This window comes from Loxodonta africana, chromosome Y (assembly GCF_030014295.1).
Source record: "Loxodonta africana isolate mLoxAfr1 chromosome Y, mLoxAfr1.hap2, whole genome shotgun sequence".
In the NCBI taxonomy this organism is placed as follows: domain Eukaryota; kingdom Metazoa; phylum Chordata; class Mammalia; order Proboscidea; family Elephantidae; genus Loxodonta; species Loxodonta africana.
Window position 1 is genome coordinate 13,819,954 of NC_087370.1, and position 288,358 is coordinate 14,108,311.

A 288,358-nucleotide genomic window follows, 5' to 3' on the forward strand; every position below is an offset into this window, starting at 1 on the left:
TTACCAAAGTCCATGTCTGTATGGCTTTTGTTGTGCTTTCTGATATTTGATCTTTCTTGTCACTGAAAGTAGATGGAAGTCTCAGTGAAAGTAGGTGAAAGTAGATGGAACATCTCCTACCGGATGTATATTTTTCATTTCCAGCATTTATCAAACCTTCAGTTTTTTTGTGTGTGTATTTGTTTAGACTGTTCTTGACTTTGAAGTTCACTCCATTCAGATTTTACAGATTTTTACTTATTTATTTATTTTTAATTTTTATTGTGCTTTAGGTGAAAGATTACAAATCAAATCAGTCTCTCACACAAAAATTTATATACTCTTTGCTGTATACTCCCACTTGCTCTCCCCCTAATGAGACAGCACACTCCTCTTCACCCTGTATTTCCATGTCCATTCAGTCCACTGAGGAGCTGACCACATAGTCTCATGTGTCTGCTTGATCCAAGAAGCTCACTCCTCGGCAGTATCATTTTCTACCTTATAGCCCAGTCCGATCCTTGTCTGAAAAGTTGCCTTTGGGAATGGTTCCTTTCTTGGGCTAACAGAAGGTCTGGAACTATCACCTATGGGGTTATTCTAGTTTCAGTCAGACCATTAAGTCTGGTCTTTTCACAAGAATTTGAGGTCTGCATCCCACTGCTATTCTGCTCCTTCAGGGATTCTCTGTTGTGTTCCCTGTCAGGGCAGTCATTGGTTGTAGCCGGACACCATCTAGTTCTTCTGGTCTAAGGCTGATGTAGTCTCTGGTTTGTGTGGCCCTTTCTGTCTCTTGGGCTTACAGTGACCTTGTGTCTTTGGAGTTTTTCATTCTCCTTTGTTCCAGGTGGGTTGAGACCAATTGATGCATCTTAGATGGCCACTTGCTAGTGTTTAAGACCCCAGATGCCACTCTCCAGAGTGGGATGCAGAATGTTTTCTTAAAAGATTTTATTATGCCAATTGACCTAGATGTTTCCTCTTACAGATGTCTCATGTTCACTTGCTAATACAAAATATGCAGGAGTTTTTCCAGATAAGGGAAGAAGCAAATCTTCTGTTAAATCTATATCATTTTTAGCACCTGAATATATCATTCCTGCTATATTATGTCTTGCTACGGACATTGGCAGTAGTAGAAATGCTTTCAGTGCCAGTGGCAGAAGAAACTGAGGCACTTGCTGTGGAAGTGTTAGTTTTGTTCTTGGTCACAGCACCGTCAGAATTCCTTTCACCCGAGTCTGAGTCATCAAAGTGAATAGGATCAGTAAAACTGAGGGGTGCTCTGAATAGAGGTGACCTGTAATGATGATCCACAAGATTATGGGTTTCAACTTGTGTTATATGGCTTGGTGTTAAACTCACAGTTTTAATAGTTTGACAGTGGATATTGGAATAGTTGACTTCAGAGGAACCAGGCATGGATAGGGTGTTTTCAGGTCCATGGAATGATCTTATTGCATATCCTTCTTCATCAAGAGGCAAGCAGTCTAGCCTTGCAGGTGTGTTTAAATGCTTTTGTTTTTCTCCTAGTGGAATAGCTGAGGCTTTATTTCTTTGTTAAATTGCAGTCCACACAAGAATTCTGAGAAATATCAACTTTTAAATCCCTGACCTCAGCTCTGTGCCTTAGAGATCTTGTCAATTATATGAGGTGAAGCAGATTTAATTTTAATTGCATGTCTTCGATTCAAGAATATGTTCCTATTAAAACTTTTTGGTCCATCTTGGGGAGGGATCTTTTTAATTTGAAAACTTAAATTTCACTCCAGTTTTTTTTCTCTGTTCAATAGTTGACTTCAAAGCTTGTTTATTATAGTTTCTTTTCAGGTCTGATGAATGTTGTTTTGATGGAGACATGGACAACAATGGCTTTGGATGGTATCTGTCATTGTCTTTCCACACTGTAATGACTGTCAGAAAAGCTGAAAGGGGAGAAGGTGTCAAGATGGGTGGCACTGAGGTTCTGGTGGCTGCAGTATTTCTTCCTTTGCATTCCTTTCAACAAGACAACTAAGGGTCATTGGTGGTTGTGGAGCAGAAGAATCCAAGATCTATAGAGCTGACCATATTTTCGGTGTTAATTTTATTCCTTTCATCAGCAATTTTCTGGGCTCCATGAATTTCGTATAGTTGTAACTGTTTTTCTAACAGTCTATAGCTCTGTGAACGAGCTCATATTGTTCCATCTCTTACATTGCAGAATGCCTTTGTGTTCTCATTTCTTCTATTAAAAATGTTAAATTCCTTTGATTTTTTTCCCAGCTTTTGATAAATTGTCTGTATAACCTAGAGCCCTAGTGGCAGAGTGTTTAAACATTGGGCTGCTAAACAAAATTTACCAATTCAAATCTACCAGCCATTTTTTGGAAACACTTTGGGGGAGTTCTACTCTGTCCTGTAGAGTTGCTATGAGTTGGAATCAGCTTGACAGCAACGGGTTTGGTTTTGTTTATGGTTATATGAAATCAATGGCACAAATGGCTCCTGTTCTTCCACAACCTGCACTGTAGTGCGTACAAATAGGAACACCTTCATGTTCTTGGTATTTCGTCATTAAACTTATTATATCTAGAATAGAAGCAACTGATGAAAGAACATCATGGTCAGGCCAGTTCACATAATGAGATTGAAATAGCCTATGAGATTCATTTCAAAATTCAAGCAGCAGGGTCCTAATGAATAGTCTGTTCTTGCTTGTCCACCTTCACAAGAAATTTAAGTGGTGCAAATAGGGTTATAGGCATTCTTTATACAAATGCCAATAACACTCACATTTTTTACTTCCCATGTCAAATTCTCGACAGGCCATAACAACAATTGCAACATTGTATACCTGTGTCATCGTCCAAAAATCTATTAACTGTATTTGTTAAAGATCCTTTGGTTGCCACATAAAGTTTTGGCCCATACACACCCTTAATACAGTTTGCGTTCATATAGCCAAATTCTTGAGAAAGGAGTCTTTAATGTCTTTTTAACTCGATTGTGATCAAATGGCAATATGTCCTTATATATGTTCTTTTAAACATTTTCTTCTTGTTCTTCAGTGGCTGTGCAATAAATCTACTCTATATTTAGTAGACAATCTTCTTAATTGCATGATGTCCAGGTAACATCGTCCTTCCTATTGTAGTCCATACTCTTCAGGGCCTGGACCCTCTGGATGAATTTCCGCAGGATCTCCATTTGCTTCATCCTCTCGCATCCCCCCAACTGTGGTTGCTGCCCCTCCCACTGTGCACCTAGTCACTGCCCCCCGACCACCCACCCAGCTGCTGCCTCTCACTGTCCACCCGGTGCAGAGCCCACTCAGTCTTCTCCAGCTCATTCCCCCTTGCCCATTTTGTATCTCCTGATCCCCACCAACTCTCTGACCCCTTTTTTAAAATGCAAAACTGACTTTATATAGTTCATAATTTCATTTTTGCATAGATCTCAAAGTACTGTTATAAGGAAATAATGTTACTGGGGAAAGAATTAACTAAGGAGTATTGACACACTGAACACTAATGACCAAAGCTGGAAGAGTTGTGGAAAGACATCAAGGATATCATACATGAAATAAATCAAAGGTCATTAAAAAGACAGGAGAAAAAGAAATGACCTTTTGACAGAAAAAACACTGAAAATTGTTCTTTAGAACAGAGAAAAGTGAATGAAGGAAATGATGAAATGAAAAGAGGTGAACAGAAGATTTTAAAGGGTGACTCGAGAAGATAAGATTAAGTTAGTATAATGACATGTGCAAAGACCTAAAGTAAGAAAAATAAAAGAGATGAACATGATCATCATTTCTCAAGCTGTAATAACTAAAGAGAAAATTCAGGCCTTGAGTAGCATTACTGAAGGATTCTACAGGCAAAAGTTTAGTGGCGCAGGGAGCATCAAAAGAAGATGAAAATACACAGAACTACAGAGTGCCAAACAGAGCTGAACAGAGGATTTCAAAGGGTAGCTCGCGAAGACAGAGTAAAGTATTATAATGATATGTGCAAAGACCTGAAATTAGAAAACCAAAGGAAAGAACATGCTCAGCATTACTTGAGTTCAAAGAACTGAAGAAAAAACTCAAGCCTCAGGTTGCAATATTGAAGGATTCTATGGGGAAAATATTAAACGACACAAGAAGCATCAAAAGAAGATGGAAGGAATACACAGAGTCACTATAGCAAAAAGAATTGATATTCAGCTATTTCAATAGGTAGCATATGGTCACGAATTGATGGTATTGAAGGAAGAGGTCCAAACTGCACTGAAAGCATTGGCGAAAAACAAGGCTCCAGGACTTGATGGAATACCAGCTGAGATGTTTCAACAAACGGATGTAGTCCTGGAGGTGCTCACTTGTCAATGGCAAGAACTTTGGAAAATACCTACCTGGCCAACTGAATGGAAGAGATTCATATGTATGCCTACTCCAAAGAAAGCAATCAACCGAATGTGGAAATTGTGGAGCATTATCATTAATATCATACGCAAGTAAAATTTTGCTGAACATCATTCAAAAGCAGTACATTGACAGAATTGCCAGAAATTCAGGCTGGATTCAAAAGGGGATATGGAACCATGGCTATACCATTGCCGATGTCAGATGGATCTTGGCTGAAGGCAGAGGGTACCAGTATGATGTTTACCTGTGTTTTACTGCCTGTGCAAAGATATTTGACTGTGTGGATCATAACAAATTAAGGATAATATTGCAAAAAATGACAATTTCAGAATGCTTAATTGTGCTCATGAGGAACCTGTACTTAGACCAGAGGCATTTTTTCAAACAAAACAAGCCAATACTATGTGGTCTAAAACTGGAGAAGATATGTGGCATTTACTTACTTCATATGCTGAACAAATAATCCAAGAAGCTGGACTATATGAAGAAGAGAGTTGCATCGTGATTACAAAAAAGGGAACTTACAAATTGGTGGAATGCAGCACTACTATAGATTATTACATGAGTACAACCTGCAATTTTTAGTCCGTAAAAGTTTTTGCTTCTTATTTGGATTCAGTCTTAATCCCCTGAGTACCTCAGTGGAAAGCATCAGAAAATGGAAGACTTATGAACAACTTGCAATATGCATATGACACCATCTTGATTACTAAAAGCAAAGATTACTTGAAGCACTTACTGATGAAGGCCAAATATTACAGCCTTCAGCATTGGTTGTAAATAAAATGAAAATCCTCACATCTGGACCAATAATCAGCATAATGATAAATAGAAAATTGAAGTTTTCAAGTATTTCATTCTAATTGGATAAACAATCACTGTCCATGGAAGCAAATGTTATGAAATCAGAGGATGTGTTGCATTGGGCAAATCTGCTGCAAAAGATCTCCTTAAAGTTTTAAAAGCAAAAATATCACTTTGATTACTAAGGTATACCTGACCCAAGCTATGGTCTTTTCAGTCTCTTCATATGCATGTGAATGCTGGACAATGAAAAAAGACAGAAGAATTGATGCATTTAAATTGTGCTGTTGGTGAAGATATAGAATATCCTTTGGTAAGAATGTTGACTGCCAGAAGAATGAACAAACAAATCAATCTTAGATGAAATACAACTGGGGTGCTCCTTAGAAGATGGGGAGGCTTTGGCTACTTGGGATTCCTTATTAGCAAAGATTAATTGCTAGAAAAAGACATCATGTTTGGTAAAATAGAGGATCAGGAAATAAGAGGAAACCCTTCAGTGTGATGATTTGATACAATAGCCTCAACAATGGGCTCAAACATATCAAAGATCATAAAGATGGTACAGGAATGGCCAGTGTGTACTTCGATTGTACATGAGGTCAGTATGAGTTGGGGTTGACTTGACAGCAATTAACAATAACAACAAAATTCCAGTAATAATATCCAAGGATTTTGAACACCAAGATAATTATGGTGATTGAGAAGCATTTCTACTGAGAAATTACAATTTCTTGGAACTTATGGATTGGTGGAGAGAATGCAGTACCACTGTAGCTTATTACGTGAGTCCAGCCTAAAATTTTTAGTGTTTGTTTTTGTTTCCTTTTGGATTCAGCCTTAATTCCCAGAGTACTACCCTTGGAAAACAGAAGGTGTCATTAGGATTTAGTTAAGTGCAGACCTTCTTTATCTCTTTTTTAAAAAAAGACAACTTTATTAGATTCTGGTGCAGTTCAGATAGTGAGCATTTATATTTTATCTCTAATTTTTAATTTCTTGATTACATGTGATATTTAATTTGGTTCGAATTAATTATTCTTTTACGAAACTGTCACATATTTCTATTTTATATGCAGGAAGCTTAAATTTAACTATATTTTGTTTACTGAGTTAAAGTTAACAAACAGTAATTTCTTCCATAGAAATGTGTAGCCTTGACACTGATTAGTTTTGTTCCATTGTAATGGTTGTAGCGAGTACTAGAACGCTGTCACCTGGGGCTAATATTGAATTTTGAGACCTCTCTGTCCTGTCCTGACCATTAATCCAAACCCCCCGTGATGTGTGCAGGGCACTGGGCTTGTACTGGAATGTTCCTGCCCCAATGGGACTCCCTGCTTAGTAGGATAAATAGACAGGAAACAGTGATACACAGATGGGTCCTGTGAATGGAGATGGGATTGAGGATGCTTTATTTGGTGGCAAGGGTCAGGCTCTCTGAGGACAATCCTAGAAGACAGAGGAGACAGATGTATATGAACAAGAAGGGTAGGAGGGTATAAGGGGTGGGAAGAAGGAGTGTGGCTCATCTGAGAAATAGAATGTCCAGTGAGGCTGAAGGACAGACAACTGGGGAAAAGGGACACAGGATGAGATCAAGAACTTGTGCAAGGGCAGATATGTAGGGCCTTTTGTTGGCTGTGGTAGTAAGTTTAGATTTTATTTTGAGCGAATCAATAAGCCACCCAGGGATATAAGCACAGGCGAGACGTATTGTGAGCTTTTAAAAGATCACTTTGATGGTGTATGACAAGTGGTTTGATTGTGCAAATGGAGAGAGCAGAAGCTGGGAGACCGTTTAGACCAGGTGTTTGGCAAACTTTTTCTGCAGAGGTCCACGTAGTAAATATTTTCAGCTTTGCAGGGCAGAGACTGTCTCTTACAACTGCTCCATTTTGCTGTTGTAGCATGTGTGCAGCCATGGACAGTATGTAGGCAAATGGATGTAGATGTGTGCCAATAAAACTTTATTACAAAATCATGCCATAATTTGCTGGCCCTGGTTTAGATTTTTGCAATAATCCTGGAAAAATATGTTGTTGTGTTCAGTGTGCAGGGTAATAACAAGGGAGGTAAATAACATTAAACACACTTGGAAGAAGTTTTGGAGGTATAATACACTGGACTGGGTTGAGTGAGGAAGAGGGATGGATAAGGGTGATTTTCAGACTTCTTTCCATGATGAAGAATTGGGTATACTAAGTTTGAGTAACTGTTAAGCCATAAAAGATGTCAAAGATATCAGCTCAGGAGAGCTGAGGAGAGAGATCAGAACATTTCAGACCTGTCAGGTAGCTGAAGATGATAAGTTCTGTGAAAGGACCTTCTGTAAGCTCTTCCTTCTCAACATCCAGATCACTCCATTTAGGGCTTAGGTTTTCCTTTTTTTTTTTTTTTTTTTTAAACTTTGTATTAGATGGGGATGCATTTTTTAAAAATTGTGGTAAAACATATATAACAGAACATTTGACATTTTAACCATTTTTAAGTGTACAGTTCAGTGATATCACGTTTACCATCCTATCAGTGGCTTATTTGGAGTATTGCACTGGCCCTGGGAAAGCGGCACCACTGAGCAGTTTCTACTAACCCAGTACTGCTCAATAGCCTTCCTCAAGCAAGGTAATGTATGAATTAGATTACTCAGCTTGACTTGTATTTTTAAGCTGATATTGTGGTAAAGTTATCTAAAAGGGGTGTCAGATGTTTGGACAGGTGTGCAATTTTAATGCTTACCATAGGTACCATTTTCTCTAGACATGGCTCTGGCCATACCAGGTTAATAGAAACTGCTCAGTGGCACCATGCGCCCAAGGCCAGTGCCATGCGTGCCATAACCGCCATACCCTAGTTACGCCTTTGTATACTGTGCACCCATCACCACTACCCGTTTCCAAATGTTGTTCATCTTCTTAAAGTTTCCTAAACAGAAACTCCGTACCCATTAGCTAATAACTTCCTATTTCTCCCTTTCCCCCGCCCTCTTGTCCCTGGTCACCACTAATAAACTTTTGCCTATGTGCATTTGTCTATTCTCAGAATTTCGTTACAACTCGTTGCAGCTAAGTTGATAGTGTGGTTAAATTTTATTGATCTTCAGCTCTGTCTTATTTTCCCCATTAAATCCTGAGCTCCTTAGAGCACAGTGTCTTAAATTCTTCCCAAAACATATTTTCAGTTGAGTCAAGTTCCACTCGTAGTTACCCTGTAGGACAGAGTAGAACCTCCCCATAGTGATATACAAGGCTGTAGTCTCTGCGGAAGCAGAGTGCTACGCCTTTCTCTTGTGGAGTGGCTGGTCGGTTCAGACCACTGATCTTTTGGTTAGGAGCTGAGTGCTTAACTCCTGAGCTACCATGGCTCCAGAGAAATTCTTCTAAGCACCTCACTTATAGTGTTGAACGTGTGGTAGGTGTTTAAATGCTAGAAAATTATTTTAAAAATCCATGTACTAGCCTGTAAGGGCAGATATGTAGGGCCTTTGGCAAGACTAAGTGGGCAAAGGAGCCCTGATGGTGCAATAGTTAAGAGCTTGGGTGCTAACCAAAAGATTGGCAGTTTGAATCCACCACCCTATGCCGCAGTTCTGCTGTGTTCTGTAAGGCTGTTGTGTGTTGGAATCAATTTGATGACAATGGGTTTGGTTTTGGTGGAGTTGGTAAAGGTGAATGTTAACCTAGTCTAAATAAAATGCTTAAATAACTTTAGTGGAAACATATTGTAAATTAATAGTTATCAAAGGAATACTCTGTTAGGAGTAATCATGAGGCTTTTTATATTACACCCACTCCTAACTTATTGACATGGTTCTGTTCCAAAGACCAGATCATTATGTGAAAATCAGTGTTATGTGAAATTGGAGGATGGTCACATTAGATCACAAAATGAAAGATGACTACATTATTACATAATTTCCAGATTTCATCATTATATAACTGCCAAAGCACTGAGAATCATGGCACAGCCAGGTTGATACATAATCTTAATTATCACAGCCAGCATTACTCTTGTCTAACACACTGGTATTCATTATTGCCAGACGTATGTTGTTAATGCAGAAGATAGTTGGATGGTGGATTTTTTTACTACTGTTACAAATACAGACATCAGATCGTGAGACAGTTGATAAATAAGGAGTAGGTGTATTTGTTTCTAAAAGCAAACATGTTTTAATAATAGTGATTTGATTCAAGTAGTGCTGACATTGCCAGGAGGCATAACATGCGCATGCGTGTTTGGGTGGACATAGAATGTTCACTGGTCCATACCAAGGAGGGCCAGGTGATTCTCACCTTTTTAATGTTGCTACTGGATTTGGGTTCCATCTTCTTTGTGGCTCATATTCTGGACCTTTCTGTATGCTTATGAATTCTCTTCTGTTTTTTAAAAACCCTTGTTGACCTCACTTCATTCCTCCTTTTTGATGCTTTACTTTAATCTCTTAACCTGTTATATTCTACGTTTTTCTTCGTATTTGACTTTCTAGACTTTATTTTCTCTTAACTTTTTATCTCTCTCTTAAATATATAGTACTTTTATTTTTAACAGCCTTATTGATGTGTAATTCATAAAAGTTTTACTCACTTTAAAGAGTACAATTCAATGATTTAGTATATACTAAATGATTTTTAGTATATTTAGTAATAATAAAATGTTTAGTATTTTTAAGGGTCCCTGGTGGCACAGGAGTTGAAGTGCTTGGCTATTAACCAAAAGGTTGGCAGTTCAAACCTGCCAGCCACTCTGCAGGAGAGAGATGTGTTGGTCTGCTTTTGTAAAGATTTATAGCCTTGGAAATTCTATGGGGCAGCTCTGTTCTACCCTGTTGGGCCACTAGGATCAACTCACGGGCAGTGGGTTTAGTATAAAATTAAGCATATACATTTAGTGTATGTTTTTAGTACATTCCTTTAACATCAAACTTCAGCCTTCTGGGACTATGAAAATTTAGTTGTTACGTTCAATTTCCTAAGAATTTCTCTGTTGTCTCTTTGTACTATGGCAGATGTTCCAGTTATTTATTCTTTTTTTTCCATTTCTAGCTGGGTGAAACCATTGGAGACATCGAAGGAATACCATATGTGGAAGCATTCAGACAATTCCAGTTTAAGGCCAAAAGGAAGAATTTCTGTAATACCCATGTTAGCTTTGTCTCACAGGTACATTTTTAGATAAGTATATGGATGGCAATTTTATAAGCTTTCCTGGGATATTTAATTCACATTTTAAAGTAAGAAAGGAAGCCATTAATTATCCAGAAGTGCTAAATGCCTAATACCCTGATAGTGACCAAACTGCATATCTCTTCAGCCCAGTGCTGCTGGAGAACAAAAACGCAAACCCACACAAAACAGTGTCCGTGTGCTGAGAGGCCTAGGGCTCTCTCCAGATCTGGTAGGTCCTATGACATTGAGCTTTTTTTTTTTTTCTTTTAATCTGGGAGCTAGGGAAGGCTTATTTCCTTTCCTCAAGTATCAATTCACACATTTCTATACTTCCCATTTGTTCTTCTCCAGGCCTTCATTTGTTTGGCCACATTAATGCTGGGCAAGTGCAATGTCCTTTAGAGTAAGAGTGGGACCTCAGAGATTTTCCTGTAAACTGCTAGGATGGTATATTGCTGTTCTTATTTTCAGTCTAAACAATGATATGTCCTTATAGTAAGTAATCCATTTATCTCCAGTAGTCTAGATTAGGAGTCAGTAAACTAGGGCCCACAGGCCCGCTGCCTGTTTTTGTATATAAAATTTTATTGGAACACAGTGACATATATTGTTTACATATAACCCATAGCTGCATTTATACTGCAACAGTACAGTTCAAGTAGTCAGGACAGATACTACATAACCCACAAAGCCTAAAATATTTACTCTCTAGCATAACTGCCTGAGTTAGAAATATGACGTTTGCCAACCCCTAGTCTAGCTCTCTTGTGTTTAAAGAAGTAATATTTGTGAACTTTGATTCTTGAGCACTAGAGATGTCTTGACATTTCAGGTTCTTACCAACAGATTTGTGTTGAATTTGGTATTGCTTATATAGTGCCAAGATCAATTTCTCAAAGTTTAGAGGAGTGCCCAAGAGCATACTTGGTCAAGTCTCTTACAGTAAAAAGAATTTAGCATCCTCCTGCAAATGAATGGCAAGTGAATGAACAGCCTGATTCCTGCTTACTTGCCTGTGCATATCTAATTTTGACAGATTGTCTGCAGAAGTTCAGTGCCCATAGAAATGGCTGTGAAGGAAAAGATTTCTATGTTTTGTCATGTGAGCCCTAAACAGGTTAGTGTTATTCCTTAGATTCTATTGTCTTGAAGGCTTTTGCTTACCTCTTAAAATATGGTGTTACTTTCTTATACCATTTATGAAAGGTGTGAGAGAGTCATATCCAACCATGGCTGTCTTTACCCTGAGGCCCCTGATTCCTTAGAATGCATGACCCTTTGCATAATGACTCTTTATAGGTGCAAAACCAGGGTAGGCTGTGTGACTCACAGTCAAATATCCAGAGAGAAAAAACTTTTTTTATCACCTTTTTAACCTGTTTTAACAAAATACTTAATGCTTTTACTGTGATTTCTCCCTTGTACCGGTTACAGCAGGAGTCACTACAAACAACACTTGTACCCTGACATTCGCAGTGTCATTTCTGATGATATCAGTGGCTTCTGTTCAGTTCATTGCAGCAGAAGCTGTAAAATGATGTGGGCTCAAGTCATTTGTTCTGCAGGACTTTTCACCTGGGTATTTTGATAGTCATCTCTTTTTCTGTCATTCTCTTCATCTCTTGTTTGCAATAGGCCTTGGGTGCAAGGAATTGGAGTTGGCTATCATTTAAAAAAGAGTGATATATCACCATAAATGTTGAAATAGGGAACTCCAGGAGTCTCTGTATTGCCACAAAAGCAACTAAGAAGTTGGAAGAAACTGTCAAAATCAACTTTTGCAGAATTTTGGAATCTAGTCAAAAACTTACAGTCAGGCTTAGATAAAGAAATAGAATCTATTAAATGGCCTAGCTTCTATCCCGAACTCCTGTATTGGTGGTACTCATGAGGATAGCAGCGTGCCCAGTTGCTTGTGTCAGAGGGAGAATAAAGATTTTATTCCTGAAAAATTATGGTTCTGCATTTTAGGGTGTCTGACAGTTCTTTGAGGGAAGGGTGCAAAACTTGCATTTGTTTTGTATTAGAGTGTTGTCTGGGCTGGGGTGGCTTCCTGAGCAGGGTTTGCTGAAATAACTTAAATGTACATATATTGGCAGCAGCAGCCTGGGGCAAGAGATAATAGGTGTGTCATGGGTTGAATTTTGTTCCCCCAAAATAAGTGTATCAGTTTGACTGGGCCCATGATTCCCAGTATTGTGGGAATGTCCACCATTTTGTCATTTGATGTGGTTTTCCTATATGTTGTAAGTCCTATCACTATGATGTTAATGAGATGGATTAGTAGCAGTTACATAGATGGGAACTATAAAATTAGATTGTGTCTTAAGCCAGTCTTTTTTGATATGTGAAAAAGAGAAGTGAGCAGAGAGACATGAAGAACCTCATACCTCTAAGAAAGCAGACTGGGTGCAGAGCCCATCCTTTGGACCTAGGGTCCCTGTGCCTGAGAAGCTCCTAGTCCAGTGGAAGACTGATGACGAGGACCTTCCTCCAGAGCTGACAGAGAGAAAAAGCCTTCCCCTGGAACTGATACCCTGAATTCAGACTCCTAGCCCACTAGACTGTGATAAAATAAATTTCTTTTTATTAAAGCCATCCACCTGTGGTATTTCTGTTATAGCAGCATTCAATAACTGGGATAAGGGGGACATGCAATAGACAGAGAAGCTTGGGAAGGAAGAGTTTGAGAATGGACATGCATAAAGGAATAAGAGGTTTTTAAAGCCCACACATGTACTAGAGATTTGGGACATCCTCATACATACCCAGGGCTGTACACATGCCCAGAAGAGGCCTAAGAAGATCATAAGCTTTCACTCCTAGGTGACCTTCTGGCAGAAGAAAACTAAAGCAGAGTTGTAAATGGCCTGACCAAGTGTGGAAGGGGTGCTGTAATGCAGAGCTAGTATACAAAGACTGGAAATATTAAAAAAAAAAATTTTTTTTTTGACTCCAGACATTTAAGGTAACATTGTCAAAGTATTAGCTGACTGTTAAGCTAACAGAACACAGACTTCACTAGCCATACATAACAAGAATAGAGACATTACAAAGGTAATTTAGAAAACTAAACAAAAAAGCAATAGCTGTTCACAGTAAGCAGCAACAACAAATCCCAGAGAAGGGATAAATCTGATTTCCAGAGTTGTCTCATTATAATTAAAAAAAAAATTACCATGCATGCCAGGAAACCCAAAAAGTATGACCCATGCATAAGAAAAATATTAATGGAAACTGTCCCTGTAGAAGTCCAGACATAGGACTTACTACACAAAAGCTTTAAATCTACTGTCTTAAGTATGGTAAAAAATCTAAATGAAACCATCGTCAGTGTACCAACATATATATAACGAGAATCCAAGAGGAAGAGGAGAGAGAAAGGGGCAAAAAGAGTATTTAAAGCTATAATGTCTAGAAATTTCCTGAATTTAATAAACATGCTACCACAAATCGCAGATTCGAGCCACCTGCTGCAAAGCCAATACTGAGACAGGAGGATGTAAGCAGCAAGAGGGCTTTATTGAATACCAGTGTCCAAGAGACAGAGGGATTAAATTCTTTTCAAATTCTATCTAACTCTAAAGGGCTAACTGGAGGGTTTTATAGGGAGAAGGTCAGAGTTTAGAGGTTTCCAGGAATGTTGATTTTTCTTTGAGGTGGACATAATGATAAAGTGTTCTATTATTGAAGTCTTGCGAATCTCTTCATGCCATCCTGGAGTCTTGCAAGCCTCTTCATGCCATCCTGGTTTCTGTCACAAGATGGATCTGAGTTTTGTTCAGCTACCTTGGTCCTGTGTATTTTGCCCCCTGGGAGAAGAACATAATTTAATCAACAACAAAAAACTTGATTACATTATTTTTCTTTAAAGGAACAATCATGAGACAGATTTCAGAGCAAGTAATTACATTTCAAAGACTAGAGATTAATCACAGCTTATACAGCTATACTAAAACACTGGAAAATATATTTTCTCTACTTCAATGCTAAAACAGTAAAGAAAATATGTTTTTTCCACTTCAAACACATGCATCTTCATATCCAAGAGACTGAAGACACTCTAGCTGGATAAATGCAAAGAGATCACATTGAGACACATTACAGTCAAATTCTTGGAAGTGAAACAGAGATTCTTGAAAGCAGCAAGAGAAGTGTTTTGTTATGTAGAAGAGGGCCTCAAAGTGATTAATGCCATTTTCTCTTCAGAATCTGTGGAGGCCAGAAGATAGTGAAATACTTGAAGTATTGAGAGAGAAGTAAAACTGTCACCCAAGGATTGTTGGTTGGGCCATGATTCTCAGTTGTTTGGCAGTTATATGATGACGTGATCACTTCCATGATGAGATTTGATATAATGAGATAACTTCCCTGATGGCATCTGCTGTAAGTAGCCAGTCAGTTGAAAGGGAGTTTCCTTGAGGGTGAGATCTGCATCCAGTATAGGTGGACTTCCTCTCAAGGCTCAGGGGCTTTTGCTTGCTCTGGATTCTGCAGCTGGCTCCTTCTTGGCTGACCTCTGGCTCTTGGGACTTGAGCTAGCAGCTTACCTGCTGTCTTGCCTGCTGATCTTAGGATTTGTTGGTCTACACAGCTTGTGAGTAAGACCCCTGCTGACTGAACTGACAGTCTTGGGTTCACCAGCCCCTGTGGCAGTGTGAATCAAGAGAAGCCTCCAGTCTGACCCATGGACTTGGGGTGTTCCAGCTTCTATAACCATGTGAGCCATTGCCTTGATATAAATCTCTTTATATAGATATTGATACACTTCACTGGTTTTGCTTCTGTAGAGAACCCAGCCTAAGACATACATCAAAGTCACATTCTTGAAAGCGAAACAGAAAATCCTGAAAGCAGCAAGAGAAGTGTCTTGCTATGTGGAAGAGGTCCACAAAGTGATTAATAGCCATTTTCTCTTCAGAAACCATGGAAGCCAGAAGGTAGTGGGATAACATATTTGAAGTGCTAAAAGAGGACTAAAACTGTCAACCAAGGATTCAATATCTAGAAAAACTATTCTTCAAAAATGAAGCCGAAATGAAGACATTCCCAGATAAACAAAGACTGAGGGCATTTGTTGCTAATATACCTGCTCTGAAAAAAAGTGCTAAACTTGGCTCTTTCTGGATGAAATGAAAAGACACCCAGGTAGTAACTTGACGCTCTCCAAAGAAATAAAGAATAACTGTAAAAGTAGCTACATAGGTAAATATAAAAGTCAGCATTACTGTTTTTTTGGGTAACTTTAATACAATTTAAAAGACAAGTGCTTAAGATATTAATGATTAACCTGTGTTAATAAGTATGCAGTTGTAATTCTAAGAACATAAATTTGGAGGGAGAAATGGAATTGTAAAGGAGCTGAGTTTCTGTACACTGTTGAACATGAGTTGGTGTCAAACTTAATTGTCATAGTGTTAAGAAGTTAATTGTAAAATACTACAATTAGGGAAAATTCTAAGAAACAAACTAATAGAATACAGAAAATGAACCACAAAGGGAATGAGAATGGTACGTTACAAACCAGCTAAACCCAAGGAAGCTATAATGATGGAAAAAAGGGGAAACAAGGTATAAGACATAAGAAAACAAATAGCAAGGTGGTGTAAGTCAACCCTTCCTAACTGGTAATTCCTTTAAATGCAAATTATTAAGCTCTTCAATTCAAAAGCAGACATTGACAGTATGGATTCAAAAGTCATGCTTCAACCATATACCGTCTATAAGACACGTTAGATCTAAGACACAAATAGGTTAAAAATGGAAGACTAGAAAAAAGCTATTCTATGACTTTAGTAATCAAAAGAGAACTGCGATGGTTATAATAGTATCAGACAAAAATTGTTATAAGAGAAAAAGGGATATTATGTATACATCAAGAAGATATAATTTCAAACATACATACACCTAAAGGCAGAACCCCCAAAATACTTGAAGCATGAACTGACAAAAGTGAAGGGAGAAATAGCTGTGCCATAATTGGTGACTTAGTACTCTGCTTACAAGAATGTGTGGAATAGCTAGACATACTGTTTCTTTACACAAATAATGCATGCTTTCTGTGTTTGTTTGCCAACTGTGCCCTCCTCATAATGAGATATTTTTGTAAGCAACAAGCAAAAAAAAAAAAAAAAAATTGGCATAGCTGGGCCTATGAAAATACTTCACAGGGGTAGAGCATGAGTTGGCAAACAAACGTAGAAGATGTACATTATTTGCAAAAAAAAATGCAGAATGTTATCAAGAAAATAGAAGACTTCAGCACTTTAAACCAACCAAAAAACCCAAACCAAACCCGTTGCCATTGAGTCAATTCTGACTCAGCAACCCGATAGCTAACATAGTACATAGAGCTGGAGTGGATATACTAATACCAGAAAAAATTGTTACAAGAGACAAAGAAGGAAATCATATATTGGTAAAAAGGTCAATCCATCAATAAGATACAATAAAACTTGAGAAGCTGTAACTTGTATACCTGTCAGAGAAGGAAAAGTATGTTCCACAAAACAAGAGATAGAAAAGTGGTAAGATTGCACCCTGTCAAAGGCAGAAAACTTGCAAGAGTTGGAAAACAAGGCAGTATCACTTACTTACATAGTGTCTTTTTTTTGTCTCGTAACAGTTTTGACTTAAAGCCTGTTATTAAAATTTGTATGCCCCCATTTTTTCGTTATTGTTTGCACAGAATTCTTCCACTTTCATCCTGTTTATATTCTTGTGTCTAAGATGTGTCTTTTTTAGGCAGCACATAGTTGGGTTTTTTTTTTTTTTTTTTAATTTATTTTGGCACTCTTGTCCTTTTGATTGCAGTATTTAGTTTATTTCCGTTCATGGTAATTACCAAGAAGGAGTTTGGAAACAAAGAGCTGCAAAGCATGATGAATATAATGTCACGGAATTATACATGTAAAAATGTTGAAATGGTAGATGCTTTGTTTTACAGATTCTTATAACAATAAAAAGATTATAGCAAATATAAACATATATACACCTAACAACAGAATCCCCAAAATAAATGCATCATAAACTGACAAAATTGAAGGAGGAAACAGTTTTGCAATAGTAGTTTGAGACTTAATATCTATTTTGTTGTTCAGGGTAGAGTTCCCTCTTGTGATTCAAGGGTGGTAGAAGGCAAGAAGACTGCCCATGTGAGTAAATGATGCACAGCACTTCCTTAGCACTTATGCAGCAAGCCAGCCAAGGAGTCTGACCACACAGGACCAGGGCACCAGACACTGGCCAGTGTTCTGATCATCTGGGTGGCTCCCCTGGGGGGAGTGCTCACGGGTAGTTTGAAGCTCATCACATTTTATACCAGAATTCATTTACCACGTGCATCCTTCATGTCCTCAGTGAAGCAGTGTTCTTGAAGGTGCTCACGTCTTGGTGTAGGGCCTGTGTTTGATCGGGAACTTATGTGTTTTTTAACCACAGCACCTGCCAAGCTAAATTGGGCTTGTGACACATATGATTCTTCTGGCCTTGTCAAGACACATCCTAGGAAATAGGGTCATGTCATCTCAACTAAGGACCATTTTAATCTAATTTGATATCACACCCCACTTAAAATAACAGATGGAAAAGCTAGACATACAGCAACAAGGAAATTGAAGATTTGAACAACACAATATTCCAATATACCTAGCCAACATATATAGAACATTTCACCCAACAATAGCAGGATATACATTCTTCTGAAGTATATATAAATTATACTGTAGTGTAGACATGTTGGCTACAAATTAAGTGTTAGTGAATTTAAAGATTGAAAGTGCACAAAGTATTCTGTCTAGTCACAATGTTATGAAATAAGAAATAAGAGAAGGAAAACTAGAAAATTGACAAATATGTGTAAATTGAACAACAGAATCTTAAACAACCAGTGGGTAAAAGAATAAATCACAAAGGAAATTAGACAACACTTTGGGACAAATGTGTACAAAGACACCACACATCAAACGTATGAGATGCAATGAAAACAATGTTTACAGATGTAATTGCTTACATTGAAAGAAAGACCCCAAATCAGTAACCTAACTGTACACTTAAGGAAACAGAAAATGAAGAACAAGTTAAACCCAAAGCAGGCCGAAGGAAGGAAATAAATATTAGAGATAAATGAAATATAGACTAGAAAAACGGAATCAGTGAAACCAAGAGTTGGTTTTTAAAAAAGGTCAACAAAATTTATGTATCTTTAGCTACAGTAAGAGAAAAAGAAGACTCAAATTACTGTAAATAAAGAAATTGGGACATTAATACTGGCTTGATAGAAATAACAAGGACTATAATAGTATGAATATTTATACACCAACAAATTAGATCATCTAGATGAACGAATTCCTAAACACAGAAATTTCCAAATCTGACTCAAGAAAAATAGAAAATCTAAGAAGATCTATAACAGTGGGTTGATTGAATCAGTAATCAGATCTCCCAAGAGAGAAAATCTCAACATCATACAACTTCCCCAGTAAATTCTAAACATGTCAAGAAGAATTAGCATCAAACTCTTTCAACTCTTCCAAAAATTAGAAAAGGCAGGAACACTTGAACTTGTTCTGTCAGGCTAGATTTACCTTGATATCAAAGCCAGGTAAAAACATAACAAAAAAGTAACTATAGACCAATATCTTTTATGTATAGATCAGAGTCCTTAATGAAGTACTAACAATGCAGATCCAGCAATGTGTTAAATGATTATGCACCATGACCAAGTGAAATTTATTCCAGGAGTACAATGTGGTTTAAGAAGTGAAAATCAGCCAATGTACCATATATTGATGCACATAATGCCCACCTTCCAACCCCGCAAGGTATTTACATAGGTGCCACTGTGCCAGTTTTTCTTCACAGGTTGCTATGAAGAAAATTAGCATAGTGTATTTGAGGTCTGGGGAGGTTTGGGCATGGCCAGCAAACAAATATGGAAGGCATGTATTATTTGCATAACAACACAGTAATGCACATGATAGCATGGTCATCTTGATTGATGAAGAAAATGCATTTGACAAATTTCAGCAACATTTCGTGATAAAAATGGTCAGCAGCCTAGAAGAGAAATTCCTCCAGACGATAAAAGTGCATTAAAAAAAAACCTGCAGCTAACATCATACTCAGTGGTGAAGATCAAAAGATTACCCCAAGATCAAGTACAAGACAAACACTTCGTTTAACACTTCTGTTTATCATTCTACTGAACATTTTGGACTGAGCAATTAGGCAATAAAAACAAATAAAGGATATCCAAATCTGAGAGGAAAAAGTAAAATGCTGCCTTTTGGAGAAAAAAGGAATTGTTAATATTTCAAAGAGAGATTGGACTTGGCTGCTAATGATTCTGCAAGCAATTTGCTTTTCAAGTGGAGAAATATGGCTGACACATACATGTTACTAATGAAATCTTTAATAATTCTTGGGTTTGGGAGGGGTAGGGAATAGGACTAAGACCTACCTTAAAGTAGAACTATGTTATATTCGTCCTACTATATGTTTATGTTTTCATCTGGATATATGTGAAGTTTTAATGCATTACTGTGCTGTTTTGCTGGCCTTGACAGTTTCTGGGGCCTTTGACTTTGTTCTATTTAAGCCAAAGTAAATGGAAGGAATTTGAATTCTAGGAGGATTTTGAGACACTGCTTTATTTTCCACTTTTTGAATATTTTCAAAACCTCTGAATGTCACTTGTTTTCATCCAGTTTCTTTTTAAGATGGTGAATGTATTAGTTTCTAAGGGGTGCTTAACAACAACAAAACACACACATATACAAACTCAGTTGCTCATAAGGTCATAAATTTATCTTTCACTCTTCTAGAGTTTGGGAGTCCAAATCAATGTTTATGCTGACCCATGCTCTTGTAACGGAAAGATCTTTTCTTATCTCTTCCAGCTTGTGGTAGCCCTAGGTGATTCCTGATTTGCAGATGCTGCACAACTCCATTTTTGCTTTTGTTGTCTTCCTTCTGTGTCTCTTTCCCTCTTTTATAAGGACACGAGTCAGATTGCATTAAGGCTCACCCTCCTCCAGACTACAAAGACTTTAACGTTAATTTCAAAGACTCTGTTTCTAAACAGGATCACATTCACAAGCATCAGAGTTTAGGACTTCAACATAAAACTTTAGGGAACACGATGCAATTCATAACAGTTAATTTAACATTTACTTAAGAAAACACTTTTAAATGGGAAATATTGCCTACTCCATCACTGTTTCAGTCCTTCTTATTAAGTACTCAGTGTCATTATTAAAACCCTCTATGGGTTTTGGCTTTAAGAGAGCCATATTAATGTAAACAAGATTTATCTTATTTCGAAGTTATTTGGAAATCAAATCCCACTTGCCTATTTTGTTTTACTCAATGTACATGAGGCATGATGCCATAAAGTCACAGGCTACCTGTGCAGCTTGGATCAGAGGCAGATGGTGCAGCAGTTCAAAATGTAGATTCTGACAGTAGGTACCATGTACCCAGATCCCCCTCTTACTAGCTGCCTGGGTTTGGTCAGATTATTTAACCTCTCTGGGCTTGTTCTCCTGTCCATATTTAACAGGGAGATAATAGTATCCACCTTATGGCAATTATGAGAGAAACATGAAAGGCACTTAACATCATGTCTGAAACTAAGTGTTGGTTACTGATGTTGGTAATAATAGCTAAAAATGATTCAGTGGTGATAAAATCACTGCCAATAGTAGATGATGAACTAGTCAAATTAAAAGCTTCTTACCCTTTCACTTACTTTTTTTTATTTAAAAAAATTGTTATAAATTTCTATATTATATGTGATGTTATTAGTTTTTTTATCATTGTGTAAAATTTCTACAAACTGTGGCCTTAAACAGTGTATGTTTATTATCTCATCGTTTCTGTAGATAAGGAACCTGGGCATAGCTTAGCAGGGTCTTCTGCTGAAGTCCTCACCAGGCTGCAGTCAAGGGGTCATTCAGGGCTGTAGTGTTATAAAACACTCAGTCTTTTTCTAAACTTACATGGTTATGCACCACATTCATTACCTTGCTTGTTATGGAATTCATGGCAGTTTACTTCTTCAAGGCCAGCAGGAGAACATTTCTGTGGTCTTAGGGAAGCCCTAGGCCTAATTAGGTAGAGCCCATCTGTGATAATTTACATGTGACAAATAAGATTTCATTAGAGAATTCATGATTAGCAAGATAATACAGGATGACCCTCTCCTGTTGGAGGGCTTCAGTTATTTGTTTAAAAACATGCTAGGCATTCCTCCCCAGGGCAAGCTGCCTCTCTTTAGTTTACCTGTTAACAGTCATGGATCACTGTCTCAGAAGACAAAATGGAGTCATGAACCACGAGTTCAGTCTCTTCTGAGAACCTGGTTTCTTTAAGATACATAAATTTCTGCAGAGTAAGAGAATGAGAGTTTGATTACAAACATTAGATGGGTATTTCATAAGACACTGTGTTGAAGACTAATTAAACTTATTACTGCTTTACTATAAACATAACTCTCAGTCTGATCCCTGGAGTCAGTTTCCCAAAACAGACTCAATTCTTCAGAAAAAGCACAATGCCTAGAGTCAAATGGTCTTACTAGTTTATCTGGACCACTATTTGACTCAGAAGTGGCTTTAAGAACCAGTTGTGTTTTTTTTCTTCAAAGTTTGAGATTAGGAAGGACACATAAAAGCGTTGACCTTTGAGGGTTACTCTAACCTTCATGAAAGTTGGAAATCTGGGTTCCAGGAGAATTACAACTGTTTTGTCATTCCCTCTGTTGGATCATAATCCTTCTATAAATCTTTTATCACAAACATTCAATAAATGGTCCAAAGACCTTAGGGTCATGGTTTCATTGGTTATTCTATACAGTTGGTCTAATATTATTGTTAGTGTTTCTATTCTACCTTGTAGTTTGCTGTACGGTGCCTGGGACATTAAAAATATGATAAATGTGAAAGCACAACACAGTCTTTCCAGTTTTCACTTAATCATAACTGTCCTTGGCCTGAGGGCCTGTATTTTCACCTTTTTCTGGCTCATTATCAGTCTTTATGATTTTCTTTTCTCTAAATGAAGTCAATTATAGGTATTTTCATTAAAAGAAGATTCCAAGTGTTGCCACTAACTGAAACAGTGAATTTGGGAAACTGTTTTTGTAATGAATGTCTCTTTTGGCCTTCTTTTTCACACTTGCATAATTTTCATCACAGTTTGTATGTTCAGTAATGGATACTTTTTGATATTCTAAATTCAAATCTGGATCCTTTTCTTCAATTTTTTTTTTTTTTGTTTCATACTATAAACCTGATAAGTTTACAACTCTACTGGAGAATGAAATTGATATCAAATACTTTCCACATCACGGTTGTGATAAATACCAGTGGAGGGATCATATATATAGTTGATTTTCAGAATCATAGTAGAAACCAGTGCTGTGGTCAAAATATAAGCCACGACTTTTGTCATAAGTAAATCCAGTCTGTGATACAGCAGCTTCTGCTGCTGCTCTCAAACTTTCAGCTCATGATGAACCTTCTAAAGAATTATCTTCTGTTGTTAATACAGATACTGTCTCCTGTGAGTTGGAGGAAAACAGGTCTTGTCTACACTTAACGTTTTTTGTTATGTCAGTGCCGATGTAAGTGTCTTAGGCTGAGTTTTCTCGAGAAGTAAAACCAGTAATGCGTATAAATATATAGAGAGAGAGGTTGTGACAGTCACGAAATCCCCAAGGTCAGCAGGCAAGACTGCAAGGTATCTTCTGAGCCACTTAGCTGCAGGAGCTGGTGAACCCAAGATAGGCAGACCTGGGAGCAGGACTCTTGCTTGCAGGCTGTAAAGATCAGTGAATCCCGAGATGGACCGGTAAGCTGCTAGCTCAAGTCCCAAGTACCAGACATCAGACAAGAGACAGCTGCTGGATCCAGAACAAGTCAACAACCTTTGCAAGGCAAGCAGGAAGGAAGTAGGTGGCAGAAGGTGGAGAGATGAAGGCCACAGGCACCATGCCACTGGTAGCACTCAGCAGATTCCATCATGGGGGTGATCCCATATCAAATTTCAACAGGAAAGTGATCACAACATTGTACAACTGCTAAAACACTGAGACTCATGGCCCAGCCAAGTTGACACACAGTCTCAACCATCACAGTGTCATTTTCTATTTGTGATGGGTCTTTAGAATTAAAAGTAGAAGCTTCAGTATCCTGGCCGTACTGAACTGAGAGTTCAGTTGCTTTATTTGGAAGACTAACATCCTTATAGATTATCTGATGTTAATGATCTGAGATTGACCAGGGAGTGTGGTTCTCTGTACTTCTACATCAGACTATTTTATTATCTTCTTTTCTCTCACGATGGAGTCTTTTACTGAGCTCTTCTGCCTGAGTGCAGAGCTTCTGGTTGTTGCTCTTGTTGCTCTGGTGCAGCCCCTCTGTGATGCAGCAGCCTCTCCATGACTTTCATGTGGCATTTTCAGCTTTGCAGGTGGCATTCCAACTTCACCTTCCCCCCAGCTGGGCCTGTTCTGGACCAAAGAGGTGGGTGGTAACAGTGAAGCTGACAGCTGCTGGGACCGCACCTTGGTGGCCATGTGGCCCCACGCAAGGGCGCCCACGGACGCGGAGAGGCTACCTCAGTCCAAGGCAGGGGCTAGCAAGCCCAAAGCTCACGGGGATGGGTGGGCAGTGAAAGATTGCCTCATACCAGCCTGATCACAACAGAGTGGCTGCAGGCAAGCGGGTGCCCACTAAAGTGCATCCATACAACCCTGAAACCAGAAAACTTTATTCCCCACTTTCATTTTGATTTTAAATACTTCTTTGATCTCTGTCACTTTTGACTACAGGTTTGTCAGTTATGCTGATATTGTTCAAAAAACAACTTCTGAATTCTCTATACCGTTTTTCTAGTGTCTATTTTATTTATATATGCCTTGATCTTTTTTTTATGGTTGCTTTAGTTGTTTGCTTTTTGCTTTCTAGTTCCTCAAGGTTATTGATTTTGGATTACCTTTTTTTTTTGAGGTATTTACCTCTATGAATTTTCCTCTGAACACTGCTTTCGCTGCATCCTGTAAACATTGGTATGCTGTGCTTTTGTAGCTGATTGAGGGTTCTTGTCCTGTCTTATTATCAAATTTATATAAGATGGACGCAACACACCAGTTGCAAGGGAAGGAGAAAATGAAAATTTATTGTTTGTGCAAACAAGGAGTAACGTGGAGTCTAGCAGCCAAAAAACCATGCGCTGTCAGCCCCAGAGGAGCTTGGAGCTTTTATGACCTCCAGTCCCCAGGGGGTAGGATTGGAGCCCCGAAATCCAACACCCCAGCACCTCCCATGTCCATATTTGGAGACTGAGGTGCTGAGTCATTTGCACAAGAAGGGAACTTGTGCTTTGCAAACTGGCTCTTGTGCAGCTGTGTGCCAAAGAACATCTTCCCCTCTAGCGAAATTCAGGCTCAGGGTCGAGTTTGGGGCCATGGCATCTCAGGTCCTGTATGAGTGCCAAGATCCCAGTTTTTGCTCCAAATTCAAACAGCGGTTAGTGCCTGCATGATGCAGTCAGGACAAGCTGCAGTTAGAAACCGTGGCTTGGTGGCCTGTGAGGAGGGGAAAAACTGCAGCAGAGTCGGGGGAAGCCTGGGCAGTGGCTTCAATCCCAACTCTAACAGGTACCTTTTAATCTTAGAAGGGTTTTAGGGCCTAAGGTCTCATCTTCTGTAGCTTCTTTCTGCTAGCTAGGGGCGCTGGCATAGAACTGGACTCTAGCTAGAAACTGTTTGGGAGAGAAGAGGTGATGTTACCATTGCAGCGTCTTCTGCAGGTGGAATTTCTCAAGACTGGAAGACACTAACTTTACTAAAAGATTAAACATTCAAGGTCCAAATACAGATAGCAGAATGACCATGACCAAGTGTCCCCTAGAAGGGAACGAAACCATGTTAGGCTTGGGATTGCTGCATTAATTATCCCAGACAGCCTGTGAAGATGGGCCTTGGTTGAACTTGTGTAGCCACTTACATTTCTTGTAAATTTTTGCAAGATACAGTTGTCTTCTCAGACTCATCTTGTGGTTTCTTTAAAAGCTCCATACTTCTGGACTTTCTGCCCTCCTTAAGGGTGAGCTATATAGAATTCACCTTCCTCTGTTATCCTGTAAGTACATTGCTGTGTGTGGGTTCCTTTCTTAGCCCTCTTACTATACTTCCCCTGAATAAACTCTCCTACATTACTGTAATTACCAATTTTGTTTGTTATTCACAAATCCATGTTTGTAGAACATATCTCTTTCCTGAGTTTCAGATGTAAAAATTCTACTGTCTCTGTTTACCTCTTCTTACATATTCTAAAGGCTACTCAATATTAAAATGTTTAATCCTGAGCTGTTCATATTCTTACCCTCTAGCCACATAACCCTTTTTGCTTCTTCTTCTAGTGCCCTATCTCAGTGACAAAAATCCAAGTTTCACTTTTTCTGCTTCTCTTTCATCTTTTAGTCCCATCAGCCACCAAAGCCTGACGGTTCTGTCTCCAGTATCTTATCTATGTTTTTCAAAATCCAGTGTCACTGTTTAGCACAGTAGCTAAAGGCACCAGTTCAGAAGCTAGGCATAGCTGGGTTTAAACCCTTCTTCTACTACACATTAGCCAGTTGTGTGATTTAGGACAAGTAACAGTCTCTCCAGTACCTCAGTTCTCATCACACAAAATAAGTCACTGGGACTGCTTCTACATGGTTGGGAGTGTGAAGCAGATGCAGTGATCTTTTAAGTGGAGAGCATTTGAAGTGCTCATGAGATAATTATTCTCCTATCCTGGGGGCCCTGCCTCTCCCCCAGAGAGACAAAAGAAATGTGAACAGAGCCAGGAATAGACTTAGTCAATGGTTAGTCATTAAGCTCCATGGGAAACAAGGATCAGGTCTTACAGAACCAGGAGACAACTATCCATAAGATTAAATCAACCTGCACAATGACTTTCAATCCTCTGAAGCCTGAGTTTCTCAATTATTACTGTCTTGCCAATTCTTACTGTTCTGCAGGGCTTGTTGGTCGGTATGGTGAGTAGTAGCTGGCTCAGCGAGAGTGGTGGATCCATGCTCTGTTTTTGACGATCTTGATTGCAGTGCCGGGAGGTTGACACAGACAGAAATCTAAGGTTGTAGAAGAATCGCTCACGTTGTGTACCTGTAAAAAGAGTCAAGCACCTCTTCAGTTTTGTTTGAGGTGGAAACCTAGTCCTGAAAAGAGCCAAGGGAAGGATCTTAACCTATGTTAATTAGGTCTTCTTGCAAAGTTTGGCCCAGTGGGCTTCAACAGTCCAGTTTACCTTTTCCCTGCAATCTTCTTCCGAAACATATTTCAGGTGCTTCGTCCACTCTTAGACTGCCAAGAAGATCTTGTTTGCCTTTTTTTTTTTCTTTTTCCAAATAGTTATCTTTAATATTGAGAGCAACCATACAGAGTGACAGGTGGTGCAGAGCCAGCTGCTCGCAAGACTCTAAAATCTGATCCAGTAGCAGAATAAATCAGTGTATTTACATTTAGGTTTTTCCTGGAAATCCAGGACTGTCCAATCTGGAGCCATCCTTCCCTTTCTTCTAACCTTCTTACTTCCTTCTCACCTTTCTTTCACTTCCTTATTCTTTCTTCCTTTCTCTCACTATTCTACTTTTTTTCTTTTTCTCCCTTCCTGTTTTCTCTTCATTCTTCTTACTTTCTACTCTTTTACTCTTCTAAGCTTCATCAGTTGTTTCTTCCCTGCCTAGCCCCTATTTTGCAACTGTAATGAATGAGCCATACAAAGGTCTTCTGTAGCTTGTGGCAAGCTGGAATCTGTCACTACTACAGAGGTTGCAGTTCTTGCTGCCCACCTGGCCTCTAAGTTGGCCACTTGGTGACCTTGGGCCACCACTGTGTCCTCCTCTCGATGTCATTTGCAATGTACCACAGCCAGAGCTGTAGGGAGTGATACTGCCTCAAGGAGTTGTAAAATCTGTTGGCCATGTTGGATTTCTTTACTGCCCAATTTAAAAGTTCCCTTTGCTTCCACAAAGTCCTGTATATATGTAAAACTGACAACATGGACTCTGAACCTATATAAATGGTCACTCTCTTTGACTTGGCCAACCACAAGGTCTGGGTCATTGCAACCAGCTTGGCTTTTTGGCCTGAGGTCTGTTTGTGAGAGTGTTTGCCTCAAGAACCTTGGCGTGGCTGGCAACTGTGTAGCCTGTTCTCTGCTGGCCACCCTCAGTGAAGCTACTCCCACCTATGAAGATCTTTAAGCCGGCATCTGCTAGAGGTTGATATTGTGAGTCTGGACAGCTGGCATGGACCAGGCCCCCCATCCGAATATGGTCATGGTGAATGGAATCTCCCAGGGATGGAGTGGGGAAAAGGGTGGTTGGATCTGAAGTGGCAACAGATTGCACCGGTGCACTGGGATTATCAACCAGAGACATCTGCTGTTGAGCTACTTGGTACTTGCTCTCTCTGAGGATACTGTCTGTGTCGGTGGCCCTCCTGCTCACAAAATGCACACTGGTTCTCTCTCAGTGGGTTTGGGGCTGGACCTTGCGAGAGTCTGAAGGTCTTCTCCTCCGAGGGGGCCTATATCATTTCTGTAGTCTTATTCCTGTTGTCAGTAAGCCAACCCAGCACTTCCTGCCATTATCTTCCCTGTTGTTATAGATCTTGAATGCCAACTTAACTAGGTGTCAGACACTTGTAGTTCCGCCCCCCTCTATTGTGCAAAGTTTGTTCCCAATCTCTGGTGCATACTGTCTTGTAAAAATACTATTGACCATGCAAGCATTTGGTGAGGTCTCTGGATCCCGATCAGTATATTGTCTAAAGGCTCTATAAACTCTTTTGAGGAAGGCTGCAAGATCCTTATCTTTACACTGGTTAATTTCATATACATTGTTGCAGTCTAAAAGCTTAGGCGCTCCACATCTAAGGCCTACTAAAAGACATTCCCGATATCAGATAAGCTTACCGTACTCCACTGTGAGATTGTGGTCCCAGCAGGGTTCTTGAGGGGGAAGGTGTCATCGACTGCATCTCTGGTCGGTTGTGCATCATGTCACCTCTGGGCTTCCTCTCGGGCCTTGCCTAGGACCATCCTTTTCTCTTCTGGGGAAGAAAGATGCTTAAGAGAGATTGACAGTCTGCCTAGGTGGGGTCAAAAGAGTTAAAGATGGCAGTAAATCGTTCATACAGTTGCCTTGGTTTCTCTTGGTATCCTGAGGTATTATTCTTCCAGTTAATCAGGTCTGCTGTGCTAAAGGGAACCTGGCCCCTATCTGCTGCTGGAGTTGGCTAGTGGAGGGGATACTCACCAGGGACTAGCCTGACCAGTTGGCTCTGTTCTGGCTTTTCAGCACCCAGGGCCACATTTATTCCTCAATAGGGATAAATCTATGGAGCCATGGCAAGAGAAAATTTCCAGAACATTTGAACTGCCCTTTATGGTTAATTCTCCACCCCTCCCCATCCCCAGCACTGGTTTGAGAGGCAAGCCACACATGCTGCTGTTCATCACTAACCCTGTGGCAGCACCATGAACTTTCTTTTGCTTCCATGATCACAACCAAATTTATCCCAGTTCTCTGAAGTACACCTTAAGGGCGAATGCTTTGGAATGCTTTTAGGATTATCCCTGTTCTTCTACCTATGCACGCATATTAAGACACGTAGACGGTCAAAGAAAGAACACTGGTTCTAAACGTATTCAGACAGAAGGATGCCACCCAACCTAGGGGAACACCCACCAGACAGACAAAGAATACCAATGCAAAAAGGACGTCACCTGCACCAAAACCAGGACCCTGAGCAATACCAAAATCACGACTTAACTAAAAGTCAATGACCATAAACTAAATTACTTGCTTTTTGCTGTTGGAGATCAGGGATAGAAAAAAAGGGAAAGAGAGCGAAGAGCATTCCTAAAGAAAGATTGTCCAGATGGCAGGGTGACCTCTGAGGGACTCAAATACCCTCAATACACTAATAGGTTGACCACAGATGGACAAAGATCATCGCAGATGGTGGGGCAACCTCTGGAATTAGTAGGACATTCTTAGCAGGGCTTCAATCCCTCTGTATGGCTCGGGCCTGGAGATGTCTTTGCCCTGCTTCAACCTCCCTGACCATCACTGATGGCAGGGCAACCTTGGTCACGAATGGGGTGAGCAACCCCGAACTAGGCAGAGGATGGGTCCCAGGGGCCGCGACCCACTTCCCTCATTTTGTAATGGGATCCCTACTTGTGGGGTCTGGTCTTAGGATTGTGCTGTTGCCACCCTCTACTTTGCCTAGCTCCCCAGGGAGACTGTAACTGCCCTTGACCAGCAGAACACCCTGGTCCTGCATGCTTACCTCAGTTCAGAGGCTCTTCCCATCCAGTTTCCAGTTTCTGTTTTGGAGCTGAGGTGGGGACCCAGCAGACCTTGTCCAGGGGTGGAGATCATGGTGGCCACCCAAAACTCCTTACTGGCCAAACAGAGTTGGTGCACACCTTAAGGGGTTGTGGGGGTCCGGATATTCCCGCCCAGGTTTTGGAGTCCGCAGTTTCCAGCAGAGTCGCCAAAACCTGTAACTGAACAAGGGTTCTTGCCCTGTCCTGTTACCCAATTCAAATAAGATGGATGCCACACCACCAGTTGCAAGGGAAACAGAAAGTGGAAATTTGTTGTTTGCACAAAGAGCGACATGGTGCCTAGCAGCCGAAAGACTAAGGGCTCCCAGCCCCAGGGGAGCTGGGAGCTTAGAGTTTTTATGCCCTCCAGTCCCCAAGGGATGGGATTAGCACCCCAAATCCAACACCCTGGTCTGTCCCATTTCCATATTTGGAGATCCAGGTGCTGAGTTATTTGCAAACTGGCTCATACACAGCAGTGTGCTGGAGTACATCTTCCTCTCCAGCAAAGTTCAGGTCTGGTGTCAAGTTTGGGATCAGAGCTCCTCAGAATCCTGGACATGCACCAAGATCCCAGGTTGTGCATGCTTAGAATTTTGGCGCCAAATTCAAACAGTGGGTAGGACCTGTGTGGAACAGTTGGGCCAAGGCCCGGTTAGAAACTGCGGCAGAGTGTGGGAAGCCTGGACTGTGGCTTCACTTTCAATCTTATTTGACTCTAAGTACTTATCAATTTCCCTCTCAATTTCTTCTTTGACTCATTAGCTGTTTAATAGTATAATATTTATGTTAATATGTTTGTGTATTTTTCAGCTTTCCTTTTGTAATATACTTCTAATTTACTTCATGTTGTTCAGGCATATGCTTTGTATGATTTTAGTCTTTTTAAGTTTATTAAAATTTGCTTTGTGATCTAATGTAATTCATGTGCAGTGCAGAAGAATGTATGTTGTACTGTTATATCTGTTAGGTCTAGCTTGTTTACAGCGTTGTTCAGGTCCTCTCTTACTGATTTTTTTTTTTTTTTTAGATATTCTGTTCATTATTGAAAGTGGTGTGGTGAAGTCTCAAGCTTTCACTTTGGAGTTTTCTCTTCTGCCCTCAATTCTGTTGGTGTTTGCTTGATATGGTTTGGTACTCTGATGTTGTTGTAGTTATTGTTAGTTGCCATAGATGGCTCTAACTCATGGTAACCTAATGTGTAACATAATGAAATCTTACCTGGTGCTGCACCATCTGCATGATTTTTTATATGCTTGAGCTCATTGAAAAGGCTATTTTGTGAATCATCAATGACTTTTCTCATTTTTGCTTACCCTCTGCTTTGTCAAACATGATCTTTTCTAGTGATTGGCCTTTCCTGATATGTGTCCAAAATGAGCAAGAGGTTTTGCCATTTTCATTTCTGAGGAGTATTCTGGTTGTATTTCTTCTAAGTTTTATTTGTTCCTCTGGCAGCCCATGGTATATTCAGTATTCTTCACCAACACTACATTCTCATGCAATTTTTCTTTCTGCTTTTTTCACTGGTCAGCTTTTGTATGCATATAAGGCAATTGAAAAGACAATGGCTTTGAGTGAGGTGTGCCTTAATCCTCAAAGTGACATTGATTTTGAAGTTTAAAGAGGTCTTTTCCATTATATTTGCCCAATGCAATACATCAGTTGACTTCTTCCTTTTTTTTTTTTAATTGTATTCTAAGTTTACAGCTCAAGTTAGTTTCTCACACAAAAATTTATGCACACATTGTTATGTGATCCTAGGTGCTATCCCTGTAATATATCAGCACACTCCTCCTATCTACCCTGGATTTCCTGTGTCCATTCAGTAAGCTCCTGTCTGTTTCTGCCTTCTCATCTTGTGTCTGGACAGGAGCTGCCCATTTAGTCTCACGTATCTATTTGAACTATGTGTTCCATCCAGCAAGGTCCATGTGTGTAGTCGCTGTTTATGTTGGTGAAAGAAAGTATTTGCAATGAAGAAGTTGTTGGTCTTGCAAAATTCTATCATTCGATCTCCAGCATTCTTTCTATCACCAAGGCCATATTTTCCAATGACTAGTCCTTCTTCTTTGTTTCCAACTTTCACATTAAAATCACCAGTAATTATCAATGCATCTTGATTGCATGTTCAATCAATTTCAGGCTACAGTAGCTGATAAAAATCTTCTGTTTCTTCATCTTTGGCCCTAGTGGTTGGTGCATATATTTGAATAACAGTCGTATTAGCTGGTCTTCCTCGTAGGCATATTCATATTTTCCTATCACTGACAGCATTGTACTTCAGGATAGATCTTGAAACATTCTTTTTTACAATGAATGCAACACCATTCCTCTTCAAAATGTCACTCCCAGCATAGTAGACTACATGATTGTCCAATTAAAAATGGCCAATACCAGTCCATTTCAGCTCACTAATGCCTAGGATATAGATGTTTATGCATTTGATTTCATTTGTGATGATTTCTAATTTTCCTAGATTGATACATGATACATTCCAGGTTCTGATAATTAATGGATGTTTGCAGTTGTTTCTTCTCATTTTGAGTCATGCCACATCAGCAAATAAAGGTCCCAAAAGCTTCACTCCATCCACGTCATTAAGGTCAACTCAACTTTCAGGAGGCAGCTCTTCCCCAGTCGTCTTAAGTGCCTTCCAACCTGGGGGGCTCATCTTCCAGCACTATATCAGACAGTGTTCCGCTCCTATTCATAAGGTTTTCACTGGCTAATACTTTTCAGAAGTAGACTGCTCGGTCCTTCTTCCTAGTCTGTCTTAGCCTGGAAGCTCAGATGAAACCTGTCCTCCATGGCTGACCCAGCTGGTATCGGAATACTGGTGGCATAGCTTCCAGCATCACAGCAATATGCTAGCCCCCACAGTACGGCAAACTAACAGGCACATGGACCTCACCAGGTGGAACACACAGAAATCAAATTGACTACGTCTGTGGAAAGAGACGGTGGAAAGCTCATTATCATCAGTCAGGATGAGGCCGGGGCTGACTGTGGAACAGACCATCAATTGCTCATATGCAAGTTCAAGATGAAATTCAAGAAAATTGGAGCAAGTCCACAAGAGCCAAAATATGACCTTGATTATATCCCACCTAAATGTAGAGGCCATCTGAAGAATAGATTTGATGCATTGAACACTGGTGACTGAAGACCGGAAGAGTTGTGGAATGACATCAAGGACATCATCCATGAAGAGAGCAAAAGGTCATTGAAAAGACAGGAAAGAAGGCAAAGATGAAGAATGATATCAGAAGAGACTCTGAAACTTGCTCTTGAGTGTCGAGCAGCTAAACAAAAGGAAGAATTGATGAAGTAAAAGAACTGAACAGAAGATTTCAAAGGGCGTCTTGAGGAGACAAAGTAAAGTATTATAATGACATGTGGAAAGAGCTGGAGATGGAAAACCAAAAGGGAATAACACACTTGGTGTTTCTCAAGCTGAAAGAACTGAAGAAAAAATTCAAGCCTCGAGTTGCAAAAGTGAAGGATTCTATGGGGAAAGTATTAAATGACGCAGGAAGCATCAAAAGAAGATGGAAGGAATGCATCCAGTCATTATCTAAAAAGAATTAGTTGATGTTCAACCATTTCAAGAGGTAGCATATGAGCAGGAAACGATGATACTGAAGGAAGAAGTCTAAACTGCTCTGAAGGCATTGGCGAAAAACAAGACTTCAGGAATTGACGCAATGTGAATTGAGATGTTTCAACAAACGGGTGCAGTGCTGGAGGTGCTCACTTGTCTGTGCCAAGAAATATGGAAGACAGCTTCCTGGCCAACTGACTGGAAGAGATCCATATTTATGTCTATTCCCGAGAAAGGTGATTAACTGAATGTGAAAATTATAGAACAATATCATTAATATCAGACACAAGCAAAATTTTGCTGAGGATCATTCAAAAATGGCTGAAGCAGTATATCGACAGAAAAATCCCAGAAATTCAGGCTGGTTTCAGAAGAGGACATGGAACCAGGGACATCATTGCTGATGTCAGATGGATCCTGGCTGAAAGCAGAGAATACCAGAAGGATGTTTACCTGTGTTTTATTGACTATGCAAAGGCATTCGACTGTGCGTATCGTAAAAAATTATGGATAACATAACAAAGAATGGGAATTCCAGAACACTGAATTGTGCTCTTGAGTACCTTTACATAAATCAAGAGGCAGTTTTTCGGACAGAACAAGGGGATGCTGATTGCTTTAAAGTCAGGAAATGTGTGTGCCAGGGTTGTATTCTTTCACCATACCTATTCAATCTGTATGCTGAGCAAATAATCAAAGAAGCTGGACTATATGAAGAAGAACAGGGCATCAGGATTGGAGGAAGACTCATTAACAATGTGGGTTATGCAGATGACACAACCTTGCTTGCTGAAAACGAAGAGGACTTGAAGCACTTACTAATGAGGATCAAAGATCACAGCCCTCAGTATGGATTGGACATCAATATAAAGAAAAAAAATTTTAACAACTGGACCAATGAGCAACATCATGATAAACAGAGAACAGATTGAAGTTGTCAAGGATTTCATTTTACTTGTATCCACAATTTACAGCCATGGAAGCAGCAGTCAAGAAATCAAAAGACGCATTACATTGGGTAAATCTGCAAAGGACCACTTTAAAGTGTTGAAGAGCAAAGATGTCACCTTGAAAACTAAGGTGCGCCTGACTCAAGTCATGGTATTTTCAATCGCATCCTATGCATGTGAAAGCTGGACAACGAATAAGAAAGGCTGAAGAAGAACTGATGCCTTTGAACTGTGGTGTTGACGAAGAATATTGAATATACTATGGACTGCTAGAGGAATGAATAAATCTGTCTTGGAAGAAGTACAACCAGAATGCTCCTTAAAAGCAAGGATGGCGAGACTGCATCTTACATACTTTGGACATATTGTCAGGAGGGATCAGTCTCTGGAGAAGGACATCATGCTTGGCAGAGTACAGGGTCAGCAGAAAAGAGGAAGACCCTCAACGAGGTGGATTGACACAGTGGCTGCAACAATGGGCTCAAGCAGAACAAGGATTTTAAGGATGGTGCAGGACCAGGCAGTGTTTCGTTCTGTTGTGGATAGGGTCACTATGAGCCGGAATGGACTCGACGGCACCTAACAAGAACAACAACATCTATTTGAACTAAGAAGCACACTTTTTACTAGCGTTACTTAATGTCTTATAGTCCAGTCTAATCTTTGTCTGAAGAGTTGGCTTCAGGAATGGCTTTAGGTCTGGGTTAACAGAGAGTGAGGGGGCAATGTCTTCTGGGGTTTATCCAGTCTCAGCCAGACCATTAAGCTTGGTTTTCTTACTAGAATTTGAGTTCTGCATCCCACTTTTTTCCTGCTCTTCGTGGGCTGTCTGCTGTGTTCCTTGTCAGGGCAGTCATTGGTGATAGCCAAGCACCACCTAGTTCTTCTGGTCTCAGAGTGATACAGTACCTGGTTTATGTGGCCCTTTTTGTTTCTTGGGCTAATATTTTCCTTGGGTCTTTGTGTTCTTCATTCTTCTTTGTACCAGGTGGGTTGAGACCAGTTGATGTATCTTAAATGGCCACTTACTAGTGTTTAAGACCCCAGATGCCACTCACCAAAGTGGGATGCAGAACACTTTCTTAACAAAATTTGTTGTATCAATTGACCTAGGTGTTGCCTGAAATGATGGTCCCCAGACCTCTGCCCCTGCTACTCTGTCCCTTATAGCGTTTGGTTGTATTCAGGAAACCTCTTAGCTTTTGGTTTAGTTCAGTTATGCTGACCTCCCCTGTATTGTGTGTTGTTCTTTCTGTCACTGAAGATGATCCTTGTTCTTCTTTTTCAGTAATGCTATACTTATCCAGGGCCCATTTCCTTTCCATATGAAGTTGGTGGTTTGTTTCTCCATCTCATTAAAAAATGCCATTGGAATTTGGATTGGGATAGCGTTGTATCGGTAGATTGTTTTGGGTAGAATAGACATTTTCACAATGTTGAGTCTTCCTGTACATGAGTAAGGTATATTTTCCACTTATGTACGTCTCTTTTGGTTTCTTGCAGTAGTGTCTTCTAGTTTTCTTTAGGTCTTTTATGTCTCTGGTTAGATATATTCCTAAGTATGTTATCTTCTTGGGGGCTCCTGTAAACAGTATTGATTTGATGATTTCCTCTTCAACATTCTCTTTGTTCTTATAGAGGACTCCAGCTGATTTTTGTATGTTTATCTTGTATCCTGATACTCGGCTCAACTATTAGTTCAGGTAGTTTTTTTGTGGATTCTTTAGGGCTTTCTGTGTATAAGATAGTGTCACTTACAAAAAGAGATAATTTTACTTCTTCCATAATCTGTAGGCCCTTTATTTCTTTATCTAGCCTAATTCCTCTGGCTAGGACACCTGGCACAATGTTGAGTAAGAGTGGTGATAAAGGGCATTCTTGTCTGGTTTCCTCTAGGTTTTCAAATTTGTTGGAGTATAATTTTTCATAGTATTTTGTTAGGATTCTATTAATTTCAGTTAGGTCTGTTGTGATATTGCCCCCCTCATTTCTTATTCAGGTTATTTGCTTCCTCTCCTGCTTTTCTTTTGTCAGTTGACCAGTGATTTATTGATTTTGTTGATCTTTCCAAAAGAATCAGCTTTTGGTCTTGTTAACTCTTTCAGTTGTTTTTCTATTTGCTATGTCATTTCCTTCTGTTCTTACTTTTATTATTTGCTTTTTTCTGGTGCCCGAGGGCTTCTTTTGCTGCTCTCTTTCTTTTTGTTTGAATTATAGGGTCAGTGTTTTGATTTTGGCCTTTTCTTTTTGTATGTGTGCATTTAGTGGTATAAACTGACCTCTGAGCACTGCCTTTGCTGTGTCCCAAAGATTCTGGTAGGACGTGTTTTCATTCTCATTTGGTTCTGCGAATTTTTTTATTCCATCCTTAATTTCTTCTATAACCCGTAGTTTTTGAGCAAGTTTTTGTTAAGTTTTCTTGTATTTCGTGTTTTTTTACATGCTGTTTCTATTATTTTCAACTTTTATGGCTTTAGGTGCAGAAAGGATGTTTAAGAATATCTCATTGCTTTCAATTATGTTAAGGCTTGCTTTGTGGTCTAAGATGTGGTCTATTCTAGAGAATGATCCATGTGTGTTGGAAAAGAAAGTATTCTTGGCTGCTGTTGGGTGGTGTTTTCTGTATATGTCTATGAGGTCAAGTTGGTTCATTGTGACATTGAGATCTTCTGTGTCTTTGTTGAGCTTCTTTCTGGGTGTTCTGTCCTTCATCAAAAGTGGTGTGTTGAAGTCTCCAACGATTATTGTGGAGCTATCTCTTTTCAGTGCTGTTAGAATTTGCTGTATGTATTTTGAAGCCCTGTTGTTGGGCGCATAAATATTTATTATGGTTATGTCCTCCTGGTGTATTTACCCTTTAGTCATTATATCGTGTCCTTCCTTATCCTTTGTGGTAGATTTTACTTAAAAGCCTGTTTTGTCAAATTAGTATTGCCACTCCTCCTCCTTTTTGATTGTTGTTTGCTTGATATATTTTTTCTATCCTTTGAGTTTGAGTTTGTGTCTTTAAGTCTAAGATGTGTCTCTTGTAGGCAGCATGTAGATGGACCTTTTTTTTTTCTTTTTTATTCATTGTGCCACTGTCTGTCTCTTTATTGGTGCCTTTAGTCAATTTACACTTGGTGTAATTATTGATAGATCTGAGTTTAATGCTGTCATTTTGATGGCTTTTTTTTTCTGTTGACAGTTTCTTTGTCCCGCTTAATTTTATGTGCTGAGTAGTTTTTCTGTATATATTTTTCTCTTTTTCATTGATGTTGCTTGTGTATTTGCTGAGCCTTTATGTTTTTCTTGTTTTCTGATGTGTAGGATTTTTAGTTTCCTTTGTAGTTATCTTAATATTTACCCTATTTTTCTAAATTAAAACCAAACTTCTATTTCTTTGTGTCTCCTTGACTTCTTCTCCATATGAAAGATCTGTGACTACATTTTTTAGTCCCTCTGTTTTTGTTTTAATGTTGTCATCTTTTACATATTGACTTCCCTGTTTCCCTATTTTCCATGTTTTAGCTTCAATTTATTTTTGTGACTTCCCTCTCTGGGTTGCTGTCTGGTTGTCCTGTCCTGTGTTCTAGTCTTGGGTTGTTATTGATTTTATAATCAGAGAACTCCATTTAGTATTTCTTGTAATTTTGGTTTGGTTTTTGCAAATTCCCTAAACTTCTGTTTGTATGGAAATGCCCTAATTTTGTCATTGTATTTGAGAGACAGTTTTGCTGACTATGTAGTTCTTTGCTGCATTTTTTTTTTTTCCTTTAGCTATTTGTATATGTCATCTCACTGTCTTCTTGCCTGCATGGTTTTTGCTAAGTAGTCAGAGCTTAGTCTTATTGACTCATCTTTGTATATGATTTTGTTTATCCCTAGCCACTCTTAAAATTCTCTCCTTATGTTTGGTTTTTGGCAAATTTGATTATAATATATCTTGGTGACTTTCGTTTGTGTTCTACTTTGTGTAGTGTTCAATAAGCTTCTTGGATGGATATCTTCTCATCTTTCACGATGTCAGGTAAGTTTTATGCCAACCTGTCTTCAACAATTCTCTCTGTATTTCTGTTATCTCCCCCTGTTCTGGTACTGCAGTCACTCTTAGGTTATTCTTTTTGGTAGAATCCAACAGAATTCTTAGAGTTTCTTCATTTTTTGTTAAATCTTTTATCTGATTTTGTCTCAAATAAGTTAGTGTCCATTGCTTTATCTTCAGTCTCACTTATTCTGACTTCCTTTGCCTCAGTTCTGCTCCTATGACTTTCTATTGAGTTGTTTAACTTGGAAATTTTATTATTAATCTTTTGGGTTTCTGTTTTCTGTCTGTTGATTTTTGCCGTCAGTTAAATTTGTTGTTATGGTCTTGTATAAGCTTATTAGGTTCCTCTATTGCTTAATCTGTGTGTTCCTTGGCTTGTTCTGTGTTTTGCCTGATCTCTTCGAGAGCTCTGTATATTAATCTTTTGAATTCTACCTCCAGTATTTCCAAAAAATTATCTTCCTTTGGCAGGTTTCTTTATTCTTTGTTTTGGACACTTCCTGAAGCCATCATGGCCTACCTCTTCATGTGATTTGATACTGACTTTTGCCTCTGAGCCATCAATAAGTTATTACATTTATTTATTTTATGTTTGTTTACTTTGTCCTAGCTTCTTGTTTTGTTTTGTTTTCATCTGCCTAAATAAGTTGGTCATGTCAGCTGGTTTGATTATTGGTGCCTTTGAAGCTCTCATGTCCTGTCACCAGGTGGTTAGAACTGGTACTAAGTATGTGAGCCCAGGAGCCTGTTTACTTTTCTTGTATTGACTCAGCTCCGGTGTGCAGGTATTCAGTCACTGAGTGTCTGGTGAAGGCTCTCACCTACAGTCCTAGACAGGCAAGAGTGATTGGAACAGACATAGGTATCTAGCTGCAGTAGGGGATCATGCTCTGAGCAATGCAGGGAATGGCTGCCCCTGAGTATCTGGGACGAAAGGGCATCCTTGTTCCCTAGAGCTTGTCAGTGGGTGCATTTTGCAACCCAAGTATGGGCATCCAGTGCTGTTCACTATAAGTGTTGGGAGGCACAACTTATTCTTAGACCCTGTCTTGGGTGGCTAGGTGGCATGGGTAGAGCCACCAGTCCTCCAGTGCTGATGTGGGTAGGTGAGGAGCCTGCTTAACGAGAGGGCAGTGTCAAATGTCACGAATCTGCCACTCCCTTTTATAGCAGATATAGTCAAAAATAGGTTTCAGGTATGTACCCTGTTGTGTGTTCATGAGGGCCTATGCTGTTGAAATGGGCTCACGCAGGTCTATGCAAGGGTGAAAGGCGTTCAAAATCTGTGGACCACACTTATGCCTGTTCTTAGGCAAAGGGGCTGTGCCTTTTCTGAGTCTCTGGCTTTGGAGAGCTGACAAATAATTTTTTCTGTTTTTTAATTTGTTCCCTCTCCAAAGCCAGGAGAATGGCTTGGAATGTGCGATGGTTCCTACTTATGGCCCAGGGGACATGGCAATTGCTGAAGCCAGTCTGGACCCAGTGCAGTGCAGGGAGGGGGCAGGTAAACGGGAAAAGGTTTTTCCCAGTGGGGTTTTTTTTCACACTGTGCAATAGGTTAGACACATGTAGTTATCTTTTGCCAGCTGAGCGCCATCCTTGCTGTTTCTGGAGTGTTGAGCAGACTCTCAGCTGCTCAGTCTTTCCCAGTGTGGAAAATGTGTCCTAAGTTCCACTGCTCGCTTCACCATGTATGCAGCATACATGGTGCTGGTTCTGTATGCAGCACCAACCCAACCTGCATGGCGCTGGGTCTCACCAGGTCAGTCTGGCAACTCCTTGCTGTGTCTGAATTGTCTCTTCTTCCCCTGCTGTGCAGTCCCATTCCTGAACTTTGCCTTTCATATTCAGGACTCCTAGATTGTCACATATAATTGATTCCCTTTTTTGTTTGTTTTTGTTGTAGGAGGGACCACGTGAAGCGTCTGATTACTCTATCATCTTGGCCCCACCTCCTCACTTGATTTCTTGACTGTCAGTTCCATGGGCATTAATTGTTGGTCTTGTTGTTGTTGTTGTCAGGTGCCATCGAGTCGGTTCCGGCTCATAGCGACTCTATGCACAACAGAACGAAACACTGCCCTGTCCTGAGCCATCCTTACAATCATTGTTCTGCTTGAGCCCATTATTGCAGCCACTGTGTCAATCCACCTTGTCGAGGGTCTTCCTCTTTTCCTCTGACCCTGTACTCTGCCAAGCATGATGTCCTTCTCCAGGAACTGATCCCTCCTGACAACATGTCCAAAGTATGTAAGACGCGGTCTCGCCATCCTTGCCTCTAAGGAGCGTTCTGCCCGCACTTCTTCCAAGACAGATTTGTTCGTTCTTTCAGCAGTCCGTGGTATATTCAATATTCTTTGCCAACACCACAATTCAAAGGTGTCAGCTCTTCTTCGGTCTTCCTTATTCATTCTCCAGGCTTCACATGCATATGATTGTGATTGAAAATACCATGGCTTCGGTCAGGTGCACCTTAGTCTTCAGGGTGACATCTTTGCTCTTCAACACTTTAAAGAGGTCCTTTGCAGCAGATTTACCCAATGCAATGGGTCTTTTTATTTCTTGACTACTGCTTCCATGGGTGTTGATTGTGGATCCAAGTAAAATGAAGTCCTTGACAACTTCAATCTTTTCTCTGTTTATCACGATGCTGCTCATTGGTCCAGTTGCAAGGATTTTTGTTTTCTTTATGTTGAGGTGTAATCCATAATGAAGGCTGTGATCTTTGGTCTTCGTTAGTAAATGCTTCAAGTCCTCTTCATTTTCAGCAAGCAAGGGTGCGTCATCTGCATAATGCAGGTTGTTAATGAGTCTTCCTCCAATCCTGATGCACCATTCTTCTTCATATAGTCCAGCTTCTTGTTTTATTTGTTCAGCATACAGATTAAATTGGTATGGTGATAGAATACAACCCTGATGCAAAACTTTCCTGACTTTAAACCAATCAGTATCCCTTTGTTCTGTACGAACAACTGCCTCTTGATCCATGTAAAGGTTCCTCAGGAGCTCAGTTAAGTGTTCTGGAATTCCCATTCATCACAGTGTTATCCATAGTTTGTTATGATCCACACAGTGGAATGCCTTTGCATAGTCAATAAAACACAGGTAAACATCCTTCTGGTATTCTCTGCATTCAGCCAGTATCCATCTGACATCAGCAATGATATCCCTGGTTCCACGTCCTCTTCTGAAACCAGCCTGAATTTCTGGTGGTTCCCTGTCAATATACTGCTGCAGCCATTTTTGAATGATCTTCAGCAAAATTTTGCTTGCGTGTGATATTAGCGATATTTTTCTATAATTTCCACATTCGGTTGGATCACCTTTCTTGGAATAGGCATAAATATGGATCAGTCGGCCAGGAAGCTGTCTTCCATATTTCTTGGCATAGATGAGTGAGCACTTCCAGCGCAGCTTTTGTTTGTTGAAACATCTCAACTGATATTCCATCAATTCCTGGAGCCTTGTTTTTCGCCAATGCCTTCAGAGCAGCTTGGAATTCTTCCTTGAATACCATCAGTTCCTGATCATGTGTCACCTCTTGAAATGGTTAAATATCGACTAATTCTTTTTAGTATAATGACTCTGTGTATTCCTTCCATCTTTTTTTGAAGTTTCCTGCGTCATTTAATATTTTCCCCGTGGAATCCTTCACTATTGCAACTTGAGGCTTGAATTTTTTTCTTCAGTTCTTTCAGCTTGAGAAATGCCGAGAGTGTTCTTCCCTTTTGGTTTTCCTTCTCCAGCTCTTTGCAGATATCATTATAATACTTTACTTTGTCTTCTCGAGACACCCTTTGAAATCTTCTGTTCAGTTCTTTTACTTCATCAATTCTTCCTTTTGCTTTAGCTGCTCAACGCTCAAGAGCAAGTTTCAGAGTCTCCTCTGACATCCATCTTGGTCTTTTCTTTCTTTTCTGTCTTTTCAATGACCTCTTGCTTTCTTCGTGGATGATGTTCTTGATGTCATTCCATGACTCGTCTGGTCTGTGGTCACTGGTGTTCAATGCATCAAATCTATTCTTCAGGTGGTCTTTCAATTCAGGTGGGATATACTCAAGGTCATATTTTGGCTCTCATGGACTTGCTCTGATTTTCTTCAATTTCAGCTTGAACTTGCATATGAGCAGTTGATGGTCTGTTCCACAGTCGGTCCCTGGCCTTGTTCTGACTGATGATATTGAGCTTTTCCATTGCCTCTTTCCACAGATATAGTCACTTTGATTTCTGTGTGTTCTATCTGGTGAGTTCCACGTGTATAGTCGCCGTTTATGTTGGTGAAAGAAGGTATTTGCAATGAAGAAGTTGTTGGACTTGCAAAACTCTATTATTTGATCTCAGGCATTGTTTTTATCCCCAAGGCCATATTTTCCAACTACTGATCCTTTTTCTTGATTTCCAACTTTCACGTTCCAATTGCCAGTAATTATCAATGCATCTTGATTGCATGTTCGATCAATTTCAGACTGTAGCAGCTGATAAAAATCTTCTATTTCTTCATTTTTGGCCCTAGTGGTTGGTGCATAAATTTGAGTAATAGTTGTATTAACTGGTCTTCCTCGTAGGCGTATGGATATTATCCTATCACTGACAGCATTGTACTTCAGGATAGATTTTGAAACGTTCTTTTTGACGATGAATGCAACACCATTCCTCTTCAAGTTGTTATTCCCAGAATAGAAAACATTAGGATTGTCTGATTCAAAATGCCCAATACCGGTCCTTTTCAGCTCACTAATGCCTAGGATATCGGTGTTTATGGGTTCCATTTCATTTTTGATGATTTCCAATTTTCCTAGATTTATACTTTGTGCATTCCAGGTTCTGATTATTAATGGATGTTTGCCCCTGTTTCTTCTCATTTTGAGTTGTGCCACTTCAGCAAATGAAGGTCCCAGAAGCTTTACTCCGTCTGTGTCATTAAGGTCAACTCTACTTTGAGGAGGCAGCTCTTTCCCAGTCATCTTTTGAGTGCCTTCCAACGTGGGGGGCTCACCTTCCAGCATGATATCAGACAATTTTCTGCTGCTATTCATAAGGTTTTCACTGGCTAATTCTTTTCTTACATAGAATGCCAGGTTCTTCTTCCTACTCTGTCTTAGTCTGGAAGCTCAGCTGAAACCTGTCCTCCATGGGTGACCCTGCTGGTATCTGAATACCGGTGGCATAGGTGAATTCTGGTGGCATAGCTTCCAGCATCACAACAACACACGAGCCCCCACAGTACGACAAACTGACAGACACGTGGGGGATTGTTGGTCTAAGTAGAATGAAATGCTTGACAACTTCAGTTTTTTCTCAATTTATTGATACTATTGATAATTGTTCCGGTTGTGAAGGTTTTTGTTTTCTTCCCGTTCGGGAGTAATCCAGACTCAAGTCATCTTCAGTTTCATAAAACAATGTGTGTTGTCTGCATATTGCAGGTTATTCATGAGCCTTCCTCCAACCCTGATGCCACATTCTTTTTCATATAGTCCAACTTCTCAGATTATTTGTTCTGCATAACAATTAAGTAAAGTGAAAGGATACAATCCTACCAAACATCTTTTCCAATTTTGAACCATGTGTTATCTCCTTACTCTGTACAACTGCCTTTTGTTCCATGTACAGTTCTTCATGAGCACAATTAAGTGTTCTGGAATTCCCATTCTTTGGAGTGAGACCCATAATTTAGTGTGGTCTATGCAGTTGAATACCTTCATATAGTTGATAAAACACAGGTGAACTTTTTTCTGGTATCTTCTGCTTTTGGCAAAGTTCCATCGAAATCAGTAATGATGTCACTCTTTCACTGTCCTCTTCTGATTCAGTCTTGTCTTCTAGGGGTTCCTTGTTTACGTATGGCTACAGTAGTTTTTCAATCAGCTTCAGCAAAATCTTGATATTGTTTGAAAATTTCTTCATTCCACTTGATCACCTTTCTTTGGAACAGGTACAAATGTACAGCTCTTCCATTTGGTTGACCAAGTAGCTGTCTTTGCATTTCTTGACATAGACGAGTAAGGGCTTTCAGCGTTGTCATTATCTGTCGAAGTATCTCAATTGTATCCTGTCAATCCTGGAGCTTTTTTTTCATCAGTGTTTTTAGTGCTTCTTGAACTTCTTTCTTTAGTACAAGCAACTCTTGATCATGTCCTGTCAACCTGAAATGGTTGAACATCAACCAGCTTTTCTTTTTTGTGCAGTAACTCTGTGTATTCCTTTGATTTTATTTTGATATTTTCTGCTTCATTCAATTTTTTATACATGGAATTCCTCAGCAATGCAAATTGAGGCTTGAATTTTTCTCTAGTTCTTCTAGCTTAAAAAATGCTAATCAAGTTCTTTTTTGTTTTCTAACTTCAAGCCTTTGCACATTTTGTTGTAATATTTACTTCGTTTTCTTGAGCCATCCTTTGAAATCATCTGATCAGGTCTTATTTCATCATTTCCTCATTCACTTTATCTACTCTGTGCTTACTAGCAATTTTCATTGTCTCTCCTGACATCCATTCTGGTATTTTTCTTCTTTCTTGTCTTTTCAATTATTTTTCACTTTATGCATGATATTCTTGATAACATCGTACAGCTCCTCTGGTCTTAGTGTTGTGGAATGTCATCAAATCCGTTATTGAGATTGTCTCTAAATTCTGATGGGATGTATTCAAGTTCATATTTTGGCTCCTGTGGTCTTGCTTTAATTTCTTCACCTTTAGTCTAAACTTTCACACAAACAGTTGATGATCTCTTCTGCAGTTTTCTCATGGTTTTGTCTTGATTAATGATATTGAGATTCTCCATCACTTTTTCCCACAGATGTCAGTTTAATTCCTACATAATCCATCTTGCAAGGTCCACATGTATAATGTTCAATTGTGTTGTTGAAAACAAATACTTCCAGTGAGTAATTTGTTCTAGCAAAATTGTATCATTCAATCTCCATGGTCATTTTTATCATTAACACTACTTTTCTACTATTGGTACTTTTTTTTGGTTTCCAATTTTTACATTCCAGTAATTATCAGTGCATATTTGAGCAATTTCAGACTGCAGAAGTTGGTAAAAAAATTCAGTTTCTTTTATTTTTGGTATTTGTGGTTGGTGCATAAATTTAAATAATGGTCATATTGACTGATGTTTCTTGTAGGTATATGGACAATAGCTTATCACTGTAGCCTTGTATTTCAGGATAGATCTCGAAACATTCTTTTTCATGGTGAATAAAATGCCAGTTCCTCTTCAGTTTGTCACATTGTTAACCGTATAACTGTTTAATTATATCTTTTTGATGAATTGACTCTTATCATTATATAATGTCTGTCTTTGTCTCCTAACAGATTTTGACTTAAAGTCTGTTTTGTCTAATGTTAAAATTACCATACCAGCTCTCTTTTGGTTGCTATTTGCCTGGAAAATTTTTTCCATTATTTCAATTTTAACTCTTTTTGTTTGGGTCTAAGATGAGTCTAGACAGTTATAGTTGTAACCTATTTTTAAAATCCATTCTGTCATTCTCTGCCTATTAATGGCAACATCTAATTCATTTACATTCATAGTTTTAAAAAAAGTGATTGGATTTAGAACCCATGCTACAATGGTGTGACTTCACATAACAGGAGAAACTCCTGCTTCCAAACTATGAAGTTACAGGTACAGGGGTTAGAACTTTTTTTTTTTTAAATAATATTTTGTTTAAGGTGAACATTTACATGGCATATGGGTCCCTATTTTACAGTTTCTACACAAATTATTCAATGATATTAGTTATGTTTTTCATAATTTGTCATCATTCTCATTCATTCCATTCTAGTTGTACCATCTCCAGTGCTCCAATTTCCCTGTTCCATTACATTATCATCTTTGCTTTAGAGCACTTTTTTTTTTTAATTGTGCACTAGGTGAAAGTTTATAGAAAAAATTAGATTCCCACTTAATAGTTTGTACCTAAAGTATTCATGGCCTTGGCTTCATTTTCTACAAGGTGTCAGGACTATCCCTATTTCTACCTTGGTTTCCCCATTTCCATTAGGCCTGATTTTCTATACTTTATTGACTTCTCATCTTTGATCTCTTATAATTGATTGTTCTAAGGAGCAAGTTCCTCTTGGGTGTCATTGTTTATTTTATGGAATTGTTATTGTTTGGCTTAAGGTGGACTCTGGGAATGACTACAGTTCCAGTTCAAAGAGTGTCTTAGGCCCATAGTCTCTAGGGTTCCTCCAGTCTCTGTCAGACAAGTAAGCCTTGACTTTTTTGTGAATTTGATTTTTTTTTTTCCCTACCACTCTGTCTGGGATTCTCTGTTGTGATCCCAGCCAGAACGATCTGGCAGTGGTACCTGGGCACAACCTAATTCTGGTCTCAGAGTCATATAGAATGTGGTTCATGTAGTCCATTAATTCTTTGGACTAATTCCTCCCTTGAGTCCTTTTTTTTCCCCACTCCTTTGCTCCAGATGGGAAGAAACCTATAGTTGTATGTTAGATAGCCTCTTGCAAGCTTTTAAGACCCCAGATGCTACACACTGAAGTAGGATATAGAACACTGTGTTTATGAAATATGTTGTGCCAATTGATGTAGATGTCCTCCAGGTCTACGATCCTTCCCCTTTGAGCCTAGGAACTTCATCCCACAAGGTGTTTGGTTATGTCTAAGAGATTTCCCTGACAGTGCCACTGTGTATACTTCCATAGAAGAGAAAACAAATGGTATTTTTTTTTTTTTTTTTTTTTGGTCATTGGCTTTATTTTGCTTACTATAATGTTCTCCAGATTTATCCATGTTCCATGGTGTTTCCAGAACTTACTTTCCTTTAATGCTGAGTGGTATTGCATTGAATTGGCACGCTTGTCAAAAATCAGTAGACCATAGATGTTTGGATTTATTTCTGGGTTTTAAATTCTACTCTTTTATTCTCTGTGTCTATTGTTAAACCATTACCAGACAGTTTTGATTACTATAGCTGTGCAATATGTTTTGATGTCAGGAAGTATGAGGCCTCCTACTTTGGTCTTCTTCAGAATTGCTTTTGCTATACAAATCTCTTGTCTTTCTGTATAAAATTGAGAATTAGTTTTTAGTATTCATATCTTGACTACATTAAGTCTTGTAGTTCATCAGCATGAAACACCTTTCCATGTAATTAGGTCTTTTTAAATCTCTTTCAGCAGTGTTTTGTATTTTTCATTTTGTAAGTCTTTCATATCTCTGGGTAAATTCATTCCTAGATGTTTTATTCTCTTAGATGCTGTTGGAGATGGAGTTGTTTTCTTAATCTCATTTTTAGATTATTCATTGCTAGTGGATAGAATCCAATGATTTTTGTGTGTTTACTTTGTACCCTGCATCTTTGGTAAATTCCTCTATTAGTTCTTCAATCTTTTTAGTAGATTCTTTGGGATTTACTATATATAGGATCATGTCATCTGCAAATAGAGATAGCTTTACCTCATTTTTCCAATTTGGATGCCTTTTATTGCTTTTTCTTTTCTTACTGCTCTGGCTAGGACTTTCAATTCAGTGTTGAATAGGAATGATGAGAGTGGGGATCCTTATTCTGTTCCCATTTTCAGGGAGAAGTTTCTCAATCTTTTCTGTTGAGTATAATGTTGGTTGTTAGTTTTTCGTGAATACCCTTAATCATGATGAACTTTCCCTTCACCCTCTCTCGTTAAGAGCTTTTATCTAGAAAGTTTGTTGGATTTTATTAAATGCCTTTTCTGCATCGATTGAGAGGATCGTACGGTTCTTTTCCTTTGTTCTATTAATGTGGTGTATTACAGTTGGCTGATTTTCTAATGTTTTACCCACCTTGCATTCCTGGAGTAAACCCTACTTGATCATGATTTATAATTAATTCATTTAATATGCTGTTGGTTTCTGTTTGCTAACATTTTGTTGAAAAAATTCGGCATGGGTTTTCATAAGGGATATTAGTGTATAATTTTCTTGTAGTATCTTTGTCTAGTTTGATACCAGGGTAGCGTTGCCTTCATAGAAAGACATATGTAGTATTCCATCCTCTATTTTTTGGAAGACTTTGAACACGATTGGTTTCAACGTTCTGTAAATATTCAATAGAATTCCCAAGTGAAGCCTTCCGGCTCTAGACTTTTCTTTGTTGGGAGGCTTTTTATCACTAATTCAGTTTCTTCACTTATTCTCCTGTTGAGGCTTTCTATTTCCTTTCAGGTTGGTTTATGTAGATTACGTGTCTGTAGGAATTTGGTCATCGAAGTTATTAATTTTGTTTGAGTAGGTATTCATAGTATTCTTTTATTATCCATTTTACTTGGGTCAGTTGTAATGTCTCTGCTTTCATTTATTATTTTGGTTATTTACCTCTTCACTCTTTTCTTTCCAGCATAGCAACTGGTTTTTCAATTTTATTGATCTTTTCAAAGAATCAGCTTCTGGATTTGTTGATTCTTGCTAAGTCTTTCTGTTTTCTTTTTCTTTTATTTCTGCTTTGATCATTATTATTAATATCATTTTTTTCTAGAAACTTTAGGTTTAGTTTGCTCCTCTTCTTCTAGTTCCTCAGGTTGTAGAGTTGGACTATTTATTTGATATCTTCTTTTTTTATGTAGGTATTTATTGCTATAATTCGTTTTCCCCCTCTGAGGACTGCCTTTGCTGCATCTCGTAAGTTTTGGTGTGATGGGTTTTCAGCTTCATTTATCTGCCATTAACCTGGTCTCTATTTGTCTTAGTTATCTAGTGCTGCTATAACAAATACGTCCCAAGTGCATGGCTTTAACAAGTCTATTCTCTCAGAGTCTAGGAGGCTAGAAGTCTCAATTCAGGGTGCCAGCTCTAGGGGAAGACTTTCTCTCTCTTTGGCTCTGAGAAAGGTTCTTGCCATCAATCTTCCTCTGGGTCTAGGAGTTTTTTCAGCTCAGGAACCCCATGTCCAAAAGATGCACTGCACTAGCAGTTCTTCTTTCTTGGTGGTAGGGGATCTCACGCCTCTCTGGTCACTTCTTTCTTTAATATCTCAATAATGTTTGACTCAAGACAGAGGTTGGACTGGACCAAGGATAGAAAATGATACGGTGGAAGAATGAGCTTCTTGAATCAAGTAGACACATGAGACTATGTTGGCATCTCCTGCCTGAAGGGGAGATGTTGGGGGGGGGGGCTGGGATCAGAAGCTGGCTGAATGGACACAAAAAGAGAGAGTGGAGGGAAGGAGTGTGCTGTCTCATTAGGGGTAGAGCAATCAGGTGTTCATAAATTTTTGAATGAGAGTCTGACTCAATTTGTAAACTTTCACTTAAAGCACAATAAAAATAAAAAAAGAAGTTTGACTCAAGATGCAGTTTGATTCTGTAGATTGTGTCCTGCTTCATTAACATAACTGCCTGTAATCCTGCCTCATTAACATCATAGTGGTTAGGATTTGCAGCACATAGGATAACCACATCAGATCACAAAATGGAAGATAACCATATAATATTGAAAATCATGGCCTAGCCAGGTTGGCACATATTTTGGGGGGACAAAATTCAATTCACGATATCATTGGAGAAATTTCTGCTTCTTCATGATTTTCTTTTGATTGGGCCACCTTCTCCTGTTGTATACAATTTTTTTGTGGAATGTGGAGCATTTAATGGAGCTGTGGTAGCGTAGGGATTAAAAGCTTTGCTGTTAATGAAAAGGCTGGCAGTTTGAATCCACCAGCTGCTCCGTGGAAACCCTGTGGCACAGTTCTACTCTGTCCTATAGGGCTGCATTGAGTCAGAATAGACTAGATGGCAATGAGTTTTCTTTCTTTGGTTTGATGATAACCTGGAATTTAAGATTTTTTGTGTTTCTAGGAATTATTAGTTTTTATACCTTGGTTCTACCTTCTTCCCCAGAGTCCCACGAGGGGCACTCTGGCTTTTTTGTTTGTCCAGTGCTGACTCAGTGTGAGGTTTTTTCTTGTTGTTAGTATACAACTTGCTATGCATTGAATTATGTCCCCTTAAAATGTGTGTCAGCTTGGCTAGTCCATGATTCCCAGTATTATGTGATTGTCCACTGTTTTGTCATCTGATATCATTTTCTTATTTGTTGTAAATCCTACTTTTATGATGTTAATAAGGTAAGATTTGAAGCAGTTGTGTTAATGAAGCAGGAGTCAATCTACAAGACTTATGTCAGTTTCTTTTGAGCTTTAAAAGAGAGAAAAAGACGAGAGACTGGGAGGCCTCATAGCACAAAGAAAGTAGTGCCAGGAGCAGAGTGTGTCTTTTGGACCTGGGATTCCTGTGCTGAGAAGCTCCTGGAGCAGGGGAAGATTGATGACAAGGACCTTCCCCTAGAACCAACAGAGACAGAAACTTCTCATAGAGCTGGCACCCCGAATTCAGACTGCTAGCCTCCTAAACTGTGAGAGAATAAATTTCTCTTTGTCAAAGCCATCCATTTCAGATATTTCTGCTGTAGCAGCACTAGATAACTAAGATAAAATTCTACTCTGGCTCCAAAGGTTTTAGGCATTTTGTAAAATTTGAAGTGTCTGAGTGCTGACTCTGAGTGGTTTTACTGAAAGTGGCTGACTTTCCTGGGGTATGAAGTTCTTTCTGAGATCTGTTAGTGGGTATGTCTTTTCCTAGATGACTGCAACACTGTGGCAAGCTTCCCTCTTATTTGTTGGCATGGGGCATGGCTTTCCCTCTGTAACTGATTTGTGCAGGCTGCTGCTTTACCACTGGCCACGGGTGGAAGGGATAGGGCATAGTTTTCTGGAGTCATGGTGGCGGCAGCACTTTGTGTTCTTACATCACAGGCAATCCTGAGCATGCTCTACCGTGCTTGTTAGGTAGGGAGCCAGATGATTCTCACTAGGTTGCCTATTTGATGTACTTTTCTCTTTCTGATCAATGGATTGGTCCCAAGGCTCTTCACTGTGCTGTGTCCTAGTTCCCACCTTTCTTTTGTCAGTGAGACTCAGTAGCACTCACTCCAGCATTTCAGCCTCCCTGTGGCCTTTCTTAAGTGTACTCTCAGGCTTCCCTGCTCACTACTGGCAAATTCTCACAACCAGCTGCACCACTTTAATCAGACAGTACTTTATTTTCTTTTGTAGATTTCAAATCTATGTTGTGGTGATACCCTGGTATCTCTCAGTTCCACCTTGACCAAGGAAGCACCTCACCTCTTTTGTCAGACCTTCCCAAAACTATTTACCTAACATCTATCACTGAGCTAGTATGTGTCCTCAGTGTAGTTGCCTTCCTGGGTTCTTTGTTCAAGGGTGTTTTCTGTCCATATCACAAAAAGGCCTCAGTGAGCTGAGTTGGCAGGCAGGTAGGGTGCTGGCTGTGAATAAACCTCAGCCTTTCCGCCATCTCCACTCTATCTCTCTCCAGATGCAGGACTCCCCTTAGTTCTCCAACACTTCAGCTGCTTTCCAGAATTCTGAAATCTCTGACTATTAATTTTTATTTGTGTGAGGATGAAGGGGAGGCTACCCTCATTCTTAGGATGTTTTTCCAGAGATAGTATTATTAGCTGACAGTTCTTTTCTGTCAGTCCTTTAAATAAATGTCATTCCATTGTTTTCTGGACTCCAGTGGTTTTCTGCAAGGAGCCGAGTGGCAGAGTGGTAACGACAGATGACTGAGAGGAACCTGTCCTGAGGGGGCCAATAGGCGCTTGTTCTGAGGGGACGAAGAGAATCCTGCCTGGGGTGGACCAAGAGAAACCTGTCCTAGAGGAGGTCTGCTTGGGCTGAGACAGTACATGTACGGCCAAGAGAAGGGCCTGTTTTCTTACATGGCCAAGTGTAGCTGAGAAAGGAGGGATGAAGGAGGGAGGGATGTGCTGTCTTCTTTAGGGGAGCCTTCTAGACTTTGCCTGGATGCTTCCTGCTCCTGATCCTGAGTTGCAACTTGTTGATTCTGATCCGAAGTTGTACCCTTTTACTTCTTTAATAAACCATTTAACTGTAAGTATGATCCGTGAGTTCTGTGTAGTCACTGCAACAGATTATCAAACCCAGCAGAAAAGTAAAAAGTGCCATAGGAAGGATGGTTGGTTTCAGAACTGGTAAAGAGATTGGAGAGTAGAGCTATGTTTGATCTCCTCTACCTCACAGGAATCAGCCTTAGGCTGATCTTGATTCTCAATAGCGCACTCTGAAGTGAGTCGATGTCTGATGCTGCTATTACTACTATCATACAGCGAAACCTGTGAGAGCCAGAATTTGACAGGCGCGCTTTGTTTTTCTAGGCCTGACAAGGTTTCTGCCTTTGACAGGGTGTAGTCTTAGCAGCTTCCTGTCATTCATTTTAGTAGAAAACATTTGAGTTTTTCTTCTGTGACAGGTTTCCACCTTACAGAAGCTTTTGCTTGTGTTTGATAGTGCACATACCTGCCAAGATCTTCAGCCTTTCTTATAGTTCCTGACTCCTTTCTGTGGTATCTCCAACTCAAGCCAAGTTTCAGTTTTTCAGAACTTCAAGATTGATCTGAAAATACACATTAATGAATCTGCCCTCAGGTAGGTGGAGTCTTCCTCACTCCTTTGTAACTCCCAGACTGATAAGAAATTGCACACTGAGTAAACGGTCTTCAGGCAGGTATAGACCTTGCTCCCTGGATGCCACTCCCTTCCCTGTTGGATGAGGACTCCAAGGCCTCTGAGTCTGGCTAGGTCATAACTTCAGTCTTTCAGACCTTCCCCAGACTGGTCAGAGTATACACCCTGAACAGTTCACCAGCAAGATATGTCCAGTTTATTTCAGAGCACGTCCCCATGCACAGGAGAGTCGCTCTGCTGCCTTTTGTCTGCTGTGCCAGCAGTGGTGGGAGTTGCAGAGGTACCCTAAACAGTCCACCAGGGAATGTGTGGTATTAGTATCAGATCCTGAGATCAAGAAGCTTCTTCCAACGCACAGCATTTCACTGTGGTGCAGGCAGCTTCCAGAGGACTGGATCCATCCCTCTGCCTTGTCAGGAGCACCCTGAGCTTTCCACCAGGAGATCTGTACTATTAGTTTCAGATCCGGAGATTAGGAAGACCTTCCAGTGGACAGGAGAGCAGTGGGCCAGCTGGTGGTGCAGGGCAGCTTCCAGGGTGCTAGGTCTGTCCTTCTATATCTGGGAACAGTGTACCCCCGAGATCTGTGTTATTAGTTGCAGAGCCAGATATCAGGGGTACTGGCTGGTGATGCAGAGCCACTTTCGGAGGGCTGCATCATTACCCCTGCCAAGTGGATAGTCTGCCCAACAGATCTGTTTTAAACCCTGTAATCAGGGACCATTCTGCTGGCAAGGAAAGCAGTGTTTGCTGCTATTGCATGTTGAGGGGTGGGGGTTGCAGTTTCTCATAGCAGGAGCCACTCCAAAGACAAGGGGTATGTGTGTGGGAGGGCTGGGGAAGTCTGAGCAGTTATCAGAAGAGGAAGAGTGAGGGAAGTCCTGGCAGAGAGGAAGGTGGTGGAGGTAAGGCTTATATGTCTAGGTAATGCTCCTCAGGAGCAGGAAGATGGCAAGTCTTTGGGTTACAGTGTTCCAAAATACAGCAGCACCTTGGGATCCTTATAACTACATGGTTTATGCTATGAATAGCAGATATTAGGTACAGTTTGGTAGGGTTTGTAAAGCAGGTAGGCTATAAATGACTAAGAACCTGGCATAGTTGGGCTATTTTAAAACAATTGGTTGTGTATAAATATTAATTTGGCTCCAGCAGGCATTTTAGGCTAATGAATCTTAGCCTGTTATGGAGAAACAAAGAAGCTGGAGCTAATACACAGTGACCATATTTGCCTCATCTAGGTGATGTTCAGAATGATTAAGGGATCAGTTGTTTTGTAAAAATTTATGTGTAGCTTTCAGAAGACCCTTTTTAAGCACTACATATTTTAATACTTTAACTTTTTTATTGGAAATAGACCTAACTTACACTCTACTTTCTGTGCTTTTTAAAGCCAAATACATGTTTGACCTCCAAGCAAAGTTCCTGTTGAGCACCAATCTCTCTCTGCATCTGTTGGCACTGTGGAGTGTGCATCTTTAGCCCCTGTCCCCTCAGTACAGCTTGGAGGGAGATCTAAGGAGGCAAATAGAGATCAGAGGCACAGCCTGGACAGTGGAGGTCCAGTACTACCCAGAGGCCAGGGGTCCCTGGCTAAACTGGATCGGAGGACTTGATAAGCCCCAAGAACAGTGAGAGTGGGAACAACTCTCCGTGAGCAGATGGAGGTGCTTGGCTGGCCTGGAAATGTTCCGGGAGCATAGCCTGTAGGTCTGAGAGGGAAAGAGAGGCAGAGTGTGTGGGCCTAGGATGCCTTCCTGGGCAGCGGTGACCCAGTGGACTCACCTGTTCTGCTCGCTGCTGGGTGACTCCTCCTCCGCTGGGGAAGTCCAGACAGTGAGGAAGGAGAATGAGGACCAGATGGTGCTGACTCCAGCCCTGCTTCCTTCTGGAAGCAGAGCTGACTCCCCCCTGCGATGGAGATGAGGATGCGTGTGAGTGCTCACCCCGCCTGCCATGCTAAACTGTGGTGTGAATGCCACCTCCGAGGTAGCGCTATGGTACAGGAAGCATCTTCCCCTGATGATGTTGTGTCAGATACTTGGCTCTTAAAGATCCCTGATATCACCTTCCTTTCTGTTAATTGCATCCTGTATGTAGAAGTAGGTTGAAGCAAGGGCAGCTTGGAAATCTCTAGAGCAACATGAAATTCAGTAGTAAATTACGCTACTTCAATCACCTTTCTAGAAAGTCACATCTACTGTCAGTTTTAATTCTTAGCTTGGTGTGCATTTTCTCCACCCAGCCTGTGTGCAAGCACCTTTCTCTTGTGCTCTTTGTAGTTGTGGATGACCAAGGGATATGAAAGTCGTGTATTCCTCTTCACAGTAACATTTTTGTTCTAAGAGGCTTTGGGAAAGGTTGGCTTCAAAGCCCTAAAACTCCTTTATCGCCAGGATGACATTTGTACATACTTCATACCAGGCTAGATTTTTTTTTTTTTATGTTCTTTGAACAAATTTCCTGCCAAAAGCAAAACAAAAGACTGTGTCTCTAGTGGTAACTTGTGATTGAGAGTCATATGGAGAATGGAGCTTTCTCATAAAAATGACGTAAATGGCTTGAAATGTTTTAAATCATTCTCTTAGTATCATTCTTTAGGCGTATCATGAATATGCAGGCTTTTGTGGACTAGATGGGAATGTAACAATTTTAATGTAGTCATTTTGAATGCATTTGTAATGTACTGCCACCTTAAAAACTAACTTAAAAATAACTCAGCGTTATGCTTTTAGCTTTTCAGTTTTTAAAATGTGTTTTAAACTTTTCCTCTTGTATACTTTTGTAATTAATTAATTAATTTTTTACTGTACTTTAGATGAAGGCTTACAGAACAAACTAGTTGCCCATCAAACAGTACATACATTGTTCTGTGACAATGGTTAACAACCCCACGATGTGTCAACAGCCTCCCTTCCTAACCCTCGGTTCCCTATTACCAGCTTTCGTGTTCCCCCCTGCTTTCCAGTCCCTGCGCCAGGCTGGTGTGCTTCTTAATTCTTGTTTTGTTCCATGGGACTGTTCAATTTTTGGTTAAATGGTAAACCTCAGGAGTGACAACATTACTGAGCTGAAAGGGTGGTTGGGGCCATACCCTTAGGGTTTCTCCAGTTTCTGTCAGGCCAGCAAGTCTGGTCTTTCTTTTCAAGTTAGAATTTTGTTGTACATTTTTCTCCAGCTCTGTCAGGGACCCTCTGTTGTGATCCGTGTCAGAACAGTCAGTGGTGGTAACTGGGCACCATCTAGTTTTACTGGACTCAGTCTGGGGGAGGCAGTGGTAGATGTGGTCCACAAGTCCTTTGGACTAATCTTTCCCTTGTATCTTTAGTTACCTTCAGTCTTCCTTGGTCCCTAAGGGGTGAGATCAGTGGAGTATCCTAGATGGCTGCTAACAGGCTTTTATGACCCCAGAATGTAGAACATATTCTTTATCAATTATGCTATGCCAGTTGAGCTAGATGTTCTGCAATACCGTGGTCCCCACAGCCCTCAGCCTAGCAATTCAGTCTCTCAGGGAGTTTTGATATGTCTATGGAGGTACCATGACCTTGTCTTGTGCAGGTTGCACTGGCTTCCCCAGTACTGTGTATTGTTTTACCCCTCACCAAAATTTGTTTCTGTCTATTTTTCTACCTCCTCCTCCCCTCCCTCGTGCCATCAAAGATTGTTTCTTTTTGTATGTAAACCTTTTGATGAGTTTTTACAGTGGTGGTCTCATACAACATTTGTCCTTTTGTGATTGACTTATTTCAGTCAGCATAATGCACTCTAGATTCATCCATGTTATGAGGTGGTTCACAGATTCATCATTCTTTATTGTTGTGTAACACTCCACCGTGTGTATGTACCACAGTTTGTTTATCCATTCATCTGTTCATGGGCATCTAGGTTGTTTCCATCTTTTTGGTATTGTGAACAGTGCTGCAATGAACATGGGTGTGCATATGGCTATTCGTGTGATGACTCTTATTTCTCTAGGATATATTCCTAGGAGTGGGATTGCTGGACCATGTGGTATTTTTATTTCCAACTTTCTAAGGAAGCACCATATCGTTTTCTAAAATGGTTGTATTGTTTTACATTCCTACCAGCATTGCATAAGGGATCTGATCTCCCTGCAGCCTAACATTTGTTATTTCCTGTTTTATTGATTCATGCCAGTAGAGTCAGGTGAGATGGTATCTCATTGTGGTTTTGATTTGCATTTCTCTAATGACTAGAGATTGTGAGCACTTCCTCATGTATCTATTGGCCATTTGAATGTCCTCTTTGGTGAAGTGTCTGTTCATTTCCTTTGCCCATTTTTTAGATTGGGTTGTCCTTTTGTTGTAGAGGTGTTGGATTTTCGTGTGGATTTTAGAGATTAGACCTCTATCTGATTTGTAATTGTCAGTTTTTTTCACCCGGTCTGTAGGTTCTCTTTTTACTCTTTTGGTGAAATCTTTTGATGAGCATAAGTGTTTGATTTTAGAAGATCCCAGTTATCTAGCTTATCCTCTGGAGCTTGTTTGTTGTTGATTGTGGTTTGTATCCTGTTAATGCCATGTATTAGGGCCTCTAGCATTGATCCAGTTTTTTCTTTTATGAACTTCATGGTTTTTGGCTTTTTATTTAGGGCTTTGATCCATTTTGAGTTAGTTTTTGTATATGGTGTGAGGTATGGGCCCCGTTTCATTTTTTGCAGATGGACATCCAGTTTTGCTGGCACCATTTGTTAAAAAGGCTGTCTTTTCCCCATTTAATGGACTTGGAGCCCATGTTGAAGATCAGGTGACCATAGCTGGATGGGTTTACATCTGGGTCTTCAATTCTGTTCCATTGGCTAATGTATCTGTTGTGGTACCAGTACCACACAGTTTTGACTACTGCAGCTGTATAGTAGGCTCTGAGGTCAGCTAGTGCAAGTCCTCCTACTTTATTCTTCTTCTTCAATAGTGCTTTACTTATCTGGGCTTCTTCCCCTTCCATATAAAGTTAATGATAAGTTTTTCCATCTCTTTAAAGAACGTTGTTGGTATTTGGATCAGGATTGCATTGTATTTGTAAATCGCTTTGGGTAGAATTGTCATTTTCACAATGTTGAGCCTACGTATCCATGAACATGATATGTTTTTCCATTTATGAGATCTCTTTTGGTTTCTTGCAGTAGTGTTCTGTAGTTTTCTTTGTATAGGTCTTTTACATCCCTGGTTAGGTTTATTCCCAACTTTTTTTTTTTATTTTTAGGGGCTATTATAAGTGGTATTCTTTTCCAGGTTTCCTCTTCAATGCTCCCTTTATTGGTCTATAGGAATCCAACTGATTTTTGTATGTTTATCTTATATTCTGCTATTGTGCTGAATTTTTGTATTAGTTCTGCTAGTTTTCTTGTGGAGTCTTTTGGGTTTTCTATGTATAGTATCATATCATCTGCAAATAGGGAGACTTTAACTTCTTCATTACCCTTTTGGATGCCCTTTATTTCTCTTTCTTGCCTTATTGATCTAGCTAGGATTTTCGACACAATGTTAAATAGGAATGGTGATAAAGAGAATCCTTATCTTGTTCCCATTCTCAAGGGGAATGTTTTCAGGCTCTCTCCATTAAGAATGGTGTTGTAATAATAAATGTTGGAGAGATTGTGGAGAGACTGGAACACTTATACACAGCTGGTGGGAATGTAAAATGGCACAGCCGCTTTGGAAATCAATTTGGCGCTCCCTTAAAAGAAAGAAATAGAACTACGTATGATCCAGCAATTTCACTCCTTGGAATATATCCTAGAGAAATAGCCTTTACAAGAACAGATATATTCACATCCATGTTCATTGCTGCACTGTTTACAATAACAAAAAGTTAGAAGCAACCAAGGTGCCTATTAACTGATTAAAGGATAAATAAATTATGGTATATTCACACAATGGAATACTACTCATCGATAAAGAACAACGATGAAACCATGGAGAAATCTGGAAGACATTATGCTGAGTGAAATTACTCAGTTGCAAAAGGACAAATATTGTTTGAGACCACTATTATAAGAACTAGAGAAACAGATTAAACAGAGAAGGAAATATTCTTTGATGGTTACGAGACGGGGGAGGGAGGGGAGGAGGGTGATGGGTTTTCACTAATTAGCTAGTAGATAAGTTTTATTTTAGGTGAAGGGAAAGACAACACACAATACAGGAGAGGTCAACACAACCGGACTAAACCAAAAGCAAAGAAGTTTCCTGAATAAACTGAACTCTTCGAAGACCAGTGTAGCAGGGGCAGGGGTTTAGGGACCATGGTTTTAGGGGACATGTAAGTGAATTGGCATAATAAAACCTATTAAGAAAACATTCTGCATCCCACTTTGGATAGTGGTGTCTGGGGTCTGAAACGCTAGCAAGTGGCCATCTAAGATGCATCAATTGGTCTCAGTCCACCTGGAGGAAGGAAGGATGAAGAACACCAAAGAAACAAGGTAGTTATTTTGCCTAAGAGACAGAAAGGACCACACAAACCAGAGACTACAGCAGCGTGAGACCAGAAGAACTAGTTGGTGCCTGTCCACAACCGATGACTGCTCTGACAATGAACACAACAGAGAACCCCTGACAGAGCAGGAGAGCAGTGGGATGCAGACCCCAAATTCTCATAAAAACACCAGAGTTAATGGTCAGACTGGGACTAGAAGGACTCCAGAAGCCATTGGCCCCCAGTTCTTCTGTTAGCCTAAGACAGGAATCATTCCAAAGCTAACTCTTCAGACAGGGTTTGGACTGGAATATGGGATGGAAAATGATACTGATGAAGATCGAGTTCTTGGATCAAGTAGACACATGAGACTATGTTGGCATCTCCTGTCTGGAGGAGGGATGAGGTGGCAGAGGGGACCAGAAGCTGCCCTAATGGACAGGAAGAGAGAGAGTGGAGGGAAGGACTGTGCCATTTCATTAGGGGGAGAGCAATTAGGCATGTATAGCAAGGTGTATGTAAATTTTTGTATGAGAGACTGACCTGATTTGTAAACTTTCACTTAAAGCACAGTAAAAATTAATTAAAAAAAAAAGAATGATGTTAGGTGTTGGTTTTGCATATACGCTCTTTATTTCCCTTCTATACCTATATTATTGAGAGTTTTTATGAGGAAAGGTTGTTGGACTTTGTAAAATGTCTTTTCTATGTCAGTTGAGATGATCCTGTGATTCTTTTTTTCCTTTTATTTATGAGATGGATTACATTGGTCGATTTTCTAATGTCAAGCCATTCTTGAATACCTGGTATGAATCCTACTTAGTCATATTGTATTTTTTGTTTTTATATGAAGCTGAATTCTATTGTTGAGACTTTTTGCCTCTATATTTATGAGAGATATTGGTCTGTAGTTTTCTTGTTTGTGATGTCTTTGCCTGGTTTTAGTATAAAGGTTATGCTGGCTTCATAGAAGAAATTTGGAAATATTACTCCCTTGTCTGTGTTCTGAAATAGTTTGAGAAATACTGGCATAAGCTCTTCTCTGAATGGTAGAATTCTCCAGTAAATCCATTTGGCCAGGGCTTTTTTTTGTTGTTGGGAGTTTTTAAAATTACCTTCTAAATTTCTTCTCATTTTGTGTCTGTTCAGATTTTCAACATCATTTTGTGTTAGTTTGGGTACGTAGTGTGTTTCTAGAAATTTGTCCATTTTCTAGGTTTTCAAATTTGTTGGAGTATGGTTTTTCATAATACTGTTATGATCCTTTTTACGTCAGTTGGGTCTGTTGTAATGTCCCCCATTTCATTTCTTATTTGGGTTATTCGTATCCTGTCCTATTTTTCTTGTCAGTTTACCCAGTGGTTTGTTGATTTTGTAGATCCTTTCTAAGAACCAACTTTTGCTTTTGTTGATGCTTTCTTTTGTTTTTCTATTCTCTACTTCACTTATTTCTGCTGTTTTCTTTATTATTTCCTTCCTCCCGGTGGCTGTGGGCTTCTTTTGCTGTTCTCTTTCTATTTGTCCAAGTTGTGTAACTAATGTTTTGGTTTTGTCCCTTTCTTCTTTTTTGATGTGTGCATCTATTGCTATAAATCAACCTTGGAGGACTGCTTTTGCTGTGTCCCGAAGGTTTTTGTATGGTGTGTTCTCATTCTTGTTGATTCTAGAATTTTTTGATTCCATCTCTGATTTCGTCTATTACCGTGTGGTTTTTAATCAGGGTGTTATTCGGTTTCCATGTAATTGATTTTATTTTCCTTACTCTTCCCTACTTTGATGGCATTGTGGTCAGTGAAGATAATTTGTTTTGTTGATGGTTGCTCTGTGGCCAAGGATGTGCTCTATTCTGGAGAATGTTCCATGTGTGTTGGAAAAGAATGTGTATATCACAGCTGTTGGGTGGAGTGTTCTACCTTTGTCTATGAGGCCAAGTTGGCTGATGGTGGTCTTTAGCTCTTCTGTGTTTTTGCTGAGTTTTTTTCTAGATATTCTGTCCTTTATGAGAGTGGTGTGTTGATGTCTTACACTATTGTGGAACTGTCAGTTTCTCTTTTCAGTGCTGTTAGAGTTTGTTTTATGTATTTTGAAGCTCTGTTATTGGGTGGGTAGATGTTTATTATCGTTAAGTCTTCATGATGGGTCATCCCTTTAATCATTATATGGTGCTCTTCTTTGTCTTTTATGGTGGATTTTGTTTTAAAGTTTTTGCCTGAGAATAGTATTGCCACTTCTGCTATTTTTTGGTGGTTATGTGCTTGACATATTTTTTGCCATCCTTTGATTTTTAATAAATTTACATCTTTGTTTCTGTGGTGTGTCTCTTGGAGAGAGCATATTGATGGATTCTGATTTTTTATTCATCCGTCACTCTGTTTCTCTTTATGACTGCATTTATGCCATATACACTCTGTAATTATTGATAGGTGTGAACTTATTGCTATTTTGTAGTGCTTTTTTTTTTTTTTTTTTTTGGTGCTACCATTTTATTTGTTCCTGTTACTCTCCTCTGCTGAGTTCCTTTTGTTTGTGGGTATATCTTGTTTTTGGAGATTTTGTTTTTATTGAGACCTTACGTTTTGCTTCTTTATTTTGATAAGGAGGTTTGTTGACTTTCTTAATAGGTACTTTGAAGTGTACCTTTATCTTCTTAGGTTTGAACCAGTCTATTATCTGTTATTGCCTTGCCTTACTCTCCATTAGAAAGTTCCATACCTACACAGTTTATTCCCTCTTTTATTGTTCTGGTGTTGATGTCATTTATAGTTTAACCTCTGGTTCCTTGTTACAATTCTTTTGGTTTTGGATAGTCCTTGCGAGTTCATTTCCTACCTTCATATCTGCCTAATACAATCTTGTGTTCTAGATTCAGGCTGTGGCCTGATGTTGTTTGTTCTCAGACCAAAGGATTCCCTTTAATAATTATTGTAGGTTTGTTTTTGTTTTTACATATTCCTTTAATTTCTGTTTATTTGGAAATGTCCTAATTTCACCACCATATTTGAACGAATGTTTTGGAGTGTATATTATTCACTCCAAAACATTTTTTTTTTCTTTGAAGGCTTTATGTATGTCATCCCATTGCCTTTTTGCCTCCATGATTTTTGCTGAATAATCAGAGTTTAGGTCCTATTGTTTATCCTCTGTATGTGAAGTTTTGTTTTTCCCGAGCTGCTTGCATTTCTTTGTCTTTGGTCTTAGCGAGTGTTACTATGATATGCCCTGGTGTTTTCCTTTTGGGGTGTATGTTATATGGGTTTCATCGAGCTTCTTGGATGGTCAGCTTTTCATCATTCATGATATTAGGGAAGTTTTCTGTCAGCAGTTCTTCAATGATCCTCTCTGTGTTTTCTGTTTTCTTTCCCTGTTCTGGAACTCTGATCACTGGAAAATTTTAGCTTTTGATTGTACTCAACTTGTTTCTCAGGGTTTCCTCATTTTTGTTCATTCTTTTTTCCGACTTTTCCTCATACAGGGTTGTATCCAAGTATTTGTCTTCAATTTCACTGATCATATCATCTATCATTTCAGACCTGCTCCTCAGCCCTTCTATGACACTGTCCATTTCCGAAATCTTGGTTATTTGTATTTTGGATTCCTAATTATTGTTTTTAATGGTTTCTAGTTGAGAATTTATTTGGAATTTTGTGCCTGTATTTTCCTGGCTTCTTCCATTCTTTTGTCTATATTTTCCATAAATCTGCCTTTTCCATAAATTTGTCTATTTTTTCCTCATTTTTGTCTGCTTTTTGCTTCAACTCTTGGATTGCTCTGAATATTAGAGATTTGAATTCCCTGTCAGGAAGTTCTAGTGCCTTTTTATTTCTCTGGAAAGTCATCTGGTGTTCTATTTTGGATGCCTACTGGAACCATCCTGTCCTTTTTTTTTTTAAATATGTTTTGATATTGTCTGATTTCTTTGGGATATTCAGTAGTTATTTTCTTCATTTCTTGATTGTAGATTTGTTTGTTCTGTTCTGGTTTTAGTTTTATTTGGTTATGTTTGAGCAGGCCGAATGTGCATTCTTTGTCATTTGCTTGTCTGTAGCAGTGTTACTTTTCACCTCCTTGTCCAGTGGATGGGGCCAGTCACTCAGCTATGGTGCAGGAGGGCAGGTCTGCCTGAAGTGGAGGGGTTGGAGTGGGTTGTTTGTGGCAGGGAGGGCCACAAAGGAAGGCCAGGAATCAGTGCCTGGCAGATTATAGTAAGCCATGCCCGAGCTGCTTGGAGGCATGATGTTCAACACACAGTGCAGATAGGCAGGAAAGAGGGGCAAAGTTGTGATGTATGGAGCTAATATGGGTATGGGAAAGAAGAGAACTAGGAGCCAAAAACACACAAGCAAAGAAAGGAAAAAAAGTGCAAAAGGAGCTGTCCATTGGAGTGGAGAGATGAGAAACTGAGAAATGGAGAAAAGCAAAGAGGAAAAAATAATAAAAAGGGAAAAAGAAAAAATAACTAGGTAAAAATCTGGAAAAGAAGAAAAGCCCCCAGGGGTCCCACAGGTGTGGCTACAAAGACTGGGGAAGATTCCCAGGCTGCACGGTATAGCCTGGGTAGAGGAGTTATAGATGTCACACAGCACTAGGTATTTAGGAGAAAGGAAAAGAAGGCAAATATAGAGAGATGAGATCTGAGAAATGAAGAAAGAAAGAGGAAAAGAGAGAAGAAAAAAAGGAAAGAAAGAAAAAAAAGAAATGCCCCCACAGTTCCTGCCTACACTGCACAGATCCAGCGATTGCTTCCTAAGCCATGCAGTGCAGTCTGGCTACAAGGGGTTCCCAAGTGAAAAAAAAGAGAAAGAAAAAGAAGAAACAAGGAAAAAAAAAAAAGCCCCAGGAATCCCACCAGCATGGTGTCCCGGGCCAGTGGAGTAGTTTCCCAGTTAAGCCGGGCTTCACAGCATTTCAAGAAGAAGCAAAGATGGCACACAGAGCCAGGTGTTTGAGAGAAAGTAGGGGAGGTGGTGGGAGGCACAGAAGGAACTGAAAGAGAGGAAAAAAAGCAACACCAGCTCAGGGACTCGGCCAGTGTGGGTGGGGTGAATCCAAGTGGCCTGGGGCAGAAGCAGTTGCCTCCTTGCCAAGAGATGTCAGCTGGCAGGAAGCAGAGGAGGCCCAAAGGGGAGGAAGCTGAAGGGGGAGAGGAAAGTGTATACTGCTCCTTATGGGGTGCTCTGTCTCCTGCTGGGAACTTCTTGAAGCTGCTTTCCCATACTCCCTGTCTACCAGTCTGTGACGTGGGTGGGACAAAGCCAAGCAGCATGGATGCTGCATTTCCTGGCCGGCTGAGCTACCACAGCCAGCCAGGAAGCTCAGAGTAGCACAGTGGAGAGAGCTTTGGGAGTGGGAAACCATGCATCGCTGCTGGGAGCTCTGTGAAGCTGCTTTCCTGTGTTCCCTTTTAGCCATTCTCTGACAGGAGTCCAAGATGGTGGATCTGTGTTGTATTAGCTGATAAGGAATATCTGCACGTGTCTCTCCTCGCTGTCTGTCCTCTGTCAGTTTCTTATGCCAGTGTTTGACTGAGTTCTTTATCTCTTCATTTTACACTTTGGGTTCCAGGAATGATGTTTGTCTCTGTTTTACTTAGTTTTTTTGGTTTTTGCTGTGAAGAGACGGCATGGTGCTTCTGTCTATGGTGCCATGTTGGCCAGAAGTCTCTGGTATACTTTCCTTAGATTTACGTTGTGCCTGCTTATATAAGCCACTCAGCTTTGGAATTTCTTAAAGTTTTGAAATCTATTGGCTTACATTTTAGTTATTGGGGGAAATTTTGAGTAAGCGTATCAAGGTAAAGGCTTGACTACTACTAACATTTTAAAAAGTATCTTGGAATAAGAATGGTGGTATCCTTATTACATTTGTGATGTTACATTATGTGCATATAACCTTTAAGCATGTCTTCGTCCTCAGATATGAAAGATTACAGAAAACGTGCTCCATAGCTCTGGTTGGCATATATACCAAGCTCAGGGACAGTTATGCCTCTGGATTCAAGGCCCTGGAACACTCGGCCTTGGCCATCAATCACAAGTTGAATCTCATGGTGAGTCCCAGCCTGGCCTTCCAGATAGCTCAGTCATTTACCCTAATATCTCATTTGTCAAAGTGGCAGGTTTAAGGCACAATTTTTGAAATTAGATTCTGCATATCCAGGTAAATGTATATTTCATGTTCATTTAAGCACTTCGATTCGAGTAAGAAGAAAATAATAGAACTATTTTTTACTTTCACATTTGGAATTGGATCCAGATTATTAAAATGCTATATTCCGCTTTCCGACCTGGGGAAGTGATATCTGAAACACTGATTGTTAGTTTTAAAAAAATTGTTATTTAAAAATCAAAGAAGATAGCAGAGGTGTAGTTATCATACACAACATGAGTGTATTTGGGTCTCTACAAGCTCCTTTAGATTTAGAAATGGTATATGGTTAGTGTAAAAAAATTAGATCAGGCATAGATGTATTTTTCAGAAAATGGAAAATTTCTCCTCCTTGAAATCCCACTTCTCTGTTTTACCTTTCTATAAAAGTTTGGTATATAATCTTCTGGACTTTTTTCTAAATATGCTCACGTAAGTGTGTGTGTGTGTGTGTGTGCCTGCGTGTTGTTGTTAGGTGCCAACTCATGGCAACCTTGTATGCACCAGAACAAAACACTGCCCAGTCCTACACCATCCTCACAATCATTACTATGTTCGATCCCAGAGTTGTAATCACTGGGTCAAACCACCTTATTGAAGGTGTTCCTTTTTTTTCTGACCCTCTGCTTTACACATATGTAAGTATATAAACCTGAAAACCAAAGCCATTAAGTTGATTCCGACTCATAGCAACCCTATAGGACAAAGTAGAACTGCTCCATAGGGTTTCCAAGGAGTAGCTGGTGGATTTGAACTGAATTTTTGGTTCGCCCCTGAGCTCTTAACCACTGCGCTACCAGGGCTTAGCATATATGTGTGTGTGTGCATATATGTATATATATGTGTGTGTGAGTATATATATGCATAATGCTATAGATTGAATTAGCTAATAAGAGCATTATGTATATGTGTATAATATTACATGTGTGTATGTGCATCTGTTTAGAAATAAATCCAGAAGAGTATGTATCAAACTGCATGTGCATATTATGTATGTAGGAACTGTACCACTGCCGACGAGTTGATTCTGACTCATAGCAACCCTATAGGACAGAGTAGAACTGCCCCATAGAGTTTCCAAGGAGCACCTGGCAGATTTGAACTGCTGACCTTTTGGTTGGCAGCCGTAGCACTTAACCACTATGCCACCAGGGTTTCCGGAACTGTACACAATCTTTCATTTATTAGAATTTGTTGATATTTGCTTCTATTAATTATTATTTCAGTCATTGTCTAGTCACATCTTTCAGCTAGTTTGTTTCTGTGTGTATTTAGCTTACCTTTTGCAGCTGCCTCCCCACTGATTTCCAACCACCAGTCTTCCCTCGATTTTCTGCATTGTACCCAGAGTGATCTTTGTAAAGTACCCAGCTCACTGTTCCAGTCACTCCCTTACTCAAGATGTTTCAGTGACTTCAAATGCAAACTCTGTACCATGGCTTATCCTTCATGCTCCTCCCCCACCCCCCCAGCCAATCAGGTCTCTCCTCTGAGAGGAGGGTCCCAGAGCGGCCTCCAGTTTCTTTGCTCTGGGGTTTCATACCAACTGCACTTTTGCCTGAGGTTTCATTTGCAGTTTGCTTCCTCCTTTGTCCCCTGTACGCCTTTGTCACTCTTCTCCCAGTGTAAGTGCATGCGTCCTCATATGCTTCTACTCATCCTCCAGGTTGAGCTTCTTGGCTGTCATGTCCCCCAGAGAATCTTCTCTGATGTTGCTCCTCCTCTTCTTTTCTCCGGTGCCCAAGCCTAGATGAGGTGTGGCTTCTAGATACTTCTGCAGCATTCTCTACTTTGTACTTCATGTCATTGTCACACGGTAGGTACTATGGAGACCTGAAAGATTTTAAGAGCCACGAGAAAGAGACTGTGTTTTTCTATCCCTAGTGCCTAGGACAGTGTTTGACTTAGTAGGCAGTTATTGAATGATGTGTCATAGTGTTAGATGGTGCCAGTATTTTCAAGAATTTTTAAAATGTTCTTTTTATCTGATGGATGTTTTTTAGTACATAGACTCTGTTGACCTGGAGCAGACCACCGAAAGCGAAGGCCCTGTGAAATTCCATGAAGCATGGCAGAAGCTGTGCAAAGCCGAGTGAGTACCCAGAGACTTCCCAGCCAGAAAGCTGGGGAATGCGAGTGTGTTTTTCCCATATGATTAGATTTAACCCCAGTGACTGATTTTTGTGCATTCTAGAGGAAGCTTGGGATACTGTGGCCATTGCATGTTACTGTGCTGCCTTCACATGGTATTCACTTTGAAACGTGCCACATTAATGTCAGTAGCATGTGCACTGGGCTTGGGCATATTTGAAGAGGAGGAGGGTACAGAATGAGAGGGAATGTGTGTTGAACTTTGACCCTTAGCATAGATGTTTGGATTCTACTGAAAGGTGCAAAGAGATGGATTTTACATATGCAAAAATAACATACAAGATTGAGAACCCTTCACTCATGATTATATTTCTTTGCCAAATCCTTTGCTGCTGGATTTTATTTTGTCAGTAACCGGCAGAACTCTTGGGGGCAGCACTGTATCATGATCATCCTTGGTTCTTCTCTTGAATTCTTCAGTCAGCCAAATGAGTGTTTGTCTAAAAGGTATTTAAGGCTTCTTCTAGTCAGGAAAATTTCACTCTCCACTGCTTGATTGGCAAGTGAAATCTTAGGCTGATTGTAACAGTTTAACTGTGATTATATAATACAGTGATATACATATATATACATGTGTTAATATTTTATAATAGTACTTTGAAATGAATCTTAACCTATATTTATTCAAATTCTTCTCCCAGTGATGTTTTAAATTGAATTGGGTTTCCAGCTAATCCCATTGGAAAACATACATTGAAGTCAGTTGTAAGAAAATGTTACAACTTCTCATTAATATGGGCCGGTTTTCAGTGAAGTGCATGATGTAAAATCATATAATCAATTCTGAAAACAGCTCTTATGCACTTTCAATAGTGATTGAGCTAAGCATTGAATATGGAATAGTAAGCATTAGCTGCTGATAAGAGAACTTAGGGAACAAAATAAAAACAATGAATGGTCAAATTTACTCTCAGTTTTTGATTGCAGTGGTATTCTTATGCCAGGAGACTTTGGAGTCAGAGGAACGTTGGGAAAACTCCAGGTGATTTCTTGGGCAAGGGCAAAGAAGATTCCTTTTTTGGGTAAAACTTATATTTATTGATGCTAACTGTGAGTTTTTTAGATTTTTAATATCTACTTAAAATATGGCAGTGGGGTTTTGGGTACTCAAGAATACCATTTAACACTGTTTATTAGACTGAAAGATTTGAACTCAGGTTTGAAAGTTCAGGCACCAAAAAGTCAGCTATAGGCTTTGGTAAAATACCTAGAAACCAAATCTGGCCCACAGCCTATTTTTAATTACATACTGTGTATAACTACTTTTGGTTTAAAGCTGGCTTTCCTTCTTTCTCAACCCCAAAAAGGACATGGGGGTTGCTCCTTGGTAGTCTAACCCTTTTTCGTACTGTCTGCCTGGGACTACTCTGAGTGTGAAGGATGAGGTGGTGAATAAGAGACAGAATCTTGCTTTTCTAGGAGCTTGCATTCCAGATGGAGGAGACAGAAAGTAAACAAATGAAAATACAAATAAAATATGAGCATTCACTTTTTTATCTGAAACCTTATGGTTTTTTTTTTTTTGGCAATAATATTGTGTTTTCAGGGAAGGTTTAGAAAACAGTTCAGGTTTCCATTAAACAATTTCTACACAGGTTGTACAATGCCATCGGTTACATTCTTCACGATCTCATTTTTCATTCTGCTTGTTCCATTTCTATTAACCTAATATTCTTGACACCTTACATTCTTATCTTTGTCTTAAAGAAATTGTTGACCATGTGGTCTCATATAGGTGAGGCATAGTACTTATAGGTGATACTCATTATTTTGTGAGCCAATCTGTTATTTAGCTATGAGATGACATCAGATGTTTCATTTCAAGGTTTGAGGAGCATCTCAGGATAGTAGTCTTGGGGAGTTCACCAATCTCAACTAGTCGAGTAAGTCTGATTTTTTGTTTTGTTTTGTTTTTAGGAATTTGAGGTTCTCGTCCATATTTTTCTGCCATTCTATCAAGGTGCATCTCTGTGGCCTTGCTTAGAGCAATAAGTAGTGGTAGCCAGGCACTATCTCGTTCTTCTGATAAGGCCATGGGTCAGGTAGACTATTTTTTAGTAGACTAGTTTCCTCAGCTCTTTGGTTTTCTTCTTTCTCTTTTGCTCCAGATGAGTAAAGACCAGTAGTTGTATCTTAGAAAACCACTGACAAGCTTTTAAGACCCCGACGCTACTCCCCACATTAGGATATAAAACATAACTTTATGAACTATATTATGGCAGTTGACAAAGTTGTCCCATGAGACTATGATTGTAACCTTTCAAACCCAGAATTCCAGTCCTTCAAGGTTTTTGGTTATGTCTAAGAAGTAGCCATAACTGTGTTCCCTATGTGCTTTATTTTATGTATATATGAATACTTTGCATATAGTCACATAGATGAATATACCTACACCTGTATGTAGATACGTATATACTCACATATACTTTTATGCTTACATACATACATATAAAAATATACACCCACACATATATTTTTTGGTTGTTTTTGCTGTTGTTTCAAAATTATATATGCCACAGCAATTACAATAGATTCTTTTTTCTTGTGTACTTTTTAGTGACATCCTATACCTTCTTTAAGCTGTGGACAGGTCACCATCTTTTGGTATTACCTTCTGCATGAACAAAAATAAAAAGTGTCTATTATGTAGAGAGTGAATCCCTATGTAATTCTAGTGGGAGTAGTAGCTTTATCAGACCCTGTCTGACTTCATGGAGGATAATGATCCAGATCAAGATCAACCCAAGGCTGATCCTTGAGGGCAGAAGTCAGACACACTTCTACTCTCCAACCTTTTACTAGTTCTTATACCAGCCATCCCTCCCACACAGCACTTTCTACTTCTCTTCGGAAAATCAGTTGTAGTTCCTACAGAAAATTCACAGACCATACTTACAGTTGAGTAGCTTATTAAGGAAGTAGGGTACAACTCAGAATTAAGATCAACAGGCTGCAACAGGATGAGGATCGAGAAACATGTAGGCAGAGTCTCTTCTTCAGTGCAGCACAGCTCTTTTTGCCCTTCTCAGCTCCTTGAGGACAGGCTCTTCTTGTCCCCTCAGGATAGGCTCCTGTTGGTCCTGCCATTTGTCACCTCTGGCTCTGCCACTGGCCTCCTTCTGGGCTTTGGCCACCTCCTCAGCCTCTGGACCCCTTCCAGGCCTGTTGCAGATGGCTGTGTCACTGGGCCTCTTGTGGGCTTCTCACTAGCTTCAGTGTTACAGCCTTTGATCGGTGTTACAGCTGTCTTAGGAAGCTCCTTGCTTTCTTTCTTTCTCTGGTTCTTTCTGCTTCTTCCTGCAAAAAACTCTATGGTGCTGCATGCATGTATATAAAAAGCTTATTGTCAGTTTCAAGGCATGGCACTCCCACAGGGCCATGAACTGACCAATCCCCTTTAGGTAGGCCACAAACACTTCATTTGCATAACAGGCATGACTGGGCCACAAGTCACCTCATTTACATAATCTTTTGACCAATCCTTGCAAAGTGCATACTAATCACAGGGCAGGCTGCAGCCCAGAGCCAGGCAAAAAGTATCAAACCACAAGTTGTTTACAGCTCACTCAGGAAAGGTTAATCAACCTGGCAAAATTAACAAACTCTCTGGGCTAGAAAACTAGGGCAAAGGAAACACCTCAGGATTTAAGGGGAAAGTCTGTCAAACTGTTTTTCCAAAGGACCAAGGCAAAAGGCTACATAAAGGGACTCATTTTACCATGATCCCCATCTCCAACTCCCCATGCTTAATCTCTGGTAACCACTAATGGGCGTTCGTTTCTGTGTATTTATTTGTTTATGTGTTTAAGAATGTGCAATATTTGTTTTTTAGATTTTTTTGTATGCCTGTTTTTTTGTGATTGATATGTTTCACTCAACATGATGTCCTTCAGATTCATCCATGTTCCAAGATGTTTTGGGAACTTATTTTTTTTCTATTGCTTAGTAGTATTCTAATGTATGTACCTGCCACATTTTACTTATCCATTCATCCATTATGGGCACTTAGGTCATTTCCATCTTTTTGGTATTTGCAAACCAAATACAATGAGCATAGGCATGCATATGTCTGTTCATGTCAATTCTATTAGATCCCTAGGGTATACACTAGGAGTGGAATTACTGGGTCATATGAGAGCTCTACCTCTAGTTTTTTGGAGTATTGCTGGATTTTATCAAATGCCTTTTCCTTATTGACTGAGATAATAATGAGTTTCTTTTTCTTTGTTCTGTTAATGTGGTGTATGTATCACATTTACTGATTTTCTGATGTTGAATTCACCTTACATTCCTGGAATAAAATCCCACTTGATCATGATGTGTAATTCTTTTAATATGCTGTTGGATTTTGTTTGCTAGCATTTTGTCAAAAAAATTGGCATATACATTCATAAGGGATATTTGTCTATAATTTTCTCGTGGTTTCTTTGGTTTTGGCACCATGGTAACATGGACTTCATTGATAAAGTTAGTAGTCCTTCTTTATTTTTGGGAAGAGTTTGAATATGATTGCTTTGCACATTGTGTAAATATTTGATAGAATTCCTCAGTGAAGCTGTTTGATCCTGGAATTTCCTCTGTTGGAAAGTTTTTTTTTTTGACTGATTTAATCTGTTTACCTGTTAGAGTTCTGTTGAAGTTTTCTACTTCATTTTGAGTCAGTTTAGGCAGGTTATGTGTCTGTTGGAATTCTTCTATTTCATCAAAGTTATCAATTTTTTTGAAGAAAGTATATTCATAGTATTTTGTTATGATCCTTTTTACTTCAGTGGGGTCAGTTGTAATGTGTCTGCTCTGCTTTCATTGCTTATTTGCATCTTCTTTCTTGTTTCCTTGTCATTCTAGGAAGTGGTTTGTCGGAGAACAAACTCCAGATTTGTTGATTATAGTTTTCATCTTCTCTATTTCGTTTGTTTGCTTTCATCTGTGTTTTTTTCTTTTTTCTAGTAGCTTTAAGTTTAGTTTGTTCTTCTTTTTCTAGTTCCTCACGCTGTAGCGTTGGGATCTTCATTTGAGGTCTTTTTGATGTAGATATTTATTGCTCTAAATTTGCCTCTGAGGACTGCCTTTGCTGCATCCCATAAGTTTTGGTATGATGTGTTTTAATTTTCAATTATCTCAAGTTATTTTTTAATTTTCCCTTAATTCTTCCTTGACCCAATAGTTATTTAACAGTATACTGTTTAGTTTCCATGAATTACTGTTTTTTCTAGTTTTGCTTTTTGATGTTAGCTTCTAAAATTATTCCTTTGTGGTCAGAGAAGATACTTTGTTTTGTAGCCTAGCATATGGTCTTTTTTTCAAGATTATCCATGTTCACAGGAGAAAAATGTGTATTCTCATCATAGGTGGAGTGTTCTATATATATCCATTGTCTAGTTGGCTTATGGTATAATTTAAGTCCTCTGTGTTTTTAATGATTTTTTTAGGTGGTTTTCCAGAATTGAAAGTTATATATCAAAGTCTCAGACTATAACTTTGAATTGTCTATTACTCTTTTCATAGCAGCTGGTATTTGTTTTATATATTTTGGAGCACTGATGTTAGGCACATATATATTTATAACTGTTATGGCTTCTTAATGATCTTTTTATTTTTATATGACATCCTTTGTATTCTTTATAATAGGTTCTGATTTAACGTCTATTTTACCTGATATCAGTATGGCCACCCCTACTCTTTTTTGCTTACCAATTGCATGGAGTATTTTTTTTTTCCATCTTTTTACTTTCAGCCTGTTTGTATCCTTGTGCCTAAAGTGTTTCTTCTGTAGGCAGCATAAGGATGAACTATGTTTTTTATTCATTCTGCCACTTTCTGACTTTTGAATTGATCATTTAAATTTAAGGCAATTGCTGAAAATGATGTACTTACTTCATTCATTTCCCTGATTGTTTTTGTGTGTCTTTTATCTTCTTTTCCCATTATTTCCATGTTTCTGTTATTTTTGTGGTTATCTGCTTTTTTGTGTTGAGCTTTTTGATTTCTTACTTCTTCCCTGCTTTGTATTTTCTCTGTGGTTATCACAAATATTACCTTAAATAGTTTATAATTGTAGCAATTTAGTTGAGCTTGATGCCAAAATTTAACATCTGAAAAGCAAATAACTTACAACATTCACATGCTAAAACTCTGTTCTGTTTTGTTTCTCCCGCCTCCCTTTCTGTTGCTGAATTCCCAGTCACCATATTTGTACACAAATAATGCGTTCTTTCTACATTTGTTTGCCAACTGCACACTTCCCCCTTGAGGTATTGTCAAAAGTGCATTATGCTAATATTTTTTCTTATAGCAACACATTAAAAAAAATTGGCATATCCTCAGTTAACGTAATTAGCCTGCAGGGAGGATGGCATATTGGCAAACAAATGTAGAAGGTGCATGTTATTTGTGAAAAATATGGTGTGTCATTGTAGATCCTATGTCCAATAGGCTTGATTTGTATTTATTCCTTACTCACTTAATGTTGCATTGCTTATGGAACTAAACTCTTGAGTTTACTCCATGAAAATATAATTGGTCGTTTTATTTACGCATATTATTACCTTTATTGGAGATTTCTCTCTCTCACTCTGTTCTTTTTCAGTGCAAATTTCAGCATTTGTTTAGTGTTCTTTCCATCCAAAGGATTGTCTTTACTACTTACAGAGCAGATCTGTTAGTAACAAACTCCCAGAGTTTCTGTTTCTTTGGGAATGTCTTGAATGCCACCTCATTTTTGAATGATAGCTTTACCGGGTAAAGAATTCTTGTTTGACGATTGTTTTCCTGCAGTACTTATATATGTCTTTCCATCGTTTTCTGGCCTCCAGGGCTCCTGAGGAGAAATCAGCACTAATTCTTGTAAAGGACCCTTGAAATGTTATATTTTGCTCTTCTCTCACTGTTCATTCACTTGTTATATGTGCTTTTTGAAACAGGAATTTGCCTTGGGATGCAACTAGCAGTGATCAAATTTGCAAGAAAGTACCTTAAATGGAAAGGTAAGCTAGAGGTTTGCTAATAGTCTTTTATTTAAAAAAGCAAAATAATAATAATAAAACTCTTACTGCTTAGAGTATTTTCCAGGAACATTGGTGAATTGTCAAACTCTTTTCTTAATCGTTAGTTGCTGATTCCACAGAATTTGAGCCAAATGCCCCAGTTCCTGGGCCATTACTAGCCATGTTGGATTGGGTTGCTGTAGTTTTCCATTTACTTTAATCACAGTGGATAGTAGTACTAAGAGACATCTTAAGGGATCTCTAGTATTCCAGACATATTCTTCTTTATCTCCAGTATGAAATACCAATCTAATTTCCTCTTGGTAGTTGGGATCAGTCACACCAGCCAGTAAAGTAACTCCTTTCTTTGGTTGTTGATCCAGAGGCATTATGAACTGAAAGTGGTGGGGTGGCATGCTTAATATCCAGTTCAGTGGAATCAGTGGTGTGTTTCCCGGTTGGAGCATTCCTCTCTTTGGAACTAAGGCCTCTAGACTAGTAAAGCATAGGGTCATGGGGTAAGGAAGCAAAAATTTTGCAAGTGGGCCACTAGGGGTAATTGTGAGTGGTGCCACTCCCCCTTCTACCACCTGATTCCTAGGCTAGTGAGTTCTGGCTATAGGAGAAACAGCACCACATATCAGAATATGGTTTAGAACATATATGGCCTCTTGGAGAACACTGCCCCAGTATTGTCAACCAGTTGCCCCTTCAGAAGGCCATTCCATTGTTCTTTCAAGTCAGCTGCTTCAGAATGATAAGGAGTGTGGTAACACTAGTGTATTCCATGAGCATGGGTCTACCACCTTACTTCATTTACTGTGAAGTGAGTCCCTTGATCTGAGGCAACCTTGTGTGAGAAACCATGATGGTGAATAATGCACTCTGTGAGTCTGTGGATTGTAGTTTTGGCAGAAGCGTTGGCTTCAGAGAAGGTAAATCCATATTCAGAGTAAGTACCTGTCCCAGTAAGAACAAAACACTGCCCTTTCCATGATCAGAGGAAGTGCAATGTGATAAACCTGTCACCAGGTTACTGGCTGATCACCTCAAGGAATAGTGCCATATCAAGGAACGCAGCACTGGTTTCTGCTGCTGGCAGATTGGGCACTCAGTAGTGACTGTAGTGAAGTCAGCCATGATGAGTAGAAGTTCATATTGCTGAGCCATTGCATAACCTCTATCCCTGCCACTGTGGCCACTCAGTTCATGAATACACTGGTCTGTGATGGAGTGGCTGAGGAAAAAGAATGACTGGTTTCCACAGAGTACTTCATCCTATCCACCTGTTAAAATCCTCCTCTGCTGAGGTCACCGTTTGGTGAGCATTCACATGAGACACAAATATCTTCACTTCTTTGGCACATTGAGAGAGGTCTATCCATATATCTCTTGCCCATACCCCTTTGTCACCAATTTCCAATCATATTCTTCCTAGTCCCTGACCATCCATCCAAACCATTGGCCACAGCCCATGAATTAGTATACCGTTGCATATCTGGCCATGTCTCCTTCCAAGCAAAGTGAATAAACAGGTGAGCTGCTCAAAGTTCTGTCCATTGAGGGGATTTCGCTCAACTTCTGTCCTTTATGGAGGTCCCAGATAAGGATTGTAGTGCTGTCCATGCTCAAGTAATGCTTACGTATTGCACAGAACCATCTGTAAACCAAGTACGAATTTTGTCTTCCTCATTTTATTTATTGTTGCTGTAACCAAAGTACCACAAATGGATGAATTTTAGCAGTGAGAAATCTATTCTGTCACAGTCTAGGAGGCTACAAGTCTAAATTCAGGGTTCCAGCTCCAGGGCAAAGCTTTCTATGTCTGTCATCTCTGGAGGAAGGTCCATGTTATCAGTAATCTCCTGGGTCTAGGAGATTCTCAGTTCAGGGACCCTGATCCAAAAGATGTGTTATGCTCCCAGCTCTTTCTTGGTGGTAGGAGATCGCTCTCCTCTCTGCTTGCTTCTTTTACATCTATTTCAAAGGAGATTGAAGATACAACATATCTTTAGATTTTGTTCTGCCTTGTTAACATAAGTGCCTTTAATTCTGCCTCATTAATATCACAGATGTTGGGATTTACCACACCATACCATAGGGTAATTAGATTACAAAGTGGAGGATAATCACACAATACTGGTAATCATGGCCTAATCAAGTTGACAGTGGGGGACAAAATTTAATCCATAATACTGCACACTTCAGCCCCCTCAAATTCATATCCTTGCCACATGTAAGACACATTTGCCCATCATATCATCCCAAAAGTCTTAAATTAATTCCAAGTGCACATTCCATCCTGAGGCAAAATCCCTCTTGATCTGTGAAATCTAGAATATGAGTTATCTGCATCCAAAGTGCAATGGTGAAACAGGTACAAGGCAGACATTTCTGTTAGAAATGGGAGAAATCAGAAGAAAAGAAGGGATTACAGGACCATGCAAGTCCAAAGTCAGCAGATCCTGTTACATTAGCTCTCAAGGCTTGAAAATAATCCTCTGTTCTCTGAGGCCATTTAGGCAATGGCCTTGCCCTCCAGACTCTGGGTGTTGGCCACACTCTTCAATTTTGGTTGGAGGCCCCTAGGCCCAGAATTTCAACTCCTCTTTCCAGATCCACTAGGAGTACAGCTTTAGTTCCTCAGCTTTGGGTAGCCCCATTCTCCTAGTCCATTTGAGTGGCTACTCCTCCCCCTCAGCCTCAGCAGACCCTGTTCTTCTGCGCTGTCCAGCTTCGGGGAGCAGATCCAGCCCCGTCCCACTAGCACTGGTGAACAGCAGCCCCACATTCCAGAGCCAAGTTGGTGAAGATATGACTCTTTGAAATCTGGGAGGTTGTGGCCCCACCCTTTGAGATCCTTAGGTTGTGGACCTGCTGTTTGTAACTGAGGCAGCTTTGCTTCCTGGCTGTTCTGCCTTTCATCCTCTCCCCTCCCCCCGCCACCCCATTGCCTTCTTATCATTGCTTTAGGGTAAATGCCGACTTTTTGGTCTTGTATAGGTGATTTTTTAAAGAAGCATAGTACTCACAGGAGGTACTGTTTATTTTATGAGCCAATCTGTTATTTAGCAGAAGGGTGGCTAGGAGTAGTATCAGTACAAAGTTTAAAGGATATCTCAGGGTGATAGTTTCAGGGGTTCCTCTAGTCCAGTAAGTCTGGCTTTTTTTTTTTTTAAGGATTTGACTTTTGTTCCACAGTTTTCTCCCATTCTGGCTGGGACCGTCCTCCTGTGTGCCTGGTTAGAACGATCAGTAGTGGTAGCTGGGCACCATATAGATTTCCTGGTCTCAGGATAGATGATGCCATGGTTCGTGTAGTCTATTTGTCCTTAGACTAATTTTTTCTTTGATTTCCTCCTTTCTCTTTTGCTCTGGATGAGTAGAGACAAATAGTTATATCTTAGATGGCCACTAGCAAGTTTTTAAGACCCCAGATGCTACTGACTAAGCTGAGAAGTAGAACATAAACTTTATGAACTATATTATTCCAGTTGACTGAGTTGTCCCATGAGACTATGGTCCTAAGCCTTCAAACCCAGTAAGCCAATCCACCAACATGTTTGGTTATATCTAGGAAGTATCCGTTAACTGTGCCCCTTATATACTTTATTGTATATATGAATTTGTGTGCAGCACATGCTTACATGTAGATACAGGTGCCTACAGACACACATATACATGCACCTGTATATACACACATATACTTTCCCTTCCTATGGAAACCCTTGTGGCATAGTGGTAAGTGCTACGGCTGCTAACCAAAGGATTGGAAGTTTGAATCCACCAGGCGCTCCTTGGAAACTCTATGGGGCAGTTCTACTCTGTCCTGTGGGGTCACTATGAATCAGAATCAACTCGACGACACTGGGTTTGATTTTCGTTTTTATACTTTCCTATACAAATTTATGAAACATCTCAGATTGTGTTCTGTCAATTCCTGGAGCCTTGCTTTTTGCCAATGCCTTCGGTATACCTTGGATGCCTTCCTTCAGTACCATCAGCTCTTGATCATCTGCTACTTTCTGAAATAGTTGAATGTCAGCCAATTCTTTTTGGTGCAGTGACTATATGTATTCCTTCCAACTTCTTAGATGCTTCCTGCATCATTTAATATTTTTCCTGTTGCAACTGGAGGCTTGAGTTTTCTCTTCAGTTCTTTGAGCTTGAGGAATGCCTAGTGTGTTCCTCCCTTTTCATTTTCTAACTCTAGTTCTTGGCACATTTCATTTTAATACTTTACCTTGTCTTCTCAAGCTGCCCTTTGAAATCTTCTGTTCATGTCTTTTACTTCAACAATTCTTCCACTTGCTTTAGCCACTTGATGTTCAAGAGCAAGTTTCAGAGTCTTTTCTGACATCCATTTTGGTCTCTTCTTTTTCTGTCTTTTTAACTTTTGAAATTATCTCATAAAAATATCTTAAAGCTTTTTTTGTCTGAGGAATTTCCTTTTTTGTAAATATTTCTATAGGAACTTCAGTTGTTTTTTAATGTCCTTTCCTGTCTGCAGGACACCTTTTAGTATTTCTTGTAGGAGTGGTCTAGTGGACATGTATTCTGGTAGTTTCTGTTTGTGCATGACTTAATCTCACCATTCTTGAAGACTACTAAAATTACTGGAATTAGTGTTCTTGGTTGACAGTTCCTTTGTTTCATCACTTTAAAAATATCATTCTGTTGCCTTCTGGCCTCCCAAGTTTCTTAGGAGAATTTGGTGCTTAACCGTGTTGGGGCCCTTTTGTATGTCACATTTTCTTGTCTCTTGCTGCTTTCAGAATCTTTTCCTTGTCTTTATCTTTGAGAGCTTGATTATCATGTGCCTCAAAGTGTGTTTCTTTCAATTCTTTGTGCTTCTTGGATATTTATCTTTATGTCTTTTAACAGACTGAGGATGTTTTCTGCCCCCATTTCTTCTAAATCTTTCTAATCCTTCCTCTCTATCCTCTTTTTCTGGGACTCCAATTATTTGGATGTTAGTCCATTTGATGGTGTTTCATATTTCCCTTATACTGTGGTTGGTATTGTTAATTTTTTGTTCTGTGGCCTCTGATATTCCAGTTACCTTATCTTCCAGATCATTTATTCTATCTTAAGCTTGTTCAATGCTATAATTCATACCTTCCACTGAGCTTTTCATTTCAGCTGTTGTTTCTTTCAGCTACAGTGTTTCTGTTTTTATAGTTTCTCCTTTTTTATTCTTATTTTGTTCTTTCATTGTTTTCCTGATTTCCTTTAGTTTTTTGTCTGTTTTCTTTTAGTGCTGTAGGGTCACTATGAGTCAGAAGAGCTAAATGGCATGCAACAAAAACAGAGCATTGTCCTCACCAAATTCCTTACTTATTGATCCTTTCTTATTTTTCTTATTACCCAAGAAAGTGTGTGTCTGTTACTGGGGCTCAGACAGCAAACAGTGTTTAGGGAAAATTAGGGAGGCCAAGGAAAACTGAGTATGTGTGGAAGCCCATGAGGCTTCCTCAGCCAAGACCAGAGAGTGCCTCTTCCTCCTAGCATGGTGGCCTTCTCTCAGTGCTGTCTCTTCCAGGCATCACTTGGACATGGGAGCCTATTTCCACCTCCTCCCTTGCCTTTTCTCTAGAATTTTCTCTGCCTTCTCCAATGCTGTCTATGCTAACAAGTCTTCGTTACTGGATCACAGAGGCTGTTACACCATGGTGTGTCTTTCTGTGTTGTCAGTTTAGCCCAAGGTTGTGTTGTTCCCAAAAACAGCAGGGATAATTTGAACTTGTATAATACACTTTAATATTTAAGCCTTAAATTTTTATTAAAATAATACTATTTACAAGTTTTAAAAACCAGCAGTCCCAAAATGCCTATAATGAAAAATTCAGTAATCTTCCTACCCTCTCTCTTATCCTCTCACAAGTTTTCTTGCTGTTCTTTTGGTATTTACCTCTGTGCTTCTAAAAAACATTTTGTATTGCTCTCTGAGGAACTTCCAGACTTGTCCTTTGTTGGAGAAGTACTTAATGCTCTTAGGGAGCCCCCAAAGCACCTGCATTTTTCTTCTCCCCTTCCACAACCTGACTTTAATTTTGGTAGTATTTTCAGGTCTTGAGCTGTTTGTGAAGTTCATCCAATACTCAGTAAGACATGTTCCTGTTTTTAGCTGGATAGTTTTATTCCATTCTAAATGATTTATATCAGATCATTTCTTGAATAAGAAACTTACATATAACTGAACTTCAAATTACATCAAAAGGATCTTCCTGGTGAACTAACTGGGTGAATGGACCCAGCACAGTCAAGAAGCATGGGGCAAAAATGGCAGTAAATTTTAACAAAGAAATTGTGGTCTTCATACCACTTCAAAGCTGTAGTCTTCCTAGACAGCTCAGACTGTCTTAATCTTAAATGAAAATTGAGGCTGTGAGTAAACTTTGGACTAAATTTTATGAGTCTGTAACAAGCAGTGCAATTGTATCTGTCCTTCCTTAGAAAATATATGGAGGGGCTGGGCATTTATAAATAGCTAAGATTTATATAAACTGGAAGTAAATGCCCTCTCTTAACCTCACCAGTAATACTCCAGTAATCTAGCTGTGACCAAGCAACCAAGAATAACAGAAAAAGAGATATCAAGGCAGAGGTCACTTCAAGATTCAGTACTCCAGTACAAGGGATGTATTCAAGTTTTCTTGCCATTCCTCTCCTCTCGTGATTCTTGGATTATACTTGGGAACAGAGTTCAGATTGCTCCAGAATTTCTTCTATGGTACTGATTTTCTTGGAAGATTTTTACCTCAGGAAATTCAAGTCGTCAAGGGTTCCTATAGAATAGTACCTAGATGGATAGGGAAAGAGGGGTGGGGTATGATGTGGGAAGGGTGGGAGGGAAAAGAAAAACTATGAGATTGCAGGCCAAACAGTTCCATTAGAATGCAATTCAGATATAGCCTTCTTTAACAATTTAATTAAAACCGTGAGATTTTAGCAAACAAACAGAAAATAGACCAATGACTAATAAGAATGGGCATTTCATTAAAAATTACATGTTCCTGGATTTCTGTGGAGTAATTATAAAGATATATTTGAAATTAATTCCTCAGATTTCACTTGCTCATTCAAATATTCATACATTCATTCATTCAGTACTTGCCATGTGCCAGTTCCATAAATGATAGAGGTTAGGGATGCAATGGAGAGGAAATATAACCTTCTCCAGCTCTCAGACATTTACTGTCTACCACACAAAGACTGTACAGACACAAACTGAGAAGGGTGGGGATGGAAATAACCTGTTTCTGTGAAGGCAGAGATAGACACCCTGAACAGGCTCCAGAATTTTAAGAAAAATTTCTTCAGAAATTTCTGTACTACCTGGGGTCTAACAGCTTGCAGTGGCCATCCAAGATACAACAATTGGTCTTTATGCACCTGGAGAAATAGAGGAAAAGGAGATTTGGGAATAGATGGATATGGAATGTGTGCTAACTGCCTCCAGGAACAGTTGCCTTATTTGCCGTGAGAACAGATGAAGAAATGCAAAGGGCAAAGCATGGAGACTCAGAAAGAGCATGGATGAGATATGTTTTCAAAGAGGACTTGTGTATCCTTCCCCAAAACTAGTATTTATTCTCACCCATCAAGAAACTTTTCAATCAGGGAGTGCTCTCGATAGGACTTGAACAGCACTCTACGAGCTGAGTTGTCAGTCATTTCTGCATCTGGTTCTGGCCACTCACACCTGCTTTCCCTGGGCCATATGCCCCATGACCACTGTTCCTACCTGTGACTGTTTTCTCTGGAGGCTGTTAGGTGGTACTCCATGGCACTCCTATAGTACTGTCAGACAAAACTGTGGCTGCTTCATGGGCCTTGCACTCCAGGCAGGCTACTGAGTACCTCCTCTCTGCTAGCCAGTTCAGCCTGAACCACTGCCACTGCCACTGCCACTGCGAGCTGCTCAAGCCCTGTGCTACTCCAACTGCTGCTCTGCAGCCCCATGCTTTTGCCTCTGGTTCCAGAAGGTGTCCTGTGGCACTCCTGTGGCTGTTCCCATGGTGTTGTCAGGCAGCACCTTGCTGTACACCTACCTCCATTGTGCGACGGGTTCTTCATATGCCTGCCTCTAGTGTCAGGTCCTGCACATGTTTCTCTGGGCCAGCTCCTGTTGGCTCCTCTTCCTGCTTGCTGCTGCTTCTGAGCTGGGCCAGCTTTTATGGCTCTTAATGCAGCAGCTCCGCTTCTTTGACCACTCTACTGCTGCTTGCCTGCCCGGTGAATACTGCTTCTACTTCTCTACCACCACCATCATGCAGCCATTGGCCTGCTTCTTGACTTTGTGTGTTACAGTTCTTTAGTAGTGTTACCACTGTTTGTCAGTGTATGTATCTCTTTTGCTGAGTCTGAGAGGGTCCTGAGTACATGGCCTCTGTGTTTGTAAGGATGTAACTTTCCTTCCAGCTCTTGAGATCCAGGATGCCTCAAAAGTTCTGCTGTTTCAGCCATTTCTTGTCAATTTCAAGGCATAGCCTCCCGAGCAGGATCAAAGCTCAACCAATCCTAGCAGGATCAAGCCTAGCCAGTCCTCTTAAATGAGGTGCAGCTCAACCAATCCTTGATTACACAGGAAATGTCGGTCAGCTCAGTCCTTGTTTATTTTTGGGCCAGGCCAGTAAAAGTAACAAATTATCAGGTTGTATACAGCTTACTCAGAAAATGTCAATCAACTTAGGAAATGACCTCCAAAGTTGTCTTTTTTTTTTCACCCTAATCGGGGCCAAAAGGCCACACAAGGTAACCTGTTTCATCAGAGGGATAGTTGAGCTGGGATCTCAATGCCAAGTGTTGAGGAGTGGGAGAAGATGTTCCAGGCAGAGGAGAGAGAGGGGGAAAAATCGCAGAAGCAGGAGTAAAGATCACCTAAGGAACTAAAGGAAGCCCATGGTGACCAGCTGAGTGTGTGAGGGGAGCAATGGGAGATAAGATTGGAAGGTTAGGCTGGGCTGACCTCATGCAGGGCCTTTTTGAGACCAATGTACAGGGTGGGCTAGGGTCTTGTGAACAGTGGGAGGCCTCTTGGTAAGCTACTGCCAGTCTCTAGGTGACAGGCTGTGGTTTACGTGGCGGTCAGGGCTGGGAAGAAGGTTGCAGAAGGTATAGAGAGGTAAACTGGAGAGGTAAACTGGTAAAACTGGATTGGTTGGTTGTGAGGAGTGAAAGACATGCAATTCAAGTATGGCGCTTAGATGTCTGGCCTGGAGGACAAACTAGAATGTATCATATTACCTTTAAAAACTGTAAAATGTAGAATTGGCAAGTGTACAATGTATATTCTTAACACAACAACCAAAAACAAGGAAGAAGAAGAAGACTAGCTGCTAAGTCTGCTTACATACAGTGAAACACTTCATGGGATTTTGTTCTTTGGTGTGAAGTTTAAGGCCATGATTTTATGGCACATCCCAGTTAACTGATGTAATATTTTGTTTAGTGCTTCTGATCTACCTTGTAGTTCATTGTGTACTACTTGGGGTTGCAGTGGCCATCCAAGGTACAACTGGTCTTTATGTACCTGGAGCAACAGAGGAAAAAGGAGAGTGAGGAATAGATGGATATGGAATGTGTACTAATTGCCTCCATGAACTGTTGCATTATTTGCCATGAGGACAGAACTGGGTGGTGCCAGGCTACCATTACTTAACATTTTAATCAAAGATGCTGTAGCTGAATCCTGATTAAAATGGGGAAAATGTAAAACAGAATTTCAAATTCTCATGGATTTCAGACTTTTTGGAGCCCACAAAGGCTGGATGAACTGCCAAAAATATTGCCCTGAGATAATATTTAAACCTTAAAACAAAACTGTCTCCTTAAGTGTCCTTTAAACTAAACCGTAGATCAACTGGTAAAGAATGTCTGCCTTGGGCATTGTGCTCTTTTAAAGAACTGTCTATATGGGATCAAACTGACAACACCACCTGGAAAGGTTAAATAGGGCGCTTAGGAGCAGTGAGTTTATGTTAATAGGGGAAGAACAAATCGGAAAAGGAAGGTGAGAGTGGTTGCACAACTTAAAGGATGTAATTAACATCACAAATTTTACATGTAGAAAAATTGAATTGATGTATGTTTTGCTGTGTATATTTTCAGCAACAATTATAAATGAGGAAAATAACTGAATCCTTCTGATGGTTTTCCACAAATGAGTGCTTCTGGTATACTTTTCCACAAGTACTGATAGATTGGCTTGTGGAACACTCTAGGGACTGCTGTGGGCAGTGGGAAGAGGGTTTTTTCACGGAAGAAACATGAATATGAAAGTACAAGTCCTCACGAGTTCAAAATTTGATGTGTGAATGTTGCCTGGACCTGACAAGTTAAGTACTATCAGGAGGAAACTCATAAAGATGCTGTCGATGAATTTTTTAGCAATTTTTAGTGATTTGAGAGAAAGACAAGAGGCAGAGATGGAAAGGGAGCATGATGTGTGAAGTATATGAAGTATGGGCATATTTGAACAGGAAAATTGGAAGGATAGATCAGATTTTATTATTTAGGGCATATCCTTACCCATGGTCATTCCTATAAAAACAGAGATTGAGATTTAGGAAATTAAATTTTTAATGTTGGCAAAACCAGATTTGTTTTCTAAGGTAATTGATATGTCTGAACACAGCCCTGGCAGCCTGGAAGGACCAGTGAGGCTGGGATTAAGAAGAAGTGTTTTCAGAACGGAAAGTTCAATATTAAGTAAGTTTCTCAGATCATTTGTAGTAGATAAAATTTAAAAAATTTGATTTTCTTGATAACCATTACTTTATTACATATGCAATTATTTGAATGAGATTTGAAAACATCTGAAAGGCAAAGAATTGCTCATAGTCATGAAGAGAAAAATTCTTACATTCTAAAAAAAGAATAGTAATTGCCTAGAGAATAATACTTCTTATCCAGAAAAATTAACCTATTAATTTTTAGCACAGAAAAATACTTAAAAATATTTAGGAATAAGTATATAAGGTTTATTTTTTTAAAGATCAGTATGTCCAATATATACTAAAAACTTGATTTGTCTTGATGGAAATAAGACTGACAAAAGATTTTTTTTAAGTAGAAATAAAAATAATATTGATGTTTTTTGTTCATCTTAAGCATTTGATAGTTTACCAAAAAAGCATGTGGATATGTGAAACTCTATCCTTTAACAGATAAAAGGTTCTGCTCTCATGCCTGTGAGATGTTTGTTGTAGATCTCCAAAAATGACATGTCAAAGATAAGAGTATGACCCTCTGTGCATTGCTTTATTGAGTATCATAAAAACGTATTTAAAAAAAAATTTTTTTTTTATAGCATATTTCTTTCAGTAGCTTTTTTCTCCCCTATTTGGTTTATGTCTCTTGTAAGGTGGTCTTCCTATTTGGTACGTTTATTTTGTAGGATTTTTTTCCCTAGTTGTTTTTCCTAACCATTTCTGCAACAATGTTATGAGCAAAACTCATTTGGCTACATTGCCTATGAATATGATAGAAGCCATTTTAATGGTTTTTATTCTTTTTTAAAACTTGATTTATAGACCAGAGTTGACAATGTTCTCAACTAAATGAAAAAAAGGTAAGGATTTTTCATCAAAAAAGTTTGACATAGGATCAAAGAATTGATAGATAACAGTGGCCAGATTATTAGAGTGAATAATTTTAAGTTTTTTTATTCATCAAGAAACCACCGCCCCCCCCCCCCCCTTTTTTTTAACACTATTTTGCTTGTGAGTCACTTAAGGGTTATGTAAATTACATATGGGTTTTTCTGAAGCAGAGATTACAGGTATGTATTGATTTGGATAAGAATTTTGGTAATCATCATTGCTGTTTATAAGAAATGTGTCTCTACAGACTCACTCTCAGCCCCATGTTCTTATGTGTGTGTGTGTTGTCTTTGTCTAGGCATAAATAAAAAATTAATATAAATTCAATCCCCCAAATTGAAGAATCAATCAAATCTCCACTTTCCCACTTCTTTGACATCAGCTGCCCAATGCAGTACTTTTCTCTGTCTAACCCTAATCACTCAGAGTTGTGTCAGATCTCACAAGTTAAAAAGACACTGTTTCAGCCAAGGCCTTAGATGCTGGCTACTTATGCAGCACTTTATCCTCTGTCCTAGCTACCTGGAGCTAGATCAGATTTTCCAAATTAAAAGGGCGTGGCCTTTCAGAAGACCAAATAGGCAGACTCCAGACACAAACTCAGAAATCCACACAACACTTGTGCTTCTGACCAGCTGGCTGCAAATTTAGGGCTTTGCCAAAATCCTTTTAGAAAGCCAGCTTCAAACATGAGGCCTCCCCTGGGTTCCCTCACTTATACCTGCTGGCTCCTACTACTCCTTTGGGTTTGATAATTTGCTGGAATGACTCACAAGCTCACAAGAAATACTGTACTTATGATTATAGATTTATTGTAGCAAAAGGATACAAATCAAGATCAGCATAAAAAAGAAACTTACAGGGTGAGACACATGATTGTTCCCAATGTGGAGCTTCCATGAGCCAAAATGAACAAGCTATCCTTCCATATGTATCGATGTCTTTCACCAACCAGGAAGGTCTTGGAGCTTCCATGTCCGGAGCCTTTATTTGCTTCATTAAATTCTCATGATTGGGACCTCATTGAATATGCATTTAGGAGCTTCATTGCATATGTGTGATTGAATCACACTCCCCTTCCTTCCTGAGATGAGTTGGTATCAGGTTATAAGGTGGTTGTCCTGGCTTGGTCAGCCCTGTTCTCATTAGCACACATCCTTCCATACACTCTTTAGGCCTAGATAAAAAAAGGCACCTGTTGCTCAGGAATTTCCAAAGGTTGTCTCTCAGGAAGCAAAGGCAAAGGCCACATTATTTTAGGTTAAGTTAAATTCTTCACCCCATAGTCTACAAAGGCTTTTTCTTACAAATTGGCTAATGACAGTGCGTGTGGAATTGTCTAAGCTGCTTCAAACATCTTTAGCAGTAAGGTATTTTTCTGAACTGTCTATCTGTAACCCTTCAGCTAATATTAACTGTATGTCCATAGCCTTTCCCAGACTTTATCATGCTCAGTTTTTCAATAATCTTTTATTTACTTCTTTATCATACGTTAGGTAAAAGTGTACAGAGCAAATTAATTTCTCATTAAACAATTAATACCCAAAATGTTTTGTGACATTGATTGCCAGCCCTGCAATGTGTCTACACTTTCCCCTTCTCCACCTCAGGTTCCCTGTTCCCATTCTATTTTTCTGTCCCTTCCTGCCTTCTCATCTTTGCTTTTGGGCTAGTGTGCCCACTAGTCTCCTATAAATAATTGAACTATGAAGCACATTTCTCTTGTGTTATTGTTGGCTGTATAGACCTGCTTAATATTTGTCTGCAGGCTAAAACTCAGAAGTGACTTCAATACTGAGCCAAAAGGGTGTCTGGGGGCCATGCTGTCAGATTTTTCAAGTGTCTGTGAGACCAGCAAGCTTGATTTTTTTTATTTGTGAATTTGAACTTTGTTCTATATTTTTCTCCCTTTCTGTCTGAACCCTCTGTTGTGACCCTGCCAGAACAGTTGTTGGTGGTAATGGGCACCATATAGTTGTTTTGGGCTCAGTCTGATGGAAGTTTTGGTAGCTGTGGTCCACTAGTCCTCTGGACTAATCTTTCCCTTTTATCTTTGGTTTTCTTCATTTTCCTTTGTTTCAGCTGGTATGTGACCTGTAGATGTATCGTTCATGGCCACCCTCAAGCATTTATGACCCCAGACTCTACTCCACAGTTAGATGTAGAACATTTTCTTTATAATCTATATTACGTCCATTGAGTTAGATGTTCCCCAACACCACGGTCCCCAGCCCTCAGCCCAGTAGCTCGGTCCCTCTGGACATTTGAATATGTTTATGAAATTTCTATGACTTTGCCCTGTTCAGGTCATCCTGACTTCCACAGTACTGTCTAATGTCTTACCCTTCACCAAAGTTAACACTTATCTACTATCTAATTAGTGTCTTATCTCCCCCATCCTCCCGTCATTCATAACCATCAAAGATCTTTTCTCTCTGCTTGGAAACGTTTTCATGTGTTTTTATAATAGTAGTCTCATACAGTATTTGTCCTTTTGTGATTGACTTATTTTACCCAGCATCATGCCCTCCAGATTCATCCATGTTGTGAGATGTTTTGCAGATTCATAATGGTTCTTTATTGTTGCATGTATTCCATTGTGTGTATGTACCATAGACTGTTGACCTTTTCATCTGTTGATGAACGGATGGTTGTTTCCATCTTTTTGCTATTGTGAATTGAATAATGGTGCAGTGAACATGGGTGTGCATATGTTTATTCATGTGACAGCTCTTATTTCTCTAGGATATATAGCTAAGAGTGGGATTGCTGGATCATATGGTATTTCTATTTCTAGCTTTTTAAGAAAGCGCTGTATTGTTTTCCAAAGGCTCATACCATTTTGCATTCCCACCAACAGTGCATAAGTATGCCAGTCTTCCCACAGCCTCTTCGACATTTTTTATTTTTATTTTATTTTTTTGATTTGGGCCTGCAATGTCAGGGCAAGATGGTATCTCATTGTAGTTTTGATTTACAGTTCTCTAATGGCATTTGCTTGTGTGTCTGTTAGCCACCTTAATGTCTTCTTTGGTGAAGGGTCTGTTAATATCCTTCGTCCATTTTTTAAATAGATTATTTCTCTTTTTGTTGTAGAAGTGTTGGATTTTCCTATAAACTTAAGGATTAGATCTTTGTTGGATATGTCATAGCCAGAAGTTTTTCCCAGCCTATAGGTTCTCGTTTATCCTTTTGATGAAGTTTTTTGGTAAGCGTAAGTGTTTAATTTTTAGAAGATTTCATTTGCCTAGCTTATCTTCTGGAAACCCTGGTGGCATAGTGGTTAAGAGTTCAGCTGCAATCCAAAAGGATGGCAGTTTGGATACACCAGGCATTCTTTGGAAACCCTATGGGGCAATTCTGCTCTGTCCTATACAGCCACTATCAGTCAGAATCAACTACATGGCAATGAGTTTGATATATTTTTTTTGAGCTTATCTTCTTGTGTTTGTGTATTGTTAATTAATAATTGTTAATGGTTTTTATGCTGTTTATGCCAGGTATCAGGACACCTAGTGTTGACACTATTTTTTCTTCCATGATCTTTATAGTTTTTGTTTTTGTATTTAGGTTGCATTTGGTCCATTTTGAATTAGTTTTTGTGTACAGTGTAAGGTATGGGTCTTGTTACATGCAGATGGACATGCAGTTTCACCATCATCATTTGTAAAAAGACCTCTTTTCTTCATTTAAAGGACTTCAGCTCTTTCTTTTCAAAGATCACGTGACCGTACATAGTACATCTAGGTTCTTGATTCTGTTCATTGGTCAATATGCTTGTTGTTGTGCCAGTACCAGGCTGTTTTTGCTATCATAGCTGATTAGTAGTTTCTGAAATAAGAGAGTGCAAAGCCTGCTACCTTTTTCTTCTTCTCCAGCAATCCCACTCCTTGGAATATATCCTAGAGAAATAACAGCCCCACACAAATGGATATGTGCACACCCATGTTCATTGCAGCACTGTTCACAATAGCAAAAAGGTGGAAACAACCTAGGTCCCAATCAACAGAAGAATGGATAAACAAATTATGGTACAGTCACACAGTGTGATATGGTGCAACGGTAAAGAGCAGTGATGAATCCACAAAACATCTCATAACATGGATGAAACTGGAAAGCATTACGCTGAGTGAAATTAGACAATTGTAAATATTGTATGATACCACTATTATAAGAACTCAAGAAAAAGTTTAAATACAGAAGAAAACATTCTTTGATGGTTATGATGTGGGGAGGGAGGGAGGGGGAATTCACTAACTAGATGGTAGATACAAATTATCTTAGGTGAAGGGAAGGACAATACACAATACAGGGGAAATCAGCAATACTGGACTAAACCAAAAACTAAGAAGTTTCCTGAACACAACCGAATGCTTCAAGAGACAGAGTAGCCAGGGCTGGAGTCTGGGGACCATGTTTTGGGGGGACTTCTAGGTCAGTTGGCATAGGAAAAGTTTATTAAGAAAATGTTCTGCATCCCACCTTCCTGAGTGGCATCTGGGGTCTTAAAAGCTGGCAAGCGGCTATCAGTTGGTACCTACCCACCTGAAGCAAAGGATAATGAAGAACACCAAAGACACAAGGAAAATGTTAACCCAACAGATAAAAATGGCCAGATAAACCAGAGATTCTATCAGCCTGAGACCAGAAGAACTAGACTGTGCTCAGCTACCAGCAATGACCTCCCCAACAGGGAACACAACAGAAAGTCCCTGACGGAGCATGAGAAAAATGGGGTACAGAACTAAAATTCTAGTAAAAAGACTAGGCTTAATGGTCTGATTGAAACTGGAGGAACCCCAGAAGACATGGCCCCTGGACTCTCTGTTAGCCCAGAACTAAAACGATTCTTGAAGCCAACTCTTCAGACAGAACAGTAGACTGGACTGTAAGACATAAAATGATACTCGTGAAGAGTGTCCTTCTTAGTTCAAGTAGATACAGGAAACTAAATGGGTAGCTTCTGTCCAGAGGCAAGATAAGAGGCAGAAAGGGATAGGAGCTGGTTAAATGGACATGGGAAATCTGGGGTAGAAAGGAAGAATGTGCTGTCACATTATAGGGATAGCAACTAGGGTCACGTAACAATGTGTTCATAAATTTTTGTATGAGTAACTAATTTGAGCTGTAAACTTTCACCTAAAGTGGAATAAAATAATAATAATAGTAATGCTTTGCTTATCCTGTCCATAAAAAATTCATGTTTAGTTTTTCTGTTTCCTTAAAGAGTGCTGCTGGTATTTGGATCAGAATTACATTGTATCTGTAGATCGCTTTGGGTAGAATTGACGTTTTCACCCTGTCAAGTCTACCTGTCTGTGAACAGGGTATGTTTTTCCGTTTCTGTAGATCTCTTTTGGTTTCTTGGAGTTTTTTTGTATAGATAGTTAATGCCCCTCATTGGATTTATTCCCAGGTAGTTTTTGGAGGGGGTGGCTATGACAAGTGGTATTGCTTTCCTGATTTCCTTTTTTGTAATTATCTTTATTGACGTGTAGGAATCCAACTGATTTTTGTATGCTGATCTTGTATCCTGCTTCTCTGCTGAATCTTTCCATTAGTTTAACAGTTTTCTTGAGGAATCTTTAGAGTTTTTTATGTGTAGGATCATGTCATCCATGAACAGGCGTAGTTTTACTTCTTCCATACTAATTTGGATGCTTTTTATTTCTTTTTCTTGCCTTATTGTTGGAAACCCTCGTGGCATAGTGGTTAAGTGCTATGGCTGCTAACCAAAGGGTTGGCAGTTCAAATCCGCCAGGCATTTCTTGGAAACTCTGTGGGGTAGTTCTACTCTGTCCTATAGGGTCACCAGGAGTTGGAATTGACTCGATGGCACTGGGTTTGGCTTGGTTTTGGTTTCATTGCTTTACCTATGATTTCCAGCATCAAGTTAAACAGGGGTGGTGACAAAGGGCATCATTATCTTGTTCCCATTTTAGGGGGAATGTTTTCAGTTTCTCTCCACTGAGAATGATGTTGGCTGTTGATGCTCTATACATGCTGTTTATTATGTTGGGGAATTTCCCTTCTATCCCTACATTATTGAAAGTTTTTATCTGGAATGGATGTTGGACTTTATTGAATGTCTTTTTTTTTTTTGCATCGATTGAGTGATCATGCGATACTTTTATTTATGTGGTAGATTACATTGATTGATTTTCTATTGTTGAATCATCCTTGCACACCTGGTATGAATTCCACTTGGTTGTGGTGTTTTTTGTTTTTTTTTTTTTAATATGATGCTGAATTCTATTGGCTAGAATTTTGTTGAGAATTTTTGCATCTGTCAGAATCGACTTGATGGAAATGGATCTTTTTGGGTTTTATACGCATTAGAGACATCAGACTGTAATTTTCTTTTTTGCCTGTTATCTTTTCCTGGTTTTGGTATTGGGGTTATGTTGGCTTCATAGAATGAATTTGGAAGTATCTCTTCCTTTTCAGTCTTCTGAAATAGGTTGAGTAGTACTGGTGCAAGCTCTTCTCTGATTGTTTGTTAGAATTCTCAGTGAAGCCAACTTTCGTTTTTGTTGGGAGCTTTTTTAAAATTACCTTTTGAATCTCTTCTTTTGTTAGGGATTAGTTTGACTTTCGACCTTAGTTTGTGCTAGTTCAGGTAGGTAGTGTGTTTCTAGAAATTTGTCTGTTTCCTCTAGGTTTTCAAATGTGTTGGAGTACAATTTTTCATAGTACTGTGTTACGGTCCTTTTTATTTCAGTTGGGTCTGTTGTAATGTCCCACATTTTTTCATATTTGGGTTGTTTACATTCTCTTCTGCTTTTATTTTGGCCAATGGTTTGTTGATATCGTTGGTCCTTTCAAATAACCAGCTTTTGGTTTTGTTGATTCTTTCTATTGTTTGTCTATTCTTTGTTTTATTTATTTCTGCCCTGATCTTTATTATTTCCTTTCTTTTGGTGGCTGTGGGCTTCTTTTGCTTTTCTGTTCCTATTTCTTTGAGCTGTAGGGCTAATGTTTTGATTTTCACCCTTTTTTTGATGTGTGTACCTTTCACTATAAATTGACCTCTGTGCACTGCCTCTGTTGTGTTTCAAAGGTTTTAGTATGACATGTTTTTATTGTCATTTGATTTGAGAATAATTTTTATCCCATCTTTGGTTTGTTCTCTTACCTGGTTGTTCATAAGCAAGGTGTTGTTCACTGTCCATGTACTTAATTCTTTTTCTTGCTCTTCTGTTATTAATTTCTACTTTTATAGTGTTGTGCTCAGAGAAGATGCTTTGTATTATCTCAGTATTTTGGATTTTATTGAGGTTTTCTTTTGTGGCCTAAGGTGAGGTCTATTCTGGAGAATGTTCCAAGTGCATTGGAAAAAAAAATGTATACGTTTCTGCTGTTGAATGGAGTGTTCTATATATGTCTTTGAGTTCAGGATGGTTGATTGTGGCCTTTAGATCTTATGTATCTTTGTTGATCTCTTTCTAGATGTTTTCTTCTTTGCCAAGAGTGGCGTATTGAAGTCTACTACTATTATTGTGGAACTCTCGATTTCTTTTTTCATTGCTGTTAGTATTTGTTTTGTGTATTTTACAGACCTGTTATTGGGTGCATAGGTATGTATTATTGCCATGTCTTCATGATGAATTGTCCCTTTAATCATTATGTAATGTCCTTCCTTGTTCATTATGGTAGACTTCCCTTAATGTCTATTTAATGAGATTAATATTGCCACTTGTCTTGGTCATCTAGTGCTGCTATAACAGAAATACCGCAAGTGGATGGCTTTAACAAAGACAAATTTATTTCTTCACAGTAAAGTAGGCTGAAAGTCCAATTCAGGGCATCAGCTCCAGGAGAAGGCTTTCTCTCTCTGTTGGCCTTCTCATCTATCTATCCCCAGAGTAGGAGCTTCTCCATGCAAGGATCCTGGGTCCAAATTATGCACTCTGCTCCTGGCACTGCTTTCTTGGTGGTATGAAGTCCCCTGTCTCTCTGCTCTCCTCTCTCTTTTATATCTCAAGAGATTGCTTCAAGACACAATCCAATGTTGTAGACTGAGTCCTACCTCACTAACACAACTGCCACCCACCCTCCCTCATTAACATCACAGAGGCAGGATTTACAACATGTAGGATAATCATGCAATATCGAGAATCATGACCCAACCAAATGGATGAACATATTTTTGGGGGGCCATATTTCAACCCATGACACCACTCCTGCTCTTTTTTGCTTGATATATTTTTTTCTGTGCTTTGATTTCTAATATATTTATGTATTTGTGTGTAAGATATATCTCTTATAGGCAGCATATTGATGGATCATATTTTTTTTATCCATTTTGAGACTCTGGTGCATTTAAACCATTTATATTCAGTAAGATTATCTATAGGTATGAGTTTATTGTTGAGCTTTTTTTTGTGGTGCTGATGTTTTCTTTGTTCCTCTTACTCTCCTGTGATGAGTTCCTTTTGTTTGTGAAATTTCTCTTTGTTTCTTTTGTTATTATAGATTTTGTGTTTACTAAGACTTTTTTTTTTTAATTTGATGGGTGGGTTTGTCAACTTTCTTTATGGTTACTTTGAAATTTATCCTTACTTTCCTAAGTTTGAGCTAGTCTTTTATTATTTGAAGTCACCTTGACTTCTTCCCCATTTGAAAGTTCTATACCTATACCATGTATTCCCTTTTTATTCTGATGTCGTTTTCATATACAGATTGACATCTTAAGTTCCCTGTTTTCAATCTTTTAGTTTTGTTTTATACTTGAGAGTTTATTACTTAGGTTGGTATTTAGCTGATACCTCTGTCCTGAATTCAGGTTGTTGTCTGATGTTATTGGTTCTCTAACCGAAGAACTCCCCTTAATTCTTGTAAGTTTTATTTGAATTTTATAAATTCCCATAATTTCTAATGCTGTAATTTTGCCATCATACTTGAGTGACAGTTTTGCAGGATGTATTATTCCTGGTTGGCACTTTTTTATTTCAGGGTTTTATATATATCATCCAGCTGCCTTCTAGCCTGTATGGTTTCTAGCGAGTAATCAGAGCTTAATCTTATTGTTTCACCTTTGTGTGCAACTTTTCACGAGCTGCCATCAAGATTCTTTCTTTGTCTTTGGTTTTGGCAAGTGTGATTATACTGTCCTAGGGTTTTTTCTTTTGGGGTTTATCCTGTATTGGTTTTGCTGAGCTTCTTGTCTGGTCATCTTTTCATCTATCATGATAGTAGAAAAGTTTTCTGACAGCAAATCTTTGATGATCCTCTCTGTGTTTTCCATTCCTTCCCCTACACCCCCAACCCCTGTTCTGGAACTCTGATCATGTGCAAATTTGTACTCTTGATTGTTTCCCGCATAGATCTTAGGTTTTCTTCATTCTTTTCTGTAAGTTTCCTCAGACAAAGTGGCATTCATGGATTTGTCTTCAGTTTTCATTGATTCTGTGTTCCATTGTTTGAAATTTGCTTCTAAAACCTTCTATTGCATTGTTCGTTTCTGAAATGGTATTGTTTACCTTTTGGATTTCTAATAGCTGTTTTATATTAATGGATTTTTGCAGCTGTTTCTTCTCGTTTTGAATTATGGCACATCAGCAAATGAAGGTCCTGAAAGCTTTACTACATCCACATCATTACGGCCGACTCTACTTTGAGGAGGCAGGTTTTTTCAGTTGTCTTTTGAGTGCCTTCCAACTTGGGGACTCATCTTCTGGCACTATAAGAGACAATGTTCTATTCTTAAGGTTTTCACTGGCTAATTCTTTTCAGAAGTAGACTACCAGGCCTTCCTTCCTAGTCTGTCTTAGTCTGGAAGCTCAGCTGAAACCTGTCCTCCATGAGTGACCCTACTGGTATCTGAATACAGTGGTATAGCTTCCAGCATCACAGCAGCACAGAAACCTCCACAGCATGACAAACTGACAGATACGTGGGGGTACCTGGAATGTATGAAGTGTGAATCTAGGAAAATTGGAAATCATTAAAAATGAAACAGAATGCACAAACATTAATATCCTAGGTGTTAGTGAGATGAAATGGACTGGCATTGGCCATTTTTAATAAGACAATCACATAGTCTACTATGCTGGGTAGATCAGAAAGAACATTTCAAGATCTACCCTGAACTGCAGTGCTGCCAGTGACAGGATAATATTCATACGCCTACAAGGAAGACCAGTTAATCTATTATTCAAATCTACACAGCAACCACTCCGGCCAAAGGTGAAGAAACTGAAGATTTTTATCAGCTTCTGCAGTCTGAAATTGATTGAACATGCAGTCAGGATAATTACTGGTGATTGCAATGCAAAAGTTGGAAACAAGGAAGAAGGATCAGTAGTTGGAAAATATGGCCTTGGTGATAGAAACAATGCCGGAAATTGAATGATAGACTTGTGCAAGACCAACGACTTCTTCATTGCAAATACTTTTTTTCATTAACATAAATGGCGACTGCACACATGGACCTTGCCAGATGGAACACACAGAATCAAATTTACTACATCTGTGGAAAGAAACAATGGAAAAGCTCAATACCATCAGTCAGAACAAGGCCAGGGCCAACTGTGGAACAGAACTTCAATTGCTCATATGCAAGTTCAAGCTGAAAATGAAGAAAATCAGAGCAAGTTCACAAGAGCCAAAATTAGACCTTGAGCATATCCTACCTGAATTGAGAGACCATCTCAAGAATAGATTTGATGCGTTGAACACTAATGACCAAAGACCAGACAAGTTGTGGAATGGCATCAAGGGTATCATACATAAAGAAAGCAAGAGGTCATTGAAAAGACAGGAAAGAAATAAAAGACCACGATAGATGTCAAAGGAGACTCTGAAACTACTCTTGAAAGTCAAGCAACTAAAGCAAAAGGAAGAATTGATGAAAAGAACTGAACAGAAGATTTCAAAGGGCAGCTCAAGAAGACAAAGTAAAGTATTATAATGACCTGTGCAAAGACCTGGACATAGAAAACCAAACGGGAAGAACATGCTTTGGCATTTCTCAAGCTGAAAGAACGGAAGAAAAAATTCAAGACTTGAGTTGCAATAGAGAAGGATTCCATGGGGAAAATATTAAATGACGCAGGAAGCAATAAAAGAATACAGAAGAAATACACAGAGTCATTAGGTTAAAAAGAATTAGTCGATACTCAGCCATTTCAAGAGGTAGCATATGATCAGGAACTGATGGTACTGAAAAAAGAAGTCCAAGCTGCACTGAAGAGCTTGGCGAAAAACAAGGCTCCAAATATCAATTGAGATATTTCAAGAAATGGATGCAGCACTGGAGGTACCTGTTCATCTATGCCAAGAAATATGGAAGGCAGCTACCTGGCCAACTGACTGGAAGAAATCCATATTTATGCCTATTCCCAAGAATGGTGATCCAACTGAATACAGAAATTATCGAACAATATCATTAATATCACATGCAAGCAAAATTTTGTTGAAGATCATTCAAAAGCAGCTGCAGCACTGTATTGACAGGGAACTGCCAGAAGTTCAGGCCAGATTCAGGCCAGGGATACCATTTGCTGATGTCAGGGGATGTAATTTGCTGATCAGATGGATCCTGGCTGAAAGCAGAGAATACCAGAAGGATTTTCACTTGTGTTTTATTGACTATGCAAAGGCATTCGACTGTGTGAATCACAGCAAATTATGGATAGCTTTGCAAAGAATAGGAATTCCGGAACATTTAATTACGTTCATGAGGAACGTGTATGTAGATCAAGAGGCAGTTGTTCAGGCAGAACAAGGGGATACTGACTGGTTTAAAGTCAAGAAAGGTGTCTGTCAGGGCTCTATCCTTTCACCATACCTATTCAATCTGTATGCTGAGCAAATAATCTGAGAAGCTGGACTATATGAAGAACGGGGCATTAGAATTAGAGGAAGACTCATTAACAACCTATAAATGACACAACTTTGCTTGCTAAAAGTCAAGAGGATTTGACATATTTATTAATCAAGATCAAAGACCACAGCCTTCCGTATGGATTACATCTCAACATAAAGAAATAAAAAATCGTTACAACTGTACCTATAAGCAACATCATGATAAATGGAGAAAAGATTGAAGTTGTCAAGGATTTCATTTAACTCGGACCTGCAATCAAAACCGATGGAAGCAGCAGTCAGGAAATCAAAAGACACATTGTATTGGGCAAATCTGCTGCAAAGGACAAAGCAAAGATATCACCTTGAAGACTAAGGTGTGCAGCTGTATTTTCAGTTGCACCATATGCATGTGAAAGCTGGACAATGAATAAGGAAGACCAAAGAAGAATTGATGCCTTTGAATTGTGGTGTTGGTGAAGTATATTGAATATACCATGGACTGCCAGAAGAACGAATAAATCTGTCTTGGAAGAAGTACAACCAGAATGCTTCTTAGAAGCAATAATGGCAAGACCGTGTCTTACATACTTTGGACATGTTGTCAGGAGGGATCAGTTCCTGAGAAGGACATAATGCTGGTAAAGTACAGGGTCAGTGGAAAAGAGAAAGACCTTCAGTGAGGTGGATTGACACAGTGACTGCAACAGTGGGGTCAAGCATAACAAGGATTGTCAGGATGGCACAGGACCAGGCAGTGTTTTGTTCTATTGTGCATAGGATTGCTATGAGTTGGAACCGACTCGACGGCACCTAAAATCAACAACAATAGCTGTTTTGTGTGACTTCTAATTATTTATTTTGACATTTTGTTCTTTTGTTGTTTTCCTGGGTTATTCTATTGCTTAGTGTGTGTTTTCCTTGATTTTGGCTAGTTTTTTGGTTGGTTTTGTCTGTTTTTTCCATGATTTTGTCTGCATTTTCCTTGATCTTTTTCCCTATTTCTTGCAGAGCCCTGAATATTAGACTTTTGAATTCCCTATGCTGTATTTCCAGTGCTTTTTCTTTTGCTGGAAGGTCAGCTGCTGCTTTATTCTGGTTCCTCTCTAGAGCCATCTTTTTGTATTTTTTATTTGTTTTAGTGTCTGCTCTCTCTGAGACATTCAGGTATTATTTATTGATTGATTGTACATTTGTTTGTTTCATCCTGCTTATTTGTCTTGTTTGGTTATGTCTTGGAAGATGGCCTGGGGATGCTTTGTTGCTTGCTCATCTGTGGGCATGAGAGTTCTCACCACCTTGTCCAGGTGTACAGGGCCCATCGCTAAGCTATAGTGTTTAAGTGCTGATCCAGCCAAAGTGGAAGGGGAAGAGATGGATCATTTGTCTTCAACACGAACTGAACCAGTGGCTGGAGTGGGGCCATGGCTGTCGGCAGGGAGACCCAGAGCTGGTAGGGAAGAGTCTGGGGTCCAGTCCAGGTCTCCTCTGGGGCCTCAGTGGGCAGCGGGAGGGGTCTGGAGCCAGCTGGAAGGGGCCCAGGGTCCAGGCCAATGCCCTTGGCAGCTGCAGCAGGTGGCAGGGCAGGTCTGGAGCCAGCAGGGAGGTGCTTGGGATGTAGGCTGAGTCTCCTTGGGGCTGCAGTGGGTGGCAGGAGGGGTCCAGAGTCAGTAGGTAGAGGTCTGAGTGTTAGGCAGTGTCCATTCATGGCCACAGCAGTTGTTGAGTGGTATCCTGGGGTCTTGGCCGGCAAGGTGGAGGAAAGAGGTACAAGAAAGGGCAAAGGGAGCGGCAGAAGGGGATAGATGGAGGAGGTCAGTAGGGTGGGCTTGTACTGTGGTTCCCGGCAGTCAGGGTTGCTGGGATGGGGCAGTTATAGCTGCTGTTTACAAATGGGGTAGGGGTAGTAGTAGTGTGCACCTATGGTTACTGGTTGAGAGAGACTGGGGCTCCTTGAGTTGCAGCCAGTAAATGTGGTTTTACTTAGTGCTTGGTGTTTCTGCACCATATGTCTGCCTCCTATTGGGAATTCCTTGGAGGTGGCTTTTGGTATGCAGAGTTGTTGGTATCTGAGTCATGCCGTTTGGCCTGGAACCTGTACTCCGTATGTCTACTACTTCACTGTTTTCTATCACTTTATTCTTCTCCTCAGTGGCTTCATATCTAATACCTTATCCCTTCATTTAAGGTTCAGGGTTCCAGGACTGACGTCCGTATCTGCTTATCTTCATTTTTTTGGGTCTTTTTTGCAGTGATATGGCTTAGTGTGTCTGACTAGACTACCATCTAGGCTCTACCTCCTCAGTAGTCTTTTGTTGTAGCAATAACTTTTTCAGGTACCTTGTCTTCCTGTCTGTTATTAAGAAATATAACATTTAATGTAAGAAACTGTAATCCACTTGCTTATTTACTTTTATTAAATATTGGAGGTTGTTTCTGCTACTTTATTACAAAAGTGGTGATGCAAACATTTTTAAAGCTTTGAAGATCTTTATTGCTCTGATATAATCATGTTATTTATTAATAATTTTAATATCATTTATATATTGCAATATTGATTATTGAGCTCACTGGTTGACCAATGAAAAAAGTGAACAAAAATGAGCTTTTACATGAGGTATGAAATATTACCTCCTCCTGGCACAGGCACTCTCCATATTTCTTTCTCTTTTTTTTTTTCACTTGTGCTTTAGTTGAAGGTTTACAGAAGAAATTAGTTTCTCATTAAACAATCAATATGTATGTTGTTTTGTGACACCATTTTTTGTTCTTTAGCTTGTTACTGTAGGGTGATTACCAGGAGTTGGATAGGAAGGTCAAAATGTTTGATCGCTTTTATGACTGTCCTGCAGTGTTCTCGCTTTCTTCAGTCTTTTGGCTACTAGCTAGTAGCCAAAGTCTTAATATGTCTGTGAGTTTGTTGTAGTGTGGTGGCTTGCATGTTGCTGTGATGCTAGAAACTATGCCACTGGTATACAAGTACCAGCAGGGTCAATCATGGTGGACAGTTTTCAGCTGAGCTTTCAGACTCAGACAAACTAGGAAGAAGGACTTGATGGTCTACTTCTGAAAAATTTAGTCAGTGAAAACTTATGAATAGCAGCAGAACATTGTCTGATATTATAGTGCTGGAAGATGAGAGGTCATTAAACATACTGGAAAGAAAGAAAAGACCAAAAGAGATGTCAGGAAAGACTCTGAAACTTTCTCTTGAACATCAAGTAGCTAAAGGGAACCTAAGAAATTATGATGTAAAAGAGCTTAACAGAAGCTTTGAAAGGGCCACTCCAGAAAACATAGTTAAGTATCATAAGTCATGTGCAAAGACCTGTAGTTATAAAACCAAAAGGGAAGAACATGTTGAGCATTTTTCAAGCTGAAAGAACTGAAGAAAAAATTCAAGCCTCGAGTTGCAATAGTGAGGGATTCTATAGGAAAAATACTGAATGGGGCAGTAAGCATTTAAAGAACATGGAAGGAATACACAGTCACTGTACCAAAAGAAATTAATGTTTAACCATTTCAGGAGGTCACATATGATCAAGAACCGATGCTACTGAAGGAAGAAGTCCAAGCTGCAGTGAGGACACTGGCAAAAAAACAAGGCTCCAAGAATTGACGGAATACAAATTGAAATGTTTCAAGAAATGGATACAGCACTGCATGTGCTCACTCATGTATGCCAAGAAATTTGGAAGACAGCTACCTGCCAACCAAGGAAAGAGATCCATATTTATGCCTATTTCAAAGAAGGATGACCCAACTGAAAGAGGAAATTATCGAACAATATCATTCATACCACATACAAGTAAAATTTTGCTGACGAATTTTCAAAAGCACTTGCAGCAGTAGGACAGTAGGGAACTGTTAGAAATTCTAGCTAAATTCAGAACAGGACTTGGAACAAAGGATCACTGCTGATGTCAGGTGGAACCTGGCTGAAAGCAGAGAATACCAGAAAGATGTTTACCTGTTTATTAACTATGTGAAGGCGTTCAACTGTGTGAATCATAACAAATTATGGATAACTTTAGGAAGAATATGAATTATAGAAAACTTAATTGTGCTCATGAGGAACCTGTACATAAACCAAGAGGAAGTTGTTTAAACAGAACATGGAGATAACTCCTTGGTTTAAAGCCAGGAAAGATGTGTGTCAAGGTGGTATCCTTTCACTATACTTATTCAATCTGTATACTTAGCAAATAACTCGAGAAGCTGGAGTATATGAAGGAGAACACGGCATCAGGATTGGAGGAAGACGCGTTAACAACCTTTGTTACGCAGATGGCACAACCTTGCTTGCTGAAAGTGAAGATGACCTGAAGCACTTACTGATGAAGATAAAAGACCACAGCCTTTAGTGTGAATTACACCTCAACGTAAGAAAACAAAAATCCTCACAACTGGACCAGTGAGCAACGTCATGATAAAAAAATATTGAAATTGTCAAGGATTTCATTTTTCTTGGTTGCACAAGCGTTGTCCATGGAAGCAACAGTGAAGAAATCAAATGATGCATTACATTGGGCAAAAGACCTCTGTAAAGTTTTATTTTTTTTAGCCAACTATGTTCACCATTTGTACCACCCAAAGACTCCTATACTTACCAGCAACTGTTGTTGTTATTAGGTACCATTGAATTGATGCCAACTCTGTCTCTCGTATTGCTTGGTTGTGTTGAGAACCTTCTTAGCTTTTGGTTTAGTGCAGTATTGCTGAGTTCCCCTGTATTGTGTGTTGTCCTTCCTGTCACCTAAAATAATTTTTGTGTACTGTGTAGTGAATATCCCTCTCCCTCCCTCCCCACCCTTGTGACCATCAAAGAATGATTTCTTCTGTGCTTAAACCTTTTCTTGAGTTATTATAATAGTGGTCTCATCCAATACTTGTCCTTTTACAACTGACCAATTTCAATCAACATAATGCCTTCCAAATTCTTCCATGTTATGAGATGTTTCTTCAATTCACTGTTTTCTTTTACGTTGTGTAGTATTCCATTGTGTGAATATACCATGATTTGTTTATCCATTTGCTTATTGATGGGCACTTGGGTTGTTTCCAGCATTTTGCTATTATAAATAGTGCTGTAGTGTACAGGTGTGCATTTATCTGTTCATGTGAAGGCTCTTACTTCTTTAGGGTATATTCCAAGGAGTGGGATTGCTGAATTATATAGTAGTTGTATTTTTAGCTTTGTAAGGAAGCACCAAATTGATTTCCAAAGTGTTTGTACCATTTACGTCCCCACCAGCAGTGTATGTGTTCCAGTCTGTCTACAACCTCTCCAACAATTATTATTTTATGTTTTTTTGTTAATGCTAGCCTTGTTGGGGTGAAATGGAATCTCCTTGTAGTTTTGATTTGCATTTCTCTAATGGCAAATGATCGTGAGCGTTTCTTCATATATCTGTAAGCCGCCTGAGTGTCTTCTTTGGTGAAGTGCCTGTTCATATGTATAGCTCATTTTTATATTGGGTTATTTGTCTTTTTGTTGTTGAAGTTTTGCAGTACCTTGTAGATTTTAGATGCTGATCAGATTTTTCATTGCTAATTTTTTTTTTTTCCCCCGGTCTGTAGATTGTCTTTTTACTTTTTTGGTGAAGTCTTTGGAAGAATATAAGTGTTTGATTTTTAGGAGCCCTCAGATATCTAGTTTCCCTTCTGGTGCTTGTACATTGTTAGTAATGTTTTGTATATTGTTTATGCCATAGCATTGCCCCTATTTTTTCTTCCACGATCTTTATTATTTTAGATTTTATATTTAGGTCTTAGATCCATTTTGAGTTGGTTTTGGTGCATGGTATGAGTTATGGGTCTTGTTTCATTTTTTTGCAGATGAATATCTGATTATGACAGCACCATTTGCTAAAGAGACGGTCTTTTCCCCAATTAATGGACTTTGGGCCTTTGTCTAATATCAGCTACTCATAGGTAGATTAATTTGCATCTGGACTCTCAATTCCATTCCACTGGTCTCTGTCTCTGTTGTTGTACCAGTGCCAGGCTGTTTTGACTGCTGTGGTTGTATAATATGTTCTAAAATCAGGTCGTATGAATCCTCCCACTTTGTTCTTCTTCAGTAATGCTTTACTTATCCCAGTCCTCTTCCCTTTCCCTATGAAGTTGGTGATTTGTTTCTCCGTCTCATTAAAAAATGTCATTGGAATTTGGATTGGGATTGCATTGTATCTATAGATGGCTTTGGGTAGAATAGACATTTTTACAACATTGAGTCTTCCTGTCCATGAGCAAGGTATATTTTCCACTTATGTAGGTCTCTTTTGGTTTCTTGCAGTGACATTTTGTAGTCTTCTTTGTATATGTCTTTTACTTTTCCAGTTAGATTTATTCCTAAGTGTTTTATCTTTTGGGGGGCTATTTTAAATGGTATTGATTTGATGATTTCCTCTATGGCGCCATCTTCGTTGGTGTAGAGGACTCCAACTGATTTTTGTGTTTTTATCCTGTATCTTGATACTTTGCTGAACTCTTCTATTAGTCCTAGTAGTTTTCTTGTGGATTCTTTAGGGTTTTCTGTGTTTAAGATCATATCATCTGCAAAAAGAGATACTTGTACTTCTTCCTTACCAATTTGGATGCCCCTTATTTCTTTATCTAGTCTAATTGCTCTGGCTAGGACCTCCAACACAATGTTGAGTAAGAGCAGTGATAAAGGGCATCCTCGTCTGGTTTCCGTTCTCAAGGGAAATGCTTTCAGAGTCTCTCCATTTAGGATGATGCTGGCCGTTGGCTTTGTATAAATACCCTTTATTATGTTGAGGGGTTTCCCATCTATTCCTATTTTGCTGAGAGTTTTTATCATGAATGGATATTTGACTTTGTCAAATGCCTTTTCTGCATGAATTGATAAGATCATGTGTTTTTTTTTTGTATTGTTTATGTGGTGGATTACATTGATTGTTTTTCTAATGTTAAACCAACCATCCCTGAATACGTGGTATGATCCCACTTAGTCACGGTGAATTATTTTTTGATATATTGTCAAATTCTCTTGGCTAGAATTTTGTTGAGAATTTTTGTATCTAAATTCTTGAGGGATATTGGTCCAGAATTTTCTTACAGTGTCTTTACCTGCTTTTTGGTATCAGGGTTACGTCGGCTTCATAGAGTGAATATGGGAATATTCCATCTTTTTCTATGCTCTGAAATACCTTTAGTAGTAGTGGTGTTAACTCTTCTCTGAAACCTTGGCAGAATTCTCCAGTGAGGCTGTCAGGGCCAGAGCTTTTGTTGTTGTTGTTGTTGGGAGTTTTTAAATTGCGTTTTCAATCTCTTCTTTGTTATGGGTTTATTTAGTTGCTCTAGGTATGTTTGTGTTAGTTTATGTAGGTAGTGTATTTCTAGAAAATTGTCCGTGTCCTCTAGGTTTTCAAATTTGTTAGATGACAGTTTTTCAAAGTATTCTGTTACAATTCTTTTAGTTTCAGTTGGATCCCTTGTGACATTGCCCATCTCATTTCCCATTCGGATAATTTCCTTCCTCTCCTGTTTTTCTTTTGTCAGTTTGACCAGTGGTATATCAGTTTTGCAGATATTTTAAAGAACCAACTCTTTGTCTTGTTAACTCTTTCAATTGTTGTCTTGTTCTCTATTTGATTTAATTCTGCTCTAGTTTCTATGATTTGCTTTCTTCTGGTGCCCAAGGGCTTCTTTTGTTGCTCTCTTTGTATTTGTTCGAGTTTTAGGGTTAATGCATTGATTTTAACCGTTTCTTTTTGGATGTGTGCTTTTGTTGCTATAAATTGACCTCTGAGCACGGCTTTTGGTTTGTGCCAAAGGTTCTGGTAGGATGTGTTTTCATCTTCATTTGATTCTGTGAATTTTTTTATTCAGTACTTATTTTCTTCTATAATCCATTAGTTTTTGAGCAAGGTATTGTTCGGTTTCCATTTGTTTGATTTTTTTCCCTTGCTTTCTCTGTTACTGATTTCTACTTTTATGGCTTCATGGTTAGAAAAGATGCTTTGTAATATTTTGACGCTTTCGATTCTATTAAGGCTTGCTTTATGGCCCAATATGTGGTCTATTATGGACAAAGTCCATGTGTGTTGGAAAAGAAAGTGTATTTGGCTGCCGTTGGGTGGAATGTTCTGTATATGTCTATGAGGTCAAGTTGGTTGATGGTGGCATTTAGATCTTCCCTGTCTTTACTGAGCTTCTTTCTGGATGTTCAGACCTTCACTGAAAGTGTTGTGTTGAATTCTCCGTCTATTATTGCGAAGCTGTCTATTTCACTTTTCAGTGTTGTTAGAGTTTGTTTATGTACGTTGGAACCCTATCATTGGGTGTGTAAATATTTATTGTGATTATGTCCTCCTGGTGTATTGACTCTGTAGTAATTATGTAGTGTCCTTCCTTATCCTTTGTGGTGGATTTTACTTTAATGTCTGTTTTGTCAGAAATTAATATTGCCATTCCTGCTCTTCATTGGGTGTTGTTTGCTTGATATATATTTTTTCCATCCGTTAAGTTTTGGTTTCTTTGTGCCTTTAAGTCTAAGGTGTGTCTCTTGTAGGCAGCATATAGACAGATCATGTTTTTTATCCATTCTGCCACTCTGTCTTTATTGGTGTATTTAGTCAATTTACATTCAGTGTAATTACTGATAGGCATATATTTAGTGCTGTCTTTTTGATTTTTTTTTTTTTATGTGTGTTGTTGACAGTTTCTTTGTTCCACTTAATTTTTGGTGCTGAGTCATTTTTCTTTATGTATTTCCTTTTCACCTTTTCCTTGCTGTTGATTTTGCATTAGATGGGTCTTTATGTTTTTCTTGTTTTTTGTTTTGATGTGTAGGATTGTTAGTTTGCTTTGTGGTTACCTTAATAATTACCCCTATTTTTCTGTTTAAACCAAGCTTTTACTTCTTTATATGGCTTTGAATTCACCCCATATGAAAGAACTATAACTGCATTTTTTAGTCCCTCTAGTTTTAATATTATCTTTTACATAATGACATTTGCTTCCCTATTTTGAGTGTTTTAGCTTTTATTTACTTTTGTGATTTTCCTATATGGGTTGATATCTGGTTGCTCTGTCCTATGTTCTAGTCTTGGGGTGTTATCTGATGTTATTGATTTTCTAACTGGAGAACTCCCTTTAGTATTTCTTGAAATTTTGGTTTGGGTTTGCAAATTTCCTAAACATCTGTTTGTCTGGAAAGGCCCTAATTTCATCATCATATTTGACAGTTTTGTTGGATGTGTAATTCTTGGTTGGCAACTTTTTTCTCTAAGGCTTTGTATAAATGATCCCATTTCCTTCTTGCCTGAATGGTTTTTGCTGAGTAGTCTGAGCTTAGTCTTATTAACTGTCTTTTGTAGGTGACTTTTCATTTATTCCTAGCCACTATTACAATTCTATCTTTGGTTTTAGCAAGTTTGATTATAATATCTCTTGGTGACTTTATTTTGGGATCTACCTTGTGTGGGGTTCAATGAGCATCTTGGATAGATATCTTCTTATCTTTCACCATATCAGGAAAGTTTTCTGCCAACAGACCTTCAATAATTCTCTCTGTATTATCTGTTGTCCTTCCCTGTTCTGGTACCCCAGTCACTCATAGGTTATTCCTCTTGAAAGAGTCCCATAGAGTTCTTAGTTTTTCTTCCTTAAAAAAAATTCTTTTATCTGACTTTTCCTCAAATATGTTGGTTTCAAGGGCTTTATCTTCAGTCTAATTCTGACTTCCATTTCCTCAATTCTGCTCCTTTGACTTTCCAGTGCATCGAATTCTGACATTTTATAGTTAATCTTTGGGATTTTATGTTCTTATTCTGTGGATTCTTGCAGCCTGTTAAATTTGTCATTATGCTCTTCTCTAATCGTAATTTACTCTTTTGCTTTGTCTGTGTGCTCCTTGGCTTATTCTGCGTTTTTGCCTAATCTCTTTCCTTATCTAATTAAATGTTCTGTATATTAATCTTTTGTACTCTACCTCTGGTAGTTCCAGGATATTATCTTCATCTGGAAGGCTTCTTGATTGTTTTTTGTGGGGGAGCTTGCTGGAGCCATTATGGTCTGCCCCTTAATGGGGCTTAATATTCCATGTTTTTTTTCTGAGCCATCAATAAGTTATTGTGTTTATTTATTGTATGTGTCCTTACTGTGTCCTAGCTTCTTGTTTCGTTTTGTTTTGATATGCCCAAATAGGCTGCTCATGCAAGCTAGTTAGATTATTGGTGTCTTTGAATATCTAATGTCCTGTTACTAGAAGGTTAGAGCTGTTACTATGTATCTGAGCACAGGAGTTTGTTTAATTTTCTTGTATGGATCAGGTGTCCAGGTAGTCCATCACCAAGTGAGTGGTGCAGTTTCTCATGTACAGCCTTAGACAGGCAGGGGTGATTTGTTACAATAGGGAGTCACGCATTGAGGAAGGCAGGGGACTAACAACTGCTGCTGGGTGTACGTGAGGAAAATGTGTCTCTGTTCCTTAAAGCACATAAGTGGGTGGATTTTGCAGTCAGACTATGTTTACCCAATACTGTTGGCTGTAAGAACTGAGTAGCACCACTTATTCGTGGACCCCTGTTGCAGTGGTTAGGTGGCATGGATGGAGCCACTCGTCTTCAGGTCCCAGGTATGAGTAGATAAGAACCCTGCTTAACAGGCAGAGTAGTGTCAAATGTGGTGAAACTGGCTGTCCATCATATAGCTGATACAGTTGAGATCAGACTTCAGCTATATACTCTGTTCTATGTTAATGAGGCCCTATGCTTTTGTAATGGGCCTGCACAAGTCTATACAGGGGTGAAAGGCATTCAAAGTTCGTGAACACCTTATGTGTGTGCCTTTTCAAAGGAGCTGTTTCTGCTCTGCATTCCTGGCTTGGGGGAGCCTGCGGATTTTTTTTTTTTTCCTGTTTGTTAATTTGTTTCTTGCTAAGGATGGGAGAATGGCTCAGAGCACTTGACAGGTCCTTCTTCTGGCTCAGGGGATGCGGCAGTCTCTGAGGCTGTCTCAGACCTGGTGCACAGCGAGAAAGGGGCAGATAAATGGGAAAGAGGTTTTTCCCAAAGAGGTGTTTTTTGATCCGCATTGTAGGTTAGATGCATGTACTTATCTCTTGCCAATTAGGTGCCAGGTTTTCACTGACTCTGGAGACATGAGTGGACTCTCCACCTCTCTGTCTCTCCTGATGTGGAAAACATGTCCTGAAGGCGACTGGCTGTGTCTCTGTGCTCTCGTCAGTGGATATGGTCTGTGGGGTACTTGTTCCAGCCATGGCAGGTCTGTAAACTTCTTGCTGGTTCTGAACCATCTCTCTCTCCCCTTGCTGCTCAGTTCAATCCCTCAACTTTGCCTTTTGATGTTCAGGGCCCCTAGATTGTCATATATAATTGATTCAGTTGGTGTCTTGGGTCTTTGTCATAAGTGGGACCAAAGGAAGCATCTGACTACTCCACCGTCTTGGCCCTGCCTCACAAGTGGATGGATTTAACAAAGACAAGTTAAGTTCCTCACAGTAGAGTAGGCTAAAAATCCAAATTTAGAGTATCATACCCAGGGGGAGTCTTTCTCTCTCTGTTGGCCTTTCATCAATCTTCCCCTAGACTAGGAGCTTCTCTGCACAGGAACCCTGGGTCCAAAGGATATGCTTTGCTCCCGGCACTTTTTCTTTGTGTTTTGAGGTCCTCTTGTCTCTATGTGACTTCTCTATTTTATATATCAAAAGAGATTGCCTGAGGACACAAACCAATCTTGTAGATTGATTCCCAGTTCATGAACACAACTGCCACCCATCTCCCCTCAATAACATCATAAAGGCAGGATTTACAACATATAGGAAAATCACACAAAATAAGTGATTCCATTTCCTTCTTGCCTGCATTGTTTTTGCTGAGTGGTCCGAGCTTAGTCTTATTGACTGTCCTTTGTAGGTGACTTTTCAGCCAAATTGAGGTACACATTTTTGGGGGACATAATTCAGTCCATGACATTCCCTCCCTTAGCCCCCAAAACATCACATCCTTGCTACGTGCAAAACATATTCACCCCATCATATCATAGCTAAAGTTTTAATTCAAAGTCCACAATCCAAAAATTCCTCTTCATCTGTGGAATCTAGACTACAAGTTATCTGCTTCCAAAGGTATAACAGCAGAACAGGCACAAGGTAGACATTTGCAGTCCAAATGGGAGAAACAGGAAGAAAAGAAGAAATAACAGACACCAAACAAGACAACAGAACACTTTACATTAGCCCTCTAGGCTTTGAAAGTACATCCCTGTTCTCTGAGACAATTTATATGATGGCAGTGCCATTCAGACTCTAGGTATTGGCAGCACTGTCTGGATTCTGAGCGAAGGTTCCTCAGCCCTGGCCTTCAGCTGTGCCTTCCAGGCCCACTGGGACAGCAGCTCTGCTTCCTTGGCTTTAAGTGCACCATTCTCCTAGTGCATCTGACTGGCAACACCACCGTTAGAAACACCAGAGACCATGGCTCCACCCTTTGGATCTCCAGAGGTCCTGGCTATACCTTTTGAGACTGAGGCAGCTTGGCTTCCTGTGTTCCTTGTCTCTTCAGCGTCTTCTTCCTGGTTTCTTGGCCCTTTGACTTCTTGGGCCTCACGGCCTCTGTGCCCCTGGGGCAAGTGTTCCAAAGCTCTATAGCTCCACTAATAAGTGCCTGAAGGTGCTTCACTCTACAAGAAAGCCTTCTGTGCACAGGCATTCAGCTCTCTTGCTCTGTGTGTCAGCTATAGTGATGTATTGTGCTGGTGTTCTGGTTCTGCTTCTGCCAGTTCTCTGCTATTGCAGCTTTTCTGCCACTGCCACTTCTCTGATGCAGGAGGTTCTCTACAGCTGCTGGTCCTATGCCACTCCCCTATCCGTTCACAGTTTCAAAACTGCCTCCACATTTTAGGTAGCTGTTAGAGCAGCATCCCACTCTTTTTTATTATTATTAACTTTTATTGAGCTTCAAGTGAACATTTACAAATCAAGTCAAACTGTCACATATAAGTTTATATACACCTTACTCCGTACTCCCACTTGCTCTCCCCCAATGAGTCAGCCCTTCCAGTCTCTCCTTTCCTGACAATTTTTCCAGCTTCCAACTCTCCCTATCCTCCCATACCCCCTCCAGACAGGAGATGCCAACACAGTCTCAAGTGTCCACCTGATACAAATAGCTCACTCTTCATCAGCATCTCTCTCCTACCCACTGTCCAGTCCGTTTCATGTCTGATGAGTTGTCTTCGGGAATGGTTCCTGTCCTGTGCCAACAGAAGGTTTGGGGACCATGACCACCGGAATTCCTCTAGTCTCAGTCAGACCATTAAGTATGGTCTTTTTGTGAGAATTTGGGGTCTGCATCCCACTGATCTCCTGCTCCCTCAGGGGTTCTCTGTGGTGCTCCCTGTCAGGGCAGTCATCGGTTGTGGCCGGGCACCAACTAGTTCTTCTGGTCTCAGGATGATGTAAGTCTCTGGTTCATGTGGCCCTTTCTGTCTCTTGGGCTCTTAGTTATCGTGTGACCTTGGTGTTCTTCATTCTCCTTTGATCCAGGTGGGTTGAGACTAATTGATGCATCTCAGATGGCCACTTGTTAGCATTTAAGACCCCAGACGCCACATTTCAAAGTGGGATGCAGGATGTTTTCATAATAGAATTATTTTGCCAATTGACTTAGAAGTCCCTTTAAACCATGGTCCCCAAACCCCCGCCCTTGCTCTGCTGACCTTTGAAGCACTCAGTTTATCCCAGAAACTGCTTTTGGTCCAGTCCAGTTGAGCTGACCTTCCATGTATTGAGTATTGTCCTTCCCTTCACCGAAAGCAGTTCTTATCTACTAACTAATCAGTAAAAAACCCTCTCCGACCCACCCTCCCTCCCCTCCTCGTAACCATAAAAGTATGTGTTCTTCTCAGTTTATACTATTTCTCAAAATCTTATAATACTGGTCTTATACAATATTTGTCCTTTTGCCTCTGACTAATTTCGCTCAGCATAGTGCCTTCCAGGTTCCTCCATGTTATGAAATGTTTCAGATTCGTCACTGTTCTTTATCGATGCGTAGTATTCCATTGTGTGAATATACCACAATTTATTTATCCATTCATCCATTGATGGACACCTTGGTTGCTTCCAGTTTTTTGCTGTTGTAAACAGAGCTGCAGTAAACATGGGTGTGCATATACCTGTTTGTGTGAAGGCTCTTATTTCTCTAGGGTATATTCAGAGGAGTGGGATTTCTGGGTTGTATGGTAGTTCTATTTCTAACTGTTTAAGATAACGCTGGATAGATTTCCAAAGTGGTTGTACCATTTTACATTCCCACCAGCAGTGTATAAGAGTTCCAATGTCTCCGCAGCCTCTCCAACATTTATTATTTTGTGTTTTTTGGATTAATGCCAGCCTTGTTGGAGTGAGATGGAATCTCATCGTAGTTTTAATTTGCATTTCTCTAATGGCTAATGATCGAGAGCATTTTCTCATGTATCTGTTGGCTGCCTGAATATCATCTTTAGTGAAGTGTGTGTTCATATCCTTTGCCCACTTCTTGACTGGGTTGTTTGTCTTTTTCTGGTTGAGTTTTGACAGAATCATATAGATTTTAGAGATCAGGTGCTGGTCGGAGATGTCATAGCTGAAAATTCTTTCCCAGTCTGTAGGTGGTCTTTTTACTCTTTTGGTGAAGTCTTTAGATGAGCATAGGTGTTTGATTTTTAGGATCTCCCAGTTATCTGGTTTCTCTTTGTCATTTTTGGTAATGTTTTGTATTCTGTTTATGCCTTGTATTAGGGCTCCTAAGGTTGTCCCTATTTTTTCTTCCACGATCTTTGTCGTTTTAGTCTTTATGTTTAGGTCTTTGATCCACTTGGAGTTAGTTTTTGTGCATGGTGTGAGGTATGGGTCCTGTTTCAATTTTTTGCAAATGGATATCAAGTTATGCGAGCACCATTTGTTAAAAAGACTATCTTTTCCCCAATTAACTGACACTGGGCCTTTGTCAAATATCAGCTGCTCATACGTGGATGGATTAATATCTGGGCTCTCAATTCTGTTCCATAGGCCTATGTGTCTGTTGTACCAATACCAGGCTGTTTTGACTACTGTGGCTGTATAATAGGTTCTAAAATCAGGTAGAGTGAGGCCTCCCACTTTCTTCTTCTTTTTCAGTAATGCTTTGCTTATCCGAGGCTTCTTTCCCTTCCATATGAAGTTGGTGATTTGTTTCTCCATCACCTTAAAAAATGACATTGGAATTTGGATCGGAGGTGCATTGTATGTATACATGGCTTTTGGTAGAATAGACATTTTTACTATGTTAAGTCTTCCTATCCATGAGCAAGGTATGTTTTTCCACTTATGTAGGTCCTTTTTAATTTCTTGTAGTAGTACTTTGTAGTTTTCTTTGTATAGGTCTTTTACATCTTTGGTAAGATTTATTCCTAAGTATTTTATCTTCTTGGGGGCTACTGTGAATGGTATTGATTTGGTGATTTCCTCTTCGATGTTCTTTTTGTTGATGTAGAGGAATCCAAGTGATTTTTGTATGTTTATCTTATAACCTGAGACCCTGCCAAACTCTTCTATTAGTTTCAGTAGTTTTCTGGAGGATTCCTTAGGGTTTTCTGTGTATAAGCTCATGTCATCTGCAAATAGAGATAATTTTACTTCCTCCTTGCCAATCCAGATGCCCTTTATTTCTTTGTCTAGCCTAATTGCTCTGGCTAGGACCTCTAGCACAATGTTGAATAAGAGCGGTGATAAAGGGCATCCTTGTCTGGTTCCCGTTCTCAAGGGAAATGCTTTCAGGCTCTCTCCATTTAGAGTGATGTTGGCTGTTGGCTTTGTATAGATGCCCTTTATTATGTTGAGGAATTTTCCTTCAATTCCTATTTTGGTGAGAGTTTTTATCATAAATGGGTGTTGGACTTTGTCAAATGCCTTTTCTGCATCTATTGGTAAGATCATGTGGTTCTTGTCATTTGTTTTATTTATATGGTGGATTACATTAATGGTTTTTCTAATATTAAACCAGCCTTGCATACCTGGTATAAATCCCACTTGGTCATGGTGGATTAATTTTTTGATATGTTGTTGAATTCTGTTGGCTAGAATTTTGTTGATTTTTGCATCTATGTTCATGAGGGATATAGGTCTGTAATTTTCTTTTTTTGTGATGTCTTTACCTGGTTTTGGTATCAGGGAGATGGTGGCTTCATAGAATGAGTTAGGTAGTATTCCGTCATTTTCTATGCTTTGAAATACCTTTAGTAGTAGTGGTGTTAACTCTTCTCTGAAAGTTTGGTAGAACTCTGCAGTAAAGCCATCCGGGCCAGGGCTTTTTTTATTGGGAGTTTTTTGATTACTGTTTCAATCTCTTTTTTTGTTATGGATCTATTTAGTTGTTCTACTTCTGATTGTGTTAGTTCAGGTAGGTAGTGTTTTTCCAGTAATTCATTCATTTCTTGTAGGTTTGCAAATTTGTTAGAGTACAATTTTTCGTAATAATCTGATATGATTCTGTTAATTTCAGTTGGGTCTGTTGTGATGTGGCCCATCTTGTTTCTTATTCGGGTTATTTGTTTCCTTTCCTGTATTTCTTTAGTCAGTCTGGCCAATGTTTTATCGATTTTGTTAATTTTTTCAAAGAACCAGCTTTTGGCATTGTTAATTCTTTCAATTGTTTTTCTGTTCTCTAATTCATTTAGCTCAGCTCTTATTTTTATTATTTGTTTTCATCTGGTGTCTGATGGATTCTTTTGTTGCTCACTTTCTATTCGTTCAAATCGTAGGGACAGTTCTCTGATTTTGGCTCTTTCTTCTTTTTGTATGTGTGCATTTATCGATATAAATTGACCTCTGATCACTGCTCTTGCTGTGTCCCAGAGGTTTTGATAGAAAGTATTTTCATTCTCGTTGCATTCTATGAATTTCTTTATTCCCTCCTTAATGTCTTCTATAACCCACTCTTTTTTCAGGAGGGTATTGTTCAGTTTCCAAGTATTTGATTTCTTTTCCCTAGTTTTTCTGTTATTGATTTCCACTTCTATGGCCTTATGGTCTGAGAAGATGCTTTGTAATATTTCGATGTTTTGGATTCTGCAAAGGTTTGTTTTGTGACCTAATATGTGTTCTATTCTAGAGAATGTTCCATGTGCGCTAAAAAAAAAAAGTATACTTTGCAGAAGTTGGGTGGAGAGTTCTGTATAAGTCAATGAGGTCAAGTTGGTTGATTGTTGCAATTAGGTCTTCCGTGTCTCTATTGAGCTTCTTACTGGATGTCCTGTCCTTCTCCGAAGGTGTGTTGAAGCCTCCTACTATAATTGTGAAGGTGTCTATCTCACTTTTTAGTTCTGTTAAAATTTGTTTTATTTATCTTGCAGCCCTGTCATTGGGTGCATAAATATTTAATATGGTTATATCTTCTTGGTCAATTGTCCCTTTTATCATTATGTAGTGTCCTTCTTTATCCTTTGTGGTGGATTTAACTTTAAAGTCTATTTTGTCAGAAATTAATATTTGTACTCCTGATCTTTTTTGCTTGTTGTTTGCCTGATGTATTTTTTCCATCCTTTGAGTTTTAGTTTGTTTGTGTCTCTAAGTCTAAGGTGTGTCTCTTGTAGGCAGCATGTAAACGGATCATGGTTCTTTATCCAATCTGAGACTCTCGGTCTCTTTATTGGTGCGTTTAGTCCATTTACATTCAGCATAATTATACATAAGTATGTGTTTAGTGTTGTCGTTTTGATGCCTTTTTATGTGTGTTATTGACAATTTCATTTTTCCACTTACTTTTTTGTACTGAGACGTTTTTCTTTGTAAATTGTGTGATCCTCATTTTCATAGTATTTGACTTTATGTTTGTTGAGTCGTTACATTTTTCTTGGTTTTTATTTTGAGTTATGGAGTTGTTATACGTCTTTGTGGTTACCTTAATATTTACCCCTACTTTTCTAAGTAAAAACCTAACTTGTACTGTCCTACATCGCCTTGTATCCCTCTCCATATGGCAGTTCTATGCCACCTGTATTTAGTCCCTCTTTTTGATTATTGTGATCTTTTACATATTGACTTCAATGATTCCCTGTTTTGAGCTTTTTTTTTTTAAATTAATGTTAATTTGTTTTTGTGATTTCCCTGTTTGAGTTGGTATCAGGATATTCTGTTCTGTGACCTTGTGTTGTGCTGATATCTGATATTATTGGTTTTCTGACCAATTTCCTTTAGTATTTCTCGTAGCTTTGGTTTGGTTTTTGCAAATTCTCTAAGCTTGTGTTTATCTGTAAATATCTTCATTTCGCCTTCATATTTCAGAGAGAATTTTGCTGGATATATGATCCTTGACTGGCGGTTTTTCTCCTTCAGTGCCCTGTATATGTCATCCCATTGCCTTCTTGCCTGCATGGTTTCTGCTGAGTAGTGTGAACTTATTCTTATTGAGTCTCCCTTGTAAGAGACCTTTCTTTTATCCCTGGCTGCTTTTGAAATTTTCTCTTTATCTTTGGTTTTGGCAAGTTTGATGATAATATGTCTTGGTTTTTTTCTTTTTGGATCAATCTTAAATGGGGTTCAATGAGCATCTTGGATAGATATCCTTTTGTCTTTCATGATGTCAGGGAAGTTTTCTGTCAGCAGATCTTCAACTATTTTCTCTGTGTTTTCTGTCCTCCCGCCCTGTTCTGGGACTCCAATCACACGCAAGTTATCCTTCTTGATAGAGTCCCACATGATTCATAGGGTTTCTTCATTTTTTTTTAATTCTTTTATCTGATTTTTTCCCCAGCTATGTTGGTTTTAATTCCCTGATCGTCCAGATTTCCCACTCTGCATTCTAATTGCTCGAGTCTGCTCCTCTGACTTCCTATTGAGTTGTCTAATTCTCTAATTTTATTGTTAATGTTTTGGATTTCTGAATGCTGTCTCTCTATGGATTCTTGCAACTTATTAATTTTTCCACTATGTTCTTGAATAATCTTTTTGAGTTCTTCAACTGTTTTATCAGTGTGTTCCTCGGCTTTTTCTGCAGTTTGCCTTATTTCATTTCTGAGGTCATCCCTGATGTCTTGAAGCATTCTGTAAATTAGTTTTTTATATTCTGTATCTGATAATTCCAGGATTGTATCTTCATTTGGGAAAGATTTTCGTTCTTTAATTTGGGGAGTTGTAGAAGCAATCATGGTCTGCTTCGTTATGTGGTTTGATATTGACTGCTGTCTCTGAGCCATCACTAAGATATTGCAGTGATTTATTCTATATTTGCTCACTGAGTCTTGTTTTCTTTCAATGTACGTGGATGGGTTACTAGATTGTGCTGTCTTGATTGTTGTAGCCCTTGACTTACTTATGACCTGTTACCAGCTGGTTTGGGCTGTTCCCAGATATATATGCCTGAGTCCATTCACTACTCTTGAGTAGAATCTGATTTTGGGTCATCAAGTGTGTGCTGCACCCTAACACCTATCCACCTTGAGAAGTAGTGGTGATAGTTGTGTGCACCAGATTCTAGTAGCAGCTGGGGTTCACACTCCAGGGTGGGCAGGATGCTGACAGGCTTCCCCCAAGTGTCAGTGAGGTAGATGTGTCTCTATTTCTAAAGCACCTTGGTGGGAGGGCTCTGCAGCTGTACCTTAGGCCCCCAGTGCAAGTACCTCTACTGATTGGTAGGTGTCACCCTCCTTAGACCCCTAAGGCAGGAGGCTAGGTGGTCTGGGGGGAGCTTCAGCCCTCAGTTCCCTGTTGTGGGTCAGTGAGGGCTCTGTTGAATACGCAGAGATATCAGACCTGGGAAACTTGTTTTTCCAGTACATCCGCTAAAAAAAAAAATGCAGTCAGATCCTTATCAGAAATGCCTTTGCAGTATAATAGCCACCTTGTTCCCTGTAGGGATGAAAGCCCTAGATTTGGATCACATATGCTTGGCTGGAGCTGGTTCTGTGTTTTTAGTCCAATTAGGGAAGGATTTTTTGTCCCTGGGTTTTTTTGTGGTTGCTTCTCTCAGACCAGAAGAATGGGTTAGGAAAAGAGCAAAAAAAAAAAAAAGGGAAAGGAAAAGCCACGGAGCAGTTCTCCCTCTGGCTCAGGAAATTCCAATGTTAATGAAGCCGCCTGAGAAGGGGAGGGGAGGGTTCAGAAAAACAGGAGAAAGTAGCACCCCGGAATATAGACAAAGTTACTTATCTTGCTTGGAATGACTATTTTATCTGAGATTCCTGAGGGGCGTGTCGCCTATGTGTGCTGGCTGGCTAGAGATTGCCCCCAAGAGTCAGGCCCGTAGAAGCCACAGTCAGTTCCTCCGCTTCCAGTCCAAAGCCCAGAGTCAAGGTTTCCCAGCTGGGACGCTGCACTCCTGGCTCCGAAACCAGTCGCTGCCTCCTGTGGACTTCTCCTCCCACAAGCTACGTCGCCGTGCTGCCCGCGCGGACTGACTGGGCCCCTCCTGAGGTCAGTTCAGGGGGGTAGGGCCGCGCCCCGTGTTTGTGCCGTGACAGGATGCTGTGCTTAGCTGCCCCGTGCCCAGTCCAAAGCCCGGTGCCAAGGTTCACCGCGCATCCCACTCTTGGTGCCAAATTCTGTCTTAGTCAGAAATACCACAAGCAGATGGCTATACCAAAGACAAATTTATTTCCTTATAGTAAAGTAGGCTAGAAGTACAAATTCAAACATCGGCTCCAGGGGACAGATTTCTATCTCTGTTGACCCTCTCATCAGTAGCATCTCTTACAGAGCCCACAGGTCCAAAGGACACATTCTGCTCCAGGCACTGCTTTCTTGGTGGTATGAGGTCCCCCTAACTCCCTGCTTACTTTTATATTTCCAGAGACTGCCTCATGACACAATCCAATCTTATGGATTGAGTCCTGTCTCACTAACACAACTGCAGCTTGTTCCCCCTCATTAACATAGCAGCAGTACTTACAACATGTAGGAAAATCACACAATACTGGGAATCATGCCCCAGCCAAATTGGTACACACTTTTTTGGGGGGAACATAAATCAATCCATAGGAAGGAGAGACCATTCCCTGAGAAAGACATCATGCTTGGTTGAGAGTCAGTATAAAATAGGAAGACCCTCAAAGAAATGGATGGACACATTGGCTGCAGCAATGGACTTAAGCATAACAACGATTGTGAGAATGCCACAGGACAAAGCAGTGGTTCATTCTTTGCACATAGGGTTGCTATGAGTTGGAGCCATCTGTATGGCAGCTAATAACAACCATAGCTAGAACTAGTAGCTACATCACTATTTTTTGTTGTTGTTGCTCTATTAGTAAGAAGAAAAAGCCTTTTATTATTGTAACTTGAGGTAGGCTTTCTTTTCATTGCTATAAATTTGAAACCTTTTGATCCAAAATGGTATATTACTTGTGTGTATACTGCCCATGTTTCCAGTCTCCATTAGCCTTTAAACAGGGGAAGGAAGAGATTTACCTGCCTGAAGTCCATTGTAATGTGAAAGTAATTTAGCAGTTGTACACAATACATAAACGAAAGAATGAGGCTGTGGCCCCGTAAAACTTTGTTTATGAACAATGAAATTTGAGTTTCATGTAATTTCCATGTATCACAAGATAATTTATTTATTCATTAAAAAATGTAAAAGCCATTTGTAGCTCAAGGGCCAAACAAAAACAGCAGATAGGATTTGGCTTGACGGATAGGTCATAGTTTGCTGATCCTTGATCTGAAGGAAAGAACCACATACTGAATGGAACATGTGGCTGAGACACTGAGGCTTGTATTACCTGTGGACAGATAAGATGTCTGTCCTGGGAGAGTTGAAAGATACTTCCCCCTTCCACTTGTCTGCCTCCGTAGCCTATTAAGGATAGAGAATAAGACCTACAAAGGCTTTCAGAAATCATTTTGACCCAAACTGTTTATTTCTTAGCAGAGGAAACAGGGCTTGGAGGTGAAGGGACCTGCCCAGAAACACACAGTTAGTAGAGTCAGAATAAGGACTGAACACCATTCTAGAAGCTTCTACCATTCTAAGGAAACACAATGCCCTGGCTCCAAAACCCTATCACTAGAATCACCCTCCAGAATGTAACTGTTAAAAAACACATTACATAATTGTTAAAATTCATTCAACATTCTGCCCTCAGAACTGTGCATTTTGTTGCATGTAAACTATACCTTACCTGAAGAGAAAACACATGCTATTTAGATGGTAGGACTTGTCTGCTTTTAGTGACAGTGTTAGTTGACTGATAAATGATTAGATGCCTTTAAAGGCTGAGAGAAATGGCACAGAGCAGTTAAGTATTAAATGGGGTGCTTTGAAGAGTGAGAAATCTAGAATGAGGTGTGGCTAGAAATGGAAGGGCCAGATTCAGGTGAGAGGAGAGCTGGAGGAATACCAAGGAACTTTGCTATTAGAGGACATTAAGTCTCCAAAAATAAACTTTACTGATTTGTTAGTGACTCTCAGCTGAGCATGAGAGATGGGAACATAATAAAGCACAATGCAATTCATACAAGGTTCAGAATTCATTCAGGCATCTTGTCAGGTGCCAGTTGATTTGATTCCGACTTACAGTGACCCCCATAGGACAGAGTAGAAGTACCCCATAGGGTTTCCAAGAAGTGGCTAGTGGATTTGAACTGCTGACTTCTTGGTTAGCAGGCAAGCTCTTAAAACTACTATCCCACGAGGGCTAGTGCAGCCAAAATATTACAGACCCCAGGCCAAGCCCCAGATGTGTTGCCAAGACAACCAGAAAAGGAAGCAAATCTTTGTCCGTGCTGAATGTGAAGTGTCCAAATCATCTGTTACCTATGAGAAAGAACATATTTTTCTGACCCATTCAATTAGCATGTTTAAATACTGCATACTCTGGCATAAGGGCACTAGCAGAAATGTTAACCTAAATGTAATTTAAACCGGTCCTGCATTTGGCATACAATTGGCGAAGTTCATCTGCCCTCCGAATTCATACCCAAATGGTTAGAAAAATAAGGTACTGCAGAGCCAACTTCAATTCATGGTGACCACACATAGCTCAGAGTAGAACTGTGCTCCATAGGGTTTTCAGTGGCTGATTTTTCAGAAGTAGATAGACAGACCCTTCTTCTAAGGTGCTTCAGTGTGGACTTGAACTTCCATCCTTTCAGTTAATAGTCGAGTGCTTGCTTAACCTTTTGTACCACCCAAGGACACTCCTCAGTGGTTAAGAAGCTTTTATTTTAACAACACGAGGAATGCCACAGAGTTCAGACTGTGCAGAGGAAACTTCAGGAGGTGTAGGAGGGAAACAGCGACCCTGTGATTGTGGTTAAAAGTGAATAGTTACCATTTGCCCTCTGTGGATATCCAGTCCAGGTGAGAATCCAACACATTGTACTTGAAGGAGTTAGAAAGTCCAGGTAGTACAGCTTAGAGCTGGTGACCAAGACTTGATGGTTTCTTATCCTAGTTTTCAGATGGCTTTTATCCTCTGGGAAGACAACACTAGACAGTAAAGCCATGAAACGTGACTCGGGTGTAGGCTCGAAGTGGGGTGTGATCCTGTGTACAGCCAAAAACCAAACAAAACCGTCAAGTTGATTCTGACTCACAGCTACCCTATAGGACAGAGTAGAACTGCCCCATAGGTTTTCCAAGGAGCAGCTGGGGGGTTCATGCTGCCCACCTTTTTTCAGCAGCTGAGCTCTTAACTGCTATGCTACCAGGACTCCCTGAATGTGGCAGAACTATAAAAAGTTTTAGTTTCTAATGTTTTTTCAACAGCATTCAGTGTGGGAAAACAGCTTATAGCTCTGGATGTTATAGATTGTTAAGAGGTTAAAAAAAAAAGAGTGAAAATCTAAAAAGATAATTTACCAAACATTTTAAAAGAGGCCTGCATAGAGTTAGGGACCTTAAAGATCATGACATGGTAATTTGTCATTTTGCTGAGACACAAATTCAAACAGAGGATGGTCAGACTGTGGTAAAGCAAAGTATCACCTTGTGAGTCGGCGAGCCTCCCCACAAACTTGTGCATTTTTCAGTGTTGCTCTCTTTCTGCTCCTTCTTCCTTTTATTAGGGGAAAACATTTACTAAAGTGGAGGCTTATATTCTGGGGCATACTCTTTCAATAATAATAACAGCTAGCATGTATAGCCTGCTTCCTATTCTAACAGTGTTTTAAGCATTCCACAAATAACTAACTAGTGGGATATTTAAGACTCAAACACTCACTATGTTAATTTGCTGGCACTGAATAAAAAAGAGGGTATGGAAAGACCCAAACAATTCTGAGCGCTGAAAGCAGCCTCATGCTGAGAGGCCTAGACAATGTTTCCCAGGTCTCAGAAGTTCCTCGTGGGAGGACAGCATTTGAGGGCAGAAAGTGAAGCTCCCACCAGTGGGCTTGTTAACTTCTGAAAGCTCAATTTGAAACCTGGTACTTGCCTGTCAGTTTGTCATACTGTGGGGGCTTGTGTGTTGCTGTGATGCTGGAAGCTATGCCACCAGTATTCAGATACCAGTAGGATCACCCGTGGAAGATAGGTTTCACCTGAGCTTCCAGACTAAGACAGACTAGGAAGAAGGACCCAGCAGTCTACTTCTGAAAAGCATTAGCCAGTGAAAACCTTATGAATAGCAGTGGAACATTGTCTGATGTAGTGGTGGAAGATGAGGCCCTAGGTTGGAAGACACTCAAAAGATGACTAGGGAAGAGCTGCCTCCTCAAAGTGGAGTCGACCTTAATACTGTGGGTGGGGTAAAGCTTTCAGAACCTTCATTTGCTGATGTAGCATGACTCAAAATGAGAAGAAGCAGCTGTAAACATCCGTTAATAATCGGAACCTGGAATGTATGAAGTGTGAATCTAGGAAAATTAGAAATCGTCAAAAATGAAATGGAACATATAAACATTGATATCCTAGGTATTAGTGAACTGATATGGACTGGTATTAGCCATTTTGAATCAGACAATCATATAGCCTACTATGGTGAAAATGACAGCTTGCAGAGGAATGGTGTTGCATTCATTGTCAAAAAGAACATTTCAAGATCTCTCCTGAAGTACAATGCTGTCAGTGATAGGATAATATCCATACGGCTACAAGGGAGACCCATTAATATGACTATTATTCAAACATACACACCAACTACTAGGGCCAAAGATGAAGAAATAGAAGCTTTTTATCAGCTACTGTGGTCTGAAATTGAATGAACATGCAATCAAGATGCATTGATAATTACTGGTGATTTTAACGCGAAAGTTGGAAACTAAGAAAAAGGATTGTTAGCTGGAAAATATGGCGTTGGTGAGAGGAACAATGCTGGAAATCGAATGATAGAATTTTGCAAGACCAGCGACTTCTTCATTACAAATACCTTCTTTCACTAACGTAAATGGTGGCTATACACATGGACCTCACCAGGTAGAACACACACAAATCAGATTGATTACATCTGTGGAAAGAGACGATGGCAAAGCTCAATATCATCAGTCAGAACAAGGCCAGGGGCTGACTGTGGAACAGACCATCAATTGGTCATATGCAAGTTCAAGCTGAAACTGAAGAAAGTCAGAGCAAATCCACGAGAGCCAAAATATGACCTCAAGTGTATCCCACCTGAATTTAGAGACCACCTCAAGAATAGATTTGATGCATTGAACACTGGTGACCAAAGACTGGACAAGTTGTGGAATGACATAAAGGACATCAACATGAAGAAAGCAAGAGGTCATTGAAAAGACAGAAAAGAAAGAAAAGACCAAGATGGATGTTGGAGGAGACTCTAAAACTTGCTCTCAAACGATGAGCAGCTAAAGCAAAGGAAGAATTGATGAAGTAAAAGAACTGAACAGAAGATTTCAAAGGGTGACTCGAGAAGACAAAGTAAACTGTTATAACGACATGTGCAAAGAGCCGGAAATGGAAAACCAAAAGGGAAGAACATGCTCAATGTTTCTCAAGCTAAAGGAACTGAAGAAAAAATTCAAGACTTGAGTTGCAATAGTGAAGGATTCCATGGGGAAAATATTAAATGACGCAGGAAGCAGCAAAAGAAGATGGAAGGAATACACATTATACCAAAAGAATTAGTTGCTGTTCAACCATTTCAAGAGGTGGCATATGATCAAGAATTGATGGTACTGAAGGAAGATGTCCAAGCTGCTCTGAAGGCATTGGTGAAAAACAAGGCTCCAGTGATTGATGGAATATCAATTGAGGTGTTTCAACAAATGGATGCTGTGCTGGAGGTGCTCACTCGTCTATGCCAAGAGATATGGAAGACAGCTTCCTGGCCAACTGACTGGAACAGATCCATATTTATGCCTATTCCCAAGAAAGGTGATCCAACAGAATGTGGAAATTATAGAACAATATCATTAATATCACACGCAAGCAAAAATTTGCTGAAGATCATTCACAAATGGCTGCAGCAGTGTACTGACAGGGAACTGCCAGAAATTCAGGCTGGTTTCAGAAGAGGGCATGGAACCAGGGGTATCATTGCTGATGTGAGATGCATCCTGGCTAAAAGCAGAGAATACCAGAAGGCTGTTTACCTGTGTTTTATTGACTATGCAAAGGCATTCAACCTCGTGAATCATAACAAATTATGGATAACTTTGCAAAGAATGGGAATTCCAGAACACTGAATTGTGCTCATGAGGAACCTTTACATAGCTCAAGAGGCAGTTGTTCAGACAGAACAAGGGGATACTGATTGGTTTAAAGTCAGGAAAGGTGTGTGTCAGGGTTGTATTCTTTCACCATACCTATTCAATCTGTATGCTGAGCAAATAATCCGAGAAGCTGGACAATATGAAGAAGAATGGGGCATCAGGATGGGAGGAAGACTCATTAACAACCTGGGTTATGCAGATGACACAACCTTGCTTGGTGAAAGTGAAGAGTACTTGAAGTACTTACTAATGAAGATCAAAGACCACAGCCTTGAGTATGGATTGCACCTCAACATAAAGAAAACAAAAATCCTCACAACTGGACCAACGAGTAACATCGTGATAAACAGAGAAAAGATTGAAGTTGTCAAGGATTTCATTTTACTTAGATCCACAATGAACAGCCATGGAAGCAACAGTCAAGAAATCAAAAGACGCATTGCACTGGGTAAATCTGCCACAAAGGACCTCTTTAAAGTGTTGAAGAACAACGATGTCACCTTGAAGACTAAGGTGCACCTGACCCAAGCCATGGTATTTTCAATTGCATCATATGCATGTGAAAGCTGGACAACGAATAAGGAAGGCCGAAGAAGAATTGATGCCTTTAAATTGTGGTATTGGCAAAGAATGTTGAATATACCATGGACTGCCAGAAGAACGAATAAATCTGTCTTGGAAGAAGTACAACCAGAATGCCCCTTAGAAGCAAGGATGGCGAGACTGTGTCTTACATACTTTGGACATGTTGTCAGGAGGGACCAGTCTCTGGAGAATGACATCATGCTTGGCAAAGTACAGGGTCAGCAGAAAAGAGGAAGACTGTGGACGAGGTGGATTGACACAGTCACTGCAACAATGGGCTGAAGCATAGCAATGATTGTGAGGATGGCGGAGGACTGGGCAGTGTTTTGTTCTGTTGTGCATAGGGTTGTTATGAGTCAGAACCAACTCCACGGCACCTAAGAATAACAACAACTTCGCTTAAGGAAGGACCAAGCTCTGAATCAGCATAACACTGAGCAATTAGCCTGGGGCTTGCAAACTTGTATGCCATTAGGGCCAGCTACCAAAAAAAAAAAAAAAAAAACCCAGTGGTGTTGAGTGGATTCTGACTCATAGCGACCCTACAGGACAGAGTAATACTGCCCCGTAGAGTTTCCAGAGAGCACCTGGTATATTCAAACAGCCGATCCTTTGGTTAGCAGCTGTAACACCTAACCACTATGCTGCCAGGGTTTCCTTAAGACTAGCTAGGGAATGTACATAAGTCAAATTCCTGTTAAGAGGAAAGCCACAGCTTAAACTCAACAATCAGTGACAACCACACTGGACATAAAGATTAGAGATACAAAGGAGGTGGTGGAGACTGGGGGGAATTGAATAGTGCTTTTCACCACATGCATTCTAAATCCACACTCAACAAGAGCGGTTGTTAATGGCTGATAAATGAATGAATGATTATGGGGCCACTTCTATGTTTTTTTCTTTGTTGAATATTTGTATGTGTGTGATTAAAAAATATATAACAAAATGTTTGCCATTTTTAAGTGTGCAATTCAGTGACATTAATTATATTGACCTTATTGTGACCATCATTAGGATACATTTGCAAATATTTTCATTAACTGAAATAGAAATTCAATGTACTTTAAATAACTCCTCATTTTTCTCTCCCCAAGCCTGTGATGACCACTAATAAACTTGGGCCTCTATGCTTTGCCTGTTCTAAATATTTCATACACTATTTGTCATTTTGTGTCTGACTTATTTCACTCAGCATGTTTTCTAGGTTCTCCCATGTCATAGCATGTATCAGAACTTCAGTTCTCTTTATGTGTAATATTCCATTGTATGGATACACCACAGTTGCATATTCATTTATTTGGTTGATGGGCGCGTATGTTGTTTCACTTTTTGTCTATTATGAATATATGGTAAATATACTGCAGTGAACGTTGGTGTACAAGCATCTGTTTGAGTCCATGCTTTCAGTTTTTTTGATTTCTTTCTTATACTTTATTTTGTTTTGTTTTTGAGAATGCATACAACACAACATATACTAATAGATGTACAGTTGTTTGACAGTGATTAAATTCTTTGAGTTATGCAACCATTTTCACTTTCCTTTTTCTGCATGTTCTACCTCCATAAACATAGCCTCACTACCACCACCTAAGTTTCCTATCTAATATTTTCAGTTTTTGTTGTCAGTTTAATCTCACACAGAGAGCATAATCCTCAAAGCAGACATTCTTTACTAGTTAAGCTAAACTATTGCTTGGTTTTAAGGAGGCTTCAGTGTGTATTTTTGATTTAAAGTTTAAAGATTATCTCAGGGCAGTAGTTTCAGGGGTTCATCCAGCTGTCATGGCTCCAGAAAATCTGGAGTCCTTGAGAATTTGAAATTCTGTTCTGCATTTCTACCCCTCTCATCCGGATTCTTCTACAGAATATTTGATCAAAATGCTGAGTAATGGTAGCTGGGCATCATTCAGTTCTTCTGATCTCATGACAAAAAGGGCAGCTGTTCATGGAGGCAATTAGCCACACATTGCATACCCTCCTCCTGTTCTTGCCTTTCCGTCTTCTGTTCCACAGGCAAATAGAGACCAGTTGTTGTTCTTTGGATGGCTGCTGTAAACTACGAAACAAACTAGGAGGTAGAGTAGAAGCACTAAACAGTACTGGGTCAGTTAAGTGGGATGTCTCATGAAAACATATCCCTAAACCCCAAACCAAGAAACCAAAGCCCAAAGGTTTTAGGTTGTACATAAGCAGCCTCAGCAGCTACTGTTCATTTATTTTTGTCATTAGCTGTTAATGTATCTATCACACAACTTTTGTCAATTCAACTTTTTACATGTGTACAGCTGATTGCCATTAATTACATTACTTGGCTCTGTAAATCTACCCATAATCATATGTTTTTTCCATCACTGTAAACTGAAACTCAGCACTCCTTAAACAATAAATCCCACTTTTCTTCTCCCTTCCACCTCTGGTAACAAAAAACATTGGTGTCTATACATTTGCTTATTTTTGCCTTTTTTATACAAGTTAAGTTATGCAATATTTGTCCTTTTGTGGCAGACTTATTTCATTTGGCGTAATGTCTTCATGCTTGATCCACATTGTAGCATTATCAAAATTGCATTTGTCTTATTGGCTAAGTAGTATTCAATTTTATATAACACAGTTTGTTTATCCATTCCTTCCTTGATGGGCGTTTAGGCTGTTTCCACATTTTGGCTAATGTGAATAGTGCTGCAGTGAACATTGGTGTACAAGTATCTTTTTGAGTTTCTGCTTTCAATTCTTTTATGCACACATCCAGAAGCTGAATTGCTGCGTCAGGTTGTTATTCAGTGTTTAATTTTTTGGGGAACTGCGAAACTGTTCTCATAGCAGCTACACCATTCTATATTCCCACCATCCATGAATGAAGGTTCAGATTTCTCCATCTACTCACCAACATTTGTTATTTTCCATTTCTCTGATAATAGCCATCCTTGTTGGTATGAGGTGGTATCTAATTGTGGTTTTGCTTTGTATTCTCTGATGGCTACTGATGTTGAGCATCTTTTCCTGTGATTTCTTGCCATTTGTATATCTTTTTTGGAGAAATGTCTATTTAAGCCCTTCCGCCATTTTTTGGTTAGGTTGTCTGTCTTTTTATTGTTGAGTTGTAGGAGTTATTTCTACATTCTGGATATTAACGCTTATCAGATATCTGGTTCCAAAATTTTTTCTCCCAATCTGTACTTTGTCTCATTACTTTTTGGTACAGTCCTTTGATGCACAAAGGTTTTTAGTTATTATGAGCTACAATTTGTCATCTTTTGCTGCTTGTACTGTTGTCATATCTAAGAATCAATTGTCAAAACATAGGCCCTGAAAACTTATCGCTATATTTTCCTCTAAAAGTTTTATGGTTTCAGTTTTTACATTTAGGTCACTGATCCATCTTAAGTTAACTTTAGTATATGGTATTAGGTATGGGTTCAACGCAGTTGTTCTGCATGTGGAGATCCAATTGTCCCAGCACAATTTGTTCAAGAGACTGTTTTTCCCCATTGAATGGATTGGCACCCTGCTAAAAATCAGTAGGCCATAGATATATTCATTTATTTGTGGATTCTCAATTCTGTTCTACTGATCTCTGTGTCTGTCATTATGCAAGTGCCAGACTGTTTTAATTACTATAGCTTTATAATAAGTTTTGAAGCCAAACTACTATAGTGTGTGAGTCCTCCAACTTTTATTATTTTCAAGGTTGTTTTGGCCTTTAGGAGCTCATTCTATATGAATTTGAGGATTTCCATCAACTCAGAAAAAGGTGTTGTAATTTTGGTAGGAATAGGGTGGAATCCATAAATTGCTTTGGATAGTACTGACAACATACTAAGCATTCCAATCCATGAACACAGGATGTCTTTCTTTTTCTTAAGGTCGTCTTTAATTTCTTTCATCAACATTTTCTAGTTTTCAGTCTTTCACCTCCCTAGTTGTATTCATTCCTAGGTATTTTATTCTTTTAATGCTATTATAAATGGAATTGCTTCCTTAGTCTTCTTTTCAGATTGTCATCACTGGTGTATAGCAACACAGCTGACTTTTTGCATTAATCTTGTACCATACAGTGTCTCTGAATTAGCTCCAGTAACTTTCTTGTGAATTCATTGAGAATTTCTAAATATAGGCTTAAGCCATCTGTGAATAGAGCCATTTTTGCTTCTTCCTTTCTTATTTGGAAGGCTTTTATTTCTTTTTCTTGCCTAATTGTTTTGCTAGGACTTCCAGTAAAATGTTGATAAGCAGGCATCCTAGCCTTGTTCCTGATACTACAGGGAAAACTCCAAGCCTTGCTCCACTGAATATGATGTTAGCTTTGAGCTCTTCACAAATACCCTTTGTTGTTGTTGTTGAAGAATTTTCCTCTATTCTAGTTTGCTGAGTGTTTTTATTTTGAAAGGGTATTGGATTTTTCCAAGTGCCATTTCTGCATCAATTGAGATGATTGTGTGGTTATTTTTCTTTGTTCTGTTAAATGTTCTGTTACATTGATTTTCTAATGCTGAACAACCCTTACAATGCTGAAATAAATCTACTTGGTTGTGGTGTATAATACTTTTAACATGCTGTTGGATTTGTTTTGCTAGTATTTTGATGAGAATTTTTTGCATCTGTATATTTTTTGAGACAGTTTAAGTTTTCTATGTGTTTTTTGGAATTTGGCCATTTCATCTAATTTGTTGGTGCACAATTTTCATAGTGTTCTCTTATCTTTTTTTATTTTGTATACAGTTGGTTGTAATGTCTCCATTTTAATTTGTTATTTTAGTTGTTTGCAACTTTTCCCTCTTTCACTCTGTTGTTTTCATTGATCTTTTCCAAAATTAACCTCTGGTTTTGAAAGAGAGAAAATACATTTTCTGCAGTGTTTTAGTATTAAAATAAGAGAGAATATATTTTCTAGTTTAGCTGTATAAGCAGTGATTAAAACCTTTAGTTGTTGAAAATGTCAATTATTTGCTCTGGAATCTGGCTCTATTCCTTTGTAGAAAACAAATTCCATTGTAGAAAAACAAGGTACTCAAGATTTTCTGTTGTTGATTAAACCATGTTTCTCTCTGAGGTGACAAAACAATGAGCGATACCATCAGGACCCAAGATCATTGACCAAAACCCAGACCCATCTTGTGACTGAAACCAAGATGGTCTAACGAGGCCTGCAAGACATCAACAGTAGGTCACTTCGTCATTATTTCCCCCTTAAAGAAGAATCAACATTCGTGGAAATCTCTAAACCCTGAAACTTTCCCTATAAAACTCTCCTGTAGCCCTTTCGGGGCAGACAGAATCTGGGGGAAATTTAGCCCCCTCTGTCTCTTGAACATGGTGTTCAATAAAGCCATCTTGCTGCTTACCTCCTCCTGTCTCAGTATTGGCTTTGCAGTAGGTGGGTTAAATCTATGATTTGCGGTAACAGTTTGGTTGATTCTCTCTGTTGTACTCCTTTTAACCATTTTATTTATTTCTGCTTTGATCTTTGTTACTTCCTTCCCTTTTGTAGTTTGGGCTTAGTTTTACCTCTTGTCTAGATCCTGAAGTTGTAAGTTATATCACTGATATGAGATCTATCTTCTTTTTTAATGTTGGCATTTATCACTGCCTTCATTGCACCACATAAGCTTTGATATGTTGTGCATTCATCTCTAAGTATTTACTGATTTTTTCTTTTATTTGTCCCTGGCCCATGGTTGTTTAAATGTTTATTTATATTTTTCAGTTTTCCTTCTGTTATTAATTTCTAGTTTCATTATATTGTGGTTAGTGAAGATACTTTGATGGCAGCCTTTCTAAACTTATTGAGACATGTTTTTGATCTAACTTATAGTCTGTCTTGGAGAACAATCCATATGCACTGGATGAAAATGTTTATTCTGATGATATTTAGTTCTATGTATGTTTGTTAGCTCTAGAAAGTATATAAACAAAAAAAAACCTATTGCCATTGAGTTTATACCAACTTGTAGTGACCTTATAGGACAGAGTAGAGCTGCCCCCTAGGGTTTCCAGGGAGCAACTGGTGGATTCAAACTGCTCACCATTGTTAGTAGCCAATCCCTTAACCACTGCACCACCAGGGCTCCAGTTAGCTTAGTGTTGTTCAGTTCCTATATTTCCATATGGATCTTATTAGATGTTCTACTCATTATTGAAAATGGTATAATGAAGTCTCTAACTATTATGGTAGAACTGTTTATTTCATCCTTCATTTTTATCACTGCTGCATGTGTTTTAGGGCTCTAATATTTGGTGCATATATATTTACTATTGTTTTATTTTCTTAATGAATGGACCCTTTTATTATTATATGATATCTTTCTTTGACTTTTTTAGCAGATTTTAACTTAAAGCCTTTTTTTTCTCTCATACTGGTCTAGCCACCCCAGCTCTCTTGGTTTGTAAATGCACAGAATATTTTTCTATCCTTTCAGCTTCATCCTATTTGTGTCTAAGGGTCTAATGTTGGTCTCTTGTAGATATCTTAATGTTGGATCATGTTTTTCCATGTATTTTGCTAATTCCAACATTTTGATTGGAGAATTTAATCCATTTGTGTTTAAAGTCATTATCAACAAGGAGAGGCTTATTTCTGCAGTTTTGGTGTCTGCTTTCTGTGTGTCTTCTATCTTTTTTTGTTCCTCATTTCCTCCAATACTGGCTTCTTTTGAATTTTATATTTTGAAACACTTGTTTCCCTTGTCATATCCTTTTGTATGTTTTTTAGGTATTTTCTTTTTTGTTGACATGGAGATTACTTTTAACATCCTAAATTTGTAAGAACCTAGCTTAACTTATTACCAACCTGAGTAGCTTAAACTGTTTCTCAATTTCACCTTCCCCATTATTTTGTTGTTTCCCACAATTATATCTTTATACATTTTGTCCCCAATAACATAAATTTGTAATAATTTAATGAATTGTGTAATCATATAGGATGTAAGAAGTAGTTATAAGCCAAAAGTGAAATAAAACTGGCCTATGTATGTTCCCATGAAATTACCTTTACTGGAGAACATTTTCTGCTTAGGTCTTTCAGTTATCTTTTTTTTTTATTTGAACCTGAAAAACTCACATTAGCATTTTTACAGGGCAGGTCTAGTTGTAAAGAAGTCCCTCAATTTTTGTTTATCTGGGAATATTTTAGTTTCATCCTCAGCTTTGAATGATAGCCTAGACATAAAATTCTTGGTTGAAAGTTCTTTTCTTTCAGCATTTTAGATATGTTGTTCCACTGTCTTTTGGGTTCTGTGGTTTCTGAGGAGAAGTTGGTGCTTTATTTATCAAGGATTATTTTTATGTGATTACGGTTGGCCACCATCTGTAGGTTCCTCAACCATAGATTCAGCCTACTGAAGATCAGAAATATTCCAGAAAAAATAAGAGAAACTTCCAAAAAGAAAACCTTGAATTTGCCATGCACCAAGGACTATAGTGAATCAACAGTAATGAAATGATGTGTAGGCATTTCCTGCTGTATGTAGCCTCTCGCTGTCTCTCAGATCCTCAGTCATCTCTCCAGCACTTGCTGTTTGAGCATTGTTTGCCCCACATCTCATTTGTTCACCACTTGTATTGTGTGCACCATTTGTTTCTGTGAAAAAGTGGCTCCTAAGAAGCAATTAAGAGATCAAAGCAATCCCTCAAAGGCTAACAGGGAGTGTCTCTCTCAATGGGAAAATAGAAATCTTAAATCTTTTGAAAAGTGGCATGTTGTTTACTGAAGTGGGCTGTAAAGTAGGTAAGAATGAATTAAGCATTTGCATGACAAAGCAGAAAGAAGCTGAAATTTGTGGAGTGTCCTCCTGCAATAGCAAAAATGATCTCTCTGGTTCATGATGAAGTGCTTCCAAAGACTGAGAAAGCAGTAAATGTTAAATGTAAGCATTAACAACTACTTACATAGCATTTATGCTATATTAGGTATTATAAGTAATCTAGAGATGATTTAAAGTATATGGGAGGATGTGTGTAGGCTATATGCAAATATGTGTGGCCAGGTCTTTTCTCTTGTGGAGTGGCTGTTGGGTTCAAACCACCAACCTTTCAGTTAGCAGCCAAACACTTAACTGTTGCACAATGAATGCGTTTTATGTGATATCCACTGGGGGTTATGAAACCAATCTACTGCAGATACCAAGGGACGACTGTATTCTCTACTCTCATTGCTCTCAAAATTCTTTTTCTTTGGTTCTCAAGAATTTAATGATTTGTATTGATGTGAGTCTATTTAGGCTCATACTACTTAGAGCTTGTTAAGCTTCTTGGGTTTTTAGATTCATGTCTTTCATCAGATTTGAGGGTTTTTGCTAAAGTACTCTTTCCAGTTCTTTCTCTCTCTCTCTCCCTTTTCTGGAATTCCTGTAATGCATTATTTTTGTTCAGTTGATGGTGGCCCACAAACCCCTTAGACATTCTTTTGTTTTCCTCATCTGTTTTTTTCTGTTTTGTTTTGCTTTTACTCCTTTCATTTTATAATTTCAGTTGTTCTATTTTCAAATTTACTGATTCTTTCTCATGCCTAATGTACTGTTGAACGCCTCCAATGAATCTTTTATTTCAGTGCACTAAGCTTTCAGCTTTGGTAATTATTTTGTTCCTTTTAATAATTTCTATATATTTTTTTATTTATAGTCTTTGTTTCATTCATGTTTAGTTACTCTGATTTCCTTTAATTTTTTTTTTTTATATTTTCCTTCAGCCCTTGGAGTACATTTAATACCATGCTGGTTTAAAGTCTTTTGTTTAGTAAGTGCCTCATCTAGGCTTCCACAAGGACTGTTTCTCTCACTTAATTTGTTCTTTGTATGCCTTGTAAATTTTTGTTGCTGGAAGTGAGACATTTGAATATTATAATGTGACCCTAGAAATCAGATTCTTCCCTTACTCCAAAGGTTTGTGGTTTTTGTTTTTTAATTGTTTTTCATTGTTGAAAGCTGTAGTAGTCCATTTGTTTAGTCGTTGTGGTGTACAATAAAGCTGATTCCAACTTATAGCAACCCAGTAGAACAGACTAGAACTTTCCTATAGGGTTTCCTAGAGTGTTAATCTCTATGGGAGCAGATTGCCATGTCTTTTCTCCATGGAGCTGCTGGTGGGTTCGAACCACTGACTATTTGGTTGGCAACTGACTACTTAACCATTGTGCCATCAGCATTTCCCATTTGTTTAGTAAGCTCCCCTAATTGTTTTTGCAAAGACCAGCTTCATGGTCATGAGTGGACACTAAAGTCTTTCTTAGTTTGTGTTCATCTAGTGTGATGACAGAAATTCCCTTGAACTCCAAGGAAAACAAAACAAAAAAAACATCATTTGAGAATTGCTTCAGGATTTCAAAGATGCTATCACCATCCTTTACTAGAAGAAAATCTAGATTATTACCTGAGTTTAGATCCCTGATGGAAGGATAAATATTAAAGAGGCTTTCCCCACAGATATACCATGGATGTGGTTCTCAGTTGGTTACTCCTATATTAATTTCACTGTGTTTCTCTACAGGGTAACTTTTTGGTGATGTTTCTCTTATAGAAAAAGGATACAGACATCGGTATGTGGTAATACTTTCATGTTGAATTTCCATGGAGTTTGGATGCTGCAAGGCACCCCCATGATTACCCTGGCCCCTCTGGAAAAGGTGTCCATCACTGGAGGCATTCATAGCACTTGGGGTGGTGGGCCGCATCTTCCAGCCTCTGCTTCCATAGGAGACAGGTGGGATTGGGAAGACTCTGCTCTTCTTGGCTTTACAAAGATTCTGAACCCAAGGCTTATTGGGACTCTGTGTTACCCTAACAGCTGTTTCTTAGATCAAGATAAGGTCATAATTTCTTATGCTTAAACACATGCCCTCTACTTTGCCAGGTTTGGGAAAAGGGGACTTACATGTTCTGAAAAAGAGCCAAATGTCTCTTGGGACAGGGATAATTTCCTAGGTATTACATGGTGGATCCTAGGTTTGGAAACCTCTTTGGAAATTTACATTGAGCGTGAGGCTTAGTGTAACATGACTAAGCTGTTATTTGTAGAGGTTTCCATGTGAGAAGCATAGGTTCTAAGAAGGTTGTTCTTTGTATGAGACATTAGTCTTACAGACAGTGGTAATAAAGAAATTTGTTATCTAGGTAACAGGTAGCCCAGAGGCTTGACTGGCAGTCTGTCTGCTTTGCGTGCAGGCAGGTCTCCTTATGGCTGCAAGATGACTGCCACAGAAATTGAGGCAACATACTTTTCTCCCTGACATGGAGTTTTATCCTCAGTTTGATTAACTCAGAACCTGCTCACCTGTGAACTAATAAAATTGCTAGATAATGCTAAACATTGGTGGACATAAACCTGGATTATTGTATCATTCATCTAACAAAAGGGATGACATTATTATCTTCTTTGGCTTAGACCAGTTATGACCAATTTCTGGAATGGAGTACATGGAGTCCCACAGATCATGTAGGGAGGGGGTAGAAAACTGAATAAGTTCAGGATAGATACTTCTTTTGAAGCAGGACTCATGGGAAAGGATGCTGTGTAGACTAGCAACAGTGTCACTACAATTAGGAAACATAGTTTGTTGAGTGTAGGTCATTTTTGGTCTTAATTCCCTGGGAACTGGCCCAGCTAGTAGGACAGAAACTAAAACTGCTTTAGCTAAGTAGAGATGAGAAGATGCAAGAACTGATGTGCACATTATAGTGTGATCCTTCATTCATCAATGTTTATTTTGCATCCACTAGCACTGGAGATGGAAGGTGGAAATATAAGTATAGTCTACTTCTTCAAGAAGTTTACATGCTAATTGTTGCTGTTGAGTTGATTTTAAATTATGGTGACCCCATGTGATCTGGATATCTCAGTTGGTAGAGCATTAGACATAGTAATTAAAAGAGGAAAAAAAACTACAAAATAAATTAATATTGTCATATATCTACTAAGGGATTTGTAACTGGAATATATAAAGAACACCTACAATTCAATAATAAAAAAGACAAATAGCCCAAATAATAGATGAACAAAGTATTTGAATAGATATTTTTCAAAAAAACAAAACATGGCCAATAAGCACATGAAAAGATGCTCAACATCATTTGCCATCTGAGAAATGCAGATCAAAACAACTTCATACCCACTAGGATGGCTATTATCAGAAAATGACAATTATTGGTGAGGACATGGAATAATTTGAACTCTTATGCACTACTGGTGGGAATGTAAAATGATGAAGCTGTGTTAAAAATTTTCTGGCAGATCCTTAAAAGTTTAAACATAGCTTTACCATATGATTCAGCAATCTTCCTCTAAATATGTACTCAAAACGACTGATAACAGCTATCCAAAAAAAAGGTGTAAATGTATGTTTAAAAGTAGCACTATCAGCACTGCCAAATGCAGAAACAATCCAAGTGTCTATCAGTGGCTGAAAGGATAAATAAAATATAGTATAGTTATACAATGGAATATTGTTAGGTTATAAAGAAGAACAAAGTTACTGATACATGCTACAACATGGATGAACACTAAAAACAATATGCTAATAGAAAGAAGCCAGACAGAAAGAAGTCACGTAATAATGATTTAGTTTATATGAAAAGTCCAGAACAGGAAACACCATAAAGGCAGTAGATTAGTTGTTGCCTATGTCTAGGGACATGGGGAGGGGCAGGAGGTGATGAACATCTTTTTTTTTTTTTTAATTTTTTAATTTGTGCTTTAGATGAAGGTTTGCAGAGCAAATTACTTTCTCATTAAACAGTTAATACATATATTGTTTTCTGACATTGGTAACCAAATTCACGGCTTATTGACATTCTCCCCTTCTTGTCCTTTGGCTACCCATTATCAGCTTTCCTATCCCCTCCTGCCTTCTCAACCTTGCCCCTGAATTTATTTGCCCCTTTAGCCTTGTTTTGTTTTATGTGCCTGTATAATCTTCGGCTGAAGGGTGAACTTCAGGAGTGACTTCAGGACTGAGTTAAAAGGGTGTCTAGGGGTCATAATCTCAGGGTTTTTTAGGTCTCTGTGAGACCAGTAAGTCTGGTCTATTTTTGTGAGTTGGAGTTTTATTCTACATTTTTCTGAATGGAAGCTTTCACATGGCAGCTGGAGAAGACAAAGTAAAGTATAATGGCATATACGAAGACCTGAAGTTGGAAAACCAAAGGAAAGAACGTGCTCAGCATTTAAGCTGAAAGAACCTTAAGTTGCAATATTGAAGAATTCTATAGGAAAAATATTAGACGACACAGGTGCACCAAAAGAAGGTAGAAGGAATACACAAAGTCAGTATACTGAAAAGAATTGGTTTATGTTCAGCTATTTCAGGAGTGCCATGCAATCAAGAACTGCTGGTACTGGAGGAAAAAGTCCAAGCTGCACTGAAGGGATTGGAAAAAACAAGGCCCCAGGAATTGAGGGATTATCATTTGAGATGTTTCAACAAATGGATGCAGCACTGGAAGTATGTCAAGAAAATTGGAAGACAGCTACCTGGTCAACCAGCTGGAAGAGATCCATATTTACGCCTGTTCAAAACAAAGGTGATCCAACCAAATGTGGAAATTATCAAACAACATCACTGATATCAAGTGCAAGTAAAATTAAAAAAAAATTTTATTGTGCTTTAAGTGAAAGTTTACAAATCAAGTTAGTCTCTCATACAAAAATTTGTATACACCCGCTATATAGTCCTAATTTCTCTCCCCCCTAATAAGACAGCCTATTCCTTCCCTCCACTCTAGCTCTTAATGTCCATTCTTCCAGCTTCTGACCCCCTCTGCCCTTTCGTCTCCCCTCCAGATAGGAGATGCCAGCATAGTCTCAAGTGTCTACTGATCCAAGAAGCTCATTCTTCACTGGCATAGTTTTCTATCCCATTGTGTCCAATCCCTGTCCGAAGAGCTGGCTTTGGGAATGGTTCAAGTCTTGGGCTAACAGAAGGTCTGGGGGCCATGACCGCCAAGGTCCTTTTAGTCTCAGCCAGACCATTAAGTCTGGTCTTTTTACAAGAATTTGAGGTCTGCATCTCACTGCTCTCCTGCCCTCTCATGGGTTCTCTGTTGTGTTCCCTGTTAGGGCAGTCATTGGTTGTAGCCAGGTACCATGTAGTCCTTCTCGTCTCAGCCTGATGGACTCTCTCTCTGGTTTATGTGACCATTTCTGTCTCTTGGGCTCATAATTACCTTGTGTCCTTGGTGTTCTTCATTTTCCTTATGATGCAGGTGGGTTGAGACCAATGGATGCATCTAAGATGGCTGCTTGCTAGCATTTAAGACCCCCAACGCCACATTTCAAAGTGGGATGCAGAATGTTTTCTTAATAGATATTATTATGCCAGTTGACTAAGATGTCCCCTGAAACTATGGTCCCCAAAATCCTGCCTCTGCTACGCTGGCCTTCGAAGCATTCAGTTTATTTAGGAAACTTCTTTGCTTTTAGTCCAGTTGTGCTGACCTCTCCTGTACTGTGTGTTGCCTTTCCCTTCACCTAAAGTAGTTCTTATCTACTATCTAATGAGATACTATCTAATGGTCTGGCTGAGACTAGAAGGACCCTGGAGGTCATGGCCCCCAGACCTTCTGTTAGCCCAAGACAAGAACCATTCCCAAAGCCAACTCTTCAGACAGGGATTGGACACAACAATGGGATAGAAAAATATGCCAGTGAAGAATGAGCTTCTTCTCTCTCCCTTCCTCCCTCCTCCTCACTGTCATAACCATCAAAGAATATTTTCTTCTCTGTTTAAACTGTTTCTTTAGTTCTCATGATAGTGTTCTTATACAATATTTGGCTTTTTGCAACTGACTAATTTCACTCAGCATAATGCCTTCCAGATTCCTCCATGTTATGAAATGTTTCACAGATTCCTCACTGTTCTTTATCGAAGCATAGTATTCCATTGTGTGAATATACCACAATTTATTTAACCATTCATCCGTTGATGGACACCTTGGTTATTTCCATCTTTTTTGCTATTGTAAGCAGTGCTGCGGTGAATGTGGGTGTGCATATATCTGTTCGTGTAAAGGCTCTTATTTCCCTAGGATATATTCGAAGGACTGGGATTGCTGGATTGTGTGGTATTCTATTTCTAGCTTTTTAAGGGAGCACCAAATCAATTTCCAAAGTGGTTGTACCAATTTACATTCCCACCAGCACTGTTCCAGTCTCTCCACAACCTCTTCAACTCCTATTATTTTGTGTTTTTTGGATTAATGCCAACCTTGTTGGAGTGAGGTGGAACCTCATTGTATTTTTTCTTTTTTATTATTTTTATTGTGCTTTAAGTTAAAGCTTACAAATCAAGTCACTCTCTCACACAAAAACCCATATACACCTTGCTACACACTCCGAATTACCCTCCCGCTAATGAGACAGCCCGCTCTCTCCCTCGACTCTCTCTTTTTGTGCCCATTTCATCAGCTTCTAACCACCTCCACCCTCTCATCTCCCCTCCAGGCAGGAGATGCCAACATAGTCTCAAGTGTCCACCTGATCCAAGAAGCTCACTCCTCACCAGCATCCCTCTCCAACCCATTGTCCAGTCCAATCCATGTCTGAAGAGTTGGCTTCGGGAATGGTTCCTGTCCTGGGCCAACAGAAGGTCTGGGGGCCATGACCACTGGGGTCCTTCCAGTCTCAGTCAGACCATTAAGTCTGGTCTTATGACAATATGGGGCCTGCCTTCCACTGCTCTTCTGCTTTCTCAGGGCTTCTCTGTTGTGTTTCCTGTCAGGACAGTCATCGTTGTAGCCGGGCACTATCAGGTTCCTCTGGTCTCAGGATGATGTAGCCTCTGGTTCACATGGCCCTTTCTGTCTCTTGGGCTGTAATCGCCTTGTGTCCTTGGTGTTCTTCATTCTCCTTTGACCCAGGTAGGTTGAGACAAATTGATGCATCATAGATGGCTGCTTGCTAGTGTTTAAGACCCCAGACGCCACTCTTCCAAGTGGGATGCAGAATGTTTTCTTAATAGGTTTTATTATGCCAATTGACTTAGATGTCCCCTTGAACCATGGTGCCCAGACCCCTACCCCTGCTATGCTGGCCTTCAGAGCATTCAGTTTATTCAGGAAACTGCTTTGCTTTTGGTTTAGTCCAACTGTGCTGACCTCCCCTGTATGGTATGCTGTCTTTCCCTTCACCTAAAGAAGTTCTTATCTACTATCTAATTAGTGAATGCCCCTCTCCCACCCTCCCTCCTTCCCCCCTCATAACCATCAAAGAATATTTTCTTCTCAGTTTAAACTATTTTTCACATTCTTATAATAGTGTTCTTATACAATATTTGTCCTTTTGCAACTTACTAATTTCACTCAGCATAATGCCTTCCAGGTTCCTCCATGTTATGAAATGTTTCACAGATTCCTCACTATTCTTTATCGATGCATGGTTTTCGATTGTATGAATATGTAATAATTTATCCATTCATCCATTGATGGGCACCTTGGTTGCTATTGTAAACAGTGCTGCAATAAACATGAATGTGCATATATCTGTTTGTGTGAAGGCTCTTATTTTTCTAGGATATATTCCAAGGAGCAGGATTGCCAGATCGTATGGTAGTTCTATTTCTAGCTTTTTAAGGAAGTGCCAAATCGATTTCCAAAGTGGTTGTACCATTTGACATTCCCACCAGCAGTGTATAAGCATTCCAATCTCTCTACAGCCTCTCCAACATTTATTATTTTGTGTTTTTTGGATTAATGCCAGGCTTGTTGGAGTGAGATGAAATCTCATTGTAGTTTTGATCTGCATTTCTCTAATGGCTAATGATTGTGAACATTCCCTCGTATATCTGTTAGCTACCTGAATGTCTTCTTTAGTGAAGGGTGTGTTCATATCTTTTGCCCATTTTTTAATTGGGTTATTTGTCTTTTTGTAGTTGAGTTTTTGCAGTATTGTGTAGATTTTAGAGATCAGGCAATGATCGGAAATGTCAGACCTTTTTACCAGTAAAAATGTCAGGTGACCTTTTTACTCTTTTGGTTAAGTCTTTGGATGAGCATAGGTGTTTGATTTTTAGGAGCTCCCAGTTATCCAGTTTCTCTTTTGCATAGTTAGTAATGTTTTGTATACTGTTTATGCCATGTATTGGGGTTCTTAACATTGTCCCTATTTTTTCTTCCATGATCTTTATCATTTTAGATTTTATAATTAGGTCTTTGGTCCATTTTGAGTTCATTTTTGTGTGTGGTGTGAGGTATGGGTCTTGTTTCATTTTTTTGTAGATGGATATCTAGTTATGCCAGCACCATTTGTTAAAAAGACTGTCTTTTCCCAATTTAACTGCTTTGGGGCCTTTGTCAAATATCAACTGCTCATATGTGGATCGATTTATGTCTGGATTCTCAATTCTGTTCCGTTGGTCTATGTATCTGTTGTTGTACCGGTACCAGGCTGTTTTGACTACTGTAACGGTATAATAGGTTCTAAAATCAGGTAAAGTAAGGCCTCCCAGTTTGTTCTTCATTTTCAATAATGCCTTCTTTATCCGGGCCCTCTTCGCATTCCATATGAAGTTGGTGATTTGTTTCTGCATCTCATTAAAGAATGTCATTAGGATTTGAATCGGAATTGCATTAAATGTATAGATCACTTTTGGTAGAATAGACATTTTTATAATGTTAAGTCTTCCTATCCGTGAGCAAGGTATGTTCTTCCACTTATGTAAGTCTCTTCGTTTCTTGCAGAAGTGTACTGTAGTTTTCTTTGTATATGTCTTTTACATCTCTGGTAAGATTTATTCCTAAGTATTTTATCTTCTTGGGGGCTGCTGTAAATGGCATTGATTTGGTGATTCCCTCTTTGATGTTCTTTTTCTTGGTGTCAAGGAATCCAACTGATTTTTGTATGTTTATCTTGTACCTGGTTGCTCTGCTGAACTCTTCTATTTCATTAGTTTTCTTGAGGATTCCTTTGGGTTTTCTGTGTATGAGATCATGTCATCTGCAAATAGAGATAGTTTTACTTCTTCCTTACCAATCCAAATGGCCTTTATTTCTTTATCTAGCCTAATTGCTCTGGCTAGGACCTGCAGCACAATGTTGAAAAGGAGAGGTGATAAATGGCATCTTTGTCTGGTTCCCGATCTCAAGGGGAATGCTTTCAGACTCTCTCCGTTTAGGATTATGTTCGCTTTTGGCTTTGTATAAATGCCTTTTATTATGTTGAGGGATTTTCCTTCTACTCCTATTTTGCTGAGTTTTTATCATGAATGGGTGTTGAACTTTGTCAAATGTCTTTTCTGCTACACTTGATAAAGTTTTGTGATTCTTAACTTTTGTTTTATTTACATGAATGGAGCCACCAGTCCTTAGGCCCCTCTTGTGGGTAGGTGAGGACCCTGTTCAATAGGCAATGTGGTGTCAAACATCAAACACCCACATCTCCACCGCACAGCTGAAACAGTTGTAGTCTGTGAACAAGGGCCTATTCTCCTGAAATAGGCCCACACAGACCCATGCAGAAGGCAAAGGTATTCAAAGTCCATATACCATTTATGCTTGGATAGGAGCTGCTTCTCTCCTGAACTCGCCTGGTTAGTGGACCTGGCAAATCATCTTTTTGCCTAATTGCAAATTTATTCCTTCTCCAAAGCTTGGAGGATGGCTCTAGGCTCTCAGCGAGGCCTATCTCAGGCTCAGGGAAATGAATAGCCACTGAAGCTGACTTGGGGGCCGGGGGCACAGAAAAATACATACAAGTACTTAGCTTTTGCCGAGATTGCCATTATCTCTGGATCTGGAGGTGTGAGTAGACTGTGTGGCTGGCTGCTTCTCCCAGAGGAAACTGAGGCCAAACGCTAGTATCAGCCTTCCGCAGCCACTCCCAGGAATGGTGCATGAGGGTTCCCGGTGATTCATGTCCGGTAACTGTTCTCTGGTTCTGAACCCTCTCTTCCACCCCCTGCCACTCAGTTCATTTTCTAACTTTGCCTTTGATGTTCAGGGCTCCTTGCCTGTCATAAATTTACTAGTTTCACTTGTTTTGGGGGGTCCTTGTTGAATGAGGGCTCACCGGAAGAGTCTGCCTATTCCTCCATCTTGGCACTGCCTCCGCAAGTAAAATTTTGCTGAAGCTCCTTCAAAAGTAGCTATAGCAGTATATACACAGGGAACTGCCAGAAATTCAGACCAGATTCAGAAGAGGACTTGGAATGAGGAATATCATTGCTGATGTCAGATGGATCCTGGCTGACAGCAGAGAATACCAAAAAGATGTTTACCTGTGTTATTATTGACTATGCAAAAGCATTCAACTGTGTGGATCCTAGCAAATTATGAAGAATGGGAATTCCGGAACTCTTAATTGTGCTCCTGTGAAACCTGAACATAGATTAAGAGGGAGTCATTTGAACAAAACAAGGGGATATTGTGTGGTTTAAAGTCAGGAATAGTGTACATCATGCTTCTTCAGTCAGTATGCTGAACAAATAATCGAAGAAGCTGGACTATATATAAAGAATAAAAGGGCATCAGGATTGAAGGAAGATTCGTTAGCAATCAGCATCACACAGATGATTTAATCTTGCTTGCTGAAAGTGAAGAGGACTTAAAGCACTTATTGATAAAGATCAAAGAGCACAGTCTTCAGAATGGATTACACTTCAATGTAAAGAAAACAAAAAACCTCACCACTGAAACAAAATGCAACATAATGATAAACAGAGGAAAGGTTAAAGTCACGAATTTCATTTTACTTGGATCAATAATGAATACCCATGGAAGCTGCAGTGAAGAAATCAAAGCACAGAGTGTATTGGGCAGGTCTGTTGCAAAAGCTCTCTTAAAAATGTTTGAAAGCAAAGATGTCACTTTGAAGACTGAGCTGTGCTGGACCTAAGCTGTGGTGTGTTAAATTACCTTATATGCATGTGCAAGCTGGACAATGAATAAAGAATACAGAAGAGTTGATGCCTTTGAACTGTGGTCTTGATGAAAAATATTGAATATACTGTGGACTACTAAAAGAACGAACAACTATGCCTTGGAAGAAGTATAACCAGAATGCTCCTTAGAAGCAAGGATGGCGAGACTATGTCTCACATTCTTCAAGCATTTTACCAGGAGACATCAGTCTCTGGAGAAAGACCTCATTGTTGGTAAAGTAGAGGGTCAGTGAAAAAGAGGAAGACCCTCATTGAGATTGATTGACCAGTGACTGGCAACAGTGGGGCTCAAACATAACAGTAATTGTGAGGGTGGTATATGACCAGGCAGTGTCTACTTCTGTTGTAAATGGGGTCACTATGAGTTGGAACCTACTGTACGGTGCCTAAAAACAATAACATCAACATTAGGGCCTCTACCGTGGATCTTATTTTTTCTTCTATGATCTTCATGGTTTTGGGTTTTATATTTAGGTCTTTGATCTATGTTGAATTAGTTTTTATATATGGTGTGAGATAGGGGTTCCGTTTCATCTTTTTTGCAGATGGACATTGAGTTTTGCTATCACCGTTTGTTAAAAAGACTGTCTTTTCCCCATTTAATGTATGTTGGGTCTTTCTTGAAGATCAGGTGACCATAGGTGGATGGATTTGCATCTGGGTTCTCAATTCTGTTCCACTGGTCCATGTTTCTGTCATACCAGTACCAGGCTGTTTTGGCTACCCTAGCTGTATAGTAGGTTCTGAAGTCAGGTAGTGCGAGTCCACCTACTTTATTCTTCTTCTTTAATAGTGCTTTAATTGTCTGGAAACCCTGGTAGCATAGTGGTTAAGTGCTATGGCTGCTAACCAAAAGGTCAACAGTTCGAAACCACCAGGTGCTCCTTGGAAACTCTGTGGGGCAGCTCTACTCTGTCTTATAGGATCGTTATGAGTCAGAATTGACTCGACGGCAGTGGGTTTTAATTGTCTAGGGCCTCTTCCCTTTTCATATAAAGTTACCTTTTTTTTTTTCTTCAAGGAATGTTGTTGGTATTTGGATTGGGTTTGAATTGTTATTCGTAAATTGCTTTAGGTAAAATTGATACTTTCATAATGTTATGTCTGCCTATCCATGAGTATGGTTTTTCTCTTTGTATAGGCCCTATGATTTCTTGCAGTAGTTGATTTCTTCTTCTACGTCCCTGGTTAGATTTATTCCCAAGTATTTTATTTTTTTAGTGTTTATTACACAATATTATTGCTTTCTTGATTTCCATTTCATATTTCTCTTTATTGGTGTATAGGAGTCCAACTGATTGCTGTGTGTTAATCTTGTAATCTACTACTCTGCTGAACCTTTCTATGAGTTTCAGTAGTCTTCTCATGGAGTCTTGGGTTCTGTATGTAGAGTATCATATCATCCACCAAAAAGGACAGTTTAACTCCTTCATTACCAATTTGGATGCCATTTATTTCTTTCTCTTTCCTTATTGATCTAAGAGCACATGTTAAATAGGAGTGGTGATAAATGTCATCCTTGTCTTGTTCCCATTCTCAAGGGGAATGTTTTTACCCTCTTTCCATTAAGAATGATGTTGGCTGTTGGTTTTGAATATATGCTCTTTATTATGTTGAGGAATTTCCCTTCTATGCCTATTTTATTGAGAGGTTTTTTTTTTTTTTTAAATCAGGAATGGGTACTGGACTTTGTCAAATACCTTTTCTGCATCTGTTGAGTGATCCTGTGATTATGTTGTTTTATTTATGTGGTGGATTCTGTTGATTAATTTTCTGATTTTGAACCATCCTTGCATACCTGATAGATTCCCACTTGTTCTTGTATGATGCTGAATTCTATTGGCTAGAGTTTTGTTTAGAATTTAATATCTATATTCATGAGAAATATTGGTGTGTAATTTTCTTTTTTTGTGATGTCTTTGCCTGGTTTTGGTATCAGGATTACACTGGCTGCATAGCCTGAATTCAAAAGCATCCCTTCCTTTTCTGTACTCTGACATAGTTTGAGTAGTACTGGTACAAGCTCTTCTCCAAATGTGTGGTAGAATCCTCCTGTGAAGCCATCTGGGCTAGGGAATATTTTTGTTAGGAATTTCATTTTATTTTATTTATTTATCACCTTCTCAATCTCTTCTCTTGTTAAGGTTCTGGTCATATGTTCAACTTCAGTTTGTGTTACTTTAGGACGTAGTGTGTTTCTGGAAATTTGTCCATTTCCTCTAGGTTTTGAAATTTGTTGGAGTATAGTTTTTCATAGTACCCTGTTATCCTTTTTATTTCAGTTGAGTGTGTTGTAATACCACCATTTTATTTCTTAATTGGGTTATTTTGCATCTTCCCCAGTTTTTGTTTAGTCATTTTGGCCAGTGGTTTTTCAACCTCATTGATCCTTTCAAACAACCAACTTCTGATTTTGTTGATTCTTTCTATTGGTTTTTTTTTTTTTTTTTTAGTGTCTATTTCATTTATTTCTGCTTTGATCTGTATTGTTTTCTTTCTTCAGGTGACAGTGGGCTTCTTTTATTGTTTTCTTTCTTTATGTTCAAGTTGTCTAGCTAATGTTTTCATTTTGTTTCTTCTTTTTTTAAGTGGGCATCTATTGCTAGAAATTGATCTCTAAGCACTGCCTTTGCTGTGCCATAGAGGTTTTGGTATGACGTGCTCTCATTCAGCTCTAGGAATTTTTTGATGCCATTTTTAATTTCTTTTGTTACCCAGTGGGTTTTAATCAGGGCATTATTTGGTTTCCGTGTACTTGATTTTTTGGTCCTTATTCTTCCTGTTATTAATTTCTACTTTGATGGTGTTGTGATCAGAGCAGATTCTTTGTATTATTTCAGTATTTTGGGTTTTGTTGACGGTTGTTTTGTGGCCTGTGATGTGCTCTGTTTTGGAAAATGTTGCATGTGTATTGGAAAAAGGATGTGAACTTTCCTACTGTTGGGTAGCATGTTCCGTATATGTCTCCGAGGTCAAGTTGGTTGATTGTGGCCTTTAGATCTTCTGTATCTTTGTTGAGATTCTTTCTAGATGTTCTGTCCTTTACTGAGAGCGGTGTGTTGAAATCTCCTGTTAGAGTTTGTTTTATGTGTTTTGGAGCCCTGTCATTTTGTGCATAGGTATTTATTATGGATATGTCCTCATGGTAGATATCCTTACTTGTCTTTTATGGTGAATTTTCTTTTAAAGTCTATTTTATCTGAGGTTACTATTACCACTTGTGCTCTTTTTTGGTTGTTGTTCACTTCATATTTTTTCCCATTCTTTAGTGTTTAATGTATTTATGCCTTTATTTCTAAGATGTATATCTCATAGACAGCATATTGAAGTGTTGTTTTTTAAATCTATTGTGATACATTCTGTCTCTTTATGGGTGCATTTAAGTCATTACATGTAGGTGTGATTATTGCTGTCATTTTGTGGTGCTGTTTTTTGTGGTAGGATGTTTTCTGTGCTGAATTCCTTTTGTTTGTGGGATTTTTTTTTTTCATTTCTTTGGTTTTCTTATAGTTTATGTTACTGAGACTTTGTATTTTTCTTGTTTATTTTGATGAGTAGCTTTGTTAACTTTCTTTGTGTCATCTTGACATTTACCCTCCCCATCTTCCTCAGTCTCAACCAGTCTTTTATTACTTGGTATCGCCTTGTCTTCTGCTCCATTAGAAAGCTCTCTACCTACATTGTTTATTCCCTCATTTATTGTTCTGATGTTTTTGTCATTTACAGATTGACCTCTTTGGTTTCCTGTTTAAAATATTTTAGTTTTATTTTACCATTAAGAATTCATACCTAGCATCTGGCTGATGCTGTCTTGAGTCCTAGACTCAGGTTGTTGTCTAATTTGGTTCTGTAACCAAAGAACTGTTTAATAATTCTTGAAAGTTTGTTTTGGTTTTTATATATTTCCTTTATTTCTTTTTATCTGAATATGTCCTAATTTTGCCATTATATTTGAGCAAGAAATTTGCAGGATATATTATTCTTGGTTGGAATTTTTTTCTTTCAAGGATTATATATGTCCACCTATTGCCTTCTTTCTTGCATGGTTTCTGCCAAGTAATCAGAGCTTAGTCTTATTGTTTTCCCTTTGTATGTGACCTTTTGTTTTTCTTGAGGTGCTGTAATGATTCTTTCTTTGCCTTTGATTTTAGAGTGTGTGATTATGATATGTCTTGGTTATTTTTAGGGGGAGGTCTTTCCTATTTCAGGTTCGTTGAGCTTCTTGGATGGTCAGGTTTTCATCTTTCATAATGTTAGAGAAGTTTCCTGTCAGCAAATCTTCAGTGATCATCTGTGCTTTCCTTTTTCTCCCCCTGTTCTGGAACTCTGATCACATGCAAATTTTTGCTTTTGATTTTATCCCACATTATTTTCAGGGTTTCTTCGTTTTCTTCATTATTTTCTCTGAGTTTTTCTCAAAGTGGTATCCAAGGTTTTGTCTTCAATTTCACTTACCCTGTCAGTTGTTTCAAGATTTGCTCCTACAACCTTCTTTTGCAGTGTCCATTTCTGAATTTTGTTGTTTATCTTTTGTACTTCTAATTGCAGTTTTTGTGTGATTTCTCATTGTTTGTTTATTTGACATTTTGTTCTTATATTATTTTCCTGAATTCTACTGTTGGTTTGTTTGTGTTTTGCATGAATTTGTCTATTTTTGCAGGTTTTTGCTTGTGTTTTCCTTCATCTGTTGATAAGCCCTGAATATTAGAGTTTTAAATTCCCTATCAGGTAGTTCCAGTGCTTTTTCTTCTACCAGAAGGTCATCTGGTATCTTATTCCGGACACTTTCAGGAGCCATCCTGTTCTGTTTTTTATGTATTCATGATGTCAGCTATCTTCACTACATTCAGGGTCTATTTTCTTCCTTTATTGTCTGTGGATTTGCTTGTTTTATCCTGCCATTTTGTTTTAATTGGTCATGCCTGGGCAGGTGATCTGGGTGTGCTTTGTTGATTTCTTGTCTGTTTGCACCATGCTTCTTGCTACCTTGTCCAGGTGGGCAAAGCCGGCCATTCAGCTATTGTACAGCAGGGCAGATCCAGAGGAGGGCAAGGGGTGGAGATGCATCATTTGTTTCACATAGTGGGGCCAACAGGGTGTGGCTAGGGGGGCAATACAGCACAGGCTTTGGTGATCCATGCACGTGATGCGTGGGGGTACAGCGCTTGGCGCATGGTGTAGATAGGCAGGAGGGAGAGGAGAGGATGTGATAGATGGAGCTAAGTGGGCAAGGGAAACTACAGAAAGAAGAGAGAGAAACAGAAGCAGAAAAAATGAAAAAAAAGTGAAGAAAATGATGATGTGGTAGGATTCAGCTGGGGGAAGCAGATCAGACCTAGGAAGGCCATGTGCCAGTGGCTCTCTAGCAGAGTGGTACAGTTCTGCCTTTGAGAAGGGGTGTGGATGGCACAGATTTGATTTGACTGGTGAAGGGAAAGAAAAGAAGCGAAAGAGGAAAGAAAAAGCAAAACAAAGACGAAACAAACCCAAAAGGACAACAAAAATAAATATGGTGCCGAGTGAGCTGGCTTTTGGGGGTGGGACAGAATTGTGGAAAGTAAGAAATTTGTGATTTGGGAAGAGATAATAAGTACACGTAACTCAAGAGAAGAAGTAATTACGAAATGAGCATAAACAGCCATTCTCAAGGTTCCAGGGAAAAATATCTACGTCACAGTTCTGCTTTTTAAATCCCATCTTTGGTTGATAGAAGGTAGGCTTCTCAGATTTAGAGGCTGTGATTAGATTTTATATTTCCTGTTCATAAATTTAAGTTTATCAGTTGAATATGGAAATTAATTACTAGTTCGGGTATAATTGAGTTTCCTAGACTTGCACTTGATTAGTAATCTAACGAATGGTGGTTCGAGCCACCTACCACTCTGCAGAAGAAAGGCCTGGAGCTCTACTTTAGTAAATATTTGAAAGCCAAACCAAACCTATTGGCATGGAGTCAATTCTGAGTCACAGTGACTTTATAGGACAGAGTAGAGCTGCCCCATATTATTTCCAAGGCTGTGAATCGGATTACCATATCTTTCTTCCACAGACCAGCTAGTGGACTCAAACTGCCAACCTTTTGGTTAGCAGCCAAGCACTTAACTACTGTGCTACTAGGGCTCCATTTCATAAGGGTTACAACTAAGCAAACCCTATAGAGCAACTCCACTTTGTAACACATAGGGTTGCCATCAGTTGGAACTGACTTGACATCAAGCAGTTTAGGTTTCCTTTAGAACATAACTGAAATGGAAAACCCACCCAGCTGATGAAGCAACTTTTCATAAGATCCTATGCCCTGTGTTGCACTGCTGACCAAAGACACTTAATTTCCTGTTCCCCCCCTCCCCTTTCCCCCAGGTGAATCCCCACTTGATCAACCAGTTTGAGCAGAATGACTTAAATTTTATAGGCCAGGATGTCAATGGAGAAAGGAAGGAAATCACTGAATTGGCAAGTAAGTGGGCTCTTTGTTTGGAAAAGTTTTGTAGCAAGCTAGCATTGTTTTGTCCATCAAATACATATGAAGAAGTAAATTAAGCTCCATTTTTTCATTCTTTGCTTCTCTCCTTTGAAATAAGTATTCGTTAAAAAAAAAAAAAGTTATTATTGTTAAGTGCCATCGAGTCAATTCTGACTCATAGTGACCTTTGTAGAACAGAATGAAACACTGCCTGGTCCTGTGCTGTCCTCACAATCATTGCTTTGTTCAACCCCATTGTTGCAGCCACTGTGTCAATCCATCTTGTTGAAGGTCTTCCTTTTTTTCACTGACTGTTTACTTTACCAAGCATGATGTCCTTCTCCAGGGCGTGGTCCCTCTTGATAACATGTCCAAAGTATGTGAGACAAAGTCCGGCCATCCTTGCTTGTAAGAAACGTTCTGGCTGTACATCTTTCAAGACAGATCCGTTTGTTTTTCTGCCAGTCCACGGTATATTCGATATTCTTCGCAAGAATCACAAGTCAAATGCATCCGTTCTTCTCTGGTCTTCCTTATTCATTATCCAGCTTTGGCAAGTGTATGAAGCAATTAAAAATACCATGGTTTGGGTCAGGTGCACCTTAGTCCTCAAAGTGACTTCTTTGCTTTTTAACATGTTTAAGAGGTTTTTTGGAGCACATTTGCCAAATGCAGTATGTGGTTTGATTTCCTGACTGGTGCTTCCATGGGCATTGATTGTGGATCCAAGTAAAATGAAATCCTCGACAACTTCAGTCTTTTCTCCATTTTTCGTGGTGTTGCTTATTGCTTCATTTGTGAGCATTTTTGTTTTCCTTGTATTGAGGCACTCTATATGGAAGACTGTAGTCTTTGACCTTAAGTCCTCTTCACTTTCAGCAAGCAGGGTTGTGTAATGTGCATATTGCAGGTTGTCAGTGAGTCATCATTTAGTCCTGATGCCACATTCTTCTTCACATAGACCAGCTTTTTTGATTGTTTGCCCAGCATACAGATTGAATAAGTACGGTGAAAGGATACAACTCTGATGCACAACTTTCCTGATTTGAAATCATGAAGTATCCCCTTATTTTGTTCAAACAAGTGCCTCCTAGTTTATGTACAAATTCTACATAAGCACAATTAAATGTTCTAGAGTTCCCATTTTCCCCAATGTTATCCGTAATTTGTTATGATCCACACAGTTGAATGCCTTTGGAGAGTTAATAAAAGACAAGTAAACATCTTTCTGATATTCTCTGCTTTCAGCCAACATCCATCTGAAGTTAGCAATGATATTCCTTATTCCATGACTTCCGAGTACAGGCTGAATTTCTGGCAGTTTCCTGTCAAGGTACAGCTGCAACTGTTTTCAAATTGTCTTCAACAAAATTTTATTGCATGTGATGTTAATGATATTGTATAATAATTCCCACTTTCTATTTGATGACCTTTCTTTGGACTGGCCATAAATTTGGATCTTTTCCAGCTGGTTGGTCAGGTAGCTGTCTTCCAGATATCTTGGCATAGAAAAGTGAGTGCTTCCAGTGTTGCATCTGTTTGTTGAAATATCTCAAATGATATTCCATCACTTCCTGGAGCCTTGTTTTTTGCCAGTGTATTCCATGCAGCTTGGTTTTCTTTCTTCAATACCATTGATTCTTGGCCTCCTGAAATGGTTGAACATCAATCATCCAGTTCTCTTCAGTACAGTGACTCAGTGTATCCCCCCCATCTTGTTTTGACACTTCTTGCTTTGGTCCATATTTTTCCTGTAGATTCCTGCAGAATTGCAACTTGAGGCTTGAATTATCTCTTCAGTTTTTTCAGCTTGAGAAATGCCAAGCATGTTCTTCGTTCTTGGTTTTCTAACTCCAGGTCTTTGCATATTTCATTATAACACTTTACTTTGTCTTCTCTAACCGCCCTTTGAAAAGCTCTGTTCAGCTATTTTACTTCATCATTTCTTTCTTTTGCTTTAGCTGTTCTTCATTCAGAGAAGTCTCAGAGTCTTTTTTAGCATCAATTTTGGTCTTTTTTTCCTGTTGTCTTAGTTATCTAGTGCTGCTATAACAGAAATACTGCAAGTGGATGGCATTAACAAAGGGAAGTTTATTCTCTAACAGTTTACGATCAGAAAAGCTGCTTCTTAGCCGTGCCTGCAGGCAGGTGTCTATCCAGCCCTTGGCCTCTCTGCTTCATCTGAGGCTTTCTCAGACAAGTGTTAGGAAACTCTTTAACTCTAGGAGACTGAAGAACACCAAAGACATAGGTAAATATAAGTTCAAAAGACAGAAAAGGCCACATACCAGAGACTACATCTGCCAAAGACCAGAACCAGGTGGTGTCCGGCTACCACTGATGAGTGCCCTGACAGGGAATAAAATAGAGAATCTCCAATAGAGCAGGAAAACAGTTGGAAGTGGACCTCAAATTCTTGTAAAAAGACCACACTTAATAGCCCAATTGAGACTAGAGGGACCCTGGAGGTCATGGTCGCCGGACCCTCTTTTAGCCCAAGACAGGAACCATTCCCAAAGCCAGCTGTTCAAACAGGGGTTGGGGACTGGAGTATAAGACAGTAAATGATACTTGTGAGGAGTGAGCTTCTTGGCTTAAGTAGACACCTGAGACTATGTGGGCAGATTCTGTCTGGAGAAGAGATGAGAAGGCAGAGGGGGGCAGGAGCTCATTGAATGAACACAGGGAATACAGGATGGAGAAGAAATGGCTGACTCATTAGGGGGAGAGCAGCTAGGAGTACATAATAAGGTGTGTATAAGTTTCTGAATGAGAGACTGACTTGATTTGTAAACTTTCACTTAAACACAAGTTTTCTTTAAAAAGCTCTTTAAATGAACCAGTACATGCTCAGATGTACCCCCTCTGCCTTTAAAAGCCTTCACTTGAAGATGCTCAGCTCTCAGGCTTCTTGGATCAGGAAGCCTAGATCTGCCAAGAAGTGCCTGGAAGCTCCCCACTCCACTGGCAGGCCTCCTGCGTATAGACACTCAACTTTCTTACTCCATGGGCTGGGAGGCCCACCACACCATTTCCTACCATTCCTCTCATTATGCTGTTTTTGCTGCTGCCATTTCTCTGCCACTGCTTCTCACCATCTTGTCATATACAGTGTACAGATTTCACTCTCTGGCTTTTGTGTCTGAGAGGTTCTCAGTACAAGGATACTGGATCCAAAGGATGTACTCCACTCCAATTTCTTTGTCTTGGTGATAGTGAAGTCCCCCTCTTGCTGCTGAGGTGGCTTATTTTAAGCTTAGCAAGATAGCAGAACTGATCAACCCCCTCATTATGGTTCCATACACCTTATTTGCGTGCCTTAACCCCACAAGAATACCATGCAGCTTATTTGTATTATTAGTAAGCTGTCCAGTAGCCTTGGTGGGCTAGAAGCACCCTATTTCATGGTCCCACCCATTGATTTGATGGGAGTTACAAGAACATGGAGAGAAGGTCTTTATGAAAGTATTCCATTACAGCACAGGTGGGATATACTCAAGGTCATGTTTTGGTTCTTATGGACTTGTTTTAATTTTCTTCAGCTTTAACTTGCATACGGGCAACTGATGGTCTGCCCTGCAGTCAACCTTGGCCTTCTTCTGATTGATGATATTGAGCTTCTCCATTACCTCTTACCATAGGTGTAGTCAATTTGATTCCTGTGTCTTCCGTCTGGCGAGGTCCATGTATATAGTTTTATTTTGTTATGAAAAAGTATTTCCAATGAATAGCTCATTGTTCTTGCAAAATTCTATTATGTAATCTCCGGCATCATTTCTGACATCAAGGCTATATTTTCCAACCAATGATCCTTGTTCTTTGTTTTCAACTTTCTCATTCCAATTACCAGTTATCATTAATCATGTTGATTGCCTGTTTGATCAATATCAGGCTACGGAAGTTGGTAAAAATCTACAATTCCTTGTTCTTTGGCAAAAGTGGTTGGTGCATAAATTTGAATAATAGTTATTTTAACTGGTCTTCCTTGGAGGTGCATGCATATTATCCTACCTTTGTAGAAGGAAGAGTTGAACTGAGGCAGAGCTGAGTAGTTCCTATCCTTCCTATGGTCTCTGCTGCAAGTACTCAATTCTACCATTCAGTAACTGCAGAGCCTAACATATTTAGCCCCTGACCTTTTACAGACATGTTTGCCAACCCCTGTTCTACAGACTTTATTTAAATTAAATGAACTTAACATTTTCAGTTGCCTATTTGACCAATCTATCTGAGTGTTCCACAGGCACTTCCACATCAAATTATTTAAAACTAAATTCACAGGCTCTCAAAGTTCTTGCTTCTGGCTTTCTACAGTTAAGCTGTCATCAGTCTCTTTGTTCAGGGTTCTTCACTATTGATACTATTAACATTTCAGGCAGAATCATTCTGTGTTGCGGGTGTTGTTCTGTTTATTGTAGGATGTTAAGCAGCTTCCCTAGTCTCTACCCACTAGATGCCAGTAGCATTCACTCCCACCTCTAGTTATAACAACCACGGATATCTCCAGATATTGCCAAATGTGCCTGGGGGCTTAAAATTGCTTAATGTTTGGACTTCTTTTAGCTCTTGTTCTCCTTCATATCCCCAACTTGTAGTCAGTTGTCAAGTCCTGTAGATAAAGTGTATGGAAAGAAAGATGAAGTTTGGGATTGCACTTCCATCTCTGCCTCCCTTCATGACTACCATTCTGAGTTACTTCCTAATGCCAGGTGCTTCCCACTCTAGTCCCTCCTGAAGAGGACAAGGTTCGGTCTGTACAATGCATGTGATGCAACTTTGTTGGATGGGCTGCTTACATTTATTGATGCATGATGTGTATAGGATATTCTAAAAATGGTAGCACGGTGTTTTCCGGCTATATGTTTTGGGCCCTGATACTCTGGACTAAAAGTTACTCTTTTAGCTTGCCCTACTTCTTTTTCTATCTGAGCCCATGTCTCTATTCTCTACTTTAAGTTTCTTTTCTCTCTGCTTTTCCCTTTCTGTCTCTTTTTGCTGAAGTATTTATGGAGTCCTAAGCAGGGAGGACAAGTGAAGTAAGAGAAAGTTCTTTGAACACAGTAGCATTTGGCTTGGCACCTGCAAAAAGGAAAGCCATGTTTATTGTGCACTCATTAGATGCAGAACCCTTGCTAGGGACTCCGCCTACATTACTGACCTTACAAAGCAGATGATACTACTCCCATTTTACAGAGAAGAAGACTGGGGTGCAAAGAAGTTAAGGAACCTGCCCAGAACTATCCACGTAATCATGGGCAGGGCTAGATCACAACAACACACTGCCCGTTTCTACCACCACCCCTGTGGGATTCTGTCTGCTCAGCTTCTTTTCACTGGACATTCTTCCTAAGATTATCAACCCATGTCTAACATTTTGAATTAAAATACAATGTATTTTCTCTCTTTCATTTCTGCTTGCTCTCATTATTGTCCGCAAATACTTAGAAGCTCTTTCATCACAAGAACTCAGGTTCCCATTGACACTTTCATATTTCATGCAGGTTGGAAAGGAAATAAGAGCTGCTTTAAAGTTCTTGCAGTTTTTTAAAGCTGACTGCAAATTCCTCTGGATCTTAACTACTTCGAACCGTTCCATGACTCTCCACCATTCCTAAAGAGTTCTAAAAAGGGCAACAAACTTAAGATTAGTGTTAGTTAGAATTTGGTTCAAAGCAATTAAAAACATTATTTTAAAGGTATTTAATCTGATTGAGGAAACCCTGGTGGCATAGTGGGTAAGAGCTACGGCTGCTAATCAAAACGTCAGCGGTTTGAACCCACCAGGCGCACCTTGGAAACTCTGTGGAGGCAGTTCTACCCTGTCCTATATGGCCGCCAAAAGTTGGAATTGACTTGACAGCAATGGGTTTGGTTTTACGGGGTTGATCTGATTAATGGAACATCATCAAAAGAACACATTTTATGTCTCTTTCCTCATATTGACATAAGGGATATTTTCGGACAAAGTGACTCAGAGTAGTAATCCATTCATAAAATAACCATTGCATGGCTTCTCTTTTTATTGGTATATAAACGTAATTACTGTCTGCTTCCTTCAAAGACATCCCTAGATGTTATGCTGTATGATTTATTGCATCTTAATTTAGAGCTATACTGCTTTGTTTCTCCTTTAAATATGGATGACTAATTTTTTTCAACGTGCCAGTATTCCTGGGAGAAAGTGAGATTGCTTTTATCAAGCTTTCATCCTAAGTGTCCTGATTCAAGGAGGCTTCTTTCTACATGTGATATAGAGAATTTCGATGCTGGATATTTCTGGGATCAACACTGTCCAATGGAACTTGAGGCAGTGAAATTCTTCACTGTTCATTCTGATAGCCACTAGCTACATGTGGCTATTGAGAACTTGAAACGTGCTCAATTAATTTTAATTAATTTAAATAGCCACACATGGCTAGTAGCCATCGTTTTGTATAGCACAGCTTTAAATGATAACTGTAGGAGTGTAGATATTTCTACTCAATATCACCGTTTCCTTATTATTATAGTAATATCTTTGGGTTTCCAGTGGTGTTAAGAATTTGTGATTTTGAAGTCCATACTAGTTTTTTGGGTCATATGATAAAACATTTCATTAAAATGTTCAAAGTTGTCTTTACTTCCACTTATTAAAACTTATTTTATTACCTTCAGTTTGATGTATACAACAGTTAACTAAAGTGACTTTTCAAATTAGTGAAAATAACACATTGCCCATACTGTGTACTATGGCAATTTATGAAATTGGAGAGTTGACCAAACTATGTGTTTTGTAGTCTGAGAATAAACAATTTTTGAGAGTCCTGAATGGGGAAGACATTTGTAATCCTAGAAAAGTTCTAACTAGAGTCGGGAATGTTACCTTTTTAATTGTTACTATTCCAAAACAGTGGATTTTACGAATATGAGAAAAGCTTTTTTTCTGCTCTGTTCATCCAGGAGAACTTGAATTGCTCATGTAGAGGCTTCTTATAATCCTCAAAATGAAAATAACTCCTTTTTATCCTGATAGTTTAAGTAGTATATGCTTACTGTAGAAGTCATACAGTACAGAAAATATAAAGAAGAAAATAAAGCAGCTTAAACTCTTGCCACCTTGAGACGTAACCAACATTAACATGTTGCAAGACCACCCTTTTGTTGTATACCCTTTGTCAGAAGTGATAAGGTAGTAGAGGTTGAAATCTGAGTGCCAGTTCAGTTGTATCAAGCTATGACTAATATCTGTTAATATCTAACTTCACAGGTGACCAGAAATGCAGTTGTACTTGCTGCATTGCTAGGGGCAGCTATCTGGGTTTAGAGATGTGTTGGTTTATCCCAGGGGATCTTTCCTTTGCAAAGGGAGAGACATACCATGTAGGAAATATCCTGAAGCTAAGAGAAAGAATGATGGGACTAGCCTAAAGTCTGATGGATACTATGGAAATGAGCCAATACCATCCTGCCAGGCCTTCAAAGAGCAGAATTTGGGGAAGCAGAATTCATCTTGCCTTTCAAAACTTTTTGCTTAAATTTACTCACTATAATACCTTCCACAAACAAAGTTCTTGATCTCTTATTAAATGAGATGTGTTTCACAATTTGGAATTCTATTCAGAAAATGGTTAAAAGTAAGTGGCTATGATGGTAACAAGTTAAATAGTCTCCTTGCATTTAATGAGTATTGTATCCAAAGATAAAAAGACCTTTAAAGAGTTTTCATGTTTGTCTGCTTTATTTGCATCATGATCATGCTCATTTTAGATCATCCCTTTTTTGTTTGTGTCCAATCCCATCATGAGTTTTCTTCTAGACCAGTGAAGCCTTCCCCTCCATACCTGGGGCTGTTACTTGTAGCAACTGGGAATTTGAATAGCTACTTGCAACAGGGATAAAAATGTCTTCCAGGGAACTAGCTACTAAGCTCCTACCAGTGACCCAATGTTCGTAGTTACTCAGTGTCTTGCGTTTCTCAAAAAAATTTGTGTCATGGTAGGATTTTTATGAAATGAAAAATCACTGTTTGTCTCTTAGAAAGCAGTTTGTTTCTCTTAACTAAAATTTTTGTACTTCTTATGGTTGTATGGAAACCCTGGTGGTATGGTGGTTAAGTGCTATGGCTTTAACTAAGAGTTCAGCAGTTTGGATCCACCAAGCACTTCTTGGAAACTCTGTGGGGCAGTTCTACTCTGTCCTATGGGATCGCTATGAGTCAGGGTCAACTTGACAGCAACGTGTTTGGGTTTTTTTATAAAGGTATAATATGGAGTGCTGGTGGCGCAGTGTTTAAGAGCCATGGCTGCTAACCAAAAGGTGGCCAAATCCACCAGCCACTCCTTGGAAACCCTATGGGGCAGTTCTATTTGGTCTTACAGGGTTGCTATGAGTTGGAATCAATGATAGATTTGGTTCTTTTGGTTTACAGTAGCCATGTCAGTTTTCCAAACCAAGCTGCTACTGGGTATTACTAGAAATTGTTTTCACTTTGATAGGTTAAAAAAAAGGAATTTCCTTTTATTAACTTTGTGCGTAATAAATATATGTAAAGATTTTATGTTTATTGGCTATTGGTTTTATAGTCTTTTCATATTGCTTGTCACTTATTCTCCTTTTGCCATTGTGTTCTTTCTCTTACTGACTGATGAGATCTTTATAGATAAAAGACATTAATCCTTTCTTAGGTTGGAAATATTTTTTCAAAGAGATTTTACTTTTTTTCCTGAATTGTTAGTGGTAGTTTTTACTCTCCCTTAAGAGTTTTAAGTAAGGATTTTTAAATATTTATGTAGTAAAAAAATATTTATATAGCCAAATCTTTTATGCTTCTTTTAGCATTATGCCTAAAGTCTTCCCCTTTAAAGAGATTATAAAATAGTGACTCATGTATTTTTTAAATCTGTTTATAGTTTGAATTTTAAAGTTTAAATCTATGATCTGTTCAGATTTTTTTTTTAAGTGTAGCATGTTAGGTAGCGTTCTGACTTTATTTTTTCCCACAAATTATTAGTAAACTAGTAATGTGAATCTATTTTAGGAACTTCTATTTTGTTCTATTGCTGATTTTGTCTCTTACACCTGAATCTTTACTACCCTTTTCCTTATTACAGCAATGTTGTAACTGTGGCCCTTATCTATTTCCATTATAATTTTTTTAAGTTTTTTTTTTTTAATTTCGTTATTATTCCAGCTCAACTGTACCATGATTTTTCAAATAAAATCTGAATACAAATTTCTTTGGTATTTTCATGGAATATTATTAAATTTAAATATTAGCTGGAGGAGAATGTATATCTTCCTCTTAACCAGAAATATTATTTGCATCAACTCCGAAAGTGGAAGGACTCACTTAAAATGTTATAAACTTAGGTGAGGTTTATTACCACAATAACTGGAGATGTGCTGTTTAGTAGATTATCATAGACCATCCTCATCCTAGCAAAGAATCTTTGAAATATTGCAGTCAAGGGCTGCTGGAATCTGTGCATGGTGTGTCTGTGTGTTTGTATTACACAAACCTGCTTATTTGTGGCATTACTTGCTAGAAGCGTATAGCCCTTTGACACTTACTTTAACCATGCTTTACATAATTTCCATGTAGGGAATTTTACTAAATTAATGATCATGCCTTGGACTCTGTAACCAGTGCACTAGTTTTTAAACTGCTCCCCAAGGAGCTAGAGTGTGGGCTACATTGAGGCTCAGGCTGAGGAGGCTCCAGGCTCTTCCTTTTCTCACCTGAGCTCTTGTGGCTCTCTGTAACAGATTTCATGTGAAGAAGAGGTTCCTAAGTTCAGAGACTGCATGGTTTAAGCATCAGATTGGCAATTCCAATGTGGTCCTATGTTGAATGTGAACTGTGACCCTTCTCACTCATTTACTTTGTTGTTAGTTTCATCAAGTTGACTTCCACTCATAGTGATTTATGTATAACAACAAAACATTGCCTGCTTCATCACCATCCTTCATCACCTTCATGATCATTGGTGTATTTAAGTCATTTTTGTGTCTATTGTGTTACCTCTGTCATTGAGGATTTTCCTTGTTTTTGCTGTATACTTTACCAGACATAATGACTTTTTCTAGCAGTTGCTCTTTCCTGGTTATGTTTAAAAGTAAGGGAGTGAAGTCTTGCCATCCTTGCTTTTAAGGAGCATTCTGGGTCTGTTTCTTCTAAGGTTGATTTTTTCTTTCTTCTGACAGTACGTGGTATATTCAATATTCTTTGCTAACATCACAATTCTAATGTATCCATTTTTCTTCTGTCTTACTTTTCCATTGTCCAGCTTTCACATGCATGTGAGGTGACTGGAAAGATAATTGCTTGAGCCTGGCACACCTTAGTCATTAAAGTGATATCTTTGCTTTTTAAAAATTTAAAGTGGTCTTTTGTAGCAGATTTGTCCAATACAATATACATTTGTTGTTTGATTTTTTTGACTGCTACTTCCATCGGTATTGATTGGTGATCCAAGTAGAATTAAATCCTTGACAACATCGGTTTTTTCTCCAGTTATCATAATGTTGTCTATTGGTCCAGCCATGAGGCTTTTTTTTTCTCTTCCTGTTCAATTATAATCCATATTGAAGGCTGCAGTCTTTGACCCTCATCAGTAAGTGCTTCAGATCATCTTATTTTTGCCAAGTAAGATTGTGTCATCTGCATATTGCAGGTTGTTCATGAGACTTCCTCTAGTCCTGAGACTGCATTTTTCTTCATATAATCCAGCTTCTCAGATTATTTGTTCTGCGTAAATATTGACTAAGTAAGGTGAAAGAATACAACCATGCTTTACACCTTTTTCAGCTTTGAAGTACATGGTATCCTCTTGTTCAGTCAAATAACTGCCTCTTGATTCATGTACAATTTCTACATCAGCACAAGTAAGTGTTCTGGAAATCCCATTCTTTGTAATGTTATCTATAATTTGTTATGATCCACACAACCTTCATGTAGTTGATAAAACACAGGTAAACATCTTTCTGGTATTCTCTGCTTTTGGCCAAGATCCATCTGATATCTAAATTGCTTTATCGTCACTCTCCTTCTGAATCTGGCGAGAACTTCTAGCAGTTCTCTCGTTTCAGGTTCTCACATGTGAAAGGAGGTAACTGCGAAGCAAGTTAGATGGCTGGGAGAAACTACTGAGGCCTAACTATCTGCTTTGTTTGCAACCATTAAGTAATAAAGTATAGTCTGGTTTGTGTGAACTACTTACTTGCCTGCTGTATGGCCTGCTTGTTCGCACCTGGGGGCTGGTGATCTCTGGGTCAAGCTCACCAGCAATTTCTGATGTGATCACTTGCTAGTAACTTCTGAGCAGGATACAGTATGCCTCTCTTGGAGAAAAGGAAAGGCTTCTTAACAAAATTCCAATGCTGGTATTGGAATTATAGCACCCTGGTGGATCTTCCATAGTAGCGAGAGAGTTCCTAGATATCAGCCACAGACTGGAACATTCTTTAAGAGCAGAGACTATCTTCTTTTCCTTTGTCTTTCTAGCTCCCTAGCACATACGTCTCTGGCTGCCCAACAAATCTCTTAGGTGCAGTCTCTACACACCAAGTGCAGGAACAATTTCCAGCTTTTTCCAGTGCTGTTGTTATCCATCTGTTGGGTCAGAGTAACATTGTCTTGTGTAAGCAGTGCTTGTTCTCTTCAGAAAACAAAAACTTAGATGGAGTTTAGTCAGCAGTTCACAGAACTATAACTCTTTGTGTAGACATGTTTTTCAAGTATAAAACCAGGCTCTTAATATTTAAGTAGCATTTTATTCTAGGTTTTAGGACCCTGGATTCTATGTCTTACCTAACACTTGCTATCTTTTGTTCAGAGAGTCTTTTCTTGGCAAGACAGGAGGCAGGCTGGTGCAGGGACAACAGGAGGGAATTTACTCAGGGATTCACTGTAATTGCTTTATTTTTTCAGAGCAAACCCAAAAGTTGAAACTGCTTCATAATTTGAGAGTCCTTAAAGGAAGAACGTAGCTGGAGCCCATTCCTTCCATCTCCTGATTCTCTGTGTGCTCCTAGGTTCCATGTCTACTCAGTTCTTTGCTATTAGTTTTCCTGCTACACTTTTTAAATATTTTCTTTCAGTCTTTTATCCATATTCATATATGACTCTCTTCATGCTTATAATCATAATTGTGAGAATGTACATGTCTTTTCTTCCAAATCTTTATTTTGAAAACATTCAAACCTATAGAAAAGATGAAAGAATAATACAGTGAACACCTTTATACCCTTTACCTAGGTTCATCGATTTTCACCATTTTATCACATTTGCGTCTGTGTGTTTGTGTATGTAAACGTATTTCCAAAGCACTTATAAGAAAGTTACAAACATCATAGCACTTCATTTCTTCCTAAAATTCAGGATATTTTCTTATATAACTGAAATATCATTTCACACCTAAGAAAATTAGCATTAATTGAATGATATCATGTAATAATGAGTCCATGTTTAAATTTCTCAATTCATTCCCATGCCTTTTTAACTTTTTTTTAATACAAAAGTTTTTAATCAGTGATCCACTCAAGATTTATTGAATTATGCTTCCTTAGTTTATTTTTAATCTGGATAAGTCACCATGTCTTTTTCCATTTTTTATAGCATTGACTTTTATGAAGAATCTAGCCATGTCTTGTGGAAATTACTAGAATCTGGTTTCATCTGATTGTTTTCTTATGTTTAGAATCAAGTTAGGCATTTTTGGAAAAATATCTCATTGGTCACATCTACCATGGTCTCCACCAGACTGAGTCCAGTACAACCTGATGGTGTGCAGCTACCACAACTGACTGCTCTGATAGGGATCACAATAGAGGGTCCCAGACAGAGCTGAAAAAAAAATGTAGAACAAAATTCCAGTTCAAAAAGAAAGACCAGAGTTGCTGGCCTGACAGGGACTGGAGAAACCCTGAGAGTATGGCCCCCAGACACCCTTTCAGCTCAGTAATGAGGCTACTTCTGAGGTTCACTCTTCACCCAAAGTTTGAACAGGCCCATGGAACATAACAAGACTAAAGGGGTGCACCAGCCCTGGGGTGGTGACTGGAAGGTAGGAGGGAACAGGAAAGCTGGTAATAGGAAACCCAGGGTTGAGAAGGGAGAGTGTTGACATGTCGTAGGGTTGTTAACCAGTGTCGTACAATAATGTGTGTACTAACTGTTTGATGAGAAACTAGTTCTGTAAACCTTCATCTAAAGTTCAATAATAAAAAAAAAGTAACTTAAAAAAAAAGACCTCATTGGTATTGCTGTATGCTTTATAAGTGCCTAGATATTTCCATTGTAACGTTCCTCATTTTGGTTTCTAAAGTGCCATTTCCTTTTAAAGTGAACTGTGGATCCTGTAAAATGAACTACCAAAACCAAAACAAATCCATTGTCATCAAGTCAGTTCTGACTCATAGCCCCTCTCCAGGACAGAGCGTAGCTGCTCCTTAGGGTTTCCAAGGAGTGGCTGGTAGATTCAAACTGCCAGCCTTTTGGTTAGCAACCATAGCTTTTAACCACTGAGCTATAGCTCCTCTAAAATGAGGCACGTCTCCTGGGAGAAATGGTTAATTTCAGGCCTGGGGCAGAGAAAATATAAGATGAGCCTGGAACACATTGTGCACTTAAAGCAAAGAAGGGCTAAAACACTAATAATACAAGGTCAAAGAAACCAGCTTGAAGGGACTTTCACTGGTCTTATTTTGGAAAATTTGAACATCAAAATATGATGTTCCAATGAAAGTATTAGATTACAACTTGTTACTTTTTTAAAAATTTCATGAATTCATAATTACATTCAAAAATAAAACAACTAAAAACAGATATAATAATTTTATTATAGTAAATTGTTATCAGTGATAACTGATTTAAATAAACCTCCTCCATGGATGCCAAAAGCACTGGGTGAAAGGTATGGGAAACAGGATACCCATATGTTCCCAAAGTATCACCATAGCTTATTTATTAAGTTCAAAAAACATTATGCCTGATGTTCATAATGTTTAATGACTGCTTACATCAACCTTCACTAAAATTGTATTTCTTAATCTTGTTCAGTCCCAGTCACTGTGAGGTTGGAGGGGCCTGCTAGACAATCAAGTGTTGGATGTGCAAGACCAAAAGCACGCCTCTAAATTTTGGGGGTGACAGATAATCTTCTAAGAATGTAATGAAATCTATGGACGCACTTCCAGGAAATCTGCTCAAGCAATTGTTTTTCTCCTGACATTCAAATGCCCCTACTCCTATCTACAGACTTTCTAGGGCTTCTCCCATCATTGTCTAGAAAAAATATAGACTTTCAAGTACATTATCCTAACAGCTTGGGATATGCAGAATTAGCCTTTTTGCATGTTCTGTGGCCGCACCCAAGGGTGCATACCTTACAGATTATTATTTTGGAATTCACCCCATCCTCCTGTATTTTCTACCATGCCTTAAGGGAGTACAGCCTGAAGCTTCAGAACATGGGATGCACTGACTTCAAATCCAGGTTTATTTCCCTACTTAAGTGTGACCTTGCTATCCTCTGTATCAGTTTCTTTATAAAAAGGGAATTGTAATAGCACCCACTTCACATGGTGGTAATGGGCATGAAGTTTTATTCTAAATCTGAAGTGCCTGGTCACTACAGGAATGTGTTATATTGTTGTTGTATTTTTATTATTAATTTTACCTTAGTGCAGATCTCCTTCATGTCTTCTGCAAACCCTCTTAACTGGTCTCTAAGCCTCTCGCTTTCCTCTTCCCAAATCAAAATCCAAAGTACTGTCAGAATGATCTTTCTCTATTCTTTTGGGGCTAAAAACCCTCATAGTTTCCATTGGCTTACAAGATAAAATGCATGAGAACTATACAGAGTGGCTCTCTGTCCCCTGGACTCTCCAGAGGATTTTATGCCTTTGTCTCAGCCAGCATTGCTCTCTTGGCTCTTGGTAAACATTCCTGAACCACTAAACAAGAGGGGAACAGCAATCTGTGCCCTGTTAGGATGCTAGTTCACAGAATCATTGCAGACGGTGGGCATCAGAGGTGAAAAGAAGCCGTTCTATTGTTTATAGAGAGTCCTTTAGTCTCTTCTGGTCCAGTAAGTCTGGACTTTTAATGAATATGAGTTCTATTCTGCATTTTTCTCTGAATCTGTCAGAGATGGATAGATTGACCACGGTATGAACAGTTGGTAGCTGTAGCTGGGCACCATCTAGTTCTTTTGATCTCATGGTAGATGAGGCCATGGCTTGTGTAGCATATTAGCCCAGTAGACTACTTTCTCCTGAGACTTTGGTTTCGTCCAATAGTTTTATCTTAGATGGCTACTCAAAAGCTTTTTCTTTGTTGTTGTTGTGCCTTCAGTGAAAGTTTATGGCTCAAATTAAAAAAGCAATTCATACACAAAGTGTTTTGTACTTGGTTGCAATCCGTCGTTGCAATCCCTGCAGTGTGTCAGCACTCTCCCCTTTCCCTGGGTTCCCCCTGCATATTTGTTCCTCATATATGTGATTGTTTGTTCTATAGCCCTGTCTAATCTTGGGCTGAAAGGTAGACTTTTGGAGTGGCTTTGGTTCTGAGTTAGTAGGATGTCCAGGGAACACAGTCTCGGGGGTTCCTCCAGTCTCTGTCAGACCAGTAAGCCTGGTCTTTTTGGGTGAGTTTGAATTTTGTTATACATTTTCTCCCACTTTGTCCAGGACTGTCTGTTGTGATCCTTGTCAGAGTGGTACATGGTGGTAGCTGGACACCATCTAGTTCTTTAGGCCTCAGGCTGATGGAGGCTGTGGTTCACATGGTCCATTTGTCCTCTGGACTAATATTTTCCTTATGGTTTTGGTTTTCCTCATTCTCCTTTGTTTCAGATGGGATGGAAGCAATAGATGTATCTTAGATGGCCACTTGCAAGCTTTTAAGACTCCAGCCACTAATCACCATAGTAGAATATAGAACATTTTCTTTATGAACTATGTTATGCCAGTTGACTTAGATGTCCCCCAAAACCATGGTCCCCAGCCCTTAGCCCCAGTAAATGGATCACTTAAGGTATTTAGATGTGCCTAGGAAGCTTCTGTGAGTTTGCCTCGGTCAAGTTGTGCTGACTTCCCATATATTGTGTTTTTTTTTCCCCCTTCATCAAAGTTAACACTTGTCTACTATCTACTTATTGAAATCCCCTCACCACTTCTCCCCTCCCTTATAAGCAAGAAAGATTTTTTTTTTCTGTGTATAAATCTTTCCTTGAGTTTTCATAATAGTGGTCTCATATAGTATTTGGCCTTTGTGATTGACTTACTTTGCTCAGCATGTTGCTCTCCAGATTCATCTATATTGTAAGATGTTTCAGAGATTCATCACTGTTATTCGTAATTGTGCAGTAGTCCATTGTATGTATGCACCATAGTTTTGTTTATCCATTCATCTGTTGATGGGCCCTCAGATTGTTTCCATCTTTTTGCTATTGTAAATAATGCTGCAGTGAATATGGGTATGCATATGTATATTCATGTGATGGCTCTTATTTCGCTAGAATATATTCTTAGGAGTGGGATTGCTGGATTGAATGATAATTCTACTTCTGGTTTTTTAAGAAGTTGCCATATCATTGTCCATAGTAGTTGTACCATTTTATGTTCCCAACAGCAGTGCATGAGAGTTCCAGTCTCCCTCCGACCTCTCCAACATTTGTTATTTTTTTTTTAATTTGTGCCAGCAATGTTGGGTGATATGGTATCTCATTGTAGTTTTTTTTTTTTTAATTAATTTTTATTAAGCTTCGAGTGAACATTTACCATTCCAATCAGTCTGTCACATGTAGGTTTACATACATCTTACTCCTTTCTCCCACTTGCTCTCCCCCTATTGAGTTAGCCCTTTCAGTCTCTCGTTTCGTGCCAATTTTGCCATCTTCCCTCTCTCTCTATCTTCCCATCCCCCCTCCAGTCAAGAGTTGCCAACACACTCTCCAGTGTCCACCTAATTTAATTGGCTCACTGTTCATCAGCATCTCTCTCCCCCCCGCTGACCAGTCCTTTTCATGCCTGATGAGTTGTCTTCAGGGATGGTTCCTGTCCTGTGCCATCAGAAGTTCCGGGGACCATTGTCTCTGGGATTCCTCTAGTTGCATTCATATCATTAGGTATGGTCTTTTTATGAGAATTTGGGGTCTGTATCCCATTGGCCTCCTGCTCCCTCAGGAGTTGTCTGTTGTGCTCCCTAGCAGGGCAGACATCGATTGTGGCCGGGCACCAACTAGTTCTTCTGGTCTCAGGATAATGTAGGTCTCTGGTTCATGTGGCCCTTTCTGTCTCTTGGGTTCTTAGTTGTCGTGTGGCCTTGGTGTTCTTCCTCTGCCTTTGCTCCAGGTGGATTGAGACCAATTGATGTATCTTAGATGGCCGCTTGTTGGCATTTAGGACCCCAGGCACCACAATTCAAAGTGGGATGCAGAATGTTTTCATAATAGAATTATTTTGCCCGTTGACTTAGAAGTCTCCTCAAACCATGTTCCCCAGATCCCAGCCCCTTCTCCGCTGACCTTTGAAGCTTTCATTTTATCCCGGAAACCTCTTTGCTTTTAGTCCAGTCCAATTAGGCTGACCTTCCTTGTATTGTGTGTTGTCTTTCCCTTCACCCAAAGCAGTTCTTATCTACTGATTGATCAATAAAAAAACCTCTCCCTCCCTCTCTCCGTCCCCCCTTTGTAAGCACAAAAGTATGTGTTCTTCTCTGTTTTTTCTATTTCTCAAGATCTTATAATAGTGGTCTTATACAATATTTGTCCTTTTGCCTCTGACTCATTTCGCTCAGCATAATGTCTTCCAGATTCCTCCATGTTATGAAATGTTTCAGAGATTCGTCACTGTTCTTTATCGATGAGTATTATTCCATTGTGTGAATATACCACAATTTATTTACCCATTCATCCGTTGATGGACATCTTGGTTGCTTCCAGCTTTTTGCTATTGTAAACAGAGCTGCAGTAAACATGGGTGTGCAAATGTCTGTTTGTGTGAAGGCTCTTGTATCTCTAGGGTATATTCCGAGGAGTGGGATTTCTGGGTTGTATGGTAGTTCTATTTCTAACTGTTTAAGATAACGCCAGATGGATTTCCAAAGTGGTTGTACCATTTTACAATCCCGCCAGCAGTGTATGAGAGTTCCAATCTCTCCGCAGCCTCTCCAACATTTATTTTGTGTTTTTTGGATTAATGCCATCATTGTAGTTTTGATTTGCATTTCTATAATGGCTAATGATCATGAGCAGTTCCTCACATGTCTGTTAGCTGCCTGAATGTCTTCTTTGGTGAAGTATCTGTTCATATCCTTTGCCAGCTTTTTCGTTGGACTGTATTTTATAGATTTTAGAGATTAGACCCTTGTTGGATATGTCATAGCCAAATTTTTTCCCCAGTCTGTAGGTTCACATCTACTCTTTTGATGAAGCCTTTTAATGAGTGTAAGTGTTTAATTTTTAGGCCCTCCCAGTTATCGAGTTTATCTTCTGATATTTGGGCATTGTTAGTTATGTTTCGTGTGGTATTTATGCCATGTACTAGGGCTCCTAGGGTTGTTCCTGTCTTTTCTTCCATGATCTTTATCATTTTAGGTTTTACATCTAGGTCTTTGATCCATTTTAAGTTAGCTATTATGTAAGGAGTGAGGTATGGGGCTTGTTTCATTTTTTTTTACAAATGGACATCCAGTTTTGCCAGCACTGGTTGTTAAAAAGACTGTCTTTTCCTATTTTAACAGATTCGGCCCCTTTGTCAAATATTCACTGACCATAGATGGACAGATTTACATCAGGGTTCTCAATTCTGTTCCTTTGTTCTACATGACCGTCATTGTACAAGTAGCAGACTGTTTTGATTACGAGGGCTCCATAGTAGATTCTGAGATCAGGTAATATGAGGCCTCCTAATTTGTTCTTTTTTCTTCAATAGTCTGGGGCCTCTTTCCTTTCCATATTTTGATAGTTAAGTTTGTATGTGAACTTGGCTGGGCCATGATTCTCAGTGGCTTGGCAGTCATATGATGTTGTAGTCGCCCATGAAGAGATTTGATATAATGTTATCGCCTCCATGATGGGATCTGCTGTGAGTAGCTAGTCAATTGAAAGGGAGTTTCCTTGGGTGTGTGACCTTCATCAAATATAAGTGGACCTCCTGGCAAGGCTTGGAGGCTACTGCTCATTCTGGGTCCTGCAGTTGGCTCCTGTTTGTCTTACCTCCAATTCTTGGGACTTGAGCTAGCAGCTTACCTGCCAGTTGGCTGCTGATCTTGGAATTTGCCAGTCTTTGAAGGCTATGAGCAAGAGCCCTGCTCTCTGACCTGTCAATCTTGCATTTTCCAGCCCCCATGACTACATGAATCAGAAGCCGCTTTACTGATCCACAAATTTGGGACATTCCATCCTTTGCAACCACATGAGCCACTTCCTTGATATAAATGGCTTGCTTCTCTACAGAGCCCGGCCTAAGACATTTGGTACTGAGTGTGGTTCTAGACAAATAAAATTGTGAGGACGAGTTTTCTAAATTGATTTTCAAGTCTGATTAGTCTCACAGATGATGATGACTCTGCTTCCAGTAGTAAACTAGGCACTGTTGATCCATGAAGTGTGGTGCAATACAAATATGCAAAATATCACCAATGATCAGGTATTGGTGAAAGGCAAGTCTCTGGGTGACTGCACCTGTGATTCCTTTGTACAATTTTGTCATAATGAGAAGTATAAGAAAGCTGGTTTCTTGGTACTACTTTTGCCAAACAAATCGGTGAAAGAAAGAGATAAGCTCAGGGCATCAGAGTCAAAGCTCAAGTGCTGCGTAAACAACCTCAATGTTTCCACTTGTTCCTTGAAAGAAAGCCTTATTTCTTGTAGTAATGGAGCTGGTATTGCCAAAAACCAAACCCAGAGTCTTTTTGTAAAAGCAGCTGAATTCCAATGCCATTTGAATTCCCAACCTCAAATTGTGTCCGAAGTTAAAGTGAGGGCATTGAGTGGGGAGAAACAGGATCCTGAAATGGGATGGGAACATATGGGCAGATGATCAGGAAGCTGGGGAACACTGAGCCCTGAAACTCCATTGATTCACTCCCGCCAAGAGAACTAGCTCTCTCACTCCCATTTGAAGAGATTACTCCATCTTTGTCTGCTAATCCACCCTCCTCAGTAAAACCATTAGCCCTTCTGCCTTCATCTAATGAGACAATGCTGAATATTCTCAAAACATTTCCCCACCACTGATTTTGGCTTCTAGATGTATAACTAGACTTAGGTCCCAGTGAACCCCAAAAAGTGAAATACAAAGTGTGACAAGAGAGAAATATGCTACATGTCAAAAGAACTGCTTGACTTTCCTAGTGTGTACAAACAGACATTTGGGGAAAATGTGTGGGAATGGCTATTAAGTGTGTAGGATAATGGTACAAAGAACAAAAAGATGAATCAGTCTGAGTTTATTGATATGGGCTCACTAAGCACACATTCTTAATTCAGTGTTTCACCTTGAGAGATCAGTAAAGGATATAATAGTTTATTTGGTTGGGTTGCTGAAGCATGGATTACATGGTGGTCTACCCCAAATCAAGTTGAAGTACCAGACCTGCCTTGGTGTATATAGAGGAAGGTATCCAAAGGTTTAGGGAAATTAGCATGTTAGAGTGGGTGTATCAGGTTAGACCCACATACCCACACATGGAATGCCCACAGGTCAAACCTTGTACCACTACTGTGAGGAATAAATTTGTGAAGGGAGCCCCAACATCCTTGCAGACTGGTGTGATTTCTGTTTTATGTAAATCAGATTTGACAGTGGAAATTGTCCTAACTAAATTAAGATATCTAACTACAATGGAGTTGTAGGGGCCAGGTGGAGGCATTAAGTCCACAAAGACGGAGGTAGGTGCGGTCACCATAAAGGACAGTGGTGTCAAAGCAGTAACCAGACTAATCTGACTCCTATGGACTTGTGCATTGACTACTTAGTCACGGTGTCCCTAGGAGTGAAATAGATAGAAAATCTACTAAATATTTACTTGATCTATAGAAACAGATGAATTGTAGGTCAGGTGAACAGCAATCTAACTTGAATTGCCAGAACAGAGAGTCATGGTCCCTCAGTCAATTCCCAGACTGTAAATCATTCTCTCAGCCTTTCCCAAAGGAATCTACTGCCTTTTACAACAGTGACTGTTCATTGAAGAAAAGGAAGTAATCAAACTTTTTTGGGATTACTGGATACTGGCTCTGAACTGACACTAATTCCAAGAGACCCAAAATGTCACGGTGGGACACCAGTCAGAGTGGGAATATGTGGTGGTTAGGTTATTAATAGAATCTTAGTTCACTTCTGTCTCACAGTAGGTCCACTAGGTCCCAGAACCCATCCTGAAGGTGATTTCCCCAATTGAGAAATGCATAATTGAATAGATATATTTGCAACTGAGAGAACCACCACACTGGATCTCTGACAAATGGAATAAGGGCTATTATGGTAGGAAAAGCCAAGTGGGAGCCATTAGAACTGCCACTATCTAGGAAAATAGTAAATCAAAGGGATCGTAGGGATTACTGCCACTATCAAAGATGTGAAGGATGCAGGGGTGGTGATTCTCATCACATTCCCATTCAGTTAGCCTATTTGGCCTGTGAAAAAAACAGACGGATATTGGGGAGTAACAGTGGATTATTGAAAGCTTATCCAGATGGTGATTCCACTTGCAGCTACTGTTCCAGATGTGGTTTTATTTCTTGAGCAAATTAATACAACTCCTGGTATCTAATATGCAGCTATTGGTGTGGCTAATGCCTTTTTCTCCATACCTCTTTAAAAGGACCACCAGAAATAGTTTGCCTTCAGCTGGCAAGATGAGCAATACACACCTTCAGTTGCCTACGTCAGGGCTACATCAACTCTCCAGCCCTATGTCATAGTTAAGTCTGCAGGAGCCTTGATCACCTTTCCGTTCCACAAGATGTCACACCAATCCATTACATTAATGACATAGGAAGAAGTGTCGATGACTCTAGACTTACTGGTAAAATATTTGTGTGGTAGAAGGTGGGAAATTAATCTCACAAAAAATTCAGGTGCCTTTCTCCTCAGTGAAATTTCTAGTGGTCCACCATCCGTGAACTTACAGAGTGCCTTGTCCATCATTGTGGTATCCCACACAGTATTGCCCCAGATCAAGGGACCTGCTTCACAGCAAATGAAATGCAGCATTGGGCCCATGCTTATGGAATTCACTGGTCTTACCATGTTCCCTATCATCCTGAAGCAGCTGGCCTGATACAACAATGGAATGTCCTTCTAAAGACACAATTACAGCTCCAGCTAAGTGGCAATACCTTGCAGGGTTGGGGCAGCATTCTCCAGGAGGCTGTATATGCTCTATACCAGCATCAATATATGGTCCTGTTTCTCTCATAGCCAGGATTCGTGGTCCAGGAATCAAGAAGTGGAAATGGGAGTAGCACCACTCACTGTTACTCCTAGTTACACAACTAGCAAGATTTTTGCTTCCCATCGCCATCACATTATGATCTGTGGGTCTAGAGCTCTTAATTCCAAAGGGAGGAATGCTCCAATCTGGAGACACATCAATTCCATTGAACTGGAAGCTAAGAATATCATCTGGCCACTTTGGGATCCTTATGCCTCTGAATAAGCAGGCAAAGAATGGAGCTCCCTTACTGGCTGGTGTGATTGATCCTGATTACCAAGAGGAAATCAGATTGATACAACATAATGGAGGTAAAGAAGAGTATGTCTGGAATACAGGAAATCCCTTAGGGCTTCTTTTAGTACTACCGTGTCCTGTGATTAAAGTCAACGGAAAACTACAGCATCCCATTTCTGACACAACTGCTAATGGCCCAGGCCCTTCAGCAATGAAGTTTTGGGTCACCCTACCAGCCAAAGAACCATAACCAGCTGAGGAACTTGATGAGGCCAAAAGGAATACGGAATGGGTGTTGGAAGAAGGAGATTCTAAATACCATTTATAAACACGTGTCCAGTTGCAGAAACAAGGACTGCTTTGTATGTGTGCATGAAACAGTTTTTCTTCATTTACGAAATATAAAATGAAAACAGGTCTACTGCATTTTCAGTTGTATGTGTGTTAGTTGTATCATGTTAGGTGCAAGTAATTGTCTTTATTCAGAGATTATATATGGCTTAAGGAGATGTGTACAAGTGCCAAGTAGACAAGGGGTGCACTGTGTTGGTTAAGGTTGTGGGTCAACTTGGCTGGACCATGATTCTCAGTTTTTTGGCAGTCATGTAATGTTGCGGTCACTTCCATAATGACATTTGATATAATGTGATCACTTCCATGAAGAGCAGCCTCCTCCAAATAAAGTCAATCTAAATGACATGGATGGAGTCAAGCTTTTGGGACCTTCCTTTGCTGATGTGGCACGACTCAAGATGAGAAGAAACAGCTGCAAACATCCATTAATTAGCAGAACCTGAAGGGTATGAAGTACGAAACTAGGAAAATTATGAAAAATGAAATGGAACACATGAACATTGATTACCTGGGCATTAATGAGCAGAAATGGACTAATACTGGCCATTTTGAATCAATCATACATTCTACTATGTTGGGAATGACAATTTGAAGAGAAATGGCATTGCATGCATCATCAAAATGGACATTTTGAAGAGGTGGAGCCAACATGGCACTATAGACAGAAGCACCATGCCATCCTTCTCCAGCAAAGACCAGAAAAACTAAATAAAACAGAGGGGAATGTTAATCTTGGAATCCAAAGCGTCAAATGGAACAGAAAAAGAACTCAGCCAAGCACCAAATGGAATGAAAAACTGACAAAAAAACAGAGAGCGAGGAGAGATACATGCAGTTAATGCACGACTAATTCACCATCTTGGACTCCTGTCTGAGACTGTCAAACAGGGAGTACAGGAAAACAGCTTCATGGAGCTCCTAGGAGGAGACAGAGAACCTGGTAACCAGCAATATATGCTTTCCCACCCACCACTTTTCTTCCTCCCCACCCGCTAGGCCTCCACCACTTCCTGCAGACCACAGTCTCTTGGCCAGGAGGCACTGAGCTGCTTGAATTTGCCCTACCGACACTGGCCTGCACCATCAGTGCCATTTGTTACTGGTGTTGCTTTTTTCCACTTCTTTTGGTTTCCTCCCTACCTCTCACCACCTCCACCTCCTTTCCCGCTAACGTCTGTCTCCATGTACCAGCTTTGCTTCTTCTTGAAAGACTGTATAACCCTGCTCAGCTGGGGAATTGCTTCCCTGGACTGTGCCACCACACTAGTGGGATCCCCGGACCTTTTTGTTTGTTTGCTTTCATTTTCTTTTCCTGATGCGGGTTCCCCTTATAGGCAAGCTGTAGTGCCCTGCTGGGGATCCATTTCTTCATTCTGTGCAGCCACACCAGTGGGATCCCTGGGGGCATTTCCCTTTGTTTTGTTCTGGCTGTTCATTTCTTCCCCTTTTTCTTTTTGCAGCTTGAAAGCGCCTTCTAGCAAGGCTGTACCGTGCAGCCTGGGAGCCACCTCCTTGGTTTTCACAGCTGCACTGGTGTGATCTGTGGGGGCTTTTTTTTTCTTTCTAATTTTTACTTATTTTTCTTTTTCTCCGTTTCTGTTTCTTGTCTCGCTGCTCCAGTGACAAGTTTCATAGCACATTTTTTTGTGTGTGCATGTTTGTTTTTGGCTTCTGTTTCTCACTCCTCTCTTTCTTCTTTCCCATATCCATTATAGCTGCACACACCCAACCTCCCCCTTCCTTCCTTCCTACCCGCACCATACACTGAACATCACACCTCTGAGCAGCACAGGCACCAGAAACTGACCTGCACTATTCCTGGCCCACCCTGTCTGTCTTAGTATGTGCCACAAACAACCCATCGCAGCACTTCCCCTGCAGCTGGACCTGCCCTGTTCCACGATAGCTGAGTGACTGACCATGCCCATTGGACAAGGAAGTGAAAAGCATAGTGCCCACAGACAAGCAAACAACAAAAAATGCATACCTGTTCAGACATAACCAAATAAAACAAAAAAAGCAGGACAAAACAAACAAATCTATAACCAATTAAGAAAGAAAATAACAACTGAATGTCCCAAAGACTGCAGACAATACCAAAACATATGAACAAATAGGACAGGATGGTTCCAGTAAGCATCCAAAATAAAACACCAGATGACTTTCCAGGTAAAGAAAAAGCACTAGCACTACCTGGTAGGAAATTCAAATCTCTAATATTCAGAACAATCCAAAAGTTGAAGCAAAAAGCAGACAAAAATGAGGGAAAAGTAGACAAATTCATGGAAAAGGCAGACAAATCCATGGAAAACACAGACCAAAAAATGCAACAATTCAGGAAAATAATACAGGAACAGAATGCCAAAATAAATTCACAACTAGAAATCATATAAAAACAACAATTAGAAATCCAAAACATAAACACAGTTTCAGAAATGAAGTGTCACAGAAGGGCTGAGGTGCAGGTTTGAGAAAATGGAAGACAGGATCAGTGAAATTGAAAACAAATCCTTGGATACTACTCTGAGGAGAAATCAGAAAGAAAGTTGAAGACAAATAAAGAAACCCTGAGAATTATGTGGGATACAATAAAAAGCAAAAATTTGTGTGACTGGATTTCCAGAACAGGGAGGGAAAACACAGAGGAGATAATTGGAGGGTTGCTGGCAGAAAATTTCCCTAATACAATGAAATATGAAACGTTGAACACCCAAGAAGCTCAATGAAATTCATATAGGATAGACCCCAAAAGAAAATCACCAAAGCATATCATAATAACACCTGCTAAAACCAAAGACAAAGAATCCCGAGAGCAGCTTGAGAAAAACAAAGCCACCTACAGAAGGAAACAACAAGACTAAACTATGATTACTCAGCAGAAACTATGCAGGCAAGAAGGCAATGGGATAAGATGACATACGTTGAAAAAAAAAATGCCAACCAAGAATAATATATCCTTCAAAACTCTTGTTTAAATGTGATGGTGAAATTAGGACATTTCTATATAGATATAAATTAAAGAAATATTTAAAAACCAAACCAAACTTACAAGATTTATTAAAGGGAGTTGTTTGGTTTGAGAACAAAGATCAGATCACAGCCTGAATCTGGGGCATGAGATCATACTTGCCAGATACCAACCTAGGAAATGAACTGTCAAGGACTATTCAAAACCAGAAGAATTACAACCAGGAACCAGAGAGGTTAATCTGTAAAAGAAAACATCATAATGATAAAAGAGGGAATAAACAGTGTAGGTATAGAACTTTCTAATGGAGAGGAAAGCAAGGTGATACCAAGTAATAATAGATTGGTAAAAGCCTAGGAAGGTAAGGGTAAACTTAGAGGTAACCACAAATAATGTTAACAAACCTACTCGTCAAAAAGAAGAACATAAATTCTCAGTAAAAACAAAATCTACAAAAACAAAAGACATGGAAAAAATGCACAAACAAAAGGAATTCAGCACAGGACGGTAAGAGAAACAAAGCATCAGCACCACAAAAAATAGCACTACAAAATGACAGCAATAAACACCAATCAGGACGGTAAGAGAAACAAAGCATCAGCACCACAAAAAATAGCACTACAAAATGACAGCAATAAACTCACACCTGTCAATAGTTACACTGAATATAAATGGCCTAAATGCAACCATAAAGAAACAGATTGACAGAATGGATTAAAAAAACAAACAAACAAACAAAAACAGGATGCGTAAGTGTGCTGTCTACAAGAGACATACCTTGGAAACAAAGACTTAAACTTATTAAAAATGAAAGGCTGGAAAAAATATAACAGGTCCAAAAAAAAAAAAAAAAAAGCAGGAGTAGTGATACTAGCCTCAGATAAAATAGACTGTAAAAGAAAATCTACCATAAAAGACAAAGAAGAGCACTATATGGTTATGAAGACATAACCGTATTAAACATCTACACACCCAATGACAGCACTCCAAAATATATAAAACAAAGTCTAACAGCACTGAAAAGAGAAATTGACAGTTCCACAGTAATGGTAGGAGACTTCCACACACGACTCTTGGTAACGGACAGAACATCTAGAAAGAAACTCAGCAGAGATACAGAAGAGCTAAAGGGCATAATCAGCCAACTTGACCTCATAAACATATATAGAACACTCTACCTAACAGCAGCAAAGTATACATCCTTTTCTAATACACAGGGAATGTTCTCCAGAGTAGACCACATTTTAGGCCACAGAGCACCCTCAACAAAATCTAAACCATTGAGATAATACAAAGTATCTTCTCTGACCACGGTGCCATTAGAAATTAACAACAGGAAGAGCAAGGAAAAAAAAAATCAGCTACATGGAAACTGAATAATGCCCTGCTTAAAAGCCACTGGGTAATGGAAGAAATCAGAGATGGAATAAAAAAATTCCTAGAATCAAACAAGAATGAAAACACATCATACCAAAACCTTTGGAACACAGCAAAGGCAGTCCTCAGAGGTCAAGTTATAGCAATAGATGCACACATCAAACAAGAAGAGACAACATCAAAGCATTAGCCTACACAACTCGAACAAATAGAGAACAGCAAAAAAAAAAAAAAAAACCAGAAAAACCCACAGCCACCAGATAAAGGAAATAATAAAGATTAAAGCAGAAATAAATGAAATAGAGAATAGAAAAACAATAGAAAGAATCAACAATACCACAAGTTGATTGTTTCAAAGGATCAATAAAATTGACAAACCACTGGCCAAATAGGCAGAAGGAAAACAGGAGAGGATGCAAATAACCCAAATAAGAAATGAAATGGGGGATATTACAACAGACCAAGCTGAAATAAAAAGGATCATAGCAGAGTATTATGAAAAACTCTACTTCAACAAATTTGAAAACCTAAGAAATGGACAGATTTCTAGAAACACACTACCTACCCAATCTAACACAAAATGTTGTTGAAAATCTGAACAGACCCATAACAAGAAAAAAGACTGAGAAGGTAAAAACACACACACACACAAAACAATAACAAAAAAACCCTTACCCAGATGGCTTCTCTGGAGTATTTTACCAAACATTCAAGGAAGAGCTTACGCCAGTACTACCAAAACCAGGTAAAGAGACCACACAAAAAAAGAAAATTACAGACCTGTATCCCTCAGGAACATGTTGTTGTTGTTAGGTGCCATTGAGTCAGTTCCAGCTCATGGTGACCCTATGCACAACAGAACAAAACACTGCCTGGTCCCAGCCATCCTTACAATCATTGTTATGCTTGAGCTCCTTGTTGCAGCCACTGTGTCAATCCACCTCCCTGAGTGTCTTCCTCTTTTCCTCCGACCTTGTACTCTGCCAAGCATGATGTCCTTCTCCAGGGACTGATCCCTCCTGACAACACGTCCAAAGTATGCAAGATTCAGTTTCACCACCCTTGCTTCTAAGGATCATTCTGGTTGTATTTCTTCTAAGATTTGTTCATTCTTTTGGCAGTCTATGGTATATTCAATATTCTTTCCCAACACCACAATTCAAAGGCATCAATAATTCTTCAGTCTTCCTTATTCATTGTCCGGCATTCACATGCATAGGATGCGATTGAAAATACCATGGCTTGGGTCAGGCACACCTTAGTCTTCAAGGTGACATCTGTGCTCTTCAACACTTTAAAGAGGTCCTTTGCAGCAGATTTACCCAATGCAATGCATCTTTTTATTTCTTGACTGCTGCTTCCATGGCTGTTGATTGTGGATCCAAGTAAAATGAAATCCTTGACAACTGCTGTCTTTTCTCTGTTTATCATGATGTTGCTCATCGGTCCAGTTGTGAGGATTTTTGTTTTCTTTACGTTGAGGTGCAATCCATACTGAAGGCTACGGTCTTTGATCTTCATTAGTAAGTGTTTCAAGTACTCTTCACTTTCAGCAAGCAAGGTTGTGTCATCTGCATAACCCAGGTTGTTAATGAGTCTTCCTCCCATCCTGATGCCCCATTCTTCTTCATATTGTCCAGCTTCTCGGATTATTTGCTCAGCATACAGATTGAATAGGTATGGTGAAAGAATACAACCCTGACACACACCTTTCCTGACTTTAAACCAATCAGTATCCCCTTGTTCTGTCTGAACAACTGCCTCTTGAGCTATGTAAAGGTTCCTCATGAGCACAATTCAGTGTTCTGGAATTCCCATTCTTTGCAAAGTTATCCATAATTTGTTATGATTCACGAGGTTGAATGCCTTTGCATAGTCAATAAAACACAGGTAAACAGCCTTCTGGTATTCTCTGCTTTCAGCCAGGATCCATCTGACCTCAGCAATGATCTCCTGGTTCTACGTCCTCTTCTGAAACCAGTCTGAATTTCTGGCAGTTCCCTGTCAATACACTGCTGCAGCCATTTTTGAATGATCTCCAGGAAAATTTTGCTTGTGTGTAATACTAATGATATTGTTCTATAATTCCCATGTTTGGTAGGATCACCTTTCTTGGGAATAGGCATAAATATGGACCTGTTCCAGCTAGTTGGCCAGGAAGCTGTCTTCCATATTTCTTGGCATAGATGAGTGAGCACCTCCAGCACTGCATCTGTTTGTTGAAACATTTCAATTGATATTCCATCAACTCCTGGAGCCTTGTTTTTTGCCAGTGCCTTCAGAACAGCTTGGACTTCTTCCTTCAGTACTATTGGTTTCCTGATCATATGCCACCTCTTGAAATGGTTGAACAGCAACTAATTCTTTTTGGTATAATGACTGTGTATTCCTCTTGTACGTAGAAAAATCCTCAGTAAAATTCTATGCAATAGAATTTAGCATCATATCAAAAAAATAATTCACCATGACCAAGTGGGATTCATACCAGGTATGCATATACCAGATATACCAGATTCCTGATATACCAGAGAATACCAAAAAGATGTTAACCTGTGTTTTATGCTAAGGCATTCGACAGTGTGGACCACAACAAATGGATTACATTGAGGAAAATGGGAATTCCGAAACAGCTGTGCTCATGAGAAACCTGTACCTGGGTCAAGAGGCAGTCGTTGGAAGAGAACAATGGGCAACTGCAAAGTTTAAAGTCAGGCAAAGTGCATGTCAGGATTATATCCATACCTATTCATTCTTCATGCTGAGCAAATTTTCTGAGAAGCTGGACTATATGAAGAACAGGGCACCAGGATTAAAGGGAAACTCATGAACAACTTGTGTTATGCAGATGACACAACCTTGCTTGCTGAAAGTGAAAAGGACTTGAAGTACGGTGTTCAGTACAGATTACACATCAACATAAAACAAAAATTCTTACAGTTGAACTAATAAGCAACATCATGGTGAATGTAGAAAAAGTTGAGATTGTCAAGGATTTCATTTTTCTTGGATCCACAGTCAAAACCTATGGAAGTGGCAGTAAAGAAATCAAAACATGCATTCCATTGGGCAAGTTGGCTGCAATAGATCTCTTGAAAGTGTTGAGAAGCTAAGATGTCTTCTTGTGGACTAAGGTGGGCCTGACCAAGCCATGGTATTTTCAGTCGCCTCATATGTGTACAAAAGCTGGACAATGAATAATGAAGACCAAAGAAGAATTGATGCCTTTGAATTATGGGGTTGGCAAAGAATATTGACGGCCAAAAAAATGAATAAATCTGTCTTGGAAGAAGCACAATCAAAATGCTCCTTAGAAGCAAGGATGGCTAGAGTACATCTCACATACTTTGAAAGTGTTATCAAGAGTGATCCCTCCCCAGAGAAGGACATCATGCTTGGAAAAGTAGAGGGTCAGCCAAAAAAAAAAAAAAAAAAAAGGGCTCTCAACAAGATGGATTGACACACTCGCTGCAGAAGTGGGCACAAGCATCGCAACAATTGTGAGGATGGCTCAGAACTGGATAGTGTTCCATCTGTTGTGCATAGGGTCACTATGAGTCAGAATCAACTCGATGGCACCTAACAACAGCAACAACATCTCTGATGAATATGGATGCAAACATTGCCAACAAAAATCTAGCCAATAGAATTCAGTATCATATCAAAAAAATAATACTCCATTACCAAGTGGCATTCATACCAGGTATGCAAGGAAGGTTCAATATTAGAAAATCAATCAATGTAATCTACCACATACATAAAAGAAAAAGAATCACATGATCATCTCAATTAACACTGGAAGGGCGTTTGACAAAGTCCAACACTCATTCCTGATAAAAACATCATTAAATAGGTACAGAAGGGAAATATCTCAACACAATAAAGGGCATCTATAGAAAACATCATTCTTGTTGGAGAGAGGATGAAAACATTCTATTTGAGAACAGCAGTAAGATAGGAATGCCCTTTAACACCACTCATATTTAACATTGTGCTGAAACTCTAGTACAATAAGGCAAGAAAAAGAAAGGGCATCTAAATTGGTGACGAAGGAGATAAACTTTCCCCATTTGCAGATGATATACTATACACAGAAAACTCAAATATTCCATGAGAAAGCTACTGGAACAAATAGAGATTCGGCAGAAAAGCAAGATACAAGATAAACATACAAAAATCAGCTGAATTCCTGTACACCAATAAAAAAAAGGATGAAAAGGAAATCAGGAATATAATACCATTTATGATACCCCTAAAAAGATAAAATACTGAGGAGTAAATCTAACCAGGGATGTAAAAGACCTGTACAAAGAAAACAAAATGCTGCTGCAAGAAACCAAAAGAGGTCTATATAAATGGAAAACCATACCTTGCTCATGGATAGGTAGACTCAACACTGTGCAAATGGCAATTCTACCAAAAGCAGTTTACAAATACAGAGCAATCCTGACCCAAATACCAACAATATTCTTTAAAGAGGTGGAAAAAATAATCATTAACTTTATATGAAAAGAGAATCCCTGGGTAAGTAAAGCGCTATTGAAGAAGAACATTAAAGTACAAGGACTTGGATTATCTGACCTCAGAACCTACTGTACAGCTATGGTAGTCAAAACAGCCTGGTACTGGTACAATGATAGATATATTGATCAATAGAAGAGAATTGAGAGCCCAGTAAATCCATCCACCTACAGTCCCCTGATCTTTGACAAGGGACCAAACTTCATCAAATTGGGAAAAGGCGGTCTTTTTAACAAATGGTGCTGGAAAAACTGGATGTCCATCTGCAAAAAAATGAGACAGGACCCATTCATCGCACCGTACACACAAACTAATTCAAAATGGATCAAAGACCTAAATATAAAGCCAAAAAGTATAAAGCTCATAGGAGAAAAAATAGAATCAACGCTAGAGGCCCTAATACATCACCAACAACACACAAACGCCAGAAGATAAGCTAGATAACTGGAATCTTCTAAAAATTAAACACTAGTGCTCATCAAGAGACTTTAACAAAAGAGTCAGAAGAGAACCTACAAACAGCAAAAGAAATTTTTGCTACTATATATCAGATAAAGACCTAATCTCTAAAATCTATAGGAAAATCCAACACCTCTACAACAAAAAGATAAATAATCCAGTAAAAACTCGGCAAAGGAAATGAAGAGACACTTCTCCAAAGAAGACATTAAAATGGCCAATAGACACATGAGAAAATGCTCATTAGCCGTTGGAGCAATGCAAATCAAAATCACAATGAGATACCATCTCGCCCCAGCAGCATTGGCAAAAATCAGAAAAACAGGAAATAACAAACATTGGAGAGGCTGCAGGGTGATCAGAACTCTTACGCACTGCTGCTGGGAATGCAAAATGATACAACCATTTTGGAAAATGACATGGTACTTCCTTAGAAATCTAGAAATAGAAATACCATATGATCCAGCAAAGCCACTCCTAGGAATATAACCTAGAGAAATAAGAGTCCTCACACAAATAGATATATGCACACCCACGTTCATTGCAGCATTGTTTAGAATAGCAAAAAATGAAGACAACCTAGATGCCTATGAATAGATGAATGGATAAATAAACTATGGTACATGTAATGGAGTATTACACAACAATAAAGAAGAATGATGAATCTGAGATGCATCTTACAGCATGGATGAACTTGGAGGGTATTATGCTGAGTGAAATAAGTCACTCACAAAAGGACAAATATTGTGTGAGACTACTACTGTAAAAAAAACTCTTGAAAAGGTTTACATATAAAAAGAAAGAACCTTTGATGGTTATGAGGGAAAGGAGGGGTGGGGTGGAAAAATACTAACAGACAATAGACAAGTGGTAACTTTGGTGAAGGGTAAGACGGTACACAATACTGGGAAAGCCAGCACATCTTATACAAGGTAAGGCCATGGAGACCCCATAGATACATCCAAACTCCCTGAGAGACCGAATTGCTGGACTGAGGGCTGTGGGGACCATAGTCTTGGGGAACATCTAGCTCAATTGGCATAACATATTTTATAAAGAAAATGTTCTACATTCTACTTTTGCGAGTGGTGCCCTGCGCCTTAAAAGTCTGTGAGTGGCCATCTAAGATACTCTACTGGTCTCACCCCTTTTGGAGAAAGGAAAAATGAAGAAAACTAAACACACAAGGGAGATTAGTCCAAAGGACTAAATGACCACATCTACCATAGCTTCCACCAAACTGAGTCCAGTACAGCTAGGTGGTGCCCAGCTACCTCAACCTACTGCTCTGACAAGGATCACAATATATGGTCCTGGACAGAGGTGGAGAAAAATGTGGAACAAAATTCTAGCTCAAAAAAAAAAAAAAGGACCAGACTTACTGGCCTGACAGAGACTGGAGAAACCCTGAGAGTGTGGCCCCTCGGACACCGTTTTAGCTCAGTAATGTAGTCATTCCCTAGGCTCACCCCTCAGGTAGAGTTTAGAAAAGCCCATAAAACAAAACAAGAGTAAAGGGGCTCAATCGCCCAGGAGCAAGGACTAGGAGGCAGGAGGGCACAGGAAAGCTGGTTATAGGGAACCCAAGGTGAAGAAGGGAAGGTGTTAACATGTCATTGGGTTGTTAACTAATGTCATAAGACAATATGTGCACTATCTACTTAATGAGAAACTAGTTTGTTCTATAAACCTTCATCTAAATTTCACTATTAAAAACAAGAAACCAAGATAAATAAATAAATTTCAAGATCTACTCTGAAGCACACTGTCAGTGATGAAGTAATATCCAAAAGCCTGTAAGGAAGATCAGTTAATAAGACTGTTATTCAAATTTATGCACCAAGCACTAAGGCCAAAAAAGAAAAAATTGAAGATTTTTTAAAATCAACTTCCGCAGTCTGAAATTGAATGAATGTGCAGTCAGGATGCATTGATAGTAACTGCTGATTTGATACGAAAATTGGAAACAAAGAAAAAGGATCAGTTGTTGGACAATATGGCCTTGGTGATAGAAATGATGCTGGAGATCACATGATAGAATTTTGGAAGACCAATGACTTCATTGCAAATAACCTTTTTTCAATAACATAAATGGTGACTATATGCATAGGCCTTGCTAGATGGAATACACAGTAATCAAATTGTGTCTGTGGAAAGAGACAATGGAAAAGCTGAGTATCATCAGTCAGAACAAGGCCAGGGTCTCACTGCAGAACAGTCCATCAGTTCTCATGTGGAAGTTGGCATTGAAGCTTAAGAAAATCCAGGGAGTATATCCCACCTGAATTTAGAGACAATCTCAGGAATAGATTTGACACATTGAACACAAATGACTGAAGATCAGACGAGTTGCGGAAGGACATCATACATGAAAAAAGCAAGAGGTCTCTTGAAAAGACAGGAAAAAAAAGAAAAGACCAAAATGGATGTTAGAACAGACTGTGAAACTTGAACACCAAGTAGCTAAAGCAAACAGGAGAAATTATGAAGTGAAAGAATTAAACAGAAAAATTAAAAAAAAATTATTGTACTTTAAGTGAAAGTTTACAAATCAAGTCAGCCTCTCATACAAAAATTTATATACACCGTACTATATACTCTGAGTTGCTCTCCCGCTAACGAGAGCACACTTCTTCTCTCCACCCTGTATTCCCCTGTCCATTTAGCCAGTTTCTGTCCCCCTCTCTCTTCTCCTCTCCCCTCCAGGCAGGGGCTGCCCACATAGTCTCATGTGTCTACTTGGGCCAAGAATCTCACTCCTCACCAGTATCATTTTCTTACAATCCAGTCCAATCCCTGTCTGAAGAGTTAGCTTTAGGATTAGTTCCAGTCTTGGGGTAACAGAAGGTTTGGGGACCATGGGCTCGGGCCTCATTCTAGTCTCAGTCAGACTATTAAGTCTGGTCATTTTAGGAGAACTTGAGGTCTGCATCTCTCTGTTCTCCTGCTCCATCAGGAATTCTCTGTTGTATTCCCTGTCAGGGCAGTCATTGGTTGTAGCTGGGCACCATCTAGTTCTTCTGGTCTCAGGGTGATATCATCTCTGATTTACATGGCCCTGTTTGTCTCTTGGGCTCATGATTGCCTTGTGTTTTTGTTGTTCGTCATTGTCCTTTGCTCCAGATGCATCAATTGCATCTTTGCAATTGATGGATCTTAGACGGCCTCTTGCTAGCTCTTAAGACCCCAGATGCCACTCACCAAAGTGGGATGCAGAATGTTTTCTTAATAAATTTTTTAATGCCAATTGACCTAGATGTCTCTTGAAACCATGGTCCCAAACCCCTCCCCTGCTACTCTGGCCTTTGAAGCATTCAGTTTATTCAGGAATCTTCTTTGCTTTTGGTTTAGTCCAGTTGTGCGGATGTCTCATGTATTGTGTGTTCTTTCCTGTCACCTAAAGTAGTTCTTTCTTGTCTGCTATCTAATTAGTGAATACTCTTCTCCCTCCCTCCCTTCCCACTCTCGTAACCATCAAAGAATATTTTCTTCTCTGTTTAAAACATTTCTTGAGTTCTTATAATAGTGGTCTCAAACAATATTTGTCCTTTTGCAACCGACTAATTTCACTCAGCATAATGTCTCCCAGATTCCTCCATGTTATGAAATGTTTCACAGATTCATCATTGTTCTTCATCCATGTGTAGTATTCTCTTGTGTGAATATGCCATAATTTATCCATTCATCCATTGATGGGCACCTTGGTTGCTTCCATCTTTTTGCTATTGTAAGCAGCGCTGCAATGAACATGGGTGTGCAGATATCTGTTCGTGTAAAGGCTCTTATTTCTCTAGGATATATTCCAAGGAGCTGGATTGCTGAATCGTATGGTAGTTGTATTTCTAGCTTTTAAAGGAAGTACCAAATCGATTTCCAAAGTGGTTGTACCATTTTACATTCTCACCAGCAGTGTATAAGTGTTCCAGTCTCTCCACAATCCCTCCAACATTTATTATTTTGTGTTTTTTGATTAATGCCAGCCTTGTTGGAGTGAGATGGCATCTCATTGCAGTTTTGATTAGCATTTCTGTAATGACTAATGATCCTGAGCGTTTCCTCACGTATCTGTTAGCTACCTGAATGTCTTCTTTAGTGACATACCTGTTCAGATCCTTTGCCCATTTTTTAATTGGGTTATTTGTCCTTTTGATGTTGAGTTTTTGCAGTATCATGCAGGTTTTAGAGATCAGACGCTGATCGGAAATGTCATAGCTAAAATTTTTTTTCCCAATCTGCAGGTGATCTTTTTACTCTTTTGGTGAAGTCTTTGATTTTTAGGAGCTCCCAGCTGTCTAGTTTCTCTTCTGGTGTTTGTGTATTGTTAGTAATGTTTTGTATACTGTTTAGGCCAAGTATTTTAGCTCCTAGTGTTGTCTCTACTTTTTCTTCCATGATCTTTATCATTTTAGATTTTATGTTTAGATCTTTGATCCATGTCAAGTTCATTTTTGTGCATGCTGTGAGGTATGGGTCTTGTTTCATTTTTTTGCAGGTGGATATCCTGTTGTGTCAGTAACATTTGTTGAGGAGACTGTCTTTTCCCCATTTAACTGATGTTGGGCCCTTGTCAAATATCAGATGCTCATATGTGGATGGATTTATGTCTGGATTCTCAATTCTGTTCCATCGGTCTATGTATCTGTTGTTGTACCAGTACCAGGCTGTTTTGACTACAGTGGAGGTATTAATAGGTTCTAAAGTCAGGTAGCATTAAGCTTCCCGCTTTGTTCTTCTATTTCAGTGATGCTTTACTTATCCAGGGCCTCTTTCCCTTCCATATGAAGTTGATGATTTGTTTCTCCATCTAATTAAACAGTATTGTTGGAATTTGGGTTGGAATTTCCTTGTATCTATAGATCATTTTTTGTAGAATAGACATTTTTACAATGTTGAGTCTTCCCATCCGTGAGCAAGGTATGTTTTTCCACTTATGTAGGACTCTTTTGGTTTCTTGCCGTAGTGTCTTGTAGTTTTCTTTGAATAGGTCTTTTATGTCTCTAGTTAGATTTATGCCTAAGTATCTTATCTTCTTGGGGGCTACTGTAAATGGTATTCATTTGTTGATTTCCTCTTCAATGTTCTCTTTCTTTGTGTAGAGGAATCCAACTGATTTTTGTATGTTTATCTTGTACCCTGATACTCCACTGAACTCATAGTTTCAGTCATTTTCTTGAGGATTCTTTAGTGTTTTTTGTGTATGAGAACATATCATCTGCAAATAGAGACACTTTACTTCTTCCCTACCAATCTTTGTGCACTGTATTTCTTTATTTAACCTAATTGCTCTGGCCAGGACCTCCCGCACAATGTTGAATAGGAATGGTGATCAAGGGCATCCTTGTCTCATTTGAGTTCTCAAGGGGAATGATTTCAGATTCTCTCCATTTAGGATGATGTTGGCTGTTGGCTTTGTATAAATGCCTTTTATTATGGTGAGGAATTTTCATTCTATTCCTATTTTGCTGAGAGCTTTTATTATGAATGGGTCTTGGACTTTGTCAAATGCATTTTCTGGATCAATTGATGAGATCATGTGGTTTTTTCACTTTGTTTTATTTATGATGTATTACACTGATTGTTTTTCTAATGTTGAACCATCCCTGCATACCTGGTATGAATCCCTCTTGGTCATGGTGAATTATTTTTTTGATATGTTGTTGAATTCTATTGGCTAGAATTTTGTTGAGGATTTTTACATCTATGTTCATAAGGGATATAGGTCTGTAATTTTCTTTTTTTGTGGTGTCTTTATCTTGTTTCGGTGTTAGGGATATGCCGGCTTCATAGAATGAGTTTGGGAGTATTCCATCCTTTTCTATGCTCTGAAATACCCTTAGTAGTAGTGGTGTTAACTCTTCTCTGAAAGCTTTCCTGTGAAGCTATCCAGGCTGGAGCTTTTTTTGCTGTCGTTGGGAGTTTTTTAATTACCTTTTCAATCTCTTCTTTTGTTACGGGTTTATTTAGTTCTATGTCTGTTTGTGTTAGTTTAGGTAGGTAATGTGTTTCTAGAAATTAGTCCATTTCTTCTACGTTTTCAGGTTTCTTAGAGTACAATTTTTCATAGTAATCGTGTATGATTCTTTTAATTTGTTACGTCTGTTGTGATATTGCCCATCTCATTTCTTATTCAGGTTATTTTCTTCCTCTCCTGGTTTTTTTTGTAGTTTGGCCAAAGTTTATCAATTTCGTTAGTATTTTCAGAGAACCATCTTTTGGTCTAGTTAACTCCTTAAATTGTTTTTCTGTTCTCTATTTCATTTAATTTTACTGTAATATTATTTGCTTTGTTGTGGTTTCTGAGGATTTCTTTTGCTGCTCTCTATTTGTTCAAATTGTAGGGATAATTCTTTTATTTTGGCCCTTTCTTTTTGTTTGAGTGCATTTACTGATACAAACTGACCAGTGAGCACTGCTTTAGGTCCCAAAGGTTCTGATAGGAAGTGTTTTCATTCTTATTGAATTTTATGAATTTCTTTATTCCATCCTTAATTTCTTCTATAACCCAGTCATTTTGACTGTATAGTCAGAGAAGATGCTTCTAATGTTTCGGTGTTTTGGATTCTGTTAAGACTTGTTTTATGACCTAATATTTGGTCTATTCTAGAGAATGTTCCATGTGTGGTAAAAAAGAAAGTATGCTTGGCTTCTGGTTGGCGGAGTGTTCTGTATATGCCTATGAGGTCAAGTTGGTTGATTGTGGCATTTGGATCTTCCCTGTCATTATTAAGCTTCTTTCTGGGTGTTCTGTCCTTCACTGAAGGTGGTGTGTTGAAGTCTCCTACTGTCATTGTGGAGCTGTGTATCTCACTTTTCAATGCTGTTGGAGCTTCTTTTATGTATCTTGCAGCCCTGTCATTGGGTGCATAAATATTCAGTATGGTTATATCCTCCTGGTATTATATAGTGTCCTTCCTTATTCTTTGTGGTGGATTTAACTTTAAAGCCTATTTCATCAGAAATTAATATTGCCACTTCTGCTTTTTTTAGATTGTTGTTTGCTTGATATATTTTTTCCATCCTTTGAGAATTAGTTTGTGTCTTTAAGTATAAGGTGTGTCACTTGTAGGCAGCATATAGACAGAGCATATTTTTTTGTCCATTGTGCCACTCTTTTTCTCTTTAGTAGCGCATTTAGTCCATTTACATTCAGCATAATTATGGTTAGATATGAGTTTAGTTCTGTCATTTTGATGTCTTTTTTATGGGTTGTTGACAGTTTCTTTTTCCCGCTTAATTTTTTGTTGTGAGTTGTTTATCTGTATATATTGTCTTTTCCTCTTATTCATTGTTGTTGATTTTGTTTCTGCTGAGTATTTTTTTCTTGTGTTTTCTTTTGATGAGTAGGATTGTTAGTCTCCTTTATGGTTACCTTAATTTTTACCCCAATTTTTTCTAATTCTAAACCTAACTTTCATTACTTTACATTGCCTTGACTTCCTCTTCATATGAAAGATCTATGACTATGTTTTTTAGTCCCTCTATATTGTCTTAATGTTGTCTTCTTTTACATAATGACATCACTCCTTGTTGTCAGCATATTTTTATTTTGGTTTAATTTTGTGATTTCCTATCAGGGTTGACATCTGGTTGCTCTGTCCTGTGTCCTAGTCTTGGATTGATATATTACTGATTTTCTAACCAGAGAAGTCCCTTTAGTATTTCTTGTAGTTTTGGTTTGGTTTTTACATTTCGCTAAACCTCTGTTTGTCTGGAGATGTCCTAATTTTGCTTTCATATTTCAGAGAGAATTTAACTGGATACCAGATTATTGGCTGGCAATTTTTTTTCTTCAGTGCTTTGTATAAATCATCCTGTTCCCTTCTTGCCTGGATGGTTTCTGCTGAGTAGTCTGAGCTTATTCTTATTGACCCTCATTTGCAGGTGACTTTTTTGTTTATTCCTAGCTGCTCTTAAAATTCTCTGTCTATCTTTGGTTTGGGCAAGTTTGATTATAATGTCTGGGTGACTTTTTTTTGAGATCTACCTTATGTGGAGTTTGATGAGCATCTTGGATAAATATCTTCTCATCTTTCACAATATCAGGGAAGTTTTCTGCCAACAAATCTTCAATAATTCTCCCTGTATTTTCTGTTATCCCTGCCTGTTCGGTACTGCAATCACTTGTAGTTTATTTCTTTGATACAATTCTTAGGGTTTCTTCTTTTTCTTTTTTTAAATTATTTTACCTGATATTTCTTTTACTATATTGGTACCAAATGTTTTCTCTTCCATCTCACTAATTCTCCTTTCCAGATCCTCAATTCTGCTCCTCTGACTTTCTATTGAGTTGTCAAATTCTGTAGTTTTATTGTTAATATTCTGAATTTCTGATTGCTGTCTCTCTATACATTCTTGCAGCCTACTGAATTTTTCATTATGTTCTTGAATAACCTTTTTACTTTCTTCAGTTGCTTTGTCTGTGTGTTCCTTGGCTTGTTCTATGATTTGCCGGTCTCATTCCCGATGTCTTGAAGAGTTCCGTATATTAATCACATCTGGTAATTTCAGGGAAACACTTTTGTCCAGAGGATTCGTTGATTCTTTGTGTTGAGAGCTTGTTGAAGTGATCATGGTCTGCTTTTTTGTTGTTGTTGTTAGAGATGGTGACCATATAGTTTATTTACTAAATCAGGAAATGTTTTAGGGTGAAAGGAGGTGCTGTTAACAATTTGCTCACGACAATATGCAATAACTTGGGCTGTACTGCTCACACTGGGAAGTATGATTCCCCTGGTTTTAGAAATCCATAAGTTTAAAGGAACCAAAACCTGTTCAAATTATCTTAAGCGAAAATGAGACATTATTATCTGGATGTTGTGAGAGTTTTATAGAAACCAGACCATGGAGGACTAGCACTGGCCCTTCAGCTGTGGATCTGTGTGACCAAGAGTCAGAGCACCAGAGAAAGAATCAAGTCTGTAGCATTTGCGATTCTCAAAAGAGCAAATCTTCTTGGCTTAGCCTGAGTTAGCGGCTATTTGAAGTTCATCCTTAGTTCACATGGCCTGCTTATCAATGTCCTTGAGAATAGGTAAATTGATTAATACATATCCCCCACTGCAAAAGGGCAAAGTATTCTACACATTTCACACATGAAGAAGCTACCTGCCCTGGGTTCAGTGATTGTTGTGGTGCCCATTCAGGCTGCGTATGCTCTTCTCCCTATAGCAATAGTAAAGGAACTCTTGTTTTAAAGCCAACAAAACTATTCATGGAGAATAACTGAATCCAAATTCTAAAATGGCAATTATTTTCATGTGTGTGACTGTAAGTGCATGCATGTGTGTATGTGTGTGTGTGTTAGTGTGATAGTGTCACAGGTTGAAGTTGTTCCTACCTCAAGACCTGGGATGATTCTATCCCAGTGAACCTAGCATATTATTTGCTGCCCTGGCTCTGTATCAGCAACGTTTCTCTTTGTATTAACTCAGTTCTGCTGATACTAATATGCATACCCCATAAGGCCTTTTCTCATCATTTTGCATTGAGATGTGGCATTCTCATTTCCATGTCTGTCTTTATTGCTATTTTCAGATAGTACTTAGTCTTTTTATCTGCAACTGCGCAAACTTTAAATATAGGTTTTGTGAAGAGTTTGCTCCAAAGTCTCTGCAAAATTCTGACTGTTTGCTTTTTATTCTAAGTGGGAATGGCAACAGGCTGTTGCCTTTCTGTCTTCTCTTGCCTCCAAGCCACCTGTTTTCTGTTTGCCTATACCAAGGTGCTACATGGTCTGGCAATGGTAGTGTATTCCAAACCCCTTCTCATGGGGTTAAGGACTTTTTGACTTGGGTTCAATGTTGAAAATGAATTTCCCTTGGGAGGTACCCAGACTTTTCCTCCTACTCAATCAAATCTCCTCTTGAGAGCAGCAGCTTTGAGGCATAACTCTTCCTTACTCCACATCTTTCATAATGTTGATTGCCTCCTGGAATATGTAGTTTCCTTTGAATAGCATTACTTTTTGTGCTAGAGTGATAGGGTTTAAGAGAGAACTAAAGTTAAAAAATGGTAACCTATTCTTTTGTGCCTCGATGGGAGCAGAAGCAGTGCTATAATTTTGTTCTATTAGCTTTTTTTTTTTTTTTTGGTTTTAACGAATAGAAATTTATTTTCTCACAGTTCTTGAAGCTGAAGTCAAAACTAGGATGTTGGCCACATCGACTCCTTCCATGAGCCTCCCTCCTAGTTCTGGTGGCTGCAGGTAATCCTTGACATTCCTTTGCTAGTAGATAGTTCTCACATGCCATTTGCCTTCTTCTGGACTAATGTCTCTTTGGCTAGTCTGTTCTTTTTCTAAAATTTTTATTGCACTTTAAGTGAAAGTTTACAAATCAAGTCAGTCTCTCATACAAAACCTTATATATACCTTGCTATATACTCCTAACTGCTCTCCGCCTAATGAGACTGCACATTCCTTCTCTCCACCCTGTGTTTCAGTATCCATTTGGCCAGCTTCTGTCCCCCTCAGCTTTCACACCTCCCCTCTAGACAGGAGCTGACGAGATAGTCTCATGTGTCTACTTGATCCAAGAAGCCCACTCCTCACCATATCACTTTCTGTCTTGTATTCCAGTCCAATCCCTGTCTAAAGAGTTGGTTTCAAGAATGGCTCCTGTCTTTGGCTAACAGAGGGTCTGGAGACCATGACCTCTGTGGTTCCTCTGGTCTCAATCTGACCATTAAGTCTGGTCTTTTTACTAGAATTTGGGGTCTCCATCCCACTGCTCTCCTGCTCCTTCAGAGATTCTCTGTTGTGCTCCCTGTCATGGCAGTCATCAGTTGTAGCTGGGAACCATCCAGTTTTTCTGGTCTCAGGCTGATGTAGTCTTTGGGTTATGTGGCCAGTTCTGACTCTTGGGCTCATACTTACCTTGTGTCTTTGGTGTTCTTTATTCTTCTTTGCTCTAGGTGGATTTAGACCAATTGTTGCATCTACGGTCTGCTTCTTTATGTGATTTGATATTGACTATTGTCTCTGAGCCATGTATAAGTGATTGTATTAATTTATTTTATGTTTGCTTACTGTATCCTAACTTCTTTGTTTAGTTTCGATATGCCCAAATAGGGTACTTGAATGGGCTATCTTGATTATTTTCACCTTTGAAGCTCTAATGTACTGTGACCTAATGGCTAGAGCTGTTACCAGATATATGAGCCTAGGAGACCATTCATTTTTCTTGTATGGGTTCAGCTAGGTGTCCAAGTTGTTGTTTATCATGTATGTGGTACAGGCTCTGTCCTACAGTCTTAGAGGGGTAGTGGTGATTGGTGTAGGCTCAGGTATCTGGTTGCAGTTGTTGGTTATGCTCTGAACAAAGCAGGGGGCTGACAGCCATCCCCTGAGTGTCTGTGAGGAAAGCGTGTTCCTGTTCCCTAGAGTGCACAGGTGGGTAGGTTCTGCAGCTGGAGCACGGACACCCAGTGCTTTTGGTTGTAAAGACTAGGAGGTACCACTTATCCTTGGACACCTGTGGTGGGGTGACTAGGTGACGTGGATGGAGTCTACAGTCCTTAAGCCCCTGATACAGGCAGGTGAGGACCCTGTTTAATAGGCAAAGCGGAATGAAGCACCAAAAACCCACCTCTCCACTGCACAGCTGAAATAGTTGCTGTCTGTCAACAAGGGCCTATTCTTCTGAAATGGGCCAATATAAGTCCAGATATGAATGAAAGGTATTCAAAGTCCATGGACCGTTTGGGCCTGGACAGGAGCCACTTCTGTCTTGAGCTCCCTAGCTTAGTGGAGTTGGCAGATTTTCTTTTCCCCAGTTGTGAGTTTATCCCTTAGTCAAGGCCAGAAGAATGGCTCAGGGTGTGCACTAGGCCCTATCTCAGGCCCAGGGATATTGACAGCCACAGAAGACAGCTTTGAGGGCTGGTGGTGTGGTAAAATAAACCCAAGTACTTAGCTCTTGCCAAAATCCCCATTCTTCTCTGGTTCTGGATGTGTGAGTAGGCTGTGCAGTCCGCTGTCTCTCCCTGAGGAAACTCTGCCCAGAACGCTACCACCAACCCTGCCACATTCATTCTAGGGGATCATGCTGAAGATTCCTGCTGAGTCAGGTCCCCCAAGTCCTTAACTCTCCCTCCCCTACTGGTCAGTTCATTTTCTAACTTTGCCTTTGATGTTCAGGGCTCCTAGCTTGTCATATATATAATCGTTTCACTTATTTTTTTGGGTCTTTGTTGTTAGAGGGATCACCAGAAGCATCTGACTATTTTGCCATCTTGGCCCCGCCACTTGAACAGAAAATTTTAAGGGCTGCTTGAGAAGACAGAGTAAAGTATTATAATGACATGTGTAAGACCTGGAGTTAAACAAAAAAAAAAGAAAGAAAGAAAGAAAAAGGAAGAACACGCTCCACATTTCTCAAGCTGAAAGAACTGAAGAAAAAATTCAAGCCTCGAGTTCTAGTATTGAAAGATTCCACAGGGAAGATATTAAACAATGCATGAAGCATCAAAAGAACATAGAATACACAGAGTCACTATAGTAAAAAGAATTGGTAGACTTTCAGCCATTTCTGGAGGTAGCATATGATCAGAAACCAATGGTAATGGAGGAAGAAGTTCCCTCCTTATGTTTTCTTTAAGGAACTTTAATTTTAACATTTAGGTCTTTGATCAATTTTGACTCTGTTCTGTTATGATGTGAGGCATGGATCCCGTTTCATTTTTCCAAAAGTGGATATACAGCTTGCCAATGCCATTTATTAAAGAGAATGTTTATTCCCTATTGAATATATTTTGACCCCTTGTGGAAAATCAGTTGTTCATAAATGAATGAATTCATTTCTGGGTTTTCAGTTGTATTCGCTGGTGTACGTGTCTATCAATGAACAAATACCAGGCTGTTTTGATTGCAGTGCCTGTATAGTATGTTTTGATATCAGGAATGTGAGGCCTCCTACTTTGTTCTTCATCTTCAGTAGTGCCTTAGCTATTCAGGGTATCTTTCCTTTCCACGTAAAGTTGGCCATTAGTTTTTCTATTTCAGTAGAGAATGTTGTTGGGCTTTGTATCAGGATTGCCTTGCATCTGTAGATCATTCTAGGTACATTAAATCTTCCAGTCCATGAGCATTGCATGTCCTTCCGTATATGTAGGCTTCTTTTAGTCTCATAGTAGTGTCTTGTAGTTTTTATTTTATAATTTTCTTTTACGTCCCTGCTTATGTTAATTCCTAGGTATTTTATCAATTTTGGGAGTACAGTAAATGGTACCATTTTCTTTTCCGAATACTCGTTGTTAATGTAATGGAACCCAACTGATGTTTGTATGTTGATCTTGTACCCTGGAGTGTTGCTGAATTCTTCTATTTGATCCATCTGTTTTTTTGTGGCCTGTTTAAGGTTTTCTATGTATAGGATCAAGTCATCTGCGAATATAGTTTCACATCTTCCTTTCCAATGTAGATAGCTTTTCACTTTCTTACTTTATTTCCCTCGTTAGGAATTCCAATACAGTATTGAATAAGAGTGGTGATAATGAGCATCCTTGTCTTGTTTCTGTTCTCAAAGGGAAGAATCTCAGACTTTGTCCATAGAGATCAATCTTAGCTGTTAATTTTACATATATCCCCTTAATTATGTTAAGAAATTTTCCTTCCGTTCTTATTTTGCTGAGAGTTTTTATCAGGAAAGTGTGTTGGATTTTATCTGATGCCTTTCCCACATCCGTTGATATGATCATGTGGTTCTTCTTTGTTTTATTTATGTGTTGAAATATTTCATTATCTAATGTTGAATTACCCTTGCATTCCTAGTATGATTCTTACTTGATCATGGTGTGTGATTTTTGAATATGTTTTTTAATTCCTTTGGCTACAATTTTGTTTAAGTTTTTATATCTGTATTCATGGGAGATTGCTATTAGTTGCCTTTGAGTCAGTTCTGACTTATAGCGACCCTATGTACAACAGAACAAAACACTGTCTGGTCCTGCACTATTCTCTCAATCTTTGCTATACTTAAGCCAATTCTTGGAGCTGTTGTGTCAATCCATATCGCTAAGGGTCTTCATTTTTTTTTTGCTGACTTTCTACCTTACCAAACATAATGTCCCTCTCCAGGATAACCACAGATCCTTCATCTTTCTTTCCAACTTTCACATTCCAGTCATGTGGAGATATTGTTCCATTTTCATGTCTATGCCTGTTTTTAGTATCAAGTAATGCTGCCTTCATTGATTAATTTAGGGAGTATTCCTTTCCCTTTTGTGTTTTTCAAGTGTTTGAATAGAATTGGAGTAACTTTTGTATGTATGTTTGGTAAAATTCCCCAATAAAGCCATGGGGTCCTGGGGTATTTGTTGTTGGCAGTTTTTTTTTTTTTTAATAATTTTTATTTTGCTTTAAGTGAAAGTTTACAGTCAAGTCAGTCTCTCACAAAAAAACCCATGTACACCTTGCCACACACTCCAAATTACTCTCCCCCTAATGAGACAGCCCGTTCTCTCTCTCCACTCTCTCTTTTTGTGTCCATTTCACCAGCTTCTAACCCCCTCCATCCTCTCATCTCCCCTCCAGGCAGGAGATGCCAACATAGTCTCAAGTGTCCACCTGATCCAAGAGGCTCATTCCTCACCAGCATCCCTCGCCAACCCATTGTCCAGTCTAACCCATGTCTGAAGAGTTGGCTTCGGGAGTGGTTCCTATCCTGGGCCAACAAAAGGTCTGGGGTCCATGATCATAAGGATCCTTCTAGTCTCAGTCAGATCATTAAGTCTGGTCTTATGAGAACTTGGGGTGTGCATCCCACTCCTCTCCTGCTCCCTCGGGGGTTGTCTGTTGTTGTCCGTCAGGGCAGTCATCTGTTGTAGTCACGCACCTTCTAGCTCTTCTGGTCTCAGGATGATGTAGTCTCTGGTTCATGCAGCCCTTTCTGTCTCTTGGGCTTGTAATCGCCTTGTGTCCTTGGTGTTCTTCATTCTCCTTTGATCCAGGTGGGTTGAGACCAATTGATGCATCTTAGATGGCTGCTTGCTAGCGTTTAAGACCCCAGACACCTCTCTCCAGGGTGGGATGCAGAATGTTTTCTTAATAGATTTTAATATGCCAATTGACTTAGATGTCCCCTGGAACCATGGTGCCCTGGCCCCTGCTCCTGGTACGCTGGCCTTCGAAGCTTTCAGTTTATTCAGGAAAGTTCTTTGCTTTTGGCTTAGTCCAATTGTGCTGACCTCCCCTGTATTGTGTGCTGTCTTTCCCTTCACCTAAAGTAGTTCTTATCTGCTATCTAATTAGTGAATGCCCCTCTCCCTCCCTCCTTCCCTCCCCACTCTCATAACCACGAGAGTATGTTTTCTTCTCCGTTTAAGCTTTTTCTCAAGTACTTATAATAGTGGTCTTATAAAATATTTGTCCTTTTGCAACTGACTAATTTCACTCAGCGTAATCCCTTCCAGGTTCCTCCATGTTATGAAATGTTTCACAGATTCCTCACTGTTCTTTATCGATGTGTAGTATTCCATTGTGTGAATATACCATAATTTATTTATCCATTCATCCGTTGATGGGCACCTTGGTTGCTTCCATCTTTTTGCCATTGTAAACAGTGCTGCAGTAAACATGGGTGTGCATGTATCTGTTCATCTAAAGGCTCTTATTTCTCTAGGATATATTTCAAAGAGTGGGATTGCTGGATCATATGCTAGTTCTATTTTCTGGCTTTGAAAGGAAGTGCCAAATCGATTTCCGAAGTGGTTGTACCATTTTACATTCCCACCAGCAGTGTAGAAGTGTTCCAATTTCTCCACAGCCTCTCCAGCATTTATTGTTTTGTGTCTTTTGGATTAATACCAGGCTTGTTGGAGTGAGATAAAATCTCATTGTAGTTTTGATCTACATTTCTCTAATGGCTAATGATCTTGAACATTTCCTTATATATCTGTTAGCTACCTGAATGTCTTCTTTAGTGAAGTGTCTATTCATATCTTTTGCCCATTTTTTAACTGGGTTATTTGTCTTTTTGCAGTTGTGCAGTATCATGTAGATTTTAGAGATTAGGTGCTGATCAGAAATGTCATAGTTAAAAGCTTTTTCCCAGTCTGTAGGTAGTCTTTTTACTCTTTTGGTGTAGTCTTTGGATGAGCATACATGTTTGATTTTTAGGATCTCCCAGTTATCTAGTTTTTCTTCTACATTCTTTACAATGTTTTGTATACTCTTTATGCCACGTATTAGGGATCCTAATGTTTTCCCTATTTTTTCTTCCATGATCTTTATTATTAGATTTTGTATTTAGGTCCTTGATCCATTTTGAGCTCATTTTTGTGCATGGTGTGAGGTATGGGTCTTGTTTCTTTTTTTTGCGGATGGATATCCGGTTATGTCATCACCACTTGTTAAAAAGACTGTCTTTTCCCCACTTAACTGTTTTGGGGCCTTTGTCAAATATCAACTGCTCGTATGTGGATGGATTTATGTCTGGATTCTCAATTCTGTTCCATTGGTCCATGTTTCTGTTGTTGTACCAGTACCAGGCTGTTTTGACTACTGTGGTGGTATAATAGTTTCTAAAATCAGGTAAAATAAGGCCTCCCAGTTTGTTCTTCTTTTTCAGTAATGCCTTATTTATCTGGGGCCTCTTTCACTTCCATATGAAATTGGTGATTTGTTTCTCCATCTCATTAAAGAATGTCGTTGGGATTTGGATCGGAATTGCATTTAATGTATAGATCGTTTTTGGCAGAACTGACATTTTTATAATATTAAGTCTTTCTATCCACGAGCAAGGTATGGTCTTCCACTTATGTAAGTCTCTTTTGGTTTCTTGCAGAAGCATGGTGTAGTTTTCTTTGTATAAGTCTTTTGTATCTCTGGTAAGATTTATTCCTAAGTATTTTATCTTCTTGGGGGCTACTGTAAATGGCATTGATTTGGTGATTTCCTCTTCCATGTTCTTTTTGTTGTTATAGAGGAATCCAACTGATTTTTGTAGTTTACCTTGTATTCTGATACTCTGCTGAACTCTTCTATTAGTTTCAGTAGTTTTCTGGAGCATTCCAAAGGTTTTCTGTGTATAAGATCATGTCATCTGCAAATAGAGATAGTTTTTACTTCTTCCTTGCCGATCCGGATGCCCTTTATTTCTTTATGTAGCCTAATAGCTCTGGCTACGACTTCCAGCACGGTGTTGAATAAGAGTGGTGATAAAGGGCATCCTTGTCTGGTTCCCGATCTCAATGGGAATGTTTTCAGGCTCTCTGCATTTAGCGTGATGTTGGCTGTTGACTTTGTATAAATGCCCTTTATTATGTTGAGAAATTTTCCTTTTATTCCTATTTTTCTGAGAGTTTTTATCATGAATGAGTGTTGTACTTTGCCAAATGCCTTTTCTGCATCAACTGATAAAATCATGTGATTCTTGTCTTTGGTTTATGTGGTGGATTACATTAATTGTTTTTCTTATGTTGAACCGTCCCTGCATACCTGGTATGAATCCCACTTGGTCATGGCGAATTATTTTTTTGGCATGTTGTTGAATTGTATTGGTAGAATTTTGTGGAGGATTTTTGCATCTACATTCATGAGGGATATAAGTCTGTAATATTCTTTTCTTGTGGTGTCTTTACCTGGTTTTGGTATCAGGGATGTGATGGCTTCATAGAATGAGTTTGGTAGTATTCCGTCCTTTTCTATGCTCTGAAATACCTTTAGTAGTAGTGGTGTTAACTCTTCTCTGAAAGTTTGCTAGAACTCTGCAGTGAAGCCGTCTGGATCCTGGCTTTATTTTGTTGGAAGTTTTTTGATTACCTTTGCAATGTCTTCTTTTGTTATAGGTCTATTTCGTTGTTCTACCTCTGTTGGTGTTAATTTAGGTAGGTAGTGTGTTTCTAGGAATTCATCCATTTCTTCTAGGTTTTCAGATTTGTTTGATTTAAGTTGGGTCTGTTGTGATGTGGCCCATCTCGTTTCTTATTTGGGTTGTTTCCTCTCCTACTTTTCTTTTGTCAGTTCGGCCAGTGGTTTATCAATTTTGTTGATTTTTTCAAAAACCAGCTTTTGGTCTTATTAATTCTTTCAATTGTTTTTCTGTTTTCTATTTCATTTAGTTCAGCTCTAATTTTTATTATTTGTTTTCTTCTGGTGCCTGTGGATTTCTTTTGTTGCTCTCTTTCTATTTGTTCAAAGTTTAGGGATAATTCTTTGATATTGGCCCTTTCTTCTTTTTGGATGTGTGCATTTATTGATATGAATTGATCTTTGAGTACCACTTTTGCTGTGTCCCAAAGGTTCTGACAGGAAATGTTTTCATTCTCATTGGATTCTGTAAATTTCATTATTCCATCCTTAATGTCTTCTCTAATCCAGTCTTTTTTGAGCAGGGTATTGTTCAGTTTCCGAGTGTTTGATTTCTTTTCCCTGCTTTTCCTGTTATTGATTTCCACTTTTATGGCCTTATGGTCAGAGAAGATGCTTTGTAACATTTCAATGTTTTGGATTCTGCTAAGGCTTGCTTTATGACCTAATAAGTGGTCTATTCTAGAGAATGTTCCCTGTGCACTAGGAAAGAAAGTATAGTTGGTTGCTGTTGGGTGGAGTGTTCTGTATATGTCTATGAGGTCAGCTTGGTTGATTGTGGCATTTAGATCTTCTGTGTCTTCATTGAGCTTCTTTCTGGATGTCCTGTCCTTCACCACAAGTGTGTTGAAGCCTTCTGCCATTATTGTGGGGCTGTCTATCTCACTTTCCAATGCTGATAGAGTTTGTTTTATATATCTTGCAGCCCTGTCATTGGGTGCATAAATATTTAATATGGTTATATCTTCTTGGTGTATTGTCCCTTTAATCATTATATAGTGTCCTTCCTTATTCTTTCTGATGGATTATAACTTTAAAGTCTATTTTGTCAGAAATTAATAGTGCCACTCCTGCTCTTTTTTGATTGTTGTTTGCTTGATATATTTTTTTTCCATCCTTTGAGTTTTAGTTTTTGTCTCTAAGACTAAGGTGTGTCTCTTGCAGGTAGCATATAGATGGATCTTGTTTTTTAATCCATTCTGCCACTCTGTCTCTTTATTGCTGCATTTAGTCCGTTTACATTCAGAGTAATTATGCATAGGTATGAATTTAGTGCTATCATTTTGATGTCTTTTTGTGTGTGTTGACAGTTCCTTATTCCCACTTGGTTTTATTGCTGAGTAGATTTTCTTGATATATATTCCTTACCTCATATTCGTTGTTGTTGATTTTGTTTTTGCTGAGTCTGTATTTTTCCCTTGTATTTTATTTTGATGAGTAGGGTAGTTTGTGTCCTTTGTGGTTACCTTATTATTTACCCCTATTTTTCTAAATTTAAAACTAACTTTTATTTCTTTGTATCGCCGTATCTTCCTCTCCATATGGAAAGTGTATGATTACATTTCTTAGTCCCTCATTGTTATCTTAATGTTGTCTTCTTTTGTGTAATAACATCGCTGTTACCCTGTGTTGGGCTTTTTTTTTTTTTTTTAATCTTGCTTTGTTTTCTTGGATTTCCCTGTCTGGGTTGACTTCTGGTTTCTCTGCCCAGTGTTCTAGTCTTGGGTTGATACCTGATATTATTGATTTTCTAGCCAAAGAACTCCCTTTAGTATTTCTTGTAGTTTTGGTTTGGTTTTTACGAATTCCCTCAACTTGTGTTTATCTGGAAATGTCTTAATTTCACCTTCATATTTAAGAGACAGTTTTGATGAATATATCACTCTTGGCAGGCAATTTTTTTTTTCCTTCAATTTTTTAAATATGTCATCCCATTGCCTTCTTGCCTGAATGGTTTCTGTCGAGTAGTCTGAGCTTATTCTTACTGGCTCTCCTTTGTAAGTGACTTTTCGTTTATCCCTCGCTTCTCTTATAATTCTCTCTTTATCTTTGGTCTTGGCAAGTTTGATTGTAATATGTCTTGGTGACTTTCTTTTAACATCTACCTTATGTGGAGTTCAATGAGCATCTTGGATAGATATCCTCTCATCTTTCACAATACCAGAGAGATTTTCTGCCAACAAATCTTCGACAATTTTCTCTGTATTTTCTGTTATCACCCCCATTCTGGTACTCCAATCACTCATAGGTTAATTCTCTTGATAGAGTCCCACGTGAAGTTTTCTTCATTTTTAAAATTCTTTTATCTGATTTTTCTTCAAATATATTACTGCCAAGTCATTTATCTTCAAGTTCAGAAATTCTAGCTTCTACCTGCTCAATTCTGCTCCTCTGACTTTCTATTGCGTTATCTAATTCTGAAATTTTATTGTTAATCTTTTGAATTTCTGATTGCTGCCTGTCGATGGATTTTTCCAGCTTATTAAACTTTTCATTATATTCTTGAATAATCTTTCTAATTTCTTCAGTTGCTTTATCTGTGTGTCCTTGGCTTGTTCTGCATATTGTCTCATTTCCTTCCAGATGTCTTGAAGGGTTCTGTATATTAAACTTCTGTATACCACATCTGGTAATTCCAGGAATGGATCTGGATTCTTTGTTTTGAGAGCCTGTTGAGGTGATCATGGTCTGTTTCTTTATGTGACTTGATAGTGACTGTTGTCTCTCACCCATCTATAAGTTATTGTATTAGTTTATGCTTGTTTACTGTGTCATAGCTGCTTGCTTTGTTTTGTTTTAGTATACCCTTATGGGTTGTTTGAGTGAGCTAGCTTGATTATTTTCGCCTTTGGAGCTCTGGTGTCCTGTCCCCAGCTGGCTAGAGCTGTTATCAGGTATATCAGTCTAGGAGTCCATTCAGTTTTCTTGTATGAATTCAGCTCAGGTTTCCAGGTAGCTGATATCAAGTGTGTGGTACAGGCTCTGTCTTATAGTCTTAGAGGGGCAGTGGTGATTGCCGTATATACCAGTATCTGCTTGCAGCAAGGGGTCATGTTCTGAACAAGGCAGGGGGCTGAGAACCAACCCCCAAGTGTCTCTGAGGAAAACTCATCTCTGTTCCGTAGAGCTTGCTGGTCGGTGGGTTCTGCAGAGGTACCATGGGCACCCAAAGTTTTTGGTTGTAAGGACTGGGAGGTACCAGTTATCTTCGGGCCCCTGTTGTGGGTGGCTGCGTGACCTGAGTGGAGCTACAAGTCCTTAGGTCCCTGATGTGGGTAGGTGATGACCTTGTTTATTAGGCAAAGGAATGTCAAACATCAAACACCCACCTCTCCACCGCACAGCTGAAATGGTTGGAGTTTGCCAACAAGGGCCTATTCTCCCAAAATAGGCCCACACAGATCCATGCAGAAGGGAACGATGCTCAAGGTCCACGGATGGTTTATGCCTGGACAGGAGCTGCTTCTGTCCTGAGCTCCCCTGGTTAATGGAGCTAGCAAATTATCTTCCCCCCCCCCACAGTTGGAAATTTTTTCCTTCCCCAAGGCCGGGAGGATGGCTCTAGGTGCTCACCAGGGTCTATCTCAGGCCCAGGGATTTAGCTGCTGAAGCGGCTTTGGGGTGGGGAGGGTGTGGTAAAATATCCACAAGCACTTAGCTTTCCCTGAGAGCACCATTCTCCTCAGGTTCCGGAGGTATGAGTGGGCTGTGTGGCTGGCTGCTTCTCCCTGAGGAAACTGTGGCCCGGACGCTAGGTTCAGCCTACCCCCACTGCTCTGGGAATGGTGCCTGAGGCCTCCCCGCCGCGATTCAGGTCTGGTAACTCCTCTCCACTTCTGAACAGCCTCTTCCTTCCTCTGCCCCTCAGTTCATTGTCTAAGCTTGCCTTTGATGCTCAGGGCTCCCAGCTTGTCACAGATTTACTCGTTTCACTTGTTTTTTGGGGTCTTTGTTGTAAGGAATGCTCAACAGAAGCATCTGTCTATTCTGCCATCTTGGCTCCATCTCTATTTTTTTTTTTAATATGCCATATTCACTCTCTTTTGTTATCAGTTTCTTTAGATTTTCTACCTTAATTTTAGTCAGTTTAGGTAAGTATTGTGTTTCTAGAAATTTTGTTTCACTAGATTTTCAACTTAGTTGGAATACAGTTTTTCACAGTATTCCTTTATGATCCTCTGTTTTATAATGTCTCCAATTGCATTTTTTAGTCTTGACTATTTGACTTTTCTGCTATTTATTTATTTTTGGTCAGTCTATCCAGTAGTTTCTGTATTTTATTGATCCTTATAAAGGGCCCAATTCTGGTGTTGATTTTTTTTTTCTATTGTTTTTATATTTTCTGTTCTGATCTTTACCATTGCCTTTCTTCTGATAGCTTTGCCTTTTTCTCCTGGCTGCTAACCAAAAATTCAACAGTTTGAATTCACTGACAGTTCCTTGGAAACCCTATAGGGCAGTCCTACTTTGTCCTATAAGGGCACTATGAGTCAGAATTGAATAGGGTTTCTTTTTTTTTCCTTTTTGCTCAATTTGTAGGTTTAAGTTATTCTTTTTGGATCTTACTTCTTTTTTAATACAGGCATTTATTGCTATGAATTTCCCTCCAAGCACCACTTTTTTGTGTCCCAGAGATTTTAACCTATTGTCATTTTCATTTCTGTTTGAATCTAGGTATTTTTTTTAATTTTACTTTTGATTTTCTTCGATGAACAAATAGTTTTTTAGCAGTGCATTACATAGTTTCCAGGTAATTTTTGTTGTTATTCTTTCTGTTGATTTCTATAACTTTATGCCATTGTGGTCAGAGTAAGTGCTTTGTATGATTTCAGTACTTTTAAATTTGTTAAGACTTCTTTGGTGGTCTAATGCATTGTCTGTTACGGAAAATGACCCACATGCACTAGAGAAATTTGTATAGTTCTGATGGTGGTTGTAGTGTTCTCTGTATGTCCTTTAGGTCAAATTGGCTTATGCATTTTGTTAAGTCCTCAATGTCCTTACTGATATTCATTTTAGACGTTGTGTCTAGAATTGAATGTGTTGTGTTGAAGTCTCCAACAGTTATTATGGAGTTATCTATTTCTCCTTTCATATTAGTATTTGTTTCATGTATTTTGGGCAATGATAGGTGTATGTACTTTTAAAATTGTTATGTCTTCCTGATAGCTTGACCCTTTTATTATTCTGTAATATTCTTCTTTATCACTTGTAATAGATTTTGATTTAGTCTATTTTATCTGACATCAGTATGGCTTCCTTGTTCTTTTGTTGTATACCGGTTGCATGCAGTATGTTTTTCCATCCTTTTATTTTCAGTGTGTTTGTGTCCTTTTGTCCAAGGTGCGTTTCTTGTAGGTAGCAAAATCTAGGTTTTTTTTTTTTTTTTTTAATTCATCCTGTCACTCTCTGCCTTTTGCACAGGGGCTTTAGGCTATTTACATCTAAGGTTGTATCTGAAAATGAAGAACCTACTTCATTTATTTTGTTCATTGTTTTTTGAGTGTCTTTCACTTTTTATGCTTTTTTAAAAATATTTTTATGTTTAGCTGTTTTTTGTGATAAGCTTTTTTAATTTTTTCCTTCTGTGTATTTTTTCTAGGTGTTTTCTTAGTCATTACCGCAAGTATTACATTTCACAAACTTGCAGTTGTAATGTTAAAATACAAACAAGTAACATACAACATTAACATACTAAAACTATTTCTGTTTTGCTCTTCCTTCCCCATTTTCTATTGGCAAGTCTCTATTAATATCTGATAGATTTAATTTGTATTTATTTCTTATGCACTTGATGTTGTTCCACTGATGAAACTTAACTATTGAGTTTATTCCCTGAATATATTGTACACGTAGCCCTTATATTTAACCACGCTGTTACGTTTTTTGAAGATCGCTCTCTCACGCTGTAAGTTTTATATGTTCTTTCCTTTCAGTTTGGAGAACTCCTTTGAACAATACTTGCAGAGCTGATCTAGTACTGGCAAATTCCCAGAGCTTCTGTTTATTGGGAATGTCTTGATTCCCCCCTCATAATATTTTTTTGTTGATCTTTGTTTTTAATAATTTTTATTGTGCTTTAAGTAAAAGTTTACAAATCAAGTCAGTCCGTCACAGATAAGCTTATATACACCTTACTCCATACTCCCACTTACCCTCCCCCTAATGAGTCAGCCCGCTCCCTCCTTCCAGTCTCTCCTTTCATGACAATTTTGCCAGTTTCTAACCCTCTCTACCCTCCTATCTCCCCTCCAGACAGGAGATGCCAACACAGTCTCAAGTGTCCACCTGATACAAGTAGCTCACTCTTCATCAGCATCTCTCTCCAACCCATTGTCCAGTCTCTTCCTTGTCTGATGAGTTGTCTTCGGGAATGGTTCCTGTCCTGGGCCAACAGAAGGTTTGGGGACCATGACCGCCAGGATTCCTCTAGTCTCAGCCAGACCATTAAGTCTGGTCTTTTTATGAGAATTTGGGGTCTGCATCCCACTGATCTCCTGATCCCTCAGGGGTTCTCTGTTGTGCTCCCTGTCAGGGCAGTCATCGATTGTGGCTGGGCACCAGCTAGTTCTTCAGATCTCAGGATGATGTAAGTCTCTGGTTGATGTGGCCCTTTCTGTCTCTCGGGTTCATAGTTATTGTGTGACCTTGGTGTTCTTCATTCTCCTTTGATCCAGGTGGGTTGAGACCAACTGATGCATCTTAGATGGCCGCTTCTTAGCATTTAAGACCCCAGACGCCACATTTCAAAGTGGGATGCAGAATGTCTTCATAATAGAATTATTTTGCCAATTGACTTAGAAGTCCCCTTAAGCCATAGTCCCCAAACCCCAGCCCTTGCCCCGCTGACCTTTGAAGCATTCAGTTTATCCCAGAAACTTCTTTGCTTTTGGTCCAGTCCAGTTGAGCTGACCTTCCGTGTATTGAGTATTGTCCTCCCCTTCACCTAAAGTAGTTCTTATCTACTATCTAATCAGTAAATAACCTTCTCCTACCCTGCCTCCCTCCCCCCTCTTGTAACCACAAAAGTATGTGTTCTCAGTTTATACTATTTCTCAAGATCTTATAATAGTGATCTTATACAATATTTGTCCTTTTGCCTCTGACTAATTTCGCTCAGCATAATGCCTTCCAGGTTCCTCCATGTTATGAAATATTTCACAGATTCGTCACTGTTCTTTTTCGATGTGTCATATTCCATTGTGTGAATATACCACAATTTATTTAACCATTCATCCGTTGATAGACACCTTGGTTGCTTCCAGCTTTTTGCTATTGTAAATAGTGCTGTTTTGACTACTGTGGCTATATAATAGGTTCTAAAAGGAGATAGAGTGAGGCCTCCTACTTTCTTCTTCCTTCTCAGTAATGCTTTACTTATCTGAGGCTTCTTTCCCTTCCATATGAATTGGTGATTTGTTTCTCCATCACATTAAAAAATGTCATTGGAATTTGGATCGGAAGTGCATTGTATGTATAGATGGCTTTTGGTAGAATAGACATTTTTACTGTGTTACGTCTTCCTATCCATGAGCAAGGTATGTTTTTCCACTTAAGTATGTCTTTTTTAGTTTCTTGTAGTAGTACTTTGTAGTTTTCTTTGTATAGGTCTTTTACATCTTTGGTAAGATTTATTCCTAAGTATTTTATCTTCTTGGGGGCTACTGTGAATGGTATTGATTTGGTGATTTCCTCTTTGATGTTCTTTTTGTTGATGTAGAGGAATCCAAGTGATTTTTGTATGTTTATCTTATAACCTGAGACTCTGCCAAACCCTTCTATTAGTTTCAGTAGTTTTCTGGAGGATTCCTTGGGGTTTTCTGTGTATAAGATCATGTCATCTGCAGATAGAGATAATTTTACTTTTCCTTGCCAATCCGGATGCCCTTTATTTCTTTGTCTAGCCTAATTGCTCTGGCTAGGACCTCTAGCACAATGTTGAATAAGAGCGGTGATAAAGGGCATCCTTGTCTGGTTCCCATTCTCAAGGGAAATGCTTTCAGGCTCTCTCCATTTAGAGTGATGTTGGCTGTTGGCTTTGTATAGATGCCCTTTATTATGTTGAGGAATTTTCCTTCAATTCCTATTTTGGTGAGAGTTTTTATCATGAATGGGTGTTGGACTTTGTCAAATGCCTTTTCTGCATGTATTGATAAGATCATGTGGTTCTTGTCATTTGTTTTATTTATATGGTGGATTACATTAATGGTTTTTCTAATATTAAACCAGCCTTGCATACCTGGTATAAATCCCACTTGGTCGTGCTGGATTGTTTTTTTGATGTTGTTGAATTCTATTGGCTAGAATTTTTTTTGAGGATTTTTGCATCTATGTTCATGAGGGATATAGGTCTGTACTTTTCTTTTTTTTGTGATGTCTTTACCTGGTTTTGGTATCAGGGATATGGTGGCTTCATAGAATGAGTTAGGTAGTATTTTCTATGCTTTGAAGTATGTTTAGTAGTAGTGGTGTTAACTCTTCTCTGAAAGTTTGGTAGAACTCTGCAGTAAAGCCATCCAGGCAGGGCTTTTTTTTATTGAGATTTTTTTGATTACCGTTTCAATCTCTTTTTTTGTTATGGGTCTATTTAATTGTTCTACTTCTGATTGTGTTAGTTTAGGTAGGTAGTGTTTTTCTAGGAATTCATCCATTTCTTCAAGGTTTGCAAATTTGTTAGAGTACAATTTTTTGTAATAATCTGATATGATTCTTTTAATTTCAGTTAGGTCTGTTGTGATGTGGCCCATCTCTTTTGTTATTTGGGTTCTTTGTTTCCTATCCCATATTTCTTTAGTCACTCTGGCCAATGGTTTATCAATTTGATTAATTTTTTCCAAGAACCAGCTTTTGGCTTTGTTAATTCTTTCAATAGTTTTTGTGTTCTCTAATTCATTTAGTTCAGCTCTAATTTTTATTATTTGTTTTCTTCTGGTGCCTGATGGATTCTTTTGTTGCTCACTTTCTATTTGTTCAAGTTGTAGGGACAGTTCTCTGAATTGGCTCTTTCTTCTTTATCTGTGTGTGCATTTACCGATATAAATTGACCTCTGAGCACTGCTTTTGCTGTGTCCCAGAGGTTTTGATAGGAAGTATTTTCATTCTCATTGCATCGTGTGAATTTCTTTATTCCCTCCTTAATGTCTTCTATAACCCAGTCTTTTTTCAGTTTCCAAGCATTTGATATCTTTTCCCTAATTTTTCTGTTATTGATTTCCACTTTTATGGCCTTGTGGTCTGAGAAGATGCTTTGTAATATTTCGATGTTTCAGATTCTGCAAAGGTTTGTTTTATGACCTAATATGTGGTCTCTTCTAGAGAATGTTCCATGTGTGCTAGAAAAAAAAAAAGTATACTTTGCAGCAGTTGGGTGGAGAGTTCTGTATAAGTCAATGAGGTCAAGTAGGTTGATTGTTGTAATTAGGTCTTCTGTGTCTCTATTGAGCTTCTTACTGGATGTCCTGTCCTTCTCTGAAAGTGGTGTGTTGAAGCCTCCTACTATAATTGTGGAGGTGTCTATCTCACTCTTCACTTCTGTTAAAATTTGATTTATGTATCTTGCAGCCCTGTCATTGGGTGCATAAATATTTAATATGGTTATATCTTCCTGGTCAATTGTCCCTTTTGTCATTATGTAGTGTCCTTCTTTATCCTTTGTGGTGGATTTAACTTTAAAGTCTACTTTGTCAGAAATTAATATTTGTACTCCTGATCTTTTTTGCTTGTTGTTTGCTTGATATATTTTTTCCATCATTTGAGTTTTAGTTTGTTTGTGTCTCTAAGGTGTGTCTCTTGTAGGCAGTGTATAGATGGATTGTGTTTCTTTATCCAGTCTGAGACTGTCTGTCTCTTTGTTGGTGCATTTAGTCCATTTACATTCAGCGTAATTATAGATAAGTATGTGTTTAGTGCTGTCATTTTGATACCTTTTTATGTGTGTTATTGACAATTTCATTTTTCCACTTACTTTTTTGTGCTGAGACGTTTTTCTTTGTAAATTGTGTGATCCTCATTTTCATAGTATTTGACTTTATGTTTGGTGAGTCATTATATTTTTCTTGGTTTTTATGTTGAGTTATGGAGTTGTTATACGTCTTTGTGGTTACCTTAATATTTACCCCTATTTTTCCAAGTAAAAACCTAACTTGTTTTGTCCTATATCGCCTTGTATCCCTCTCCATATGGCAGTTGTATGCCACCTGTATTTAGTCCCTCTTTTTGATTTTTGTGATCTTTTACATATTGACTTCAATGATTCCCTGTTTTGATCATTTTTTTTAAATTAATGTTAATTTGTTTTTGTGATTTCCCTATTTGAGTTGATATCAGGATATTCTGTTCTGTGACCTTGTGTTGTGCTGGTATCTGATAATATTGCTTTTCTGACCAAACAATTTCCTTTAGTATTTCTTGTAGCTTTGGTTTGGTTTTTGCAAATTCTCTAAGCTTCTGTTTATCTGTAAATATTTTCATTTCACCTTCATGTTTGAGAGAGAGTTTTGCTGGACATATGATCCTTCGCTGGCAGTTCTTCTCCTTCAGTGCTCTATATATGTCATCCATTGCCTTCTTGACTGCATGGTTTCTGCTGAGTAGTCTGAATTTATTCTTATTGATTCTCCTTTGTAGGAGACCTTTCTTTTCTCCATGGCTGCTTTTAAAATTTTCTCTTTATCTTTGGTTTTGGCAAGTTTGATGATAATATGTGATGGTGATTTTCTTTTTGGATCAATCTTAAATGGGGTTCAATGAGCATCTTGGATGGATATCCTTTTGTCTCTCATGATGTCAGGGAAGTTTTCTGCCAACAGATCTTCAACTATTCTCTCTGTATTTTCTGTTCTTCCTCCCTGTTCTGGGACTCCAATCACACGGAAGTTATTCTTCTTGATAGAGTCCCACATGATTTTTAGGGTTTTTCATTATTTTTTAATTCTTTCATCTGAATTTTTCAGCTATATTGGTGTCAATTCCCTTGTCCTCCAGATCCCCCACTCTGCATTCCAATTGCTCGAGTCTGCTCCTCTGACTTCCTATTGAGTTGTCTAATTCTGTAATTTTACTGTTAATGTTTTGGATTTGAATGCTGTCTTTCTATGGATTCTTGCAGCTTATTAATTTTTCCACTGTGTTCTTGAATAATCTTTTTGAATTCTTCAACTGCTTTATCAGTGTGTTCCTCGGCTTTTTCTGCAGTTTGCCTTATTTCATTTCTGAGGTCATCCCTGGTGTCTTGAAGCATTCTGTAAATTAGTTTTTTATATTCTGCATCTGGCATTTCCAGGATTGTATCTTCATTTGGGAAAGATTTTGATTCTTTAGTTTGGGGAGTTGTAGAAGCAATCATGGTCTGCTTCTTTATGTGGTTTGAGATCGACTGCTGTCTCCGAGCCCTGTCTAAGATATTGTAGTGGTTTATTCTATATTTGCTCACTGAGTCTTATCTTGTTTTGTTTTCTTTCAGTATACGTAGATGGGCTACTAGATTGCGCTGTCTTGATTGTTGTAGCCCTTGAATCACTTATGTCCTATTACCAGCTGGTTTGGGCTGTTACCAGATACATAAGCATAAGAGTCCATTCACTATTCTTCAGTAGAATCTGATTTTGGGTGATCAAGTATGTGGTGCAGACTGTCACCTATCCGCCTGGAGAAGTAGTGGTGATAGTTGTGTGCACCAGATTCTAGTAGCAGTAGGGTTTCACACTCCGGAGCAGGGAGGCGGGGGAGGCAGGATGCTGACAGGCTTCCCCCAAGTGCCAGGGAGGTAAGTGTGTCTCTATTCCTAAAGCACTTTGGTGGGTGGGCTCTGCAGCTGTACCTTAGGCCCCCAATGGAAGCACCTCTACAGATTGGTAGGTGTCACCCTCCTTAGACCTTTAAGGCAGGAGGCTAGGTGGTCTGGGGGGAGCTTCAGCCCTCAGTTCCCTGTTGTGGGTCAGTGAGGGCTCTGTTGAATACGCAGAGATATCAGACCTGGGAAACTTGTCTTTCCAGTAATCTGCTAAAACAATTACAGTCAGATCCCTATTAGAATTGCCTTTCCTTTATAACAGCCACCTTGTTCCCTGTAGGGATGGAAGCCCAAGGCTGTGGATTACATGTGTTTGGCTGGAGCTGGTTCTGTGTTTTTAGTCCAATTAGGGAAGGATTTTTAGTCCCTGGGTTTTTTGTAGCTGCTTCTCTCAGGCTGGGAGAATGGGTTAGGAAAAGACCAAAAAAAGAAAAAAGAAAAACCGCAGCGTACTTCACTCTCTGGCTCAGGAAATCCCAGTGTTAATGAAGCCGCCTGGGAAGGGGAGGGGAGGGTTCAGATAAATAGGAGAGAGTAGCACCCTGGAATATAGACAAAGTTACTTATCTTTCTTGGGATGACTGTTTTATCTGAGATTCCCGAGGGGCGTGTTGACTGTGTGTGCTGGCAGGGTAGAGATTGCCTGCGATGGTCAGGCCCGTGTCCTGTGCTCGTGCTGTCTCAGAAGCCGTGGTCAGTTCCTCCGCTCCCACTCCAAAGCCCAGCGCTAAGGTTCCCCAGCTGGGATGCCACACTCCAGGCTCCGAAACCAGTCACTGTCTCCCGGTGACTTCTCCTCCTGTCAGCCGCGTCACTGTGCTGCTGCGTGCACTGGCTGGGCTTCCCCTGAGGTCACTTCTGGGTGCTAGGGCTCAGTCCCTTGTTTGCATGTCCGAGGATGCCGTGCTCAGCTCCCCTGAGCCTAGTCCAAAGCCCGGTGCCAAGGTTTCCTGACTGGGACACTGGCTCCAGGCTCCGAAAACAGTCGCTGCTTCCCCGTGGTTGTTCATTCTCAGTCTCTGTCACTCAGGTGAACTCTTTATATCTGTTTTTGATGGTCAGAGTTCGTAGATTGTCATGTATGTGATCGATTCACTTGTTTTTCCGAGTCTTTGTTGTAAGAGGGATCCGAGGTAGCTTCTACCTAGTCAGCCATATTGGCCCCGCCTCTTCCACCCCTCATTTTTGAATGACAACTTTGCTGGCTGAAGACTTCTTAGTGGCAGTTGGTTTTCTTCAGTGTTTCATATATATATCATTCCATTTTCTTCTGGCCTCCAGGGTTTCTGAGGAGAAATCCACGCTAATTATGCTGGATTTTTGATAAGTTGTATTGTGCTTTTCTCTTGTTGCTTTCTGAATTCTCTCTTTGGTTTTCAAGAAATTGACTATGATGTGTTTCAGAGTGGACATCGTTGTATTTCTTCTGTTTGTAGTTTGTATAGCTGCCTGTATTTGCAGGCTTTTTCCTTATTCATGTGTGGAAAATTCTCTATGATTATCTCTTGGAAAATTCTTTCTATGATGTTATTATTATCATGCTGCTCTGGAATTTCAAAAGTTCTAATGTTAGATTTCTTAATTGAATCCCACATTTCCATTATGCTTTGTTTGGTTTTCTTTGTTCTTTTCTCTTGTTTCCCTTGAGTCTTAATAAATTCAATTACTCTGTGTTCTAATTCTCTTATTCTGTCTTCTGTCTGCTCCTATAGATTGTTGGATGTTTCTCTTCTATTTTCTAATTCAATTATTTTATTTTTCAGTTCCAATATTTCTGTGTGTGTGTTTCCAATAAATTTATTTTGAATCTCATTTTGTTTCCTGGCCTCCCTCAGTTTGTTTTCTGAGTGTTCTTTTCTTTCCTTACACATATTTAACTCTGTTGTCTGAAAGCATCCTGTTTTTTCCACTATCCTGATCTCCATAGTAGAAGTTACCACTTCTTCATGTTTTGATTAGACCGTTTTCTTGTGTAATTATGTATGTTTTCTTATTTTTTGCAGAATGTGAGGTATTTTAATATCTTTTTGTGATATTCTGAAATGTGAAGTTTTCTGTATTTCAAGGCATTTTTTTTCTTAAGTTTGCCCACATTATCTTTTCCTAAGTTCCACTAGAGGGCATTCTGGCCCTTTGTTTCTTTCAGCACTGAGTGAACAGTTCTGTCTAAGGATTCATCTCTGTTACTATAGGGTCACAATGAGTCAGAACCAACTCAACAGCCACAGGTTTTTGTTTGTTTGTTTGTTTGTTTTATCGGGTTTTAGTTTGTCTCCACAGGTTTTAGGTGTTTTAAAAAATTTTAAATCTCTGAGCTCTTACTCTGACTGGTTTTCCCTGTGGTTGTTGGCTTTATTGGTATGTGAGGGTCCCTCTGCCTTCAGTGGATTTGGCTGAGCCTTCCTCAGATGACCGTACTCTTGGGGCTGGATTCCCTCACTTGCCTTTGTAGGGTTGGGACATAGCTTTCCCACTGTGATTAACTGAGCATGTGCAGTACTTTTTCTGCTTGCCATGGATGGAAATAGTGGTTCTTGGGCTTCCTGAAGTACATTGGGTGTGCTGTATGTCCTTCCTTCACAGGCAGCAATGAGTTGGTTCTCCATGGTGTCTAGTTGTGTGTATGTTGTTTTCCACTGTGTTGCCTTTTTTCTGTATTTTTCTTGCCCTCATTGATGGTTGGGTTCTGTGACTCAGGGTTCTAGTGCTTGCTGGGCTCAGATGTTATCAATATTCACTAGCACTCACAGCATCATGGTTTCCCTGTGCTCCTTCCCAAATGTGTGTCTTGTGAATTCCCTTAGCTAATCTGCACCACCTTAATTGAACTACATTTTCCCAATTTAGCTCCTGTCCTGGGTTCTTTGACCAGGAAGTTGCCTGTCTTAATTACAAAATGACCCAGCAAGCCAAGTCCAAAGGATGCCAGTGGCCAGAAACTCCCAGTTTCTCTGCTGAACCTGATCCTCTCTCGCATTTTGGAACTCACCTCAGCTCTCGAACATGTCAATTGTCATCTGCAACTCTGAGATCTCAGTCTGTATCTGTTATTATTCGTTGTTCTTTGGTTAGCTGTAGGGTGATAAGTGGGGCCGACTGTTTATTGTGCGATCTTGCCCTGCCTCTCTTGAACCATCAGTCTTTTGGCTACTAGTTGAGCATCTAACCATTTGAGTTATTCCAGGAGTCTTCATTCAACACATTCTAAGTTTTTATTCCATTGCTTTTATATTTTATGACTCAGGGTCCTTTTAAGAAGGAAGGGAGGAATTGGGGGCCAAGATGGCAGGGTAGTCAGATGCTTCTGGTGATCCTTCCTACAACAAAGACACCCCCCCCAAAAAAAACAGTGAATTGATTATATATATGACAAGTAGGAACCCTGAACACAAAGGTAATGTTAAGAAATTGGACTGAGTGACAAGGAGGGAGAGACAATGCAGAAGGAGCGAGGAGTTGCTGAGCCCACAGCAGCACCTCAGCCCTGAGCCCTCAGCATGACTGCAGTAGGGCTGATTGTATTTTTTGGGGACACGGCTGCTTCAGCAAAAAAGTGGCCCACCCCGACTCTGTGGCATGCCTGTAGTGGGGCTGGCCATGGCATTTAGGACACGGCAGCTTCAGTGAAACAAGACAAGCACAAGACACAGCCCTAACCCCCTGGGACGATCTTGGCTGAGACCCAGCCAGCACACATAGGCTACACACACCTCTGGAATCTGAGATAAAACAGCACTCTTGGCACAAGATAAGTGATTTTGCCTAATTTACCTTGAGGATCTAATAGCTCCTCCTTTTGAAAGAACCATCTCCTATCCATCTGATCCCTCCTCCCTCAGCCACATCTGGCTTCATTAACAGTTTGTTCCTTGGGGCTGAGATAGGTGCTGCTGCACTCCCTGAGCCATTCCCGTGGCCTTGGAGGAGGAACAAATTAACAAGCAGGGGAAATATACTCTGTCAATTCCTCTCATCTGGAAACGCAGAGCAGAAGTGGCTCCTGTCCAGGCGCAAGCAATCCACAGACTTTGTCTTTCACCCCTTTACGGATCCAGGTGGCTCCACTACGCCAGATAGGATCTGGCTGTTATATTGCAAGGGTAAATCTGTTTGAGGCCTGACTGTAACTGTTTCAGCTGTGTGGTAGAGAGGCAGGTATTGGACATTTGATACCGCTCTGCATACTGAACAGGGCCTTCACCTACCCACAGCAGAGGCCTGAGGACTGGAGGCTCTAACCACACCACCTAGCCACCAGGAAAGAGCTCCAAGGATGAGTCGTGCCTACCAGTACTTACAGGTAAAAACATTGGCTGTCTATGGTGTGCGGCAGAGCCCACCCACCAAAGCACTCTAGAAAACAGGGATGTGTCGTCCTCACAGAAATTCAGGGGAAGGTTGTCAGCCCCCTGCCTTCCTCATATTGTGACCCCCTGCTGCTACCAGAAACCTGTGCATACACCAATCACTGCTGCTCCTCTAAGGTAGTAGGTGAGAGCCTATGCCACACACTACGTGCATGACTATCAGGACACCTAAGCTGAATCTATACAAGAATAGTGAGTGGACTCCTAGACTCATATACCTGGTAACAGGTATCTGGTAACAGGACATTAATGCTTCAAAGGCTCCAATAATCTGGTTAGCTCACTCTAGTAGCCCATTGGGGTATATCAAAATACAACAAAGCAAGAAACTAGGACACAGTGAGCAAACATAAAACAAATTAATACAATAACTTATAGATGTCTTGGAGACAACAATTGATATCAAATTACATAAAGAACCAGGCCATGGGAGGTGGGGCCAAGATGGCAGAATAGACAGATGCTTCCAGTGAGCTCTTTTACAACAAAGACCTGAAAAACAAGTGAAATGAGTATATTTATGACAAGCTAGGAGCACTGAACAACAAAAGCAAGCTTAGAAAATGAACTGAGGAGCAGGGGGAGGAAGAGACAGTTCAGGAATGAAGAGGAGTTACCACACCTGAATTACTGGAGCCCTAGGGCACCATTCCCAGAAGTGGCTGTGGTGGCATGGTACTAGCGTTCAGCTGCAGTTTCCTCAGGGAGAAGCAGCCAGCCATACAGCCTACTCACACCTCCGGAACCAGAGAAGAATGCTCTCAGCAAAAGCTAAGTACTTGCATATATTTTATCATGCCCGCCCCCACCTGGCTCCTAAGCCAGCTTCAACAGCTGATTTCCCTGGGCCTGAAATAGGCCCTGCTGAGCATCGAGAGCCATCCTCCCAGCCTTGGAGAAGGAATAAATTTGCAATTGGGGAAAAAGATAATTTGTCAGCTCCATTAACTGGGGAGTTCAGGACAGAATTGGCTCCTATCCAGGCATAAGTGGTCCTTTCCCCTCTGTATGAATCTGTGTGGGCCTATTTCAGGAGAATAGGCCCTAGTTGGCAGACTACAACTGTTTCAGCTGTGCAGTGGAGAGGTGAGTGTTTGATGTTTGACACTGCTTTGCCTATAAAACAGGGTCCTCACCTACCCACCTCAGGATCCTAAGAACCTGTGGCTCCGCTCAGGCCACCCAGCCACCTGTGACAGGGGCACAAGGATAACTGGTACCTCCCAGTCCTTACAACCAAAAACATTGGGTGCCCATGGCCCATCTGCAGAACCCACCTACCTGTATGCTGTAGGGAACAGGGACACGCTTTCCTCAGAGATACCTGGGGGACAATTCTCAGTCCGCTGCCTTGTTCAGTGTGACCCTCTGCTGCAACCAGATACCGGTACCTTCACCAATCACCCCTGCCCCTTTAAGGCTGTAAGACAGAGCCTGTACCACACACTATATGATCAGCTACCTGGACACCTAAGCAGAATTCATACAAGAAAACCGAATGGACTCCTAGACTGATATACATGCTAGCAGCTCTAGCTATCTGGGGACAGGACATCAGAGCTCCAAAGGGGAAAATAATCAAGCTAGCTCACTCAAGCAACCCATTTGGGCATATCAAAACCAAACAAAGAAAGAAGCTACTGCACAGTAAGCAAACATAAAATAAACTAATGCAATAACTTATAGATGGCTCAGAGACAACAGTCAATATAAAGTCACAAAAAGAAACAGAGCATGATTGCCTCAACAAACTCTCAAAACAAAGAATCAAGGGACCTTCTAGATGAAAGTGCATTCCTGGAATTACCAGAGGTAGAATACAAGAGACTAATATAGAGAACCCATCAAGACATCAGGAAGGAAATCAGCCAATACACAGAACAAGCCAAGGAACACACAGATAAAGCAACCAAAGAAATTAAAAGGATTGTTCAGGAACATAATGAAAAATTTAATAAGCTGGAAAAATCCATAGACAGCAATCTGAAATTCAGCAGATTAGCAATAAAATTACAGAAGTAGACAACTCAATACAAAGAGGAGTAGAATTGAGCAAGTGGGAGGCAGAATTTGTAAACTTGAAGATAAAACACTTGGCACCAATATATTTGAAGAAAAATCAGATAAAAGAATTAAAAAAAAAAAAAAAAGAAGAAACCTTAGGAATCATGTGGGACTCTATCAAGAAAAATAACGTACAAGTCATTGGAGTACCAGAACAGGAAGGGATAACAGAAAATACAGGGAGAATTTTTGAAGATTTAATGTCAGAAAACTTCCCTGATATTGTGAAAGAAGAGAAGATATCTATCCAAGATGCTCATCGAACTCCACATAAGGTAGATTTTAAAACAAAGTCACCAAGACATATTATAATCAAACTTGTGAAAACCAAAGATAAAGAGAACATTTTAAAAGTAGCTAGAAATAAATGAAAAGTCACCTAAAAAGGAAAGTCAATAAGAAAAAGCACAGACTATTGGCCAAAATCATGCAAGCAAGAAGGCAGTGGGATGACTCATATAAAAAATAGAAAGAAAAAAAAATTGCCAGCCAAGAATCATATATCCAGCAAAACTGTCTCTCAAATATATTTCCAGGTAAACTGAAGTTTAAGGAATTCATAAAAACCAAACCAAAAACTACAAGAAATACTAAAGCTAGTTCTTTGGTTAGAAAATCAATAATATCAGGTATCAACCCAAGACTAGAACACTGGGCAGAGCAATCAAAAGTCAACCCAGACAGGGAAATCACAAAACTAAATCAAGATTTAAAAAAATGCTCAAAACAGGAAAACTGTGATGTTATGTGAAAAAGACGATATTAAAACATTAAAACAATAAAGAGGGACTAAGAAATGTAGTCATAGATCTTGCATATGGAGAGAAAGATAAAGTGATTCAAAGAAATAAAACTTAGGTTTAAATTTAGAAAAATAGGGGGGGCCAAGATGGCTGGCTAGGTAGACGCTACCTCAGATCCCTCTTGCAACAAAGACTCGGAAAAACAAGTGAATCGATCACATACATGACAATCTATGAACCCTGAACCACAAACACAGATTTAAAGAGTTGACCTGAGTGACAGAGACAGAGAACGAACAACTACGGGGAAGCAGTGACTGTTTTCGGAGCCTGGAGCCAGCGTCCCAGTCAGGTAACCTTGGCGCAGGGCTTAGGACTGGGTGCAGGGGAGCTGAACACAATATCTTGTGATGGCGCAAACACGGGTCGCAGCCCTACCCCCCTGAACTGACCCCGGGAGGGGGCCCAGCTGGTCCGCGTGGGTGGTGTGGCGATGCGGCTGGCTGGTGCGAGGAGAAGTTCCCAGGAGGCAGTGACTGGTTTTGGAGCCGGGAGTGCAGTGTCCCAGCCGGGGAACCTTGGCGCCAGGCTTCAGACTGGGCACAGGGGAGCTGAACACGGCATCCGGTCATGATGCAAACACGGGGCGCAGCCCTACTCCCCTGAACTAACCACGGGAGGGGGCCCAGCCGGTCCACGGAGGCGGTGGGGTGACGCGGCTGGCCGCCGAGAAGTCCCTGGGAGACAGCGACTGATTTTGAAGCCGGAAGTGCAGCGTCCCAGCAGGGGAACCTTGATGCTGGGCTTTGGACTGGCAGCGGAGGATCTGATCGCGGCTTCAGCGGGCCAGACCCTTGGGGACAATCTCCACACAGCCAGCACACATAGGTGACATGACCGTCGGGAATCTCAGATAAAATAGTCACCCCAAGCAAGATAAGCAATTTTGGCTATATTCTGCAGTGTTACTCTCTCCTGTTTTTCTGAACCCTCCCCTCCCCTTCCGAGGCAGCTTCATTAACATTGGAACTTCCTGAGCCAGAGGGAGAATGGCTCCGGCTCCGCGGCTTTCCTTTTCCCTTTTTTTTTTTTTTCGTCTTTTCCTAACCCATTCTTCTGGCCTGAGAGAAGCAGCTACAAAAAACCCAGGGACCAAAAATCCTTCCCTAATTGGACTAAAAACACAGAACCAGCTCCAGCCAAGCATATATGATCCAAATCTCAGGCTTTCATCCTTACAGGGAACAAGGTGGCTGTTACAATGCAAAGGCAGTTCTGATAGGGATCTGACTGCATTTTTTTAGCGGATTTACTGGAAAAACAAGTTTCCCAGGTCTAATATCTTATTCAACAGAGCCCTAACTGACCCACAACAGGGAACTGAGGGCTGAAGCTCCCCCCAGACCACCTAGCCTCCCGCCTTAGGGGTCTAAGTAGGGTGACACCTACCAATCAGTAGAGGTACTTGCATTGAGGGCCTAAGGTACAGCTGCAGAGCCCTCCCACCGAGGTGCTATAGGAATAGAGACACACCCACCTTACTGACACTTGGGGGAAGCCTGTCAGCATCCTGCCGACCCTGGAGTGTGAACCCCAGCTGCTACTAGAATCTGGTGCACACAACTATCACCACTACTTCTCAAGGTGGATAGGTGTTAGGGTGCAGCACACACTTGATGACCCAAAATCAGATTCTACTCAAGAATAGTGAATAGACTCAGGCATGTATATCTGGCAGCAGCCCAAACCAGCTGGTAATAGGTCATAAGTAAGTCAAGGGCTACAACAAACAAGACAGCACAATCTAGTAGCCCATCCACGTATACTGAAAGAAAACAAAACAAGATAAGACTCAGTGAGCAAATATGGAATAAATCATTACTATATCATAGTGATGGCTCGGAGACAGCAGTCGCTATCAAACCACGTAAAGAAGCAGACCATGACAGTTTCTACAACCACCCAAACAAAAGAATCAAAATCTTCCCCAAATGAAGATACAATCCTGGAATTATCAGATACAGAATATAAAAAACTAATTTACAGAATGCTTCAAGACATCAGGGATGACCTCAGAAATGAAATAAGGCAAACTGCAGAAAAAGCCGAGGAACACACTGATAAAACAGCTGAAGAACTCAAAAAGATTATTTAAGAACATAGTGGAAAAATTAATAAGTTGCAAGAATCCATAGAGAGACAGCATTCAGAAATCCAAAACATTAACAATAAAATTACAGAATTAGACAAGGCAATAGGAAGTCAGAGGAGCAGACTCGAGCAATTAGAATGTAGAGTGGGAAATCTGGAGGACCAGGGAATTAACACCAACATAGCTGAAAAAAAATCAGATAAAAGAATTAAAAAAAAAAAGAAGAAACCCTAAGAATCATGTGGGACTCTATCAAGAAGGATAACTTGCGTGTGATTGGAGTCCCAGAACAGGGAGGGAGGACAGAAAACACAGAGAAAATAGTCGAAGATCTGCTGACAGAAAACTTCCCTGACATCATGAAAGACGAAAGGATATCTATCCAAGATGCTCATCGAACCCCATTTAAGATTGATCCAAAAAGAAAAACACCAAGACATATTATCATCAAACTTGCCAAAACCAAAGATAAAGAGAAAATTTTAAAAGCAGCCATGGAGAAAAGAAAGGTCTCCTACAAAGGAGAATCAATAAGTTCACACTAGCCAGCAGAAACCATGCAGGCAAGAAGGCAATGGGATGATATATATAGAGAACTGAAGGAGAAGAACTGCCAGCCAAGGATCATATACCCAGCAAAACTCTCTCTGAAATATGGAGGCGAAATGAAGATATTTACAGATAAACACAAGCTTAGAGAATGTGCAAAAACCAAATCAAAGCTACAAGAAATACTAAAGGAAATTGTTTGGTCAGAAAACTACTAATATCAGATACCAGCACAACAGAAGGTCACGGAACAGAACATCCTGATATCAACTCAAATAGGGAAATCACAAAAACAAATTAACATTAATTAAAAAAAAAATGCTGAAAACGGGGAATCATTGAAGTCAATATGTAAAAGATCACAAAAATCAAAAAGAGGGACTAAATACAGGTGGCATAGAACTGCCATATGGAGAGGGATACAAGGCGATATAGGACAATACGAGTTAGCTTTTTACTTAGAAAAGTAGGGGTAAATATTAAGGTAACCACAAAGAGGTATAACAACTCCATAACTCAAAATAAAAGCCAAGAAAAACGTAACGACTCAACAAACATAAAGTGAAATACCATGAAAATGAGGATCTCACAATTTACAAAGAAAAACATCTCAGCACAAAAAAGAAAGTGGAAAAATGAAATTGGCAACAACACACATAAAAAGGCTTCAAAATGACAACACTAAACACATACTTATCTATAATTACGCTGAATGTGAATGGACTAAATGCACCAATAAAGAGACAGAGAGTCCCAGACTGGATAAAGAAACACAATCCATCTATATGCTTCCTACAAGAGACACACCTTAGACTTAGAGACACAAACTAAAACTCAAAGGATGAAAAAAAATATATCAAGCAAATAATAAGCAAAAAAGAAGAGGAGTAGCAATATTAATTTCTGACAAAATGGACTTTAAACTTATATCCACCACAAAGGATAAAGAAGGACACTACATAATGATAAAAGGGACAATTGATCAGGAAGATATAACCATATTAAATATTTATGCACCCAGTGACAGGGCTGCAAGATACATAAATCAAATTTTAACAGAACTGAAAAGTGAGATAGACACCTCCACAATTATAGTAAGAGACTTCAACACACCACTTTCGGAGAAGGACAGGACATTCAGTAAAAAGCTCAATAGAGACACGGAAGACCTAATTACAACAATCAACGAACTTGACCTCATTGACTTATACAGAACTCTCCACCCAACTGCTGCGAAGTATGCTTTTTTTTCTAGCGCACATGGACCATTCTCTAGAATAGACCACATATTAGGTCATAAAACAAACCTTTGCAGAATCCAAAACATCGAAATATTACAAAGCATCTTCTCAGACCACAAGGCAATAAAACTAGAAATCAATAACAGAAAAACTAGGGAAAAGAAATCAAATACTTGGAAACTGAACAATACCCTTCTGAAAAAAGACTGGGTTATAGAAGACATTAATGAGGGAATAAGGAAATTCATAGAAAGCAACGAGAATGAAAATACTTCCTATCAAAACCTCTGGGACACAGCAAAAGCAGTGCTCAGAGGCCAATTTATATCGATAAATGCACACATACATAAAGAAGAAAGAGCCAAAATCAGAGAACTGTCCCTACAACTTGAACGAATAGAAAGTGAGCAACAAAAGAATCCATCAGGCACCAGAAGAAAACAAATAATAAAAATTAGAGCTGAACTAAATGAATTAGAGAACAGAAAAACAATTGAAAGAATTAACAATGCCAAAAGCTGGTTCTTTGAAAAAATTTAAAAAAATGATAAACCATTGGCTAGCCTGACTAAAGAAATACAGGAAAGGAAACTAATAACCCGAATAAGAAACGAGAAGGGCCACATCACAACAGACCCAACTGAAATTAAAAGAATCATATCAGAGTATTACGAAAAATTGTACTCTAACAAATTTGAAAACCTAGAAGAAGTGGATGAATTCCTGGAAAAACACTACCTACCTAAACTAACACAATCAGAAGTAGAACAACTAAATAGACCCATAACAAAAAAAGAGATTGAAACGGTAATCAAAAAACTTCCCCCCCCCCCAAAAAAAAAGCCCTGGCCCGGATGGCTATACTGTAGAGTTCTACCAAACTTTCAGAGAAGAGATAACACCAATACTACTAAAGCTATTTCAAAGCATAGAAAATGGCGGAATACTACCCAACTCATTCTATGAAGCCACCATCTCCCTGATACCAAAACCAGGTAAAGACATCACAAAAAAAGAAATTTACATACCTATATCCCTCATGAACATAGATGCAAAAATCCTCAACAAAATTCTAGCCAATAGAATTCAACAACATATCAAAAAAATAATTCACCAAGACCAAGTGAGATTTATACCAGGTATGCAAGGCTGGTTTAATATTAGAAAAACCATTAATGTAATCCACCATACAAATAAAACAAAAGACAAAAAACACATGATCTTATCAATTGATGCAGAAAAGGCATTTGACAAAGTCCAACACCCATTTATGAAAAAACTCTCACCAAAATAGGAATTGAAGGAAAATTCCTCAACATAATAAAGGGCGTCTATACAAAGCCAACAGCCAACATCACTCTAAATGGAGAGAGCCTGAAAGCATTTCCCTTGAGAACGGGAACCAGACAAGGATGCCCTTTATCACCGCTCTTATTCAGCATTGTGCTAGAAGTCCTAGCCAGAGCAATTAGGCTAGACAAAGAAATAAAGGGCATCCGGATTGGCAAAGAGAAAGTAAAATTATTTTTATTTGCAGATGACATGATCTTATACACAGAAAACCCCAAGGAATCCTCCAGAAAACTACTGAAACTAATAGAAGAGTTTGGCAGTGTCTCAGGTTATAAGGTAAACGTACAAAAATCACTTGGATTCCTCTACATCAACAAAAAGAACATTGAAGAGGAAATCACCGAATCAATACCATTCACAGTAGCCCCCAAGAAGATAAAATACTTAGGAATAAATCTTACCAAAGATGTAAAAGACCTATACAAAGAAAACTACAAAGCTCTACTACAAGAAATTAAAAAGGACATACTTAAGTGGAAAAACATACCTTGCTCATGGATAGGAAGACTTAACACAGTAAAAATGTCTATTCTACCAAAACCCATGTATACATACAATGCACTTCCGATCCAAATTCCAATGTCATTTTTTAAGGTGTTAGAGAAACAAATCACCAACTTCATATGGAAGGGAAAGAAGCCTCAGATAAGCAAAGCATTACTGAAAAAGAAGAGGAAAGTAGGAGGCCTCACTCTACCTGATTTCAGAACCTATTATACAGCCACAGTAGTCAAAAGATCCTCGTACTGGTACAACAACAGACACATAGACCAGTGGAACAGAATTGAGAACCCAGATATTAAATCCATCCACATATGAGCAGCTGATATTTGACAAAGGCCCAGTGTCAGTTAATTGGGGAAAAGATAGTCTTTTTAACAAATGGTGCTGGCATAACTGGATATCCATTTGCAAAAAAATGAAACAGGACCCATACCTCACACCATGCACAAAAACTAACTCCAAGTGGATCAAAGACCTAAACATAAAGACTAAAATGATAAAGATCATGGACGAGAAAATAGGGACAACCTTAGGAGCCCTAATACAAGGCATAAACAGAATACAAAACATTACCAAAAATGACGAAGAGAAACCCGATAACTGGGAGATCCTAAAAATCAAACACTTATGCTCATCTAAAGACTTCACCAAAAGAGTAAAAAGACCACCTACAGACTGGGAAAGAATTTTCAGCTATGACATCTCCGACCAGCGCCTGATCTCTAAAATCTATATGATTCTGTCAAAACTCAACCAGAAAAAGACAAACAACCCAATCAAGCAGTGGGCAAAGGATATGAACACACACTTCGCTAAAGAAGATATTCAGGCAGCTAACAGATACATGAGAAAATGCTCTCGATCATCAGCCATTAGAGAAATGCAAATTAAAACTACGATGAGATTCCATCTCACTCCAACAAGGCTGGCATTAATCCAAAAAACACCAAATAATAAATGTTGGAGAGGCTGCGGAGAGATTGGAACTCTTATACACTGCTGGTGGGAATGTAAAATGGTACAACCACTTTGGAAACCTATCTGGCGTTATCTTAAACAGTTAGAAATAGAACTACCATACAACCCAGAAATCCCACTCCTCGGAATATACCCTAGAGAAATAAGAGCCTTCACACAAACAGGTATATGCACACCCATGTTTATTGCAGCTCTGTTTACAATAGCAAAAAGCTGGAAGCAACCAAGGTGTCCATCAATGAATGAAATGTTAAATAAATTGTGGTATATTCACACAATGGAATACTACACGTCAATAAAGAACAGTGACGAATCTGTGAAACATTTCATAACATGGAGGAACCTGGAAGGCATTATGCTGAGCGACATTAGTCAGAGGCAAAAGGACAAATATTGTATAAGACCACTATTATAAGATCTTGAGAAATAGTATAAACTGAGAAGAACACATACTTTTGTGGTTACAAGGTGGGGAGGGAGAGAGGGTGGGAGAGGGTTTTTACTGATTAATTAGTAGATAAGAACTGCTTTAGGTGAAGGGAAGGACAATACTCAATACATGGAAGGTCAGCTCAACTGGACTGGACCAAAAGCAAAGAAGTTTCTGGGATAAACTGAATGCTTCAAAGGTCAGCGGAGCAATGCCAGGGGTTTGGGGACCATGGTTTAAGGGGACTTCTAAGTCAATTTGCAAAATAATTCTATTATGAAAACATTCTGCACCCCACTTTGAAATGTGGCTTCTGGGGTCTTAAATGCTAACAAGCGGCCATCTAAGATGGATCAATTGGTCTCAACCCACCTGGATCAAAGGAAAATGAAGAACACCAAGATCACACGATAACTAAGAGCCCAAGAGACAGAAAGGGCCACATGAACCAGAGACCTACATCATCCTGAGACCAGAAGAACTAGCTGGTGCCCGGCCACAATCGATGACTGCCCTAACAGGGAGCACCACAGAGAACCCCTGAGGGAGCAGGAGATCAGTGGGATGCAGACCCCAAATTCTCACAAAAAGACCATACTTAATGGTCTGACTGAGACTAGAGGATCCCGGCAGTCATGGTCCCCAAACCTTCTGTTGGCACAGGACAGGAACCATTCCCGAAGACAACTCATCAGACATGAAAGGGACTGGACAGTGGGTAGGAGAGAGATGGTGATGGAGAGTGAGCTAATTATATCAGGTGGACACTTGAGACTGTGTTGGCATCCCTGTCTGGAGGGGGGATGGGAGGATAGAGAGAGTTGGAAGTTGGCAAAATTGTCACGAAAGGAGAGACTGGAATGGCTGACTCATTAGGGGGAGAGCAAGTGGGAGTAAGGTGTAAGGTGTGTATAAACTTATATGTGACAGTCTGACTTGATTTGTAAACGTTCACTTGAACCTCAATAAAAGTTAATTAAATAAATAAATTTAGAAAAATAGGAGGTAAATAGTAAGGTAGCCACAAAGCAGACAAACTATCCTATGCATTAAAAAATAGAGACTCAGCAGAAACAAAATCAACAAGGAGCAATATATAAAGATATTCTACTCAGCACATAAAATCAAGTGGGAAAAAGAAACTGTCAACACACAAAAAAAGACATCAAATTGACAGCACTAAACTCATACCTATCCATAATTACACTGGATATAAATGGACTAAATGCACCAAAAAAGAGACAGAGAGTGGTAGAATGGATTAAAAAACATGATCTGCCTATATCCTGCCTACAAGAGACACACCTTAGACTTAGACACAAACTGAACTCAAAGGATGGAAAAAAAAATATCAAGCAAACAACAATCAAAAAAGAGCAAGAGTGGTACTATTAATTTCACACAAAATATACTTTAAAGTTAAATGCATCACCAAGGATAAGAAAGGACAGTCTGTAATGATTACAGGGACAGTATACCAGGAGGATATAACCATATTGAATATTTATGCACCCAGTTGTAGGGCTGCAAGAACACAAAACAAACTCTATCCGCTTTGAACAGTGAGAAAAACAGCTACACAATAATAGTAGGAGACTTCAACACACCACTTTCAGTGAAGGACAGGACATCCAGAAGAAGCTCAATACAGACGGGGAAGATCTAAATGCCGCAGTCAACCAACTTGACCTATAGACATATAAACTACAGTCCACCCAACAGCAGACAAGTATACTTTCTTTTCTAGTGAACATGGAACATACTCTAGAATAGACCACATATTAGGTCATAAAACAAGCCTTAGTAAAATCCAAAACAGTGAAATATTATAAAGCATCTTCTGTGAGCATAAGACCATAAAAGTAGAAATCAATGACAGAAAAAGCACAGAAAGAAATCAAACAATTGGAAATTGAACAATACCCTGCTCAAAAACATTAAGGATGGAATAAAGAAATTCATAGAATCCAATGAGAATGAAAACATTTCCTATCAGAACCTTCAGGACACAGTGAAAGCAGTGTGCAGGGGTCGATTCATATCAATAAATGCACACATCCAAAAAGAAGAAGGGCCCAAATCAAAGAATTATCCCTACAACTTGAACAAATAGAAAGAGAGCAAGAAAAGAAACCCTCAGGCAAAAGAAGAGGAGAAATAATAAAAATTAGAGAAGAACTAAATGAAATGGAAAACAGGAAAACAATTGAAAGAATTAACAAGACCAAAAGCTGAAAAAAATCAACAAAATTGATAAACCATTGGCCAAACTGACAAAAGAGAAACAGGAGAGGAAGAAAATAATCCGAACAAGAAATGTGATGGGTGATATGACAGCAGACCCAAATGAAATTAAAAGAATCATATCAGATTACTATCAAAAATTGTACTCTAACAAATTTGAAAACCTAGAAAATGGATGGATTCCTAGAAACACGCTACCTACCTAAACTGACAAAAACAGGGGTAGTACAACTAAATAGACCCATAACAAAAGAAGAGATTGAAACGGTAATCAAAAAACTCCTAACAACAACAACAAAAAAGCCCTGGCCCGGGCAGCTTCACTGCAGAGTTCTACCAAACGTTCAGAGAAGAGTTAACACTGCTACTACTAAAGGTATTTCAAAGCATAGAAAATGACGGAATACTCCCAAACTCATTCTATGAAGCCAGCATATCCCTAATACCAAAACCAGGTAAAGACAACACAAAAAAGGAAATTACGGACCTATATCCCTCATGAACTTAGATACAAAAATCCTCAACAAAATTCTAGCCAAAAGAATTCAACAACATATTAAAAAAATAATTCACCATGACCCAGTGGGATTCAAACTAGGTATGCAGAGATGGTTCAACATTAGAAAGACAATTAATGTAATCCACCACATAAATAAAAGACAAGAATCACATGATTTTATCAATTGATGCAGAAAGGCATTTGACAAGGTTCAACACTCATTCATGATAAAAACTCTCACCAAAATAGGAATTGAAGGAAAATTCCTGAACATAATAAGGGGCATTTATACAAAGCCAACAGCTAACATCTTCCTAACTGGAGAGAGACTGAAAGCATTCCCCTTGAGAATGGGAACCAGACAAGGATGCCCTTTATCACCACTCTTATTCAACATTGTGCTGGAGGTCCTAGCCAGAGTGATTAGGCTAGATAAAGAAATAAAGGGCATCCAGATTGGCAAGAAAGAAGTAAAAGTATCTCTGTTTGCAGATGACATTAACTTATACCAGAAAATTCTAAGGAATCCTCAAGAAAACTACTGAAAATAATGGAGGATTTCAGCAGAGTATTAGGATACAGGATAAACATACAAAAATCAGTTGGATTCTTCTACACCAACAAAAAGAATATCAAGGAGGAAATCACCAAATCAATGCCATTTACAGTAGCCCCCAAGAAGATAAAATACTTAGGAATAAATCTTACCAGAGATGTAGAAGACTTATACAAAGAAAACTACAGTACACTTCTGCAAGAAACCAAGAGAGACTTACATAAGTTGAAGAACATACCTTGCTCGTGGATAGGGAGACTTAACATTATAAAAATGTCTATTCTACCAAAAGCAATCTATAGATTTAATGCAATACCAATCCAAATTCCAATGACATTTTTTAATGAGATGGAGAAAAAAATCACCAGCTTCTTATGGAAGGGAAAGAGGCCTCAGGTAAGTAAAGCATTACTGAAAAAAGAACAACATGGGAGGGCTTAATCTACCGGATTTTAGAACCTATTATAGTGCCACAGTAGTCAAAACAGCCTGGTACTGGTTGAACAACAGATACGTAGACCGCTGGAACAGAATTGAGAATCCAGACAAAAGTCTGTCTACATATGAGCAGTTGATATTGACAAAGGTGCCAAACCAGTTAAATGGGAAAAAGACAGTCTCTTTAACAAATGGTGCTGGCATAACTGGATATCCATCTGCAAAAAAATGTAACAAGACCTATACCTCACACCATGCACAAAAATGAACTCAAAATGGATCAAAGACCCAAATATAAAATCTTCAAAGATAAAGATCTTGGAAGAAAAAATAAGGACATTAGGAGCTCTAATACATGGCTTAAACAGTGTACAAAACATTACTAACACTGCAGAAGAAAAAGTAGATAACTTAGAGCTCCTAAAATCAAACACCTATGCTCATTCAAAGACTTCACCAAAAGAGTAAAAAGATTACCTACAGACTGGGAAAAAGTTTTTAGCTATGGTATTTCTGATTAGCGCCTGATCTCTAAAATCTACATGATACTGTAAAAACTCAACTACAAAAAAGACCAATAGCCCAATTAAAAAATGGGCAAAAGATAAGACATTCAGGTAGCTAACAGATACACAAGGAAATGCTCACGATCTGCAGCCGTTAGAGAAATGCAAATCAAGACTACAGTGAGATTCCATCTCACTCCAACAAGGCTGGCATTAATCCAAAAAACATGAAATAAATGTTGGAGAGGTTGTGGAGAGAGTGGAACACTTATACACTGCTGGTGGGATGTAAAATTGTACAACTACTTTGAAAATCAATTTAGGGCTTCCTTAAAAAGCTAGAAATAGAACTACCATAAGGTCCAGCAACCCCACTCCTCAGAATAGATCCTAGAGAAATAAGATCCTTTACACAAACAGACATATGGACATCCATGTTCATTGCAGCACTGTTTACAATAGCAAAAAAATGGGAGCAACCAAGGTGCATATCAATGGAGGAATGGATAAATGAATTATGGTATATTCACAGGATGGAATACTACCTATCAATAAAGAACACTGATGAATCCGTGAAACACGTCATAACATGGAGGAATCTGGAAGGCATTATGCTGAGTGATTAGTCAGTTGCAAAAGGACAAGTATTGTATGACACCACTATATAAAAACTCAAGACATAGTTTAAATAGAGAAGAAAATATTCTTTGATGGTTACGAGAGGAGGGAGGGAGGGAAGAAGAGGGGGACTCACTGATTAGATAGTGGACAAGGACTAATTTAGGTGAAGGGAAAGAGAACACATAATCCAGGAGAGGTCAGCACAACTAGACTAAACCAAAAGTAAAGAAGTTTCCTGAATAAACCAATTGCTTTGAAGGTGAGCATAGCAGAGGTGGGGGTTTGGAGACTATGGTTTCAGGGGCCATCTAGGTCAATTGTCATAATAAAATCTATTAAGAAAACATTCTGCATTCCATTTTGAGAGTGGCATCTGGGGTCTTCAACAGTAGCATGTGGCCATCTAAGATGCATTAACTGGTCTCAACCCACCTGGAGCAAAGGAGAATGAAGAACACCAAAGACACAAGGTAATTATGAGCCCGAGTGACATAAAGGACCGCATAAATCAGAGACTATATCAGCCTGAGACCAGAATAACTAAATGGTGCCTGGGTACAACCAATGACTGCCATGATAGGGAATGCAACAGAGAATCCTTGAAGGAGCAGGGGAATAGTGGGATGCAGACCTCAAATTCTCATAAAAAGACCAGGCTTTATGCTCTGACTGAAACTTAAAGGACCCCGGAGGCCATGGCCCCCAGACCTTCTGTTAGCCCATGATAGGAACCATTCCCAAAGCCAACTCTTCAGACAGGGATTGGGCTGGACTGTAAAATAGAACATGATACTCGTGAGGAGTGAGCCTCTTGGATCAAGTAGACTTGTGAGACTATGTGGACAGCTGCTGTCTGGAGGGGAGATGGGAAGGCTGGGGGGGCAGAAGCTGGGTGAATGGCCATGGAAATCCAGGGCGGAGAGAAGGAATATGCTTCCCATTAAGGGGAGAGCAACAAGGAGTATATAGCAAGGTGTGTATTAGTTTTTGTATGAGAGACTGACTTGATTTGTAAAGTTTCACTTAAAGCACAATAAAAATAAAAATAAAAAAAAGAAGAGGAAAAATGCATATGGCACCCAGTTGTTGTTTTATAATATTTATTTGAAATAACAGTGATAAACTCATTACTTGCTTATATAAACATGGTTTTATGAAAATTCTGGTATCAAAAACAAGAGGTGAGTGGTGACATTGTTTTTAAATATCTCTTTAATAAGAAACAGCTGGATTCTCATATTAGCTTTTGCATGGTAGCATGTTTGAAAATATGCTTTTTAACCAGAAGTTGACTGTCATATGAATATCATAGAAGCATATGCAAGCTGGGAGACTTAACTTTGCCATTTAAAATTTTTTAATGCAGACTACCTTTTTTTGCTATGAAGAACAAATGGCTTAATGATTGCCTCGAGTTAACATAAAAGTTTAGATGATTGAGTCACCACTGTACTCTTTTCCTAGGGTCTTAGAATATATGTTTTCGCTCACTGGGGATTTACTAAAAGCCATGAGTGGGCTGGAGACACAAACATGCCTATGGGAAGACTTTTGTTCATCCAAAACCACACATTGACTCCTGTAGTTGAGTCTTATAGCTAGAGCCAGTGTTGTAAGGATAGTAATTTCCATGGTGATTTTGCTGCTGGTAATTTTGTCTTATAAAAAAAGGTACAATAAAAACTTTCTTAAAGAGACCTCCTATTATTTTGGCAGCACATGCATGCATAAACAGTATTTGCCATCAAGTATTGCAACCAGGCCTTTAAAAAAAAAAAAGACTTTTTAAGGAGGTAAAAAAAAGCCACTGTGGCTTGTGGCAACCATACTGAACAGGTTTAAGTATTTTCCCTTGCCAAATGTAGCAAGACACACACACAAGTGGATCTGTATTCTGCTACCTTAATGATATATCCTAGAATATAACATGCAAGAAACTAATATCTGGTAACTCTCCATGTTGAAAAAAAAAAAATGTGAGTGTATGTGGGGTACATGGAGATTGTTTTTAAAAGACAGATTTTCTTAGGAGAGAGCTGAAATTTCTTGATTTAAGTGAAAATATATTCAGATAAATCCAGCTTATGACTTCTTTAAGTCTATTCTGTGTGGAACTTAAATGAACCCGCAAGTCATACACAGCACAGACTAGCATCTCACACTTTCTTGAATATGCAGGGGCCACTGCTGTTCTACTTGCAGGAATGAGAAACATTTTATTTATAGCAGTTGTCATTTGTTGGCAGACAAATGTCTTAAAGTCATCTAGTTTAGAAATAGTGCCTATTCTGAGAATTTTGTTTGTTTTATTCTTCCTTGGTCTCTGACCATGTAAGAAAGGAATTAGAGAACTCAGTAAATAATCTTTGAGGTGAATAAACTAGAGCCAAGTTTCACTTTCTCAGACAAAACAGGTACTTTTTCATGTGTTGGCAGAGTTCGGGGCAAACAGTCATTGATAGGAGACTAGAGCTATTAGGTTAGAAATAGGTCTACCAAATCCATTTGCTAATCCACTGGTAGGGAATTATAATTGGCATAGGAATACACAACTATGCGAGTTTCAGTTTGTCATATTGTGGTGGCTTGTACTTTGCTATGATACCGGCAGCTTTGCCACTAATATTTCAAATACCAACAGGGTCCCTCTTGGTGGACAGGTTTCAGTTGAGCTTCTACACTGACGGACAAGGAAGAAGGACCTGGCAGTCTACTTCTGAAAACATTGGCCAGGGAAAGCCTTATGAATAGCAGTGGAACATTGTCTGACATAGTGCTGGAAGATGAGCCCCTCAGGTTGGAAGGCACTCAATATACAACAGGGGAAGAACTGCTTCTTCAAAGTAGAGTTGGCCTTAGTGACATGGATTAAATTAAGCTTTCAGGACCTTCATTTGCTGATGTGGTGTGACTCAGACAGAGAAGAAAGTTGCAAACATCCGTTAACAATCAGAACATGGAACTTAGAAAGTATGAATTTAGGAAAATTGAAAGTCATCAGAATGAAATGGAACGTGTAAAGATCGATATCCTAGGCATTAATGAGCTGAAATGGCCTGCTATTGGCTATTGTGAATCAGACAATCACACTGTCTGGAATGACAGTTTGAAGGGAGATAGTGTCATATTCATTTTCAAAAAGAACATTTCAGGATCAATGCTGAAGTACAGCACTTCAGGGATAGGATAATATCCATACCCCTACAAAGAAGACCAGTTAATATGACCATTATTCAAATATGTGCACCAACCACTAAGGCCTAAGATGAGGAATTGAAGAGTTTTACCAACTTATGCAGTCTGAAATTGATCAAACATGCAATCAGGATGCGTTGATAGTTACTACTGATTGCAATGCCAAAGCTGAAAACAAAGAAGAATCAGGAGTTGGAAAATATGGCTTTGCTGATAGAAATGTTGCTGGAGAGCACATCATAGAATATTGGAAGACCAATGACTTCATTGCAAATAACTTTTTTCACCAACATAAACAGCAACTGTACACAGGGACCTCGTGAGTTAGAATGCATAGGAATCAAATTGGCTATACCTGGGCAAGAGACAATGGGGAAGCTGAATATCACCAGTCAGAAGAAGGCCAGGGGCCAGCTTGGTACAGAGCATCAATTAATCTTGTGCAAATTTCAGTTTAAGCTGAAGAAAACGAGAGAAAATCCACATGAGCCAAAATAGGACTTTGAATATAGCCCACCTGCATTTAGAGACCATCTCAAGAATAGATTTGACACGTTGAACACTAATACTGAAGACTAGACAAGTTGTGAAATTACAACAAGGATATCACATGTGAAGGAAGCAAGAGGTCATTAAAAAAAACAGAAAGAAAAAAAGACCAGAATGAATGTTAGAAGAAACTCCGAAACTCGCCCTTCAACATTGTGTGGTGAGAGTAAAAGGAAGAAATGATGAAGTAAAAGACCTGAACAGAAGATTTCAAAGGATGGCTCAAGAAGACAAACTACTGCAATGATGTGTGCAAAGACCTGAAGATAGAAAACCATGAAGAACATGCTCGGCATTTTTCAGGTTATACGAGCTGAAGAAAAAATTCAAGCTTCAAATTGCAATATTGAAGGATTCTATGGGGAAAGGATGGAAGGACACAGAAAACATCAAAAGAATATGGAAGGAATACACAGAGTTAGTATATGAAAAATAATTGGTCAATGTTCAACCATTTTAGGAGGTAGCATGTGATCAATAACCACTGTACTGAAGGAAGAAGTCAAATCTGCTCTGAAGGCATTGGTAAAAAACAAGTCTCCAGGAATTGACATAATACCAATTGAATATGCAGTGCTGGAAGTGCTCATTCATCTGTGCTAAGAGATTTGGAGGATAGCTGTCTGGCCATCCAGCTGGAAAAGGTCTATGTTTGTGCCATTCCAAAGAAATGTGGTTCCAACAGAATGTGGAAATTATCAGACAATATCATTAATACCACACACAAGTAAAGTTATACTGAAAATATTTCAAAAGCAGTTGCAGCAATACCTTGACAGGAAACTGCCAGAAATTCAAGCTGGATTAAGAGGAGGATGTGGAACAAGGGATTTCATTGCTGATGTCAGATGGATCTTGGGTAAAAGCAAAGAATACCAGAAAGATGTTTACCTGTGTTTTATTGACTATGCAAAAGTATTCGACTATGTGGATCTCAACAAATTATGAATAACACTGGAAGAAAGGATATCCCAGAACACTTAATTGTGCTCATGACGAACCTGTACAAAGACTAAGAGTCATTCATTCAAACAGAACAAAGGGGTACTGTGTGGTTTAAAGTCAGAAAAAGTGTGCATCAGGATTGTATCCCTCCACCATAATTATTCATTTTGTATACTGAGCAAATAATCTGAGAAGCTGGACTATATGAAGAAGAATGCTGCATCAGGAATGGAGGAAGACTCATTAACAACCTGCACTATGAGACGAAAATCTTTCTTGCTGTAAGTGAAGAGGACCTGGAGCACTTAGTGATGAAGATCAAAGACTATAGTATGGATTGTATGTAATCTTATAGTATGCAGCCTTTAGCATGGATTGCACCTCACAATTAAAAAAAATTCTCACAAGTGGACCGATAAGCAACATCATGACAAATAGTGCAAATATTGAACTTGTCAGAGACTTCATTTTGCTTGGATCCACAATCAATTCTCATGGAAGCAGCAGTCAAGAAGTCAAACGATGTATTGCATTAGTCAAATCTTCTGTAAAAGACCTCTTTAAAGTGTTAAAAAGCAGAAGTTACTCTGAGAACTATGGGCATTTTACCCAAGCCATGGTATTTTCCATCACCTTATATGCATGCCAGAGTTAGACAATAAAGAAAGAAAACTGAAGAAGAGTTAATGCTTTTGAATTATGATGTTGGTGAAAAATGTTGAATATACCATGAACTGCTAGAATGAATAAATTTGTCTTGGAAGAAGTTCAGCTAGAATGCTCCTTGGAAGCATGGATGGTGAGACTTTGTCTCATGTACTTTGGACATGTTACCAGAAGTGTCCAGTCATTGGAGAAGGACATCATGCATGGTAATGTAGAGGGCCAGAGAAAAAGAGGAATACCCTCAGTGATTGACACAGTGGCTGCACGATGGGCTCAACATAACAAGGATTGTAAAGATGGCACAGGACCGAACAGCATTTTGTTCTGTTTTACACAGGGTTGCTATGAGTCAGAATCACCTAGACAGCACCTAACAACAACAAGAGGAATACAATTTTGAAAGTCCTGCACTTAGGAGGTTTCATAGATTCTTTTCATTGCCATTATGGGAGACATGATGTTGTGAATATGAGCTGTGTATTTACATAATTTCAAAACAGGTTTGGTGTTCATAACATTTTGATTAGGATGAAGATATTATTAGTACTTTTTTTCCAGATAGGGAATAAGAGACCCAGAAGTCAAGTGACCTGTCTAAAGGTACATAGCTAGTAAGTAGTCCCACCAGGAATGTGATGGGAAACTTCCTGGGCTTAGAGGTGGAGAAGGAGTTAAGTGTAAAATCTGATGTTGAGGAAATGGAGTTCCATTGGCACTTTGCCACTTCCCAGTGGCAGTGTCCTGTTGCCTCATTGCAGTGCAGGTTGGGCATGAGCTTGATGACTGGCGCTAGTTTTTGAGGATTTTAGTCCCCCCTTTGACAAGCTGTGTGCCAAGGGAGTCACTTGAACGCTCTTGACCATCTTCTCAGTTAAGTCGTTGAATGCAACTTCCAAAATCCCCTTCCTCTGCTGACTCTGTGGTATGAAATATTGCAAGGAATGGCTTACATGTGAGTAGTGAGAGTACATGGGTAAGGATATATCAGATTTGGGCCAGTTTTTTTTTCTTTTAATGTTCTTCTGTTATTCATTTTTATCTGTAACAATAGAAGTGATTTTCCTGAACTAAAATCGAACTAGGAGGTATCCACCTGCTCTTCATACTCTAGCCATGTCAATATTTTCTCCAAAAACCAGGGAGTCAGTGAAGAGGAGAATGAGAGTAGAAAACAGAAAACATAGGCTGTCTTTTATGATTTTGTACGTCTATTTATTTATGTCATTGTTGTTAGTTGCTATTGAGACTATTCCAACTTATGGTAACCACTTATATGTACAATAGAACTGCCCCACAGGGTTTTCAAAACTTTGACCATTTAGAAAGCTGTCACCAGGCCTATATTCTGAGGTACCTCAGGGTGGCTTCAAGCCACCAATCTTTGCATTAGTAGTCAGTGATTTAATTGGTCATTCCACTCGGGGACTCCTTTTTTTTTATTGATACTTAATCAGCATGTTTAGAGTAAATCTTCATTTTCCAACCTGTCAGCACAAAGCTTCTCCAGGTGTCCCCATTCTGTCCCTTTAAAAGAAAAGATGAACTTTCACCTGTTATAGAATTCAGACTTATGTTGTTACAAATTAGCAAAAGCTCAGCCAAAGATTAGGGATAGATAAGGTATAAAAAACCTTTCTTGTGTTGCCAATTATGGCTAATGTTGTGCAATTGATCAGCCTGTTTACTTATTTAGAACTGACAGACGGGAACCTTACACTGAAACCACAGCTCAGATGGTAGTGTAATTGAGGGGCCATTTCATGTATTATTAAGGGAACTGAATGCAAACACATGTATATCAATAACCTGTCCTATTTTTAATACTATATGTGACTTTGGAGGTAGAGCATCTCATGTTTTAACTTTAGGGGAGGATACTCATGGCAAATTATTTCCCACATACTTCGGCCTATGAGAGTGTTCATTGGAAAGGAAAACCTTCACACTGCCTATCCATAAATCTTAGTGAAAACATGATTTGAGGCAGATAGGATTTCAAAGCAAGGTTAGAGAATACATTAATTTTTGTTGTTGCTGTTGTTAAGAGTATCCATAGCAAAACATACACTAATTCAGCTATTTTCACATGTACTGTTCAGTGACAATGGATACATTCTCTGACTGTCCTTTTTTTCTTTCCTGTTCCTTCTCCATTAACATAAAAACACTGCCCATTAGGTTCCTGTCTAATTTTTCCAGTTGCTGTTGTCACTTTGATCCCATATAGATAGTTCTTAAAAGAACATAATGTTCAAGGCAGATATTTTTTAGTAGTTAATCTAAGCTATTGCTTGGTTTTAAGAATACTTCAGGAAATATTTTTGGTTTAAGTTCTAAAGGTTATCTCAGGGCAAGTATTTCAGGGAATCATCCACCAGTCATGGTTCCAGAAAATCTGGAGTCCGTTAGAATTTGAAATTCTGTTGTGCATTTTCTCCTCTTTTGATCAGAATTCTTCCATAGAGTATTTGATTAAAATGTTCAGTAATGGTAGCCAGGCACCATTCAGTTCTCCCGGTTCCATGGCAGAGGAGACAGTTATTCATGGAAGCAGTTAGCCACACACTCCATATCCTCCTCTTATTTCTGACCGTCCTTTGTTGCTTCAGGCAAATAGAGACCAATTGCTGTGCCTTGGATGACTACTTGCAAGCTTTTAAGACCCTAGTCACTACACAACAAACTAGGAGGTAGAGGCACTAAACATTTCATTAGGCCAGTTAACTTTTTTAATGTGCGCTGCTAGATGTTTCCTGGGTCTTGAGCCAGCATATATGTTGCTAATCCTAGTGATCACAAGTTGAAGCTCCTGTGGTGTTTTCTGTGAGATGACGATTGGCTTTTCCATAATGGTGTCACTTAGGAAGCTGCTGTGCTCCTCAGACACAGAAGCAAAACACAAAATGCCGCCAGAAAAAATGATAGTGTTTGACTAACATCATCAGGGGAATATGTTCATTATTATCTATTCCCTTCACGTTGCTGAAGGAAACAGTTGTCAGAAAGGTGAAAATGAAGAAAGTAAATATCCAGTTACTATTTTCTGCTATGTTATTGTACTTGTAAGCAACTTGAGATCAGTAGAAACAGGATTAAATGGATTAAGATTTAAGCCCTATTATGCAGGCTGGATAAAGAAAAAGAAGATCGAAGGAGAATTGACACATTTGAATTAATGCTGTTAGTGAAGAATATCGAACTGCCAGAAGAACAAGCAAATGAGTTTTGGAGGAAGCACAGCCAAAATGCTCCTTAAAAGTGAACATGGAGAGACTTCATCTTGATAACTTTGGACAGGTCATCAGGAAAGATCAATCGCTAGAAAAAGACATCATGTTTGGTAAAGTGGCGGGTGAGCAAAAATGAGGGAAATTCTCAATGTGATGAATTGACACAGTGACTGCAACAGTGGGCTTAGTGTTGGTGCAGGACTGGGCAATGTTTCATTCTGCTGGGGCATAAGTTCTTCGTAAGTTGCAGCCAACTTGACCGAACTGACAACATCAATATGCAAGAGTAAATTTACAGAAAGCAAATGCGTTCATCAACTCAGGCTTTTATTCAAGTCAATTTTTTAATGTAACACCTCTAGTAGAAAGCAAAGGATATGTAAGGGGGCAGGAGAAAAATGTGCTTTCAAGGCTTTTAAATGAAGCTTATAAATGATCAGTGGTCTTCAGAAGATTATAAATTTAAATCTAAATTGAATGCTTCTATAAATTTTAAAAAGTTTCGTTGTGGTAAAAAATATATATACACAATAAATCTTTTACCACTTTAAGCATATTTATAATATTTTTGTGGTAAAATATTTATAACAAAATTATAAATTTGTTAAAAACATTTTCCATTTTTTAAAAACCATTTCTCAGTGTATAATTCAGTGATATAAATTACTTTCACAATGTTATGCAATCATCACCATTGTCAATTTCTAAAAGTTTTTCATCATTGCAAACAAAAAACAGTACCCCTGACATAATAGCCCACTTTTATTCCCTTCCTCTTGCTCCTGGTAACCAGTAATAAATTTGGTCTCTGCATTTGCTGATTTTAGATATTTTATATACGTGAAGTTGTACAATATCTGTCCTTTTGTGTCTGACTTATTTCACTCAGAATAGTGTTTTCAAGGTTCATATATGTGGTGACAGTATCAGATCTTAATTTCTTTTTATGGCTGAGTAATACTCCATTTCATGTATGTACCACATTGTGCTTATCTGTTCATCTCTTCGTGAATATTGGGTTGTTTTCACATTTTGGCTATTATGAATAGTGCTGCAGTAAACACTGGTGTACAAGTGTCTATTTCTGTTCCTGCCTTCAAGTCTCTTGAGTATATACCTAGGAGTGCAATTTCTGGGTCATACTGTAATTCTTTAACTGTTTGAAGAACCATCAAAATATTTTCCATTTTACTTTCCCACCAGCAATGGATAAGGGTTCAGTTTTTCCAGGTACGATCAGTGTTTGTTAGTTTATGTTTTTGTGACAAGAGCTAATCTAGTGGGTGTGCTTTTATAAATTCTCAAAATAAGTAATTTCCAATTTAAGATGAAAGTGAATGATCAAGTCCTCTGGCAAAAGAAGCGGGCCTTTGTGTGAGGTTGGACTAACCTCGTCTTGTAGTTATTAGAAAGTGATAATATTCCTCAGTATTGCTTTTGTTGTTAGGTGCTGTCAAGTAGGTCCCAACTCAGAGTGATCTATGTACAACAGAAGGAAACATTGGCCAGTCCTGCTTCATTCACAGTTGTTGTGTTTAAGCTCATTGTTGAAGCCACAGTGTCAATCCATCTCATTGAAGGTCTTCTTCTTTTCCACTGACTCTCTACCAAGGATAATGTCTTTTTCCAGGGACTGGTTCGTCCTGATAAGATGTTCAAAGTAAGTCAAACAAAATGTCACCATCCTTGCTTCTGGAGAGCATTCTGGTTGTATTTCTTGAAGAAAAAAACATCATTCAGAGGCATCAATCCTTCTTCAGTTTTATTCATTGTCCAAATGCAAATCCATGGCTTGGGTCAGGTGTACCTTAGTCCTTAAAGTGACATCTCTGCTCTTTAATGTTTTAAAGAAGTCTTTGCAGCAGATTTGCTCAATATGATACACCATTTGATTTCTTGACTGAAGCTTCCTTGGATATTTATTGTGGATCTGAATAAAATGAAATCCTTGACAACTTCAATCTTTTCTCCACTTATCATGATGTTGCTTATTGGTTCAGTTGTGAGGATTTTTATTTTCTGTTGAGGTGTAACCCATAATGAAGGCTGTAGTCTTTGATATTCTTCAGTAAGTGCCTCAAATTCTCTTCACTTTCAACAAGCAAACTTAAATCATCTGCCTACCTATCACAGGTTGTTAGTGAAGAAAATTAAAGCAAGTTCTTAAAAGCCAAAACACAACCTTGAGGCAGTTGTTCAAAAAGAACAAGGGTATAGTGTGTGGTTTAAAATCAGGAAAGGTGTGTGTCAGGGTTGTATCCTTTCACCATATTTATTCTGTCTCTATACTGAGCGTATAATCCAAGAAGTTGGTCTCTATGAAAAAAGTATGTAACCTAGAATTGGAGGAAGAGTCATTAACAACTACTTCAACTTGAACTTGTATATTAGCAGTTGATGATCTGTTCCACAGTTGGCCTCTGGCCTTGTTCTGACTGATCATATTGAGCTTCTCCATCATCTCTTTCCACAGATGTGGTCAATTTGGTATATGTATATTCCATCTGCTGAGGTTCATGTGTATAGTAACCATTTATGTAGTTGAAAAAATGTATTTGCAATGAAGAAGTCACTGGTCTTGCAAATTCTATCATGCGCTTTCTGGCATCATTTCTATCACCAAGGCCATATTTTCCAACTACTGATCTTTCTTTTTCGTTTCCAATTTTCACATTCCTATCACCAGTAACTATCAGTGTATCTTGATTGGTCAATTTCAGACTGCAGAGACTGGTAAAAAATCTTCATTTTCTTAACCTTTGGCCTTAGTGGCTGGTGTATAAATTTGTACAATAGTCATATTAACCAGTCTTCCTTGTAGGTGTATAGATATTATCCTATCATTGACAACACTGTACTTCAGTATAGATCTTGAAATGTTCTTTTTGATGATGACTGTGATACCATTTCTCTTCTATTTGTCATTCCCAGCATATGTTTGCACAATTCAAAATAGCCAACACCAGTCCATTTCATCTCACCAATGCCTCAAATGTCGATGTTTATGTGTTCTACTTAATTTCAATAATTTCCAGTTTTCCTAGATTCACACATCATGTGTTCCATGTTATGATTATTAATAGATGTTTGCAGCTGTATCTTCACATTTCGAGTCATTCCACATCAATAAATCAAGGTCCTGAAAACTTGGCTTCATCCACATCATTAAGGTCCACTCTACTTTGAGGAGACAGCTCTTACCCAGTCATATTTCGAGTGCCTTCCAAAATGAGAAGCTCATCTTTCAGCATTGTATCAGTGTTCCCATGCTATTCATAAGATACATAGGTTTAGAAATCTATACATATATGCATCTATGTGTGTGTGCGTGTGTGTGTGTGTGTATACGCATATCCATTTAAAAACCTTAAAGCTAAGCCCACTGCCACTGAGTCTATTCTGACTTGTAGCAACCCTATATGAGAGAGTAGAACTGCCCTGTAGGGTTTCCTAGGTTGTAATGTTTATAGGAGCAGATCACCAGTGTTTCTCCTATGGAGTGGCTGTGGGTTCAAACTGCCAACCTTTCAGTTAGCAACATAGCACTTCAACCATTGTGCCACCAGGGCTCCTAGATATCAATATATGTGTATGTTAAAAAAAAAAAAAAAAAAAAAAACCACCACCCATAGCCATTGAGTTGATTCTGACTCATAGCAACCATATAGGACCACAAGGTGAATTTGAACTGCCAACTTTTTGATTAGCAGCCAAGCTCTCAACCACTGCTCCATGTATGTATATGCATGCATATATATACATATATATACACAAAACTGGGCAGTGTTTCCTTCTGTTGTACATAAGGTTGCCATGAGTCAGAATTTACTGAATGGTGCCTAACAACAAATGATGCTAAATTAGGTTATTTCATAATGTAGCGATAGGTACTGTGATGCCAGTGATGACAGCCTTTCAGAGCCAAGGATAACTGAGATAAAGATATGCTGAAACTAATACATAATTCAGAACAAGGACTGCCTAAGAGGGTAAGACTGAATTTTCAATGTATTTGTTTTTGCAGACAAATCGTCATCTTGGTGTAGAAGGAAGAGTTATAGGATCTGTCTCACAAGATCCATGTCACGCAGTATATTACTGTTTTCGCAGGTATAGTTAGCAGGACAGACTTGACAGTCAGCATTAGATTGATGTCATCATTAGGGAAAAATCGAATATATCTGAAGCCAGGAATAAATGTATGAGTAAACTGTACAGGTCTGGGTCATGGCTTGACTAACTTTTTCTGTAAATGGTCAGATAGTAAATATTTTTTGCTTTACAGTCCAAACTCTCTTGAAACTACTTAATTCTGCTTTAGGCTTGAAAATAGCCATAAATAATATGCAAATCAGTGAGCATCGCTGTGTTTCAATGAAGCTTCATTTAAAAAAGTAGTTTGCTGGCCCATTGTCTGGGTCACTCACAGAAAAGATTATTTCCAGGATGATTTCTTCACATTTCACTAAAGCACAGAATATTTACATTCATTAAGGGAGAGGCAAATCAGTAGCTATTAGGCTTAATCAAACTTGGAGAATTTTAGAAGGAAAAAAAATGGTGCAAAGGTTAACTGCAGATATGTTAAAGACTTGTGTTATTCATTTTTTTTTAGATTGCTAATACTATGTGGTTTGGGTCTGTTTCTGTTAAGACTATGAAGTATTGATAGCTAGGTGAAGGAACTCTGAAGAAATCACAACACCCGATACAATCAGTCTGTTCTAAAACATGGAAAGTAAAGATTCAAAAAATATCAAATGATACCTGCTTCCATGAACAGAATCCAAAAGAGTTGTTTTCTTTCCCTCCAGAGGTAGTCTTGGTTATCCATGTGTTCCTCTAGTTGATTAAACATTTCCCAAAAAGCTTATGGAGAAGAAAATGTGTTCATTTTCTGTTTGATATATCACGATGTCAAGATCGTAAGCAAGATCTCCAGTAACTGAGCCTTCACCATTTTGTACCTTAAGAATATATGGTAAGCAAGGACGCCAGTAACTGAATCTTTACCATATTATATGTGTAGAGTAGATAGTGAGCAAGCACCACAGTAACTGAGCCTTCACTGTGTTGTTTGGGGAGGATAGATGGTGGACAAGAACCCTGGCTATTGAACATTAAATATGTTGAAGATGTTGAGCAAGGATCACCGGTACCTTAGCATTCGTTGTGTTGTATGGAAAGGGTAGATGGTGGGCAAAGACCTCAACAGCTGGGTCTTCAATGTGTTGTATTGGGAGGGTAGATGGTGAACAAGAACCCCAGTAGAGAGTTTTCACATTGTTGTTTGGGAAGGTTGATAATGATCAAGGACCCCAGTAGCTGAACCTTCACCATTTTGTATGCAGAGACAATAGCTAAGCAATGATTACATTAAATGAGCCTTTGCTGTGTTGTATAAGAAAGGTAGATGGTGAGCAAGGACCCCAGTCAAATAGCGTTTACCATCTTGCGAGGCAAGGGAGACTGCTGAGCTAGGAGTTTGGTAACTAAGCCTTCACTGTTTTGTATGAGGAGATTACATGGTAAACAAAGACCCCAGTAACTAAGCTTTCCATTGTTGAATGGAGAAAGATAGATGGTGAGCCGGTACCCTGTACCCAAGCCTTCAACATGTTGTAAGTGGAGCAAGGATGATGACTTATGGCCGCAGTAACTAGAGGATACTGTGTTGTATATGAAGTATAGATGTGTTAAAGGACTGCAGTAGGTGTGCCTTCACCATGTTGAATGGGAGGATAGATGGTTAGCATGAACCCTGGTAGCTGAGCCTTCACAGCGGTGTACAGGAAGGGTAGATGATGAGCAAGGATAATGATAGCTAAGCCTTCACTGTGTTTTGGGGGAGTTTAGATGATGACCAAGGGCCTGAGTATCTGGGCATTCACTGTATTATACGGGTCAATAAATGGTGAGCAAGAATGCCAGTAGCTGAGACCCCTCTGTGTTATAAGGGGTAGGAGGATGATGAGCTAGTACTCCAGTCCTAGCTGAGACTTTATTGTCTTATATGGAAGGATAGATGGTGAGCAAGGACCAGGTAACTAAGCCTTCACCATATTATGTGGGGAGAGTATAGTTGAGCATTGACCCCCATTAGCTAAATCTTCATTATATTGTACAAGAATGGTAAATGATAAGCAGGGACTCAGTTCACAAAGCCTCACTATGGCTTAAGAAGGAGGAGGATTATGAGTAGGATCCCAGTAGTAGCTTTCACTATTTTATATGAGCATGGTGGATGGTGAGAAACAAACTCACCATGTTGTATGGGTAGATTGTGAGCAAGGACCCTGCTAGCTGAGACTTCACTGTATTTTAAGAGGATGACAGATGATGAGTTAGAACACTGATAACAGCCTTCACTTGTTGGATAGTGAGAGTAGTTGGTGAGCAACAGTCCAGGTAGATAAGCCATCACAGTCGTATAAGTAGAGGGACAATGATGATTAGGGTCCCTGTAACTGAGCCTTCACTTTGCAGTATGAGGAGTATAGATGGTTAGCAAGGACTCCTCTAACTGAAGGATCAGTGATTTGTGGAAAAGCTAATGGTCACTATGAATGCTGGTAGTTGAGCTTTCACTGAATTGTGTGTTGAGAGTGGAAGCTGAGCAAGGATCCCATTAACTGAAACTTCACTGAGTTCTATTGGGAAGGTAGATGATGAGCAAAGACTCTGGTAACTGAGCATTCACCATGCTTGTGGGAGGATAGATGGTGAGCAAGCACCCAGGTAACTGTGTTTTCAGGATGTTGGGTAGTGGGGATCAATGATGAGTTAGGACCTGGGTAGCTAAGCCTTCATCTGTCGAATAGGGCGGGAAGATGGTAAACAAGAATTCTGGTATCCAAGCCTTCTCTGTGTTGTAAGGGGAGGGAGGATTATGAGATAGAACCCCAGTAACTGAGCCATCAGCATGTTGTATGAGGAAGGTAGATGGTGAGAAAAGAACCCAGAATCTGAGCTTTCACTAGGTTGTATGGGCAGGGCAGATGGTGAACAAAGACCCTGTAGCTGAGACTTCACCGTGTGTAAGAGGATGGGGGATGATGACCTAGGACACCAGTAACTTAACCTTTACCTGATGAATGATTAGGGTAGATGGTGAGCAGACACTCTTGTAACTGTGCTTTCATGTTTTGTGTGGGAGTGGTGAGCAAGAACCCAGATTGCTGAGCCTTCACGAAGGGGTTCTTTCTCCTTGTATACCCTCCCAGTAAATCATGTTGGAGGCTCAGTACTGGGATCTTTGCTCACTGTCTATACGTGCCATACACAGTGGTGAACTCTCAGTTATCACGGTCATAGGTCATCATTTTTTCTTCCCTTAACAGCATGGTGAAGGATCAGCCTCAAGGGCATTTGCACATTGTCTATGCTTCCCATTTAACAATTGACAGCTTAGCTAGCTGGGTCATTGCTCAACATCTATCCTTCTCACCATCTAACTCTGCTACCTCGCTCCCCATCTACCACTGACTACAACATGGTGAAGTCTCAATTACTGCGTGGCTTACCATTTCCTCTTCCCACAAACACAGTGTAGGCTCAGGTATTGTCCTAGATCATCATCCTACTTCCCCTTACAACACAGTGAAAGCTCTGTGACTGGCATCCTTGCTCATCATCTATGTTTTGTACCACTCAGTGAATGTTTAGTTAATGGGATCTTTGCTCGGCTGTATTCTCCTAATCACAACATGGTGTTAACTCAGTAACAGGGTCTATGCTCAGCTATACTCTCCAAGTACAACACAGGAAAGGCTCAGCTATCAGGCTCCCTACTTGTCAGGGATTGAATTATGTCCACCCAAAATATCTGTCAACTTGGCTAGGTCATGATTCCCTTCTATGATTGTATCATTACTATTTTACCTTCTGATTTGATTTCCTTGTATGGTGTAAATCCTGTCACTACGATGTAATAAGATGAATTAGTGTCAGTTATATTGATGAGGTCTACATAATTAGGTAGTGTCTTTAGCCAATCCCTCCTGAGATATAAAAGAGAAACATGAGCAGAGAGACATGGGGACCTCATACCACCAAAAAAGCAGTGCTGGGATCAGACCATGTCCTTTGGATCTGAGATTCCTGCACTGAGATTCTCCCAGACCAAAAGAAGACTGATGACAAGGACCTTCCTCCAGAACCAACAGAGAAAGAAAGCCTTCCACTGAAGCTGATGCCCTGAATTTGGACTCGTAGCCTATCTGACTGTGAGAGAATAAAGTGCTCTTCGTTAAAGCCACCCACTTGTGGTATGTCTTTATAACATCACTAGATGATCAAGATACTACTCATCAACAGTGTTCCCGCACAATAATGCAAACATGGTCTACTCAGGTCTTTGCTCACCATCTAACCTCCCGATAAAACATGATAAAGGATCAGCTACCAGGGTCGTTGCCAACTGCCTACCTTGCTCACATCATCCACCTCCTCCTTTGGACCCAAGGTCTCTGTGCTGAGAAACTCCTAGAGAAGAGGAGGATTGATGACAAGGATCTTCTCACAAAGCTATTAGGTGTTGAGGGGTGGTGAGCAAGAACCCTCGTGACTGAGTCTTCATCATATTGTATGGGTAGGGTAGAAGGTGTGGAACAGCCACAGTAGCTGAGCCTTCTATTGCCAAATGATGAGACTGGATGGTGAGCAAAACCTCATTAGCTGACCCTTCTCAGTATTGTTTGAAGACGATAGATGGAGAGGAAGGACCATGGTAGCTGAGCTTCTTCCATGTTCTATGGAGAGGATAGAATCCCTATAACTGAGCCTTTAACATGTTATAATGGCAGGTTAGAAGCTGAGAAAGAACGATGGTAGCCGAGTCTTTGCCATGTTGTATTGGAAGGTTAGATAATGAGCACCAAAAACGATAACCAAGACTTCATGTTGTACTGGGAAGGGAGATGGTGATCAATAACCCTGATAACTGAACCTTTAGTATGTTGTGTGGGGAGGATGGATGGTGGGCAAGGATCAGGTTGTTGAGCCTCCACTATGTTGTATAGGGAGAGGAGAGCATGGGCAAGGATCCAGATAGTTGAGCTTTCACCGTGTTTCACTGACCAGACTAGACAGTGAGCATATATCCAATAGAGAGTATTCATGTTTTTGTAAGAGCAGGATGAAGATTGATGGTCAGCAAAGACCCTGGTAGCTGAGCCTTCTCTGTGTTACACAAGAAAGGTGGACAATAAGCAAAGACCCCAACCCTAGAGCCTTTATCGTGTTGTAAGGGGAGGGAGGATAATGAGGTAGGACCTCAGCCACTGAGCCTTCACCATGTTGTATAAAGAGGGTATAGTTAGTGAGAAGAACCCAACTAGCTAAGCCTTCATTTGTTGAATGGGGATCATAGACGGTGAGCAATCATTCTTGTAGCCAAGTCTTCACCATATGTAATGGGGAGAAAGGATAATAACCAGGACGCCATGGTAGTTGGTGATCAAGGACTCTCACAACTGAGCCTTCCCTGTGTTTTTGGGGGAGAGTAGATGATGAGCAAGGATCTTTGTGAGACTTCGCTGTGATGTTTTTGGAGGGTAGATGGGAAAAAAGGACCCTATTAACTGAACCTTCATTGTGTTGAGAAGAGTACTGGTAAGCAAGGACATTGGTAAGTGAGCCTTCAATATTTTGTATGTGGGAGGGTAGATGGTGAGCAAGATCTGGTAGGTGAGCTTTCACTTGCTAAATGGGAAAGGTAGATAGTGAACAAGGACCCTGGTAGCTGAACGTTCACTGTGTTTTAAATTTTTAAAACAAATAATATTTCATTGTGTTTTTGGTGAAAGTTTACACAGCAGTTTAGGTTCCTATCCAAGAGCTGTACACAAGTTGTATTACATTCTTCACAATGCTTGAACATCGTACTTGTTTCTATTATGGTCGTTCCATTTCCATTAATCTTGTTTCCCTGTCCCACACATTCTCATATTTGTTTTAAAACATTTGTTGACTATTTGGTCTCATATAGTACATACAGGTGCTATTCATTATTTTCTCAGCCAGTCTGTTATTTTGCTACAAGGTGACCTCAGGTTAGTTTCTGTTCAAGGTTCAAAGAGTATCTCAGGGTAGTAGTCTTGAGGGATCTCCCATTTTCAATTGGTCCAGTAGGTCTGTATTGTTTGGGGATTTTTTTTTGGTAGGAATTTGAGGTTCTATCAGGGTCTATCTATTGTGGCTGTAATCAGAATGGCTAGTAGTGGCAGCTGGCCATCATCTAGTTCTGATCTCAGAGTAGTTGAAGCTATGGTTTGTGTAAACTATTTGCCATGTGGACTAATTTCTTCTTTGAGTCTTTAATTTCTTTGTTTTGCTCTGAATTAGTAAAGACCAATAGTTGTATCTTAAATGTATCTACACTAATGACAGAAGACCAAACAAGTTGTAGGATGACATTACGGACATCATATATAAAGAAAGCAAAGGGTCATTAAAAAGAAGGAAAATATCAAAGGGGATTTCAGAAAAATCTCTGAAACTTGTTCTTTAACGTAGAGTAGCTAAAGGGACAGGAAGAAATGGTGAAGTAAAACAGCTGAGCAAAAGATTTCAAAGGACAGTTCGATAAGACAAAGTAAAGTATTATAATGAAATGTGCAAAAACCTGGAGTCAGAAAGTCAAAAACGAAGAACACAGTTGGCATTTCTTTGAAGAGCCAAGACACTTTTCACCACAATAAGATGTAGAAGAACATAACCTTATGAACTATATTATGCTTGTTGTTTCTGATGTCCTATAAGGCTATGGTTCTAAACCTTCAAACCCAGAAATCCAACCCCACAAGGTGTTCAATTCTGTCTAAGAAGTATCCTTAACTATGCATCATATGTCTTTGTTTTATATGTATATATATATATATCTATCTATATGATGGACAATGAATAAGGAAGACTGAAGAAGAATTGACACCTTTCAATTGTGGTGTTGGTGAAGAATATTGAATATACCATGGACTGCTAAAAGAACAAACAAATCTGTCTTAGAAGAAGTACAACCAGAATGCTTCTTAGAGGCAAGGTTGGCAAGACCATGTCTTACATACTTTGGACATGTTGTCAGGAGAATCAGTCCCTGGAGAAGGACATCATGCTTGGCAGAGTACAGGGCCAGCAGAAGAGAGGAAGACTGTCAATGAGGTGCAGTGACACAGTGGCTGCAACAATGAGCTCATCATAACAACCATTGTAAGGATGGCTCAGGACCAGGCAGTGTTTCGTTCTGTTGTGCATAGGGTTGCTATGAGTCGGAACCAACTCGGCGGCACCTAAAAACAACAACATATGAATATATGTGCATACTGTCATGAAGATGCAAATACAGATAGACATATGTTATATACACATATATATACCTATACACATATACAGAGCCCTGGTGGTGCCTGGCTTCTAACCCAAAGGTCAACAGTTTGAACTCTCCAGCTGCTCCCCAAGAGAAAGATGTGGCAGTTTGCTTGCATAATGATTTACAGCCTTGGAAACCCTATGGGTCAGTTACACTTTGTCATCTAGGGTCGCTATGAGTCAGAACCAACTTCATGACGATGGGTTTGGTGTATTTTGGATGTGCACATGTGCCTACATGGATACATATATAACCACACATAATCTTTAGCACTTTTTGCTGTTGTTTCAAAATTACACATGCCACAATTACCAACAGGTCCTTTTTTCTTGTGTCATTTTTATTAACATCATTAACAATCAAACTGTGTATGCATCACCTTTATTTGTTGATACCTTTTCCATCACCAGAAATAAAAAGTTTCTGCTATCTAGGCAGTGAAACTTCCTCTCACCCCCATCACCGATAGCCACTAATGAACATTAGTTTCTGTAAATTTACTCATTCATATCATTTCATAAAAGTGAGAAAGTACTCTATGTTCATCCGTGCTCCAAGATGTTTTGGGAACTCTTTTTTTTTTTTATTTCTGAGTAGAAGTCCATTGCATTTACGTACCACACTTTACTTATTCATCTGTTGATGGACGCTTACATTATTTTCATCTTTTTGCTGTTGTGAATAGTGCTGTGATGAACATAGGTGAACACAGCAGCATATGTCTGTTACGTTACTTGTATACACCTAGTAATACTTGATTATCACTAGGGTGTATACCTAGTAATGGAATTACTGGGCAATATGGTAGCTCTAAGGAACCCTGGTGACACAGTGATTAAAACACTTGGCTCTTAATTGAAAGATAGGTGTAGCATTCTTTTTCTGTAAAGATTTACAGCCTTGGAAACCCTGTGGAGTAGTTCTGCTCTGTCTTGTAGGGTTGCTATGAGTCAGAATCAACTCAACAGCAGTGTATTATGGCAATTCTACCTCTTTTTTTTTTTTTTTTTTGAGGAACCTCCACACTGTTTTCCACAGTGGCTGTACCATTTTGCATTCCCACCAGCAATGTATAAGGGTTCCATTTTTGCCATCCAGCACTTGTATTTTTTGATTTTTTGTTTGTTTTTGTCCATTTTCATCTTGGCCATCCTAGTGGAAGTGAAATGGTATCTCACTGTGATTTTGATATACATTATGAGTTGGAATTGACTGGATGCCAACAGGTTTGGTTTTGTTTGATGGGTAATGATGTTGAGCATCTTTCATGTGTCTGTTTACTATTTGAATATCCTTTTTGGTGAAGTACCTGTCCATATCTTTTGTCTAGTTTTTGATTGGGTTATTTGTCTTTTCTTGCCAAGTTGTAAAACTTTTCTATATATTTTGAATATTAAACTCTTATGTGTTAAATTGTGCCCAGAGAGTGAGGGTTGCCTCTTCTCTTTTGATGAACATAAGTATTCAACTTTTATAAGATCTTGGTTATCTATTTTGTTTTCTGTTGCTTATGCATTGGTTGTTACATTTGATCATCTGTCACTGGAAAAAATTAGGTCCCAAAGCTTTGCTTCTATGTTTTCTTTCAAGACTTTTATGATTTTAGGTTTGACAGTTAGGTACTTGATCTATTTTGAATTAACTTTTGTGTGTGATGTGAGATGTGGATCTTGTTTCATATTTATGATGGTGGAAACCCAGTTTTGCCTGCACCATTTTTTGCAGAGCTTGTTCCTTCCCCATTGACTGGATTTAGCTTGTTTGTAAAAAATGAATAGATGTTTTGATTTATTTCTGTATTTTCAATTCTGTTCTATTGATCTGTGCATCTCTTGTTAAGCCAGTACTGGGATGTTTTGATTACTGTAGCTGTGAATGGGTTTTGAAGTGAGGAAATATGAGACTTCCTACTTTTGTCTTTTTTCTTCAGAATTACTTTGGCTATTCAGGGTCTTTTTTCTCCAAATAAAATATGTATTAGTTTTTCCCTTTCTATAAAGAATGCTTTGTAATTTTCATCAGTATTGTGTTATATCTGTAGATTGCTTTGGGTAGTATGGACATCTTCACTACATTAAGTCTTCCAATCCATGATCATGAAATGTTTTTTCATCTATTTGGACCTTCTGTAGTCTCTTTCTAGGAGCCCTGGTTGTGTTGTGGTTAAGCACTCAGCTGCTAACCAAAGCTCAGTGGTTCAAACTCACCAGCCACTCCACAGGAAGAAGATGTAGCAGTCTCATCTATAAAGACTGACAGCCTTGGAAATTCTATAGGGCAGTTCTACTCTGTCCAACATAGTCACTGCTGGTTGCAGTCAACCCAATAGCAAGGGAATAGTCTCTTTAAGCAGTCTTTGATAATTTTCATTATATAAGTCTTTCACATCTCTGACTAAATTTATTCCTGGATATTTTATTCTCTTGGATGCTGTTGTAAATGGAATTGTTTTCTTAATCTCCTTTTCAGGCTTCTAACTGCTAGTATACACAAACCAAACTTGTTTTTGTGTGTTGATCTTGTATCCTGCAATTTGCTGAATTTCCCTATTAGTTCTAGAAGCTTTGTTGCAGATTCCTTGCATTTTCTGTATATGGGATCATGTTGTCTACAAATAGAGATAGTTTTACTTCTTCCTTTCCAGTTTGCCTAGCTTTGTTTCTTTTTCTCACCCTGTTACCCTGGCTATTATTTCCAGTGCAACATTGAAAGTGGTAGGAGCTGGCATCTTTGTCTTGTTCCCATTTTCAAGGAGAATGTTCCCAGTCTTTCCCCATTGAGAATAATGTTGTCTATTGGTTTTTCATAAATGCTCTTAGTTCTGTTCAGAAATTTCTCTTTTATTTATATCTTGTTAAGAGTTTTCATCAAGAAAGGGGAGTCAACATAGCAGTATAGACAGAAACACCACGCCATCCTTCTGCAGCAAAAAACTGGAAAACTAAGTAAAACAGGTGCAGACATCAATCCTAGAACCCTAAGCATCAAATGAAGGGATAAAGGACTAGATTAAGCACTGAATGCAAGAAGAAACTGATGAAGAACAAAGAATAAGAAGAGCTATGGAAAGGAAGCCCCTTGCCAGCTAACACAACACGGCTTCACCATCTTGGAGCACAGCCAGCAACAACTCAAATGGTCTATGGCAAGGCAACTTCACAGAGTTGTCAACAGGAGACAGAACACCCAGTAACCAGAGAAACACGTTTTCCCACTCCTCAACTTCCTGACCTGTATGCTGTCTCTACCACTCCTCAATGGGCCATGGCCATCTGGCGTGAGGGACACTGGCTTACCGCCACCCCTGTTTCACCACATTCCCATTGGCTGTCTCCCTCCCATCTAGCCCCCATGCTGTCTCTGCCTCTTACAGATATGCTGTGCCACACTGCTTGGCTGGAGAGGCACTGGATTGCTGTCGCTCCAAGTCTAGCCCTATCCCGTTGGCTGGCTCCCTCAGTGCAATATTTTTTTTCTTTCTCTTTGTCCTTCTCTTTGTCCTTCCCATCTAGCCCCAGGTACTGCCTCTGCCTGTTCCTGACACAAGCTGCACTGTGATGCTCATCAAGGAATATTTGCCACCACCTTTGACTACCCTAGCCCCACTGGCCAGCTCTCTCAGACACACTATTTTTTCTCTCCCTTTCTTCCTTTTCCTTCTCCCTTCAAAGTAGCTGCTTGTGCTGCCTCTGCCCCATCCTGGCAAGTTGCACCGTGTCACCCAGTGAGAGAGACACCAGCATGCCGCCACCTTGATTCTACCCCACCCCGACTCACAGGCTCCCAGAGCATCATATTTGTTTTCTCTTTCCTTTTGTTCCTTTTCTTTCTCTCTACAACTTATCCCCATTCACCAACTCCACCCCTTCTTGACAGACCATGCTGCAGCAGTCAGTCACCAGCAATGGCCTCACTGGGCCTGTCCTGTCCTATCTGTTGGCTTCTGCCATGGTGCCATTTGTTCTCTTTTCTCTGTCTGTCTTTGTCCCTTTTCTTCCTGCCAGCTACCACCATACACCACCTCCACCCCATCCTATTGGGCCATGCCTTGCTGCCTTGCCTAGAGAGCCACCAGCATGTGGCTGCCCTGGGTCTGCCCCATCCCCAACTACTTGCTTTTACTGCACCTCCATTTTCTTTCTTGCTTTTGTTTCTCTTTTCTTTCTCCCCACTTAGCTCTGCACATCACACCTCCTACCTTCCAAATAGCCATCTTTTCCACCCCACCTGCACTTGCCAGCCCCGTCACACTACCAGCTTATTTTCTTTCTGTTCCTTTTCCTTCCCCCTCAGACATAGCTCCCTATACCACTTACCCCCTGCTGTCAGACCCCTGGTGTGCTGCTGCAGCTGGAGAGCCACCAGCCCAATGCTTCCCTGCGTCTGCCCCAACCCCACCACACCACACCACAACTTCTTTTCTTTTTTTTCTCCTTTACTTTCTTTCTACCTTCCACCTAACCTCTGATGCCACCTCCTCCGCTTTCCTGCTGGCCCCAGTTCTGCCTAGTTCCTGTATGATGGCTACTTTAAAAAAAACTCGCCCCCATCACCTAGCCCAGTATACCACAGCCCCTTCTCACTGGCTCCCAAAATACTGAAGAGGCTAGAACATCCTCAACATTCAGGCCAGCTGCCTCTTAGGGCCCACACTACACATCCTCCTGCCACTTGACTGGCTGTTCTATGGTGGGAAGTGAGCCCACTCCACTCCCCATTTGCAACACCCACCTATCTGGTTAGGGGCTGGGAAAGCTCCCACACTGCTCAGCCAACATTGGGAGACAAACAACGCCTATCCAGTCCTTCCTCAGCCACCTCGCCAAACCATTGTACGGCAAAACAGGATCGTGCTGCCTATTTCTGTCCTGTGCACCCAGACAAGGTGCTGAGTAAGCAGCAAAATACCCCTGGTCTGCTTGTCCTGACATATCAAAACAAAACAAAAAAAGCAAGACAAAACAAACAATAAATGAAGCAAATAATACCTTCGTGTCTCAGAGACATCAGAAAATATTAAAACATAAAAAACCAAGACAAAATGGTTTCAGCAAATGATCAAAATAATAAGGTGACCTTCTGGTAGAAGAAAAGAGTGGAAGTACGTGACATGGAATTTAAAAGACTAATATTTAGGGCTCTCCAAAAGATAAGGAAAGAGATCAAGGAAAACACATACAAAATCAAGGAAAAAATAGGCAAAATAATGAAAAACAGACAAAACCAGTGAAAACAGCCAAAACCAATAGAAGAACTTAGGAAAATAATACGAGAACAAAATATCAAAATAAACAATGAGAAATCATACAAAAGTAGCAACTAGAAATCCCAAATGTAAACAACAAAATCTCAGAAAAGGACAACTCTACAAAGTTTTAGGAGCAAAGCTGAAACAATGGAAGACAGAATCAGGAAAATTAAAGACAAATCTATGGACTCCACTTTATTTGAGGAAACAATTTGAGAAAAGAATAAACAAAATAAACCTAAGAATGATGTGGGACAAAATAAACAGCAAAAACTTATGCATAGGGGGGCCAAGATGGCTGACTAAGTAGACACTACCTCTAATCCCTCTTGCAACAAAGACTCGGAAAAACAAGTGAATCAATCACATACCTGACAATCTACGAACCCTGACCAACAAACACAGATTTAAAGAGTCGACCTGAGTGACAGAGACAGAGAACGAACAACTAGGGGGAAGCAGAGACTGTTTTCGGAGCCTGGAGCCAGCATCCCAGTCAGGTAACCTTGGCGCCGGGTTTAGGACTGGGTACAGGGGACATGAACACAGCATCCTATGACGGCGCAAACACGGGGCGCAGCCCTACCCCCCTGAACTGACCTCGGGAGGGGGCCCAGCAGGTCAGCGTGGGCGACGCAGGGACACGGCTGGGAGGAGAAGTCGCCAAGAGGCAGCGACTGGTTTTGGAGCCAGGAGTGCAGCATCCCAGCTGGGGAACCTTGGCGCGGGGCTTTGGACTGAGCACAGGGGAGCTGGGCAGGACATCCTGTGAAGGTGCAAACACGGGGCGCAGCCCTACCCCCCTGATCTGATCCCAGGAGGGGACCCAGCCGGTCTGTGCAGGCGCAGCGACGCGGCTGGCGGGAGGAGAGGTCCCCAAGTGGCAGCGACTGGTTTCAGAGCCGGGACTGCAGCATCCCAGCCGGGGAACCTTGGCGTCGGGCTTTGGACTAGGCGCAGGGGAGCTGAGCATGGCATCCTGTCAAGGCACAAACACGGGGCATAGCCCTACCCCCCTGAACTGACCTCAGGAGGGGGCCCAGCTGGTCCGCGCTGCAGCCAGGCGACGTGATTGGAAGGAGGAAAAGTCCCCAGGTGGCAGCTGTTGGTTTTGGAGCCAGGAGTGCAGCGTCCCAGCTGGAGAACCTTGATGCTGGGCTTTGGACTGGCAGCGGAGGAACTGACCGTGGCTTCTGTGGGCCTGACCATCGGGGACAATCTCTACCCAGCAAGCACACATGGGCGACACACCCCTCGGGAACCTCAGATAAAATAGTCATTCCAAGCAAGATAAGTAACTTTGTCCATATTCCCCAGTGCTACTCTCTCCTGTTTTTCTGAACCCTCCCCTCCCCTTCCCAGGTGGCTTCATTAACATTGGAATTTCCTGAGCCAGAGGGAGAACTGCTCCGCGGCTTTTCTTTTCCCTTTTTTTCTTGGTCTTTTCCTAACCCATTCCTCTGGCCTGAGAGAAGCAGCCACAAAAAAACCCAGGGACCAAAAATTCTTTCCTAATTGGACTAAAAACACAGAACCAGCTCCAGCCAAGCATATGTGATCCACAGTCTCCGGCTTTCATCCCTACAGGGAACAAGGTGGCTATTATAATGCAAAGGCATTTCTGATAGGGATCTGACTGCATTTTTTTTTAGTGGATTTACTGGGAAAACAAGTTTCCCAGGTCTGATATCTCTACGTATTCAACAGAGCCCTAACTGACCCACAACAGGAAACTGAGGGCTGAAGCTCCCCCAGGCCACCTAGCCTCTTGCCTTAGGGGTCTAAGAAGGGTGACACCTACCAATCTGTAGAGGTACTTGCACTGGGGGCCTAAGGTACAGTTGCAGAGCCCTCCCACCAAGATGCTTTAGCAATAGAGACACACCTACCTCCCTGGCACTTGGGGGAAGCCTGTCAGCATCCTGCACCCCGGAGTGTGAAACCCTACTGCTACTAGAATCTGGTGCACACAACTATCACCACTACTTCTCAAGGTGGATAGGTAAAAGTGTGCATCACAGACTTGATGACCCAAAATCAGATTCTACTCAAGAATAGTGAATGGACTCAGGCGTATATGCCTGGTAACAGCCCAAACCAGCTGGTAATGCATCCTAGGTAAGTGAAGGGCTACAACAATCAAGACAGCAGAATCTAGTAGCCCATCCACGTATACTGAAAGAAAACAAAACAAGATAAGACTCAGTGAGCAAATGTAGAATAAATCACTACAATATCTTAGTGGTGGCTTGGAGACAGCAGTCGATATCAAACTACATAAAGAAGCAGACCATGACAGCTTCTACAACCCCCCAAACAAAAGAATCAAAATCTTCCCCAAATGAAGATACGATCCTGGAATTATCAGATACAGAATATAAAAAACTAATTTACAGAATGCTTCAAGACATCAGGGATGACCTCAGAAATGAAATAAGGCAAACTGCGGAAAAAGCCAAGGAACACACTGATAAAACAGTTGAAGAACTCAAAAAGATTATTCAAGAACATAGTGGAAAAATTAATAAGTTGCAAGAATCCATAGAGAGACAGCATTCAGAAATCCAAAAGATTAACGATAAATTACAGAATTAGACAAGGCAATAGGAAGTCAGAGGAGCAGACTCGAGCAATTAGAATGCAGAGTGGGAAATCTGGAGGACCAGGGAATTAACACCAACATAGCTGAAAAAAAATCAAATAAAAGAATTTAAAAAAAAAGAAGAAACCCTATGAATCATGTGGGACTCTATCAAGAAGGATAACTTGTGTGTGATTGGAGTCCCAGAACAGGGAGGGAGGACAGAAAACACAGAGAAAATAGTCGAAGATCTGCTGACAGAAAACTTCCCTGACATCATGAAAGACGAAAGGATATCTATCCAAGATGCTCATCGAACCCCATTTAAGATTGATCCAAAAAGAAAAACACCAAGACATATTATCATCAAACTTGCCAAAATCAAAGATAAAGAGAAAATTTTAAAAGCAGCCAGGGAGAAAAGAAAGGTCTCCTTCAAGGGAGAATCAATAAGAATAAGTTCAGACTACTCAGCAGAAACCATGCAGGCAAGAAGGCAGTGGGATGACATATACAGAGCACTGAAGGAGAAAAACTGCCAACCAAGGATCATATATCCAGCAAAACTCTCTCTGAAATATGAAGGCGAAATGAAGACATTTACAGATAAACACAAGCTTAGAGAATTTGCAAAAACCAAACCAAAGCTACAAGAAATACTAAAGGAAATTGTTTGGTCAGAAAACCACTAATATCAGATACCAGCACAGCACAAGGTCACAGAACAGAACATCCTGATATCAACTCAAATACGGAAATCACAAAAACAAATTAACATTAATTAAAAAAAATGCTCAAAACAGGGAATCATTGAAGTCAATATGTAAAGGATCACAATAATCAAAAAGAGGGACTAAATACAGGTGGCATAGAACTGCCATATGGAGAGAGATGCAAGGCGATATAGGACAATACAAGTTAGGTTTTTACTTAGAAAAATAGGGGTAAATATTAAGGTAACCACAAAGACGTATAACAACTCCATAACTCAAAATAAAAACCAAGAAAAACGTAACGACTCGGCAAACATAAAGTCAAATACTATGAAAATGAGGATCACGCAATTTACAAAGAAAACTGTCTCAGCACAAAAAAGTAAGTGGAAAACTGAAACTGTCAACAACACACATAAAAACGCTTCAAAATGACAACACTAAAAACTTATTTATCTATAATTACGCTGAATGTAAATGGACTAAATGCACCAATAAAGAGACAGAGAGTCTCAGACTGGATAAAGAAACACGATCCGTCTATATGCTGCCTACAAGAGACACACCTTAGACTTAGAGAAACAAACAAACTAAAACTCAAAGGATGGAAAAAAATATATCAAGCAAACAATAAGCAAAAAAGAAGAGGAGTAGCAATATTAATTTCTGACAAAATAGACTTTAAAGTTAAATCCACCACAAAGGATAAAGAAGGACACTACATACTGACAAAAGGGACAATTGACCAGGAAGATATAGCCATATTAAATATTTATGCACCCAATGACAGGGCTGCAAGATACATAAATCAAATTTTAACAGAAGTGAAGAGTGAGATAGACACCTCCACAATTATAGTAGGAGACTTCAACACACCACTTTCAGAGAAGGACAGGACATCCAGTAAGAAGCTCAATAGAGACACAGAAGACCTAATTTCAACAATCAACCTACCTGACCTCATTGACTTATACAGAACTCTCCACCCAACTGCTGCAAAGTATACATTTTTTTCTAGGGCACATGTACATTCTCTAGAATACACCACATATTAGTTCATAAAACAAACCTTTGCAGAATCGAAAACATTGAAATATTACAAAGCATTTTCTCAGACCACAAGGACATAACAGTGGAAATCAATAACAGAAAAATTAGGGAAAAGAAATCAAATGCTTGCAAACTGAACAATACCCTCCTGAAAAAAGATTGGGTTATAGAAGACATTAAGGAAGGAATAAGGAAATTCATAGAACGCAACAAGAATGAAAATACTTCCTATCAAAACCTCTGCGACACAGCAAAAGCAGTGCTCAAAGGCCAATTTATATCGATAAATGCACACATACATAAAGAAGAGAGAGCCAAAATCAGAGAACTGTCCCTACAACTTGAACGAATAGAAAGTGAGCAACAAAAGAATCCATCAGGCACCAGAAGAAAACAAATAATAAAAATCAGAGCTGAACTAAATGAATTAGAGAACACAAAAACAATTTAAAGAATTAAAGCCAAAAGCTGGTTCTTTGAAAAAATTAATCAAATTGATAAACCATTGGCCAGACTGACTAAAGAAATACAGGAAAGGAAACTAATAACCCGAATAAGAAACGAGAAGGGTCACATCACAACAGACCCAACTGAAATTAAAAGAATCATATCAGATTATTACGAAAAATTGTACTCTAACAAATTTGCAAACCTAGAAGAAATGGATGAATTCCTAGAAAAACACTACCTACCTAAACTAACACAATCAGAAGTAGAACAACTAAATAGACCCATAACAAAAATTGAAACAGTAATCAAAAAACTCCCAACAAAAAAAAAGCCCTGGCCCGGATGGCTTTACTACAGAGTTCTACCAAACTTTCAGAGAAGAGTTAACACCACTACTGCTAAAGGTATTTCAAAGCATAGAAAATGACGGAATACTACCTAACTCATTCTATGAAGCCACCATTTCCCTGATACCAAAACCAGGTAAAGACATTACAAAAAAAGAAAAGTACAGACCTATATCCCTCATGAACATAGATGCAAAAATCCTCAAAAAAAATTCTAGCCAATAGAATTCAACAACAAAAAAACAATCCAGCACGACCAAGTGGGATTTATACCAGGTATGCAAGGCTGGTTTAATATTAGAAAAACCATTAATGTAATCCACCATATAAATAAAACAAATGACAAGAACCACATGATCTTATCAATACATGCAGAAAAGGCATTTGACAAAGTCCAACACCCATTCATGATAAAAACTCTCACCAAAATAGGAATTGAAGGAAAATTCCTCAACATAATAAAGGGCATCTATACAAAGCCAACAGCCAACATCACTCTAAATGGAGAGAGCCTGAAAGCATTTCCCTTGAGAACGGGAACCAGACAAGGATGCCCTTTATCACCACTCTTATTCAACATTGTGCTAGAGGTCCTAGCCAGAGCAATTAGGCTAGACAAAGAAATAAAGGGCATCTGGATTGGCAAGGAGGAAGTAAAATTATCTCTATTTGCAGATGACATGAGCTTATACACAGAAAACCCTAAGGAATCCTCCAGAAAAATACTGAAACTAATAGAAGAGTTTGGCAGGGTCTCAGGTTATAAGATAAACATACAAAAATCACTTGGATTCGTCTACATCAACAAAAAGAACATCGAAGAGGAAATCACCAAATCAATACCATTCACAGTAGCCCCCAAGAAGATAAAATACTTAGGAATAAATCTTACCAAAGATGTAAAAGACCTATACAAAGAAAACTACAAAGTACTACTACAAGAAACTAAAAAAGACATACTTAATTGGAAAAACATACCTTGCTCATGGATAGGAAGACTTAACATAGTAAAAACGTCTATTCTACCAAAAGCCATGTATACATACAATGCACTTCCGATCCAAATTCCAATGTCATTTTTTAAGGTGATAGAGAAACAAATCACCAACTTCATATGGAAGGGAAAGAAGCCTCAGATAAGTAAAGCATTACTAAAAAAGAAGAAGAAAGTGGGAGGCCTCACTCTACCTGATTTTAGAACCTATTATACAGCCACAGTAGTCAAAACAGCCTGGTACTGGTACAACAACAGACACATAGGCCAATGGAACATAATTGAGAACCCAGACATAAATCCATCCACATATGAGCAGCTGATATTTGACAAAGGCCCAGTGTCAGTTAATTGGGGAAAAGATAGTCTTTTTAACAAATGGTGCTGGCATAACTGGATATCCATTTGCAAAAAAATGAAACAGGACCCATACCTCACACCATGCACAAAAACTAACTCCAAGTGGATCAAAGACCTAAACATAAAGACTAAAACGACAAAGATCGTGGAAGAAAAAATAGGGACAACCTTAGGAGCCCTAATACAAGGCATAAACAGAATACAAAACATTACCAAAAATGACAAAGAGAAACCAGATAACTGGGAGATCCTAAAAATCAAACACTTATGCTCATCTAAAGACTTCACCAAAAGAGTAAAAAGACCACCTACAGACTGGGAAAGAATTTTCAGCTATGACATCTCCGACCAGCACCTGATCTCTAAAATCTATATGATTCTGTCAAAACTCAACCAGAAAAAGACAAACAACCCAATCAAGCAGTGGGCAAAGGATATGAACACACACTTCACTAAAGAAGATATTCAGGCAGCTAACAGATACATGAGAAAATGCTCTCGATCATCAGCCATTAGAGAAATGCAAATTAAAACTACGATGAGATTCCATCTCACTCCAACAAGGCTGGCATTAATCAAAAAAACACAAAATAGTAAATGTTGGGGAGGCTGCGGAGAGATTGGAACTCTTACACACTGCTGGTGGGAATGTAAAATGGTACAACCACTTTGGAAATCTATCTGGCGTTATCTTAAACAGTTAGAAATAGATCTACCATACAACCCAGAAATCCCACTCCTCGAAATATACCCTAGAGAAATAAGAGCCTTCACACAAACAGGTGTATGCACACCCGTGTTTATTGCAGCTCTGTTTACAATAGCATAAAGCTGGAAGCAATCAAGGTGTCCATCAACGGATGAACGGATAAATAAATTGTGGTATATTCACACAATGGAATACTCCGCATCGCTAAAGAACAGTGACGAATCTGTGAAACATTTCATAACATGGAGGAACCTGGAAGGCATTATGCTGAGTGAAATTAGTCAGATGCAAAAGGACAAATATTGTATAAGACCACTAGTATAAGATCTCGAGAAGTAGTATAAACTGAAAAGAACGCACACTTTTGTGGTTAAGAGGGCGGGAGGGAGGGTGGGTGGGAGAGGGTTTTTTACTCATTAGTTAGTAGATAAGAACTGCTTTAGGTGAAGGGAAGGACAATACTCAATACATGGAAGGTCAGCTCAACTGGACTGGACCAAAAGCAAAGAAGTTTCTGGGATAAACTGAGTGCTTCAAAGGTCAGCGGAACAAGGGCGGGGGTTTGGGGACCATGGTTTAGGGGGACTTCTAAGTCAATTGGCAAAATAATACTATTATGAAAACATTCTGCATCCTACTTTGAAATGTGGCGTCTGGGGTCTTAAATGCTAACAAGCGGCCATCTAAGATGCGTCAGTTGGTCTCAACCCACCTGGATCAAAGGAGAATGAAGAACACCAAGGTCACACGATAACTAAGAGCCCAAGAGACAGAAAGGGCCACATGAACCAGAGACCTACATCATCCTGAAACCAGAAGAACTAGATGGTGCCCAGCCACAACCAATGACTGCCCTGACAGGGAGCACAACAGAGAACCCCTGAGGGAGCAGGAGATCAGTGGGATGCAGACCCCAAATTCTCACAAAAAGGCCATACTTAATGGTCTGACTGAGACTAGAGGGATCCCGGAGGTCATGGTCCCCAAACCTTCTGTTGGCCCAGGACAGGAACCATTCCCGAAGACAACTCATCAGACATGAAAGGGACTGGATAGTGGGTAGGAGAGAGATGCTGATGAAGAGTGAGCTATTTGTATCAGGTGGACACTTGAGGCATCTCCTATCTGGAGGGGGGATGGGAGGATAGAGAGAATTGGAAGCTGGCAAAATTGTCACAAAAGGAGAGACTGGAAGGGCTGACTTATTAGGAGGAGAGCAAGTGGGAGTACGGAGTAAGGTGTATATAAACTTGTGTGTGACAGTTTGGCTGGATTTGTAAACGTTCACTTGAAGCTCAATAAAAGTTAATTAAAAAAAAAAAACTTATGCATAAACAGAGTTCCACAACAGAAGGAGAAAATGGAAAACACAGAGAAGATTGTTGAAGATTTACTGTCAGTAGACTTCACAAATATCATGAAAGACAAAATCTGACCATCCAAAAATGTCAACAAACATAAGATAGAGTGTAATACAAAGTCACCAAGACACATCATAATCACACTTTCCAAAACCAAAAACCAAGAAAGTATGCTGACAGTGACTTAAGAAAAATGAAAATCACTTATGAAGGGGAAACAATAAGACTGAGCTCTGATTATTTGGCACAAATCATACAAGGAAGAAGACAGTGGAAGACATACATAAAATCTTGAGAGAAACTGCCAACCAAGAGTAATAGCCTCCAAAACTCTCTCTCAAATACAATGGTGAAATTAGGACATTTCCAGGTAAACAGAAATTAAAGGAATTCACAAAAAACAAACTGAACTTACAGTATTAAAGGGAGTCCTGTCGTTAGAGAATCAACAGGATCAGACAACAACTGGAGTCTAGAACATAGGACAGCATCAGTCAGATACGAGCCTAGATAAAGAACTCTCAATAGTAAAACTGAAAGACTTGAAACAAGGCTAGAGAGACAACAATCTGTAAATGATGAAGACTTAAAAATGCTAAAAGGAATAAATGGTATAGGTATAAAATTTTCAAATGTAGAGGATGTTAAGGCAATAAAAAGACTGTTTCAAACTTAAGTAGATATGGGTGAATTTCAAGGTAACCACAAATAAAATTAACAAACCCACTTATAAGAGTTAAAAAAAAAAAAAGCATAAAGACTCAAACACAAATTCTACAATAATGCAAGAAAAGAAAAAATCCACAAAAAAAAGGACCCAGGAAAGTAACAGGAACAAAGAAAATGACAGCACCACAAAAAAAAAGCACAACAATGTGACAGCAATAAACTCATACCCATCAGTAATCACACTGAATATAAATGGTTTAAATGGCCCTGTAAAGAGAAAAAGAGCAGTGAGTTCACCAATATGATGTGTAAAAGAGACATATCTTAAATCCAAAGACATAAACTTATTAAAAATTAATGGATGGAAAAAAATATATCAAGCAAACTAACCATAAAAGGGCAGGAGTGGCAAGACTAATATCAGGTAAAATAGAATTTAAGGCAAAATCAACAATAAATGTCAGGAAAGGACATTATATAATGATTACAAGGACAATCCACCAAGAAGACATAACCTTAATAAATATCTATGCACCCAATGACAGGGCCCCAAAATACATCAAACAAACTCTAACAGCATTGAAAAGAGAAATAGTTCCACAATAATAGTAAGAGACTTCAACACACCATTCTTGGTAAAGGACAGAGCATCTAGAAAGAAACTCAACAGAGATACAGAAGTTCTAAAGACCAAAATCAATTAGCTGAGCCTCACAGACGAATATAGAACACTCCACCCAACAAAGTGGACATTCTTTTCCAACACAAATGAAACATTCTCCAGAATAGCCCACATTTTAGGCCAAAAAACAATCCTCCGTAAAATCCAAATCACTGAAATAATACAAACCATTCTCTCTGATCACAACACTATTAAAGTAGAAATCAATGACTAGAAAAGCAAGGAAAAAAAGGTAAATACATGAAATCTGAATAGCCCCTTGCTTAAAAAAACTGGGTAATAGAAATCAAAAAGGAAATAAATAAAATTTCTAGAATCAAATGAGAATGAAAACACATCATACCAAAACCTTTGGAATGCAGCAATGGCAGTATTCAAAGGTCAGTTTAGAGCATTAAGTACACACATCAAAAAAGAAGGGCCGGGGCAGGGCCAAGATGGCAGAGTAGTTCAGATGCTCCCTCTGGTCCCTCTTACTACAAAGACCTGAAAAAAGTGAATCAATTATGTATGACACTCTGGGAGCCCTGAACATCAAGAGCAAAGTTGAAGAGTTGGACTGAACAGCAGTAGCAGGGAGAGACGGTTCAGAAGCAGCAAGGAGCTGCCAGTCCTGACCCCGTGGGAACCAGTCAGTGTCCCACAGGCCACATCCACTGGTGAGAGTGAGGTGAGGACAGCAGTGGTGTTCAGGATGTGTTTTCTACATCAGGAGAAACAGAGTGGCAGAGAGTCCACTCATGCCTCTGGAGTCAGAAAAAGTGGTGCTCAATTGACAAAAGATTAGTACATGCAACTAATCTACCACACAGATCAAAAAACACCCCTTTGGAAAAAAGCTCTCACATTCTGTTCTGTACAAGGTCCTAAGCCAACTTTATTGATAGCTGCTTTCCAGGGGCTGGAAGCAGGACTTGTTGCATACCCGGAACCATTCTCCTAGTCTTGGAGAAGGAACAAATTAACAAATGAAAAAAATAATCCACCAGCTCCCCTAAGCTTGGAACTCAGGGCAGAAATGGCTGCTTTGCCTAGGCACAGGCATAACGGGTCCACAGACTTTGAATGCCTTTCACCCCTGCATAGACCTGTGTGGGTCCATTTCAACAGTGTAGGCCCTCTTTAGCACAGTACAGCAGCGTATGTACCTGAAGTCTAACTTCAACTGTTTCAGCTATATGTTAGAGAGGCAGGTTTGTGACATTTGATATTGCTCTGCGTATTAAGCTGGGTCCTCACCTACCCACATCAGGGGCCTGAGGACTGATGGCTCCACCCATACCACCTAACCACCCATGACAGGGGTCCAAGAGTAAGTGCTACCTCCTAGTCCTTACAGCTAACAACATTGGGTGCCCATAACCCAGATGCAAAACCTACCCACCTATGTGCTTTAGGGAACAGGAACATGCTTCCCACACAGACAGGGGTGGTTGTCTGCTCCTTTCCTTGCTAAGCATGCGATCCCCTACTACAGCCAGATACCTGTGTCTATACCAATCACCTCTGCTCATCTAAGACTGTGGGTGAAAGCCAGCACCACATACTTGGTGACCAACTACCTGGACACCTGAGCTGAATCCATACAAGAAAAGTAAATGGACTCTTGGTATTATATCCCGAGTAATAGCTTCAACCTCCTGGTAATTGGATGATAGGGCTTTAAAAGCAACAATAATCAAACTAGCTCATGGAGTAGCCTATTTGGGAATATCAAAACAAAACAAGAAGCAAACATGAAAAAAATAAATACAATACTTAATAAATAAATACTTATTGATGGCTCAGAGACAACAGTCAATATCAAATCACATAAAGAGGAAGACCATGATGGCTTCAGTTAGCTCCCAAAACAAAAAATCAAGAAAACTTCCAGAAGAAGGGAAATACCTAGAATTACCAGAGATAGAATATAAAGGATTAATATACAGAACTCTTCAAGAGATCAAGAAGGTGATCAGCCAAAACGTAGAAGAAGCCAAGGAGCATGCAGACAAAACATTAGAGGAACTTAAGAAGATTAGAGAAGAGCATAATGACACATTTAAGAGGCTGCAAGAATTCATAGATAGCAAACAGAAATCCAGAAGATTAACAATAAAACTTAGGAATTAAACAATCAACAGAAAGTCATAGGAGCATAATTGAGGCAATGGAAGCCAGAATTAGTGAGACTGAAGATAAAGTGCATGACATCAACATATTTGAGGAGATATCAGGTAAAAGAATTAAAAAAATGAAGAAACCATAAGAATTATGCGGGACTCAATAAAGAGGAATAACCTACAAGTGATTGGAGTACCAGAACAGTGGAGCATGACGGAAAATACAGAGAGAATTGTTGCAGTTTTTTCTTTTTTTGGCAGAAAACTTCCTGATACCATGAAAAATGAGAAGATATAAGATGTTTATGGAACCCGACACAAGGTAGATCCCAAAAGAGAGTCACCCAGACATAATCATACTTGACAAAACCAAAGATAAACAGAATTTTAAGGGTAGCTAGGGATAAACAAAAAGTCACCTATAAATGAGAGTCAATAAGACTAAGCTCGGACTACTCCCAGAAACCATGTAGAAAAGGAGGCAATGGGATGACATATATAAAGCCTTGAAGGAAAAAAACGGCAGCCACAAATTTTATATCCAGCAAAACTGTATCTCAACTATGTTGGTGAAATAAGACATTTCCAGATAAACAGAAAATTAGGGAATTTGCAAAAAACAAACCAAAATTACAAGAAATACTAAAGGGAGTTCTCTGGTTAGAAAATCAATAACATCAAATAACAAACCAAGACTAGAACACAGAACAGACCAACCAAATATCCATCCAGATAGGGAAATCACAAAAATAAATAAAAGCTAAAATGCTCAAAACAGTGAAACAGACATCATTATGTAAAAGGTGACAACAATAGAAGAAAAAAGAGGGACTAAAAAGTAGTCATAGAACTTTCATATGGAGAGGAAGTCAAGGCCGTATAAAGAAATAAAAGAGTGGCTTAAACTTAGAAAAATAGGGGTAAAAATAAGGTAATCACAAAGGAAGCTAAAATCCTACACATCAAAATAAAAAATAAAAACAAGAAAAATATAGACTCGGTGAATACAAAAGCAACAATGATGAAAAAGAGGAAAAGAAAACATACTCAGCACAGAAAATTATGTGGAACAAAGAAACTGTCAACAACACAAAGAGACATCAAAATGGCAGCACTAAACTCATGTTGTTGTTGTTGTTAGGTGTCATCGAGTCGGTTCCAACTCATAGCAACCCTATGCACAACAGAATGAAACACTGCCTAGTCCTGCACCATTCTTACAATAATTGTTATGCTTGAGCTTATTGTTGCAGCCACTGTGTCAATCCGCCTCATTGATGATATTCCTCTTTTCTGCTGACCCTGTACCTTGCCAAGCATGATGTCCTCCAGGGACTGATCTCTCCTGACAACATGTCCAAAGTACGTAAGAAGCAGTCTCGCCATCCTTGCTTCTAAGGAGCATTCTGGTTGTGCTTCTAAGAAAGATTTGTTCTTTCTTTTGGCAGTCCATGAAATATTCAATTTTCTTTGCCAACATCACAATTCAAAGGCATCAATTCTCCTTTGGCTTTCCTTATTCATTGTCCAGTTTTCACATACGTATGATGCGATTGAAAATACCATGGTTTGGGTCAGGCACACCTTAGTCTTCAAGGTGACATCTTTGCTCTTCAACACTTTAAAGAGGTTCTTTGCAGCAGATTTACCCAATGCGATGCATCTTTTGATTTCTTGACTGCTGCTTCCATGGCTGTTGGTTGTGGATCCAAGTAAAACGAAATCCTTGACTACTTCAATCTTTTCTCCATTTATCATGATGTTGCTCATTTGGTCCAGTTGTGAGGATTTTTGTTTTCTTTACGTTGAGGTGCAATCCATACTGAAGGCTGTGGTCTTTGATGTTCCTTAATAAATGCTTCAAGTATTTTGCACTTTCAGCAAGCAAGGTTGTGTCATCTGCATAGCACAGGTTATTAATCCTGATGCCCCATTCTTCATATACTCCAGGTTCTCATATTTGCTCAGCATACGATTGAATAGGTATGGTCAACAAACACAACCCCGATGCACGCCTTTCCTGTCTTTAAGCCAATCAGCATCCCCTTGTTCTGTCCGAACAACTGCCTCTTGATCTATGTAAAGATTTCTCATGAGCACAATTAACTGTTCTGGAATTCCCATTCTTTGCAATGTTATCCGTAATTTGTTATGATCCACACAGTCGAATTCCTTTGCATAGTCAATAAAATACAGGTAAACATCCTTCTGGTATTCTCTGCTTTCATCCAGGATCCATTTGACATCAGCAATGATATCCCTGGTTCCATATCTTCTTAAACTGGCCTGAATTTCTGGCAGTTCTGTGTTGATATGCTGCTGCAGCCATTTTTGAATGACCTTCAGCAAAATTTTGCTTGTGTGTGATATTAATGATATTGTTCTATAATATCCACATTTGGTTGGATAACCTATCTTGGGAATAGGCATAAATATGCATGTCTTCCAGTCAGCTGGCCAGGAAGCTGTCTTCCATATTTCTTGGCATGAGTGACCATCTCCAGCACTGCATCTATTTGTTGAAACATCTCAACTGATATTCCATCAATTCCTGGAGCCTTGTTTTTCACCAATGCCTTCAGAGCAGCTTGGATTTCTTCCTTCAGTACCATCGGTTTCTGATCATATACTACCTCTTGAAATGGTTGAACATTGACAAATTCTTTATGGTTTAATGACTGTGTGTATTCCTTCCATCTTCTTTTGATGCTTCCTGTGTTGTTTAATATTTTTCGAATAGAATTCTTCACTATTGCAACTCGAGGCTTGAATTTTTTCTTCAATTCTTTCAGCTTGAGAAATGCCAAGCATGTTCTTCTCTTTTGGTTTTCCATCTCCAGCTCTTTACACATGTCATTATAATACTAAACTTATACCTACTAAACTTTTACCTACATTATAATACTAAACTCATACCTACCAATAACTATGCTTACTGCAAATGGACTAAATTGCACTGATGAAGAGACAGTGGCAGAATGGATTAAAAAACATAATCCATCTGTATGCTGCCTACAAGAGACACAAGTTAGACTTAAAGACACAAACTAAATCTTAATGGAAAAAATACATTGAACAACAATCAAAAAAAGAGAGGGGTTGGCAATACTAATTTCTGACAAAATAGATTTTATAATCCACCACAAAGGATAAGGAAGGACACTATTTAATCATTAAAGGGTGATACAACAGGAAGATATAACCATAATAAATATTTATACCCCCACCTACAGGGCTTCAAAATGCATAAAACAAACCTAACAATATTGAAAATAGAGATATATAGCTCCACAATAATAGTAGGAAACTTGAACACACCACTTTTGGTGAAGGCCAGGAACATCCAGAAAGAAGCTTAATAAAGGCAAGGAAGATCTAAAGGTCACAATCAACCTGCTTGACCTCAAAGACATACACAGAACACTCCACCCAACAGCAGCCAAGTATACTTTATTTTCCAGTGCACATGGAAATTTCTCCAGAATAGACCACATATTAGGCCATAAAGCAAGACTTAACAGAATCCAAAATATTGAAATATTACAAATCATCTTTTCTGACCATATGGCCAGAGAACTCAATAACAGTAAAAGAAAGGAAAAAAAAATCAAACACATGGTAACTGAACAACACCTAGCTAAGAACTACTGGGTTATTAAGGCTGGAATAAAGAAATACATAAAATCAAATGAGAATGAAAACACTTCCTACCAGAACTTCTGGGTCACAGGAAAAGCAGCACTCAGAGGTCAGTTTATATCAATAAAAGCACACATCCAAAAAGAAGAAAAGGCCACAATCAAAGAATCATCCCTACAACTAGAATAAATAAAGATCAGCAGCAGAAACCCACAGGCACCAGAAGAAAGTAAATAATGAAATTTAGAGCAGAATTAAATGAAACACTAAAATTTAGAGCAAAATTAAATGAAATAGAGAACAGAAAAAAAAAAAATGAAAGTGTTAACAAATCCAAAAGTAGCTTCTTTGGAAAGACTAACAAATGGATAAACCATTGGCTAAAGTGACAAAAGAATAATGGAAGAGGAAGCAAATAATCCAAATACAGACTCAAAAGATATTAAAAGAATTGTAACCAAATACTATGAAGAATTGTACTCTAACAAATTTGAAAACAAAAAGGAAATGGACATATTTCTAGAAACTCACTACTCACCTAAACTAACACAGAGGTAGAACAACTAGATAAACCTATAACAAAAGAAGAGGTTGAAAAGGTAATTAAAAAACAAAAAAACTCCCAATAAAAAAAAAGCCCTGGCCTTGATGGCTTCACTGGAGAATTCTACCAAACTGTCAGAGAAGCATTAACACCAGCACTACTAAAGGTATTTCAGAGCATAGAAAAGGGTGGAATGTTCCCTGGCTCATTCTCTGAAGCCAGCATAACCCTGATTCCAAAATCAGGCAAAGACACCACAAAAAAATAATAAAAAAAAAAATTACAGACCAATATCCCTCACAAACTTAGATGCAAAAATCCTCAAAAAAAATTCTAGCCAATAGAATTCAACAGCATATCAAAAAGCAATTCACCGTGATCAACTGGGATTCATACCAGGTGTGTAGGGATGGTTCAACAATAGAAAAACAGTCAATGTAATCCATCACATAAATAAAACAAAAGGCGAAACCAGCATGATCTTCTCAACTGATGCAGAAAAGGCATTTGACAAAGTTCAACACCCGTTCATGATAAAAACTCACAGCAAAATAGGAATATAAGGGAAATTCCTGAACATAATAAGGGGCATTTATACAAAGCCAACAGCTAACATCATCCTAACTGGAGAGAGACTAAAAGCATTCCCCTTGAGAATGGGAACCAGACAAGGATGCCCTTTACCACAACTCTTATTCAACATTGTGCTGGAGGTTCTAGACAGAGCTGTTAGGCTAGATAAAGTAATAAAGGGCATCCAAATTGGTAATGAAGAAGTAAAAGTATCTCTATTTGCAGATGATATCATCTTATACAAAGAAAACCCTAAAGAATCCTCAAGAAAACTACTGAAACTAATAGAAAAGTGCAGCAGAGTATTAGGATACAGGATAAACATACAAAAATCAGTTGGATTCCTCTACAACACCAAAGAGAACATAGAAGATGAAATCAACAAATCAATACCATTTACAATAGCCCCCAAGAAGATAAAATACTTAGGAAAAAATCTAACCAAAGACATAAAAAACCTATACAAAGAAATCTACAGGACACTATTCGAAGAAACTAAATGAGCCCTACATAAGTAGAAATACATACCTTGCTCATGGATGTGAAGACTCAACATTGTAAAAATGTCTCTTCTACCCAAAGTCATCTATAGATACAATGCAATCTAGATCCAAAATCCAATGGCATTTTTTTAATGAGATGGAGGAAAAAAAAAATCACCAGCTTCAAACGGAAATGGAAGAGGCCCTGTGTAAGTAAAGCATTACCGAAAAAGGAGAGCCTTACGCTACCTGATTTTAGGACCTATGATACCACCACAGTAGTCAGAACAGCCGGTACTGGTACAACCACAGATACATAGACCAGTGGAACAGAATTGAGAATCCAGATATAAATTCATCCACCTAGGAGCAGCCGATATTTGACAAAGGCTCAAATTAATTAGGGAAAAGACAGTCTGTAACAGATGGTGCTTGCATAACTGGATATGCATCCACAAAAGAATGAAACAAGACCCATACCTCACACCATGTACAAAAACTAACTCAAAATGGATAAAATCTAAAATGGTAAAGCTCATGGGGAAAAAAAGGGACAGAACTAGGAGCCCTAATACATGGTATAAACAGTATACGAAATATTATTAACAATGTACAATCACCAGAAGAGAAACTAGATAACTGGGACCTCCTAAAAAATCAAAGACATATACTCATCAAAAGGATAAAAAGACAACCTACAGACTGGGGGAAAAATTGGCTACCACAAACCCTAACAACGTGTAACCTCTAAAATCTACAAGATATGGCAAAACCTCAACAACAAAAAGACAAATAACCCATTTAAAAAATGGGAAAAGGATATGAACAGACATTTCACCAAAGAAGATATTCAGGTGGCTAACAGATACGTGAGGAAATGCTAGGATCATTAGCAAATCAAAACCACAATGAATTATCATCTCACCCCAAAGCCTAGCTTTAATCCAAAAAAACACAAAATAATAAATATTGGTGAGGTTGTGGAGAGACTGGAACACTTATACACTGCTGGTGGGAATCTAAAATGGTACAATCACTTTGGAAATCGATTTGGCACTTCCTTTAAAAGCTAGGAATAGCATTGCCATATTGTTCCCTGTTAGGGCAGTCATATGATCCAGAAATTCCACTCTTTGGAATATATCCTAGAGAAATAGGAGCCCTCACAAGAATAGGCATATGCACACCCATGTTCACTGAGGCACTGTTTACAATAGCAAAAAGATGGAAACAACCTAGGTGCCCATCAACAGATGAATGGATAAACAAGTTATGGTATATTCACATAATGGAATAGTATGCACTGATAAAAAACAACGATAAATCCATAAAACATCTCAAAATGTGGATTAATCAGAAAGGCATTAAGCTGAGTGAAATTAGTCAAAAAAGGAAAAATATGAGAATCTATTATAGGAACTCAAGAAAAGGTTTAAACACAGAAGAAAACATTCTTTGATGATTACCACGGTGGAGAGGCAACGAGATGGGTATTCACTAGCTTGGTAGTAGACAAGAATTATTTTAGATGAAGGGAAGGACAACACACAGCACAGGGGAAGTCAGCACAACTGGACTAAACCAAAAGCTAAGAAACTTCCTGAATACGACTAAACACTTCGAGGGACAGAGTAGCACGGGTGGGGATCTAGGGACCCTGGTTTCTGGACACATCTAGGTCAACTGGCATAGCAAAATATATTAAGAAAATGTTCTGCATCCCATTCTGGTGAGTGGTGTCTGGGATCTTAAAAGCTAGAAAGTAGCCATCTAAGATGCATCAGTAGAGTCCCAACCCATCTGGAGCAAAGGAAAATGAAGGACACCAAAGACACAAGGAAAATATGAGCTCAGGAGACAGAAGGGGCCACATAAACCAGAGACTCCATCAGCCTGAGACTGGAAGAACTAGATGGTGCCTGGCTACCACAATGACTGCCTTAACAGGGAACAAAACAGAGAATCTCAGTTGAAGCAGGAGAAAAGTGGAATGCAGACCTCAAATTCTAGTAAAAAGACCAGACTTAATGGTCCAGCTGAGACTGGAGGGACCGCACAGTACATATCCCCCAGACTCTCCATTAGCCCAGAACTAAAACCATTCCTAAAGCCAACTGTTCAGACACTGATTAAACTGGACCATGAGACATAAAATGATACTGATGAGGAGCGTGATTCTGAGCTCAAGTAGAGACATGAGACTATGTGGTCAGCTCCTGTCTTGCCGCAAGATGAGAAGACACACAGGGACAGGAGCTAGCTGAATGGACATGGGAAAAACAGGGTGGAGAGAAAGAGTGTGCTGTCAAATTATAGGGAGAGCAGCTAGGGTTACATAATATGTTTTTGTATTAGAAACTGACTTGAATTTAAACACTCACTTAAAGCACACAAAAAAAGGGCCAAAGCCAAAACATTATCCCTATAACTCTAACAACTAGAGGACAGCAAAAGAGCCCACAGCCACCAGAAGAAATGAAATAATAAAGATAAAAGAAGAAGTAAATGAAATAGAAAATAAAAACAAAAGAAGAATTAACAAGACCAAAATTTTTTTCTTTGAAAAGATCAACAAAGCTTTTTACCAAACTGACAAAAGAAAACAGGAGAGGAATCAAATAACCCAAATAAAAATGCATTGGGGGAACATTGCAATAGACCCAACAAAAATAAAAAGGATCATAACAGAATACTATGAAAAATTACACAACAACAAATTTGAGAACCTAGAAGAAATGGGCAAATTTCTAGAAACAACCTGGTTAAACTAACACAAAGTGAGATAGAAAATCTGGGGACTTATGCCAAGAAAAGAGATTGAAGAAGTTATTTTTAAAAAACTCCCAGGAGGCAGACCCAAGATGGCGCAATAGACAGACGCTTCTGGCAAGCCCTCTTTACAACAAAGACCCCCAAAAAACAAGTGAAACAAGTAGATTTGTGAGAAGCTGGGAGCTCTGAATACCAAAGGCAAGCTTAGACAACAGACTGAGGGAAGGGGGAGGAAGAGACCGTTCAGAAGTGGAGAGGAGTTACTAGACCTGAATCGCAGGGAGGCCTCAGGCACTGTTCCTGGAGCGGCAGCAGCAGCAGCTGGCTGGTACTAGTGTTCGGCCGCAGTTTGCTCAGGGAAAAGCAGCCAGCCACACAGCCTACTCACACCTCTGGAACCTGAGGAGAACGGCATCTCAGCAAAAGCTAAGTACTTGCATATATTTTACTGCGCCCCGCCGCACCCCCAAGCTGGCTTCAGCGGCTAAATCCCTGGGCCTGAGATAGACCTTGGTGAGCACCTAGAACCATCATCCCGGCCTTGGGGAAAGAAAAAGTTTGCAACTGAGGGGAAAAGATAATTTGCTAGCTCCATTAACCAGGGGGGCTCAGGACAGAAGCATCTCCTGTCCAGGCATAAATGGTGCATGGACCTTGAGCACTTTTGCCTTCTTCATGGACCTGCGTGGGCCTGTTTTGAGAGAATAGGCCCTTGTTGTCAAACTCCAACCATTTCAGCTGTGTGGTGGACAGGTGGGTGTTTAATGTTTGACATCGCTTTGCCTATTAAACAAGGTCCTCACCTACCCACAACAGGGATCTAAGGACTGGTAGCTCCACTCAGGTCACCCAGCCACCCACGACAGGCATCCAAAGATAACTGGTACCTCCTAGTCCTTACAACCAAAAACTTTGTGTGCCCTTGTCCCTCTGCAGAACCCACCCACAAGCATGCTCTAGGGAACAGAGAAGTGTTTTCCCCAGAGACACTTGGGGGTCGGTTCTCAGCCCCCTGCCTTGTTCAGAGCATGACCCCCTGCTGCAAGCAGATACCAGTATATACACCAATCACTCCTTCCCCTCTAAGACTGTATGACAGAGACTGTACCACACAATCGATGATCAGCTACCTGGAAACCTGAGCTAGATTCATACAAGAAAACTGAATGGACTGCTAGACTGATATACTCGATAACAGCTCTAGCCACCTGGGGATAGGACACCAGAGCTGCAAGGGTGAAAATAATCAAGCTAGCTCACTCAAGCAACCCATATATACCAAAACAGAACAAAGCAACCAGCTACAACACAGTAAGCAAGCATAAACTAATACAATAACTTATAGATGGCTTGGAGACAACAGTCAATATCAAGTAACATAAAGAAACAGACCAACGGGCTCTCAAAACAAAGAATCCAGGGATCTTCTAGATGAAAGTGAGTTCCTGGAATTACCAGAGGCAGAATACAAAAGTTTAATATACAGAACCCTTCAAGACATCAGGAAGGAAATGAGGGAATGCACAGAGCAAGCCAAGGAACACACAGATAAAGCAGCTGAAGAAATTAGAAAGAATATTCAGGAATGTAATGAAAAGTTTAATAAGCTGGAAAAATCCATAGACAGACAATAATCAGAAATTCAGAAAATTAACAATAAAATTACAGAATTAGATAACTCAATAGAAAGTCAGAGGAGCAGAACTGAGCAAGTAGAAACTAGAATTTCTCAACTCGAAGATAAATCACTTGGCACTAATATATTTGAAGAAAAATTGGATAAAAGAATTTAAAAAAAGAAACCTTAAGAATCATGTGGGACTCTATCCATCAAGAGAAATAACCTATCATCGATTGGAGTACCAGAACAGGGAGGGATAACAGAAAATACAGAGAAAATTGTTGAGGATTTGTTTGCAGAAAACTTTCTTGATATTGTGAAAAATGAGAAGATATTTATCCAAGATGCTCATTGAACTCCACATAAGGTAGATGTTAAAGGAAAGTCACCAAGACATATTATAATCAAACTTGCCAAGACCAAAGATAAAGAGAGAATTATAAGAGCAGCAAGGGATAAACAAAAAGTCACCTACAAAGGAGAGCCAGCAAGAATAAGCTCGGACTACTCAGCAGAAACCATGCAGGCAAGAAGGCAATGGGATGACATATTTAGAAAATTGAAGGAAAAAAAATTGGCAATTAGGTTAGGTAAAGAAATAAAGGGCATCCAGATCAGCAAGAAGTAAAAGTATCTCTATTTGCAGATGACATGATCTTATACACAGAAAACCCTAAGGAATCCTCCAGAACACTACTGAAACTAATAGAAGAGTTCGGCAGAGTGTCAGGATACAAGATAAACATACAAAAATCATTTGGATTCCTCTATACCAATAAAAAGAACATCGAAGAGGAAATCACCAAATCAATGCCATTTACAGTAGCCCCCAAGAAGATAAAATACTTAGGAATAAATCTTACCAGAGATGTAAAAGACTTACACAAAGAAAACTACACTACGCTTCTGCAAGAAACCAAAAGAGACTTACATAGGTGGAAGAACATACATTGCTCGCGGATGGGAAGACTTAACATTACAAAAATGTTCTACCAAAAGCGATCTATACATTTAATGCAATTCCGATCCAAATTCCAACGACATTCTTTAATGAAATGAAGAAACAAATCACCAACTTCATATGGAAGGGAAAGAGGCCCTGGATAAATAAGGCATTACTGAAAAAGAAGGACAAAGTGGGAGGCCTTACTTTACCTGATTTTAGAACCTATTATACCACCACAGTATTCAGAACAGCCTGGTACTGGTACTACAACAGAAACATGGACCAATGGAACAAAATTGAGAATCCAGACGTAAATCCATCCAAATATGAGCAGTTGATATTTGACAAAGGCCCCAGATCAGTTAAACCGGAAAAAGACAGTCTTTTTAATAAAGGGTGCTGGCATAGCTGTGTATCCATCTGCAAAAAATGAAACAAGACCCACACCTCACTCCATGCACAAAAACTAACTCAAAATGGATCAAAGACCTAAATATAAAATCTAAAATGATAAAGATCATGGAATAAAAAATAGGGACAATGTTAGGAGCCCTAATACATGGCAAAACAGTATACAAAACATTATAAAGAGTGTAGAAGAAAAACTAGATAACTGGAAGCTCCTAAAAATCAAACACGTATGCTCATCCAAAGACTTCACCAAGAGAGTAAAAAGACTACGTACAGACTGGGAAAAAAGTTTTTAGCTATGACATTTCTGATCAGCGCCTGATGTCTAAAGCCTGCATGATACTGCAAAAACTCAACTACAAAAAGACAAATAACCTGATTAAAAAATGGGCAAAAGATATGAATAGGCACTTCACTAAAGAAGACATTCAGGTAGCTAACAGATATATGAGGAAATGTTCACGATCATTAGCCATTAGAGAAATGCAGATCAAAACTACAATGAGATTTTGTCTCACTCCAACAAGCCTGGCATTAATCCAAAAAACACAAAATAATAAATGTTGGAGAGGCTGCGGAGAGATTGGAACACTTCTACACTGCCAGTGGGAATGTCAAATGGTACAACCACATTGGAAATAGATTTGGTGCTTTCTTAAAAAGCAAAAAATAGAACTATCATATGATCTAGCAATCCCACTCCTTGAAATATATCCTAGAGAAATAAGAGCCTTTAGATGAACAGATATATATGCACACCCATGTTTATTGCAGCACTGTTTACAATAGCAAAAAGATGTAAGCAACCAAGGTGCCCATCAATGGATGAATGGATAAATACATTATGGTATATTCACACAATGGAATACTACACATCGATAAAGAACAGTGAGGAATCTGTGAAACATTTCATAACATGGAGGAACCTGGAAGGGATTATGCTGGGTGAAATTAGTCAGCTGCAAAAGGACAAATATTGTATAAGACAACTATTATAAGAACTTAAGAAATAGTTTAAACTGAGAAGAACACATTCTTTTGTGGTTATGAGAGGAGGGAGGGAGGGAGTGTGGGAGAGAGGCATTCACTAATTAGTAGATAAGAACTACTTTAGGTGAAGGGAAAGACAGCACACAATACAGGGGAGGTCAGCACAGTGGGACTAAACCAAAAGCAAAGAAGTTTCCTGAATAAACTGAATGCTTCAAAGGCCAATGTAGCAGGGGCAGGGTTCTGGAGACCATGGTTTCAGGGAACATCTAACTCAACTGGCATAATAAAATCTATTAAGAAAACATTCTGCATCCCACTTTGAAGAGTGGCATCTGGGGTCTTAAATGTGAGGAAGCAGCCATCTAAGATGCATCAATTGGTCTCAACCCACCTGGATCAAAGGAGAATGAAGAACACCAAGGACACAAGGCAATTACGAGCCCAAGAGACAGAAATGACCACATGAACCAGAGACTTCATCATCCTGAGGCCAGAAGAACTAGATGGTGCCTGGCTGCAACCGATGACAGCCCTGACAGGGACCACAACAGGGAACCCCTGAGGGAGCCGGAAAGCAGTGGGATGCAGACAACAGATCCTCATAAGACCAGACTTAATGGTCTGACTGAGACTAGAAGGACACCAGTGCTCATGGCCCCCAGACCTTCTGTTGGCCCAGGACAGGAATCACTCCAAAGCCAACTTTTCAGGCATGGATTGGACTGGACAATGGGTTGGAGAGGGATGCTGGTGAGGGGTGAGCTTCTTGGATCAGGTGGACACTTGAGACTATGTTGGCATCTCCTGCCTGGAGGGGAGATGAGAAGGTGGAGGGGGTTAGAAGCTGGCGAAATGGACATGAAAAGAGAGAGTGGAGGGAGAAAGTGGGCTGTCTCATTAGGGGGAGTATAATTGGGAGTGTATGGCAAGGTGTGTATGGGTTTTTGCGTGAGAAAGTGACTTGATTTGTAAACTTTCACTTAAAACACAATGAAAATTATATATAAAAAAAGAAAAACTCCCCAAAACAAGAAGAAAAAAACCCCAGCTAATATAGTATCACTGGAAGATTCTACGAGATTTTCAGAGGAGAGCTCTCACCAGTACTACTCAAACTATTTCACCTCACAGAAAAGGAAGGAATATTCTCAAATTCATTCAATGAAGCCAGCATAACCCTGATACCAAAGCCAGGCAAAGACACTGCAAGAAAAGTAAATTACAAATCAATATCCCTCATACACATAGATGGAAATATTCTTAACAAAATTCCAGCCAATAGAATTGGTATTATGTAAGTAAGTTGCATTCCTATACATCAATGACAAGAAGTATAAAGAAGAAATCAGGAAAACAATACCATTTATAATAGCCCCTATAAAAAAACAAAATATTTCAGAATAAATTTGACCAGGGTTGTAAAATACCTATGCGAAGAAAACTACAAAACACTACTGCGTGAAACCAAAAGAGACCATAAGTTTCAAAACATATTGTGCTCATGGATAGATAGATTCAACATTGTGAAAATGTCAATTCTACCCAAAGCTATCTACGATAAAATGCAAACCCGATACAAATACCAACAACATTCTTTAACGAGGTGGAAAAACTAATCATTAACATTGTGTGAAAAGGAAAGAGTCCCCAAATAACCAAAGCATTGTTGAAGGAAAGGAAAAAGGTAGCAGGCCTCACACTACCTGATTTTAGAACCTACTTATCAGGCACAGTAGTCAAATAGCATGGTAATTGTACAATGACAGGCATATTGATCAACGGAAGAGAATCAAGACACCAGGCATAAATCTGTCTACCTATGGCCACCTGAATTTTGATAAAGACCTAAAGCCCTTTAAATGGGAAAAGATATCTTTTTAACAAACGATGCTGGAAAAACGGGATTTGTGTCTGTACAAAAAGGAAACAGGACCCACACCTCACACTATACACAAAATCTAATTCAAAATGGATGAAAGACCTAAATATAAAACCTAAAACTATGAAGATCAAGGAAGAAAAAATAGGGATGTTTGGGCCCTAATATAATGGCATAAATAGGATGTAAACCTGGACTAACGGTACTCAAACACCAGAAGATAAACTAGGTAGCTTAAGTACAGTTGAGTAGATTCCGACTCAAAGCGATCCTATGCACAACAGAATGAAATCCTGCTCTGTCCTGCCCTGTCCTCACAATCATTGTTATGCTTGAGCCCACTGTTGCAGCCACTGTGTAATTCCATCTCATTGATGGTCTTCCTCTTTCTCACTATCTGCTTTACCAAGCAGGATGTCCTTCTTCAGGGATCAGTCCCTCCTGATAACATGTCCCAAATATGTGAGATGAAGTCTTGCCATCCTCACTTCTAAGGAGCATTCTGATTGTACTTCGTCCAAGACAGATCTGTTCTTCTGGCAGTCCATGGCATATTCAGTATTCTTAGCCAACATTGTAATTCAAAGGCATTGACTCTGCTTTGGTCATCCTTATTCATTGTCAAGCTTTCTCATGCATACGATGTGATTGAAAATATCATGGCTTGAGTCAGGGGCACGTTAGTCCTTAGAGTAACATCTTTGCTTTGTAACACTCTAAAGAGATCTTTTGCAGCAGATTTGCAATATTTGATTTCTTGACTGTTGCTGCCATGGGCATTGATTGTGGATCCAAGTAAAATGAAATCCTTGACAACTTCAATCTTTTCTCCATTTATCATGGTGTTGCTTATTGGCTCAGTTGTGAGGATTTTGTTTTCTTTATGTTCAGTCGTAATCCATACTGAAGCCTGTGTCCTTTGGTCTACATCGGTGTTTCAAGTACTCTTCACTTTCAGCAATGCTGTGTCATCTGCATATTGCAGGCTATTTTCAGTCTTCTAATCCTGATGCTGTATTCTTCATATAGTCCAGCCTCTTGGATTATTTGCTCAACGTGCAGGTTGAACAAATATGATAAGAGGATACAGCACTGACACACACATTTGCTGACTTTAAACCATGCAGTATCCCCTTACTCTCTTTGAATACTGCCTCTTGGTCTAAGTACAGATTCCTCATGAGCAAAATTAAATGTTCTGGAACCCCCACTCTTCGCAATGTTATCCATATGAATATACACATAGGAAGCATACCTGTCAGCCTACTTCTGAAAAGGGAAATAACTTATGAATAGCAGATAACTAGGAGCTTCTGTCATGGATTGAATTGTGTTCCCCAAAAACTATATGTCAACTTGATTAGGCCATGATTCCCGGTATTGTGTGGTTATCCTCCATTTTGTGATTGTAATTTTATGTTAAGAGGATTAGGGTGGGATTGTAACACCACCCTTACTCAGGTCACCTCCCTGAACTAAGGTAAAGGGAGTTTCCCTGGGGTGTGGCCTGTACCACCTTCTGTCTCTCAAGAGGTAAAAGGAAAGGGAAGGAAGCAGAGAACTGGGGACCTTATACCACCAAGAGAACACCACCAGGAGCAGAGTGCATCCTATGGACCCAGAATCCCTGCACCTGAGAAGCTCCTTGACCAGGGGAAGTTTGAGGACAAAGAATCTTCCTCCAGAGCTGACTGAGAAAGAAAACCTTCCCCTGGAGCAGACACCCTGAATTTGGGCTTGTAACCTACTAGACTGTGAGAAAATAAATTTCTCTTTGTGAAAGCCATCCACTTGTGGTATTTCTGTCATGGCAGTACTAGATAACTAAGACAGCTCCTAAGAATTAAACACTTGTGCTCACCAAAAGACTTCACCAGAAGAGTAAAAAGAGAACCTACAGACTGGGAAATTTTTTGAGCTGTGATATATCAAACAGGCCTAATCTCTAAAATCTACAAAATACTGCAATACCTCAACAAGAAAAAAAGGCAAATAATCCAATTAAAAAATGGGAAAACGGTATGAACAGACCACCGAAGATGACATCTAGGCAGCTAAAAGACACATGAGGAAGTACTCATTATCATTTGTCATTAGAGAAATGTAAATCAAAACTATCTTGAGATATCACCTCACTGTGACATTACTGGCACTAATCACAAAAACAGAGACAACGAGTGTTGGAGAGGTTGCAGGGAGACTGGAACACTTATGCACTGCTGATGGGAATGTAAAATGGTACAACCATTATGTAAAAAAATATAGCACTTCCTTAAAATCTAGAAATAGAAATACCATAAGATCCAGCAATACTATTCCTGGGAATATATACTAGGGAAATAAGAGCTGCCACATGAATAGACATGTGTACATTGCAGCAGTATTCACAATAGCAAAAAGATAGAAACAACCTAAGTGCCCATCAACAGATGAATGGACAAATTATGGTACATACACACAATGGAATACTATGCAACGAAAGCAAACAGTGATGAATATGTGAAACATCTCTCAATATGGGTGAATTTGGGAGGCATTTTGCTGAGTGAAACAAGTCAATCACAAAAGGACAAATACTGCCTGAAACCACTATTATAAAAACTCAAGCAAAGGTTTATACTCAGAAAGAAACAATCTTTCATGGTTCTGGGGGAGGGAAGACTTGAGGGGAAATCATTCACTAGATCATAGATAAGTGGTAACCTTGGTGAAGGGAAAGGCAGTAAACAATATTGGGAAAGCCAGCACAACTTGACCAAGGCAAAGTCATAGAAGCTTCATAGACACATCCAAATACCCTGGGACTGAGTTACTGGGGCCGAGGGCTGGGGACCATGGTTGCGGGTATCTTCCAGGTCAATTGACACAAGGGAAATATTAGTCCAAAGACTAATGAACCACAAGCACCAGAACCTCCACCAGCTTGAGCCCAGAAGAACTAGTTGGTGCTGGCGTACCACCACCAACCACTCTGACAGGGATCACAATAGAGAGCCCAGAACAGAACAGGAGAAAAATGTAGAACAAAATTGAAATTCAGACACACAAATACCAGACTATGGCCCCCAGACACCCTTTTAACTCAAAACTGAAGCCACTCCCAAATACACTCTGCCAAAGATTAGACAGATCTATAAAACAAAGTATAACACACATGAGGAATGTGCTTCTTAGTTCAATCATGTGTATAAGACCGAAAGGACAACACCTGCCCAAAAGCAATGCTGAGAAGGCAGGAAGGGACAGGAAAAAGGAAGGATGGAACGGGGAATTGGTGTGTGCAAGAGGAGAGTGTTGACACATCACAGGGATTACAACCAATGTCACAAAACAGTTTGTGTATAAATTGTTGAATGAAAAACTAATATGCTCTGTAGAGTTTCACCTAAAACATAAAAAAAAAAAGTATGCTGGATTTTATCAAGTTCTTGTTCTTCATTGGTGGAGATGATGATATGATTCTTTAAAACCCAAAAAATGCTTTTGCAATTGAGTAGAATCCTACACATAGCTATCCCATAGGACAGAATAGAACTACTTGACAGGGTTTCCAAGGCTGTAATCTTTATGGAGGCAGACTGCACATCTTTTTCCGCAGAGCAGCTGGTAGGCTTGAACTACCAATTTTTCAGTTAGCAACCAAGTGCTTAACCACTGCACTAGCAGGGGCGCTTAATGTGGTTCTTTACCTTTGTTCTGTTAATGTGGTGTATTGCACTGACTAATTGTCTAATCTTGACCTCAGCTTCCATTCCTGGAATAAATCCCACATGATCATGATGGGTGATTATTTTAATATGTCATTGAATTCTGTTTGCTAGTATTTTGTTGTCATTTTTTGGCATCTGTATTCATAGATTACAAGCAGTTATTCAAAGATAATAAGGGGATTCTGTTTGTTTTAAAATTTGTGTCAGGATTGTATCCTTTCACCATAGTTATCACATCTTTATGCTGAGTAAATACTTTGAGAAGCTGGACTATATAAAGAAAGAATGTGGCATCAGGATTGGAGGAAGACTCATTAACAACCTGTGATATGCAGATGGCACAACCTTGCTTGCTGAAAGTGAAGAAAACAAAAGTCCTGACAACTGGACAAATAAGCAACAACACTATAAATGGAGAAGATATTGAAGTTGTTTAAGGTTTTATTTTACTTTAGTCTACAATCAATGCCCTTGGAAATATCAGTCAAGAAATCAAACAGTGCTTTGCATTGGACAAATCTTCTGCAAAAGACCTCTTTAAAGTGCTATAGAGCAAAGAAAATATTTTGAGGACTAAGGGGCACCTGACCCAACCCATGATATTTTCAATTGCCTCGTATGCATGTGAAAACTGGATAATGAGTAAGACCGAAGAATTGGTGCTTTTGAATATAGTGTTTGCAAAGAATTTTGAGTGAACCATGAAGTGCCAGAAGAGAACATAATTGTCTTAGAAGAGTACAGCCAGAATTCTCCTTAAAAGTCAGGACATGTGAGAGGGCGGAGCCAAACTTGCTGTATAGACAGAAACACCGTACCATCACTCCACAGCAAAGACCTCCACAGTAACACAGAGACAAATGTAAATCCTGGAACCCTAAGTGTTAAATGAAGAGATAAAGAACTCAACCAAGCACCAAATGGAAAAAGAAACTGACAGAGGACAGAGAACAAGGAGAACTAGGGAGGGCTGTGGAGACCATGGTCTTGGGGAACATCTGGCCCAATTGGTATAACATAGTTTATAAAGAAAGTGTTCTATATTCTACTTTGGCTAAAAGCATCTGGGGTTTTAAAAGCTTGTGAGTGGTCATCTAAGATACTCCACAGGTGTCAGCCCATCTGGTGCAAGGGAAAATGAAGAAAACCAAAGAAAAAAAGGAAAGATCAATCCAAAGGACTAATGGGCCACAACTACCACCGGCTCCCCCAGACAGTCCAGCACAACTAGATGGTGCCTGGCTACCACCCCTGACTGCTCTGATAGGGATCACAATAGAGGATCCCAGACAGAGCTGGAGATAAATGTTAGAACAAAATTCTAACTCAAAAAAAAAAAAAAGCCAGGTTTACTGGTCTGACAGACACTGGAGAAACCCCAAGAGTATGGCCCCCAGGTACCCTTTTAGCTCAGTAATGTAGTCACTCCTGAGGTTCACCATTCAACCAAAGATTAGACAGGCCCATAAAACAGAACAAGACTAAATGGGCACACCACCAGCCCAGTGGCAAGAACAAGAAGGTGGGAGGGGACAGGAAAGCTGTGTAATGGGGAAGCTAACGGTCAAGAAGGAGAGAGTGTGGGTATGTTGTGGCGTTGGCAGCTAATGTCACAAAACATTATGTGTATTAATAGTGTAACGAGAAGCTAGTTTGCTCTGTAAACCTTCATCTAAAGTAAAAAAAAAAAAAAAAATTTAGGACGTGTTATCAGTAGGGACCGATCCCTGGAGAACTTATCAAATTTTGTGAAGTATTTGTTGCTGGGTGCTGTCAAGTCGTTTGGACTTATCCAACCCTACAGGACAGCATGGAACTGCCCTATAGGGTTTCCAATGTTTTAAATCTTTATGAGAACAGATCGCCAGGTCTTTTC

At 39.3% G+C, this 288,358-nt stretch overlaps 2 pseudogenes; one reads left to right on the forward strand and one right to left on the reverse strand.

Annotated features, from left to right (window-relative positions):
• Positions 1-3,204, reverse strand: part of LOC135229030 (tyrosine-protein phosphatase non-receptor type 12-like) — a 3,211-nt pseudogene extending 7 nt beyond the window's left edge.
• Positions 3,205-9,400: 6,196 nt separating this feature from the next.
• On the forward strand, positions 9,401-158,392 carry LOC135229032 (CTP synthase 2-like; annotated as a pseudogene).
• Positions 158,393-288,358: the final 129,966 nt, after the last annotated feature.